Raw genomic sequence first — 203031 nt, 5'->3', positions numbered from 1 at the left:
TGCTGTATCATTGTCTCTCATGTTTGCATTTACTATCAAACCGAATTCGTTATGGAGACTAAATGGTGACTTATTAAAGTGAGAGTCTTGTCATGCACCAAGGTGTTGAGGGAAAAGGTTTTACCTGATGGAGGTGTTAGGTCTGAAGTATCACATGATGCCAAGTGGTTGCTGTACAGTCTGTGGGTTGCTGTCTGACAGGATCCTCCACTTTCACCTGTGACTCTATATTTAGGTGAGAGCTCAGGGTGTTATTAAAGCTCATGTAACAGTAGAATGGGAAGACGGCTTACCAGTGGTGGGATGTAGCTCAAGTACAAATTTGAGATCCAACATTGCTTCTACTCCACTACATAAGTTATTTGTCACAATGCAATTTATCATCCTTCTTAAAGTCCTCCAATAACTCTTTAAAAAAAACTCTAGGGATTCACTGAAAAATGCAATATCACAAAGCTGAACAGGTTTGTTTTATCTGAGCTCATGAAAAGTCTATTCTAAGACAAAAACATGACTCTTGATATGTTTGACTGAGCCATCATGATAAAAATATCCACACATTAATACAGCAGTAAAATCAATCCAAAAATGTCAGATATAATGGTGTAACAGACAAGTACTATTTTGCTGCACAATGGCTGCTTTTGTTTAATATTTTACACGTTTTGTTGATAAAGCAGTACTCGTACTAGAGTATTTTCAGAATAATACTTGTACGTTTACTTAGTAAAGGATCTAAACACTTGCACCATCCCAGTATGACTTCAGACATGGTGTAAAGCCATCTAATGGTGAGCTTGAGTGATAAGTGAAGATGCAGAGAATAGATTCCAGCAGCAACTTCTGCTGTAAGTATGGCAATGCTAGTTTGGAGCTAGAACTGACACAGAAATCCTGAAGGAACACAATCTATGACGTGACAAAAATCTGTAACGCAACTGTTAATTTTAATCATAGGAACTGGCTTGAATTAGTCATTTTTTGTCTTCTAATGGCACAGAACCTGAATACACTTTTGTTCGACTTGCATCTTTTTGTATGTAAAAAGGTCATTTTGGTTTTCAGTAAACGATGGCCTTTAAAAAAACATTATTAGAGAGAATAAAGACAAGAAGTCAGTGTGTGATGTTTAATTTAGATTGTTTAATGTTAATTCCATGCTGTGTTTCAGTAAGAATAATACAGATTCCCTGTCTGTGGCTCCAGTCAGATATCCAGTAGTACAAATCAGCTCCAAGTTACACATAATGAAGCAAACAAAAGAGAAAAAGAAAAGCAAAGGAAGACAACCTCTGAATGTAGAGGAGCTTTAGTAAGAAGCTAGGGAGAGGAGGAACAGAAAAGAATACTCAACTCAAGCAAGCACCGACAATCATGATTTTGGGATTTCAGTCAAGGAGCAAGGCCAGATTCAGACTTGTCTTTTACACGAGTGACAACTCCAACGTTTAGATTTTTTTCTTTTAAATTAAAAACCACCAAAAACCAAAAAGTCAACCTTCAAAGATTCAGCATGTCTGCACAGTTACAGTATTTCAGCACAAAGTACAGTCCAGAAACAACTACAAAAACAACAGAATCACTATGATGTAAAAGTTAAGCACTTCTTTGCCCCACATGGATATCGCGAATTTTGCCAACTTCCTCTGAAAAACTATGTTAACAAGAAGGGCACTTTAAGTGTTCCAAACTGCCCATAAAAAGGTAACATGATTCGCATGACATTTCACTAAAACAGAGATAAAACAGCTCCCATAACTAATAGTCAACATTATCAGTAATAAAGTAATTTCTGTAATTACATTAAGAATAAATTCTCAATACATCCAGCAACTGATAAAAATATTGAGGAAAAGCAAACAAAAAACAAAATACAATAATGAAAACAAAGATAACATTTCAGAACCACTTGTACCAGGACAAAAAAACAAAAAAAAACAAAAACAATCCAGGGACTCTTTCTTTATCTTTGTCTTTCTAACATTGTATTTACTGTCTCAATTAAGTGGTATTTATTTGACATGATGTAAGGGCTAATATAAAAATAAAAAAGAAGAGAAAAATAAACTTGTTAACTCCGGGGCCCTGCTGGGTCTTGGAGCTGCAGAGGTGGAAGAAAGGAAAAGTAGAAGGGAGAGGAGGAAGAGGATGGTAAGTCACACAGAGGGAAAAGGAGATGGGAAGATGAGGAGGGGGTGAGGAGTGTGAGGAGGTGAGGGAGGGGTCTCAAGTTGTTGGCTGTTGGTGGCATAGTCTTACTGGGCCTCATCCTCAACGTCTTGCAGTGCCTCTTTGTTCTGTTCTTCACCTGAACAATAAGGGAGAAAAGATAATGTCAGAGTTGTATTTGAAAATGCAAATTCCTGCCTCGTACCAAGAACTGAGTGAGTGAGAGAAAAGTAGGCCTGGTACTCAGTTTATACAGCTTCATAATCAACTGCTAGGACTGAGCAATACGAAAAACATCTGTTACATATTATACTGTTGATAACATCGAGTCACATTCATCTATACCTATTGGAAACTAGTTGAAAATAAAGTCTTTCTCTTCAGCTTTTTTATTAAATTTATGTTTTCAATAGGTGAAAGCTTGGGTAGCTGTGAATTTTTACTTTTTACCTTTGGGATTTTACACACTTTATGTGCCACAGGATGACCAAATATACTGTGATTAATAAAGAAAACCTGGATCTACAAACAAAGAATGATCTTCACATCTGAACTGGCCACATCAAAAGAATCTGACTATCATGTTCACTAGTCTGTGTCAGTCAGATGTGGAATTAAACACATCACAGTGATTTGAGAGCAGACAGCGTGACATCACATAGAACAGGAGGTTAAAGAGAAATAAAGCACTGACTCAGTGAGTTTGAATAACTGTTCACTCAGGTTTGTGCAAAAAACATGCAGAAACATTTAAATGTCCACTCGGTGCATTGATACATAGGTATTGGGGGAAAAAAAAAAAATCTCAGACTCCCTTCACTTTTCAGTTGGGCTCCAAACTGGGAGCTCTGCGTCATCCTTTTCCACCAATGCAAACACTGTGCTACTTCTGGACTGGTCTTACTACTGTTTAGAATTGGTTCAACTTGCAAACATTGTACAAACTAATCTGTTTTTCCAGGGTCTGGAGAACCAGGACATTATCTCACTGTATGTGCCTGAACCAAAGGTAGGCAAGTCAAAGGCAGTGTTAAGTATCATACATCAATACTACATTTAAGATGTTGGTTAGTTAACACTACTCAGGTAAGCAGAGCTACTCATCCCCATGTTATATTACAAACATCAGTTGACATGGAAAAATTAGTAGCTATGGTGACAGAGCACACTGTGTCCACACACCGAGGGCACTGGACTGTGATAGGACGAGTTAGTCATTACAAAACCAATGCCAGCTACAGTAGTTAGCGACACCACTTACATGCAAAAATAATGTTGGTGCATTAATTTATGATTCTATCAAAATACTTCAGTTTAACCTGTCTTTAACGAAGGAGTACAAAACACTTGTTGAGGGGTGAGGATTGTATAGTTTTCCCATTGTTCCTGCTGATGTCCGAAATCTTATCGGAAACATCCACTTTGTCTCCTCAAATGCTCTCCTTCAGATTTTGTTGGATAAACAACTCTGCGAAAAAAGCTCTGTAAAAGCTGTGTTCTTCTCTTTGTTGGTTGTGCATCCCATTATGCAGCAACTTCCAGGCTTTCTTTTTTTCAGCTCTTTTACCAGCAAACTTTAAGAGGATGTACGTTCTTCACCTTCTGGTGTAGGTGAGTGATAAATACATCATCCCAGTGCTTCATTGGGTAATGTTGGAGCTGATCAACTAGCTAGCTAATTATTAATGCTATGTTGTTTTGTTACAATTCAGTAGGTCATATCCACAGACCTGTGCTACTTCACATCACACCTAAAGCACTTACTTTTTCTTCTATTTTGGAAGAAAGACTAGAATAACTTTCATTCTACACGCTTTATTAAATGGTCATCAAAGCTTTTGTTGGTCTTGTTGACCACTGTAATCCCAGACCAAGCCCCTGATTTAAGTGTTTCTTGTATGTACAAACAGAAAGAACCACTCTGAGATGAGGTGTCCGACTGCCTTGGTGGAAGAGGTGTTACCATGGTTCACTGAATGCTGTGCAGAGTGTGCAAGCTCTAAGCAACCATTACACATTCTAACCTAAGTGGCTGTGGTGAAGATCCAAGACTCCAGTTTCTAAAAGTTAATGTAAGAGCCAAACATATGAACAGTGGTGGAATGGATTCAATTATTAAACCACGGGTGAGTTAGTGTCGAGGGTAGAAGAGTGCAGCCACACACACAGCAAGGCTTGGTGAGCAACACTTACAAAGTATAGTTAACATGGGAAATGAACAGTCAGGTTTGTTTCCTTTAGGACTCTACAGCAGAAGGAATGAGAAAAAGACAACAGAGATGATGAGTCACTGAGAGGTAAAGATGGTGGTGGACACTGCAAAACAGCTGGTTCTAAAGGCAAACTTCTAGAACTGTCAGAGGGAGGAAAAAATGAATTTAACAGGGCTGAAAGACTGTTTTTCTGTCATAATGACAGTTTAAAGGGTGTCTACTGTGGTGCTGATCAAGCCATGGCCAGTTCACTGCTGAATGCAGTTGCTGATATATTTACACAGCTGTGGCTAATTATTGTTAATTCAGTGACTGGCTAAACTACAAAACTAAATTAATCTCTGCTGAAATCATTTACGTAAAGTAAATCAAATGCACTTCTCTGTGTGGTGATCTGCTTCTTGATTTCAGTGTATACCAGCTGATCACAATTTAGTTGCAATTTTAACACTGATCAGGGAAAAAAAAAACTACAAAGATATTTTCCTTGAATCATTCAGCCCCAGCATGAAACACTGTAAAGTGGAAAAGCAGGTGATCTTTGTTATGGAGTTATCACTCTGTTAGCTGTACAGAAGACATATTTTAGCCCAGTTACAGACAGGAAATCTGCAGCAAACCAACTACCTGTGCATGCACACTGTGAGCAGCATGATGTGTGCAGAAAACTTCATGATGTTTAGTCATGTAAGATGGTGTTCCAATACCCACAATTCCCTATATTTTTACCTGCATATTGAAAATGATGTGACATTTGACATTCAAAAGAAGACACTTTTTTTTTTTACATGCATGCAAATACAGTAGTCCTAACACCAAAAGCAGCCATTTACAAATTCAGCTAAAAAAAAAAAAAAAAAAAAAAAAAATCAAGATAAAAATTTATCTCAGTATTGAACAACTTAGATATTTGATTATTCCTTCTACTATATATATACATTTTATTTTCTTGTTCACTTTTTAGATATAAATATTAATTTTCAACTATTTTACAGTTATATTTATAGGCCTGTTGATTTGACTTAGCTCTAATAATGCTGGTTTCGTTTTGTGTTATCTATATGACAATTAAAAAAAAAAACTTGGATATTCAATAACATAAGCGTAAGTTGAATTATACATGCGATACCGTACAGTGAATTAGTTGCTATAGGAAAATAAATCCTCTCAGGCTATAATGACTGGCTTGTGTAACCTGCTTATTACAATGGTACTTGCTGAAGAGTCCAATTATGTGCCCAAAATTTTTAATAAAATAATACAATCAGACAGAAAGAAGCAGTTTGTAATTCAAAGCCAATGTCTGTTTTGCTGAAATACACACCATAGGATTCTGTCCCTGATGATCAGTATTAACTCATCAGAAACTCAATTGAACAATCACCAGACTTAAACTGATATGTAAAAAAGTAGGGGTGAAACGATTCCTCGAGTTACTAGAGTACCTCGATTACAAAAAAATGATTAAGGAATTTTCTCTGCCTCGAGGAATCACTTATTTAATTGTAAAGCTCATAGCATGGGATTTCATACGAACTACTTCATGGGGCACAACATGCTTACGTCACTCGCACAAAGGAAGATGACGGAGGACGTGGAAGTGTTCGGTTGAAGCAGCGGGAAGATGGAAGAGGGGAGCATAGACAGGCGAGTGAATACAGCAATAACGAAAGACAAAAAAACACAATAAAAAAGACACAAAATGTCGAAAGTGTCGAAGCATTTCAGACTGAACAGCAAGGTGAACACCGTGACATGTGTCTGTTGTAACATAACCCTTCAACACCACAACAGCACATCTCCTATGTAGCATCTTCTCCGAAGACACCCAGAATGGAGCGGAGGACCCAAAATAAAATAAAATTGATGTAGCACAAATCAATGAGATTAACGTTAATATACCTTATTAACATAACGTTAGTCCTAGGTTTCTGTTAACTGTGGCTACTGTCAAATGTGTGGCTAGGTTATTACAACTGTAACAAGCATAGATTTAAGCAGCAAGCTGTGCACCCGTGATTTGCACGGTTAATTTCCCAAAAGCACGGCCAAAATGGTGCATGGTTTGGTGAAAGTTTTCTCTTACTTTGTCACGGCCTAATTTTGGCAAAATCCAACTACTTTTTGCAAAAATTAAGCGAATCATCAATTAACTGGACGTGTGTGTGTGGGGTTATAGGTTGAGACAGACAGATAAGGTGGGGTGGCCATTATCTTGATTTTCCTGAATATAGCAGAAATGTGTAAAACTGTTCATGCATGGACTCGTTCCAAGTTCCCAATCAAATGTTCTTGCCTCTTATGTGCCACAACACATTCCTGTTATGTCTAAATTGTAAATTCTGAAACTTAAAGCTGCCAAAGTTCAGCTGCACAACAAATAGGCAATGCTTATGCCTTTTTTTTTTTTTAAATTTATTAATGCCTTATATTTTTGAAACTTACAAGAATAAGTATTTAAATTTTTATTTTTTATTTGGTGTTTGCAATTGCCTCTCTGGAAAATGTTTCTAGTCAAGAAAATACATTTGTTGTATATATGCGCAATATGAATGTAAGAAATAAAAGTGTTAATTATCAAAAAAAAAAAAAAAAAAAAAGGAAACCAATGGGTCCTTCATTATTAAGTGAAATACCTTATTTTCTCTTATGTATTCATAATTGCTCTTTAACCAAGCAAAAATAAGTTTTATCCGATTACTCGATTAATTGAAGGAATTTTCTGTGGACTACTTGAATACTTAAATATTTGATAGCTGCAGCCCTAAACAAAAAGATTTGTGACGTTCTGGTTAAGGTAGCTGATGCTGTTCCTTTCCCCAATGAAAATCTAATTAAGTGATTCTAAATCTTACAAAAAAAAGAAGTTTCTCATGCTGCATCTACAGAAATCACCAGTGATGTACAGCTTACTTTTTGTAATTAAGGCACTATAAATCACTGTAGCCATCAGCAGTGGCAGAGCATCCATCAGGCTGCTCACAGTATTTACATGACATAAAGTAAAAAGAAAATGGACAAGAGTGAAATATGAGTTCGTTCAGTGTCAAAGAATCTGGTCCTGAAAAAAAGAAGTTCTTCAAATACAGAGCCTGTAGATGCAATGCCATTGTAGGTGAGAATCAGTGAATACAACATCCTACACACACACATTATGAACAGATATTGGGTATTAGTCTCTTACCCTCTCCCTGCATATCTGAAGTCCATAGTGTCAGGTTGTCACGTAACAACTGCATGATAAGTGTGGAGTCCTTGTAGCTTTCTTCACTCAGTGTGTCCAGTTCTGCAATGGCGTCATCAAAAGCAGCCTTCGCCAACCTGAGCCAACATTGTTGAAACAACTCTATTAAATTGAAATCTATTAAAATGAGGCCAATTGCCTCATTTGTCTGTAAGATATATCTTCTTTAACATGGTAGGACTTCTTTCAGTACTACTTTAGTGTGAAAGAAAAAAAACAAAATCACCATGCATACTGTACATTGAGACAAACAGAACATGATTAAACACCACACCAACATAAAGTGTAAACATTTATCCCATCTTTCTTCTGTGAATGCAATTCTGATGTTGATGTTCAATACAACATCAACATCAGTTGTACAAAAGGAGCACAAAAATAAGAAGAGGGAGCATGAACTGAGTTTTAAGTTTCAGCTCCATTAGTCATGACAATAGCCATTGTGAAGGAAAATACCAGTATGTCTTCTTATACATGGCAATGAGGGGAGATTAGTGAAGGCAGAATGAAAACAAAATGACCCAGATGTTTTTGTACACTTTGAATTAACTTGTCTGATGACATCTGTCTGTCATACTTGAAGGTGACAACACTTCATAAATGGCCTACAATCTTTTTTCTTTATTCTCTAACCTGCAAGCACGGTCAGGCGAGTTGAGAATCTCATAGTAGAAGACAGAGAAGTTGAGGGCAAGGCCGAGGCGAATGGGGTGTGTGGGTGGCAACTCCGACATGGCTAGGTCGGTTGCGGTTTTATAGGCCACCAAACTGTTCTCTGCTGCTTCCTTCCTGTTGTTTCCAGTGGCAAACTCTGCCAGGTACCTGTGGTAGTCACCTTTCCTGTAATAGAGGAAACACAGGGCTGCAAAATTTACTTTCACAACAGTGGAGGCTTTCTCCTCATAAAAAGCATGTTAAGTTAGGGCCAAAACCAAGAGATGAGCAATGAATCAAGACTAGAAAGGTGCATTAACTCATCAATACCTGGACCTTACATTTGTTATAGAAGACCTTAGACTCTCCCATGACAGCAGAAGGGAGTAGGTTCTTTTCCAGTGCGTCCAGAATGTCACCACAGATCGTCTTCAGCTCTGTCTCAACCTGATTAAAAGCAAAAAAGTAATTAATCCAAAAATTTAAAAAAGTTCAAATTATAAATTCTCCTTTCATGTAACCATGAAGGAAAGTACCTCATCTGCTAATTGATGAGGGTCACCACAGGTTGAATGTATACATGCACTGTATACAATGTACATTGACATCCTTTAATATAAACAGAACTGTGTACTCCTCACCTACCTGCTTCCACATTTAGACAACAGCTGATGTCAGTAGCTTACATACACCTTTTAATAAATCAAACCAAACTTAAATGTGTTTTTTTTTTTTTTGTTTTTTTTTATTTACAGTTTCAGACATTTAATATCAACAAACAACCAACATCTGGAACTGTTACACATGTTACATGTTCACGTTACATAGAGCTGCTTACTAAAAACTTCAAATCTTAGAACAATAGAAAAACGGCTTTAAGATGACATTCAAATCTTGACATTGACCTGGCATGATTATAAAATACTGTGGTAGTAGAGAACGGTCATATAATAGATATAATGGAGTAATAGAATGTAAACTTGATTCAGGAATGTTCTTTTCTCATTTCAGTGATGAAAGACTATCACTTGAGACATGTAACCACTCAGAAAGGGATGTGAGCAGCAGCACTGTATTATCAATTAATCACATCAGATAAAAAATACAAATAATAGATGTCAAATACTGAATACCATAATCTGCCATGGCCAATCCAAACATAACGTGCTGCACACTTTTAATACCCCTCTGCCAAATATAGTGTAAGATTCTGTTGAAAGTTACTACCCTATAATTTAGATTAGATTGCCTTTGTGTAAAACTTATTACATACATCAGGTTTCTGTTGGTAAGGTTTTGCCGTGGCACAGCATCACGGCAAAAATCCTTGCCGCCACACCATACATTTCATACAAAAAAAAATCATCACCGCGCATTAGACTTACTACACATATGTATAATATAATAGGTCAGGACAAACGTCCTGCCCTCCCAAATGAAAGGTTGCAAAGATTCAGAAGGTAGGGAAAGGTAAATGAGCGTTAAGTTTAAGTTTCATTTCCGTGGACCGCACCGCACCCCCCCTTAGTATTATAAGTAGGATGGAAATCCCCCCTCCCGGATTACACACCACCACACCAAGAGATCAATTCAACAGGAACACTGTACATATATGTATTTGAAAGTACTCAGCACAAGGCCATTTGACCTTGAAAAAGTAGGTCAAGATGACCTTTTTTCCACAGGCTTCTGCTCCATGCCAAGATGCATCCACAGTATAAATTTGGTGCAGATATCCCAATACATTCTTAAGATAATGTGATTATGTTGTTGAATGGATGGACAGAAAGACGAGAAAACGATTACAAAACCCCTTTGGCCAGAAGTTGTCCGAGGGGGTATTTTAGATTTATTTATGTATTGTTCATACAAATGAACATGGTATATTCAGAACAAAGTGATTTTTAAAAAAGTTATTAGTGAATTGACTTAAAATTTTACATGACAAGCAAAAGGACATTAGGTCGAAAGGGAGCCATGCAATATGTTATGCCCCAAATGACTCGCAAAAATAAAAATCAGCTAGCCTGAAGTTTCAAAAGTGACATCACCTTCACAAGCTCAAGTTTTATTCACACTGTGAATGTAGTGAATGTAGATTTTTCACCCTCAGAGAATGTGAAACAAAAAAGTAGAAAGAAAAGAAATCCATCAATTAATCAGAACTTTCCCGCTTGTTAAAATCTTAGTTTGACTACCTAAATGTAGTGACTACATGACTACTATGACTAAATTCATAGTGAACATAAACCTCTGGTGTCAACTGTATATCTGCCCCTTTAAACCAAAAGACACCAACAATCTTGTTGTCTTCTAGCTTCTTTATTTGATTTTTCAATCAAGTGCTCACTAGATGCTGTGATGGTGATAGACAAAATTGTGTCTTCCCATAGGAGTCTGACAACAGCTAAAGAAATTAACATTCAACAGCAGGATTACCCATCTCTGAATCCTATTAGGTCATTGACTGCAGTCCAACTGCCTCTCCCATCTCTCTGACACACTCTGGCCTCTCCCAGAATAATAGCCAGCTCTTATTTCCCTTCATAAAAGCCAGAGAGTGTACAGAACTCGCCAGCTATGACTCAGATGCAGTCTGTCCAGTAGCTGCTCCTAGTGTGTATTATTAATATAAGTGCACACCAATTCTGAGATGGTCTGACAACAGAAACATATTTGTTGCCTTGAAATATGGAAAATCAGTGTATGTACACCTAAAACACTTTGTGGATTTAAGGTTATGTTTGAACAGTTTTACCGTTTGCCTGTATTCCCGGATCATCTTCAGTTTCTCTTCTCCACCCTTGCTCTCTTCCCTCTGTTCAATACTGCTGATTATCCTCCAAGAAGCTCTTCGGGCTCCAATCACATTCTTGTACGCCACTGATAGTAGGTTCCTCTCCTCACCTGTGAGCTCCACGTTCATGCCTGCCACGTTCTTCATAGACACCACCATCTCTGTTGAGGGGATAAAAAGAAACCCTCCTCAGCCATGGTTTATTTAGATAATGCCTGCAGTAAGACAACAAGACTTGTATCTAAGCATTCACCATACAATTAGGTGCAAATTTTCCTCATCTTGCTGGCTCACTAAATCACAGTTCACATCTAAGATCTGTGAAATTTGATTCTCAACTTCCTTAAACTACCTCATTGCAATTTTCTGTGAGATATGGAAGCTTTAAGCTGACATTCAGAGTAACTGCAAGCTATATATGTCACATAATAGATGAGACAATTTTGGGACATAGATAATATTTATTTTTACACAATGTTGCATGAGGTTTATTTCACAGGCAGCCTGTTCCACAAACACAAACATTAGCCAATTCCTCACTTCACCAATGCATTACGAACTTGTCAGAGCAAGGCAATATGGGAAAAACAAACATCTCCATATTTTTCATGCTGAATGGAGACAGACATATTTTTACTTTGAACAAAGCAGGCTAAATGTCGAGCTATATGTCAAAGCCACAAGTTAGATTTTGCAAGCATTTTTCTTGTAAAATAGTGTTAAACAAAACATAATGCAAAAGACAACATTCAGCTGAAAAACATATTAGAAATGAGCCCATCTCTGAGAATGGTCCTTTAGTTGAGAACAGCAACCTGATTACAACGCAATTACACTTGTCTATGTTAACTCCCGCTTAACAAAATAGTGCAAGTACCATATAAATATAATACGTCGAGTATATACATATAACAGCATAGTATCCTCCTAGCCTATATCTTATCTGAAAATAAAAAAAAACATACATTAAAAAGTCAGTATGCAGTCCAGACCTGACGCATATCAGTTTAAAGTATGTTTAAATGTACTAAACTAAGAAAGCTGGTTTAAAAACTGTGTTACTTGTAAAGTAAGCACACGTTGTTGTCAATAACCTTTAGTTAAGTTACACACAAAAAAAGATTGTACTCCCCTTATGAGTTAATTGGTGAAACATTAGTTAAAGCTATAGTGAGTGAGACGTGATGCAATGGCTGGTGTAATTAAGGAACTCTGACTTTACATTAATTCTCAACTGCATGCTATTGCTACCACTTGATAACCCAATTCCGAATAACGGTGTGAATTGGACTACATTCCAGCCAGGTTACCATTCAGCCACTAAACCTAAATCACATCTGTAAATACACTTGGTCCAAATCCCGTGAATGAGTCATGCCACATTCACATAACGTTACTGGGCAACGTATGACCGGTGGCGAAGGCAGCCGTCTAAAAACAGCCTCTACAAGGCCTGTAATGGTATGACAGTGTGACAAGAGTGTACCAGAGAGGATAGGAAAGAGGCCAATCGATCCGGCAGGGGAACACCCCACCAGCGAACAGCTGCCCTCCCACTCTCACACACTACACCCCAAGTAGCTAAGGTCTCACTAATTTTAAAAGTTAATCTGTTCTTCAATACTCATGGCTGTGGCTGCACATACATAATACAGCTACAGGGTTTTGTTTATAAATTGCCAACAGAAACAGTACCTCAAGTGTTAGCTTGCAAAAGATCTTGCATGGTGCAGGGAGGCAACTCCTGACAGCTCACGCTCCAATAATCCGCCATTTGTTGTAGCACCTTCGCTAACACTAGCCACTGTTGGCCATCCCAAACTAGTTATTTTCTTACAGCACAAAAGGTTCCAAACATTGAGTATGTTCAAGTAAGATGAAAGTTTCTTCCACCTAGTAATGATTTGCCATGTCAACGACAGTTGGTTGAAACAAGGTGGTCGTAGCCCGTGTTTAGCCCCCCCCTAGTTAGCCGTGGCTAACACTGAGCATTGCCCAGTTACATTAGCTAGCTCACAGAGGGGAAAAAAAATCCCAGCACCAAACATGTCCCCACTCAGAGCCAGCCCTCAAAGTATGGCTTACCGTCATATCGCTCTGCCTGCTCGGCAAGTTTTGCCTGGTAAACTAGATCTTCTCGTTCTCACCCATTTTGTATGAAGATGCAGGTAAGGTAAGCGGACTATTTCAAAGGTGACAAAATGTAATGAAACACGGTAGTGTGCCAGGTCTGGCGGCGGTTCCTAGAAACCAACTGGGGTCGATGAGTGGTGTGGTGTTTCCGCCCCACCGGCAGCGCTGCACTGGGATGGAGTAAAGATGGCGACCACCTTCATCCGGGTTCTGCAACAGACGCACATAGATCACCAGATCTCACACGACGTCCAGTCAGTTGGTATGCTCAGATTTTATTCAGAGACCTACACTGGCTTTTGATCCGGAGTTGAGTCAGTGAATAACGCGTCTAGGCCTCTAACTCTATTTATTATCCCGGTGGAATTCAACTTAAGTACTTCAGTCTTTTGGGCACTTACAGTCCTACATTTTTTTGTACCTTTAGGCTATACTTTTCTTCTTTACTCCACTACATTCACTGTAACATTTTTTACAGGTAACATTTTGGTCAGCAAATAATTAATATAAACTAAAAATCAACACATAAATTCTGATTTTATCATAGATTAAGATACCTAACACCGTAATTACTTTGAAACCTTCATTAACCAGCTGCATCATTAAAGACAATAACGCATCGATATCTGCAGTTACCAACCATACTTCTGCCTTAACTCTACTTTTACTTCAAGTATATTTCCATACCAGTGGGTTTGTATGTTTATGCAAGTAAGCCTTTAAAATCTGAATGCAGGGGTAAAAACAAACATATTTACTCTGTGGTGTTGCTACTCTGACTCAAGTAAAGATCTATGTACTTATGTTTGATTGTTCTCCATCAGAACAGAGTAATGCAGCATAACTGAGTTCCAACCAAAAAGTGTAGTAAAAACAGAGACATTATTTGGATAGTAAGATTATTTATATATATATATATATATATATATATATATATATATATATATATATATATATATATATATATATATACACACACACACACACACACACACACATATATAGATAGATATAGATATACAGGGTTGCTGTGGATTAATTTTGATTCATCACGATTAAATATTCATGTTTAATCTATATTAATCGGTGTTTCATTTTTGCATGAGCAAACAGACTCAAGAAAGAAGAGAATATATATACACTAATAATATACACTTACATGTTTGTTGCAAGCTGGTATGTATCCTTTGATACACTGAGCTCGTCTCTGCTCCTCATGTCTGATCTCCTCTCTGACCTCCTCTCTGCTTCTCCTCTTTTCTGACCTACTCTCTCCTAATCTTTTCTTCTATTCCACGCCCAGGAAATACATGTTACTGACTTGACTTCTTCTCCAGAGTCTCTGTGCTTAATCACCTCACAGGTTTTCCCTGGATCATCTCCACATCTGCTGCTGATGTTTCTATTATTTGTAATAACAATTACAGTAGTAGTATTTCCACTGTTACTACTTGTATTTGGAGTAGTAGTATTAACATTTATGGACATTTGTTCTAGCTATTGGTAATTATACAAGCACCAGCTGTTCTACTTAACAGTTCAAGTTCAGTTTGCTGTGAATCCATGTGTCTCCCCCTACTTCCCCCCTTCTCCCCCAATTTCTCTCTCTCTGTACCCCCTGTCTTTAACCCCAACTGGTTAAGGCAGACGACCGTCCTCTGGGAGTTGGGGTCTGCTCGAGGTTTCTGCCTATTAAAAGGAAGTTTTCCTCCTCACTGTCACCAAGTGTTTGCTCCTGGAGGATTCTGGTGGGTTTATGTAAATTGGCTTGAGAGTCTGGTTTTGACCAGCTCTATATGTGAAGTGTCATGCGATCAGTGGTGTAGCGGTCCCTGGAGAAGTGAGTATACTATCAATTTTTGGCTTCTTTTCTTCTTCTTCTTTTTTTTTTTTTTTTTAAGTTCAGAAAAATTACATTTTAGAAACAGTGACGTGTCAGACTACTCTATTTAGTTTACCCAAAAATCCATCAGTAGTATTTGCTCACTATTATAAAATTATCATGATCAGGAGCAGTTTGTAGGTATTACTGGTCACACAAGCAGCTACATGAATGTAAATGTATTCAACATGAGGCAAACACAGGATAACGTTTAGCCTTTCATAACATTAGCCTGCTCACACAGTTTAACTATTGGCGTCAAAATCTTTTCTCTAAATGTGCAGTCATGCGGCCAGTAATTTAAAACAGTGACTCAATCTGAAACCACCTTAAAATTTACCTCAGAATTATGTATTCATCGAAAGTAGGTTCTCTCGATATGTCACTCGTTTTTAATACATTTATTCTGTCTTTTACATTTCCAATAATCATGCATCTTTCAAAGAGATGTGCAGTTGCCTGTCAGTCAACTAGGGTGGCACTGGCACCTGAGGTGTCCAGTCAGGTTCCAGAGGTGGCCGGCACTAGTTAGCAATAGTTTCCTCGGCATGACCCACCCTACTCTGCCTCTGATTAGCTCATCAGTCCTCATGCCTAAAGTTAACCAATCTAATCAGTGAAGGCAATGAGTACTAGCCAATTAGAGGCAGAGTAGGGCGGGTCATGGCTTCACCATCCTAGTGGGAAAACATGGGCAATTTGGCTCAGATACTACTGAATGTTGCACATCAGGGGGAGATTTAGAAGTGGGTATACCCAATGCTGACTGAAAAATGAGTGGGTATACTCCATATACCCACTGGACTACACCACTGCATGAGATAACTTTTGTTATGATTGGGTGCTATATAATCAATCAATCAATCAAAGTTTATTTGTATAGCACTTTACAACAACATGAAGAAGACCAATGTGCTTTATATCTAAAAGAATGATTAAATTATAAGATAGAAACAGTTTAGTCAAATACCATAAATATGCATAAAAGAATAAGACGCAACACACAGTGATAAAAGGACCACAGATTTAAAACCTAATAGTGTTTCAGTGCTAATGGTTAAAAGCCAGTCTAAACAGGTTGTCTTTAACCTGGACTTGAACAGGGACAGGTCAGTGAGGACTCGCAAGTCAGGAGGCAGCAAGTTTCACAGCTGCCTCCTATAAAGTAATCAAATAAAATCAAATTTGATTGATTGATTGATTGATTGACTGGGCAACTCGTTAGCCAAAGTGCGAGCAGAATCCCCGACTCACGTAGGTGGTATTTTAAGCTGGAAGTGCTTTGGTGAAAAGAAAACTCCTTTCTGCAGAGTGTGCATAAGACTTTATGTTAGTTGACTGTTCCGTCTTGCGTTTTTTTGTACTCAGATTTTCCATTGAGAGGGTCCATTTGCACATGTGCGACAGTAACTCTACTTGGACAAACTGGCCGAAATATGGTGCCAGAGATGTTCAGAGTCATTCTGCAAATGAGTTAATTGCATTCAAATTTTTTATTCAGATTAATCATAATGATGGATTAATCCACATTAACGCGTTAATTTTGACAGCCCCATATACACACACACACACAAACACACATATATTTATTTATTTATTTATTTATTATTATATAATCAGTGGTGGGCTCTCAGGGCCTGTAAGGCCTTCTTTACTGGCCTAAAAAAATATGTGAATCACAGACTGATGTTAATTATATTTTGTCCATGAATACTTATTAAATCATTCCAAATGGTCTGTCTGCCTCCTTTCATTGCTTTTCCCCTGGTTGTGCTGCTCCAGACATGTATTTTCATATTAAAGCATTTAACCAATCACATTTCAGCCATCATTGTTGCCAGGGCAGGGCCAAAGTCAAAGAAGTCTGCCTGGAGGCCTTCACAATCAGTTCTGCAGGCCCTCTAGCAAAACATAAGTCTCAATGACACTGTTGCTTCAACCAATCAGATTTTAAGTTGGCAACACCAAGGCCCTGTAGCAGGCATACGGTGATGTCAGCATATTCACACCCTTTGATTGGATAGTCAGAGAGCATACTTGCCAAAGCTAGCAAACTGCATCTGTAACGAGCTGCACGAACAGAAACATAGTTGTGTTGGTTTAACAGCTGTTTTGTCAAAACACAATGGCTGAAGGAGAAGAAGAAATGGATTTGGATGCAGATTTATTGTCAAAGCCTTTTTTTAAGACGGACTTTCCAGAAAAGCTGGACATCATTAAGAAAAGGTCGGACAATTCCAAAGCTAGCAAGCCGGTGTCTGTCGAGCCACCCTACCTGTCGAGTTGAACTCCCTAGCGCTACTGAGCATGCGCACGCATGTGTATGACCCCTAAGCATTATCAAAGTTTAAATGCACATTGATTTGTTAATAATTCCTGTAAGCTATTACATGTGCACGAAGGATAGACGTAGAATATTGACACGAGATGATAATAGCATTAGGAAGTTGTCATTGTATGATATTAGCGTTAAGTGCGTGGGTCAGGAGGGTGTTGATGGCATTTAGATTATTGTTTAAGTTAGTTCAACAGATGCCAAGAATGGTAGCCTAACATTTAACTGACTAAATCTATGTTAACAATTCCTGTAAGCTATTACATGTGCACGAAGGATAGATGTAGAACATTGATGTGAGATGATAATAGCGTAAGGAAGTTCTTGTTGTATGATATTAGCGTTAAGTACGTGGGTCAGGTGAGTGTTAATGACGTTTAGATGATTGTTTAAGTTAGTTCAACGGACGACAATAATGGTAGCCTACCATTTAACTGACTAAATCTATGTTAACAGTACCCTTAACTACCCACACTTGTGTGAATTAAGTCATGATTCCATACATGCTGAGGAAGAGTAGGCTAGGTTTGGAAAACAAAAGAAATGCCTTACTGCACAAATACCTACATACCTAGTTCCCTAGTCTTTCTTATTTGCCATTTATCATATGCAAATCTCTAACTTGTGTGGGTGTACGTGTATAAAAGTGTCTGAATGTGGCTTTTACAAAAAAATGTGTCTTATTGTGTGTTTTACAGTTTTTACATTTGTGAAGGCTTATAGGTTCAGAGCAGAGGTGCAAGGAGAATCTACATTACCTTTCTGAGGGGAAATACCCAGACGGGTAAATAAATCTCAAAAATTAAGCTTAAGGAGATATGCTGAGAATTTTAGACTAAAGGGTGAGTAGGGAAAGGTGTATTCAAATATATCTATGTTTTGGTAAAATGTCTTTTTGTTTATATGTACTTTATGAATGTTCACTGCAGAAGGACAGCTCTTCTATGGGAACACAAAAATGATCCAAGTCCCCAAGAGAAGCCAGATCACTGACTGGCTGATGATGCAAGTGGTGACAATTCAAACAAAGTATTAACAAACAACAAAGTGTTTTTTTTCCCTATTACTAATTTTTTGGGGGGTTGGTTTGTTTTTACAATACAGGTAATTGATGCATACATTCATATCCTTGCTGAAAAACAGCAGGCAAATGCTGGACGTAAAATTATATTGTTCTCAATGCATTTGTTTAATGTTCCCTTGAGTACAGTTTAGTGTTACACACTTCATTTTTTTGAACAGGAACCCATTCATCAGCTCTGTGCTGTGGTAGCTGGAAGTTTGTTTTCCAGAAGATTTCAGCCTCTTAGAAAAGTAATCTATTTGTTTGTTATTATCTAGCCATATCACTCAACACCAGTAACCTGAATTAACAATAATTTGGCATGAAACCCATTCTTCAGATGAAATTTCCAGTGTTAGAAATGTGGATTTGTCCTGTATATGCAGGTGCTCACTGGATTTTAGTGGTTTTCTTCTATTTTCCTCAGACCTATTTCTGGCATATATATATATATATATATATATATATATATATATATATATATATATATATATATATATATATATGTATATTAGGCCTGTAACGGTACACGTACCGAACCGAACCGTTTTGGTACACACCTTGTTTGGTTCAGTACACAGCTGTACTGAAACGGCACAGTATGATGAGAAAAAGAAAAAGGAACGAAAGACGTCGTTCGATACGGAACTATAAATCCGCGCAAGTTCCACATGGACATATTGAAGGACGCACACATTGACCCAAAATACGAAATAGCAGCTGATATAAGGTTAAAAACAAACAACAAATGTGATGTGAACCTGGAAGGAAGAGATTGAAGACCCTCTGCCATCAGTACAGTCCACTTTGGGATCACATCAAGTCCCGGTGAAAGACAACATCGAGGAAAGAGACGTTAATAAGACGAACGCTATTTGCCCCCTATGAACTACGGTAGTTATAAAATATACTATCTTCATCTGTCTGTCACTCTCTCTCACGCACGCTGTATGATAGAGGAATAGAACCTGGAGTTGAACGTTGAAAGGATAAGGATGTAAAGTTTCACTTTCGTTTCACGCCAGCATTAGTTATGGACCCCCGACCCCCCCCCCCCCACCAAAAAAAACCAAACACGCACGCACACACACACACACACACAAGTACACAAAGTGGCCTAAACAGTTTGTTCACTGTCCTAAACTAAATAATTTGGTTAATTTTGCTGTCAGTGTGGCTCTTCAGTTTGTTAAAAGAGAATACGCGTTTGCCCTCTTGTTAATGTTGCACTTCATATGGAATTTTTTTGTTGTTATTTTTATGAAGACTGTGAACTAACAGAACTGTGATTTGATTTTTGTTGTTTGTTCAAAACTGCCTGTCAGGGAAAAGTGCAATACTAATGTTTAAAATACATTCAGTAATATTAATAATTTATTTTATTTTATTTTTGATTTATAGCAGCAGAATTATATTATTCCTGTTTTCCTATATTCTACTGTGTCAAAAAATTGGGGGAAAAATGTTCAAAAATTCATAAATGTATTAAAGACATTTTGAGGGGTTTTCTTTCTTCCCGTACCGAACTGAAAAAACCGAACCGTGGCTTTTAAAACCGAAAACGTACCGAACCGAAAATTCTGTGTACTGTTACAGGCCTAATACATATATATAAATATATATATGTATATATATATATATATATATATATATATATATATATATACACACACACACATAGTGTTGGAAATAACGGCGTTTTCCAGTAACGAGTAATCTAATGAATTACTATTTGAAACGTTACGCCGTTACTGTTACTGGCAGTGAAATGCGGTGCGTTACTATGCGCTGATATCTATCTGTTATCCATCCTGGCTAACTCAGCCAGGCACTAGAGGTGTGATGTTCGCGGACGAGTCGAGTCTTTTGAATGGCTCTTTTCAGTGAACGATAAGAACCGATTTGTTGCGAGCCGTTCGTTTGTGTGTCCATGAGTCTGAGTTGTCCACGCTGCCTTCACCTGAACAACTAATGACATGTCCAAGTTTGAGTTGTCCGCAGTGCCCCCCATTCACTTGAACGCAGCTACGAGCGCAGCTAACTTAAGGGAGGAGTTATCAGTGTGAGTCTGACTGACTGGACTGAAGACATTTACCGCTGTATCAGGGAGGAGCGACTGAAAAAAGTGGAGATGTAGGATTAACTGGAGGAGCATCTTCTACCTATAAATACAGATATGTGCTTATGTAGTGGGAAAGCCAGGCCCTGGTGGACTCCAGCCTCACCACAGTTATGGTATGAAGCTGTGCTGTGCTGTTCTACTCTGCAACTGGCCCGTGAAACACACTAAAAAATCAGGTTCCTTTTACATATTTGAAGGTTTTTCAAAAAAGTAACGCAATAATTACTTTCCCTGGTAACTAATTACATTTATGAAGGAGTAATTCTGTTACTAATTCAATTCCTTTTTTTTTTTTTTTTGAAAAGTAACTAGTAACTATAACTAATTACTTTTTAAAAGTAATTTGCCCAACACTGTTATACACTACTGGTTGAAAATTTTAGAACACCCCAATTTTTCCAGAATTTCATTGAAAATTTTGCAGTTTAATATCTCAGTGTACTCTGAAATTAAAGCATAGAACAAATAAACAATTTAAGTTAAAAAAGAAATCATGGAATCAATTTAGAAACCAAAATGTACTCTAAACTTTTGACTCATCAAAGTAGCCACCTTTGCAGATCACACATTGAACACACTTGTGGCATTCTTTCTACAATGGAAATCAAATATTCTGCAGAAAGTTCTTCCCAACTCTGTTGCAGAAGTTCCCATAAATGTGTTGCAATTGTAAGTTGCTTTGCTTTGCACTTACGTTTTAGGTCATTATCTTGCTAGAGGATGAACCCCTGACCAACTAGGCGCATCCCAGAGGGTACTGCATGGCGCTGCAGAATGCTGTGGTAGCCGTTTTGGTACAGGGTGCCTTTCACTCTGTACAAGTCACCGACCCTGGATCTAGCAAAACAGCCCCAGACCATCACACTTCCTCCTCCACATTTGACAGTTGATGTCACACACTGAGGAACCATCCTTTCACCTACTCAACGGTGTACATAAGTCCTGTGGGATGAACCGAAAATTTCAAATTTGGATTCATCAGTCCATAACACCTTCTTCCAGTCTTCAGTAGTCCACTGGCGGTGTTTCATGGCCCAGACAAGCCTCTTTTTCTTATTCTGAAGTTTCAGCAATGGCTCTCTTGCTGCAACTCGACCCATCAAACCTGCAACTGGAAATCTTCTCTTCACAGTTGAAACTGAGACTTGCTTACAGGGCCGGACTGAGACTCATTTTCAGCCCTGGAGTTTCATACCTCAGACCGGCCCACTTTAGATCACGACCGATTATTATTAAAATCATGCAATTATAACCTTACATGTTAGGTCTACACACTGTTCTGCAAAGCCTTCTAATTCAGTGTATTTTCTAAAATACTTCCAATTCAGTGCAAGTAAAGGTTGCTTCACAATGTGGATTTATTTCAACAGTGAGTGCACATCGACATCTCCAACATTATTATTCCTCACAACACAACAATAACAGAATCTATATTTTTGTTCTTATAAGTGTTAACATATTTCAAACCTTTAAAATGTTTGAAATGAAAGAATATATAAAAATATTAAATAAAAAAATAATTAAAAAAAAAAAAGCTTGCTGCACTTTCTAATAACTATTATTTTTGTATCCTCTGCAACAAAAGATTTCCATCACAACTTACTTGTGGTTTGTTCCATCGTTGCTACTGAAAACTTTTGGTATAGTGATATTAGGGGTTTGATGAGGATGATAAGAAAAAAATATATGTGTATCCTGTGACTGAGGGCGAGCAAAGCAATCAAAGCTAACAACAGACTCATCTTCATCTGTCTCGTTTGTGCCTAGTGGTTCAGGGTTGTGCTGCTGAGCTGCTCCTCTGTCATCAGTAGACTCTACTCTCCCTTTCACACTTCCTCCAGTTTCCCTAGACTGGCCTGCACCTGTATCACAATAAAAAATAATATCTACAGACATTTTGACTTACTTAACTAATTAAGATATTTACATTGGCAAAATATGCAGGTTTATTTGATATTACTTTATGCTATTGCCTTTCAGTTGTGGGCTTTGTGTATTTACTGTCTCACTTTTAATGATAAACAATAAAATAGGCCAGTACTATGGTTTGGGTCTAGAAAGTGGTTTTAGTGGAACTAATGCTTGTTCACACAGTCTGTTCCAACAGCTCACCTGACCCGGTTCATCATCCTCATTAGTTGTTTCCAACCGGGAGGTCGTTTTTGTGAAAAAGTTGCAGATTTTTTCACATTTGGCTGCGTTTGCTTCCAGAGCTTTCCTCTTTTTAATTCTTGTCTTCTCCACACCACCCTTGCTCTTTCTATTATCCATGTTTCAAACAGCAAACACAGCTGACCATCGACATAGCCTACAGAGCACAGATCGTAAAAGCTCCACAGCTACAGTATAGAGCTACTAACCGTATGCAAGGACATGTTACTCCAGGTCAGGGTGCGTCTGCAAATAAGAGGAAGAAAACAAACAGTTTGCGTGTAGAGGGGGTGGGGCCCAGGAACAGCGGCTGCAGATTACGTGATCAACTCAGTGCTATGACTGAACACCGGCCCCCAAAAATAAATAAATAAAATATTAAATACATATTTAAAGTGAACTCCAGCCCTCGCGGCCTAAATATTATACCGGCCCACCGGGAATTGTCCCGGTCCTCCCGATTAGCCAGTCTGGGCCTGCTTGCTTACTACGACCACTACTGAGCTGTGCTTGAAGCTGTTGTCCTGTGAGTCGTCTATCACGCAATTGTTGACTCTCAGAAACTTGTCTTCTGATTCTGTTGTGGCTTTGGCTCTACCAGACCTCTTCCTGTCAGCATTTCCCCCAGTTTCTGAGTGCCTTTTGATGGTGAAGGAAATTGGACTTACTGACACCTTGACCTTCTTGGCAGTTTCTCTGTAGGAAAGACCTACATTTTTAAGTGTTATGATGGTCTGTCTCTCTTCTATCGTTAATTGCCTTTTCCTCGCCATTTTTACAGTAACACACTACTTTCTGCAGTACAATACTGTTCAAATAATGCTCACAGCGGTATGGTACCAAAGTGTGTTCCAACACTACTTCTATGCAGACAGAGGGGGTTGTAAGTAATTAAGAAGTGTTGGGACACCTGTAGGAATTGGTAGCACCAACTTCTGAGGCTTGATCAACCTCCATTGCTGCAGAAATGCTTTAAGTTATTAACCCATTTCTTGTTCGCTGAAAAAGGCCTTTTTGTATAATTCTGAAATGTACATTATTTTTCAGTTTTGTTTAACCTTACCTTTTTTTTTTTTTTTTTTTTTTTTCCCACTGGCAGTTCACCGCATACCTTTGTACCATTTCAAGCTGTTCATTGGACTAGAACTGCTTGAATTTCAATACAAAATTGGAAAAATTGGGGTGTTCTAAAACTTTTGACCGGTAGTGTACATATATATATATATATATATATATATATATATATATATATATATATATATACACACATATATATATATATATATATATATATATATATATATATATATATATATATATATATATACATACACACACACACACACACACACACATATATATATATATATATATATATATATACATATATATACATATATATATATATATATATATATATATATATATATATATATATAGATAGATAGATAGATAGATAGATAGATAGATAGATACACACACACACACACACACACACACACACACATAGCCAATGGTGTTGTGTACATTAATGTGATAATTCATAATAATGTCAATGACATGATTTTTATTTTATGTTAAATGAATCAGTATCTCAACTATTTGTTACACAAACATACAATATTTGGCCGGAGTAGAATAATAAAATAGCAAAAAAAAAAATTAAAAAAAAAAATCTGAATTTAAGAACGAGTAGGCAAGTCTCACATTTGCCTTCTACCTCAAGGCCAGGGATTAAAGTTCTCCGTCACCACGACGGATTTCCGTCAACTGGAAAAATTGAGAGGGGGGGGGGGGGGGGGGGGGGTCATATTGAAGTAACTTCCCCACGTGTTTCTCCGCGATCCTGTCCTGGGTCTGCTGTCCTGAATCTGCAGGTGTTTCACACAGGCACGCCACGCACAGGGGGCTGATAGGTTTAACAGTGATGAGAATAAGATGACTTCTTTATTTTTATGTCGGGAGGAGATATTGATGACTATTTATCTGTGGAAGGAAACGCTGCTCATTCTGTGCCTCAGAAACACATGGACAAGTTCAGCTTTACCGAAGTTCAGCCTCCAGATGCTAACTTTAGTTTAGTGCTAACAAGAAGCTTTCATTATGAAAGAACCACAGTGAAAAGGGAAGAAGACAGAACTGATCTACATGGACCTTCATGTTTGGGTTCATAGCTCATCTCCTCTTACCGGTATATGACTAGTGTGTGTGTTTGTGTTCGTGTGTATGTGCCCTTCCCGTGCGTGTGGCTGTGCGCGCCGCGGCCTTACGCGGTTACGCGCCTGACTGCATAAGTGCTTTATTTTGACCCATTTAGCATCTTATTTCTATCTGTGTGGTACAGTACGAAGATAAAATTGAATGAATGAGTAACACCCTTGGTATCTGCAGTGCCAAAAAGCAGAAAAAATAAAAGATTAGTTGGTTAGGGTTACATTTACACAGACATTTTCCCCAAAATTCATGTGCTGTTGGAGTTGGAGTTATGTTTTAGGAGTTCCTAAATTGTTAAATAAAAAGTTTTTCACTCATTTTTTGCAGTAAGGTTTTCTTTTAGATATTATTTTCACTTGCTTCAAAGGCTTTCATACCCTTTAAAATTGACCAAAGAGCACCAAAATTGACCTGAAGCTTTAAAAATTTTCTGGGGGAGGAACCCCAGACCCCCCACCAATACCACTCATGACATTTTTTCTATCCATGTTACTAATCTTCTACACCTGTACACTCTCCCATTCAGTGTGTTTTACAGTATTGCCAAATTTGACTATATAAACTTGTACGCTATAGTAGTATTGTATTGCATCATTTTTAATAGTGGCCAATGATTTTGACCAGAAGAAAATTTTCAGTCAGATGAAAAATTTTTGCTTTAATCCCTGCTCAAGGCTCTAAAGTTCATTCTCATTTTATGAGCAGGGGAGGCTTCAGGTTTCTGCATCTCACTTATGTAAGATGAATGCTGGACTCAGCTTGGTCCCGAGCTGGTTGTGTCATCAGAAATACTGCTCATAAATGCACTGTTTTAACTCAGATTTGAAGGGAGCACATAAAACATTTCCATTCTCCAATGTGAAAATATTCTTGCAATGTAAAACTACACAAACACCAATCTCTGAGTTTAGTAACATTGAGTAAAAGACATTTTGTGAGAGAAGGGGGAGTAATAGGTTGGTTATTTGGTCATGGAGCTAATAGAAATATCCAGGTAGCTTTAAAAAACTAAAACACATAGCAGAATTTATTTTCAACCAAGATTTTCTCTACTAGCAAGTTATTGTAATTTTCTAAGATGAAATAAAAGCTAAAATCTGTCAATGATAATTCATGCACAAAGAAAAGTTTTTACATGATTTGATCAACTTTTACCACATATTTTGTAAATATAAACAAATTTAAACTTTGAAACCTGCAACACATTCCAGGGGCAGTTGGGACAGATACAAAATAGCATGTAGAATATACAAATACCACTATTTTGTAAGATTCCACACTTAACAGGTTAGCTGATAAAGGGAGAGGCAATATGATTGGACATTAAAGAAACATTCACCTTTCATTTCCATTCTTGACAAGGATGGGTCATGGTTCACCAATTTTTAAGTTCAGAAACAATACATCTTGACACAAATTGCAAAGAATTTTCACCTCTCACCATCTACAGTATATAATATTATGAAAAGATTCAGGGAGGACACTGAAATATCAGTACATAGAAGCCAGGAGTGTAAATCACTGTGACTTTTCCGTATAGTCTTTTTAAGGCCTTGTATTATGATCGGTATGTATAAATAAAACTGAATTGAACTGACCATTGACTACAGACTATTAACAGCCAAAAAGTCCAAAAAGCAGCATCTGGGATGGTCTAAGGCTGCATCAGTGTCCACATGACTGATCTGGGATGTGCGACTGTCAATGTAGAGGCATAAATTGGAATTTTGAAGACATATTGTATGATGCTGTCAAGTCAACATCTTTGAATGTGTGTGGTTACTTTAACAGGACAATGACAGTTCTCATTCTGCACAATTTTTATGTTATGGACTGTCCTTCCTGCAGTCCACATCTGTCTATGGAGCATAAGGAAGAGGAGATTCAGACAATGAACACTATGGACTGTGGAACAAGAAGCAAGAATAGATTAAAATCCCACTTGGACAAATAGGACAGTTAGTATCCCCACTTTGCAACTAACAAAAAGAAATACAATTTAAAACACTGGTAAACATGTTTTTGTCCCAAGTATGTTGCAGGCACCAAATTAAAGTTTGTCAATATTGACAAAATTAAAAAAAACAACAAACCTTTACTGTACTTTTGTAATTGAACTTTTCTAGACATTAAGTGCATGTGATGGAGAGCAATTTTCCTTTTCGACTCAGTTTTGTATATCCTGGTCAAAATGGGTATTGCATACATAAATTTATTATATCTATTTTTACATAAAAAGGATAAGGATGTGGGCGGCCGTGGCTCAAGAGGTAGTCCAATAACTGAAGGGTTGGCGGTTTGAATCCCGCTCTGTCCTAGTCATGTGCTGTTGTGTCCTTGGGCAAGACACTTCACCCTCCTTGCCTTCAGTGCTGCTACTCACACTGGTGTATGAATGTTTGGTGGTGGTTGGAGGGGCTGTAGGCGCAACTTAGCAGTCACGCTTCCATCAGTGTGCCCCAGGGCAGCTGTGGCTACAAATGTAGTTTACCACCACCAGAGTGTGAATGTGTGAGTGAATGAATAATGGATCCACTGTACGTGCTTTGAGTATACGTTCATAGAGAAGTGCTATATAAATCTAATCCATTATTATTAAAAATACCTGGTTGTAGTTTAAAATATGATCATATAATTATTTTTTTTTTGGGGGGGGGGACTAGATGGAATCATAGTGATCCCTAATAGTTTCATGACACAATTTGGAATATAAAAACATTTACATATACTCCAGTTACAAGTACAAGTGTTATATTTATGCTTCACCAAGAATTGGGAAAAAATAATATGCAGTTGCACCAACCAAAATCAATGCAAACCAAATCATTATTTACAGCAGCTTTTTAATTTATTTATGTTTTGACTAGCTACACTATAAATAATTACTATATGGTCATCCACAGTATAAAGATGAAGCACAAGCTGTTATAACCTGTTTGGATGTATTCCTACTGTACAGTTACGTGGCTTCATACACTAATAGGCTACTAAATATATGTCAGTGTATGCATGGCAGTAATTTCTGTAGCCTGGCAACTGCCATGCACTGTATGAATGAAACATGTTCTTGTAGCTGTACATTGGAAACAGATACACTTTACTATTCTTGACTATCTATGTAAGTGGTTATGAAATTAAATAAGAAGCTTTGTTGTCTCATCATCACAGCTGAAATAAAAAGCAAATGCATTGAACTAATTGTTTTTCATGGGTTTGACTTTATTTACTAGTATATTAACACCTTACATGCTACAGAAAATAAAAAAGTAATTTCAATTGTCTTGAAAGAATATAGTGTTATAATAAAATGGCACATTTTGATATTAACACAATTTCCACTAGCATTTTGCCATGCCTTCCTTTTTATGAAAGGAAGTAAATGGCGTCATGCAGGGCTACTAAAAAAATACTTCTTGGTGGATTCATTGGCAACACAATTTCAAAAGTAAATCATAAATCTAAGCACTTGCCATGTGCAGTGTTGAGTGACAAAGAAGCTGGATTTGATATCTACACAGATAAAAACAGATTGTATTGAAAGCTGGCCATAAACACAAATACATTTTTTTTTCCTAAGACCAGATTTTTCCAAGAAGTCAGCCAAATAATTCTAATAGTAAATCTTTAAACATGGGATTGGAATACAGCCAGAGAACTTGAAAATGACATGTAAAGCAGGACAGAGCTCATTAGGTCATGGAAACTGTGTGGGAGCATTATGGGTCAAGTTGAAACTAAAAAGGAGAGTATATATCAATGAAACCTCAGTGTAATAGCGGTAAGTGCATTCTGTTAAAATCTAATTTTATCTCCATTCATCTCATAAGCACAGGCAGAATGTGTTCCATTAGGACCCCATCTTTCTGAATGTGGTTGTAGTGCCACCTAAGGGTGACACTGTGCTGGACAGAAATGCTGTACCATGAAAACTGTTAGGAACCCTTCACTTAGGAGGACACGGATCAAATTCAGTGTGGCCGGGTTCAATTTGCCAAAATGTCTAAATTACACAAAAAAACAGTCTGCTTTATGATAAATGAGGGTGATGATTGTCAGGTATCAACACAATACAGTGACATAATCTCAACAGAAATAACCTCTTACGGGGAAAAAAAAATTTGCACTACACCAATGTTTGCTAGTCTATTTGCCTGATCTTTTGGCAACAGAGAAATGGCATAAAAAGTAGAAAACAGTAAAAGAAAAGTATGTATCGGCTTCAGAAACGGACAAGGCTTTAAATAAAAGAGTGACAGGATTAATTAAAAAAGCACAAAGAACAGGTTGATAAGCCCAAGGATTATAAGAAAGATGGCATCAAGATTAGTAAAAGGTTAAAAACAAAAGGACAGGTACCACATAATCACACACTCTCATTTCTGTGACAAGACCTGATCATGGAGCAGTCTGTTAAGGTATATTCAGTGAGCTGAATGGAAAGCACTAATAAGCGAAGACAGTACTATCTAACATGGTGGACAGCCTACATTCACTCTGTTCATCTTCATTCATGTCCATTAGATGCAGAATGACATCACATGGTCTCTGAAGGCTCTGGGCAAACAGATGTAGCCCACCAAGTCAGTTTATCCAATGTTTCCTTCCTAACACGTAGCAGTAAAAAGTGTACGAGTCTGCCCCATCCTCCCCGGAAGAAAAAAAACAAAGTCTGCTTTGAACTACAAAGATAACAAAAACATTTTAGCATGTAATGATCATCACATAATACATCATTTCATAACAATATTTTCTTTTTTCCTTACAAAAGACTATTTGGTGATCATGGGTAAAGGGTGGATGAAGTGAGCTGATATAGGTGTGGAGAGGTTGGATGTAGTGTTGCCTTTATCTTCTCTACAAAAGAGAGTTTCTCAAGTTAACTGCTGGGATCTAGTCTACGGGTATGACTACATGACATTGCTCCTTGCTGCTGGTCTCTGTTCAGTTTTTGTTTTCTTTATTTAATATTTGGTGAGGGAGGCTGGGAATGAGGTGGGGGCACTGGACAAGTTCTTGGTCTGCTCCTTGTGAAGAACTGTACACCTCCAGGTGACTTGGTTGTATTTAGATTCCATCTCAGCCTGGCTGCTTCACTCTCTTATAGTTTTTATTTAGTGTATGGGTTTCCCCAGAAATAATGCTGCACTCATGTCCAATCAGAACGAGCTGCATGCATGGTTTTAAATTAGAAAAACACATTTAACACCAGCTTGTCAAGTGATAAATGTCACTAGGGAATATTGTTCTGCTGAGCTTTCTGAAGGTTAGGAGCTGGAGACTCCTATAAAGCCATCTACAACGAGCTTTTGGTATTAAATCATAGTCATTGGCCTTGTTTGTCATTTTCTGAATGAAAACACTTCCATTAAAGAGATACCACTCAAGTTAAATGAAGGACAAATGTAGAATAATTAAAATGTTGCTGCATTTGTTGGCTGATAACCATCTTTGTGGCTGACACTGCAAAAATGATTCACTCAATGCATGCATGCACTGTGTGCCTGAAACATGTGGATCAAATTTAAATAAAAAAATAAAAAAAGATGATGGTATTTTAACTGTTTCAAATCAGACAAAATACATGATATTTATGTATTTTTACTTAATAATATGCTATTCCTATCTGACATGAATGCAGCATGAGTGATCCTACAGTGCTGTAATCGCGGTGAGAAATGAGGACAGGGATGGACAGTTATCTACTGGCTCCAACACAGGAAGAGGAAGTGGTTGAACTCTGCAGTGAAGACTCTCCTGAGGAGCGAGGGCTGATAATGTGTCCATAGTGAGGACATGACGAGGGAAGATCCAGGAACAGGATTCAATTCTGCTCATGTCCACTTTCCCTGTTCCTCTGGAGTACAAGAACCATGTTTGGGAAGTGAGATCAGGTGGTGGAGGGCAGTCATGATTATTCATAGGGGTGGAAATGGGAGAGTGAGTGTGTTACAAGGGTCCAACGAGGGCCTGTTTTGTTCTCAGTGGTTCTTGTGAAGGTTGACATGATACTGGGGGGAGGGGTAGTGTGGAAGTGGAAGAAAAGGAGGGGTAAGGAGAGGTCTAATACTAGTGTCCAGGTTGCGCCCGGCTGTCCGATCTCAGCTGAGCTCGTCCTCGGCGTTGTGCTGGTCCAGCAGTTTGACGTGCGTGAAGGGAAAGTGGCCACGTTTACCTTTACATTCCCCCTCCCACTGGCCATTCACGTTTATTTTGGTCACCTTCACCATGTCGCCCACCTAGAAGGGGAGGGGAGAGCATGGGTGAGAGAGGGTAGAAATATGTACAGCCGCAAAAGAGATACATGAAAACCTAAAAAACATATTCTATCTTTAAAAACAATGCAAAGTGCTGATTGTGCCCTAAAATTCACACTGACAATGAAACGTTGCAGTTGTCATGGACAGGGAGGAGTGGCTGGTGCTATGGCAGTGAACCTGTGCAAACAAAGTGTCCAAAGTTCAGGTGTGCATGAAAACTGGAAACAACCATGGTTTAAAAGCTCAGGCTCTGAAATTCTGCCAGGGTTAAGTTAAAGGGTTATCAGTTTGATAACCACTTCCCAGTTACAAAAGTCTTCCTTGTAATACCTGTATAACAACATCTTATCATTTACTGCCATAACGCACCTATGCCGTGACCGCTCAACAAGCACACATATTAAAATAACTTAAGCAATCTGCACTTACATCACTAGTTTCCAACAGGGTTATGCCATTTAAATATAATCAAAGTTCAGAGTCAAAATTTGGTTACATGAAGGTGAAAACTAAAAGATGTTAATTTTTGAAAATAAAACAGTCTTTATTTGATTAAAAAAATGACAAACATATGTTGTAAAATATTTAAGTGAATTATCAGTGCACATTTCATGTAAATTAAAAAAAAAAAAAATTATGAGTCTTACAATCCACATGCTAATGATGAAATTAGCATGTGGCAAAACTTCAAAAATTCAGAACTATTATTGTAAAGAGCTTAGGGATTTTGCAAGGGCCTGTGCAATAAAGGTTTTTTACTCCCCTGACATGGAAATGGTGGATTATATCAGATGCAAACAGAAAGTCAGATGACTGACAATATCAGGTGAAATCCACTGTATTACATTTGCCTGTGAATGAATACTATAAATTCAAACTAGTTGTCTCTATGCTTTGTGAGTCTCTCTCACTCACTATGTTGTGTTCCAGAGTTGAATGAAAAGAATGAGCTACTGTTTTCCCCCACACAAGGCATGTCTGAGTACACTGTGCCAAGAATCAGAAATGGATTGGTTTTTTTTGTTTTGTTTTAAACAAGGCAGGTAATAATGCATTACATAAGTATTCACAGCCTTTAAAGTTTACCCTGAGGATCAGCTCAGGACATCTTGCAGCATTACATTTAACATGCTCTAAATAGAGGTGTTGAAATGTCTGCATATTGAACAGCCTGTCACCATTATGTAACAAGCACTGACCATTTAACACACACACACACACACACACACACACACACACACAGGTCACAGCCATTTGTAGAAGACTAGGTTGCCTGTGCTCAAAGGTGGTCTTACTGCTATATTACAGTGTGCATTTAAGGGAGTTGTGTAATGATCTGATTAAGACTGTATAGGTGGTCAAGGAACTCTAGTTGATTAGTATCCACAACATTATTAAAGCCCATCTGTACGTGATTAAGATAAAAATAAAGAGATCCTCACAATCAGAAGACAGCGAGAGAAGAAATGCTGGCTAATTATTAACTGCCCAGTGCCAGCCTGTCTGAGTCACTGTGCTAGTCGACTGCAGTGAGGAAAGCCGCACACGGACTAAAGCCAGAAAAGTCTGCCACAGGTGGGAGCGGCAGAGGCGTACTCAGACAAAGGATCTATCTGTCATAAGTACCTAAGCAAACCCAGGTATTCAGACAGCCAACAAAAAGATCAGGTCAAATAGCAGCAACACACTTCCATGTTATATTCCATGTAGCAGCAACACACTTCCATGTTATAACAGAAATGGACCTGTGTCTTTAGCAGTACTGTCCAGATGGGCAGGGGGGGACAAGACCACATTCCTATTGGTCGGTCTCTGGGTCCTGCTCCTGCCTCAGCACGACTTCTGGCTTCACAGAGACCAGAGGAAATGGTCCTGTTCCCAAACACAAACTATTTCCTTCCCCCAACGACCTGCTCTGTGGGAGCCCCACTCTCCCTTCCGGACAGTTTAAAATCCCAGCCACCATGACTAGAGGGGATCGCTTCAAGGCACTTTTTAATATTTTGCGACCCTCTCATGTTTGCTACAAGGAAGAGTAAGCGTCTAACTGAATGAAGACATTGCCCAAGTTCATAATGATTAATATTATTGACAGATTACAGGTGGCTCAACCTATATTATTATTATTCTTGACAAATGAGACAGAACTAATTCAAAATACAAAAGAATGAATGTAAGTGTAACCTTAATAAAATGTGCAGGGCTTGTGCGGAATCCTTGTTTAATAATGGCCATTTGAACAAAAGCGTTAATGATAAAATGCTATCTGGAACTTTTTTAGTGTCATCTGTCAAGCTTTCAAATAAGCTGAGATGATATGGAAAAGTAACTGAAAAATTTGCAATTTCTGAACAGGCATGTTTAGATACTCCTCCCACTTTAGCCAATTTTGTGTATTCACTTATAATCGTTTTCATTTCCTACATAAGGCAGCCGATTATTTGACAACAGGCATAACATGCTCAAACAAGAATACTTCAATAAAGAGAGGGGGGAATTGGTAGTAAAAAAAAAATAAATAAAAAAATAAAAAATACTAGGTGCTAAAGGTGAGTATCACATTAAGTAGATACTGTGTGATAGACGATGACCATAACACTTTTGTTTCCTTCAGTATGCTTTCAGGAAGACCAAGAAACAGGAGGCACAAAGTCATACGACATTCTTCACTTTGTTTTAACAAACATACATTAACATTTACCTCTAATGCCAGGGCAGTCTTGTCATAAGCGTTGGGAACCCTCTTCTGTATGGCCCTGGCATAGACAGGTCCATTCTGCAGGTTTGGTAGGGGGGTGGGCTGGGCATACTGGCTAGGGTCTCCCAGCAGTGGAGCTCCAGATTGGGCTGCAGAGCCATCAGAGTTCCCTAGCATCGCCATCCCTCCTTGTGGTCCCCCAGCTGCACCAGGCCCCGCCATAGAACTTGGAGATGCTGGCCGGTACTTCTCCACGTACGGCACTGGGATCATCCCTGCCCGGCCTTCAGAGTTCTGGGCGTTCCACCACTGCTCCTCTGGCTTCTCAAGAACTCGGAGGATATCGCCCTTCCTAAATGGCAAGTCCTCCTCATCGTTGCCAGGGAAATCAAAAAGTGCTCTGACATACTCATCTTCCAGGCGAGGTGGAGGTCCTCCTCCTGGACCCACACTTATAAATGAGGTGTGTTTGGACTTGTTGATGGGTTCTATCAAAGTGGTGGTGTCCAGATAGTGGATTTTATAGAACTCTAGTAAAGCAGGGAGGGCGTCAAACTCCTGGTCTCCAATACGAAACCTTGGATGGGCCAAACCTAGAGAAAGCAAAGGCAGAAAGAAAACAAGAAGGAGCAGTTAGTCACTGAGACAACAACTTAACCATGATCTTCTTTAACTGAACCCAGAAGCAGATATGAACACAGTCTTTTTGAATACACATTTGAGATCGTGATTTCCAGTATGAAAAGACAATCTTTTGGTTTCCTTATTTTGCATTTCTTGCCTGGCATTTATTTAGTTCCTTTTCATTGGCGGATTTTGCAAAGGCATGAGGAAATACAACAAATAGTCCCACACAAGACAAACCCAACTAAGACGAAGGCAACTTGTGGTTAAAATCTATTAAAATCAGGAAATATGACATTTCTCTTCATGCAAGATCACTTCAGGATCTGTTAGGAAATTTGGTCCATTGGAATAATGCACTAGACGACCACTTCTATCAAAACAGACTCATATCTGAAAACTCACACCGCCCACCATAGTGCATTTCAGTGACAGAAATGTATAAGGATAATATGCATATCAATCATACTGATATACTTACAATATGCAGTTTAATATCTATTTAAGCATTCGTGGAACGTCTATGACCTACTAGCCTCTTCACAGGAAGCGTTTATCAACACATGTTTCAATGTGTCTGGCCTGCCCTGTTCTCCATACTATAGAGTGGGAATGGCACTATTGCGCATCTCCTTTGGTGCAAGTCATGCAAGAATGGTCACATCAGCATCCCCATTTGCCGAGCCCCTTCAAACCCACGGTCAGCTTACCTGGACCAGATTGTCGGTTGTTGCTGATGCTGTTAATTATGTAATGGGAGACTTTGGAGTTCTCAGATACCGAGAGCACGTAGTCGCCGGGGCTAGTGATGGAGTCCCGGACCAGAAACACGCCGTGCCTCTGCCCCTGCAAAAGCGACACAGCCTCCTGCCTGCTCAGCCGACCCCAGTACCAGCTGCCACGGTCCTCCGCGTCAAAATTTCCTGCCATGATAACCACTCCAAAGCCGAGGCTTCACAGGGCCTTCCCTTCTCTCCCTCCCGTTATCCACAAGCTAAGCCTTCAACTCATACAAAAACTTTAGCGCCTAGAGCACGTTTAGTAAACAGGCGACATCCGCAGCTGGCCGTTGGGCATCAATTCACCGATATAGAAGCTCAGCCACAAAACGAAAAGAATTACGGATTAGATAACAATCAGAATTTAGCTCTAATAACCATACAACGCGTTTCGCAGTCAGAATTCCAGCTACAATCCTACGACCGATGACAACTAACTTCAAAAACTGAAATGGCGGATACGGGAAAACAAAAAAAAGACCCCTCTCACCGGATGTTACGTAATCCTTATATATCCAGCTTACCACTATCAAATTAAAAGTCCGAAACTGTAAACCACTTCCGGTTCAGGGTTGTACCGGATATAACTAATTTCAGTATTCATCTGACAACCTTTAGCTTTGTTGTTCACGTTGTTATTTTTCTATCTCCGTATTAAAAATGCAATGACAAAATGTAGAAAATATTACACATTATTAAAACACTTACACAAAAAATAAGAGATAAATGGCTGGTAATACTGACATTAAAAGTTGTTTCCAATGATCTTGAGGTGCTTCCAATTATCTTGTATTTGTGCACTGATTAATTTGTGTTTGTCACATTGCTCTTTGGATGTGGGCTGAGGTCTTAGGTAAGCTGCAAATGAATTGGCCATATGGGATAAATAAAGCTATCTGAGTCTGAATAAAAGTCACTATTTAGTGTGACCTCTTAGTGTGGATTTTATAACCTTGAACTCACTTGGGTCAACTATCTGGCTATAATTTTGTGGTATATTATGCTAAACTTAATTTTAGAGAGCACCAAAGTTTTTCTTTACATTTAGGTTGTATTTTCTTTTTTGTTTTTCTACATAAGATCCCGATTTTTTCTGAAATGTTTATTTAGCACGTTGACCCGTGGGGAACTGTGGGTTCTAGATCCAATACAGTTAATTCTTTTACTTTCTTGGTAAATTCCACTGGCATTTTCAGTTGAATAACCTCTCAGCAGGTATGTATGTCTGATTCTACACATATAATTTGACACCATATGTGGCCCTGTAGTTGATCTGTTTTAGGTTACCTACTTCAAGGATGATTCTGGGCATAGCAACACGAATGGCCATTGGGAGGCCACTGTATTCCAAAATTACTAATATCTCCCAAAATATAGGTCCTATCAACTTTCTGTTTTCGGTAGTCTCTTCCTTGACCAAAAATACATGAGTATGCCAAACTGCAGCAGTCAGTTCTTTCCAGATTTTGTGTAATGCCCGAGACACACAGAGTCCACTTCCCTTTTATAATATAGGATGCTGTTTAAATGTTTTCTCTACATGCCTATAAATTTGGCCTCAGTTTTTGAATGAAATCTGAAAAGTGTATTTTTATACAGATCTTTTTTTTTTTTTTTTTTTTTAACTCACCTTTATATTCATATGCTATGTACATGAACCAAAAACACCTTTAAAAATTTCAAAGAAGTGATGGAAATTAATCGGAACTGTTCAAGATACAGATAAACTTTTTAATGTTTTCATTGGTATAAACATAAAGTATAATTCATTCGAACAGTTACTCTCACTGTATAATACAAATGACAATTTAACTGGTATTTGTTATGTTCATCACTGTGTGCAACATAGACATTGACTATATATTGTAGTGTATATGACTTGACCTTTTATGTCAACCCCAGGTATATTTTATATTATTGCATGTGTAAGTTTATTTAGGTTGTTACTGACTTTTATTATTAGATACTGATTTGTTTACTCATATGCACATTTGACAATTTAACTGTGCTTATTTGTTTTGTTGTAGTTGTACAGTTTACATTCACATTAACCTAAATTTGGACTGACAAATATAATGTCATAATCTTATGATATTTAATTTATTCCATAATGTCTAAAGATATCGTGAATAACATACCACTGTAATATTCCTGCTGTCGTTTCCAGCCCAGCACTAATATTAGACTTATTGGACTTTTATTTTCTGTTTCAAACAGGCTTATCCTGTTCATGTTGACTCTGTTAAACTTGACGGACTCGTCTACGATGTTGCTGAGACGTTATGAAACAGAAAACCTGCACCAGATAAAAGGTCATTCAGCATTAAGACAAATTTACACGTGTACTTCGAGATTTACTGTCTCATGCACTAATAGATTAGTTCTTGTAGATTTAACCGGGAAACATGCTCAATAATGGATGGGTGCAATTCAAAGTCTCACCAGTAGATGTCAGCAAAAGATCACAAAAATTAAAATCACATTCGGCTTTACAAAAAATTTATCATTCAGTCTGCAAGTACCACAATAATTATAAGAACAACAACAACAACAACAACAACAACAATAATAATAATAACAACAACAACAACAACAACAACAACAACAATAATAATAATAATAATAATAATAATAATAATAAGAGCACACAATACATTACACAATAACTGAGATGCAATGTATTTACTTCAAATGATTTATAACTATAGTATGACTTTCACCTCATCCATACAGCACTGTAACTCCACAAGAGAGTTTTTCGCTTTTCTGGTGTCTGTCTGTTGGTTTCTTTGTCTCTCAACTGGATTATACAAAATCTACTGCTGGGAATTACATGAAAATTGATGGACTGATTCTAGATGGAGCAGATTAATTAAAAAGGGAAGGTCCTGGAACTTTTTAGGGCTTTTCTTTGCATCGATTTGGCATTGGATTGATTTTTAGGACTGTGGGGCCTTTGTGGAGGTATGCACTCTATTCTGGATTGTAAATTTTTTATTGACAATAAATAAAGCATGTGTTAAAAGTTGTGGCCTATTTACAAAGTGCATCCAGTTAAATGGCAGTGACCACTGATTTCCTGTGTTGCATCCAAGACATGTGGACTATATCTATATATGGAAAAATGCGTGGTAGGTGTTAGAAGACAATAAATGTCCTTGACGTCAGGCAGAATTCAACATTCTTAAATACTTGATGTCTGAAATTCAGGTCCATCAGTTGTAAAACTCTTTTACTGAGGTAAACTGAGGAAGCTTAAAGTCTTGCAATTATATACCGGTATCACACATACTATTGATATATTCTGTATTATTCTGGTATATTTATGCTGATTGATGTAAACGTCTTGTGGCAGACTTTTCAGTGAGTTACAATAAGATCTTAATTGGATTCTGTTGGATGCTCCTTCACTCAGGTCTGCAAAGTCTCTGCAGCTCTCCAGGCTCCCATACAGGATGCAGTTTACTCTTATAATCCCAACATGTGCTGAGAATAACAGATCTTAAAATGACATGATACACTCAAATATAAAAACAAAACAAAACAAGACAACATTGACTATTTTATATCAGAATTTATTGGTCAGTTCCATATCATAACAGCAAATCATATGGTTTTATATCTGTGTCTTTAAATGACAGCCCAGAGCATTATTTTTAATGGATCCCCTTGATACTGTTGAATGACAGAAATTAGTTCCACAAGAGCTTCAGAAAAAGAGAGAGTGACAGGAAGATACTGTATAGATACAGAGGTATACTGTAGTTTGGAATATATAGGGAGAGGAGAAACAGGCTACTGCATACACTCATGCCTTCAGATTCATATAGCCATGTTTCTTTTTACACATTAGACGTATTGACAAAGTCCTTGAGATTCACGATGAATTAAAACATATATGGAAACTTCACATCCTCTGCTCACTTTGAAAAGCATTCACCGGCCCTCTGTGCTCCAAATTAAGCACCATGATACTACCTAATACATTCTGCCTTAACGGGCAGAGCAACATCAGTCATTGTGCCTGACTGCTGTACAAAGAACGCACTGTGAAACACAAGCACAATCACCAAAGCATGGACATGTGTCTACAGTTTGATATACATTTTAAAAGCAGACTTAAGCTAAATAAAATACAACCAATTTATATAGAACTTACTTTAAACAAATTGCTTTGTTGGTCAATGGCACTTTTTAACACACATCTGTTCAGATGGATCAGCTCATTTCAGTGTGTAGTGATCATAATATAAAGACAGACAGGTACATGGCTTCAGAACATGACCTAAACCATGTTAACGCACACTCTTTGCCTTACTGGTTAACTCTCTCCCTCTGCAGCCACAGGGAGTCCTATTACAGTAGCAGGCAGAAAACCACAGTAAACCTGAGAATAGGGACCAAAGCTTTAGTTCGACCCTCAGACCAGGGTCCAGGCCACAGACTGAGCCAGTTATCTGCAGTGACAGCAACTCATGTTGCACATATGCTCACATTACAATCTGAATGTACTGTACAGTAGTCAATATTACACAATTTTGACTTCCTCCATAAATGTCTACAGCTGCTGAAAATTAGTGGGTTATTCAAGCACATTTTCCTAGGGCTGTGCAATATGATGATCAGTATATCATGTGATTCACTGTGTGACAAATCATGAACATAATGGAAATATTTATGATCACCCTTAATTTGCCATGTTTATATTTAATATTTTATAAACCAATATCTATGTGAGACCTGTATCAACATTTATTTGCAGCTACTACTCAAATACACGGTCTAAAAATAAAGTGCCACACTAACATTTTGTTGCACTGCCTTTGGCTTTGATTATGGCACATATTCACCACAATATTGTTTTGATAAGCAAATTTATGAACATTTATTTCCATCCATAGTTGCATTCAGGTTTGGCCAAGATCTTGTCTTGTTCATCACATCCCACAGATTCTCAGTGGGTTCAGGTCTGGACTTTGGTTGTCAATCCATGTGTGAAAATGATGTCTCACAGTCCTGAACCACTCTTTCACAATCCAATGAATTCTGGTGTTGTCATCTTGGAATATGTCTGTGTCATCAAAGAAGAAAAACCTCTACTGATGGTCAGACCTGGTCATTTAGTATGTTCAGATTCAACTGATTTTATGGACACGTAACACTGTTGAACCTAGACCTGACCAACCGAATCAACCCCAGATCATAACACTGCCCCACAGGCTTGTACTGTAGGCACTAGGCATAATGGGTAGGACCACATGACCTTTTTCCATTGAAACATAGTCCAGTCTTTATGCTCTGTATCAAACTGATGTTGGTTTAAGAAATGAGAAGCTACTCACTGCATTAGTTAAAGAATTTGTTGCAGATGAAACATATTAGTCACTGCAGGAATTATCCAGTGGAAGGCTTTGAACTCCTTGCTGTGTTTAAATCCAGGTGGGGACTTTTTTTGGCCATTCTGTGTCATTCTAGTGTTGTGGAAAATCATCCCTTTGGACTTAATATTGTTGACCATATTGACAAATAATTCACGAATGATTTCTCTAAATCCTTTTTATACATTAAGATTTTATATTTTTGTGCATGCATAAGTGAAATTTTACACAAAGATCTGAAATAAATGGGGAAAATGCAAACATATGAGTAAATACTTATTAGTTGAGAGTATAACTGAAGAAACAGGCCTTTCCATGTGGTCTATTTATATGACCTGTTTATTAAATTATAGAAAATGCATTATATTGTGATATGTAACATCATCTGGATATAAAATTACCAACACTTGGATGGAATATTTTGGTCATAGTGCACAGCCCTACCCTGTCTCACATGAACTATGTGTCTCTGAAAATGCTCCAGAGTATGTTAGCACACACACCACAGCCTTAGTTTAAAGGATTCATTGAAGTTACAAAGTTGAGTTTACAGGGTCACTGTAATATTAGCTTATTGTAAAAATACTTTAAAGGGAAATTATGTCTATGTCAGCTCTTGGTATAAAACTACAGAATGTCTGTAGGTTAGTTTGTAATAATGAAGTGATAGCTGGGTAGAAATCTTTAAGCATTATGTGGCAGTGTAAATAAACACACACCTGCACTGGGTGACAAATCATGTTACCTCAGAACCCTCTAACAGGTAATCATTGTTCCACAGATGTACTGGCTTTCAAAGGACTTACTGAAGAGCAATAATGAATACATCTTTGTTTTCTGCATTATACAGTATAAAACATGGATTTCTTTATGTATTCAGGTTAAGGTCAATGGATACCTACATTGAAATGTACGAAATTACATTAAACTGTTGCTTTTCAAAACATACCATTTTTATAATTTTGCATTAATTAAAAATTAACACTCCTGTAAAGGTAGGATTAAGATACAAGTCAACAATAGCTCAAATCAATACATCAAAGACCCGAGATTCCTGATTTTAAATCCACAGTCCATGTTAAATAAATGTCAAGATTCGGTGTGTAAAATTTAGTGATATCTGGTGGTCAAGTTGTAGATTAACGGAATACCCTCCATTGCAGAGGGGCAGTATGTGTTTTATCTACTGTGGGATTTTTAGTAAAGGGGATATTACATCTGGTCCACACTGAACACTGAATGACATCTTTTATAAAACTGCCGAAAGAAAAAGTCTGTTTTAAACACAGTGGAAACATGGCATTAACTTGCTCCCTTTATAGATATAAATGACTCGTTCTAAAATAATGAAAACACAGTCTCATTTTCATGTTATTATACACAACTGAAAACATGATTCTGAATATGACATCCTCTGAAATCCCACAAAATCTTACACGCTGGACCTTAAAACTGACAACAATGAAGGCTACAGTTCCCACAGTGCAACACCACACTGTATTTTGTAAAACTTGTCAAATCTGTTGGAAGTCTAAAGACAGTGACGGTAACAGATTATGTCGTCAAGGTTATTTATTGTTCATAAACTATAGAAAACACCCTCAATTGTAACAGAGAACATCTGAATTGTTTTCATGGGTTGAGATGGATTATGTCAGTGGAGTGCCCCTTTAAAATTACTCTAGGCACAGCTTTTTGTTGGTATTCATGAAAAACTGCAGGTAAATAGTGTGGTAGGTCTTTACTGGGCTCATGTACACTATTATTGTGTCCATGAAAGGTGATTGATATGTTTGTGGTCTGAGATGGAAGGAGATGAGTTGTACAGTGTTTGTTACATTCACTTGCAGCTGAATGCTTGTTTACACTGAAAGGTTGTGATTTTACTGTTTGTTTGTTTTTTTCTGTTTCAGACAATAAGAAATTTCAAGTAAACACCTTCTGAGAAAATGAACAGGCACCATGACTTGATGGAGAATGAAAGAAGACAGAATGACAAGAAAAAAAGGGCAAAAAAATTGACCTGTTAATATTCAGTAAAGTTAATCTGTATTTGTTTTGTGTGCAAAATTAGCAAATAAAGGTGAAAAGAAATATAATGAAATAGGGCTAACAAAAGCAATAAAACACAAGAATATAGAGATCATTAAATAAGACGTGTCAAAAAAAATGAGCTAAGAGTCACTGCATGAAGGCCAATGTTGAACTGAGTGTAACAAGAGCTTTATAACTCACCTCCTCCTTGTCCTTATCAATCACCCCTCGTGTCTGTTTTAATTGGATATTATTGCATACAGTCTCGATAATCCATATGAGAACTCCTTGACGGACCCGGCTGAGGTTGCTGGGAGATTCTGTAATGCAACTACAAAGCGTCTTACATGTCACAAAATGTCATCATTTTTTTATGCAACAAATGTCTAAAGCACCAAAGATTAATGTAGGAGCAGATGTGGCAGCTGTCTGGGGGAAAATTCTAATTGCATTTATTAGTTTTTAAACTTCTATAGGTAAGGCTCTCTTCTATACAACTACACCAAGTTCAAGCTGCAGCTGGACACAATATTAAAAAGTATGAATTTTCCAGGATTATTCCCAGGATAGAAGCCCAACATTTATGAGCAACTGAATCATTGATATCTATATCTAGCTCATATCTAAAGTCTAAACTATGTCCCTGAACAGATAAAAAACAAATATATTCATTTATATGTATATATATAAATTGTACATTAAAAAAATACAGCTAATTCTTAAAGCTCTGCATGGATTACATATATGTGACACATGAGGGAAAGCACAAGCTGGACATGAGCTACAAACTGCAAGGGGATCTAATTTGTCACAATCCAGCAGACACTGTTATGTGATGGTTTTCAAAGCTGCGGCCTATATATAACACAGCACGGTAAGCATGTGACGCACGCTAGTGTACAGTACCATGGAGTGAAACATGACCTGGATTATGAGAAAAAAGCTACTAAATATTTCAACTTGATACCCGGCACTTTGCTTTGGGATATATGGCAATAAGATTGTTATCTACCCACTGTACATGTTCACTTCACCCAGCCGTTCTCCTTTTGCAAGAGGACGCTCAAATCCCTGTTTTCACACCATTTCTATTAGGCCTATAATGTGATGTTTCAGTTGTTTGCTTCTTTTGCTTTCCAGTGACTCACTTTATCTGTGCCTTCAGGGCACCTCTCTTGCACGAATGCACCATACATCTGTTCTTTTCTTAAGGATTGTGAATCTTTAGGCTTGACTTTTGAGGCCTGTCTGTCCTTTGATCCATCTGGTTTGCCACTGAGATATGTGGGAGGGAGGCAGTTTATCCATTTCCACTTTGAGTTTTTGGCAAAAGCATTTTTTTAAACATTAGGGCACTGACTAGTTTGTGTTATTCTTTATATGTTAATCTCTTGCACACTCTTAACCAGTAACAGGACATGTTACAGGCACATGTAGGTATTACCAGGATTACCAGGAGGAAGAACCTGAATAAAGGTATGTGTTAACATTCCCCACTATACTTAAAAGCCTTGTGTGGTTTAATCGAGCTGTCTCCTCTGTGCATTAACATCCTTCTCAGACTTGAAACAACAGACATTTATGATAGACAGAGGTCCTTTTGGGGATTGTCATCTCATGTTACAGTCAGCAGCTGCACACACAGAGTCACCTGGGTTCAGCTGGTCACAAATCCGATCAGTAGAGGGTGTATCAAGTGACGTGTTCATATGGATTACATCCTAGCTACCACAGCCTCTTTGACTTTCAGCTTTGAGAGTGTTATCTCTCCTTTTAGACAAAGTCTCTTTCTCTCTTTCTTGCTCCTCCATTTTTTTCCAGACAGGACTCGACACAGGAGGGGAAATATAAGCAGAGCAGAGCAGAGAGCAGCAGTCAGGTCAAGTGATCCGATTGGTCAGTCAGGTCTTCCTCCTCCACTCTCATTGGCTCGGCCACTATTGACGAGTGCTGCGACTGGCTGGAGCAGGACAGGTGAGAGGAGCGGCTCTGCGTGTCGTCTTCGTCTTCTGTCATCACCACCTTCTTGGGCCTCTCTTTCCTCCTCTCCCCATCCTCCTCCTCCTCTTTCCCTCCCCTCCGCCTTTGCCTGCCTCCTTTCCTCTGCTCCTGCACCGTCCACATGCTGTCCTCCTCCTCGTCCTTCCCCTGCACCTCCCGGTCAAAGTCCAGCAGTTCCTCCATCATCTCCTCTATCTCTGTCTCTCCATCCAGCTCCTCCTCCACCTCAGACCGGAGCTCTCCCATGCTCTCAGTCCTGTTGGTGTCGTCGGTCTCATCCTCTTCTCCAATCCCTCGCAGCCTCTCTGGGGGGTCGCTGGCTTGGCTTTCTCCGAACTCCAGGATGGTGGGCAGGTTGCCCTGCTTTGGACAGCGCTTTCTCAGGCTGACAAGGAAGGGCTGTGGTAGGGAGAAGATGTCCACATTGTTGCCCAGGTCAATCCACGTCACACTAGGGAAACTGCCAGGATCCTGGGGTAGAAAATATTGACACATTACAAAAATACAGAGACATCCATTTTATGGATGGAAAAGGATTTCTAACACAAAAAACACTATATATGACAGCCTAACGATTTTTTAAATATTTTTCATTGTTTCATTGTAACACCAGTGACAGTGATGGTAAAAATGCATTTTATAAAATGGCCACTCACCATAGACTGCATACAAAAATATTATGTCCTTGAATAAATCTGTATTATATTTTTTCTAAAAGGCACATTTTGAGATAAATGAGAAAATGAGAGTAGTGAACTTCAACATGACTCCAGGCAACCTCTAAATTCAATAAAAATGGAAATTATTTTATTCTGTACTTAACCTTCATGCATGAGTGGAATTCTTTACACTTGATTAAAAAAATTGTTAAATTCAAGCCTCAAGAAGTTGTAATTGTTCCAAATAAAATGATTTTTATTTTGAAATATAAATAAATTGTGTCCCTGGAGTGTTCTTAAAGCTCATGGGCAAAAAATGGGTATTTTCATAGAATGAGGTATTAACAAACGACAGAAGAACAGATGCATTTTTTGAGACAGGATAAGAGAGCTGGAAGAAGACTCACTGCAAACTGTCCAACTTGCCATTGCATATTTGTTACAACATTTGCGGGTAACTGCTTTTTGGTCGTTGGAGAATTATTTTTGTGTGTGTGCAAGTGCATCTGTGTTTTAATGTTAATTACTATACTTTACTGCGTATTTGTGTGAAGGACACCCTTGAAAACAGATGGTTCATCTCCTGAGCCTTATCCTTGCAATGCTACAAAAAATCTCTGCACAATTAGACAGGTGACAGGTGGTTTACGGAAAAGTTACATCTGGAAACAATAGAAAAATGTTTCCACCCACTGTCTTGTTTCTTCAAAATTTAGTACAGTATTTCAGTCCTTCTAGCCTTCATCATCATATCATAACTCACATAGGTCTTTCTCTGTCCTTTCAACAAAAAAATATAGAATATAAATTACAATATGGACTGTCTTCTACTTCTGACCTTTAACAATTTCTAAGGAAAATATATGACTCCAAACTGAGAGTTTAAAGTCAGCTATGTATACTATAAATAGATAAATATATGGGAAAATAAAAATTGTTTGAGTGACAGCTTTACAAAGACATTTCATCACTGTTAATTGTAAAAAAAAAAAAAAAGATTTAATATAGGAGAATTGAATTTATATTTAGAAAATTCCATGAAATTTAATTTAAAACAATTGTGAAAACCTACAAATGATAGATGTACATGTATCTACACTTTGTAGTTTTTGAAATGTAAAAATAGTTTTCATAATGTAAAATGCTTCATAATTTCTGTCATGTTCAATAAGCTCGAACCATTAGTCAGGTTGATGACCGGTTGACATTCTTTGCTGTAGAGGGCAAAGACACTCAAGCGAAATGCAGTCATTGGGATTTGTTGTATTGTTGCTTTTCAATAAATCTATGAATCAGTTCAAGAACATATTTCACAGAAAAATAGATATTTCCTATGTGCACAGATATGAAGGCTGATTTGTTTCTTTATTGCTTTAACCTTAAAAAATATTTTCAATCAAAAAACAAAATTTCAGTTTAATCAAAAAACCCTTTTCAATCAAAGAAAAAAAGTGTTTGAATGCAAAAAAATATCTGAGATCAAAAAAATTGCATATGAACACTTTTCTTTGATTGAAAAGAGTTGTTTTGATTGAAGTGAGTTATTTTTTGATTGAAAATGTTTTTTTGATTGAAGTCATCTTTTTTTGTATTTGAGCCATATTAGGGGGTAGGATATTTGTGTCTTTATTATTCAACCCCAAAAAATATCACTTCAATAAAAAAAAAAAAAAATAAAAAAAAAATCAATAAAAAAAAAGCTTCACTTCAATTAAAAACACACACAAAAAACATTTTTAATCGTGTTTCAATGCAAAAAAATTCAAGACTCAAAAAATTGCATTTGAACATGTTTTTTCTTTGATTGAAGTGAAATAAGTTTTGAAGTTGTTTTTTTTTTTTTGATTGAAACACTTTGACACAAACATCCTGCAGTGCTTCCCCATTGGTCAGACATGTTTGAGTGACAAGTGTCTACACCAATGACGTTTAACATAGGAATGTCTGCCTAGAACGAGGAAGTACCCATTTGGCAATGTACAGGTATGTGGTGAAAATCTGTCTTCTGTCTCCATCCAATCGATATGCACAAACCCTTCAAATGATAGCATTTCTTTTCCACAGACAACATTAGATGCCTTTTCAAATGTACACCAAGGGGAAAAAATGCAGTTTTGTGGAATTCAAATAACATAGATAGCGTAAGATACAGAAGAGACACTGGCATGGCATAAGGTGTTTTACGTACTGTTTGCGGTCTGATTTCCCATCAATTATATTGGATGGTTCATCAATCTACGTTCCTACCCTCACCTATGGTCATGAGCTTTGGGTCATGACCGATAGGACAACATCCCGGATACAAGCGGTTGAAATGAGTTTCCTCCGCAGGGTGGTTGGGCGCACCCTTAGGGATAGGGTGAGGAGCTCAGTCACCAGGGAGGAGTTCGGAGTAGAGCCGCTGCTCCTCCGCGTCGAGAGGGGCCAGCTGACGTGGCTCGGGCATCTGTTTCGGATGCCTCCTGGACGCCTCCCTGGGGAGGTGTTCCGGGCATGTCCCACCGGGAGGAGACCTTGGGGAAGACCCAGGACACGTTGGAGAGACTATGTCTCTCAGCTGGCCTGGGAACGCCTCGGGGTCCCCCCGGAAAGAGCAGGAGGAGGTGTCTGGGGAGAGGGAAGTCTGGGCATCCCTGCTTAGACTGTTACCCCCCCGACCCGGCCCCGGATAAGCGGAAGATAATGGATGGATGGATGGTTCATTAAGAAAGCACCTTGTATGGCTCAGCACTTTGGACCATACATGCACTGCCGCAGCACCACAGTGGGGCTGCACTGGTGCCACTGTGGCTCCATGCCACTAGCGCAAAAGAAATGCTATCATTTGAAGGGTTTGTGCGTATCAATAGGCTGGAGATGGAAGATGGATTTTCACCGCATACCTGTACATGGCTAATGGGTACTTCCTCGTTCTAGACAGACATTCCTATGTTAAACGTCATTGATGTAGACACTTGTCACTCAAACATGTCTGACCAATGGGGAAGCATCTGCTCACTGTGGGATGTTTGAGTCACAATTTGTCAATCAAAAAAAAAAAAAAAAAAAAACAGCTTAAAAACTTATTTCACTTCAAAGAAAAAACGTATTCAAATGCAGTTTTTAAGTCTCAATTTTTTTTGCATTCAAAAATTTTTTTTCTATGATTAAAAATGTTTTTTTTTTTTATTGAAGTGAAGTATTTTTTAATTGAAAATTTTTTTTTGGATTGAAGTGATTTTTTTTGATTGACAATATTTTTTTTGACTGAAATGATATTTTTTGAGATTGAATAATAAAGACACAAATATCCTACCCCTAATAAGGCCCAAATACAAAAAAAGATGACTTCAATAAAAAAAAAAAAAAAGATTTTCAATCAAAAAATAACTCACTTCAATCAAAAAAAACTTTTTCAATCAAAGAAAAAAGTGTTCAAATGTAAGTTTTTGGATCTCACTTTTTTTTTTTTGCATTCAAACACTTTTTTTTCTTTGACTGAAAAGATTTTTTTGATTGAAGCGATTTTTATTTTTTATTGAAAAAAAATGTTTTAATTGAAAATTATTATTATTTTTGGTTAAATTAATAAAGAAACAAATGTACTGTCATACACAGACAACATCTAATAATATTTCTGACCTTCAGGGCATCAGTCAGCTCCTTCAGAATAGCTCTGGTCAGCCTGTTTCCGTTTAGCGCCAGGGTTTCGAGGTGCGGCAGGCCAGCCAATGTGGGCAGAAGCAGGAGGAAGGCCTCATCAGTGAGCTCCGTGAAGCCCAGCTCCAAGCTGATCACGGTGGAAGCGTGTCGCTGCAGGTGGGCGCACAGACGCTCCATATCCCGAGCCGTCAGGGGGATCCCGGAGAGATCCAACGCCCCAGTGGATGGAGGGGCCGACAGCACTGCCTTCAGACTAAACACAAAGACTAAATGATTAGACGCAAGGATTTAACCCCAAGATTTACATTGCTATATTGTAACTAATATTTTTGTACATTATACATCATTCAATGATGATAGCTGAAGCTGAATTGTGGAATTGAGTTCAGCTGAAAGATTAAATTAGAAACATATGATTGCAATATTTACAGTAGGTGTCAGGAGATAGTGCTGATTTGCATTATTTACAAAAATCAGCACTATTACAAATGTTTAAAACTGTATTTTAAGGTGTATTGGGTTTAGAGATGCTCAAAAAGTTAATATGATAAAAATTAAACTTAATACAGGCTGTTTGATTGAAATTAATTGCTGAGAGCACATCCATAGTCATGTCTCTGACCACTGCTGATGGCCTTTGCACCACTGAACGCTTAACTGTACATTCATCTTTGTAATGAGTGGTTTATGCACTCTGGCCCTACTAATAACTCTGTAATTGTGGACTGTTGGTGCTGACAGTCTGATTGCATCTTGAATTGACATTCTCAGTCACCTGGGGAAGAATGACTCTCCTGTTTGTTCTTTTATATCGCACTAATACATGAATATCATGCTCAACTAATGTGTCCTGTTTGCTGATGTCTTTCTCATAGATCTAAATGCAGACATCACAAAGTCATACTGAAATACCAGCTGTTGTTGTTACTGAAGCTCCTGCCATCCATGTCCCAATTTTAACATTACTGTGCTTGGGGGGTGGCCTTTGGTCAAAGGGCCTGTGGCATTTGTTAGTGAATCCCTCTGTGAGTATGCATATATATAGTTCATATCTCTATAATCCAATATGTTGGTGTCTTTGGCACAACTTCAGGGCCCTTTATTCTCAAAACGCTAATGATAATTTTAAGTCATTTTCAAAATAATTTTAAGTAGACATACTACATAAAGTTTATGCCATCAAGAAGGCCAAATAACATTGTACTTGTATGTGAATATTGTAAGCACAAGTGAAGTTTTGTAAACCAAAAATATGTATTTCTTTTTAAAAATGCAACTACAAAGCTTATTTTGCTGCTACACCCCGCTTTTTGCTTTTACAAAATGCTCTCTGTGTTTACAAAACTTTACTGTGGTTACAAAACACTGTGGCTTTTTTTGATGTGGGGGCATGGTTTGATGAGAGGTGTGTCCAAAATTCTGTGTAAGGTCCACTGTACAAGAGAGGCACCGTACAAGAGAGGCACAGAAGCCGGAAGTTGGACGTTCAAATCATGTTAAGTTTCACTTTTGGTTTCCGCCAGTTCCGCTATTTGTTGCGCAGGGCTGAAAAGCCAGGCTGTCATTGGCTAGCTGTTAGCCAATCAGAGTCAAGTAGATTAGCATGTTGAATATTCATGGGAACTGGCGCAAATCGAGCTGAGTCTTCCAGCAGGTTTTCTACACCACGTTAGAATGGTAGACATTACCACAAAAGTAATGAAATAAGTGTGGCAGGGCACCTTAAACATTAAATGTAACTGGGACTCACATGCACGGTGCTGCCGGCTCAAGCTCCGAGTCCCGCAACTGGGAACTGATGGAGAGCCTTCCTCGGAACTGGATCCGAGGTGCGTCAAATGGGCTGCTGTCTACACAGCCAGGTTCTGCATCCAGCTCACGGCTGCGAACATGGCAGCGGCTTGGTTTTGAGTTCTGTAAATAAAACTGGTTCCATTTACGAATGGAACCAACGTCACTGCCGTATAATAATAAGAGGTGTTATTTAAGGTGAAATAGACCTATTATGATGGTACTTCGCAATCGCTCCATTGTAGTGAATGGGGTGATATCTGTCCATCACCACTAATATTGCTTTGTGTTTGGACCAGGTCTGGACACGACTCTCATCTAACCACGCCCCCACATCAAAAAGAAGCCACAATGTTTTGGAACCGCAGAAAAATTTTGTAACCACAGAAAAGAGCGCACAGAACAGCTTTTTAAATGCAGAAAGCGTTATTTTTGGTTTACAAAACTTGCACTTACAATACTTCACGTACGTGTAGAATGTTATCTGGCCTTATATTGATGCCATACAGGTTTCTTTAAATGTGGGTAGTATGACTTCTATTGTGAACTGTTTGCAATCCTGAACTGATGGATAAATACAAAGGAGCTATAACAAAAATGAGAAGTCAGTGTTTACGGTTTTACTTGTAATTTGTGCAGTGGAAGGCAGCAAATTCATGAGAAGTTGATAATGAGAAAGAAAAGAGACAAAATTTTAATTACTGTCTTGGCTCCAAATCAGAATCAACTGGGCATGTTCAGCATTTTCATACATGCTTGCTTGGATGTTAATTGTGTAACTGTAGATTGTAAAGCACCTGTGTGGATGCACCTACATTTCCTCTGTTTACTTTAATTTTTAACCAGTAGTTCAAGGCAAAAATTACATTGGTTTAGATCATGTTTTAACATCTCAGTTTTCATCATTTCATTGTGGTTAAAATACTATTTTATTCCAATAAATTTTGATCAAATATTGTGTATGCAACAAAAGAAAGGTAAATAAATCCTTCCACTTCAAGCCAATGCCATCAGCATTAACCTATAAGAGCCTGGGTGTGGGTAAATGGACAGACGAGCTGGAAGCTAAAAGCAAAGACAGAGGCAAAATGAAAGAAGAAGAGGGGGGAGTCCACTCTGTATGAGATAATGTGAGGAGGAGGTATGTGTTGTGTCTTGGAAACTAATGGAAACCACATAAAACAGTGCAGTTCAGAGCCACAAATGCTGCAGCTACAGAGATAGCTCTGGTGACACACAGACAAAGACAGGGGATTTACAGCTTAAGAAAGTCAAGTTTGGGGAATGAAAAATGACCGCTGAGTTACATACTTAAAGTGAGACTCTCAAACTGCATATCCAGGCTATAAATAAACTCAGTGGGGTGCCTGGATTTGGAAGAGAATGAAGCGAGCTCAGAACAAAGGGCTGATCTCCAGGTCTCGTTCATGCAAAGAGTTTCTAATGTTTACAGTTTCCAGCTTACAAAATGAAAACAATGCTTACAATACACACTGGACACACAGGCCGATGGAAAGTATCACCCACAAGTAGCACAGACTTATAAGGGAGATTCAGAAACAATGTAGGCTACGTCATTTAGGATTAATTCGCTGGTAGTAAATCTGCCTCCCCAGTGGGTGTATGATCATTGACAGAACACAAGCTGCAGCAGAGACCTACATCACAAAGCTGGCCAGAGGTTTATTAGGAAACAAATGAGCGTAGGTTTCAACATTAAATCAGTGAAATGAGTATTTCTGTACACATGTACCAGGGAGACCAGTATGGAATGTAGGGCAGATGCATCCACAGCTAAGCAGACAGCACTGGTCAAAATTAGCCATCCAAAACTCTCCCAAGGGTCCCAAGAAATTATCTGTCTCTCTGTGATATTTCTGGTTTGATTTCTGGAGGAAAAGAATGTAACTTCACATTGACAAATCTCAAACAATAAGTAGAAATGGATGGAGTGGGTTTTGATGTAGGGTTTTGGTTTTGCAAAAAAAAAAAAAAAAAAAAAAAGAATAAACTAACAAGTGGCACAAATTGATGAATTGCAACTAAGGCTTTTGTTACCATGGTAACAGTCTAGTTTGATATGTAAATCATGCACATGCTCATGTGTTTAGGTGAAGTTTGTGTCAGGGTCTGGTTTGTGGTCTACACTGATGTATACTGAGCCTAAACTGTAATGCTTTCAGCACAGACCCAGAACCCAAATGCAGAACGCAGAGACGGATGTAAAAGTTTACAGGGTTTATTGAATACAATTAGGATGATAATGATAATGAACAGGATCTTGAGGACAGCGGGCAAGGAAGTCCTCGTCTGAACCGTCCTCCGGGTTTCGGACGCGAACCCACGGTTCGGCACCGGATTTAATGCCGGATCACCGACTAGGGGAAAGCAGAGGGAGGTCAGGGACGGAAACAGGTCATGCACAGGGAGGCAATCAGACAGGCGACAGGACACAGGGAAAAGGCAAACTCACGTACCGAATAATCAGGCGAAGGCGTCAAAAAACCAGGAAGGCAGATGGAGGCTGACAAAAACCGACAGGGAGCAGGCAAAAGACAGGCAAACAGGATGACAAAAAACAGGTCGAACACGGTAAGGCAAACGGACAAACAGGATCAGAACGCTGGTAAGTAATCTACAAGAGAAAACGAACTGGCGTCTGATCAGGGGAAAAGGCAGGGTATAAATACACAAAAGGGAGGGAAGACAACGAGACACAGGTGGAACAAATTAGGGCGGAGTCAGGAAATCAGGGTAAAGGTGAACACCAAACAGGAAGGGAAGTAAAGACAACAGACAAGACACATGAGGAAAACTTAACAAAATAAAACAGGAAGTGACAGACAAACATAGAAGACAGACAACCCCAGACTAACGTCCGGTAACCGGCTTCACATAAACTGGGTCAAGCCAATTGCATTCATTCATCGCCTTCATTCATCTGACATGGGCAGGGTCAGATGTCATGACTACCTGTCCATGATTGGCCTTTGCCTTTTGGCCATCACCATCTTATTTCTTTGAAGCTAAATACATTCAAGCAGGGCATAAAATTAACTTTTTACCTCATCTGTCATTGGCTAGTGACCTCCAAAATTTACCTGCCAAAATATTTTTCACTTATTTTTAATCCACAGGAAAAGGGAAAAGAATAAAAAATATCAACTGGAATTGAGTCTAAATGAAATGAACTCCACAGACCAGAGACATTTGTCTGGAATTCTATATGAACATGAGGGTTGGGTAAAAAAGTCGATCTGATCGATTTTATTTTAATTTTGCGTTATCAGATAATAGTGGATCAGATAGATTTTTCACAGCGGGACTACCAGTACCAGCACTGTTGCCTTTCGGGAGGGGCGGGTTAGATCCCCCTATCTGTGGTGTCTGCTGGTTGGCCATTTCTTGGGACCCTCTTTGTTGGCCCCTGGTCCTTGGAGGGGGTGCAGTTGCAGTTGCATGGCTGTGTTCATCACTGAGTGCACCTCAGTTTCTTTGCCTTGTTCTCTCTGCTTTACTCTGATGCAGTCACTGTTGCGAGAGATTAATGTGAACAACTTATGTGTGGATTAGTTGCTGGTATTATTTGGGCTGTCGTTGTTTATGATATTCTGTTCATGTTTTCTTTTCTTATATTCCTCGTTTAATAGCTCTTATCCGAGTTATCATGAACACAGCATATTACATGGGAATTTACTTTTTCTTTGCGCCCACTGACTGCTGCATCACTGTCAAAATGGATGAGCTTGACATCTCACCTTCTCACAAGACACTGCTACACACAGAAGAAAAAAAGAGAACAAGGAAGTTCATCTGGACAGATGGGTTGATGGACTTGAGCGGAAAGAGGCTATTTTCATGCTCCCTCACCATATTGTTATTTTTGTTCCATGTTCTTTACTAAATCAGAGATCAGATGTTCATGTTTCCTCTGTGTGAGTGTGAGTCTGTTTTAAATAAAATGTGTAAAATGCTTTATGATTGTTTCAACTTCATTTCAACTAATAATGGTTAAGTAATGCTTATTTACCACTGTTATGCATTTCCTAAGGGATACATGTTTACACTTTACAGTTAGGGTCCAAAAAAGCATTCACTAATAGTTACCTATGGTTAAGTAATGCTTATGAAACATGCGTTTATTAAGGGTTAGGCCAGGTTTCTAATGTTAAACTCCGCTGAGCTTCAGAGCCCAACCTCCCTGTTCCTCTCACCCAAACATGAGCTCCCTGTGCTGGGCCACACGACAGACCAGCCTGGCACCAGTACCGACAACAACAACGGTGATGGCAGTGGTACCAATGACTGCAACTGGTACCGGCAATGGTACTGGGAGCGAAGTAGCAGACAGTTGCCCTTCTCAACCCCATTAGTAAATGATTACTAGACATTATTAAGGGCTTACTAATATATAAACAATGTGTTAATTAAAGGTGGGGTATGAGATCTTAGAAAAAAAGGTTTGAGCAAACTACATTTTGAAAATACTCAATTCAAAAGTCCAAACCCCTTTCTTCAGACATCCCCCTGACGCTATGCCTCCAGAGTACTGGCACGCGCAATGCTTGTTCTCGAGGGTTCTGTCACAGTCTGTGCCGTTGTTACCACCGGCTCCTCCCTCTCCATTTCATTATTATCAGACCCACCTGTTGTGCACCACATGGCTGCAGGGCATCTTAATCATTAAGCTTATTTAAGGCTTGGTCCTGCAGTTATGCGGTGCTGGTCCAATGTCTTCTTCACCCGCTCCATAATCCGTACATTCAAACCACTCCTACAGACTCTGACTACAACCCAGGTTTTTTTTGTTGTCCCTTGTTTAAGTTTTCATTAGTGTTAATAAAAACCATTGTTTCCCTTCAGCACCATGCATTTGAGTCCACTCATTTTCCATCCCTGTGACAGAATGGACCAGCCATACCTGGACTCAGCCGGTGCTGAAGGGACCCATTTTTTGTTTCTCTGCTTTTGAGTTTTTTTTCCTTGTTTCCTTTTCCTGGTTCTCCTCTGTACCGTTGCTCAGCGCTTCCTGGCTCTTTTCCCGGGCTTTTCCGAGGCTTCCCTTTGTCTCCGCTTTTGTCCTCAGCACCAGCGGCTCAGTGCCCTCCTTCAGGTACACATCCCAGCTTTCTCTCCCGGTGCGTCTCTGTCTCCCGTCTGTTTCCTGCCTCGTGCGTCCAGTATCCCATACCTAGTGGGGACCTGGGCCTTGTGGGGTCCTGGTTCTCCTCCTGTGTCTTTCCTCTTGTGTGTCCATTGGGTTCTGTAAGTTCATTAGTTCTGGTCTGCCTGTCGATGTGTTAGTCACCCTCTTGTTTTATAATCTGTTCTTCCTGTTTTATTGTTCCTCCCTGTCTCTCCCAGTCCATGTGTGCTTTTCTGTTCCCAGCATTTCCTCAGCCCCTATGTTCTGTGCCTTCAGTTATTTTCAACCTGTTATTCCTCTGTTCTTAAGTTCACTCAGTCACTTTCTTCTTCTTCTTTTTTTTCATTCTTCCTTCAGCCCTGTTCCCTTCAGTCTTTTGTCTTGTAGTCTTGTCATTTGTTTCCCGTTCATGGGGTTTCTATTTTCATGTCTTGTCCTTTCTTGTGCTATGGTCTGCCCCATCTTTTGGTTCTTCCTTCCCGCATTCCTTATGTTCTCTTTCATGGAACCTTTTCCCCTTATCTCTCCAGTCTGTCTGTCATTCCTCTTTGTCCTTCATTTCTGTTAGTCTTTTTCCTGTTAGTCTTCTAGATTCTCTTTGTCTTTCCCCTGTTTGTCCTTCGGTTCCTTTACAGCAGGGGTGTCAAACTCAGATCCTCAAGGGCCGGTATCCTGCATGTTTTAGATGTATCCCTCTTCCAACACACCTGATTCAAATGATAAGCCTATCATCAAGCTCTGCAGAAGCCTGATAACGACCGTCAGGTGTGTGGGAAGAGGGAAACATCTAAAACATGCAGGATACCGGCCCTCAAGGATCTGAGTTTGACACCCCTGCTTTACAGTTTCCTTTTCTGTTCAGTTCAGCTCTTGTCTTTCAGCTCTTGTCTTCAGCTCTTGTCCTCAGCTCTTGTCTTTGGATCAGCTCTTGTTTTTGGTTCAGCTCTTGTTTTCAGTTCAGCTCTTGTCTTCAGTTCAGCTCTTTTCTTCAGTTCAGCTCTTCTTTTCAGCTCATTTCTTCAGTTCTTCATTTCTATTAAGGTCTTCTCCACAGTTCATCTCTTCTCCTTAGCTAAGCTCCTCTCCTAAGTTCAGCTTTTCTCCTCAGTTCAGCTCTTCTCCTTAGTTCAGCTCTTCAGTTCTTCCCCTTCGTGTATTTCAGTCCAGTTCCGTCTTTCTCTTCAGTTCAATACTTCAGTTAAGTCCTTCATTTGTCTTCCTGTGTCCCTCTCAATCAATCAATCAATCAATCAATCAATCAAATTTTATTTATATAGCGCCAAATCAAAACAAAAGTTATCTCATGACACTTTACATATAGAGTTGATCAAAACCAGACTCTAAGGCAATTAACAGAAACCCAACAGAATCCTCCAGGAGCAAACATTTGTGACTGGTGACAGTGGCGAGGAAAAACTTCCCTTTAACAGGCAGAAACCTCGAGCAGACCCTGACTCCTGGAGGATGGCCGTCTGCCTTGACCAGTTGGGGTTAAAGAGAGGGGATAAAGGAAGAGAAAAAGGGAGAGTGATAGAGATAGAGACTGGGGGATCGGGGGAGAAGGGAGGAAGTAGGGGGAGACACATGGATGCAGTTGATGCATAGATAACTGAACTAGAACCTCTATGGAGCTATATAATAAACACTATCATAACTATATGGATAAGTGAGTGATGATGATGAAGGCAGGAGAGAGGCAGGAGCACAGCAGCAGGTCCAGAGATGATCCTGGGAAAACCTGTGAGGATCCTGGGAAAACCTGTGAGGTGATAAAGCACAGAGACTCCAGGGAAGAAGTCAAGTCAGGAACATGTACGTTATGTCTTCCTGTGTCCCTCTGTCTAGCCTCAGTCCCTGTTTCCTTAGCACCACCTGGAGGTTAGTACACCATCCAGCAGTTCTCCGAAGTCCAGTCCCGTCCAGCAGTCTCCTTGAAGTCCTGTCCTGTCCGGCAGATTCCCTGAAGTCCAGTTCCGCCCAGCAGATTCCCCGGAGTCTGGTTCTGTCTGGCAAATTCCGTGTTCTTGGTCTTGCCCCTCGCGTTTCCCTGTCTCCATCTCGCCCCTCACATTTCCCTGTCTCAGTCTCGCCCCTCGCGTTCCCCGTCTCGGTCTCATCCCTCACGTTCCCCGTCTCGATTTCATCCCATGGTTTTTTTCCCGTTAGTCTGCACTCCTATCAGTCCTGTCTCAGAGTATGTAGTCCTGTCTGCCTTGTCTCAGTCAGAGTCCATAGTCCTGTCTGCCTTGTTTCACTCAGTCAGAGTCATGGGTTCAGCCATAATCCAGTTCCAGTCACCGTCTGTAGCCCAGCCATGGTCCTGTCTGCCTTGTCTCAGTCAGTCAGAGTCATGGGTCCAGCCATAATCCAGTTCCAGTCAACGTCTGTGGCCCAGCTATAGTCCTGTCTGCCACAGCCCTGGAGATCCATGAGCCAGGGGATTTTTCCGTGGCCCGGTCCGGAGGTTTTCCATGGCCTGGTTCGAAGATTTTTCCATGGCTCGGAGGTTTTTCCATGGCCCAGTCCGGAGGTTTTTCCATGGCCCGGTTCGAAATTTTTTCCATGGAACAGAGGTTTTTCCATGGCCTGGTCTGGAGGTTTTTCCATGACCTGGTCTGGAGGTTTTTCCACGTCCCAGTCCAGAGGCTCTTTAGCCATCTGCCCTGAGGCTCTTCAGCCCGTCTACCTGGAGTAAGGCTGAGCGATTTTATCGATTCTGCGATATAAATCGATATTTTGTTTCCCTAGAAAGTATTGATTTTTCAGCCGCGAGTATTGATATGTTAAGCCCCATTCAAATCCCCCGTGTTCTGTCTGGCACTCTGCTTGCTGCCCATTTCCCCTGTTCACTTTGCAGGAAGAGTGATTAGGTCAGCCAGCCGCTAGTATCGCTGTAGAGCATTTCTAGCAAGTTACCTGTCTAGATACTCGCTTTACACAGACGCTGATGTCTTTCTCTTCTTGTTTACGCAGTCAGAGCTAAGAGATTCAGGAGAATGGCGGTGAATATAAATCCAGCACCTTCATACTTAAAAGCAGATGTGTGTGAGCACTTCAAGTTTAAAAAGAAGGAAAGCGAGATGTGCATGTCCGCTCCCAGTCTTCATCTGTTATTACAAATCCTCCTTCCTTTTCCCGTTTTTCTTTAATGTATTTGGTGGCAGGATTATTTAGATTTGAAATATTCTTATAAAGCTGTGATATAATCCCTCTTGGGATTCCTGATTTGTATATGTTTATAAAAAGTTTAATAAGGGGATTATAGATTCTGCACTTTTCAAAGGCTTGGAAACCACAGTTTGCACTGTTTCAATAAATCAAACAAATTTTCTAATCAGATCTTTGATTCATTTTGTCCAGCATTTGCAAGCTGTAGACTCTCTGTCCAGTCAGAGTCATATATTGTGTAATTGATCGATGCTTTCAGTTTTCAGTTCAATTAATTCAATCCAAGTCAATGAAACACTCACAAGATGTCACCAAAATATCTCTGTCCCTTTAAAATCTTTCAGAAAATTATGTAAGTGAATTGAATCACATCGAATCATATCGTTGGCTGAATATTGTGGTATATATCGAATCGTGAGCTGAACATCGTGTATTGTATCATATTGTATTGTGAGATTAGTGTATTGCTACAGCCCTAACCTGGAGGCTCTTCATGCTGTTCCACCGAGAAGCTCTTCAGCCCGTCTGCCCGGAGGCTTTTCATGTCATTCCACCGGGAGACTTTTCAGCCCATCTGCCTTGAGGCTCTTCGGCCCGTCTGCCCAGAGGCTCTTCATGCCATTCCACTGGGAGGCTCTTCAGCCCATCTGCCTGGAGGCTCTTCATGCCGTTTCACCGAGAGGCTCTTCAGCTGTCTGCCCAGAGGCATTCCATGCCGTTCCGCTGGGAGGCTTTCCACGCCCCACTGCCAGGATGCCCTGTTGCCAGGATGCCCCATTGCCAGGAGGCTTTAGACACCCCAGGATGCCCCATTGCCAGGATGCCCCATTGCCACTGGTGGGGGCACTGGTCTCTGTGGGGGCACTGGTCCCTGTGGGGGCACTTTACTTCACCCGCTCCATAACCCAGACATTCAAACCACTCCTACGGACTCTAACTGCAACCCAGGTTTTTTTTTTTTATCCCTTGTTTAAGTTTTCATTTGTGTTAATAAAACTGTTTTTTCCCTTCAGCACCGTGCATTTGAGTCCACTCATTTTCCACCCCTGTGACAGGTTCACGAGTGCTGCACAGCAACAATTCGCTTGGCTCTGGCAGCCCCGGCTCTGGCTGCCCCAGCTCCGGCTGCCCCAGCTCCAGTGGCCCCGATCCATGCATACCTCATTCAGTCTCCTCCAACACCTCCGCTCTTACAGAATAGCCCCAATTCATACCTATCTGGCTAACGATACATTTCCTAGTGATTTATGTTGGTGACAAAATAGTTTGCCGGTGAACTTTCCATCCTAATATTGCCAAACTCTGGCTCTGGCTTTGTTTCCTGACCAAGTGCGCCAAACCTCTGAGAACGCAACATTCATGCACGAAGAGGGGTATGCGCAGAGGGGGGAGGGACAAATGGCAGTTGAATTTGATAGACAATCACCGTTTAATCATTTCGATTGGGCACTAAAATGATTGGATGGTGTTTTTTCAGTCCTGTCCATTCCAAATTTTTTTTTTATTTTTGTGTTAGAGCATTTAATTAATTGGTTGTAATTGGGGTGTGAAGGGGATTTTAAGCAATATAGTAAAAAATGCTCCAGGAAAACATCTCGCACCCCACCTTTAATGCTGAATGGTGCATATGTAATGATAACTAATTACATTATTCAACTTTTATTAATGCTTAATAATTTATCAACTATCCTTAAGTAGTAAATATTAATTAACGCTTATTAATGCATTAACTAATATGTTACCTAAGGCTAAGTAATACATAATAATGATTAATAATATGTTATAAAACAATTAATGCTTAATAATGCACTAACAAACGTTAATTAAGGGACTCTTCTTGAAAAGTGTTACCCCTACTTTTACTAACCAACTAGTTCAGATCCTTACATCGGATAATAATTTCAGCTGCAAGAAGTTCTTTAACCCTAACGGATTGCAGTGAGTGGCATCTAATTTCTTAGACAATTCAGCAAACAATTTCAATTAAGCAGGCACGCACCGATTCCAATACCAGTATCAGGCATTGGCTCCCATACTCAGTGTGTGTACTTGTACTCATACTCATAAAAGTAATCCGATACAACTGCACCTATACCACTTACGGCTGCATGGCATTCACAGTTAAATACAGCAGGTACGTGGTGGTGGAATAATGTGTGGGGAGTGTGAAGAGTGTGGAGATTTTTCAAAATAAATGACAGTGATAAAAGTAACGCAGACTGCAAATAACATTAAAGACACAGACGGATACGGACGAAGTGTTCTGTCCGTCCTCTGTGTACATTCCATCTGTTTTCCAGGTGCTCACGGATGCGCACCCGGACGGAGAAAACCACCGGGAGCCGTGGAAGTAGAGGATCTTTTCAAAGAGTGACTGTGTGAGTTAGAGAAAAACTACTGACATATTTATGGCAACTACCCAGGGCTGGGCCGGTTTCCGTCCTACTTATAATACTATGGGTCTATGGAGCAGTGCAGACTGCCACCAGCGGAAGTGAAAATGAAACTTATCTCTCATTTATCTTTCCCCTACCTTCTGAAGCTAAGCTTTTAAACCTTACCAACGGAAATGCTGCAACATTGGTATCCACATTAGTGTTACCTCTGTCATCTCCATGTTTGTTACGACTGACTTTCTTCTTCTCAAAAAACTTTACTGTTCTTTGTGGTATTTGTCCAATATGGTTAATTAAGAGTGCCGCCCCCTGGTGGATTAATTGAGAAACGCTCATTCCAATACAACAAATGTCAGTGGCAGCACCTTGTTACAGTCAGACTAATGACAATGACAATAGCGCACATTTACAAAAGGAACTAAGAACTGGAATGGGATTATTAAGTACTCATATCGGTGCTCGGTACCGGCAAGTACTCAAATGTAAGTATTTGTACTAGTAGTCGGTCTGGAAAAAAGTGGCATCTGTCATGTCTGCTCCCAGACTGTGTCTGTCTTTTATGTTTTGTCTGTCATTTCCTGTTTTATTTTGTTAAGTTTCCCTCTTGTGTCATGTCTGGTGTCTTTACTTCCCCTCCTTGATTGTTTCACCTGCTCCTGATTACCTGACTCCTCCCTGATTATCTCCACCTGTGTCCAATTGTCTTCCCACCCTCTTGTGTATTTAAACCCTGTGTTTTCCCCTGTTTCTTTGCCAGTTTGTGTTCTACCTTTGTGTGCTCACTTACCAGCGTTTTTGGATACCTGTCAGTCTGTCTGCCCGTTCTTGACCCGTTTTGCCTTCCGACCACCGATTCTGCCTGTTCCTTGTCTGCCTGCTCGTCTGGTTCTGACCTGGTTCGTACTTCGACTTCTGATTCTGCCTATTCCCTGACTACCTCAGCCTCCAACGTGTTACCTTGTGTTTCGACCCTCGCCTGGACCCTGACCGTGAGTAGCCTTTCCCTCATGTTCCGTTGCCTCCTGAATTGCCCTCCTGTGTATGACCTGGCTTGTTTTTTGACTATCCTCTGTTTTGCCCTAGTCGGGGTGTTGACGGGAATCCTCCGGCTCGGCCGTGCTGACCATCCATATTCCCCGTTCACAGCCCGGACGAAGAGTCCAGAATCACACGCCTTCACAGACGTGTTAACTATTTTGTGCTGTGTTTTTACTACTGTGATTGTGTTTAATAAACACTCTCAATTGGTCATCTGCATTCTGGTCTTGCATTTGGGTTCAGCCTTTGTACTAGTCCCATTACAGCATCGGTGCATCCCTATAATTAAGCATGTACAAAAATATAAAAGATTAACAGAAATCACTTTTTAATTATAGCTGCAGGTGAATATGCTCATCAGTTTCAAAATCAAACATATGTTTTAAAACATTAGAACAACACAGTCTGGCTCACTCATTAAACAGTTCAGATCCATCCATTGGCTTATTACTACAGTGATAAATATGTTTCAGTTCTTTAACTCTAACTGATGCAGTGAGTAGCTTCTCATTTCATAAACATCCATCAGTTTGATAGCATAAAGACTGGACTGTGTTTCAATGGTAAAAGTTCATGTAGTCTGGTAAGTCCAGATTGACCCTGTTTGAGAGTGATGAATCCATCAGGGTGAGAAGAGAGGTGGATGTGGTGATTACCCATCATTCCTACTGCCTGCAGTGCAAGCCTGTCTTATGATCTGGGGTTGTTTCAGTTGGTCAGGTCTAGGTTCAGCGATGTTATAGGTCCAAAAATTATGGAAATAAATGTTTTGACATTGCATCTGCTGTTATTGTTTACTTGTTCTATGTCAATAATGTAGTTTCTTCACCCCCCCCCCCCCCCCCAAATAAAAAAAAAAAAAAGCCAACCCTGTCTGTCAATAAACAGATGCTCCATAAATCCAACTCAGCGAACAATCAGGCTGTGAATCACACTTATCAATCAAAGCCAACATGGAAGATATTGATGCTAAAACTGCTAAAATCTTATTAAAGGAACAATAATTTACAAAAAGATAATCAGTGCACTTCCAGAAGAAATGACAGACTTCATGTTTCCAAATAAAAGATGACATTGTTTGAATGGAAATCAACTGGAACCAGGACTTTTTGGAGCCATCAGTGATATTAAACTTCATAAGACCTCTGTTGGTGTTATTTAGTATTCTTTGTTTTAACTGGGTTTTAGCTGACAATTTTACACCATGTTTGTGTTGCAAATTGAAAACACATATTACACATGAGCATATTGATCTTTTGCAATACAAATAAAAAGCATTCCACAATTTTGCCAAAACATCTTTTGAGGAGAAAAAAAGGGTTAATATGTAGGAGGACCAACAAAAATTATGAGAAAATAAAATGTTCACCAAATTTGATCTCATGTAGGTGTCACATCTGCCACCAGACAATAGTCTGGTTTTGTCTGTCTTGTGTGTTTTGTCTGTCACTTCCTGTTTTATTTTGTTATGTTCTCCTCATGTGTCATGTCTGGTGTCTTTGCTTCCTTCCCCTAATCAGTTCCACCTGTGTGTGATTACCTGTCCCTGCCCTGATTTGCTCCACCTGTGTACCTATCTCATTGTCTTCCCTCCCTCTTGTGTATTTAAGCCCTGTGTTTTCCCCTGTCCTGTGCCAGTTTGTATCGCCTTGTGTGTTACCAGCATTTTTTGGATCCTGTTTTGTCTGTCTGCCTGTTTTTTGACCCAGATTGTTTTTCAAGACCTCTGCCTTTTGCACGACCCCTGTCTGTGCCTCTGCTACCGTTGCCTCAACGTGTGTTCGACCTTCCCGCCTGTTTTACTGGTATGTGAGCTTGTCTGTCCCCCATGTACTGTTGCCTGTCCGTCTGCCTTAGCGTGTATGACCTGGATTGTTTACTGACATCCCTCTGCTCTCCCCTAGTCGGATACCTGACGTGTGTTTTCGGTCCGGGCTGTGAGGGTCTGCCTTTGGTCCACTTCACAAACCCCGTGAAGAACCCTGAACTCTGTGACCTCAAGAATCTGTATATAATCACTGTCCAAGACTTGTCTGTTAAACCTGTGTTTAATAAACACTGTAAACTTTTACGTCTGCTTCCGTGTCTTGCATTTGGGTTCAGTCACTGTACTCAGGTCATTACAGTAGGCCTAGTTTTTTTGTTTGTTTTTTTTAAACAGACTAGATGTTATGAATTTTACAGTTACTTATGTTTCATTATATCCTACATTTCAGTGGCTAATGTTACAGTTTTACTCAGTTGTTCAGTCCTGGTAGATGTTCTCTGCTGGAATGAGGGGGAAAATTTTTGTTGCACAGTGGCAGGACTGTCATACCCATTTCTTCCACTTTTTGTACATTACTACTTTATTATTGCCACATTACAGAAAAACAACATCTGAGCAACTACAACCTGAAAATGGCAAGCTTTGTCAGAGCTTTGAGATACGGGCCTTTTTTTTTAATAATATTTGTGGACGGATTTAATCATCACTACAACACATTTCCTCATGCACACATAGTCCACCAAAACCAAATTCTTTCCTAACATGCACTGTTGCAGCATCCTGCACTCACCACCACCAAAGAACTGACAAAACCACCTCGACAACTTCTACCATTATTCCACAACGATAATGGACAGCGCCAGACATACTGTGTCTACATCACAGACATAATGCTAGCCAAACATAGAGATAGTTTTGGGTATGCAAGACTAATCATTTATTAAAGACAGTATCAAAACTGACTTGAGGTCATTGTTATTTTGTCAACCTAGTCAAACATTATAGTATACCTGAGTGTTATTCATGTGATTGATACATCTCAAATTTCTCCAGTAAAATAAATTACTTCTGCACAAAAGACAGAAAAGAAAAATCTAAGCAGTGACCCTAGTTAGAAGTGTGCAACTTTCATCTGGTTTCTCCTTCTCGTAGTGCCTTCAAGTTGGTCATTTATAGACATCTCTCTCAGTGAGATGGGAACTACAGCGGTCTCTTGTGAACCACACAGTCAGGGATCTCGGGGGACTTCAACATGTCACTGCAATTTGTATGCAATTGCATCTTGAGGTCATATGTGATGGCAACAAACTCTGCTCGGGGTTCCTGGAGGTCCTTTTTATTTCCAAGTCAGGGACTCTAGAGAAGCATGAAAATACAGTGAAACTAAACATTCATACATGTCAGTGACACAACTGAATTACAGTCTTCTTTTTTGAGGTAGATGACTTACTTATGCACCACTGCTTACATCAGTGTTTGAGCTATTAGTGCCCAGCAAGTGATTTTTCCACAGAATTCAGTCTAATTAGATTTATCTTCATACACCCAGGCTCTTCCTCCTGCCTCTCTGTCATCACTGTTACCTTAACAGATTTCCTGAGGGAATGCTGACTATTTCAGCACCTGAAACAGCTGCTCCCTGTGATACAAAAGGATGTATTTGCAGTCCCAACAGGAGTAAAATGAGAATGACTCGTTCACAGATCAACAGAAAATACACTTAAACACTGTTTATAGAACTTTGTTAAACAGAACATGAAGTATATAATACCTTTAAAAACATTTACGAAGCACCAAAATATACTACTGCACATACTAATACGATTTTTGGTGGTCAGACGTCATCTGGCAGTCTGGCAAGGTCGGTGTCATGAGTCTGTTTGGTGTGTTCCATGCAGTCAGCCGTCATTAATGCTGTCGCCAGACTTTTTGGCTGATTCAACATGTGTAATAGGCCACTAACAGTCGTTAAGTCGGACCAATCTGATTGGTGGAGGGATAGCCCTTGCCTAGTGAATCAGTGAATGAGAAGTTTACATGTGAATACAGCCACGCCAAGGCAGGGCTGTACACTTACTTTTTTAGGTGGTAGCACTGGTGCTGGCAAGTTTACAATTTTAGTAACCCAAAGAAAATTTTTGTAGCACACACAGTCGGACAGTTAGTTAACATGTTTATTGGCTAAATTAATTTGATACTGATCAGAAATTCTAACAGTGTTGAACAACAATTAAACTGATTCTTTAACCCATTTTTTTCCATCTGAACACATAATTCAAAATAGATTTTACTCAACAAAAATGTAAAAAGTTCCGTTTGACTAAACAATATTCTTCACTGTGCTTGAAAACTTTGAGGCTTATACTGTTCGAAGGTTTGACAGAGAGAGAGAGAAAGAAAGAAAGACATACATACACAACGCTTGCAGATGCCACCTGGGGTGCCGATAAAGGGGGTGGGGGGTGAACATCAGCATTTGTGGGGGGCCCATAGAGCAGTGGATGGGGTCCAGTGGATACAGGCTAGAAGTTGTGAAAATTTCGTGTAAGATCTGCTGTATAAGAGATGCACAGAACTTGAGAATTGGACATTGAAAGTATGTTCAGTTTCAGTTTCGTTTTCACGCAAGCATAAGTGCCGTTATGTGTGGACCGCACCCCCACATATATTGACATCGTTGTCGTGACATACTGAGGTAGAAACTATAGAAAAATACCTCTTCATTTTGCTTGAGGCTTCTTCTTGTTCTTAGCTGTAATGTAAAAAAATCATACAAATGTCGCAGTTTCCCGGCACGCATCAGTGAGGGCGGGAACATTTATTCGGAAACATAGTTGTTTTGTAATCGGATTGAGATGGACAGTACACACCTAGAACCAGGGTGCAATTTGTTTTTTGACCGTGTTGGGGGAGATGGCAGCCGACTGATCAGTTGGGCTACCTTTTCTGGTGATGATTGGCAGTCGAGTTGGTGTGTCTTCACCCCGACATGATGCCCATCACTCAGGCTTTTCTAAAAATGTAAGAACATTCTCAGAAACATTTCTATGCTGTTTGCATGACTAATAAACATTAATTTTCCCCTTTAATGCAGTTATGCATAACCTGATTAAAAAAAGGATTTTTTTCCACTGGTAGCAAATGTTTCACTGTGTGAACTCAGCCTCCCTTGTACAATCCTTCAAACATGTTCCAGAAAAAGACCAGGTTTTTGGTTCTTGCTCATATCTAAAAACCTGTTAATACTAATTTCATTCATGTTCTGAAACACTTAATCAACAACATGCATGTCTTTGGACAGTGGGAAGAAGCTGGAGAGAACTCACACACAAATGAGATGTTGGAGAACTCTGCACAGAACTCCCACACACACACACACGCACACACATACACACACCACCACTACCACCACCACACACACATACACATGCACATACACATACCACCACTACAACCACCACACACACATACACATACACACACACACACACACACACACACACACACACACACACACACTGCATCACTGTGCTGCCCAGTAGGTCTGTTTGGGGACTTTACATAAAGACTGTGTATCACAACCAGGAGTAAAAGCTACAAATGAGACACATATTCTGAACATGCTTTATACATGTCCAAATAATTTTCAGAAAAGAGAAAGAATATTGCAATATGCTCCATTTGGAAAAGGGCTGAATACAAAATATCTATAGACAATATGCTTTGTCAGTTGTCAAATTCAGTATATATTATATATCATAATATTCAAACTATTAGTGTTCATGTAAATGTAGGCAGGGAAATTTAAACAGAACAATAAGAAAAGCTTGCTTTTAAGCGGAGGTGGAGGAACTGAGTCTGGCCAAATATTCAATGGTAAAAAATACTTAAATGATGAATACCATCCTTTCTCTGATTGTAAGACTACATAAGAAACATTCACACTAGTGTGAGACAAAGCAGAGGGTTGACAACAATGAAGTTCTTTTAAAAAATCCAAACAAACAAAAAACTCCCTGTGGCAAGTTAATGCAAATAAGATGCAAAGCCACCCCTCCAGTGGTCTCAGTCCACTTGGCAGAGAGGCCCTGGAGGTTTGTGTACCAGCTCTTAAGCAGCAGCCCATTTCCTCCTGTCTATGTGAAAGTGTGCTAATTAGTTAACACAGCTGCTGCAGTGATGCCCTCAAATCTCCATTACACAGGGTCTGAGATCATTGATCTAATATCTGCAGCTCATACGCTCTTTCTGTACTTTGCCTCTCCTGTCCTTTTTCCAGTTTAGCTCAATACATCTGGAATCAACAGGAAAGACATGCAAGTGTAGGTTTTTGGATTTTACACATCTTAACCTGAAGACTCTCCTCATGAGGTAACTCTCAGGGTCCCCTTATCCTGTGCTTCAGAAAAAAATCCACTGCTTTCATTCCAACAACGCCCCACCCTGCTCTGTTTAAAGCAATAAACAAAAAGAGCCAAGACGAGTAGTGTGCAAATAAAAGGCAGATGAGACACTGAGAGAGCTTGTTATGTACTTGGCTTTAGACCAGAATCCCACGCTGCAATGAACTGAGGTCACCCGCCCCTGTCTGGGCAACAACCAGGGGGACGGCTGCACAGAGGGTTTTGTGTTACATCACAAATTATATTGATACATGATACTTCACAGAAACATATACACAAATTCAACATCTGGGCACAGTAGTGGATGTTGTACTGGAAATGAGGTTGTAGACCAATCAGGATTTGTCTTGACTTCATCTGTAATTATATTCTATTTGAATGATTGAGAAATATGAACAAATGCGGATACAAGTGTGTAGATTCAGGTGGCGAACTGCAGAAATCGAATCGCGCAGTTTACATGTTTAAGACTGCTGCTGTAGTTTACTGTGTGACACGTAAGTGAAAAAATAACCAGCAAATATTCACACTTGAAACAGTTCTTCTTTAGGATTCAAATAAAGGTGCAGAAAACAAAAATTAGGGGGGAAATGCCAGATGTTGAAGATACGCACTGTTTATCTGCAGTTTTCATCTCTCTGTCCAAATCAAAAAGGCTATAAATAAGCATAGAATCTAAAATGGCATCAGCTCATCGATATGATGCTGATGTAAACTGATGCTGTTAAGGAACAGTGAAGTTGAAACATCGCAGTTAGAGGATCTCCCATGATTCTATGATGAACCATGAAGCAGTGCGTTAGATCTGCTTCTGACAAGATCATAACAGCGATTGGTTTGATTGATTTACAGCTGTCAATCACATATTTAACCCCACATCCAAAAAAACCTGGGATCATCCAAAACCTCTGCCACTGAGATTTTCTACAGCATGAGTTCTGGTTTTCTCTTAGGGCATGTTAATCACCACATACTGAAAGGTATTTATGATGCTAACAAAAATTGTGCACTGAAGTTTTAAGGGATTATTTAAGAAATAGTCCCATGGTGGAGGAGGTGCTCAGTATAATAAAATCAAAATACACCTCAAGAAAAAATACCTCAAAGTTTATTACTAGATTACAACTATTGATGCATTACTGTGTTCATTGTCAGTGTTGCAGCAAGTGGTGTAGCATATGTTAATTAATATAAACTATTGAGTTATTGTGACAGAATACTATTTTGTTTTGTATTTTATATCAATAATATAAATCTGTGAGAAATAACTATATGTCAGGGTGTAAAATTCACAAAATGTTGTGGAGTATGTATAAAGTAGCAGAAAATGGAACAATTTGTCCTTCATACTTGAGTAAAAATATTTGGTTACATTCCATCACTGCTTCTTAACTGTTTTCCCTCACCACATTTGTCAAAAATTTTAGGGGAAGGAGAACATACCTAAAGCAAGTGAAAAAGTAAGCAGAGCTTACCCATGCCTCCACCTAGAAAAACAACACTTTGCCCCTCCTGCTCACTGATACCCTGCCTACCCAGGGATTATGTTTGAGTCTTAACTTTTAAGCGTTTTAAAACTTTTCAAAAATCTGTAAAAAATGCAAAGCATTGACAGAAAGGCACATGTAAAGAACATGTGTATGAAATTTGAAAAGAATTGAGTGAACAGTGTCTGAGAAATGGGATGGACAGATTATCTATGTTGAAATTCTAAAAAAGGTATTTCAAATAAATCAAAAAAATTAAATTCAGCCATCACTGTGCACTGAACCCCTCCTTGGGGTAAAAAACATATGTGCAAAATTTGAAAAGAATCAGGTGAATACTGTCCAAGAAATGGAATGGACAAAAACCTTGGACAAATGGACTGAAGGACAGCAGAATTCCTGGTATAGCTATAGCCTTCATGCAAGAATAACAACTGCATGAAGCAACAATATTCATGTTTGTATCTGAACTTTCTCTAATTCTTTAGTATGTTGGGCTTCTGCTGGATGCCACATCAGGTTCCTGCATAAACATGATAGATACTGTCAGTGTAACCAGTTGTGTTGAACACAGTGACAACAAATTATGACATGTTAAGGGATTTTGCATTTAAAATTTCTTCAAATTAATGAAATTTACAGTAATTTAGAGTAAGTTAATAACACCATCATTTACAAATATGATGTTTGTCAATTTAAAAGATAATTCTACTTGTCAAAAGAGTTGCAATTTGTTATAAAACTGTTGAATTATCAACTATGAAAATAACTAAATGTAAAGACTAAGACAGTAGAAATTTGTGAAGGTGATGTCATCATAACTGAATCTATAGCTTGAACATGACCATGGTTGCAGTGGTTTTTCACATCTTTTAATACTTTTCACCTCATTCCCAAAGAATGAGGTAAAATCTGCCAGGACAGCGGATATTTTGTTTTTTGTTTTGTGTATGACGATGAAACAATGAAAGATACAGTCTATTAGGCTGTTTGATACTAAACTAAATGTTTCTTTACTATCTTTACAAACTGCAATTTTCTTGGCTCATAAAATGATATTTTAAATGGCCAAACATAGTTTATGTAAAATTGTACCACAATTCAAATGGGCTCAAAACATTATCTGTCTCCTTCTATTGACCATTGTTCATTGTTTTTCTGAAATTAGGTTCTAGGGGGCATGGCAGGATTTCAGCGCTTTATACCTGCCATGGTGCCAAAACTAAGCCAAATCAAGTAACGTCACAATGAGTTGAGCCGATATTGTCAGTGAAAAAGTCACGCTACCATATATCAAGGGAAGTGTTACAGTTTTTCGGAATCGCTAAAACACTAAACACCATTCTCTGTCTCAACTACTCAGTTGCACAAACTCATTTATCAAATCAATCACTTTTTTGGCACAACCTTAAACTGATTCTCATACTTAGACACACTTTTCACAACTGTGACACACTTTTGCACAACTGAGAAGCTCACTCTCTAAAACAAATTTCTCACTGTGATGTACATTAGCTACAAAATGGTCAACACAGGGGGCAAATGTTAAACACAAATACAGCACAGTTGTCAACAAGTAGACACAACCACTCAAAACTGAACACACTATTTTCAAACCAATTGCACATGATATAAGCCAGTTCAGAGTGCACCGAACGCCAACAATGGATGGAAACAACCAGAGAAGCAGAGGATTGTGACAAAGTGTAATACCAGCCACTATAAGCTTACAACAACTTAATAATGGAGCAAATCTATTTAAAACCTAAAAGGGAACATTAAACTTCAACTTTCCCGAGCTAATAGTCTGAAGACTTGTACCTCTAATTATCGCACTGACTAAATTACATCCTGCATGTGAGTCATAAGCTACTCCTCCATATAGAGTCCGTATAAAAATACAAGGACATTGTCATAACATGTATTTTTATATTTCATGTTTATTTCAACTCTCTCCAGGCCTGTCACCACAATGCTTAATTATAGACTATCTCACCTCTATCCCTCTATGATCCCGTCTGCATCTGTTCCTGTCTGACTATCTCTATGAATCATCCATCAAGCCATATACCGTGCATGCATATATCAATGTGCACACTCTTCTCTCTCTGCCTGAAAGATCTACAATCGCCCACTTGTTTCCTGAAACAGACTCATAAGGTGATTTCAGGTCAAAGTGGCTGTATTTCAACAGTATTCTTCTAAGATACAAAGCATAAATGAAGACAGATTATAAATGTGTTTTACAGTTTTTCAGAATCACTAAGACACTGAACCCCATTCTCTGACTCAACTACTTAGTTGCACAAACTCATTTATCAAATCAGTCACTCTTTTGGCACAACCTTAAGCTGATTCTCATACTTAGACGCAATTTTCACACCTGTAGTACACTTTTTGCACAACTCTACACACATTCTCACTCTCTAAAACACATTTCTCACTGTGATGCACATGAGCCGCAAAATGGTGAACACAGAAGGCAAATGTTAAACACAAATACAGAACAGATGTCAACAAGTTGACACAACCACTCAAAATTGAACACACTTGTATCAAACCAACTGCACATGATATAAGCCAGTTCAGAGTGCACCAGACACCAACAATGGATGGAAACAACCTGAGAGGCAGAGGATTTTGTCTATGTTGTGGTTTGGGACAATGTCCAGATACAGGAGTGGTTCAATATCAGCCAGAGGTTCATAAATGTTTGCCTTACTACTGCCTTCTTACAGCCCTTTCCTGAACCCAATAGGAGAATTTTTCTCTGCATGGCAATGGAAGGTCTATGTCCCAAACCCATATACCAAGGAAAATCTGTTAGAAGCAGTGGAGATGGTCTGTGGTGACAGAAGTGTGGAGTGTTGTTAAGGCTGGATGTGTATAATGACTGCCCTGTAGTGTTTACATGTTACCTGGTTATGTGTGTGATCTGAAAGCAGAGTTTGCTTTTGAGTACAGGTAAAATAGTTTTGAGGCAATTCTTTGCTTCTGCAAGAAGAGTGACAGATTCTGTGAATGTAGGTTGAAGTCTGGGTTTTGTGGTTACAGTTTTGAGAAAAAGGGTGCAGCTTTGGAAGAATATGTCTTAGCGATTGTGAAAAACTGTAACATGGCTTGGACAGGTATTAAAACAGTGCAAACTGCATGTGCATTAGCAGATGCTGTGGGTCTTTCTCTACCTGGCTGCCTGTGTTTCTGTTTCCTTCAGAGATCATTTATCGCTCAATCAGCAGGCGAGTGCACACCGAACACAGCAGGTCTCCTTGTGGTTCCTCTTTCTTCCCCTCTGAGGTGAGAAAATATCCCTCCCCCTGTGCCACAAGGTTTACAAAGATCTGTACTGTAAGTGTTAACAGTCAAGTTTGGTGTGTTGCTGTGTGTTATTAGCACATGACAAGCCTCCTGGAGACATGCTGTTATATAAAGACCTTTACTGGATTGAGTGCAATTGTCTTCTTATGTTTTGCTGTAGTTTTATCTACTCGTAGCCTCAGCAGTTACATTTATATTTTTTGCAGATCTGCATTTCAAGCAATCACAGCATCTGATTTCACTGATTAGGCCAATTTAGAGCAGAGGGAAGAACCATGAGTAGAGCTGCTCAGGTGGGTGAGTTGCCCTCCACAATTAGGCTTGTCACTGTTGTTACATAATGGTCTGATTGTAATTATTTGAGTTAGTGCAATTATTTTGCATAATCATCATAAACATTTCAATTCACCTTTATGCAGTTGCATGAAACTAACAAATACCATATTTTCATCACCATTTCTGCATTATTTTGGCTGCTGCTCTTTGAAAGGTTCATTGTGTATGGTTTCAGCATGTTTGCACGCATCTATATTATAATTCTAATTATACTAACACTAGCTGATCTACTTTTGACAGTTCTAGTTCAGTTATCTGTGCATCAACTGCATCCATGTGTCTCCCCCTACTTCCCCCCTCCTCCCCCTCTCCCCCAGTCTCTCTCTATCTCTATCACTCTCCCTTTTTCACCTCCTTTACTCTCTCTCTTTAACCCCAACTGGTCAAGGCAGACAGCCATCCTCCAGGAGTCAGGGTCTGCTCGAGGTTTCTGCCTGTTAAAGGGAAGTTTTTCCTCGCCACTGTCACCAGTCACAAGTGTTTGCTCCGGGAGGATTCTGTTGGATTTCTGTAAATTGGCTTAGAGTCTGGTTTCGACCAACTCGATATGTAAAGTGTCTTGAGATAACTTTTCTTATGATTTGGCACTATATAAATAAAATTTGATTTGATTTGATCTAAATTTTGTGTTGGAATCTGTGCAGTGGAAGGAGCTGGATAACAGCTGACATTACCTAATCATTTCTAAGCTAATGGTAGATTGTGTTTTACACTGCTTAAGTAGTAGAGGGGTACAAGAAAGACACTGCAGGACTTTGAAGTTGGAAAAGCCTAGCCTTTATAGTTTTTCTGAATCACTAAGACATTGAACCCCATTCTCTAACTCAACTACTCAGTAGCACAGACTCATTTATCAAATCAGTCACTCCTTTGACACAACCTTAAGCTGATTCACATACTTAGACACAATTTGCATACTTGTAGCACACTTTTTGCAGACCTCTGCACACATTCTCACTCTCTAAAACAATTTTCTCACTGTGACACACATGAACTGCAAAATGGTGAACACAGGAAGCAAACGTCAAATACAGAATAGTTGCCACCAAGTAGACAGAACAAGTCAAAATTTAACATACTTTTTTCCAACTGCACATGATATAAGCCCCTTCAGAGTGCATTGGACACCAACAATGAATGGAGACAACCTGAGAAGCAGAGAAGTCTGTCTATGTTGTGGTTTGGGACAATGTCAATGTTTCTGGATACAGGGGTGGTTCAATATCAACCAGAGTTTCATAAATGTTTGCCTTCCACCATACAGCCCTTTCCTGAACCCAATAGAAGAATATTTCTCTGCATGGCGGTGGACGGTCTATGACCAAAACCCATATACCAGGGAAAGTCTTTTGGAATCAATGGAAATGGCCTATGGTGACGTAATTGTTGTCAAGGCTGGATCTGACACACCAGAGGGTTTTCCCCCATTACCTGGAAAGGGACAATATTGCCTGTGACGTGGACAAAGTCCTCTGGCCAGATGCTGCACAAAGACATGATGCTGAGGCACAATGAATCTGTCATCAATTTGATTTGAAGATGTACAAGATTTGAGTGTTTTACAGTAATGTGCTTTTCATTTATAGCTTTCTTTGGACTTTTAAGAAATACTAAATGTATTTACAATATGTAATAAACATTATGTTCTGCGTGTGCTGGACACAGTGTTTTCCATTTTGCTGTGTAGTGTGTGATGACTATTCTTAAGTGTTTACATGTTGCCTGGCTGTGTGTGTGATCTGAAAGCAATATTCGCTTTGAGTGCAGGTAAAATAGTTTTGAGGCAATTGTTTGGTTTTGCAAGAAGAGTGACAGATTCTGTGAATGTATGAATTTTTGGTTTTGTGTTTAAAGTTTGGAGAAAAGGGGGGTAACTTTGGAAAAATGTGTCTTAGCCATTGTGAAAAACTGCATTTAGATGAGATGGTCTGAGGTCTGATAATAAAAATAGATTCAATCAATTGTGTAGAAAAATCCAAAATAGAGAAATTTTAAAATTGAGACACTGTCAATATGTACATTACTGCATACTATCATCCATATAGTTGGAATAAAATATTTCTACCTCTTCTCATGAAATGATTGTGACAATGGGGTTTATTCGTGATAGATAAAGTGCAACTGGGATTCAGGATGTAATCATTACACCTGGTCAAAGTGTACTAATGCGTATAAATAGGAATAAAAGGAGGAATGTGTCTGAAAAGAAAATTATTCCAACTTTATGGGCAAAGGTCAGTAGTCCACTAGTCTTTCCGTGCTGAAGCACCTGAATCATTTCTGTTGCAATGAACAACTTCGAAGACGATACATTGTGGGAAGCAAAAGCAGTTTCTCACAGATTTGGCAAGAAAACAAGCTACATCACAACAATGTAAAATTATACAGTCCACCAGGGTTGTTTTAAAGAATGAGTATGGTCGGTGGATGGAGGTAAAGGTGACATTTGGGTTCAGCACTCACAAAGAGACAGCGAAATTGCTGCAGCATGGAACTCCAATTCCCACAAAGCACTTCACGACAAAATTTATGAAAAGGCCCGAGTGATGTTTTAGTTTGTTATGTAAACAAGTGGGCTGTATTTATGATGCAGTCATCTTCAAAATTGTTCACCACGAGGGAAGTCATTCAGCTGCGTAAGCATGGAAAGACTAATGGATTAGTGATAATTAAGGCTATCACTTGAGTTTTACGAATTTGAAAAAAAAATTGTGATGAAAGTCATTCGCTGCTTTAACAAAGAGGAGAGAATTGTGCAGTAAGAAGAAGATTCATTCTTTCAAACAGTTACTCATTGCAAAGAGATTTCATAGAACAAGAAAATCAGTTGTTTGTCACTATGGCCCCACCAAGTTCCACAAAACAACAGTTTGAAAAGGCATTTTATCACCAGGACACAATAGTGTAGAGCAGTGGTTCCCAACCTTTTTTGGCTCGTGACCCCATTTTAACATCACAAACCTCTGGCGACCCCAGAATTGTTTTTGCTAAAATGTATTTGTTTTTGATCATGTAATAGTTTGCTATACTATGTTGCATATAAATATTAATTTTAGATGACATTTAGGCTATATAATGCATGATATACATACATACACTCTGTTTGGGCCGGTTTTCTGACTGCGACTGTGTCCAGGCAGGTTGGAGAGTTGTAACGCATGTGCTCATATCAATCAAGATATGCCTTCTCAGAAATCCTATCCAGCATTTTATTTGAACTCAATTTTTATAGGAAAAGTGTGTGGTGTTTTAATTATAATGAAATATATATTGAATCATTAAAAAATCGTATTTATTAGTAATGTCTCTTTTTAATTTTTATCAATTGCTAGAAATTTCAGGTGACCCCATTTGAACACCAGACGACTCCACGTGGGGTCACAACCCCAAGGTTGAGAAACACTGGTGTAGAGATTATTTCCAAAGCCATAAAAAAAAAAAAAAAAAAAAACAGCAGGAAACTGAGCAACTAAAATGCAAGTTAAAAGAGATGGAGACATCGGCACTTTTGACTACAGCACCCTGGTATTTTTTACAGTGCTGATTAAAACAGATTAAAAAAACCAATGATATAAAGTTATTAGGAACAAAGACTGACAAAGCCATTTAGTCATGTGTCCTCTGTAGGCTGTGACTAAAAGTGCACCTCTATGGTCTACAGGTACCCCTGAAGGTACAATTAAGGTTAAAATCACTTTAAAAATTCTCTAAAATTAGACAAAATTGCTATTATTAAATGGGGCAAAAAGCAATTCAAGAATCCAGCTAAATAACATGGATGACAACTCAAACTGTGGCTTCTATTCTACACTGACAGGCAAAATATACTGGGAACAATAGAGAGCTGCTGTGTACAAAGTGTCTTGTGGCTCAGTGGGTAATGCCATTATTCACAGAGCTACAAGAGGTCACTGCTCCGCTGGGAATAAACATGAGTCATATTGAGACACAAACAACTGACGGTGTTGTTACTGTGGACGAGGCAGGACTGGTCTTGTCTTCGTATCTGATTCAAATGCTCTTATGTATTCATACCAGTGGATGACTGAAGTGGAGCTACGTCACTGATCAGTGCTGAGCTTTACATCACACACAGACACTAAAGGTTACATTAGAATTTATTTGCTCTGCAACAGCACTTTGCATGACCATTCCACATAATGCACAAAGACTTTCTATGTCTAAGCAAATTTATGTGCTTTTGTGCTCAGGAGAAAAGTAACCAGTGGGATTAAATACATGTGGCCCTTCACACCATCTGGACACAAGGTCAAAGTTTCTTTCTGGTCCTGTCAGAGCACATCATTACAATGCATCAAAATCTGTCTGAATCAAGCTTTCTGCCACTTTACTGCTCCAACTCACACACCATTGCCTCCTATAATCTTTTTTAGAAATGTTTGTTTGTTTTTTTCCCAAGTTTTCTTCTGTGTACTGTGAACACTGCATTTTGGTAAAGGCAGCAAAAGCCTTGGGGTGAAGCTTGTAGAAGTGCTATTCAGTGAAGACAGGCAGAGGTGCACAATTTGAGACCTGAGGAAGAAAATGGCGAGAATGATTCAGAAGCTGAGTTAAGAAGAGTCAAAAGATTTGGATTAAAATGAGAATACACATAGAGAATGCTTCTGAACTGTGCAGTTAATTCTATAACTTTATTACCTGCAAATTGCTGACATTAATTTTAAAGACTGAATAGTGTTCTCATTTGAAATGACTATACAAGCTTTTGGCAGCTAAAATTCTGTGTTTGGCAAAGAATGTAAGTTAGAAAGAGAAGAGCAATAAGGGGAGTAATATTTATTTTAACTTGAATTTATGCACAGTAGTACAGCTCTTCAGTCTAGTCATGAGGGAGATGAAAGCCTCAGTAGACAAAAACAGCATGCCAACATATTAAACACCATAGGACACAAGCCAGCTGGGAAATTACAGACACAAACAGTGAGCAAAAAGGAAGAGATTAAGTCAGACCTGTGGTTCCACTTGAGGAATTACATGAACCTTTTGGACAAATGGGCAGATTCTTACAAACACCAGCCTGTCAGGCTATGAAGTGCTTTAGTTATAAAACAAGAACAGAACAAAATACAGAGCAAAGGTTGTTTTCTGCAGCTTTAAATTTGAGAAGACTAGGGAGTCAGAAATAAAGACAGAGATCACAGAGACTATAAAAATATATGGTCTGAATGATATTTCATAATTTTGAATCAAAGTGGTATATTTTCATGATAATGAACACTGGCACAAAATACCCAGGAGCCACTCTGCTGACATAACAGAGTCCTCAAATATCTAAAACATGTAACCTCACAATGACAGCTGAGATGTCCAAAAACATCTATGATTTCTGCATTCGGCATAACATTTGTTTACTTACAGTAAATAAGGGCTTAAATCTGATCTGATAAATCGGTAAGTTTGTGTAGTTTGTGGAGAACCACCCTGTGTTAGTCACAATGTGCTGGAGGGCCTAAAAAAACCCCCTATGAATAATTGAAGAAAGTTGCTCATAAAACTTCAGGTCAAACCATTAAAGGGGGCATGTGTTATATTTTCACCAGTAGCGGCTCATCAATAGAGGGCGCAAAAGCACCGCCCCACCTGTCTCACAGGAAGAAGACGATTGGAATCACATAAAATAATTTTACAAAAACGTTACTATTTACATTAAAATGCAATGCATGATACAGCCCATGAGTACTGTGTATAATCTGCATTATAGTGTAGTTTAAAAATGTTCTCGGCTGTTTAGTGAGCAGTCAAGTTATGTGTTTCCTGTTTGGGGCACAAAAAAAGTGCATCTGAGGCTGTCCGTTTACTATAATAATCTCTCATTATAAATGGCGCGTGTGCAGCAGCCCCCCCCCCAATACAAGAGATGGGAGAGCCTTGGGGCACAAAAAATTGCGCCCAAGCACCACCCACAGGAGTAAATGTCACATATCGAAAAGAATCAAGACCTTCCTCGGAAATACAATCAGAGAATAGGTTCATAGCTAATACTACTGACACCATGTACAAGTGGCTGGATACACTACTGGCTTCAACGCAGGAGGCTAGGGTTCAAGTCCCAGCACGAGTGGTAACAGTATTGCTTTAGCCCTTACATTGACTTTATTTTTTTTTCTATTTTTTTTTTTTTTATACCATGCAATCTACCTGCACTACCCTCATCCCTGGTCAAAATGTATTGGCCATACTATCAGTGGACACTTGTCAGGGACATGCTTGACTTTAACAATAAAGTTATAGAAAAATGTGCACATTTGAAGGATAGACAGGTGACATATATAAAATAAATATATATCAGACATATATAAAATAATGTAATTGTATTTTAATTGAAATTAGAATTTTTAAATAGTGGTGCATGTGCTTTGGTGTATTCTTATAGTGATATGTGGTTATAGTGAATCTGAAAACTGACTTGCATACTGTGCCTCACTAAAAAACAATTTCACCAGCTGCCATTGATTTTTACATTGAAATACTTTCAAATGAATTTAAATGATCAACACTGTTTTTATGTTAGAAGTCACTGCATTGTGTTGTTAGCATGCTAACAACACAAGTAACACATGTAGCTTCAGCACAAATTATCTCATAATACTACATTGTACCTCAGTAGGTTCCGTGTGTCACTGCAACACCCAGTCTGCACAATCTCACATGAGAAGAATAAGTAGTACTGACCTAGAGGGTGTATTATGACCTCTTGTCAATCATGTAGAAGGACACATAGTCTCTGAGAAAAACAGCAAACACAACAGTGCCTAAAGCTCTGACCATGTGACTATTATCCCAACCCACACAACCTGCTTAAAGCAAAACACCATTTTCTGCAGCAAAGAAAAGTGATAAAAATAGAAGCAAAGTTAATAGAGTTAAAATTGCTTCCAGCTTTTCATCACTAGAGACAGATCTGCAACAAGTCTGATGCTGGACAATATTTTGCTTCTAGACTGATAATTGGGTTTGTAACAATGGCCTGTAAATGTAACTAATTGTATACTAACATGGTTTATATACTGTATTTGCCAAGTTATCAAGTTATATCCACGATATAACTTTCTCATAAAACTAATGGCTGTACTCACTGTCATTCTATTAATAGTCTTGAATCTGGAATTTTGGACAAATTGAACAATTTGTTGTGTGAAACTTCAACTGCTTTAGATCAATGTCAGGAAAAATTCCCTGACTCACAGTTTGGGAACCATATACATGTGTTAGTGTCAATATTTATGGTCAAAAAAGTTACATGTTATATTATGTTATGTTCTGTTTAGCACTGTCAAAAGTAACACGTTAATGTGAATTAATCCATTATCATGATTAATCTGATTAAAGATTTCAATGCAATTAACCAATCTGCAGCGGAGAATGACTGAACATCTCTGGCAACTCATTTTGGGCAGTTTGTCCAAGTAGAGTTACCGTTGCGCAAGTGCAAATGGATAGTTGATCTGGTAGTGACAGGCAGCAAAACCAACCAATAAAGATGGAAGATGCTAAACAGCACGTTCACCCTCTTGAAGGGCAATTTGATTGCAAAAAAACCAAGACAGAACAGTTGTTTCAAGTTGTTTTGTTTCAAGTTGTTGTGTTGAAACTGCTGAGGGTGTACTGCTGAACATGTTAAGTGCATATATATTCCCTTCTTTCTTGGGTCTGTTTGCTCATGCGAAATGAAACGTGATTAATGTAGATTAAAAATGAAAGATATTTAATCATCATTAATCAAAATTAATCCTAGCAACCCTGTAATTAATCCGATTAAAAACTTTGATCATTTGACAGTACTATTTATATTATGTTCTATGATGTTTTGTTATATTATGTTATGTTGCGTTATATTACATTATACTATGCTATGCTGTCCTATGCTATGCTATGTTATGTTATATTACACTATGCTATGCTATGCCAATCCTCCTGAGCAGCCTATAAGACACGTTACAGCAACATATGTAACGCTTCTGACAAAGGCTACAGGAAGTAGCTGAAGCTAGTAAAGCTGGTAAACAAACAACTACCCCTGTCTGATAAATGAATTACCTACAATAGTTATGCTGTGCTACGTTGTGCTAAAAATCAGGTTAGAAATCTAGGGGTAATAATGGATTCAGACCTAAACTTTAACAGCCACATCAAACAATAACGGCTTACTGTCTAAACCAGACTTAGAGAGACTTACCCATGCATTTATCTCTAGCCGGTTAGACTACTGTAACGGCCTTCTCACTGGACTCTCTAAACGAGTTGTAAGACAGCTGCAGTACATCCAGAACGCTGCTGCTAGGGTCCTGACTTGAACCAGGAAGTACGACCACATTAATCCTGTGTTCAGGTCTCTGCACTGGCTTCCTGTATCTCAGAGAATAGACTTTAAAACAGTTCTGCTGGTCTAACCCCAAAGTACATCTCTAACATGTTATGTTGGTCCCTTATGAACCATCTCGGACCCTGAGAACCTCAGGGACTGGTCATTTGCCGGTGCCCAGAGTCAGGACTAAACACAGTGAAGTTGCGTTTCAGTTCCATGCAGCTAAACTCTGGATCGGTCTTCCTGATGACATGAGACAGGCCTCTACTCTGACAATGTTTAAGTCCAGGCTGAAAACGGCTCTGTTCAACTGTGCATAGAACAACTGAAAGGGTTCTATCTGCACTCTTCTCTTTTACTTTATTTTAATTATTATTTATATTTTATTGATTATGTTTTAATTGTAATTGGTTGTTTTTAACCTGTCTTTTCCTTTTTTGTAAAGCACTGTGAATTGCACTGTGTATGAATTGTGCTATACAAATAAACTTGCCTTGCCCTTGCCTTGCCTGTGGTATGCAATGCTATGTTATATTATGCTGTTATGGTTAAAAGGTCAAAGATCAAGGACTCGGTCATTTTCTAAATGTCATTATATGTGAAGATTTTGTGAACAGATTTGTTTCACATTGTATGTTTGTCCTTCACAATGCAAAAACAAGATGTTGAGCAAATTCATATACTCTGAAACAAGAAGAGTTAAGTTTAGGGCTCACCTGTCCTAGTCAAACTACATGGCAACAACACATGGGATGGTGAGCCAGCTGGTAAATGAAATAAACCAAATCCTGTCAGAAATGTGGAAACACGTCTCAGATAAGGTAAGGCTTTAAGTGTAGTTGTTGTGGAAAATACAGACTGTATCACACTGAGGATGCTTTCAAATGAATAAGATTTGGCTGTTGAATCATTTTAAAATTTGTTTTTATTTTCTGAAAATCAGGAAACCCATCAGCAGGGGTGTCAGTGATGATTTGGACTGGATTTGTAACTCCATCATAACATATTCTTGAACTGTTAAAAATTGTATCATCATCTATATATGACTGTACTGTCCTCACTGCAGCATAGTAAGTCCAATTAGACTGTGAGCTAAACTCTCATTCATGAAATGAAATGAAGTGTACATGAAATAAATGTACTAATGAACTTTACTGCCTGAAAGACAGTACAATGATGCATGCACTGACTATAATTAATCAAGATCTGCAGTAAGATCAAGCAGAGGTGATCTGTGGTCTGAAATATGCATGAGGAAAGAAGGTCCATTAAGAAAATTACAACCAAAAGATACACATACCAACCTTCAAATATATATTAAGGGCTTTTAGATAGTACTGTGGTTGTAGTTACTGGAGAAAAAAAAAAACATTCATTGTTGTGCTGAAGGGATCTAGTGGCCTTTTTTTGATGGACAAACCTTGCAATCATAGGTGGAAGCCCATCATCATATCAAATCATATCCAACCCACCCCATATCAGAAATCTCAGGCTAAAGTAAAGGTTGCATGTGGGGACTGAGCATGAGAGGACATTTTTTTTTCCAATCATTATCTCTGTGAATCCCGGGTGGTTGCTGGGGATGGTGTGTTGTTGTAAGGTGTTGAGCTGCTTTGGCGGAGGCTTGTGCTTTCCTGTTTAAAGTGTATCATTTAACATGAGGTTAAATGATACACGACAACTTTTACAAGTAAAAATTGAAGTAAAACAAATTACACTGTGTGCAATACCTCAGAGATTAAATGTGCTAAATCTTTCATGCTTTAATAATATGAAATGAAAAACAAATGACCACAGTGCTGGTCAGTTCATGTTTTCAATTTATATGATATAGTGTTGTTATTAAGGTTTATGTACATTTATACAATAGATTTATAAATATTCCACTGGAAAGAACCAGAAAAGTGAATGTATTGTTATAGAAGTAGATCTGGTGGCTCTGAGACAAACATTTGTTTTGAGTAAAACCCATTCTCTCATTAATTCTCAGAATTTCACATTCTGACCTAATCTTGGAAGCTACAGACAACCAGCATTTTTTTTAAATTAAATTTTTCTTTATTACTGAATCAAACTCAGTAAAATTTCACTTCTTTTACTCTGGAGGCATTTTACTTGTAGACCAGAGTTATTGCTGCAAATATGCATGTAAAGATATGCTTTACATCAGACTACAAACATTGTAAGTACCTGCTGCAAAAGAAATAAGTGACTAAACCATTTATGTTGTGCCAGTACAATTTTTAGATTTGGTTAGGCTTAGGTGAAAAAATGCTTTTTTGGGGGAACAGAGTGGGTTGATATTGCACTTTGTCAAGGTTACAGGACCTGTGTTGTCATAGTTGCAATGATAAACACACAGCTCAAGGTGATAGTGATGATTAAGAGAAGCAATCTTGACAATGGAAGCATTGATTCAATTGCTTTGTTGATCCAGTTTTCCCACAAGGCCTTTATCAACAGATGACCAGAATAAATGAATACTTTGCCCAGCAACAAAAGCAGCAGTGACTGACTGTGAAAAAATGCAAGCTGGCAAATCAATGGCTTCCTAAAGACAGCTAACAGGGTAGAAATCATCAATTCAGCACTGTCAGTAATTATTCTGCCTTCCACATTGTCTGAAAGTTGCTTATGGATATCTAATTTCTCAGTAAGGCAACATTAGTCAGCTTGATTCTGTGAGTCTTTCACTCCCACACAGGCAGGAAAATTTTAATATATTAGGCCAAAGACCTTCCTAGTATTCCCTGCTGCTGAGACGAGACAGACGAGGGAAAGGAGAGAGGGGCCAGGAGACAGAGGAGAGTGACTCAGATGTAATGACTCAACAACCAACTCCTCTCTCTGCTGACTGTCAGAGCACAGGTGGGAGGCAGCCAATAAATCTGTCGGTGCGTCAGCGACAGCCAGCCAGGCAGCGGGCAGCAGACATGTCGACAGGCTGGCAAACAGACGGGTATAAAGACAGACATACAGACTACTAGATTCAACGAGATGAGGGAGAAGACCTTATACATGTGTGCGCAACCATCTAATGGTGTGTTTCCATGGCAAAAACCTCAGCACGACCTCATTATTTCCCTTCCCAACATCATGAAAATAAAATGAACCATTTCCAGACAAAAAGACAGATTCAGGGTCAGGGCCAAATGTTCGACAGACAGGCAGCTGTTTTTAACCCTCTGGCTGTCAGTCGACAACTTGTCCAGTGCAGATTTTTGGTTTGTTGCTCCTAAAAGCCAGTGGGTGCCAAACAATAGACAACGGCCATCTACTGTATGTCCCTCAAATAGGAGCATAGTAGGAAATCTCTGGGTTTAGCTATATGTATTAATGTAGAGCTTTTTGAGCAGTGTTTTTAGTGTTATATCACATTTATCAACTTTAAAATGCATGGCAGAGCAATATTTAACACTTTCAGTGCCATGGGCCGATTAAATCGGCTTTACAAAAACAACCTGTAAAGTGCCACGGGCCGATCAGATCGGCTTTGGAGAACACGCCACATTTGTGTACAAACAAACCATCCACCCCCATTTCTTTCTCACATTTCGATGACGTTCTTTCTGTGTCCCCCTTTTGAGACCAAGCAGACGGGAATTTGAGGTCACGCGACCGAATAATATTTTTATATCTTTTTAATGTTTCTTATTCTCCGGTGTTTCATCAGAGGGAGCCCTCCATGCCGGGGGGCGGCTGTGGACTCCGGGGGCTGTGGCGCCTTCTCTCACTGGGGTCCGCTCCTTTCTGGTGGGTGGGGGTCCCAGTTGGCCCTCTCCCACTAGTTGGGATGCGGGGCTGTGTTGCTGGTGCCTGGTCGCCGGGGTCGGCGGCTGCCTCCTGGTGCAGATGGCTCCCTGAGACAGCGCCTCCTAAATTGATGTTTTACTTTTACTTGTATATTTTTGTTCTGGTCTACCCGTGCTCAGTCAGTCTTCTTAAGTATGTGTGAGCTTGTGGGTTTGCATGTATATGTGTGTGTGTGTGCGGGTGAGTGGGTGGGTGTGGGTGGGGGGCGGTACTGATTTTTAAACTGATATGTAAAGCACTTTGTGCTACAGTTTTTAATGTATGAAAAGTGCTATGTAAATAAAGATTATTATTATTATTATTATTATTATTATTATTATTATAAATTATGCAAATTACGATCAATAATGAATCGGCTGCGTCCGGTGCGTTTTGGATCTAATCAGCAATCGGTCGGATGTTACAGAGCGGTTTCCTGCAGGATTCTTCCAATATTATAAAAACGATGCGAAATACTGAAAAACGGCCAAATTCTGTGGCACTTTTAAGGCTTATTAGCCCCTTAACTGTCTGGCACTTAAAGAGTTAATGGTGCAGACTACAACTTTAAAATTACATTAGTTGAGATTTTTGTTTTAAAGCAAGAAACAAGCTTAAAATGTAAATAACATACAACAACTGTCCACATTATTAGCTATACCCTTCTAGTTTGTACAAGGTGTACCTAATAATAAGTAACAAGGTGTATAAATAGGAATACAAAGAGGAACATGTCTGAAAACAAAATTATTATTATCAATCTTATCTTATCTTATCTTACCTAAAGTGCTACCCCAATTACCTTTTCCTGACACATGTTTTAGCTGCATGGATTAATGGAGATTAATAGTAAAATTCATTACATTGATGAATAGCATCTCTGTTTTATGAGGGGGAATTACACACTTCTTGTTCCATGGTGAGGTTAATAAAGCACATGAATGGTGGATAAACATGTACACCATCTTTGTTTGTTTACCCAAGCCCACAATCATAAAATTTTTGCTAAATTACAAATGCAAGCAGATGTAGTAAATGTCACTGAGTATTGCTGATATGTTAATTGTCAGATATGTTAATGGACGCTTCCCTCTTGAATTGAAACAATCAACTTGTAGGTTTTAGCTCAAAGAGACTAAAAGCTTTGCTCAACTGAGGGAAACTGTAGTCATCATCCTCTGTGGGTTTGTCACTAAGAGTCATACTTTACATTGCATCTTGGTCAAATTTTCCAAAAAGTTTAGTGGCTGAACAATATGTTTTGTCATGTCAGACACAGATCGTGAGTAATCAAAAGGACAGATAAACTAAACTACTGGTATACATTTACAAGAAATAATAGTGATATATTATTACATCTTTTATAAATAAATAAATAAATAAATAAATAAATATGTATACAGGGTGGGGAAGCAAAATTTACAATGAACATTTAGTTGTTTTTTCTCAGCAGGCACTACGTCAATTGTTTTGAAACCAAACATATATTGATGTCATAATCATACCTAACACTATTATCCATACCTTTTCAGAAACTTTTGCCCATATGAGTAATCAGGAAAGCAAACGTCAAAGAGTGTGTGATTTGCTGAATGCACTCGTCACACCAAAGGAGATTTCAAAAATAGTTGGAGTGTCCATAAAGACTGTTTATAATGTAAAGAAGAGAATGACTATGAGCAAAACTGTTATGAGAAAGTCTGGAAGATACTACTAAAGAAGAATGGGAGAAGTTGTCACCCGAATATCTGAGGAACACTTGCACAAGTTTCAAGAAGCGTGTGAAGGCAGTTATTGAGAAAGAAGGACACATAGAATAAAAACATTTTCTATTATGTAAATTTTCTTGTGGCAAATAAATTCTCATGACTTTCAATAAACTAATTGGTCATACACTGTCTTTCAATCCCTGCCTCAAAATATTGTAAATTATGCTTCTCCACCCTGTACATATATATATATATATATATATATATATATATATATATATATATATATATATATATATATATATATATATATATATATATACATACACACATACATACATATATACATATATATATATACACATACATACATATATACATACATATACATATGTGTGTGTGTGTGTGTGTGTATATATATATATATATACACACACACACACACACACACACACACACACACACACACACACACACACCACATATACTGAAACATAACATTATTTTAAGAGTCAGATATCATATTTAAAACTGCTGGCTAAGGATAATTCTAAATACTGTAATATAATATAACATATAATATAAACACTGCATCCAACACATGCAGAACATAATGTTTATTACATATTGTAAAAAAATTCAGCATTCCAGAAGAGACCAAAGACAACCGTAAATGAAAAGCACATTACTGTAAAACACTCAAAAATCTTGTACATCTTCAAATCAAAGTGATGACAGATTCATTCTGCCTCAGCATCATGTCTTTGTGCAGCATCTGTCCAGTGGACTTCATCCACATCACAGGCCAGCCCTTTCCAGGCAATAGGTGAAAAACCCTCTGGTGTGTCAGATCCAGCCTTAACAACACTCCATACTTACATCAACAGAGACCATCTCCATTGGTTCTAAAAGATGTTCCCTGGTATGTGGGTTCAGTCATAGACCTTCCACTGCCATGCAGAGAAACATTCTTCTTTTGGGTTGATGAAAGGGCTGTATGGTGGAAGGCAAACATTTGTGAAACTCTGGTTGATACTGAACCACTCCAGTATCTGGACATTGTCTCAAACTACAGCACTCTGAACGAGGCACGAGAGATGTGGCGTTCGCTGATGAGTCGAGTCTTTTGAATGGCTCTTTTAAGTGAACGATAAGAACTGATTCGTTGCGAGCCGTTCGTTTACGAGCCGTTCTTATATTCAGATTACCCACACTACCTTCATGCTTCTCCTGTGTGCCCCATGAGTCTGAGTTGTCCACGCTGCCTTCACCTGAACGACTAATGACATCAGGCTAATGACGTTCATTTTGTCTTTTGTTTATGTAATTATACTTCTCTTTTTTCTTTTGTTCGGACAAGGTATAGTTTTTTAGATGTTACCTCCTTGACAGTTTCGACTGTGACTCCAGTCTTTGTCAGAAGCGTCATCCGACGTGCTGCTGACGTGTCATTCAGCAGCTGGTCAGCTCGACAGACCAATCAGAGCCCGTCGAGCCAACCGTGCCTCCTCCACTTTGGGTGGTCTCTGGAGGAGGGAATCCCAGGTGTGTGAGAGGGTGTACGCCCCCTCGTCCCAGTTGATGGTTCCGCTTGCCCGCTTCCTGATCTCTATTGCCTCCTTGATCCAACGTTTGAGTTTGTTTGTTTCAGATGTTATTATTGTGCCCTTATCCCAGTCCATGATATGGTTGTGTCTTCTGCAGTGATCTGTGATTGCTGATTTTAAGTTCTCCTGTTCAGCTTTTTTCTGAAAAAACCCAAACAGGCTCTGATTGGTCCGTTGAGCTGACCAGCTGATAAATGACACGTCTGCAGCATGTCGGATGACGCTTCTGAGGAAGACTGGAGTCACAGTCGAAACTGTCAAGCAGGTAACATCTAAAAAACTATACCTTGTCTGAACAAAAGAAAAAAGAGAAGTATGACCAATGACATCTCCGAGTTTGAGTTGTCCGCAGCACACCCCATTCACTTGATCGCAGCAATGTGAGCAGCTAATTTAGGGGAGGAGTTATCAGTGAGTCTGACTGACTGGACTGTATCAGGGAGGAGCAACTGAAAAAAAGAGGAGATGCGAGATTAACTGGAGGAGCATCTTCTTCCTATAAATGCAAATATGCACTTATGTGGTGGAAAAGCTGGGCCCTGGTGGACCCCAGCCTCACCAAAGTCATGGTATGAAGTACCTGTCTGCTGTTGTACTCTATGCAACTGGCCCGTGAAACACGCTCAAAAATCTGTTTCCTTTTACATATTTGAAGGTTTTTCAAAAAAGTAATGCAATAATTACTTTCCCTGGTAACTAATTACATTTATGAAGGAGTAATTCTGTTACTAATTCAATTACTTTTTGGGGAAAGTCATTAGTAACTATAACTATTTACTTTTTAAAAGTAATTTGCCCAACACTGCAGTTAAAACTATTTTAACTGATAATTGCAGATTCTCAAATATGAATATTTTCTAGTTTTGTTCCTCTTCTATTAGAGACAATATCTTTGTGTGGTGGATCAAACAAAAACTTTGTAGACACCATTTGTAGACTCTGAGAAACACTTTTTCACCATTTCATCACCTATGTGTTGTTTAGCTCACACATATATCTCCGTGGGGGGTCCCAGACCTCGGTTGTAAAGCTGAAAGGGCTGAAGTCTACTGGCTGCTGCAGACATTCAGTTCTGCAGCTGCCTCATTCTCAAACCACTGAGCAGACTTGTTGAGCTCAGAGAGAGGACCTGTTGTTAAGCAGCCAGACAATGCAAAATCAGCTCTGTTCAAGTTTTTTTTTTAAGTAAAACAACCACAAACAGTGACAACAGTAACTGATGGATGGTTCACTGAAGTTTTCTAGAGGAACATTACTTTAATACAGATTCTATCCATTCAGTCTACTAAAATGCCTCTTTTCTTCTTTTTATCTGTAGGGAGTGGAATCACTGTGATCTCAGGCAAAGCGATCAAGTCAGATCCACAGCTGCCAGCTGGATGTGCTCACACCTCTTTCTCTGTCCAAACCCCACTCAGCATCTGATGAAAAAGTCTCTGGAAGCAAACTAAGAGCTTTTTAACTGTGCTGTTTATTTAGTAAAAGACATCGTCATCAAGTATCTAACTGCTGACATAAAAAACTAGGTTAATCAGATTAGGATTTTGCATTCTTGTAAGAAATATAGTTTCTTCTTCCAAATTTGGACTATCGGATAAATGTTTAGTAATTTCTCCATTCCGTTTGTGCATCATAATCTTTGCTCTTACACAAACAGCTATGAGTGTAGAGCTGACCTCAGCTGTATTATACTTGGTGTGGATTAACTCAAACTTGAAGTAGAGGTGGGTTTCTCAACCTTTTTTGAACCAAGCCCCACTAATGACATTATCAGCCTACTAGCGCCACAGCTGCCCCCCAAACACAAATTTACATGCGGGACACACACACATACACACACACACACACACACACACTGTTGTGATGTACAAAAGTAGTCGCTAACACACCTGCACGTATGCACGATGATGTCACTCACTACCCCCCCATGTGCTTGCGGCCCCTCTGGTTGAGAGCCACTTAAGTAGAGCATACGCAGTATAAACATTCTCAGAATATAGGCCTAATGGAGGTGCTATTGATCCTAATAAAATATTTTATGTCACTGAAAATTCAACCCAAATTTGGATGCATGCTGGAATTGAGCATCTCTTCCTGTGTTCTGGTTCAATTTCACATGTGCGAACACTTTGTAGGCCAGTAAAGTGTCATTTACTTCCATGAGCATTTTATCCCTGTAGGGCCATTAATGATAACAAAGGACTAATTTAAACTCACACTTCCAGCAACAGACAAAGCTGACCTTTGTAACAGCGAGCTGGAGTCCTCCAAGCCAATATCTGTTTCAGCTGCTGCAGGTTTAATTAGCAGTCTCTATTTAATCTGTGTGCCATTTACTCTATGACCATGAGGAGAGTGAGGTGACACTGGGAAAAACTGACAGGAAGTCTGACTAAAATAAATGGGATCATGATGCTGTTGGTATTTATATTTTCAATGACACACTTTCAAAGTATTGAATCAGTACTTTTGTCTATTTCATATTCACTACTATGCAAAAGTCTCATGCTTATGTTAGCTTGGTAATTTTTTGCAACATTGTAATAAGCCTTGGTCTTTCAACGGCCTCTATGTGTAAAACTCAGTATTTTGTGTGACCTACATTTGGATTTAGAAGATCTTAAACTCTTTTAGGTTTACTGTCTGGAAATTTTCCTATAACCTTGTCCTGTATGATATTAAGGTTCGTTCAGAAAATCCCAGAGATTTTTTTTGAAGTTGGGCTGTATTTTATTGTTTTCTCTGTCCACATGACACATATAGCTTCTATGATAGAATTTTTTTTTTTTTTTAAATATACTTTTGTTCCTTATATGGACGACACGGTGGTGCAGTGGTTAGCACTCGTGCGTCACAGCAAGAAGGTCCTGGGTTAGATTCCAACACCAGTCGACGGGGGATGGGACCTTTCTGTGTGGAGTTTGCATGTTCTCCCTGTGTCTGCGTGGGTTTCCTCCCACCATCCAAAGACATGCACTAATAAGTTAATTGGTTAATCTAAATTGCCCATAGGTGTGAATGTGAGAGTGATTGTTTGTCTCTATATGTCAGCCCTGCGATGAACTGGCGACTTGTCCAGGGTGTACCCTGCCTTCGCACCTATGTAGCTGGGATAGGCTCCAAGCGACTCCCGTGACCCTAGTGAGGATAAAGTGGGTTCAGAAAATGAATATATATATATATATATATATACATATACACATATATATATATAAAAATATATATAAATAATGGTCTTTTCTGTACATTCCAGTTGTCTATAGAGTGGTGTAAAAAAGTGGGTAATCACTTTTTGACATAGGGCCATGTAGGTTTTGAATTTTTTTCCCTTAATAATGAACATCTTCAATTAAAAAAATTGCATTTTGTGTTTACTTGTGTTATCTTTGTCTAATTAAATGTTTTTTTGGTGATCTGAAACATTTAAGTGTGACAAACATATCTATATCTAGATATCTAGATATAGATAGATAGATAGATAGATAGATAGATAGATAGATAGATAGATAGATAGATAGATAGATAGATAGATAGATAGATAGATATGTGCACTGCATACTTTATTACTGTTTGTATACATTTTAGTAACAGCTAAAGATGTTACTAACACACAACTTCACGTTGATCCTGGTGTAATCTGCATCATAATAAGCATCCATGTGAAACAACAGCCGAACCAGTGTTTAGCAGCAGTGGAAATTAAGGAAACAAAGCTTCGATTCAGGAAATTTGTAATGGAAAAAAATTTTTATTGATTGGAGTTGGTTAATCAGTTAATCATTTCAGCTGTACCTTCATCCATCCACCCAATGTTTTTAGTCCTTTCACTGCAACAATTTAGGAGACAGGAAGTGAACTGACAACTTACAGTGCATTACTGTTCACTAAGCCATAATTTCTGACTTTGACTTCTGAAAAAAATCTAAAACACAAAAATAAACACAAAAAACACCTCCATAAATCAATACTATGTACTTCACTGTCTTCACAAGATAGTTTTAGCAATTGTTTTCTAACTTGTGTAATACATTTAGAAACTAGTGTTGAATTTCAACACACTTTTTGTGCTTTAACGTAGTTCACATTGGTCTCTGTGTTGGACTGGGAACATGTGATTTGTTGATTGCATTTCAAAGATGATGGTATTGTGCAGTTTGAACACTACCGCAAAGCCTTAGAGACGTACTGAAGAACAGGGGAGTGGGTGAAAGGATTTTTGCAGAAAAAAACAACCTAAGCCCTCTATAAAGAAATGAGCACACAAGCTATTTATTGTGATTGATGGAGGTGACAGTCCTAAGCATCCATTTCCCAGTTCACCGCACACTCTAACACAGACATACAAGTGCACATAAACCTTACACATTAAGCCTTTTCATACATTTTCTTATGGCCTTCAAGCTGCAACCCACTTTTACAAAATTTCATTCACGCCAACATATTTTTCAAAAATAGGTTAAGTATTTTGGAAGAAAATGCATTCACATACTTTCATCACTGCATTCAGAGCCCATTACTTTATTAATAAACTGAGTGAACAACACAACTGTACAACTGTGATGCACACAAAACAAGTAAAACAGATGTTTTCACTCATTTAATGAAAAGTGTGTTTCAGTTTAGTTCAGTTTTGATATTTTAATTTACACATCACATTCTTGGGATTTAATTGCTTATTTTTATTATCAGGTGCAGAACATCTTCCCAACAGCTAATGATATAAAGTGTACCATCGTATTGTATTTGTACATTTGTATTTGTGTTTTCTACATACTTTTAGACTTATCCAAAGCATATGATACAGTTGATCATCACATCCTTATTGCAAAATTACAGAAATATGGATTTGATGATGTTGCCTTGACATGGCTACAGGATTATCTAAATGATAGAGAACAGTATGTATTATTCAATAAGTATAATTCAAATAGAGCTAAGATAATGTGTGGGGTTCCTCAGGGTTCAATTCTTGGGCCTCTCCTTTTTTTGATTTAAATGAATGATCTCCCTATGGTATGTAAAAATGTCTTGCCTCTTTTGTTTGCTGATGACACATGTTTGATTATATCACATGAAAATTTCAATACACTGATTAGAGAAGCAAATGAAGAACTATCATCTGTTTCTAGATGGTTTCAGATGAATAAATGCTCTCTCAATACCCAAAAATCAACAAATCTGAAATGCACCAGTTGAAAAAGCTAGAATTAGATTACATTATGTTGTGTTAATCATGTGAGTCCTATCCCAGTGAGTTATTTAGTAGTTGATTTAGGATATGTTAACAGATCTGGGAAAAATGGAAATTCCTGGAGCTCGGGGTACCTACATGCAATATTATAAAGTAAATGGACCTGCCTTTTGGGGATGAGAAGTTAGGAAGTTAAATCCATTCCTGAAAATGTGACACATTAAAAGGGTTTACCTTACGAGACCAGTCTTACCTTGATCAAAGAGTCCATGAGGGAAAATGCAATATTTGTTGACTTAAAAAAAATACATTCGACCAACTGATTGACATAAGAACCAGCTGAAGCATCCAAACTGCCAGCGCTCAGTGTGTTTTCTGATTCTCAAATGCTCTTAATCTCTTGTGACAAAAAGAATTCCTTCTTCTCGTTGACTCCTGGAGGGGCTGACATAATCCATATGTGAGCATGCAATGGGAAGGCATTAATAGTGTGCGTTCCATGCAAAAGGATGATTCAATCTCGTCTCTTGCCCTGAGACACAGAGTAAATGAGGCCTGTCTTTTTTCCAGCTAATCACTCTGACTGGAGTTCATGACAGCCTGAAGTGCAGACTGCAGCGCCGCATTGATTAAATCCCCTACACTATTCCAGAATTACTTAAGATAATTATCAAACTCATTTTAATTTTCTATCTCCATCTATCATTTCAGTCCAAGAGCAGCTTTCACACAGAGTATTTGACCGCTGAGCTCACTATTTAATCAAACTAAAGCAGCCTTTGTATTCTGTTTACTGGGAGGTTTCTAACACAAACACGACAGATCCATACTGAACTGTTGTTTTTCACTATATAAAGCCTCTCTGAACCTGTGCATTTGTCTGTTTTGTTGAGGAGGTGACACCTGGTGTTCACACTAACAGTTGAGGAGGAGAGATTGTCATTTCCTACTGATCCTCCATTCACACAGCAGTAGGAATCCTACAGTGTAATTTGCTACCATCTGCTACCACCAGGGTGCATTTTATAGCACGACGGATGTTGAAATTAGGTTGTATAACATCACATGGGATGACACTGTGGTCTTTCCATCTCATTAGAATGACTTTCAGTATGATTATGTGTTTTATTCTAACTGCTGTAAGATGTTTTCCACACAACACCTGTGACTTAGCAAGAATTATTCTGCATGTTCTCTGAAACATGGGGTTATTGGAAAAATTATGAACTATTCCAAAATCTTATCCATGTCCTCTGAAGCCACACAGTGCATATTTTATAAATGACTGTACATCAGTAATCAGAGAACCAGTTTTTTCAGGATTTCTACCAGTGGCTTGCACTTGATGCTTTGTTGTGATGTACACTGAGAAAACAGAATATATTAAAAGGCACATACTTTCAGTGCACCACTTTATTTAGAATACAAGCTGAATACCATACACTAAACACAGAATTCAACAGAAAGTTATCCAAAGCACTTGAAGAGGCTTTCAGGGGATGTGTAGTCTTTTCTGCACTCAGAAATGTTAAGGAGGACAGAGCTAAAAACAACTTCACTATTCTGTAAAAAATTAAGTGTGCCATATGAAATCTATACTTCAGGAGTCATCATCACATTTTTCTTTGGAGACACCTATTGTGAGTGAAATTAATATCTAGCCAAGAATTATTTTTAATGGACAAAGTGATAGGATACTGATTTTAGCATTTACTTATTAAAAATACTAGAGTTAAATAATGTGAAATTGCTCACAGCCATACTTGGGGACTTGCCATACAGGAATACTGTGGAATTTGCTGAAAAATATTTAACTAGAAATGTGATTTTCAACAGTACATGTTAAAATTTGCTATTGTTTTGATTTTAATATATAATTATTAAAAATGTGTGGTGACATCAAACATATAACAATAACAAAATAACAAGCTAAGTTTATGTAGTTAAACAGAGGGGACCAAACATTCAAGGCCATTTCAGTATAGACTTGAGAATTTATGAGGTGCAGTTTGAATGCACCATGTAATCTGTGTGTGTCAAACTCGACAATTCCACAATGAAATCAAATGTAACTGCTTTTGCCTACTTTTTTTTAACTGTTTTTTTGTGGAAAAAGCTTGAAGCGGGTTGGGTCGGATTCTTCAAAATAATAACATGCATTTAATAGAAATGATTTATAGCCTTTAGCATACACATCTAGAGTAGAAATTTCAAGTTCACTCCAATTCATTGGTTTTGGGATTTTTTTCAGTACCACAAGGTTCCTCACAAGTTGTTCATATTCTGTGTCCTAGTTGTGAGCCGTGGGCCACCAGTTGAAAAGTGCTAGAACTGCCTTCTTTTACATTTTTCTAAGGTGCTAAAACACTAAACCCCATTCTCTGAACCAAATTCTCAATGGCCTAAATGCAGTTTTCAAATCAAACACTCTTATGGCACAACCTTAAGCTGATTCTCGTACTTAGACATAGTTTTCACACCTGTAACACACTTATTTCAAATGATGTGATCAAACCAACTATACATGATATAAGCCAGTTCAGAGTGCACCAGACACCAGCTCTGGATGGAAACAACTTGAGAGGCAGCGGATTTTAGATTAGCAATTACTGTTTGCGACAAAGTTAGTAAGGGTGAGTGTTTTACCTTGCTGACATGTTTTGACTACATCACCCTTTCTAACTTTGTTGCAAAGAAGAATTGCTAATCTAATATAAGAAAATGACAAAATGAACATAATCAACCTACTACGAGGTAGAGGATTTTGTCTCTGTTGTGGTTTGGGACAATGTCCAGATACGGGAGTGGTTCAACATCAACCAGTGTTTCATAAATGTTTGCCTTCCACCATACAGCCCTTTCCTAAATCCTATAGGAGAATGTTTGTCTGCATGGCAGTGGAAGGTCTAAGACTGAACCCATATAACAGGGAAAATCTTTTAGAACCAATGGAGATGGTCTGTGGTAATGTAAGTATGGAGTGTTGTTAAAGTTGGATCTGACACCAGAGGGTTTATCGCCCATGGCCTGGAAAGGGACATTATAGCCTGTGATGTGGATGAAGACCTCAAAGACATGATGCTGAGGCAGAATGAATCTGTCATTAGTTTGATTTGAAGATGTATAAGATTTTTGAGTGTTTTAAAGTAATTTGCTTTTCTTTTACAGTTTTTTTTTGGTCATTTAAGAAATGCTAAATGTATTTACAATATGTTATCAACATTATATTATGCATGCACAGGATGGAGTGTTTTCCATTTTACTGTGTAGTGTGCAAGGGCGGACCTACTAGGGTGGCATAGGGTGGCAAATGCCACCTTAAAACAAAGCCTTGCCACCCTGGCTGCCACCCCAGCTGGCAACTTGGAAATCAAGAAATAGTTATAACAAATCGGACATTTCCGAGTACAAAGCTCTGATGTCTGAGTTCATTGAATGCAGCACGAGGAAACGACAGCTCCCTAGAGTGCTTTGTTTTGAAACTGAGTGGCATGAAGTGAGGAAGGAGCTGCAAGGACAAAAGGCAGCAGCAAAGCCTCCTGAGAGAGCTTTGATTTGAAACTGAGTGGCGCGAAGTGAGGAGGGAGCCGCAAGAACAGAAGGCAGCAGTATAAAAGGAAAAAGGTAAAAACTAATTTACTACATCCTATTTCTTCTTATCCTGGTACCGGAACAAAATTCCAATATTCCAGCTTCATAGTAGCCTACCATAGCGTTGTAAAAACGTCAGTCTTATTCACCCACGTCTGCATACCTTTATCTTTTGCCCGTTTCTCTAATTCTTTTTCTAAATTGGACACCTGAAAAACCCACAGGTGAACGGTCCCCCCCCCCTTCTCTCACCTTTTCTGTGCGCGCACGGCACGGCACGGCACGGCACCATCACAGCAAGCAGGGGCACCTGCACAACGGGGGGGGGCGCTATTGTGCCAGTTCCTTGGCACACCGTGATAGATGGACTCAATGTTTTTTTAAGAGCTTGTGGCGCGGGGCCCCTCATGAAATACCGCCTTGGGCGATTTCCCACTTTGCCCATATGAGAAACCACCACTGATGCCTATGAATGTTCAGTGGTGGTAGGAGGGGCACTTTGGCGACACACTTCTGTCAGCCTGCCCCAGGGCAGCTGTGGATACAAACTTAGTTTATCTCCACCAGAGTATGAATGTGAGAGTGAATGAATAACGGATCAATAATGTAAAGTGCTTCGGGTACCTTGAAAAGCGCTAGAGAAATCGAATCCATTATTATTATTAAGCAGAGGAGGAAAAACGGTGCATATGGCGAGAAAAGCTGTTATACCTTTTATGTTATGTTATTTGTATATTTGGATAACCCTAACCCTGTATTACCCTGTGTATTTGGTATTTGGACTGAACACTAGCTAACGCTAGAGTAGCTGCTGATTATGCATAACATTTGTGGATAAATAACATTACAGCAATACCTTGAAATACCATGAAAAGATGAATAACTGTATTTTACACCAATTATTGACATGTATTGATATGATTAGTGGATCACCAGGTATTAAACAGTTTAGATCAGTAGATGGTTTAGGTCGATGATGGATGTTTGGGTTTTTATGGGTTTAGACGTAAAACTGTTTGTGACCCAACATGGTCAAAATATTTTTTTGGAATGCTTTTATTTCCTGTAGTGAGTTCACAATGTGTGGTGACTTATTCCCAATACAACCTGTCTTGCATGAGTTTGATTGACTAGGAAAATGTAAGATGTTGGTTTTCCTGAGGTCACTTTGGACTTTGTCTGCATTTTTTAAATAAAAATAGGAGCCATTGGCCTTATATATTTTGTACACACTGCATTTCCACACTGGGAAACATGTTTTAAGTTACATATACAGTCTTGTGAATGGAAAGCACCTGAGTGGAAGTTATATTCTTCTGTCTGTCTATTTCTTAAACTAATTCAGTACATAGACTTCTGCCATATGTTGCCCCCGCCCAAAATTTGACTGCCCCCCTCTGGCCACCCTATTAATATTTTTCTAGATCCGCTCCAGGTAGTGTGTAATGACTGCTCTGCAGAGTTTACATGTTGCCTGGTTTGTGTATGATCTGAAAGCAGTGTTTGTTTTTGAGTACAGGTAAAATAGTTTTGAGGCAATTGTTTGCTTTTCCAAGAAGAGTGAGAGATTTTTGAATGTAGTTTGAATTCTGGGTTTTATGTTTCCATTTTTGAGAAAAGGGGTGCAACTTTGAAAAAATGTGTCAGTGATTGTGAAAAACTGTAATATGCTCATGTATGATTAAAGCACACATATTTCTTCCAACATACAAGGCACACAATAAGCATTTCCTCCATTCTGCCTTCTGTGCCTGGCTGGATGCCTAATATCTAATAGCAGTACTGGTATTCATCACATAGAGTGCAGCAAAGCATTATTCAACACAGTGACAAAATGTCAAAAAGTTTCTAATATATGTGCAGAGAGAAGGAATGAGGTGAAATAAAACTGCAACTCAAATGAATAACAATTTCAGCAAAAGTTAAACTGTGCTATTCATGTGGCACCATTTAAATGTAATGAAAGTCACAGTGAAGTATGAATGCATAGAGATACTTCTGACACAGGAAAAAGATGCACTGGTAAATGCAGAGCTCCACACAGTCTGATTTTTATCTCCGACTGTGTATGAGAGTGAAAAAAATAAAAAGCTGACCATCAGTGGATTTTTCCATGGCATCCAAAGGGGCAGCAGATGATGACACACTGGTGACACACTGAGATCTTAACGAAAACAGACACACACACACACACACACACACACACACACACACACTGTACGACAGTCAGTCACTCACCAGGCCTGGGGTTTCCTCTTGAGCAGGCCCTGTCTCCTCCACTGCGAGTGGGGGCTGAGATGGTAGGTCAGCTGACGGCAAACCTTCTCCATTGCCCCAAGAGAGTCGCCCTCCTGGTGGACACACAAGCGCACACACTATCAGCCGATTTACAGAGGACGATAGTGGTGGTGGTGAGAACAAATAAGACAACAACTCTAGAGGACCCACTGTTAAACTGAAAAAGCCAGTAGACATCAGTTATTGCAGTGTTGACTGACAATAGTAAAAAGAAGGATCTCTTCACTGCTGTAAAATGAGTGTAGATCTCTCAGCAAAGATTTCTTCCACACTTTCAGATGGTACAATATTCTGATGCATTTGGACGACATGTCTGGAAAACATTAAGAGACCACCCCAAATTTCCATAGGCGAACCCCATTAAAAACCTCTGGAATGAGACCAAGAAAAAGTGAAATGGTCATAAAGCATCAAACAAAGCTAAACGTTGTGCAGGGAGTGATATTAAGCAGCCACTGGCAATATGAAGAACTGGAGAACACCAAGGAGGAGAGACAAAAGCTGACTGAAAATGCCAGCTGTTTCACCAAACACTAATTTCTGAACTGAAACTGAACAGATTGTGATGTTTAAATATCTGTGGTATTTAGTAGTGAAATGTTATATTGGAGATCCTTTCTATTTGGACCAAAGTGTACATATAATTTTTTATGAGTCTATTTTCAGATACTGATATTTTTTTCCTGTCCTGCAGCTTTAATGAACTCATTTAGGGTGACACAGTACAATATGTCCAGGGGTAACAGATGAAAAATAGCCTTTTGACTAATTCTGGCATATTTACAGCAATGTTGATAATTGTCCACTGTCCCTATCAAACAAACCAATAAAACATAAAACAAATAAAATGGGAAGTGAGTGAATAGAAAAAAAAGAACCATGTGTTCTTCTTTCTTGATAATTTTTTAAATCTTTTTTATGGTTACAAAAGATGCTAAAATGGTTTGTATTTGAATATTGTCCAATTAGAAACATGCATTCAAGTAAATATCTTGTAGATTAGATTATTACTTCTTTATTGTAATAATAATGCAAATTATAAAATTATCCACATACAAGCAACAGTTAGAGATGTAGGCTGACTGAATAATTCAAATAATTCAGTGACACAACCTGCACACTACTATTCAATTATATGTTCAAGTACAAGTAGGAAGGACTCTTGCCTACTCCAGGAACGACCCCACAAATGGGTCAAATGACAGTGTATGTACTATGTGGTGACAAACCCAGTACAAACATCCTCATCTCAAGTACATTCTTCTCAACCATTTACAATCCTTGTACTATTATCTAAAGTGTGGATTCAAGGAAAGGAATTTTAATGTAATGGTTCAGTTTCACAGTTCCTGCAGTTTCAGTTCTGTCAGTAAAAACTAAACTAAACTAAACTAAACTAAACTAATCTCCAAATCAGACGCACGCTAATAGCTATACACGATAAAACATGGCAGGTGAATGGAGTTAACATGTAGCTAGTTTAGAGACTTCCATTTTTGGGGATAGCAAATTTAATTTAATTGATAGACACCTTGTTGCATCTTCATTAATAGCATTATTTGTCAGTTTCTGCATCTGCTTCCACTGCGCCGTTATTGTATGGTTGTGTGTGTCTCTATAGGAGACACTCCTATTGAAATGCATTTATTCAGGTGGTGACTTAGCTTTGAAGGTCCCCTGTATCCAGCCAGAAGTGATATCAACAAAGACATTCAGTGATCACTAAGCTGTGAGGTACTGCTCTGTGATAATCAGATCAGTGTGTGTCTGTCTGTATATGTGTGTCTATGGTCTGACTCATTAAAACACTAAAGGGCAAAGGCTGAATAATAAAGGAGAAAAAACTATTATCTAGGAGAGAGCATTTGTCAGAGTCAATGAATTATGTCTGGGGGGGGTCATCTTCCAAACAAATTTGTCTTTTGTTTTTTTCATCTTTTTTTTTGTAATAAATGAAACGTTAGAGAATGTGTAAAGATGTTCTTGTAAATGTGCTGTATGTGTTTGGCCAGAAGTTACAAAAAGCCTAGGACACATTGTCTTAGTATGTGGTGCATTTTCAGTTCATAGTGAAAAAATGCTCTTGTTAATTCTTTCCCTTTTCTTGTCTCAGTGCAAAAAAATACAGTGCATTCAATATAAATTTTGTCTCCTAACTTTTTCATCTTACTGAAATACTGTTTTTTCTTTTTTAGAGAAGCCAATTCAGACCCATTTTCAAGTTTTCCATTAGTGAGTGGAAAATGAGAAGCACAGACAAGCTTAAAAGCAATAAAACACACCAAAATTGAAGCCTGTGAAGTTCTGAAGAACCAGGAATGAAGGCCAATAAATATCCATGTATGTTTTTGTGGTTACATCATCAAAAACAGCCTTTCATTAAGCTCACATGTCTTATCTCATTTGGATTTTTTCTGATATAAAACAACAATTAATGAATGTAATGTTATAGTTCACTGCATCTACTACACAAACATGTCTGCTCTCAGGTTAGTGTCTGTAACAAGTTACAGAACAGCCAACTGTATGTCTTCACCACACTACATTATGAATTTGTATAACCTTACCGTAGCACATAAAGGTCTACATTTTAACTGTTTTCAGGATAAGTCTTGCTCTCTGGTCAAATGTGATGCCTCAGATGCACAGATCTTGTTTGTAACATTTCACTGAAGTAAACACACAGACATAATAAGCTGAATGTTTGCTAATAAATTCAATGTGGTGTTTTGCTTTTGCAGATGAATACGCAGCAACCAAGGAGAAACTTTAACAGTTAGGCTAGTTAGTTCCATTCAAGTAATTTGATGGAACTAGAGATATTTAAATGTCTCAGCTCTAGGCCTCATCACTGACACAGGTATCACTCCCCCTCACAGCTGTTGTCTATTAATAATTCATCAGGCCAACATTACCGGCAGTTAGCCTAGCATTATATATGCTAGACTGTTACAAACACTGCAAAGAGGAATATACTGAATGTCCACAGACAACATTTGAGTTAAATTATGAATGAAAGCCAGAGAAGGACAAGAGAGAAAAGAAGAAATCATATGATTTCCAGATATGCTAAACTGACATTAGTCGACCTACACAAAGTAGAGCAGAAATGAAGTTTACATAAAGCTACAGGTATGGACAGCTCCATCATCTGCTGAGACAAACCTTCTGAGATTCTCTCAGTTTAATACCACAAAAAGGTTCCATTAACAAAACTGTAAAATTACATTGTAACATAGTGCTTGATGCTTACTATTTTACCAAGTAAGCGAAGTGTTTAGCATGAGTTCACCTCTGACCCCTCGGGTTCCCACAGTTCCACCCCTTTTATCCAAATACTCCAATGCTAGTTCCATCCAGTTACCATCACAACAGCTACAGTAATATTTGCATTGATGTTAGCCAATCTCATTTCATCTAAAATGTACAGATGTGTGTGGCTTTTTTGCTTTTTGTACTATTTGGTGTACAATTGAATTGAATTGAACTCTGCTGCTATTCATTTGCACATAATAATGAACATATATTGCATTTACTGTACATACTGTTTTTACATTTTTTGTATGTTGAATATATTCTCATAGCATGTTTTATATTGTGTGGTTACATTGTGTTTATACTGCCTTCATCTAATATATCTCAGTATTTTAATTTGTCACCTTAGCCGAGGAAGTGCCTGTCGAAATTTCGTTATGTGTACACATAATGACAATAAACATTCTTGAATCTTGAATGTTGAACCTTGAAAATGTAATTGAATTGAACTGAATATGTCCACTTCTTACTCCAAAAAGCCAACACACTGAGGGTCAAATCGCAAACTACTGGCTTTAAAACAGCAGGTCAGTTACATCATGGTTTTTCTGTCCACTTATTAAACATGTAAATCAAAATGCGGGACCTGAAGTTGTGCTGTTGTACTGAATCTTATCAATGGAGAACTGCTATACTGAAAACAACAGCACTCCCTCATTCTCTCTCTTGTGATATTGCTTAAATATTCTATTAACTAATATAGCAGGCCATTATTATCAAACCTAAAGACAAAACTCTTATTATATATCTCATACATCCCATTTTATTGATCATTATGTAATGCGATGGTGTGATGGTCTGTACCTCCTGGTCTAGTAGTTATTAAATACAATGTTGTAGTTTCTGAAAAGGAGGCACGTGGAAGATGTAAAGTTTTCTCATGTATGGTCACAGGATTATTATCAATAACACTGTGTTTAGCAAAATGTTGTCGGTGTTGGTGTTAATGGCATGTTTCCACTAGAGATCTAAGTGACAGAACTTATATTCTGTTTAGTACTCACACTATTTGTAATGCAGAGTAAGGGGAGGGGGTCTCATTATGTTAATAAATCTAGAAGTACTGAATTAAGTTGTAGTGAATGAGGCAGTCAATGAAAACAGTGGTAGCGTCTGAATGAAGACAATGACTTTACTGTGGCCCTTTTTCAAAGGTTTTCCTCCATTTCATGCTTTTTCTCTCATATCTCAGCACCTCCCTGCTTGTTCTTTCTCTCTCTTGGTCTCGCTGTGTTGTTGTCCTGCTCTCCACTCTTACATTATTGATACCAAACTCATCTATGAATCTCCAGAGAACTGATGACCTCTTCTCTTCTGTCCATGTCTCTCTCTAATTCATCTGTCTGCTCCTTCTCGAGACCTCCCCCTCAGGCTGCCTGCTGATGAAGTTATCTTATACAGTACAAATAGAACCATTACTTTTGTTATATTTTGCATTGCTTGCCCAGCATGCTCTGGCAAATTAGTGCTAAGCAGTTCCTCCATTCTGTAGATGAACTGCTGTTGTAATTAAATCTCCAAGGTGGTTTTTCTGAGGTCAGGTGGTGCAGGGGAAGACCAGGCAAACAGCTGATAGTGTATAAAGGAAAACACTGAGCTCGCGTTGTGATCTGGTGGAAGCTGTGGGTATCAGGTGGGGGCTAGAGGTCTGGATATTTTTTGCTTCAAAGATGCGTCATGATACAGACTTCATAATTGAATGGAATTATGAAGCCGGTGAATCTTCACATCTCATCTTACAATGCATTGTAGGGTGATTTATGTTTCTTATTATATTATAGGTAGTTCTAAAGGCTGTATTAGAAAAAAATAGACCCTCAGAAAAAAACATAAAACCAAAATGCGAAGACATTTTGAAAATCTGGTCATATGTGTTTATTGACCATGCAATTCTCCCTTGATTGACACCAGTGTCCTGGGTCAGTTTTTATGCTTCAATGAAAGCCAATTTGAATTGTGCAAAATAAGTCTTTTGTGCATGGAAGTGTAAGGGTTAATATGAGATCTGTCGGTATGGATAACAAGTTCCATTGGTCTTTGACTTGCATGCATAAAACAGGAAAAAACTAATTACATGTTAACCCCCAACCATCGATACAAAGATTTCACAGTAATGACAGGTTTGAGTCTATCATGCCAAACGCAAGAGGTTAATGCTGTTAGTGAGGATTCTTTAAGCTTGTTTTGAGCTGACCATTTGAAATCTTAAATATTTCAGTCAGCATATGTAATTTATTGCATCATCACAGCTGAAGGGGAACTCCTGAGGCAGGACAAGAGCATGATTAGGCATGCCATCGCAGATATGTTGAGGAGGGCACAAACTTGCATGGCAAGGAACGGAGCCCATGTGGAAGACTAAATGTGCTGGAATCCTTCAACTAATGGAAGTGTGTGCCTTCAAGTAAAATCCCAAAGTGTAAAAACCAAATATTGACTCACTGAGCAAATTTTGCTATTCATTTTCAGTTTCTCACCGATGTGTAAAATCTTTGTATCGATGGGGTTAACATGTAATTATTAGGGACCGAGCCCACAGGGAGAGGCCCTCTCCCTCACTCACACAGTGAGGGAGAGGGCCTTTGCCCTTACAGGCAAAGGCCTTATTGTATTTCGTTCGTTTTTTATTATTATACCGAGACGCAATAAACTGGAATTTGACCCCCTTAACATGCTCAAAAACTCACCAAATTTGTCACGTACGTCAGGTCTGGCGAAAAATGTTCTAAAATATAAAAATTAACCCCATAGGTGCCAAAATGAGCTCTCTAGTGCGCCCTATGTTCACAAAAATGGCCCTAGCGTCCAGTAGGAATGTCATAGAAACATGAAACAAACGCCAAAATTTTCGTCTCATCGAGCCCGACAAATTATACACTGATACTCATGACCTAACTCCAACAGGAAGTTCAGAATTTGCCTTTCAAAATAAAATGCTCAAATTGCAAACTTCCAGTAGGAATGTCGTAGACACACGAAACCAACGCCAAAACTTTCATTTAATCGAGCCCAACAAATCATGTGCTGACACCTATGAACTAGCTCCAACAGGAAGTTCGTAATATGCCTTTCAAAATAAAATTTCTAAAACTAACTCGTATCACACTGTTTATCGTATTGGCATCTAAATAGCACCAAAAGATAGAGTGAACACTTCTCAAAAAAGTGATCTCGCACTTTTTTGATAACTGTCTTAGTTTTTTTTTTAGAAGCTCTGAAAGTTGCAAAGTCTGAAACTGAAAATTCAGTTTGGACTTTTCCCCCACACATTATATATTAAACCGTTCACAAAACACAGCAGAAGACTCCTGTGAAAAAACTTTTGAGATACAATGTATGGTTTTGGATTGACAGCAATTTATGTGAGAAGTGGTGTCTGACTGAATTGCATTATTAACTGTATTGACTCACATGTCTCATCTATAGGAGCCATGTGAGATGAACGTGCATATGCACACACATGCTGACAGCTGATTGGCTGAAATCGTCCTGCTCAAACAGTGGAGAGATTTTTTTTTTTAGAAAGTCTTGAAACAACTCATCATAACTCTCATATTTCTGGGGTTACAGTAACAAATTATACATCAAAATGTAGGAAAATCTCTTTTCTTTCAAAGACTGTTCACATTTTAATCTTAAAGTGTTTAGTTTTTGATTTATGGGCCTCCAAGTGCAACAACTGATGATTTTTCCCTCATTCACTCCTGTGTTACATTTGTCTCACTCACATGTTTGACTAACTCCACCTTCGTACAGTCACTGCTAATTCAGTTCTGACTTTGTTTCAACACATTATATATTAAAATGTTGGTACAACCTTCCAGAAGTCTGACATGCAAGAATTTTTCAGATTGGAGGTACTGTTATGGATTGACGTCAGTTTGTCTGACAGGTGGTTTTTAGTTCATTTCTCTTAAACTCCTGTCTGCTCTAAAGGTCGTTGGTGATGATCAGGTGCACCTGCCATGTTCATGCTCCCATAGCAACCATATAGAGTCCATAGCAACTGTGTGTGTGTGTGTGTATGTGTGTGTGTGTGTGAGAGAGAGAGAGAGAGAGAGAGAGAGACTACTACTACTGCTGCTACTGCTATTACTGATCCAACCTGGATAATATAAAAAATGGATTATATCTGATTCTCTCGCTCTCATTCACACACACACACACACACACACACACACACACACACACACACACACACACACAGAGTAGGGTTTTTCAGAATAAAAGCCTTATTATAAATGGGGGAAAAAAAGGCATAAATCTACCAAAAAAAAAAAACAAAAAAAAAAAAACAAGAATGGGTGGAGGGAGGCGTGACCGGTAACGGGTGGTGGCATGGGAGGGGGAACCTGGCCAGAGCATGAGGTCCTGACCAATGCTGCTTGCAGCTTTAATTTTTTCCTGTTTTATGCATGCAAGTCAAAGACCAGTGGAACTTGTCATCCATGGTGACAGATCTCATATTAACCCTTACACTTCCATGCACAAAAGAATTTTATTTTGCACAATTCAAATTAGTGTTGTTCACTGAATAATGAAAACTGACCCAGGACACTGGTATCAATCAAGGGAGAATTACATGGTCAATAAACACATATGACCAGATTTTCAAAATGTCTTCGCATTTTGGTTTTATGTTGTTTTTTCGGAGACTCTCTTTTTTCTGATACACCCTGTAGTGTGATTTTTGAACAACATTCTAAATGAAAGATGGTTCTAATTTACCTTGACTGCTCGTCCTAATTGATGAAAAAGTAGCAATGTGCAATAATATAAACAAAAATTGAGGATACAATATATGGAGATGCTGCAAGAATCATTTACCTGGTGAAATTTTATTGAATGAAATGGTGAGGCCAGTGAAGTGTCATTACCTCTACTGATGGCCATGACTAATGAACAACCCTGAACTTGATCAATAAAAGGTCAAAATAGATTTGCACCAAAAAATGATGGATTCAACATCATTCTCAGTGATTTTCCCGCACCTCACGTTCACTCAACAGTATAAGAAGAGATGACCTTTTCCAACCCAGAGAATGAAAAGATGAGTTCAACTGCCTCAAACAGAAAATACACAAAAACTAAACTACGCAAGCTATTCATTACTACACAATGGAGTTGTTTGACAGTGGTTCACCGTATAATGTGCATCGATTCATTGTATTATTGTGTCATTAGTGATATTAACATGAGTGGCTCAAAACAATCGACAGGTCTTCCATTGTTATCATTTATTATCTGTTTTGCACAATTCAACTAGTTGAAGCTTTTATTCATGACAGACTGAATACATTTTCCACTATGGGTATCAGCTTGACTTGCCTTGACTCATTACTGCTTGACTGAGTTTGGTTCCCAGTGTGCAGTATTTCCACTGCAGGCATATAGCACTCGCTAGCAATACAGCACATACTATTACGAAATCATCTTCAGCATGTCTGTCCTCTCACACGGGGGAAATGCCAAAATAGCTGTACCAAGTCGATGTCAACGGTGGTGGCTAAAGATGCTAGAGGATGCTGGACTCCGCTTAAACCATGACTCTAAACCAATACAAAACCAATGACATAGCATCTGTGTGAAAAGTATTTGTGCAAAACTAAGCTCTGTTAATATGGAAAGTTTTGTCCCAAAACAAATGAAAATGGATAATTCAACACTGTTTGAGGAAATAAATTAATGTTTTTAAAACAAAAAACACACAGCAGAGAGGTTTGACATTTTGGTTCTCTTTTTTTTTTTCATGAATCTGAGTCACTGATGGAATTCACTGTAACAAAAACGAGCCAATATTCTCTGAGCCAGCACTTTGCCAATGACAGCACAGTCTCTGATTGTTAAGTGTGAAAAATAAAAGAGTTCCACCATAGTGTGAGTTTTTTATGTGTTTGTGGCCCCTGCTTCGGCTATTAAGAAACCGATAATTTATGAGTAATCAATAACACTCTTCCAGTATTCCAATTTATACACCCCTCCACACTCAGATCCACACACAGTCACCACTTCATTCTTTTAATGTGGAGTTGCTGCTCACTATGAATTGCTTTTTGTTGCCTGTTCATCCATGGCTTTCAAATCTTCTGCAGTAAATGACATCTCTTCTCCTTGGAATCAAAATCTCAACGAATCCACCTCAATTACTGAACTGGAATGTCAATATAACTTTAGAGTGAAAAAGAAACAGAAAGAGACACACTTGCAGATAACAGAGAAAAATGCAAAGGTATCTGTAAAGGTTTTTTTTTTTTTTAATTGAAATGTGAAGAATATGTTGCTGAGTTCAATAACTAGTACTGTAATGCCATATTTCTTAACATTATTAGCTCTGAAATACATTCTCTAAACATATTAACATCCAAATGACATCATTTGTTATATTGTCCTCTGTTTTTTTTTCATACACTATATTGCCAAAAGTATTCGCTCACCTGCCTTGACTAGTATATGAATTTAAGTGACATCCCATTCTTAATCCATGGGGTTTAATATGATGTCAGTCCACCCTTTGCAGCTATAACAGCTTCAGCTCTTCTGGGAAAGCTTTCCACAAGGTTTAGGAGTGTGCTCATGGGAATTTCTTACCGTTCCTCCAGAAGCACATTTGTGAGATAACACAAGACGAGAAGGCCTGGTTCTCAGTGTCTGCTCTAATTCATCTCAAAGGTTCTATCAAGTTGAGGTCAAGACTCTGTGCAGGCCAGTCAAGTTAATCCACACTAAACTCTTTCATCCATGCTTTGAGCACTGGTGCACAGTCATGTTGGAACAAAAAGGGGTCATCCTCAAACTGTTCCAACAAAGTCAGGAGCATCAAATTGTCCAAAATCTCTTGCTTTAGCATACCAAAAGATTTTGGACAAATGGTCATCAGTTCCCATAAACACACTCCTAAACCTTGTGGAAAACTTTCCCAGAAGATTTGAAGCTGTTATAGCTGAAAAAGGTGGACCAATGTCATATTAAACCCTATGGATTAAGAATGGGATGTCACTTAAACCCATAAACACCCAGTGCTATTTTTGTGGCAGTTCCCAAATAATTTTTTCTCTATATTTACCCTTTCTTGATGATTAATTTACTGATCATGTAGATGTTCATTAAAGCTCAGAGTAAAGGTAAGGGTTCAAAATCAGAGAAGACTATAGAAAAAGTGACTTTTTCAGCAAAGATATCAATAACTGGGCATAAAAATAAGTGTCTCCATCTACTGTCATTGATCCAACTCCATGGGTTTTAGTGGTGAATCAATGTTGTAGAAGGTGACGATATTTCCATGATAACTATGGAACCTCTGAAAGTCCAAATATCTGATGACCATGAAAAGATGACAAACTGCATTTTACACCAAATATTTACATGTTTTGGTAAGATTAGTGGATTAGAAGTTTTGTTCAGTTCATTTTAGATCAGTACATAGTTTTGGTCACCGGTGGAGGTTTGGGTCTTTATGGGTTAAGTTCATATGTGAGCGAATACTTCTGGCAATATAGTGTACAGCAGCAAATAAGTCTATGACCAGTAGTCTCAATAACTGCCTATCTTGTGCATATTTTCAATCATCCAATACATAGAAACATACAATTGTATAAATCAATGTTGGGAAATTGTCATTTTTAAAATAAGCATACTGTCTTGCTGATAATACTCTCACTACCTGATATTCACTACTGGTCTTGATTAGGTGTTTGTTTGGCTGGCTAAAGTTCAGTGCTTCACTCTCAGGAATAATACAACTGAGGACTACACCTTGGCTGAATACATTTTTTCTATAAATGTGAAAAAAAATTTCATAGAGTAATAGTTGAGCTTAATGACATATTTTTACCTCTCCTCATGAAATGATTGTGACAATAGAATTTATTCTTGACAAATAAAGTATAACTGGGGAGTCAGTATGCATTGCAATTTATATGTTTTATACATAGTATTCATTGTACCTGATTAAAGGTGATTACTGATGTGTATAAATAGGAATAAAAAAAGGAATTTATCTGAAAACAAAGTTATTCCAACTTTATGGACAATTTTTTCGGCTGGGGCCGTTAATTTTTTTTTTTTTTTTTCCTTGTCTCTGCCTTCTATTTGGCTGACTGAAAACACCTGCCAGTAATTCACCAGCCTATAAATCCAGGAGCTCCAACAAAGAAGACAGGTGGGTCCATCGCTGCAGTTTGTTTTTTGTTTGCTTAAGCTTGTGTTAATTTTTAAGTAATTTGGCTGTGTACAAATACTGTTTCTTTTCTTTTTGTATAATAAATTCCATGTCTTTTAGTTGCAAGCGACCTGCTCTCCACTCTTATAGTCTTCACCCGGAATATCTTTCTTTGTTTACGAATCAGCACCCTAGATCTCCTTGCACGTAACAACAATAGTGTATATCTAAAACATTACACAGATAGTAAATATTTCCTCACATTATTTTGTTCAAAATGATAATATTTCTATTCTTTTGTGATCAAATTTTTTTATGATAGATATGAACAGTGCCTCTAGTTAGTAAGGCTGTCAGCATAAGTTTTGCTTTCACTTTACATCTTTACTGTTTGATTGAAACTCCTAAAGCAGTATGTGCTGAAAGATAGGAAATCATTCGTCATAAAATGTTTATCAGTGTCTGTTACATAAACATATTAAGAGATAATGTATGTGGCTGCGGGATATATGAATGAGTAGGCAGATATATTATACCATCTGTTGATTCATAGTCTTACACAGAACTATTGAGGAACTGTCTGTGGTCTAACTTTTTGCTTCAGAGTTCAATGTTATGAATACTTAATAAGATAAGTTAATAAGATAAGATAATATATTATAATATAAGATACTGAATGCTAGGTTCCATTTGCACAGTGGAGGTTCTTTTTACCTCCACCAGGAGGTATTGTGATCACTTTGCTTTGTGTGTTTGCGTGCGTGTGTGTTTGCGTGTTTGTTTATTTGTTAGCAAGATAACTCACAAAGTTATGGGTGGATTTTCATGAAATTTTCAGGAAATGTTGATACTGGCACAAGGAAGAAATGATTAAATTTTGTTGGTGATCGGGGGGGGGGGATCTCTCTTGGCGGAGGTCTGTGCTCTCCGAGTGCTTTTCTTGTTACCACTGGGATCTGTTGTCTATTTCTTGATGTTGAATGACTCCTGAATAAGAAAAAGCATACATATCTTTGGGTAGAACATACATTTTCAGATTTCACAAACTGAACTTCAATTACCATAATGAATATTTTCTTTTGTTTTGAGATCAAAAATAAGGAGTCAGTGTCAACAGTGTGGATTTTAATTCATGTTAAATAACAGATAACTTCAAGTTGCAGTAAATAGGTTCATTTTTCATGTTGTAAAACTGCTATGAGTGGAATTTAGTAAGTATGAAGTCAATATCTTTCTAATTTTTATATTATGGTTCTGCTTTGAGTGTTCGGATGCACCAACAACCATAAAGGCTGCCAACAAACTCACTGCAATTCCCTCAGACTCAAAGCACTGTATGTTGATGCTCTATAAAAGCATTGTCCAATCCATTCTACTGTACTCTCCCCCTGTTTCTCTGGCAACTTCAACATAAACACACTTGCCTGCATTACTCACATTGCTTCCAAACTAACTGCTCTTCCCTCCTTAACCCTCTCAGACCTCTCCAATAAAGAAAGTTGCTTGCAATCTGTCACTAAACATGACATGCTAAACTAGAGCTGAAACGATTAATCGATTAATCAACTCCAATCAGTTAAAAAAATATTTGATTACAATTTTCCTCAACCAAAGCCTCATTTCATTACTTGTGCTGCCACTTAACACTGGTTCCACTGTTGTGTTTCACAAGGACACTTATTGTGATGCACATGATGCCAGGATCAACACAGAGTTGTATGTTAGTTCCATCTTAAGTTGTTAGTGAGTTGGAAACAAATTTGTTGAAGACTGCAGTGTACATATTGTTTCTAGATGTGATTTGACTTGTTTAAATTTATATCTATTGATATTTTACATGTACTTTTATGCTATTGTTATTTCTATACAGATATTTTTATTTATCCTTTTACTTTTATACTTTTTGTGGTTGCTGTTTCAGCTGGTTCTGGAATAAAGGACAAGTTGTTTGTCATTTTCAGACATGCCCTTTTTAAAATTAAAAAAATAATAATTTTTGGCCAATTCAAGTACTTTTTAATTGAATCAAACTGAAGTAAATAATCAATACATGAATCAGTTACAAAAATGATCAATAGCTGCGGCTCTACAGTAAGCCTTTGATTTTAGGCAGGTTAATTTTTTCGTGATCAGTGCAGAAGCCTGAAAATATATTGTTAATAACAATAACAATGCATTTTATTTATAGGCAGCTTTCTAACCACACAAGGCCACATTAGAAGGAATGAAAAATAGCAGTGTACAATGATGACAACAAATAAAACAAACAAATGTAATATGATTTATTAGTAAAACAAAAGGACTGTCAAATTGTACAGTTGGTATCAATGAAAATTTTACACTTATTTTTTTGTTGTTTTTTTATAAATACTTATTTGTGCAATGATAGTTAACTGTAACAGCTCATGCTGCCATGTGATTGGCGGAAAAATGGATAAGGTGATTTTCCTTAGTGATCAGTGCCAATCCTGTACTTATAATCCTGGGACTGATATTGTCTGTAAAATGCATCCAAAAGTGAAGAATAACCAGACCTCAAGAACAACACCATGCCAAGATTGTTCGAGAATTGATGTTACCATGCCTTGTGTCCACAGTGACCATCCACAAATCTGGATCCTGCAACAGGGTAATGCATGTCCCCACACTGCTCGGGTCACTACAGCCTTTGTGGAGCAAAACAACACTGATGTTCTGCCATGGCCAGCCTTTTTGCCTGATCGGTCACCCATTGAGCATCCCTGGGATCAGTTGGGATGACATGTATGCAGACTCTACTCCTTGTCCAACAAATCACCTGGAGTTGGTGTCAGCTTTGCAACAGGAGTGGCAGAACATCCCCCAGAGAAATATTCGACGTCTGTTGTGCTCAGTGAGAAGACGTTGTACAGCCTGTGTCCAGGCAAATGGTATTCATACCAGATATTGACTGCTGGGATTTTCAATTTTGCATAGGTTTTTTTTGTACAGCCAATAAATCCAATCAGAGTTGATTTGAAAAAATATAATTATTACGCTCCCACATTAAAAAAATCAAGCGTAAAGTTTTCATTAATGCCAAGTGTATGTAACCATGACTCAGAGTTAACTAGTGTGAAAAGATGTGTTTGGAGGTGGGATTTGAGAGTTGTAAGAGGGTTGGTATGGAAGATGACTTATGGTAGATCACTCCAGAGGTGTGGGGTGGAATCGCTGAAAGCATTAAATCCCACAGTAATCAGTCGGGCAGATAGTGTAGGGACAGTGTGTAAAGGTGTAGGAAGTCACAACAATGCAGAGGAACTTGGCCATAAAGAGTTTTAAAGGTGAGGGAGAGGAAGCCAGTTGAGCTGCAGGAGAACCAGGTGCTATGTTCTGTGGAGGACGTTCTAGTAATAATGTGGGCTGCAGCTACACTTGAGGGGGAGACCAAAAAGAGCAGAGCTGCAGTAGTCAATACAATGCTGGTCTGTGCAAGTGACAGGAAAAGTATTTTAACATTCTGAAGGTGTAAGTATGGAGGCTGGGTGGCATTATTTAAGTGTACTTCAAAAGACAGCGTGCTGTCGAGGATGACACCCAGGCTTTTTACCTGAGGGGCAGGATGTACAGTGGAGTTGTCAATATTCAACAAAAAGCTGTCAATTTTAGCTAAAGTGGACTTGGTCCCAACAAGGAGGACTTCTATTCTTGTATTTCACCTTGAAATTGGCTCTGTCTGGATCTGTAACTCTACATGTATAGCAAATTTTGACACAAACATAGGCTGGATCTGGAACTGAATTCAGTATATTTTAAAGGATTCTTTACCAGTGAGAGATGGGACATCTATTACACTGAAAAAAATAAATAAATAAAAAATAGACACATGTTGCATGACTGTTGATGATGATTTTTTTGCTGATGTGGAAGCCAATCTAGAACTGAGAGAATATTTGAAAAAGTTTTAAGAAAAATTATTCCAAATCCTATTATGTTGTATGCTTCAAGGGTCAAGGTGTAAAATGTTATTTTAGTGTATTCACATCATTGCAGAATTATTCATCTTGTTGGATATAATCTAAGGGACCACGAGTCTGCATTTCTGATTCTCTTAATGTATTTTGTTCAATTGCAAATATATCAGAAGAGATATAAAATTAAAAATAAACAAATGCACCTGATGCAATTTCATTTGGCTTTAGAGAAGTGAAGACAGTTTTCCAGGTAAGACCAGTAGAGCTACTGAATCTGATGAGCGATCAGTAGTAATAACTGTCAGTCATGTTTTTAACACATTTATCTGCCTGAAAACACCTGTGATTAGACACGATGTGCAGCCTGTGTTTCTGCAGCATAAAAACAGAACTTTTTTCTTTTTTTCTATCGGACCACTTCAATCACAAATATGGAAAGGAAGAGATTTTTTTGCTCAATAACATGAAAAAAATTCAAGCACTGCAGCTTTTACACTGTGAATCGGAACCTCCAAACTGTTATCTAAACTACCACAGCTCTTGGATTAAACCTGCTGGAGGTGAGATATTGCTCTTGACTAATGAAAACAAATATATAGTTACATAACAAAATTCAGAAAGCTCACTGCCTGAGCTGCCAAATTCACCACAGCGGGAAAGCAAAGAGGTGAGCTGCAATGGACGGACAGAGTCAACAAGAAACAGAGATTACTTAGAAGCTGTAGAAAAGAGACAGAGGAGGTGAGAAAAAGGGATGAGATGAGGAAAATAGAGAAGTAGAAATGGGCTGTAGAGAAAAGAAGACATAATAACAGAGAAAGAATCATAGCAGCTGCAGTAATAAAACAGCAAAGCTCTGTGCTGCTGTAATGTAGAGATTCACAAGCCACCCTACTCAGCCAGATACATGCAGCAATGAAAAGACCCTCCACACTTTCAATGGAGGATGATCTGCTGCTGAGGCCGAGGAGTGAAAAGAACTAAATGTGTGCGTACAATATGATTATGTGTACACGCAATATGTATATTTGCATGAGTAAGTGAGTATCTACACTAGTGTTACTGAATGCCTGTGAGAGCTTTTTTCCTCCCAGCAGAGTTCCATGTGTGAATGCTTGGATGCTTATTAACAGCAGCATAAGTGAAAGGGGGATATCTGCCAAGGGGGATATTCCAGTATATAAAAAAGAATGTGTTGAACTAAAATAAACAGCGCCTGGATTTCTGAGAGCTAGAAACATTTTGCCGCATTTTACAGGCCTTATGTGTTATGTGTAGCATATTGTGTACACTCATCAAATGCTGCTAGTAGTGCAGAGTTTTGTTTCATTCATGTCGTCATGTTTTTACTTTTGTCTGACAGATAAAAGCCTCGGGGCTTACAGTCTTTAGTGTGATTCATATTTTGCTGAGCCACTGCACAGAACAGACAACTCAAAATAGCTGTTATGTATGAAAACCCATCTCTGTCACGAAAGGACAAAGATCCAAATTTTGAGTTAAATTAATACAATTTTTTAGTTGTTCCCAATTTATTTCATTATGATTTCACACTGTAATTTCAGAATTATGACAATTCTATTTTAATATTTTAATAATGTTGCCTTAAAATGTCAAATATTGTGGCTTCATAGTTCTTAGCAGATACACTATATTTAATCGAAGAGATTAAATATAGTGCCTACATAACATGATCATTTCAGTGGAGAAGCCTGATATTTTGCAAGCAGGATTAGTAAACAACCAGAATTACTGCCTTGCTCTTGAGCATCTCACTGACCAATCAAGTTACAGAAGCTACAAATTCTAAGAGATGGATGCTTCACATGCAGTAAATTTGACCCAGTAGCACTGAAGACCTATGCAGTGGATACAGTGTGGAGACGGGCACCCAGCATTACTGTCAAATAACTCAGCATCTGACCAGCTTTGAAGTACATGGTCAAGATATTCCTGACCTTTCCCAAACCGTGATGTTGAATACTGGTCAGAATCAGTATTTTTGAAGAATATTATGAAGTCATAGTGAAGCTGACATCTTGGATATAAAACAAAGGAATTCTGTCAGTGCAAACCAGAGATATTGGACTTACAATGATGTGATGGGTAGACAGACAACCATAAAAACTTAACATTTTTACACCTACAGCCGTAACCGACGCGTAGGCCCTAGTGAGCTGCTTGAAGAGGAGCTCCTGATCACAGACACCTTCTGCAGTTATGTAAATCAGCAAACCAACATCACCTTCTGTGTCAAACAGGAATCACTGGCATAAAGCCTTTATTTAGAGCTGGTGGTCAGACAACCAAACCCAAGGAACAGGCAAAATGGTAAAAATGCCACCACTAAAGATCACAAAAACTTGACTTACACACAGACCAACCATTGCATTGGCTTGTAAATACACAACTACTGATTTAAAATCAGGTAAGTCCTCCTCAGATATAAATGGAGAAGGTGCTGTTTGATCTGTGTGTCTGTCTGTTTATCTATCTATCTATCTATCTATCTATCTATCTATCTATCTATCTATCTATCTATCTGTCTATCTGTCTGTCTGTCTGTCTGTCTGTCTGTCTGTCTGTCTGTCTGTCTGTGCGTGCGTGCGTGCGTGTATACTCCTGGATCGAACCTAATCTAATTGTGCATGACTCTACTTCATTATGAACAGTAGTATCATTATTCAAGGTTTTCTGGGAATGGTTTTTAATGCATGCTATAAATAAAAAAAATTAAATTATTTAAAGATAAGACTTGACCTAAACTATAAAATAGTATAAAACAGAACCCACTACCACGCACAATCATTTTCTAGCATGTGTAAAATTAAGATGACTTTATCTAGTGATTTATTAATGCAACTGCTTGTTTCTCCTCTCATGGTCACGTTGGATTAACACCGATGTCTTTATTTTCTATTTATGCATCATCACAAATACCTTTATCTGTTAATTCTGTGACTTAATTAAACAGGTTTCCAGAGCCGATGGGGGCCGTGACTGATGTTTTTAATTCTCCAACAGGTTTTACTGTGCTTATATTTACCAGCGTTAAAAATGAAGCTGTGAGGAGGGGTAGTTCAGTCATTCACTTCTCTGCTCTTTGGACAAGAGGATGAGTGTGAAATGATTACTAAAACATGAGGAATTCAATAACGAAATTGAGAGAGAAGAGGACGATGGAAATCCAAAGCTATTATTCGGAGCATTTTAACATTAAAATGATGCATATAGTGACAGTAAAACAATTAACCACTGCTAAATAAAACACACAGTGGGAGGTGCTAGTACAGAAAATGTGCAATGGTCAGTGCATATTGTGTTGGGGAGAACAATCCTTAAAACATTCTCTCTCTGCACAAATGCACTGTTATCATCTGCATGTAGACAGGAGATAGAACCTGTGCACTGGTGTTTTTATGGCTCTGCTTGATGGAAATTTCCTCTGTAGAGGGAAGTTGTGACCTGCCAAGTTTCTGGTACATCCTTGCGTCTGTCTGTGAGGCATGGTTGCATTTATGACTATATAGTGGAGAGACTGAAAGCTTCCACTAAAAACACTGTTAGTGTATTAATTATACATTATACATGGTTATTGTAGTCTATTTGATACTAAAAATATTAACATCTTGGAGACAATACTATCCTGTCTAAAAAAACAAAAACAAAACAAAAATCAGCTCTTGTGGTGATGCGTCAATCCAGACACCAGAGCCCTGTATCACAAAGCAGACTTAGAGTTAGGCAACTTCTAGTTCAGTTCAGAGTTTCTGGTATCACCAAGGCAGTTGACTTCATATTGGGGATGAGTCTCCATGGTAACCCAACCTGTAAACCTGACCTGCTCTGGAGCCAGTTAGGATAGAATAAGGACAGTGAGAGTGTCTGCGAGGAAGGAAAGTTGAAACCCTTTGTCTTAACTCTGTGACTTAGACTAATATACAATCTGAAAACCTGAAAGTGAAGAACAAGAGCATTTCTTAATAATATAATTGGTAGTGTGTCTGTGCCACATGCTAAATCTGACATTTCGTTCTCTACTTACTCTCTGTAAAAACAAAACATTAAGATAAAATTGTCTTCCTCGCCACTAGGACACATGAGTTTAGCCAAATAGACACTGTCAGATGTACTCATGCCTTAAAGATGTGACACTGATCAGAATATTAACTTGCACATTGCATTCACCATCCTTTCAGACTTTGGCTGCAGTAGCTGTTTTACTTTAAGTCAGTTTCATATGTTAAATTCCTCGTGTTTGTTTGATATCATAGTTTGATCTTCTTCCAAAAAATATGTAGCTGATCTTGACCTGTGATTTGTCCATGCTTGTGGTTGGTCAAGAATGCTGCTTTTTTTTTTTCCTTTTTGTGAACTCACTCTTAACCGGAGGTACATCCCCTGATACCACTGATCCAAATAGCTGGACATGGAATGTGTGACAGTGACTCTGATTCACAGGTCAATGTACAAACTACAGTTTTTATCACAATAAAATACTGGCATTGGCAAACCTCCAATATCAAGGGAACGATGACAGGAGCAACACAGCACAAAATTCTATTATACGCAGATGACATCCTCCTGACATTGACAGACCCATCAAACTCAATACCTGTGCTAATCAACTGTGTAAAAAAGTTTGGTCAAATTTCAATTTACAGTATTTGTAATCTTTGGGATAAGGGGAAATTTAAGACATTTGAGTCCTTACCGGCTAAATATAAACTACAAACAAAAGAATTTTATAAATACCTTCAGGTCAGACACTATGTACAAACCAAAATGGATACTCTTAATCTCCCAGATGACTTCAACTTATTAGAAAAGACCCTTTTAGATAGTCCTAAACAATATCACGTTGTCTCAAAATTTTATTCAAAGCTGCAGCATTTGAATACTGATAAGCTATCATTCCTACAGAAATCATGGGAAAGTCAGCTGAAAACAACAATAGATACTGAAGTATGGGAGGAAATCTTACTTTTACCTTTGAAAATATTCATATGTAACAGATTCCGAGAAATGCAATATAGTATCTTACAAAATGTATATATATATCTCCATATATGTGCAGTAAATATACAGCAGGGGCCTCTCCAAACTGCTCAAAATGTAAGACTGTTATAGGGACAAGACTTCACTGCCTCTGGGAATGCAAAAAGATTCAACAGTTTTGGCAAACCATATGTGTTGAGGTTAATGTGGTTATTAAGCACCAATTACAGCCTAATCCATTATTGTGTCTATTGAAGAGTATCCCTGAATCATTGAGATAACACAAGGATACTGTTAATGTTTTGTTCATGCTCAGCCGAAAGGCTGTTATGACCAAATGGGTAGGAGAGGAACCTCGTTCAATGCATCTTTGACATCAGACTGTGTTTCTATGGAAAGACTAACATTTTGTATTGACAATCGGAGAGACGTCTTTGCAGCGGAGTTTGGCGGGGTGTTGGAGTATCTGGGAGCTCGGACTGCAACTACCACAGACAGACTTAGGGCCGGATCTACTAAAGGTTTGCGTGTATTAAAACGTGTGCAAACTCATTGCAGACGCAAAAAAAATGTACAAACTGATTTACTAACAGTGCGCACTAAGGGTTGTGTCTTTCAAAGGTGCAAAATAGTGCGTCTGCATCCAGTTAGTACGTTTGCCACAATGAATATACAATATGGGGCATTTACACGCAGTTGTGCGTATGCTGGGAGGAGAAAATGTAAATATATTAATTTAGCACACGCAAAGTGATTTATCAAACCCCAAAGCAATTTTGCTCATAGAAACTGTGTTCATATTTATGTCTCATGTCTCGAAAGGAGGTGCAATTGTGCATGCGTAATTGTGCATGCATAGCTGCGGTTAGGAGACATCGAAATGATGAAACGAGATGCAGAAAATGCATTTTTTAACCTTTGTGTGAACATTTTTGGAATGACAGTCATTCAATCCAACCCCCCCACATACACACACACACACACACACACACACACACACACCTTTAAAATAAAAAATGTATGAATGAATGAATGAGTCATGCAATACCTTCTATGACAAAACTCCTCCAACGTCACATTTCCGTGCATCTGGAACATTCAGCGCACTGTTCCCATTAGTGCTGGTGTATCCCAGAGCAGTTTTACAGCGTATTGTCTCCAGTAGCGCACGTAAAACCTTCATTTAAATAGAGCGGTCTCCAAGACTTTGCACCTGTTGTAATTTGCGCAAGTGTAGCAGGTGCAAATTTGCGCTGTCCCTTTAAAGGAACGGGAGCTCTTGTGAACGAGGAAGTGAGGTGTGCACGGGCAGAGAGAGAGACGTGATGGAGCGCCGTGAACAGAGTGATAGCTAGGCGAATGCTGCACTGTGCTGAAGTCCGGAGAAAAAGTAAGGTTTAATGAACCGTCTTAGTGGATACCTAAGCTAGACGTCAGTGAAACAGTGACGTTTAAACCCCGTTTTCTTTGGTAGTTCGGACACTGAAGTGAATTGAGGCTAAGCTACCTGCTGCAACGGCCACGTGGAGTTACAATGGCGGCGCGCTAATGGACTACAATGATGAGGACATCTGGAAGAGTGTTAAGAAGTGCGTCTAGTGCACGTGTTTGTCACGTAGATTGTTTGAAATAGTATAAAATTTTTACTCCGGCATGATTCCATTTAGTCAAGTGTGTAATCACTCCATGGAGCGCTGATAGTGGAATACCGTCTTCCCCTTGGACTGCTCCAAGTGGCGTTGTTATTCCGAGTTCCCGTTTTCCCTCCAACCAGTAGAGGAGCTGGCATCTGTTCTGTGAGTACGGGGTTTAGTCTTTGATGTGGATTACCCTGCCATCCACCCAACACTCTGGGCGTGACTTCGGCAGTTTGTGGGTAACATCAACACGCACACATACACCACCATTCACACTGACTGATCCATGTGTATTAGTGCGGTCCGAACTGAACTGAACTGAAGCCGCACTAAAATACACAATTACACACACACCTTTTTAAGCTCAGAGAGATGCTGGACTGCCACCTAGCGCATACACTCACATGTTCACACACGCAGCACTTGACTGAACTGAAGCTGCTTCCATTCGCACACTTACATACATTTGTGCTTGGAGAGAGAACCAGAACTGCTTTCATGTGCATTCTCCATTCACACACATACATATTGGACAACCAACCCACTCTGTCATTGTGTTAAATGCTCATCAGAATGTTATTTTTTCCTGTTTGAAAGACTTTGAGTGGATTATGTTTTACCTTTGTTGTTATATGTTTGGTGACATAAGTGAAAGTGATTGGAGGTGAATGTTATTTGTCTTAAAGAGATGAGAGCTCACGCGGTGAAATTTATCTTGAAAAGTGATTCCAGGGTTGTTCTAAGTCAGGGGTCGGCAACCCGCAGTTCCGGAGCCGCATGCGGTTCTTTCATCCTTTTGTTGCGGCTCTGCATGGCTTGGGAAAATAAATCATAAGTGTCCGATTTAAGTGTATGTTATTTGTCTCAAAAACGTGTATCATGTCTTCTTATTAAGTCAAAATTTTTAACTTCTTTCTTCAGACCTTGTGCAATTTCAGTGAACAGCATTCGCCTTCTTCAGAGACGTTTGACAGCACTTGACATGTCAGCCGGCAGCCGGCATGCGCGGAATGCTCTGCGACACCAAAACTGCACAATATCTGAACAAAGTATTTTATTTGTGTTTGTTCGTTTGTTTAATTGTAGTTGTAAATTGTAAGATTATTGTGATCTCGAAATATTAAAATAAAATAATATATACATATATATATATATATATATATATATATATATAGTATTATTTTTCGTCGCTCAAAATATGCGTCACACTCTCCGACAGCCCGCCAAAACGCCGTACATTTATCGAGACTTTCAAGCCCAGGTAGGCCAAGTATGGAGAAATCTAAGAAATGAAAAATATCTGAAGAAAATAGAACATTTAATGATGCCAGGTGCCATGGCACGACCAAGGTGCCGCAGCACCTCGGGGCCAACGCTAGGTGCCGTGGCACTGCAGTACTACGGCTCAGTGCCAGGTGCCGTGGCACCGCAGTGCCACTGCTCGGTGTCAGGTGCCATGGCACCGCGGTGCCACAACTGGGTGCCACCGGTGCCACGGCACCACCAGCACCTCAAGCCGAGACACCAACGCGGTGCCACGGTACCTGGCACCGAGCCATGGTATGGTGGTGCAACGGCACCTAGCGTTGGTCCCGTTGGCGCCGCAGCAGGCACCACCGAGGTGCGCCGCGGCAGGCACCACCGAGGTGCGCTGCAGCAGGCACCATCGAGGTGTGCCGCGGCACCAAGCCGTGGTACCGGTGAAATCGTTGTATAAGCCGCGTCAGAGTATAAGCCACAGTGTTTAAAGTGTGGGAAAAAAGTAGCGGTTTATAGTCCGGAATTTACGGTATATATAGGCTAACATCTTCATTTCAGATATCAAAAAGTGTTTGCGGCTCCCAGTGTTGTCTTTTCCGTGGAAACCGGGTCGAAATGGCTCTTTGAGTGTTAAAGGTTGCCGACCCCTGTTCTAAGTGAATGTAGGGTTGTGTATTTAAACTCTTTGGCTATTTGTGGAAGAGAATATAGTTTTTTTTGTGAATTGTTATTATTATTTTTCTTAAAAAACTGCTTAGTCTTGTTATTATGGGTTAAAACCCTGCTATTATTTTCATTATTATTGTGGTAATAAATGTTACCATTTCTTGTTTATAATATTCTGTCTAACTGCGGGTAGGGGCGCCTTGCCTGTTCAGTTAGATTTGGGAAATAGGGGTGGTGTCAGAATAGTTCAGCAGCCAGCTCTCATACACCATACACCCTTCAGGCTGCCACCGGATGCTAGATATATCCTGAAGCCCTCTTCTCCTCATCTAATCTAAGCTGTGCTAAGGCTAGGCTGCTGGACAGGATACAACCTGCTCATACTCTTGAGCACTGAGGCTTTAGGTATTGGGTAAGGGGGACCCAGATCCCACCTCGCTCAGTCCTCCCCAGATAGAAGTAATTAATAACCCCTACAAGGTGGCGGTAAAATCCTGACCACTACACAAGCAATCTTAGTAAATCACCGGCAAACCGTGGTTACACCCCACATGCAAAATTCTACATTGCGCAAGCAAATTAGTACATGCAAATTGGGATCTTTGTAGATCCAGCCCTTAGTGAGGACTTTTGAGATCATTGCTGTAGACATATATTTTGGATTTGCTGTGTGTATCGTGCAACCTGTGTGTGCTGTGCTGGACTGTATAACTTTGAAAATGTTCCATAAAAAGAATGTTAAAAAAAATACTGGCACTGTATGCTTTTTAAAAAAATAACAATTCAGTAACTTAACATATATGTATTTATTTGTAACATGTAATTTTACATTGTTAGAAAGCATCATTTAATGTCATGACTGGTAATGTTTAACACTTGTCTTAATTAAACACTGTTACCAGATCAGCACTTACGAGTCTGAATCTGTACTTGTATTGGGACTGAATCATATCAGTGCATCCTTAGTTTGATAGCTAAACATATAAACTGACAAACAGGTAAAAGTCTTGTGTCTGTTAAGCTGGCTTCTGTTGGGCTGGACTGGAGCTTATCCTCTTAATGCTTAGCCATAACCTCCTAAAACCCAGCTATGGGCTTTCTGTCCACATTTGTGGACAAGAGTTTCACAACTGTATACAAAAAAAAAAAAAAAAAGAAAAGAAAACTGTCCACCACAAAGGACATTCCATAAAAATTTTAACAACTGCATCTGAAAAAACTGTTGCATCATGATGTTTCCAACATAGGCACTTATTTAATAAAAAACAAAAAAAGCTTGTACTTTGCTGACATTTCCTGGGTTTTAGGAGGTTAAGGCGGAAATGTACATTCATTAGATGCATAAAATTGTTTATTTCCTGACAATCATGCTGTAACTGGACTAATTTGCTATGCATAAATTGAGGGTACTAAATTAAGGACAAAGCAAGGATTGAACTGAACCATGATTCAGTTCAACTATCACTAGCAGTTAGACAAGACAACTGATGTCAATAAACAGAAGCAGGAAAACAAACAGAAGAAGCAAGTAATCAAAAAAATGGGTGAATTAAATCATGTCAGCTTCAACTTTTCCAAAATCAAATCATTATTCAAGTACAGGGAAATACAGGTAGGTACGCCATGTATTAGGGATGCACCGATACCGATACGAGTATCGGCATCAGCTCCGATACTCAGTGTGTGTACTCGTACTCATACTCATAAAAGATATCCGATACAAATACACCAATACCACTTACGGCCGTTTGACATTCACAGTTCAGAGCAGCAGGTACGCGGCAGTGGAATAATGTGTGGGGAGTGTGAAGAGTGTGGAGATTTTTCAAAATAAATGACAGTGATAAAAGTAATGCTGACTGCAAGTAACGTTAAAGACACAGACAGATACGGACGTAGCGTTCTGTCCGTCCTCTGCATACATTCCATCCGTTTTCCAGGTGCTGGCGGATGCATATCCAGAATGAGAATACCAGCCGGAGTACGGAGCGGTGCGGACCCCCGCCAGCAGAAGTGAAAACGAAACTTATCACTCATTTATCTTTTCTCTACCTGCTGAAGCTAAGCTGTTAAACCTTACTAGCGAAAACGCTGCAATATTAGTATCACATTAGTGTTACCTCTGTTGTCTCCATGTTTGTTATTACTGACTCCTCTTCTTATTATTATTGAACTTTCCTCTTCTTTGTGGTATTTGTCCAGTATGGTTAATTCAGAGCGGCGCCCCCTGGTGGATTAATTGAGAAACACTCATTCCAACACATTTAATGTCAGTAGCAGCACTTTGTTCCAGTCAGACTAATGACAATGACAATAAAGCACATTTACAAAAGGAACTAAGAACTGGAATGGGATTATTAAGTACTCGTATCGGTACTCGGTATCGGCAAGTACCCAAATGTAAGTACTCGTACTTGTACTCGGTCTGGAAAAAAGTGGTATCAGTGCATCCCTATGATGTATAATCAAGTAGTCTACGTGCAAAACTGCTGAATACAAATAAAACTAATCTGATCAAATATGTACAATTGAATACATATATTATCCCTTCTGGAAGAGTTCAAATCATAGAGGGTATTTTAAAGAAAACAATTCTGTTTTAGCCATACAATGAATGAATAACTAAAAAAGAATATGTTTCTTATTGTGGCAGCATTTCATTTTCATGTCTAACTCCACAATATTATCAACAAACCACAAATAACAAGCCAAATTGTCCTCTGTGTTCCTTACTGTTACCAGGGAAGCAAATATATTAGTTCACCTGAAAGTGAAAATAAGTCTTTTAATACAGTAAACCTTAATATTTGTGAATTTATAAACTCAAAGTCTTTGCATAATAAACCTAAATTCCTATTTTTGAACCAGCATTGTAGACATTACTGTTTCATACTGAAACAGAGGCTATATTTAAGGCATGATGGACATTTCCTTTCATATAAAACACTGAAACAGCACATTTTCCCTTCCATTTGCTCACTCATTGCTATTTCTTGTTATTTCCCACTATCCCTTTGCTACATGCTGTATATTATGCTGTGCCAAAAAATATGCATTTTCAAATTTGCATGTTTTGGCATCACCCCATGCATGGGATACAGGCACAACTGGTGAGCCACCTGTAAAAACTACATCAGTCTTCTCCTAAAGTGCTACTATTTACACTGCATCATCCTAATAAAAAATGTATGTGAATAAGAAATTTAAAAAACATAAATTATCAGTTTCATAGACCTATGTGTTTTTTGGCATAAATTACTGTATGAACATTTTGCATTAGGCTAATAAGTGAGGGAAGTATAAGTGGATGATTCAACATGCCTGACAGGATGAACAAAGCAGAGTGAGGAAAATAACACCTCTCTGCCTCCTTCTGTACTTCCTCTCTCTGGTTGTTTTTCTCTCCTCACATTAGAGACCCTCTGGTCTTTCTTTCACTCTTACTCAGCTCTTCTCCTTCACCTGTAATGAACTGTAAATGAAACCTTTTGTATCGATTTCCACTGCAGCCTCGGCATGTGTATAACAGTCACCCCATGCCACAAGAACATGTAGCAGAGGTCATTACTACGAATCAATGTGTATTAAGAAGAAACCCAGCAATTTTAAATAGTAGTAATATACCCTATGAAAACACCAACAAAATCCTAAAACAGTGCTCTCTATGTTTCCAATAATGATTAAGAACACCACTGAGAGCTTGCATGGCTTTCCCTTACAAAAAAGCTAAAAAAAAAACAATCGCTCCAAACAGTAGCCCAATGACTGTGATTTATAAAGGGGAAATGAGATCCTGCAGCCTTCTCTCATGCCTGCAGATATGATACAAAGTGACAGTCATTTATAAAACTTTTGAGCAGGTTTGCTGAAACAAATGGTCCCTTCTCTTTCATGAAAAAGAAATACATATGTTTTCCACTGCAACTATGAGTGTCAGTGATGTGGTTTTAAGCATTTCTGGATAACAGTGGAGCTCAACAACATAAACGAATGAGTTAAATCAGGTCACAGATACATAAACATTATCACAGTTTATTCACTGCTGATGTTAATCTTTCAGAACAGTGATAAAAGTATAGAAACTGACAAAATGATCCACCTAATAAGCTGGATTTTTTGTGTAGGGTTGAGTGATATTGTGGAAAAAAAAATTCCTCATACATTTTATTGGCTAAAGCGGAGTAATCACGCTGTAATTTTCTGCCAACAGAGTCTATATAGGTGTGTGTGTGTGTAGGCATGCATGTGGGTGGGTGGGTGTATGGGCATGGGTGGAGGTGCATGTGGGTGTGTGTGAATGGGCGAACATGTGGTGTGGGTGGTGTGTCTGTCTGGGTGTCAGTGGGTGTGTGTGCATATGCTTGTGTGGGTGTGTGAGGGACTGTAGGGGGTGTGGAGCTTGGGGGTTGGGGTTGGTGGGACAGGGGGCAGGCCTCCGGGCCCCCAGGCTCTTGGCTGTGGCATTGGGGTGCGCACTGGCCCATGGCGGGTGGCTGTGCGGGCTGGCCTGGCCTTCTGGCATGCTGGGTGGGACCTCTGCCCGGGGGGATGGGTGGCTCCTGGGCTCGTAGGGCTTGGGGACTGGCGCCTTGCTTGCCCCTGGGTGGCCAGCCCCCAGCGGGGGTTTGGCGGCTGGCGTCCCTGGCCCCCTGGGACCTGTGCTCGGCTGCTGTTGGGCCTCCGGCTGGGGCCTCCCTTGACCATCTTCGGGGCGGGCGCACTGTTGCCTCTCAGGAGGTGGGCTAGATCCCCCCTCTCTGTGATGTCTGCTGGTTGGTCGGGCCTTGGGGCCCTCGTTGTTGGTCCCTGGTCCTCGGAGAGGGTGCGGTTGCGGTTGCGGTTGCATGTCTGTGTTCATCACTGAGTGCACCTCAGTTTCTTTGCCTTGTTCTCTTTGCTTTACTCTGATGCAGTCACTCTGTCCCAGGAGATTAATGTGAACAACTGATGTTGTGTGGATTTGTTGCTGGTATTATTTGGGCAGACATTGTTTATGATATTCTGTTCATGTTTTCTTTTCTTACATTCATCATTTAATAGGTCTTATGTATTTTATTTTATTGTAATTTTGTTTGTTTGTTTGGGTTTGTTTTCTTTCTCTCTTGCCCAGTTTACTCAGTTTTGGTTGTAGTTATCATTATCATTATAATTACCACCATGGTTGTATTGTTGGTATTGTTGATATTTTCTTGTTAGGGTCTTCGCCACCTTCCCCCCCCCCCATGTCAGGTCTGGCATCGAAACGTGGTTCAACAAAACTCATAATAAAGACATTAGAATATCAAGGGGAGCTTCATATACTTTATATATATATACAGGGTGGGGAAGCAAAATTTACAATGAACATTTAGTTGTTTTTTCTCAGCAGGCACTACGTCAATTGTTTTGAAACCAAACATATATTGGTGTCATAATCATACCTAACACTATTATCCATACCTTTTCAGAAACTTTTGCCCATATGAGTAATTAGGAAAGCAAATGTCAAAGAGTGTGTGTTTTCCTGAATGCACTCGTCACACCAAAGGAGATTTCAAAAATAGTTGGAGTGTCCATAAAGACTGTTTATAATGTAAAGAAGAGGAATGACTATGAGCAAAACTATTACGAGAAAGTCTGGAAGATACTATCAAAGAAGAATGGGAGAAGTTGTCACCCGAATATTTGAGGAACACTTGCAAGTTTAAGGAAGCGTGTGAAGGCAGTTATTGAGAAAGAAGGAGGACACAGAATAAAAACATTTTCTATTATGTAAATTTTCTTGTGGCAAATAAATTCTCATGACTTTCAATAAACTAATTGGTCATACACTGTCTTTCAATCCCTGACTCAAAATATTGTAAATTTTGCTTCCCCACCCTGTATGTGTATATATATATATATATATATATATATATATATATATATATATATATATATATATATATATATATATATATATATATATACACACACATATATATACGCATACACACACACATATAAATATACAATATATTATTATATATTATATATATAATAGTATATATAAAAGTATATATACTTTTATATATACTATTATATATATATATTCCCTTGGCAAAGCAAATTTATTCAGCAAAAAAAGGCAGCCAGACTACCATTCTGTTGTTATGATGCTGGACAAGACAAGTTAAAAAAAAAAAAAAAAAAGAACAAGAAAAGCACTCTGAGAGCACAGACCTCTGCCAAGACAGATCTGCCCCCCTGACCCCCCCGGTATCACCACCAAAATTTAATCATTTCTTCCTTGTGCCCGTATCAACATTTCCTGAAAATTTCATGAAAATCCATCCATAACTTTTTGAGTTATCTTGCTAACAAACAAACAAACAAACACGCACGCACACATGTACACAAAGCAAAGTGATCACAATACCTCCTGGCGGAGGTAATTATTCTAAGGGACTTCTCCATAGGTCTTGGAAGTATTTGAGGAACCCCCCCCCCATTTTCAGGCAGGGGTAACTACAGACTATTTTAGTTCTTAGAACACTGTTTTCATGACCTTCTAAAGCTCCTGTTTCATAGTTAGTACTTTCACACCACAAGGGGACCTAAAGGTTATATAGTGCAGGCTGATTATGGAATCAGAAACCGTCATGTGTCGACAGCATTTATTAAACAACACAACAATGATGTAACCAACAGCCTTAAAAGGTGAACTAGTGCTAAAATGGAGTAAAACACTGGACATCCAGGCTTCATGGAGCTTATTTAATAATTGACAATACACAAAGAGATTTAGACATTATGTCATGTCAAGACTAAATATTAAATATTAAAATCTTCCTTTCCTTTTGACATACTAAGTTCAGGCATTACCCACACACAAAGTCACTCAGAAAAGATGAACAATATTACAAATAACAAATAACATATATTATATATAATAATAACAATAATAATAATAATAATAATAATAATAATAATAATAATAATAATAATATTACAAATAAAAATAACATCCACCAAAATGGACTGGATCAAAATAAAAGTTAGTGAAAGTTCATACTGGATGTTGGATTTGACAACAGACTAGCAGATGTTGTTGATACAGACATACATGCAGTGGCACCTGAGCTGAAGTCTATCAGGGAAGACTTTACATTAAGTTATGGCTTCTTGGATACTTTGTCACATATAAAGAAAACACTTGAGGCATTTCTCAACTAGGGATGCAACGGTACTCAGGGCAATCAGTTTTTCGGTTTTACAACTGATTTTGCGTTGGCGCTTTATGTATTGCTTTACAGGCCACTGAGTGTGTGCGGCTGTTCAGGCAGGCGAAAGCCCACCCCTGCAAGTTAATGTCCAGTCACTGTTGTGCCTCCACAAACCAAGGATGTACTGGTTGGTAACTCATGTAGACTTGGCTGGCAAATATCCTGATATGCATTTCTCGCTACTCTCGAAAGGCAAAGGCGGCTTCTTTGACAACTTTCCTCAGAAATGTTTTATTGAGTAGATGACTGTCACAAGATGATGTGATACACTGTTGGAACACACGCGAGATGCAAAATAGCGAGAAAATACATCTTTATTATCATAATATGGGATTCAACGAAATTTGTTTATCCAGTTATGAAGAAAATACAAAATGTATAAAAATATAAATGACATGTAAATAGTAATGCAAGCGTATAGAAATCAAATTGAGTGACATATTGTGGTGGATTACAGAAATATGTTAGGGACCTGATGGCAGAAACAGCAGAGCCAGGGAGGAAACTTCACAAGTACACAACCATTCCAGTAACAGACTATGAAGCGTTGCATGAAAACTAAAAGTAACACTATTCACCGAAGTCAAGGTTTTACTGTTATGTTTTCTATGCTGCATTCATGTGTCTGTTTTATTTTATTGCTGTAAATGCTGAAGGTTGAACTCATTTGAACTACATTTACACTGTCTGGTAGTTTAATATAATAAATGACACTGCATATGTGTGAGACCCTGCTATGCCAAACACCAGTCACATTATATCACTTCATAAATCCTACAGTCAGTGATGTTATAAACAAAAAAAGGACCTTCCATGTGCATCTTCATTCCTATTTTTGAAATTGTAGGAGTTGCAACACTTCATTTCGTGCAGATATGAAACAATTTTTAATTACATTGATGAAGCCTGCATTTCCCACATCCTGTTTTCACAGGAAATTCATCAAATTAGAGAAGGAGGATAGATGCGTGTCATGAGGTCTGGGTGAGGTCAGGGGAAAAGTCTAATGGACACAGATCACTCTCTCATGGATTATGTAAAAGCGATTGGCCATTAAAGACCATGAAATGGGTCTGTATTGTTTTGAGCTTATAGGGTTCCTACAACTGAAAGGCAAGTCTTAAGACAATTTAATTTTTTAATGTCACATTTAAAACCAACCTTAAAATTACTAAAACTGAAGAAGAAAATGATATTGCCTAAGCTGATGGACAGTTCTACCAAAATGTTTACTTTAACAAGACATGACTTTTTTGGTCCAATGAGATGACCTACTTCAAACCAAGAAAAACTGTAACCCTAGCATGGAACCTATGGAAAACAAGTATAACAAAACATAGAAATCAAGAATCATCAGTAAAAATGTGCAATGCAGCCAAGAATTATTTTCCACATAATTACTGTACTGTGTGAGGTAACATCTTGGTTGAAAAGCTCATTTTACTTCCATGTGTGTCTGCTCTAAACATCTCCAATCCAAACAGAATATATGAATATATAATTTAAAAATATTTGTAAATTCATTCTTCATTTCTATGTTGGTGAACAACATCGGCCCTGATTAAGATGATACTCACCAATGACAGATGGTTACACGATGTTTTATATTCATGGTTCTTAAATTTGTGTGATTTAATTTGTTCTCATTCACAGATAACATGATGAGGGGCTGAAAAAACTACAAAAGTGGAATACCTTTTGGGATCAATCCAGAATCCTAATATAAAATCCTACTCCCATTTTAAGACTATTGTAACATCAATTTACAACATTTCAATACCACTTATTTTAAGAAATTTAATCCAGTGTCCTTTAAGGAACTGCATCTTAGGGAAATCTCTCATCAGACTGAGAAATGATTTATTATGAAATCAGTATATAGCAATTAGTGTGATCTGTTTGTGAGATGGAAATGACTTTGCATTACAAACATGGAGGAAGCCTTCTAATACAGAATACAACAACCAAATGCACTGGACTGCAATTACACATCAGGCCTAATTCCTATCTTCATCTCCATCACACGTCCTTTCTCCCTGCATTATTCATCCAGTATGGCTGCTGTCGCACTTTCCCTCTCTCCCTCAATGACACACTGAACTACGTGAATGAACAAACACAAGGTGGTATGGTTTCCTGAAGGACAAACACAAGCACGCAACTGCACAACCACTCAGAGCACTTCCGCAACCTAATAGTGTCCAACAAAAACATTCAGCAGATAACTGATGGCAGCGATGCATTCTATCATATTGGGTTGTGTGCATATACATGCATGCACGAGCGTTTTTACAATCAGTGGGCATATTTAAAGTATTATTTCGCTGTGTATATAGTTGTTCATGTGTGTCTTACCGTCTTGGGGCAGTGGACATATCGTGCTAGGCTGATAATCAGGTCATGAGTGATGGGGTCGACCAGGTTTCTGAAGCTGGCGTAGCGGTACAACACGTCATCCAGAGATGTTGACTCCATGCCCAAATCCTACACACAAAAAAAACAAAAACACACACACGCACGCACACGCACACACACACACACACACACATACACACACAAATTAGATATGATAATCAAAGTACAGTGTAGCACTTACACAAGCATTATTCATGTAGGTCAGGCAATGTAACCCATTTATATTGCATTGAACATACTTTATCCCTCCTTTCTTCATCCTTTATCTGTTAAAAAAAGGTGGCGACAGAAAAATTACAACTTCAGTGTTACTGGGCATATGTAAATGTAATGTAAACGTCCATAATAAAGACAACACAGCAGAAAATTAAATCATCACAGACCACAGTCCTTCATATCCTTAAATCATATCCACTTCACTGGCTGATTTCACTGTACAGTGAATATGCTCCAACAAACATGAACAATACATGCTATAAATGAACTTCTTATACTATAATCAAGCTGAATATGAACATGTATCAAGTGTGGAGGACACAGAAATGAGATGGAAATGTGCTTTCAGCTTTAGATCATCTTCTGAATCAGCAATGATGTCACATCCCTATCTACTCTGCTCTTTTTTCCTTCTCTCTCCCTTGACCACACCTCCTCATTCTCTCTTTCCCGCTCCCGCTCATCTGCCTAACCCTTTCCACCTGTGATCGCAGCCGCGGCTCATTAGGCGGGGGCGTATATATGCTCTCGCTCTGCTCTGGTCATTTGCCAGATTGTCTCACCTGGTGTGTACTCTCCAGCGTTATTCTCCGACTCTGTTTCTAGATCCTGACCCTGCCTGTTCTGACCCGTTCCGCCTGTTGCCTGTTGCTTGCCTGCCTGACCTCGCCTGCCTGTCCTCGTACCCCGGTAATGACCTGCCTTTGTTGTTTGAGGTGCTGAAATAAGTTGGTTGGGCGGCTGTCTTTGACAGATACCACCTTCAGGCAGAGTTTGCAGTGAGGAATGGTTTGGTCTTCATCTGAAACTTCGAAGCCATACCAATTCCACACAACTGACTTGCTCTTGCTATATTTAGCCACAAACTTCTCTCTCCTTAGTAAAAGTCATTTTTGTACTGGTATGTGGAGACCAAAGGCTGTGGAGACTGCTCTCACAGTTAGGAGGAGGAGCCTACTGTAGCCCAAAGGCACGAAGACATGAGAGATGAAATTTGATTTGACAATTACCCTTTTTTAAACATCGTCCTAATTAAATAATCCGATTGTAATTTAAGATCAATTAATCGTGCAGCCCAAATTCAAGCATATTAGTTATAATGAGGAGGTAATGTTCAATGAGTAAAACAGTGTCTCATTAAGGTTTGACTTGAAAAGGAGACAGGACAATGTTACAGAACAGATTATTATACAGATATATTTTCATATACTATATGTTAAGACCGCTCCAACAGACTGATCTGAGTTGTGTTAGTTCTACTATTTCACAAAGTAATATAGTGACAGATCACAGCTATATCCAGTACAACAGACAGAGTTACATCCTTACATTTCTATGAATGAACCATGTCAGCATAGGATGCAGTTTAGAGACAGTAAATGTAGGATCTGACTCATTATTTTCATACTCATCAGACTATTCAGTCTCATAAGGATGGGGGCCATTGTGATCCTGGATGAAAGCATTCATTAGGTTTTTCCCTCCATTTGTTACTCCTCTTTAAACAGTTCAGTAGATATGTTTCCATCCAGTTGGTTTTCATTGCATTTTTAATTGGTGAAGAGAAAACCAGGTTTTGGAAATGACAACAATTACAGCAAAAACTTAATACAGAAAAAACATAAAAGCCATGCTACATTTTGATGATGCTCAACCACAACAGTTAGGCTGATTTTCGACAATTTGGTAAAATCTGTAAAGATTTGTAAAGAAACTTTGTAAAGAAAGAAGAAAGACTTGTAAAGAAACCTCAGTAATGACTCAGTAACACACATACACACACACACACACACACACACACACACACACACACAACACACACAACACACACACTCATATACACAATTTCCTGTGTTTAAGTCAAAGCCAAAACTAAAGGCTGTTTTGTAAAACCCTACTGACCTTCCTTAACCATTAAATGAAAGCCTGTTGCATTGCCTCCTATTGACTGACTGACAGTCTGTTTGCTGTTCAGAGAAAATGGGAATTCGTCACGTCAAGCTCCATCAAAGCCAACTAAGCATAAACCCGTTGGCAGAGCTTCACGCACAAACAGTGGTCTTGTTGAAGCTTAAAAAGTCAGCATAAATGGCATCTCCACTTAAAAATAAACACACAGACAAGAGAGGGGATTAGAGCAGAGCAGGAAAAGGTATTTGGAGGAATGTAACAAAGCTCCTGTCACTGATTCTGATACTTAGCCAAAGCAGAGCTAGCTGCAGAACTGAGCAAACAAGGGCATTAATAATTTACATCATCCATCATACTACACTATAGGTATCCAGAAACATCTGCAAATAACATTTGAAACCCCAATATTTCTTACACACCTTCAGTATGCTGAGAAATGGGTTATATTTAGCATCTGTAGACAAAAATGTAAGCTAGACCTTGATGTGTGAGTGACGGAAAGGTCATAGGCTCTCCTGGTAGCATCATGTGCTCATTTTGTGGACGTTTCCTTTGTCCAGTCTCATGCAGTGTTAGAGAGGGAGAGGGAATTAATATGTGATAAGTAGAAGCTGGGGAACCTGAAAGTTGCATTCATTTTCTGATTGTAAGTGGTGTCTTCATAGTTGTACTACAAGAGAAGCTGGGTTCATGCAGTTATTTTCTAGCGTTAATTCTCTGGAGGGTCCAGGCTTTGGATTGTCTCAGGTGTTCATTTTTAACATTGATGGTATCGCCCCAGTAATGGCAATGTCAACTGGTTCAACACTTTGGTCAGAGTGAAAAATCTGGACAGCTATCAGACTGAACCAGAGTATGATTTATGAAACTGGAGATATTTCTAATCTTGTGCTATTTTCATATCAAAATTTGGATGTACATAATACTTTACTTTGTTACCAATAACTTAATGAAGTGCACATGTTATACAACTGTAATGAGATCCCATTAGCATATATTTTGTGATTAATTAGCAAATATCCAACCTGGTAGCAACCATGATAGAGAATGAGGTGGTCACTTGGACTCAGATTTCTATTTTCAGTCATTTAAGTATGAATAAACCCACAAATATTCTGTTTTAAATCTCTATTTAGTCTGCCTTCTACAGGTTGAACACCTGTTATTACAGCTGAATAAAATAAAAATTTTCTATTGGCTGATCTAAAGGCACCTGCTGTCATAACCAAATACACTGCTCCCTTTATAATTATTGTTATACTGTTGTTGATATGTAATGGAGTTGACCCTTATGCTGAACAAGCATATATTCACAAGTGGTTCAATGAACACAGCATATCCATTAAAGTGACAGCCAACCTGCAATTATTAATACATAACTTTACCCGTGGTCTGAGTTTAACTCCACCCATTACGTGTTTCTGACAATGGTTACACAGTCTGAAAGAGGCTGAGAGGGAGGTGTTCAATGTCTGAAAAGTGAGGATGTAGGAATAGTTCCGGTCCATCCTGAATCACAAGAATCCACCTCAGCTGTTTTGCCCACAATACTCAGTAGACCTACATTCTGTGATTTTCTCACATTAGTTGCTGACTGTACTTTATATTCTAATTGATAATGAAAAAATCTTTGAATCTTGAAGACACTTACGCAGAACCATATGAGGCTCTGAAAGGGTTAGTTTAAGTTTTTGTTTGTTTCACCACCTAATAAAGACTCCACTTCAAATCAATATTCATTTAAATGCACACTATTTAGTATTCAGTGTGTTGTGTTATTGTGGTGTTTTAATATGTTATTTCACATTCAGACCAACAGAGTAATGAACTGATCAAGGTAGTGGTTTCATGATGCTCAATCACTGCCTCTGTTGGAGTCCATTGTTTCAGAGTAGAGTGATATCACAGCTTCAGTTTGACACATTGGAGAATGAATGAGGTTTGTCAGAATCTGAATACAGGCTGAATATCTCTAATTAGCGGCAGTGTCACTGATTTTTTCTAAACAAATTACATAGCAACAAGACTAAAACAACGGGAAGTGGCATCATTTTTATGTGCATTAGCTATCACCAGCAATGATGTGTTTCATCACGAATCATGATATCTTATAAAACATGTTCTGATGTTTAGTGTCATTTTAATGAGGAAAGTTTTCCTGCTTCCACAATTCTACACTATGTTTCCAGTCCTAAATTCCCAGCACAATTTACTAGCTGTTGGAAACAACTGTATTTACACTGACAGGTACTGCTTCTGGTGAAAACCTGACAGACAATATCCACACCTGTAGATGTGTGTAGAGAAAACCTACAAAATAATGCACTTTTTCAATTCCATTTCCTATGTCTTGGGTTTCCTTACACATTAATGTAATTTAGATTTTCAGTCTGGGCTGTGTGAAGGTGCAAGTAGGATTATGCTTTAGACCATAACTGCTATGAAACAATCAGAAAATAACTTTCTTCTCAGTTTCAGACCTTTTTCTCATTATTGCTGCTCCCTCTCCTCATTCTCTCTCATCTAGCTTGACCATCTCTCTCGTTAATTCATTCATTCAGCCGAGTTTTAACAGCTTATAACAAAATACTGTATTTTAGACAATCTATGAGAAGTGAATCATAATCTTGGAAAAAAATAATCCTCACAAAAACCCTTCAACTACAGCTAATGACTTTAGGTGCACAGTTTCTCAGTTGTCGTGGTTTCCAGGATGAACTTTCAATGTATCAAACTTTATATTATCTTTCATTCATACATGTGATTTATTTCATGATCTGTATTCATCTGTCACAATCTAAAAAGGGTGGCTTTTGGGCTAATGGTACACTCACATTACGAATGTTTATACTTGGTCTGCTCTGGCACAAAACACTTTGTGCACATTATTTTGCTTTTCTGCATTATGCTGGTAAAGCCAGTAGAAACACTTCCTCAGACAGTGTGTGTATATGTGTGTGTGTGTGTGTGTGTGTGTGTGTGTGTGTGTGTGTGTGTGTGTGTGATGTATTTTCATTGCTGTTTGGGTTTATTTCTGCAGATAGTTCAAAGCTGGTTAAGTGGTAGCAGAGAGATCGTCTTCTGAAACCAGAGTGCCAGAGTGATGCTTGGTCTCCTACAGAAAAGGTATGACTCATCGAGGTTTCCATGCTGCCTATTGTTCAGCGTAGGAGGGGCTGTAAATAATGGCAGGAGCTTTGACTGAATGACACACATACTTTAATCAGCTGCTGCACATTCATCTGAGAGCAGCATTAACAGCAGATGAGAGAACTCTATGATTAATAAATCAGCAGGTGTTTGCTATGATATGTCCTGCACTCACTGGTGAATAAAAACACCGTTTTCTGTTGTGGTCATGCATTTTAGGTGCATAATGTCTAAAATCCTTCATGCTGCAAATGTAACAGACCTGTATTATTCTAACAGCGTGTGAGTGTATTGGCTCTACTTTACCCTTTTGCAAAGTGGTTGTTTGTTGTTTAGAGAACAACAGATTGTGAATAAATTTTACTGACAGTTTTTTCCATTAGTATATTAGCAAGCAACTAAAAATAAGGTCAAATATTAGAAGCGTTGAATGCTCTCAGAGTCACTGATGTCTGGGTATTGCCAAAGAGAAATCTATACCATATTAGGATTGAATCAGGCAGCAAGTAGTGAGTTTTAATGAAAGCATCAAAATAAGGGGTATGTTGATATGATATGGGGGTAGTAGTGATTATAACATAACATCCTCACACCTACTCACCTTTCACCCCCACTTCAGTTATTCAAGTAACCAATATGCTTATGTTTCTGACTTATGTATAATCACTGTGACACCATGGATTTTTGGACTACTGCAATGAAAATTCAATTGGCTTGGATTTTTGGAGCCAGACCTGATCATATTTGGACACAACAGTGGAGATGAGGAAGAGTGAGAGCCAATGGGTGTATTAATGATAACACCAACTTGCTTAAACTTTTTTCACAATTTTGAAGGCAGACTAATATGGTCTGTTGTTATCATCTACATGGCTCCATCTCCCAGACACATGTCTATTTTAGTTTTTTATTCAATTTTTTTCACAACAACCTTGCATAACTTCGTGTGATTGGTCTAAAAGCCTTACGTATCCATGAAGTCTTTTCACACCAAGACCCCTTTTTACCTTGTTGAAAAAAGTGCCCTGTTTTAGTTTATCTTTTTAAATAAATAAATTCCTGTTCTGCATAGGGATGTAAAAGAAAACAGCGGTATAAAAACACCACGGCTATCTACCATACACATTTCGTTGTAAAAGTGTGTCACGGTACTGTATGTGTTGAGTCTAAAACCATTTCTCTGTCTTCTGTCTCTCACTGAGGGGTGGGGCTGCCCCGTGCTGCACACTCACAGACATGTCGAGAGAGAAAGAAAGTGAGAGAGAGAAAGAGACAGAGGGAGAGAGAGAGAGGTACAAGCTGCGGCTGCATCTAAACTCTGTGTTGTTAGCAACAGTTGGACATTAACTTGCAGGGGCAGGCTTTCGCCTGCCTGGACAGGCACACACACTCAGTGGTATTTTCCCGAAGACTGTTGCAGCCCTAGTATCCACTGGGCCACCTCCACCGCTCTATGGGTCCCCCGGGAATGCTGAGCTCCATGAATTTGTCATGTTTCCCCCCCCTTTACAGCGCCCTGGCTTGCTGTATATGAAAACTGTCACTGAGCTAGACAAATTATGTGGGCATGGTCTCATGAATAGTAATGAGCTCGGGCATTAACATGTCAGACTGACCAGCTTTTCTAATTGATCTCATTTCTCTGCATATTTCTTTTTAGTGGCAAGAGCAGACAGATGAGGTAGCAGTTCATTTTCAAATTCACTACATAACACAAACATCTATGTGCCACATCCCTATCTACTCTGCTCTCTTTTCTCCTGTCTCTCCCTTGGCCACACCTCCTCATTCTCTGTTCCCGCTCCCACTAATCAGCCTAACCCTCTCCACCTGTGGTCGCAGCCACGGCTCATTAGGCGGGGGCGTATATATACCTGTTCTCTGGCCTTGCCTCTCCGCCAGATTGTCTCACTTAGTGTGTACTCTCCAGCATTATTTTCTAAGCCTGTTCCCAGATCCTGACCCTGCCTGTTCTGACCCGTTCCGCCTGCCACCTGGACTCCACCCTGCTTGCCTGCCTGACCTCGCCTGCCTGTTCTCGCCCCCTGGTAACGACCTGCCTTTGTTTCACCTCGCCCCTCCGCCTGAGCCCTGGATGTCGAACCGCCTTCTGCCCACAACCACGTCTTCAGTCTGTGCCCACTTGGTTCAAGAGAGGATTCCCCGGCTACTAACCTACCGCCTGTCCCTGACTCTCCTACTGCCTGCTCCCTGTCTGTTCTTAGCCTGTTGGTTAATAAACTGTTCTAAACCTTTAACTGGTGTTTCTGCTTTTGGGTCCTCTGTACTACCCGTGATACTATGGACCTAATATATTTCAAAAAATACAAGTAAAAATGGTTTTGTGTGGCAGGGCACCTTTAATGGCAGATTTTCAGGTTCTGTTTACTAACTATAAAAAGCCTTAAGGATGAATGTTGCATAGCCATTTCCAGTTCAGATAAGTGTACAAGGGCTTGTCTTATATACAACAAACCTAACTTGATAAAAAATGTGTGCACTGCTCAAGTACATTGTGTATACTGTGTACTGCATGTAAGTGTACTAACAGAGGTACTGGACTGGAGACACAGTGTGAATCTGAAGCTACAGCCAATAGATAGTTTGTTTTAATTAGCACAAAGAGTGAGGGCAGGGGGATAAACCTAGATTTGTTTAAAATAGCAGAAAAACAAACAAAAAGCAGCATGTTCATGGTGAGTTAAGAGCTTCAACTACTTCCTGGTGTTATTGCCTACTGATTTTTAACGTGACAAATAGAGATAAGTGGGTGGTACATTTTCATCTTACTCATAAAAAAGCAAATAAGCACTTCACCTCAAATGTCAACCTATTCTTTTGAATGAAAAAAAATGCAACAGATCCACAAATGGAATTGAGGACATATGATATTTTGCGCCTTTGTTTCAGGTCTTTCAGGTCCCAAAACACATAATTTTTTTCCGATGTGTGTGAGTCAGAGTGAGTCATATGAGCACAGTTGGGTCTTACCTCATAATGCGATAAGGATTTGAGGTGTTATTTTATGAAAATATTTCAACCGTGAGTGGAAATTAATCTTCCAGCTTACCCTTATCTAAAACCCGAACACCGGAAGATTTACAAATCAACAATTAAAATAACAACAACGCTGTGCAACACAGTGTCAATAGTGTGTGTGTGTGTGTGTTTGGTGAGGAGGTGGACAGTGATACCAAAGATAGATAGATAGATAGATAGATAGATAGATAGATAGATAGATAGATAGATAGATAGATAGATAGATAGATAGATAGATAGATAGATAGATAGATAGATAGATAGATAGATAGATAGATAGATAGATAGATAGATAGATAGATATTCAACTGGTAGAGAAGCCATACAATATTAACAGTGGTTCTTGATGAAATATACATGAGGACAAAATAAAAGTGCATAGCCTGTTTCCTTTAAACTAAGGGGAAAGCAAGCTGAGTGAATGCACACACATATGGTACCAGAAAATCTGAGTGGGTTTTCATTAGACAGCACCACCCACACTAATTAGAGATGGTCAACATCAAAGCGCCGGTCTGAACCCAGCTGAACACCAACAAAGACCGACATGGAGACAAGGCAGACATGTGCACGTCTTTAGAAAAGAAGAAGAAATGGCAGCTGGGATTTGCACAAACATATATAAAGCAGATATTGATCTTAGTAAAGATAACATGCTGACTGGTCAGCGTCGCTCACCTTTGATACAGCCCCGGTTATTTTCTAATCTGTGAAGCTTTTATGACTATTATCAGTTATTTACAAATCTGACTAAAGGAATGAATACATTTTGTTCCAGTGGAAGTCCATGAATCACAGGCTTTTACATACAATTTATTCATCTTTACTTCAGTGTTTTCAATTAGAACTTAGACCAGAAGTTTTGGATTTTCCAAGTCATGTTTTGTACTGAGTCTTTTATGAAGTGTCATGGCCAAAACAATTAGAGGCTTTAAAGATAATATGATGAATAGTTTTTACACACACACACACAAAAAAATAAAGTTTGGTCTGTCTTGCCCTCATATAATTCATATTAGACCTGATGGCTGCAAATCTAGCCTGTACTTTGGGTAGAAAAGCAAATCACATTAACCACTTGGAAACAGCAACAAATACTTCTTTTTTGTGGTCACAATGGTATACTTACAACAAACACTGTTGAAATGTATTAAATGTACAAATTTCCTGCCAAAATTGAACAAACCTCCAAATCATGTTTTCAAATCCCCTGTTTACTTCCAAACACAGTGCAGTGTCCAAATATAAGACATGGCCAGCAAGCAATGCATTTTTAATGCAAATATAGAATGTACCTATCAAATAAAAACACAACGCATATTTTACACGTACATACAGTACAGGCCAAAAGTTTGGACACACCTTCTCATTCTTCGCATTTTCTTTATTTTCATGACTATTTACATTGTAGATTCTCACTGAAGGCATCAAAACTATGAATGAACACATGTGGAATTATGTACTTAACAAAAAAGTGTGAAATAACTGAAAACATATCTTATATTCTAGTTTCTTCAAAGTAGCCACCCTTAGCTCTGATGACTGCTTTGCACACTCTTGCCATTCTCTTGATGAGCATCAAGAGGTAGTCACCTGAAATGGTTTCCTAACAGTCTTGAAGAAGTTCCCAGAGATGCTTAGCACTTGTTGGCCCTTTTGCCTTCACTCTGCGGTCCAGCTCACCCCAAACCATCTCGATTGGGTTCAGGTCCGGTGACTGTGGAGGCCAGGTCATCTGGCGCAGCACTCCATCACTCTCCTTCTTGGTCAAATATCCCTCACACAGCCTGGAGGTGTGTTTGGGGTCATTGTTCTGTTGAAACATAAATGATGGTCCAACTAAACGCAAACCGGATGGAATGGCATGTCACTTCAGGATGCTGTGTGTGGTGGAAAAATTTACTTTTTATATTTTATACTCTTTATATTTTATACTGTTAGTACATCTTCTTTTAATGCTGAGTCATTATTCATTATGTGTGATGTTTACCACTCTGTAACACCCCCAACCCAGGAACGGAGTTCTTGCCTTGAGTTAAAACCCAAACACCTAAATGTCTGAATGTGTAGATAGAGAATGGCGCCTGCACTCCAGATTGGATCCAAGCAAGGTTAGAGTGGAGAGGTCATCATGACCTCTTCACGGAGCAGAGAAGGAGTAGTATGGGGTGGTACGATGTACGTAAGGAAGGACATCATAGTTTGAGGGGGTTGGATTTGGTTCTATATAATCTTTAGTTTTCTCTTGTTTAATCAGACTTCACTTACAGAGTTTCTCTGTGACTGACTTCTCAATAAATGCATTTATTTATTTTAACTCTAACTTTCTCTCCGCCTCTTTGTGTGTGGGTTATCAGTTGAACATTTCCATAACAAATTGGCGTTGTCAGCAGGGTTCCATGTGTGCTGTCGGGCGGGGAACGGAGGTTGGTGGACTGATCATCCTACGGGCCAAAAAGCGGCTGTAGCCCCGTGGTAAAACGACACCGCAGACGGGGGACCGGCCCCGAGCCCCGCCCGTCTCACCACTGGAATCGGAACTGAGTTCAACGCCACACACGGTGAGAAAGTTACAGTTTGGGGTGTTGGGCCTTTTACTCTCTGTGTTCCAAACTCACGTCACTGGGCACGTCACTGAAACAATAGTGGCGTGCGATTCGGGTTTATATATATATAAAAGAATAAGTATATATATATATATATATATATATATATATATATATATATAGACCTGAGTCGGGTTGCTATTGTATGCAAATACAATAGAGTACAGGCGTTTTTGTGAGATTTTTTCGCCTTCAACCAAAAAGAAAATCGTATAGGGTTGCTATTGTATGCAAATACAATAGAGTACAGGCGTTTTTGGGAGATTTTTTCGCCTTCAACCAAAAAGAAAATCGTATAAGGTTGCTAGTGTATGCAAATGCAATAGAGTACAGGCGTTTTTGGGAGATTTTTTCGCCTGCCTTCAACCAAAAAGAAAAATCATATAAGGTTGCTACTGTATGTAAATACAGTAGAGTAAAGTTTATAACAAACTTGAAAGCGTTTTAGGTGATTTTTTCGCTGACAACTGAAAAGAAAAATCAGGGTTTTTTAGTATTTTGTTCGCCAAGGAACAAAAACCACTTAGAAGACGTTCTAAGTGTAAAAATGGGAAACCGGCCGGGGCACAGTGACGGGGGTGTGGACAGAGAGGCCCCTATTCCAAAACCCATGGGTAAAAAGAAAATATGGGGAAATTGTGCTTGAATGTGCTGATTTTTGGGTAAACATGGGTATTTTTTCTAAAACGCCAACTTTGGGTGTGCAAAAACTGAATGAGTTAAAGGGAGGCAAAGAGAGAAAAAACAAGGTCAGGGAATTTAAACAATAGGAACCTTGTAACAAATGTTTTGAGATGTGGTGAATGAAGCAAAAACAAACTGAGGCATTTGTAACCATAGATGACACCATCTAGCTGTGTTTTTTTCCCTTTATGCCTAATTTGTTAGAATATTTAAACCACTTCTTTTCATTCATAACTTTATACTTCCCTTGTATTTTTGTGCGACGTCTGTGCTACGTCTGTAAGATCTGGTAAATTATGCTGCTGGTTATAAAAACAGATATAAAACAGATTATACAGATTAAACAGTTATATTTTCGATTGTCAAGGAGCTTGAGCTCCGCCACTTTACCATATACCATATGCCCCCCCCTTGTGTTTCTGTGCAGGCAGCAAAGTTGGTGTCCGGGTCTGGACGCCTGCCCACAAAGACGCCGCGAGAACCCGCCCCCCCCTCCCGGAACACTCAGCCGTAATTCCAGAACCGGCCAAACATCAACGGGCCCCAGCAGGCCCCCCAGGTCTGCTGACCCCCGGCCTTCTCCACCACCGGAGCCGGACTCCACACAACCCGACTCCACCCCCGCTGCTGATGCTGCAGGCAGGGGGGAGGACTGACTTCTGGCACAGCTGCACAAATGCCCATGGTGGAAGTCAGCGGACCAGACGGTCCTGTTGTGGTGTTCAGGGCATGGACATTCACTGAAACATCTACCTGATCCATCCGAGGGACTTTCTGCAATGAACACAGACCCACTGGGTCCGAACTCAGGCGGCTTCTGGCTGCACAGATGACCCCTAGCCTCTGCCGGACGTTTTTTCCCACCTGAGGCTGTCTGTCTGCATGGACAAACCTGAAACAGGCCTGATGAGACAGTGGAAGATTCCAGACGCAGGGCAGGGGTCACTTTCATCAGACACTCCGGACTGGTCCGCCCGACCCCCCCCCCCCCGGGGAACAGCGTGGGCGGGGACCGGAGAACACTCAAGGCCCACCTACACCCGGAAAGGGGTGGCCCGACATGTGGAGGGGTGGGCCACCTCTGTGGCCAACCAGGACATGGGAAAAGGGACTGCCCACAGAGAAGGCGGGGCGGAGACAGCCACGTGGAGGGAACGGGGCAGGGGATTGGCTCGCGGCCCTGGAGGGCGGGTCTCCAGACACGGATTCCACACCCACTACAGCTTCTGCTGCACTGCCCAAGGGAGGAGGAGGTGACACACACACACACACACACACACACACACACGCTCAGCTGTGTACTGACTCCTATCAGAAGCTCCCTGTGGTTGATCTTACTATAAGCAGGTTTAAGTTATTGTTTTTAGTAGATAGTGGAGCTACATACTCTGTGATCAGACATGTATACTTAACACCTACACTAAAGTTGAGTGGAAAAACTATTATTTCTGTGTCGGCTGGTGGTAAACAGGACAGAGAGAGCTTTACTGTTCCGTTGACATGTGTTTCACAAGAATGTACTTTCTGACATTCTTTTTTTACTCGCACCCGTCTGTCCCATTAATTTGTGTGGGCGGGATTTGATGTGCAAATTGGGGGTAAAACTTGAATCGGGTCCAGAGGGGTTAACGATAACTCAACAAAACACAGTCGCAGGCACAGATCTCCACTCACATTGTGTGTACGCACACACAATGGTTAGGTATGCTGCTGGGTTACCAGATTCTGTATACCACTGGAAAGTCTGTTCCCCCCAAATTACAGAAAAATGGGTCGAGCTAAGTGACAGCAGACTTCAGCCTGGCGCTTATGTCTCACCCCCAAATGATTTATAGTGTGCTTCTCATTTCAGTCCTGGAGGCCCTGACCCCACATATGAGGAAAAGTTTTTTCACACAGAGTCTGATAAGCTCACAACTGGTTACATGTTTTGGGATTCATATTTTTTTGTGCATTGTCTGTGTCACTGACTGATAATCAACATTCTTTTTACAGGCTTGGTGCTGCACCACGCATGTTGCTCTTTCCAAACCATGCCATGCAGATTGGAAAGACGTGGGCCCGTTTGTGGAAAAGGCCTTGCAGGTGTCAGATTTGTGTCCCACCTCTGACCCGGCCATCATGTTTGCTCCCCGACTGGGGGTATACAGACAGAGCATGATATCAGTGTTTCACTGTCAGAAAACTGTACAGTTGTTAAATGATGAAGCGCTCAGCTCACCTGTATGTCTACATCTCCCACAGGCCTCTCACCCGTCTCCATGCCACCCAAACTGGCTGATATCCCACCTGGTGTCTGGGCTACTGGTCCACATGATGTGGGTCTCGTCCGAAACTGCCCACCGGTCATCATTACCCCGCGATCTGATTACAGGCCATGTCAAAAACAGTCCGAGTTCTAAGCTTATTTGAATGTGGGAATTATAGTTCCATGTCCTGATTCACCGGTCAGGACCCCAATTTTTCCTGTGGAAAAAAGTGCGAACCCCTCCTGACCCAGACACATGGAGGTTTATTCAAGACCTACAGGCAGTAAACAAAGCCGTGGTTCCACGCATACCCACGGTCCCAAATCCACACACGATTTTATCACAAATTCCACCGTCTGCATCTCACTTTTCTGTCATTGACCTTTCGAACGCGTTCACATCTGTTCCCGTGCATGCAGATAGCCAATATTGGTTCGCGTTTCAGTTCAGAAACAAAATGTACACATGGACGCGCATGTCTCAGGGGTATTGCGAGGCCCCAACCATTTACAATTCGATTTTGGCCAACTCGCTGTCCCACCTTGACCTCCCACCAGGTGTTGCTCCTTTACAGTATGTTGATGACCTTCTCCTTTGTTGTCCTTCTTCACAGGCTTGTGTCTTTTGTTTCACTTGAGGCAGCTGATGGACGACCTTGTCGGCCCAAACATTTCTTCCCCTGGTTTGCTAAGCTGACACATGGCGTAGATCATGTGTCTAAGGGAGGAATGTTAGATAAATGTTTTCCTGCAAAGCATGCAGACAGCTCTGCAGTGGCTAAAGCTTTGGTAACTGAAATTTTGTTTTGTTTTGTTGGGGGATCCCAAAGAGGATCTCATTAGACGATGGGTCCCACTTTGTGAACACAGCACTAACTGAGTTAGGGGAAATGCTAGGTTTTGACCTCAAAACACACTGTGCATACCATCCACAATCAGGGGGGGGCTATTGAAAGGGAAAATAGCACCCTAAAATCAAAACCCCCCAAATAACCGGGTTGACATCATTGTTGGAGCATGACATGGTGTCTTAGTGTAGAAAACTCTCCTCTGAACTATTTCAAGTACAGGTACTGGTGAAATCAGCACTACCGGTTCCTGCAGAGGGGCTGCTTCATCCGCTGCAGCCGGGGGATTGGATCCTGGTTCGGGACTTCAGACAAAAGCACTGGAAACAACGCAGGTGGCGAGGCCCTTTCCAGGTGCTCCTGACGACGCACACAGTGGTCAAGGTTGCTGAACGTGCCATGCGGATCCACGCGATCCACTGTAAGCGGTTTCTGGGAGAACCGCCAACTGCTGCAGCCGAGGACGGGCCGGAGCATCGATCGACAGCGTAGACTGGACGACTGGACACCGGAGCTGGACACAGCTGTATCACGCACCCACACTCACAAGACGCACTGGTTGAAACCTAGCGGTGGTAACGACCCCAGTGACGTCTCATATACACTTATCCTTTGCCTGGTCACTGGCGAGTGACTGAAGACCCCCTGCCCCACACATACACTGATTCGACGACGATGGAGGTGATCAAAGGGTCAGCTGTCATCTGCATCACCCTCCTGTGCCTGTACATGTGGTACATGGACACATTCTATCAGGTATCTGATCCTTCACCACCGCATCACATTCCTGTTTGCGCCCTGGTCTGTCGGAGGACAGCTAGGGTCAGAGGAGCTTCGGGGACGTCACGGACGTGACCTCCACCTCATTGATCACCACGACTAGCGATAACACATGGTGGCGAGTGACACGTGATCTGACACGACGTGTCACTAATCAGTCATGCTATGTGTGTAGTTTGATGCCACACAGCTCACATGAAGATACTCTGTTCGCTTCTTATCCTCTCTCGATCAATCACACACTATTGACAATGATAAAATGGACAGTGGCCGTCTGTCACGGCGTACCCCTGGCTGGGGTTGAGACCCAACGTGACCTTCCTTCAGAAATCCAAGAAATTTCTCTAGAGACACTAATATTACTATGGTACAGAAAAATGTTGTTTTTCGGCTCAGAGATCTGTCTAATCTTTTTTTCACTCCACAGTTTTGCTTCCATTCCCCAGTCACAGAACACACACGGTATAATTTGGGACACACATCTGGGTGTAACATTACTCTCAAGGTAGCATGCGAAAAAAGGGCTGATAAATTTACTTTTCTCCAGTTATAGTCCTTTACAATCTCACGGCATTACTAGGTACACCATCCCCACTGACACATTATGATGCTAAGACCTCATATTTTTATTTTATTTTATTTTATTTTATTTTTAATGTTACTACCACATATAATGCCACCGTAGCTCTAACTCCTTCTGATTATGGGTATGGCTGTCCTACAGATATGGTGTGGACGTGTGGTCAACACTCTTATTTGTATTTCCCAGCATGATGGGCAGGTACATGTCACCTCTCTTATTTGGTTCCAGCTACCTCCAAATTGACCATCAGCCCAGTTATGTCACCGCCTCACACCTGTGTAAAACGGGATCGGATTTCAGGTGGCCATAAGTTTGAAATCAGTATTATTCCCATGTACGGCCCTGATTGTTTAGCTTGGTACATAGAAGAACTTTCTGTGGAGCTAGAGAATCTCACTGCGTCTGTTGAACAGGGGTTTAATGACCAGTGAGATGAAAGCTCTCCGCACTGTCGCATTACAGAATAGGGCAGCTTTAGATCTCCTATTGGCTGAAAAGGGAGGTGTCTGTCATCTTATTGGCGACCAGTGTTGTACCTATGTACCTGATGTTTCCACAATCAGTTTGATCACCCTAGACGAGTCCTACATGAGGAAAACACTGCATACACTACAACAGGCTGGGATTTTTGGGGCTGGCTGCTGTCTGGGGGATGGAAGGCAATGTTGATGAAAATTATTGCTGTGATTTTTGGTGTGTTTGTATTACTCCTCGGATTATCCTGTTGCATCATTCCAATAATACGTTCAATGATTAGCAGTGTGATTGGTACTTTTAGTATGGTATAGCATGAAGTGATTGATGATGATGATGATAATTATGATTTTGATGACTTAGATGATCTTGATGATGATTTGATGGTGTATGAAGAAAGCAACGTGTAATCCTGTCAAATGAACAAAAATTGTGAAGCTGGAAATTACTGTTCTGACTGATGTCCAAAAGCAGATAGATCATGGGTGGATGTTTATAGTATTTTTTTCATAGTATTTTGCTATTTGTCCTCCAATGTCAAACCTGATCTAAAAAGAAAAAAGACACAAAGTCTGGAAATTTGGCTACATATAATTTATCTGGAGAATATCTGGAGAAATATGGCTTAATTAGGTTGTCTTTGGGTTGATAATCATTTATAATCATTTATTGATACTCGTACGTAAATTTTATGTTTTTGCATGATTGATTCGGTTGAATAATCAAAAGGGAGGAAATGTGGTGGAAAAATTTACTTTTTATATTTTATACTCTATATTTTATACTGTTAGTACATCTTCTTTTAATGCTGAGTCATTATTCATTATGTGTGATGTTTACCACTCTGTAACACCCCCAACCCAGGAACGGAGTTCTTGCCTTGAGTTAAAACCCAAACACCTAAATGTCTGAATGTGTAGATAGAGAATGGCGCCTGCACTCCAGATTGGATCCAAGCAAGGTTAGAGTGGAGAGGTCATCATGACCTCTTCACGGAGCAGAGAAGGAGTAGTATGGGGTGGTACGATGTACGTAAGGAAGGACATCATAGTTTGAGGGGGTTGGATTTGGTTCTATATAATCTTTAGTTTTCTCTTGTTTAATCAGACTTCACTTACAGAGTTTCTCTGTGACTGACTTCTCAATAAATGCATTTATTTATTTTAACTCTAACTTTCTCTCCGCCTCTTTGTGTGTGGGTTATCAGTTGAACATTTCCATAACATGTGGTAGCCATGCTGATTCAGGTTGCCTTCAATCTTGAATAAATCCCCAACAGCGTCACCAGCAAAGCACCCCCACACCATCACACCTCCCCCTCCATGCTTCACGATGGGAACCAGGCATGTAGCATCCATCCGTTCACCTTTTCTGCGTCGCACAAAGACACGGCGGTTGGATCCAAAGATCTCAAATCTGGACTCATCAGACCAAAGCACAGATTTCCACTGGTCTAATGTCCATTCCTTGGGTTTCTTGGCCCAAATAAATCTCTTGTGTTTGTTGCCTCTCCTGAGCAGTGGTTTCCTAGCAGCTATTTGACCATGAAGGCCTGATTCACGCAGTCTCCTCTTAACAGTTGTTGTAGAGATGTGTCTGCTGCTAGAGCTCTGTGTGGTATTCATCTGGTCTCTAATCTGAGCTGCTGTTAATTTGCGATTTCTGAGGCTGGTGACTCAGATGAACTTATCTTCAGCATCAGAGGTGACTCTTGGTCCTCCTTTCCTGGGGCGGTCCTCATGTGAGCCAGTTTCGTTGGAGCGCTTGATGGTTTTTGCGACTGCACTTGGGGACACATTCAAAGTTTTTGAAACTTTCTAGACTGACTGACCTTCATTTCTTAAAGTAATGATGGCCACTCGTTTATCTTTACTTAGCTGATTGGTTCTCGCCATAATATGTATTCTAACAGTTGTCCAATAGGGCTGTCAGCTGTGCATTAACCTGACTTCTGCACAACACAACTGATGGTCCCAACCCCATCAATAAGGCAAGAAATTCCACTAAGTAACCCTGACAAGGCACAGCTATGAAGTGAAAACCATTTCAGGTGACTACTTCTTGATGCTCATCAAGAGAATGCCAAGGGTGTGCAAGGCAGTCATCAGAGCTAAGGGTGCCTACTTTGAAGAAACTAGAATATAAGAAATGTTTTCAGTTATTTCACACTTTTTTGTTAAGTACATAATTCCACATGTGTTCATTCATAGTTTTGATGCCTTCAGTGAGAATCTACAAAATAAAGTAAAGAAAATAAAGAAAATGCGAAGAATGAGAAGGTGTGTCCAAACTTTTGGCCTGTACTGTACATACATACAGGGTGGGGAAGCAAAATTTACAATTAACATTTAATTGTTTTTTCTCAGCAGGCACTACGTCAATTGTTTTGAAACCAAACATATACTGATGTCATAATCATACCTAACACTATTATCCATACCTTTTCAGAAACTTTTGCCCATATGAGTAATCAGGAAAGCAAACGTCAAAGAGTGTGTGATTTGCTGAATGCACTCGTCACACCAAAGGAGATTTCAAAAATAGTTGGAGTGTCCATAAAGACTGTTTATAATGTAAAGAAGAGAATGACTATGAGCAAAACTGTTACGAGAAAGTCTGGAAGATACTATTAATGAAGAATGGGAGAAGTTGTCACCCGAATATTTCAGGAACACTTGCGCAAGTTTCAGGAAGCGTGTGAAGGCAGTTATTGAGAAAGAAGGAGGACACATAGAATAAAAACATTTTCTATTATGTAAATTTTCTTGTTTCAAATAAATTCTCATGACTTTCAATAAACTAACTGGTCATACACTGTCTTTCAATCCCTGCCTCAAAATATTGTAAATTTTGCTTCCCCACCCTGTATATATATATATATATATATACATATATATACATATATATATATATATATATATATATAGGCTGGGATCTACCACACCAGACAAGATCCCAGGTGTAGGCTGTGTAGAGAAGCCCCTGAGACAAGTAACAGAGTAGACAAGTAGCAGAGTGTAAGATGCTGGCAGGCAACACATATGCTGGCAGGCAAGGCATACATGGAACGGCATAACCAGGTAGCGTGCATAGTGTACAGGAATATCTGTACTGAGTATAGACTGGAGGTCCCAGGGTCCAGATGGGAGACACCCCTGAAGGTGACAGAGAACAAACTAGCCAAGATCCTGTGGGTCTTCCAGATCCAGACCGACAAGATGGTGATAGCCAATCAGCCTGACATAGTGGTGGTGGATAAACATCGGAAGACAGTGGTCGTGATAGATGTAGCAATCCCAAGTAATAGCAAAATCAGAAAGAAAGAGCACAAGAAGCTCGAGCAATACCAAGAGCTGAAAGAGGAGATAGAGAAAATGTGGGGTGTGAAGGCAACAGTGGTACCAGTAGTGATTGGGGCACTAGGAGCAGTGACCCCCAAGCTGAGAGGATGGCTCCAGCAGATACCAGGAACAACATCAGAGATCTCTGTCCAAAAGAGCGCAATCCTAGGAACAGCAAAGATCCTGCACAGAACCCTCAGGCTCCCAGGCCTCTGGTAGAGGACCCAATTCTGAAGGACACACCGCCCAGCCAGGCAAGAAAAAGGGTTTTTTTTGTTGTTTTTTTTTAATATGAGATGAGACTCAAAATGGACCCAGATGTTTTATCAGCTCCCCAGCTGACAGTCAAATGACTTCTTGAACATGATGTTAAAATGAGAAGGAAGACTTTATAAATAGCAATGCAGAGAAGAAGACTAAATGTGCTCTATATGGAGCGGAGGTCAGTTAAGAAAGCTAAAACTGAACTACCTGGACAGACATTCCCACCATAACTCACACATATAATACACATTAAAGTAAATCATGATATGTTTTTTGTAAGCCAGGACCCCAGAGAGCCACTAAATATGTCTTTTCAAACCCATGCATTACTTTGTTAATCATGTTTTGGCAGCATAGCGGCTCTATACAGCTGTGATGTCTTTGTCTTGTAGAGGGTCACAGGGCTTTTTAGAAAGTGCAAAAAAGTTAGATTTAAAGAGCATCTCAGCAGGAAAAATGTACTTGAAAGAGTCGGCTGGTGATTGAACAGACTGTACAGACAGCAGGCTGCAGTCACTCCACTGTGATTCACAGCACAGTCAAAACAAAGCTGAATGGATCAATCTAATAGCACGCAGAGACACTGCCCTTCAAGTGCTGACAAAAAACGAAAAAGGAAGCATGTGCAACTACCAGCACAATATGCAAACAACTACAGACTTTTTTCTATTACTTATAATAAAAACAATGTAATTTGCCCACTGGCACATTTCTACAACACTGCAGCAAAAGATAAGATAAGAGGTTGTGGATGCATTAAATTTACTTTAAATCGTCAGAATCAGAATACTTTATTAATCCCATTTTATTAATCCCAGAAAATGTTGTGTGTTACAGTTGCTCTGTGCAAGTATAATAAAAGTAATAAAAGTAGCAGGAAAGAAATGATCAATACTATAAAAAAAAATATATAAAGCTCTAAATATAAACATATATTTTATCTCCCTCTCTCTCTCTCTCTCTCTATTATACATATATATATATATATATATATATATATATATATATATATATATATATATATATATATATATATATATATATATATATATATTAGGGATGTCCGATATTGGCTTTTTTGCCAAAAACTGATATGCCGATATTGTCCAACGCTTAATTTCCAATTCTGATATCTACCGATACCGCTGTCGATATATGTGGAATATTAAACTAATTTTAGGTAACATCACATATCTCCTGTCATGGAATTAACACATCATGCCTAATTTTATTGTGATGCCCCATTGGATGCATTCTCAAATGCAACAAGGCTTTCAAAATGTAAACACTGCCTGTGCAAAGAATACATACTTCAACTTAACTCTTTCCCCGCCAGAGCATTTTCCAGTGAGTTGGTAGCAAGCACCAGCCTTTTTGGTCATTTTCCCTAATCTTTGGCGGCTCACTGAAAATGTTGTGTTAGAAGTATGTGAACACTGAATACATCAAACGAAAGAACAGAACTTCAACTTTTAAACACAAGAAACAATTTTATTCTATCTTCATTCGTTTGTGAGATATGAACCTTTGAATATTGGTCATTTTCAGGAAAAAACTGAATTTTGAGCAAAAAACTGTGAAAATTGTATTTTTTTCCAAAGATATTGATTTTCAAGATAAAATTGATTTTCTATTTACATTTTTGACTCTTTCTCATTTACCAACAGTAACACTGTATTCCAAATCACAAAATAAAATAATAATAACAACAATAATAATAATAACGAACAGCTCTAAGATATCCCATCATTCCACAAAATATAAGGGGAATCCACACCAAACTGTAGACAAAACATCTTCTAAAGCACCAGGTTCCTTATAAACTTTACACATTTACATACATCAGTTATAAGTCTTCCACATATTAGTTTAGCTTTTTGATATAAACACTTCAATATTCCTCATTTTCAAGAAAAAAAAAGAAACAAATGCACTAAATACTGTAGATTTCTGGCCTTTCCTTGGCTGCACCAGGTCCTCCTGTTGGACCAGCTGCTGTGTTTGAGCTGTAAATAATTATATGGACATCTAGTTATTTATCTATGTATGAATGTATGTATTTATTTATTTCATACTAAAGCCAAATCAAACAGTGTCTTACCTGTGTCCTACTGACATTCTACAGCTGAATCTGCTCTGTGTCCACAGTCTGAATCTGAACTCACTCTAACAGATGCAGACTAGCTGTCCTTTGTCTTGTCCCACGTCTGTGTGTCTGTCTTCTCCTTGAATGTCCACTATAAATGTCTCTTCTCTCTTCCTCCTGTCTGTCATTTTCTCTGTGTCGCTCCGTGCACCCCCCCATCTCCGTGTCGGACCTGAGCCGCTCCGTGTTTCCAGTGTTCCGTGTCCGTCTCCCTCACCTTCTATTTGTCCGTTCCTGTCTCTTAATGGTTCTTCTGTAGCTCCATCATATATTGAATTGTCAGACTCTGTCTCCACAATCATCTTTAAGGCTTTTGAAACTGCGCGCGGTTCCTGCAGTCAGCATTTCCTCATTCAGTGACTGCCGCTGTATGCGTTGCCATGGGATACGGAGACTCCAGTGCAAAAACATTAAACCCGGTCCTTCATTTTTCCGAAAAAGCTGCTTAATTGTTTGTTTTTGGACTAAGGAAAGTAATTCACATGATCCGCAACAACTACAGTATAACAGTGAAAACACGGAGTGACGGAAAGTCTCGTCATCGGCGGAGGAAGAGTTAAGTTGTGGAAAAAATGCCATATTTATTTATTTTCTCTCCCTCCCTCCATGAGCCTATTACAGTGTGGCAACTCTACTGTACAATTTTGAAAACTGCACATTTCTTTCAGCTACAAATAATGCTTCATTTATGTGTTGGTAAATGCCGGTGAAATCAAGGCATTATTTTATTGGTTTTAATGATAGGCAAAAAAACCAATAATGATATTCACCGATATTACATTTTTATGCCAATATCAGGCCGATAATATCGGTGGGCCAATATTATCGGACATCCCTAAAATATATATATATATATATATATATATATATATATATATATATATATATATATATATATATATATATGTATACACACACCCCAAATATACATATTAAAAACACTCTATTAGAATACACTTAAAACTGCTGCCTCTTATAACCTGTGGAGTTAACCCATAATTACTCAGCTGTTCACAACAAAGTAGAGCTACTGAAACCACTGAGGATAAATTTAGAGCCGGTGCAGTTTCTACAGAAGCTGATGGGTGTTTTCTTAAGAACGCCTAAAGGGAGGTAGTAAATGGATGCTAACTTTGGTGTCCAGTTAATTGAGGGGCTGTGATTAACAAAGTGGCCTCCTCAGTAGCTCTTAACAGAGCTCCTATTTGATTAATCAGTGTCTATTTACTTTCAGCTTCCCACCAAACACTGGTTTCTGGGCAACCTGGTCTGAAACCTAGTTACCAGGAAAGGGCACCTATCTTACAAAAAGTCTATTTTCACTTCCATTTTGTTCTCTAAGTCTGTGTCACTTCCTTTTGTTTTCCATTCATAATGTCTTTGTAATCATTCTCCACTTCTTTCTCTCTGTGTCTATGGCACACTCATCTTTTATTTCCACTCCCTCTTCCTCATCCTCAGTTATTGTCTCTACAGAATTCACTGGTGATCTGTCCTCTATGTACTCTATGACAAAATGTGACTGATATTCACTTCATTGAAGCTTCATGACCAAACATGAACATTTCTTATCAATACGATATGTTAATATTATGTCAATTCAGTCAATTTGGTTGTAAAAACATATGGGTAAAACACCATATTAAGGCGCATATTCACTATTAAGCAGTTGCTTATTAGCACACATAGTACTATAATCTCTTTATTAGCCTTTTTAAAACATGTATTAACGCCTTATTCTACATGACCATTTTCTACAATAACCAGACCATTAAGAGTTTCTCTTCAATACTGTCCTACTTATCGCTTTTAAATAGTAAATAAGAAGTTTTATTACCCAAATTACAATGTAAAAATGTATCTATCATGTCAAAGTCGAGCACCTGATTTTAAAGCGTCAACATAAATCAGAAAATAAATGCCAATAACTTTCACAAAGCCTCGCCTAAGAACAGCTCAATGTGCAGATTGCAATGATCTCTCCGACTGTTGACATGTGGTAGAAGTGACTAAAGACAATTCAGAACAGGACAGTTCAACCGACAGACTTCCTGTTTCAGAGTCACACACGTTCCTCCCAAGGGGCAATGGCCTCTCTCCAAAATGAAGCCAATGTGGAAGCATTTTAAAGGTGGCATCCAATAGGGGTGACTCCAAAAAGCCCTGGCTCTCATAGACCAACACTCTGTATAAATACTATGGCAATCAATCAATCAAAATAAGAATTATTTATTCATTCATTTATTTATTTATTCATAAGGATCTGGTTTCATCCATTTCATATATAATATGCGTTTCGGTGGTCCATCTTTAAATAATCACTCAAGTTATCAGTTTCTTTTTATTTAATGAAACTATTTTTCCTGACGGCACTACTGTAGTTGTGGGTAACATGTTTGACTAACAAAACCACTTAATAACTTTTTTACACAGTGCTTGATGAGGTTTACCATTTTACTTAGTGAGTAAACTTGCACTGACCCTTTAGGCTCCTGTAGTTCAGCCCCTTTTGTCTAAATAAAGTCACTTTCAGCTCCAGCATGGTAACAGACAAATCTAAAACTACTGGCTTCAAAATGGCAGTTCCAAAACCAATGGGTGACATCACCAATTATATACCATATATCTATGGTTTCTCTATTGTCCCATTCCTTTAGAGGACTAGCGGCAGACCCAGTCCCTTTCATTCTAATGGAAGAAGTGGATGTAATTTACAGATTTTGTCAGACTCTATCATCCCAAAGCCACCAAGGTAAATATTGCTCCAATTTAGTGCGAGCCATATATCCTCTAAACATTATAACATTAAAATGATATTTTTAAGACACACTCTTGCAAAATCTATGATACACAAATAAGTCAGTTACACTCAAAAAAATAATCTGTTGGATGAATGTAATAAAATTATAGAAAGGATTTCTACCTAATTAAAATGCTATCATTTAGCGAGACACAATTTTGTTGAACTAACTAATTGTAAATATGTTGAGTGAACATAAAGTATTGGAGTTACTATTACTTATTTGTAATGTGTTGAGTTCAATGATGAAGACTTTCCTCAGAGAAGGGGACCAGAGTACCATGTCAGGGCTGAGGGTAGTGGTTGCTATCTCTGGAAGGAAAGCTAGTTGCCAACATCTACTAGCATCTTCCAGTCGCAGGCTGCTCAGAGTTGATGTTAACTGTTAGTTACTATTATTTAGAAGACGATTGTGTGTTATGATTTACAGAGGATTTAATATACTTCTTTAAGTATGGGCCTTATTTGTAAGGTGATATCAAAAACAGTCATTCATTCATTTATAAATATGGTGTATTTGTAATGCAACAAAACCCTAAACATGCTAATAGTGTCTACTCAGCTGAGTCGTTCTAAATCAGAATATGTTCACATTCTAAGTTTAGATCTGAAAACTGGCCCTTTAATGCACATGAGCCACTTCAAGCTCCAGCCCCTCCAGGTTGTTGACTGTGCTCGTCTGTCCCATTCTACCAACAACTAAACAGTTTAGGTAATCGGCTCGAAGTTTGGATATATTTTCAGTATGGACTACAACCACTGCCGCTGACAAACAATTATGGCATTCTCTGAGAAAAGTCTGTTGGAAGTCTGGACCTTATATGTGCAAATGTCGTGACATAACTAGTTATATACGAAACAAATTAAGCTGGAATTGAAACGGGTTGTAGAAATCTATTTGATTTTTGTCAAAATGAATATGAAGATAACTTTGCAGCACCCTGGAGGGTTCAAATTTAAACCTTTGGAACTATTAGGGTACCCAAATACACAAATAAATGTACCAAAGACTAATAAAAGTGAGTTTAGCAAAATATGACTCCTTTAAAAATACATCAAACCAAATAACTGTAGAAAAAATTTACGTAACTGTAATGTGTACATCCAGAACATGTCCCATTCTAATGTTTAGTTGGACCACCTTTAGCTTCACTTTCAGCACACATCCAGTTTTGCAAAGTCTCAAAAGGGGTTTTTCACGCATGACCCGGAAACGGTTTGAAATTACTAATTTTGTGTATCGTTTCTTCCAGTTTACTTGTCAACAGTGGCTGAGGCCATATCAAAGTGTCACTGCTGTGTGTCCCAGTGTATATCGAGTAAACAAAGGCTACTATATTTAAGTTTTCATGGTTTTCCTTCAGATTTAGTTGAGAAGAAGAAATGGGTGGTCGCAATTCATCGAGATGAGGTACCAAACTTCAGAATCCAATTAGGATGTACGTTCAAGTGTAACAGGTGTCCTGAACACCGGCATTTCTGGGTAGAGGATTACCAGGGAAACATCAGTGATATTGTGAAGGGACTCAAGAGGTTAAAAGTAGGGAAAACACCAGCGCTCTCCAATGGGTAACGTGCAAAAACATGCAGGGATGGATTGAAAAAAAAAAAAATAATAATAATTGTCGCGGTATGTATGGAGTAGGGCTGCACGATTCTGGAAAAAATGGGAATCACAGTTTTTTTGCTTAGAATTGAGATCATGATTCTCTGGCATGATTTGTTTCACAAAATGTTTATTGCACTGATAAACTTTAATAAAACAAAAAAAAAAAACATTCCAAGTAGAGTATCAAACAGTGAGATTTCCTTAGAATGTAGAGCATATCTTCGTACAATAGGTTTGCTATCAGGAGCAGCAGGAACTTTGCTTTGACAGAGGCATAGTACTAGTTCTATCATTGGAAGAGAAATGATTTTTACAAAAGTAAAAAAAAAAAATTGAGATATGCAACTGCTAACTTCCCCTCATCATCATTTGCACATCAAACAGTGAGATTTCCTTAAAACGTAGAGCATAAGGCCCTGAACATGGCCCTGAACACAGCACTGTAGAATTGGCTTAAAGATTCTTGGCCAGAAACACAAGTCTGTCAACATGTTGAGGCTTCAATGGCGAACGGTGACATGTCACAATGTTCCCCCCTGAACTGAACAGCTGTTCAGGTGAGCTTGTAGCGGGAATGCACAGGCATTTCCTCGCTAGCACGGACAGTTGTGGATATTGGCCCTTATTTTGCTCCCACCAGATTAAGGGGTCATCTTCACTATCAATGTTGCTTGTCAGAAGATATGACGTCAGCTCTGAAGACACTGCTTGGTTTATTTTGGTGGAATCAGAATCCTCACTGGTTTTTGCTGTTTTAAAGAAACTTCCAATAGTCTTTCTTTCTTCATGGGGGGTGCAGGGGAGGCAGTCGATGGGTGGCCCTGCTGTACAAAGAATTAAAACCATCAATATTAACCAATGTAATATCACAACCGTTTAAGACTTAATTAGACAGTTATAGTTGTATATGATGTCTTACCATAGCTGGAGATATGCCAGTCATCTCATCTGTCAGTCTCACTTTAAGTGTGATTTTATTCTCCTCACTGACATAATTCATTTTGACTCTCGGATTGAGAGTGGTGGCTATGTTGAGTAGATCCTGAGTTTTCGGGTCTCTGTACATCTCCTGCAGGTATTCCAGGATGTTTGTCTTGAGTGATTTTGTAAAATCTGTGTTATCTTCTTGCACAGCCAAAACCGAGTTTTCAAAAAGGTGGAGAACTGGTTTCACCGAGGAGATGCTCACATATTGTTCTCCAGAGAGGGCATCAGTGAAGTTGGTCAGTGGGCTCAGAGCATTGTTGATTGCTTCAAGGACTTCAATATCTTGCCATGAGGGAATCAAGTGTCTACACTTCCGATCAGGGGACAGTACATGTGAAACAGCTGGAAGCCATTGAAGTATCCTCTGGACCATTGCTTGCCTCGACCCCCATCTTGTTGGGCACTCCGTTTTAAGTTTCTGCTCAGATAGTTTGAGTTCCTTCTGGGCCTCAGCAAGGTCTCTCCTCTGTTTCCAGCTCTGACTGAAGGAGCCCACAATCTTTTGACCTACAGACCTACAGCGCACTCAACTCAGGAATCTTTCATTGCATTCTCTACAGGAAAAACAAAAAAAAACCTCAGTACATCATCAACTATTATGGGCCTTTTTGTCATCATTATTATTATTATTATTATTATTATTACCATAATTGTTATGTTGATACAAATGCAATACAGTTCATCATTGTTTTTGTTGTGACTTAATAAAAGAGCTCACCTATTGCCAGATGGAGTCTATGTCCAAAACATTGCAGTCTTGTCCAGTCATTGAGGGAGATGGCCTTTACTATGTTTAGACCATTGTCTGTTGTGATGCAGGTCAGTTTATCCTCTTTCAGACTCCAAGAGGAGAGGGCATCCTTAAATCCCTGTGCTAGGGGCTCACCTGTATGGTCTTCAGGGAAAAAAGCTGTCTGTAAGCACTGGCTTTTGATGGTGAAATCAGGCGCTATAAAATGAACCATCAGGCTCAGATACGGCTTCATGGTCTGACTGGACCATAAATCAGACGTAACAAAAAAATGATTGATTTCCCACAATTCTGCCTCAACCACAGCCCTCTGCTTACTGTACATATCAGGGAACGCAACGTTTGAGAAGTAGTTGCAGGAGGGGATTGAGTACCGTTTGTCGAGAGTGTTTATCATCTTCCGAAATCCCTCATGTTGTACAGTGTTTATTGGGGCAATGTCTTTTGCTAGGTGATATGCGATACCTGCTGTGATCTCCTTGTGTCTACTGGAGTTTGGTGGGTATGGCGTTGCATTGTACAAAGTCCCAGTTATTGACGTCTGCATTTGTTTCTTGCCTTGTACACCTTCTTCATACTGTACTTGTGGTGACGTTTAAGGTGATTATACAGATTTGTGGTACTACCTTGAGGTGCTGCAACAAGCGCAGAACACACTTAACAAGGCACCTCGGACTGTTTATCATCGTCTGACTTAAATCCAAAATACTTCCACACCGCTGAATGCGATCCTTTTTTGGGCACGAGTTCGGTTGGGGTGGGTGGGTGACACTCACTGCTACCACTTAGGTTTTCGTTGTCATCCATTTAACTCTTCTTACCCTTGACTTTTCACCGCTTTACCTCTCACATTCACTGTTTCCACACGCTCAACTACAGGTGGGTATCCTCCACTGAATCACATGATGTAAAGACACTGAGGGAGGAGGCAGCAGCAGTGCTGAGTTTGGCGGTGCTTGAAAAAATCTGAGGAAAATAGAAGCATTTGTTTGTGATGCAGCGTGTGAAATAAAATGCTTACGAATCATTGTGTTTAGAAAAGAGATCACATGTATGTGTGAATCGAGATCACGATTTTTAAACGATTTTTTGTGCAGCCCTAGAATGGAGGCACAGCGTTGTACTTCATCCACGGTACAAAGATGCTATGGCAAGGGGGAGCCAGGACAACAGGGCTGCTTCAATCTCAAACATTGAGATTGACTTGAGAGAAAGAATCGTGAAGTCCTGGGCAGTGGCGTGCACAGACATTTAGAGGGGCAGGTCCTCAGCCACTGAAAAAGGGCACCCCTCTCCCGAGTCCGACAATCCTGATCTGCAGCGTTTTCATAAATATTGGTCTGCAATAACTTGCCATCACTGTTTATTCAGTATTACACATATGTTAGCATTCAACACAACAATGTACTGCTACTGCAATGGCCTTACACTTTTCACACCAAATAACTAGAAAAAAACAAACAAAAAAACATTCTACTTGTAAAGTACAAGGAGCATAGGCCTTAAGGGTCCAGGAGCAAAAAAATGACTAGAGGAGGATTATGAACCACCCAACCGTGTAAAAATCTACAAAGCCAAAACTGAGTCACATAACCATGACAATCATTAATTTACTGAACAACCTCTATCAACCTGAACAAACCAATATCATATAACCAATCTAGGACTGCACACTTGACAAAACTGTGCATAAGGACTGACATTTGGCTTTATCCAGGACAGAAGAGAGCTGGTACTCTGGGCTGCCTGCTGCAAGTCTCTTCCCACTGTTTCTTTACTCTTTTCTTTCTTGGAATTTTGCTGCAATTGATAAATAATTGAACAATTGATGTTTTACTCTGCTTTATTGTTTGTTTTTAACTCTCCTGTTTTACTGTACGGTGTCCTTGAGTGCCAAGAAAGGCGCCTATAAATAAAATGTATTATTATTATTATTATAAGAAACATCAAATTGCACACTACAATAAACATTGTAGACCAGGGGTGTCAAACTCATTTTAGTTCAGGGGCCACATACGCTTAATAGGATCTAAAGTGGGTCGGACCAGTAAAATAATATAAATTATAGGATAAGAATTTTTGAGTGAAAAAAGTAAATTCTGTAATGAAAATGTTTGAATTTATGAATTGTACTTGAACATAACATGAACAAATATGAACCTGAAAATTTGTTAGTAAAATAAGTGCAATGTTAACAATATTACACCTCAGTTTATCATTTATACAAGTGAATCACAACTTAGAGATCGCAGTGGATCTACAAATACACAAAACATTAATACGGAGAATATTATTAAAATGCCACAAGCTTCTCTTAAGACATTTCAGATATTCACATTTTTTGTAAAACACTTGTCTGTAAATGTAAACATTTTTGTGTAATTTTACTTTTTTTACGCTAAAACAAAGAGACAAATTTACAGTTTTCATTATTTATAGGTTATTACGATAGTATTTTACTGGTCTGATCCACTTTAGACTGAAATGATCTAAAATGATTTTAACATCCTTGATTGTTAATATCTTCAGTGTAATTTTTGCATTTCACAAATTCATCCCAGGGGCTGGATTGGACCCTTTGGTGGGCCGGATTTGGCCCCCAGGCCACATGTTGGACACCTGTGTTGTAGACATACAGATTTTTTTTCATGCTTGTGTAACTTATTATAATGACAAACAACGACTTTGACAATAATCTAATAATCTGAAACTTCACATCCCAATAATTTCCAAAAAAGGGGATTTGATTTAACTTTAATATTGTGTGTAATACTCCAATCAATGCAAATGTAACATGAAGCTTATCGTCTGGATGCTCACCTCTGATCTGCTCCCCTGGTCGACTCCCCAGAAACTACACACTCCACTGCCTCTGTTCAGCCTGACACCACAACAACACGCACTTTTAGACACAGTTTGGATTAAAAGGCTATTATATATTTGTGACTCTGGAAATATACCGGGTACTCACAACTTTTCACGCAAATAAGTAGCAGAGGATTTTCATCAATTTGCTGGTTCGCCCCTCCATCTCTACTCACATTATCAAATGCACTGAATTAGTATCACCGGGCCATGGGCCGTGACCTCTCTGCTTGCGACAGCTAATCACCCAACACATGCTAGTATTGGGCTACTGGCTACACTAATCAGCCACACTTGTGGGGAACGGGACAAAGATTTGCTTAAATAGTTGTAAGTCAAAGGCACCAATATTCTTACCAGTTTGTCTCTTGCAAAAAGTCAAGGCCATGCGATGTGTGATCAGCAACAGCGGAGCTACTGAGCAGCATGAGTGGAACACAAGCAGAGCAGGAGAGAGAGGCAGTGACAGGAGGAGGACTGGGGGAAGGACAGGAGGGACTGGGAATTATTTGGATTTAACTGACTATTAAAATATGATTATAATGTCATGTCGATGCGGACTCTATTGTCTTCTTTGAATGGGGAAAAAAATAAATACTTAAAAACAAAAAAAAAACGATTGCCAGAAGGGCAGGTCTTGAGGGACACCTCAGGTCTACCTGTGCACATCCCTGGTCCTGGGGGAACTCAACTACCTCCTGCTTGCCACTGGAGGACTTCAACACTACACTGCTAACTATCCCTACCCTACCATCATTGAGACCAGTCGGCTGATGAAGTGGTAACAGTCATCCTAGAGATGCTTGGCTACAAGATGAACAGCATGAGTCGTTGCCTCATGGAGGAAAAGGCTAGAGGCAAAGACTGTAGCAGCACAGAGAGAAGTCTTAAAGAGCAGAGGTGTGAATCTAAGAAAAGAGCTGCCCAGGAAATATAACAAACTGTCCACAACTGAGGCACTGGAGACCAGAGGTCGCGTTAACCGAAAATTTTTCGTCATTGACAGATTTTTTTTTTTTAAATGACGGAAAATTCTGAAGGCCGTCCGTCCTTTTGACAGATTAAAATACTGAGGGTAATCTAGGAAAGTTTTCACACAACACTGTGAACAGAACCTGCTCGCAGGATCACTGGTCTGTCTCTGTCTAAAAGGTATCAAACAGTCCATAACAGCATCCTGTACAGCGGCACCGTTCACAATCACAACTACGCTGAGTCCGGTACTTATTTCAAATGACTCAAAGTACACCCCCTGTCCAGATGGTGGCGAGTGTGCATATTAATCAGTCATCGTCATGTCTTGTATCGTTGATTAGCGGACTTCAGCAATAATTAGATGCTACTTTGCGAGTGCAAAATGTCAAGACAGCCGAATCTCCTTAGTTATTTTAAAAAGACGAGTAGATGTGATGGCATTAAACGTGGTGAAAAAAGAGGGACTGATGCAGTGGAGGATGAAGGACAAGCAAGTACTGATAACATTCATCAGCCAGCATCAACCACAGTTACAGGACAAGCAAGTGACAGTAAGGTGGTCAAGAGGGAGTACCGCATTCAGTGGGAGCAGGAGTTCACCTGGCTGACAAGGGAAGATGGCAAAATGTTCTGCAATATCTGTAGTAAAGCTGGCATGAGCAACGGATTTGTTTGAGGGTGCCTGACAATGCAGAAATCAGCACTGATTGATCACAAAAATAGCCACAGCAACATTGAAGCTTCGAGGGTGCTCAACCAGAGTGCAACAATGGAAAGATGTTGAGAAATCACAGGTGGCTTGCAACGAGGCATTAAAAACACAACTTAAGGTTGTGTTGCATATGGGAAATACCAGCACTCCGTGCCACCTGTATCCCAAACTAATAAACCTGTTACAGTCTGCTGGGTGTCCAAACCTGAACAGTGCACATACATACACCCATCATGACATTGTCAGTGAGATGGAGGATGCCATAGCAATGACCATAATCAGTGCCACCGACGACTGCATCGCCAACAGTAAATATGTAGGGATAATAGTCGATGAAAGTATTAATATCGTCGTTGAGAAAATGCTGGTCATTTACCTGACACTTAAACAGAATGGGAAGTCTGAAACGGTGTTTCTTGGCAATTTTGTAATACCGTCTGGCACTGCAGAATGCATCACAGCAAAAATAAAAGATGTGCTTATTGGCCCGTGGACTAGCTATGCTGGGAAGTGATGGAGCTAGTGTGATGTTGGGTCGAAAGGATGGAGTTGCACAACAGTTGCGCCAGAATGACTGTCCCTACCTCATGAACATTCATTGTGGTGTGCGCAGAATGGTGCTAGCTGCCCGCAATGCCTCTAAGGCTGTGCGTGAAGTAAGTGCATATGTTACCACAATCAATAACATATACACATACTTCAAGAATTCCCCCATTTGAACACACCACCTAAAAGAACTGCAAAATGAAATGGAGGAACGCGACCTGCTGAGCCTGAAACAACAATCTGCTACATGCTGGGTGTCCCTGGAGAGGGTCATTAAGGGCGTACGCACCAACTGGGCTGCTCTGGTGTTGGAGCTGGTGGAGGAGGAAGCCATAAGAGGCTGCCCGGTCACTAAAGGCATTAGAAAACAGCTCCAAATGTATATGTTCCCTGCCTTGACTCACTTCCTGACTGATGTCTTGGCCATGGTGAACTGCATGAACCTCACATTCCAGTGAGAAGATATTAACATCTCCTCCACCTAGCCTGTCCGGACAATGACCCTGGATAGCCTAGATGACTTGATGAATGAGCCAGGTGAGGCGGAGAGGAAATTCCTTGACACTTTACAAGACGGCAAATTCTGTGGCATCACACTCAAGCAGGCAGATGCACAAATCTTTTCAGTTTTGCACACAGAGTACATCGCGGAGGTGACTAAATCTATCAAAAAAGATTCCCCTTGGAGCATGTGGGCATCATCGCTGACCTCAACACTGTACTCAACGACTCTGGCCATCCAACTGTTGAAAGCGCATTGAAGAGCTACGGAATGGAGGTCTTGGAGCAAGTCTGTGAACACTACAGCGCACAGACAGGTGCAGTTGAGCCATTGGTGCAGAAGGAGCGCATGGTGCAGAATTTCCTCTCAGTGAAGAGGGTGCCTGCAGGATCTGGGAATCCCACTTTCAGAGAGTCTTGCAGACTTCTGGACACTTCTCTGGGAGATATGTTCCCCGACTTTAAAACTCTGGCTGAAGTGGTGCTGGTAATTCCAGTCTCCAGTGTGGCAGCGGAGAGGGGTTTCAGCCTTCAGAACCAAATAAAAACAGCCATGAGATGTCATCTGTCTGAGGCAAAAGTGCAAAACCTAAAGACAGTTGCTTCTGCAGCAATCTCCCTTGATGCATTTAATTACGCACAAGCCAGCACTAACTTTAAGTCCCTGAGGACCAGGAGAAAGGTTTTAGCTCACGGTAGACTGTACAGCAGATCAACTGAGTTCAGTGTTGTTAATTTCTTGAAAATCGTTTATTTGTTAAATGTGTTCACCCAGTTCTTTAAAATGGCATTGTTCGTTCATATTACAATATTTTCCCGTTTTAGCACAATGGCTGCTGTCACTGTTGGGGAAAAAAAAAAGCACAATCTGAAAGTTCATTCTGTGTATAACTATTATCATCATTGAGATGTTCTTGAACATTAAACACCACTAAATATGTCTTGTTATCATTAAAAATTAAATTTGAAATGACCGATAATAATCAGTCCCTCCAGAAATTCGCAATGTTGCGATCGCAACAATTAACGCAAATTCAACCAATCACCATGAATTCTGCAAGGCGCTGCAATTTCGTCCAATCACTGCAAATTTTCCACAAATTTGACCAATCACCTTAGCCCCCTTTCGCTCACCCCCTCTACGTAACATGTACGTCATCACATTCGCTTCCTTGTTGACGATTGAGAAGGTGAAGACATGTGTGATGCATAACGCCCACACTTACCGACTAATATCACCGCCAAAGATCGTGCAAGTCTGTTTCTAAATGTGTTACACAGAAGCAGAGGTAAACTGTTCTGTAGTGAAACACAAATGAAAGTCGCCACTCCACAGACACTTTTCAACCGCAAAACATGCAAGGAGAACGGCTGAAACTGGAAGAGGACAGATGAGACAAGTCCCAGTGACAGAGGGTGTTGCATCCAGAACAATAGCAGGAGCTGAAAGGGTCACGGTTAGCGCAGATATACTCTTTAAGGCAATATAAGCAAAGAATAAATAACTTGTGGAGGCATGCTTTCGTTTTTGTGTATTGTGTGTGTGTGTGCATGAGAGAGTGCAAGCGCAAGTCTGTGTGTGGAGTGAAAAAACGAGCTCACAAACAAAAATAGTCGTTAAATTTGGTGTTGACATTAATGTTTACTCTAATGTGTTAGAAAGCAACACAAGTTTGGCTGCCCTGTGAGCCTGTCTCTCTGTGTGTGTCTGTGTGCGTGTCTCTATGTACATTTGTGTCTCTGCATGTGCATGTCAGTCTCTGTGTGTGCATCTGTGTCTCTGTGTGTGCATGTCAGTCTCTGTGTGTGCATGTGTGTCTCTGTATGTGCATGTGTGTCTCTATGTGCACGTCAGTCTCTGTGTGTGCATGTAACCCATCTAACCCAAACCCAAAGTATATATCATTAAGAAAGCCAAAGTCATGTGTTCGGTTGTATAAATGTGAGATGGGAGTGGGATTTAATAAGTTTTCACCTTCCCACTCCTTTTTGAGCAGTACATATTTAATTTATTTTGTTATTACCAGCGTACATAGCAATTGATATTTTGTCTTGATCACCTTTATTTATTAATGTATTTATTCTGACATTAATCCCTTGTACACAAAAAATGTTTAATTTTTTCTTCTGCTCAAAACAAACGAATGAATGAAAAAAAGCCTGTTTTCTTTAAAATCATTGCTTGCTTGTGTTTTTAAGGCTAAAAACTCAAAAAACGACTGTTGTAGGTAATTTGCAAATGCCTATGTTCCTGTGACTTTAATAAAAGAAGCCTCAAATCATCGCAACTTTCACCGCAAAAGCTGGGAACCGGGAAAAGCTGCCAAAAAATCAGGCCTTTTAGGCCACAACAACAAAAAAAAAAGCCTGCGAAATCCTGGGGGACTGAATAATGTCTTATGACATAATTTTTACAACCGTGTAAATCACATTATCATAATGATTTCATGAGAAGATATTTTAGTAGAACTTTATGGGTGTATAAAAAAAAGTATGGAATTTACGTAAGATATGCTCAGTTGTTAAATGTATTATTGTCTGGATATGAAATTACCTTTTGTGGCATACAAAATTTTGGTAAGTATATTAAACCCAGACAACAACCTATAAGCTATTATTTGAGCTCTAGGTTACAAAACCCAGAACTGATGTTTCACCAATGCTTTATTAACTGTACTAAACCCAGGGACTTAAGGTTAAGTGTCCAAACTGTCTGCTAAGGATATAATCAATATTTAGCATCATAAAATATGAGACAGTCAACTAATCACAACTGTGAAGCCAAGTCCAGCAAATGTTTGGCATCTAAGATTTTAAATATCATCTACAAATTTCCACTTCTCCATATGTCATTTGCTTAAGAAATCACCAAATATGCACACAGTGGTAAACAGTGAAACTGAGTTGCTGCGTTTTGACTGTAAACTGTGACAGCACCTCTGGAGTATAGCTTAATAAACCACTGACAGAGATGATAATCCTCTGGTCTTAATGATGATGGATGAAGAGGTGTCCTTCATCTTTAAGCCTGTTTATTTCTTTCCGGTGTTTGCTATTGATTTGAGGATTAACATTCAGAATGGGTCTGATCAGAAAACTGTACATGGCAACAGAAAGGAGCTGATGGAAATCTCCAAACCGCAAACAATAAACTTTGAAATCCACGTGGGTGTGTGTGAGCCTGAGGCCTGTTCCCTGTGGTTGAGTCATAGGGGGATAAACACTCGGTACTGGCAACATATGGATTGTTTGTAGTGTCGTCTATGAGGATGGGAGTTTATAAACCGGTTTCTGCATATCCCCCTCATCCCAAGGCTAAACATACTGTGTATTCATTAATTCACTCCCTTTCTTTGCAGATCCACAAATCCGGCAATTCAACTGGTGGCACTTCTGCATTTTGAATTTCCTGCTTCGTTTTTTGTTTCTTGTCACATTCTTTCACTTGGCTCTCAGGCTTTTCCTTTTGCTTTAACTGCAACAGCACACAGTTAAGCTCTGCAAATGTCTTGAATGATCCTGTACAAATTATTCCCTCATTTACACGTTATGATTCTTGGGCTACGTTCAGACTACAACCAAATGTGGCCCAAATCCGATTTTTTGCCCATATGTGACCTGTATTTGATCTGTCAAAAACAGTTTGAACAGCGCAAATTCGATTTTTTCAAATCCAACCCAGGCCACATTCATATGAGGGCTGTTCAATAAGTTCATGGCCTCACCCAGAAATACTGGTTGTTATAATACAGGATGTTACATTCTTTCGTGATGGGATAGTGATGCTTGAACATCGATGGACCAAGTGCATTGCTGTAAATGGAGATTATGTTGAAAAATAAAATATAAATTATCAGTCTGTGTTGCTCTGTTCTGGGTGAGGCCATGAACTTATTGAACGGCCCTCGTATGTGGTCCTAAATTCAATACGTAACCAATATTTTTGCTATGCAGTCTGAACGGGCAGGTCGCATTTATTCGACCTTTCCAGTTACTCATGTGATTGATACAGCAAACGTATAGACCCGGCGATATGTTATTTTGAGTTTCCGACTAGTTTAAATCATTTACCATACCCATACACATGTAAACATTGCACTATCCACGGGCTGACCTTTGATGGCACTTCAGTGTTTTCACAGTCATCGGGTTTGTAGACCGCCAAATCTTGAAACCAGTCACAGCACAACTGTTCATAGCTGTCAAAGGACCTGAGGCTTTTGAATTCTTCCACTGTGCAGTAACTTATGCTGAAAAGAAGATAGTTAACTAATTGCATGTAGGTACAGGGTGGCAGGGACCAGTTGGACGCTGGTGAACACCGGTGGCTCATAGGGTTCTACATCCATCATATCTCTGATCTTCTCCAAATACTTTTGCTTTGCAGTGGTGTTGAGCTTCTCCCAACAGGGACCCCTTCCTAAAATCCTAAATCTTGATTTATACGGCTCTTTCCTGCACATCAGTACTATCCCATTACCCATAGCAACTGATAGCTTGTAAGTTCAAAACAGCGCAGCCTTCCAGATATGTCACGTGATATGATGTATGTCCTTATTCCTAGTTACGTCAGGGCCTCTTTTGTGCATATGGGTCACTTCAGGGTCGCATTCAGTTCATACTCAAAACTGGTAGAAGTCGCATTTAATATGTACTATGAAAGAGCACACAAATAATTGGATTTCACCAAAAAAAATACGAATTGTTTATTAAGACCTGCTGACTGAACGTCGCCTTAGTTTAAAAGACAATGTTACGCATCAAGAAAGTGGCACCATGTGTTAAAAACCGACTGTGAATATACATAAATAGAAAGACAAGACACTCGCAAATCATGGACATGACGTCATTATAACTGTCTATTTCACAACATGTTTGAAGTCACTGAAGATGTCTCTGCAACTTCAACATGACCAGGCTGGGGTGGTTTTCAGGTCTTTTAAAAAAAAAAAAAATGCATTCTCAAAAATTTACTTAAAACCTATCAAAGCAGTGGCCATTTTAGTGTTGGTGACATGTATCACAGATGCAGTCCAGTGAGCTGTTTACCACACAACAAAATGTTTCTTTACTATCTTTAACGGAAAACTGCAACTTTTTTGCCTCATAAAAAATGTTGCAACTGACAAATAACATCACATCACAATAACATATTTTCACTTCTCTGTCTTGATATAATAACCTGTGAATACACTCAGCGCTTCTATGAAGATTAATACATGCTTTTCAGTGAAAAATACAGGGGATAATACATGTATGTTATAATAAATGGTGATAAGTCATTTAAGAAAGGTTAGATGTTTTTTAAGGGTCACATATTTCAAGACAGATGGCAGAGGCAGAGGAAAACCAATCACGGATTTTTACAACATAATATAAATAATATCTGACTGAAGTAGATAACTGTTGAACTGGAAAGTGGACTGACGTCATCAACTGTTGGATGATGACTTCAACTCTCCCAAATTTCATAAAACAGAGGGTGAGGAAGGAGGCAAACTTGCAAACCTCCCAGTCAGTGATAGTTTTGGGAATTTTCATCCACCACGGAGATGAAAAATTTTATGAAAACAACAACAACAACAACAAAAACAGCAAATCTAAATAAAAAATGTAGGTGGAGGCAATATTTATTTTGAATCGGTAAGTCAGTAATTCGAGTAGGAGAGCCTGATATTAGCCATGGAACAAAAACAGAATACTGATGTTCTGCTAATAGTGATTTATAAAAAGTTCTGTCAGTAAACGATTCATTGGTAAGATATAAATATGATGTACCAACTGGCTGAGAAACACATTGTTTATAAAATCTGCCCAACAAATATAACACATTTTGTAAATATAGCAAATTTCAGTAACAATGTTAACTTACTGACTCCATACTGAGTTTTCATTCCTGCTATAATGAAAAATGCAGCCCAGGTCCTCTCACTCCTGTCTTTGACATACTGTGTATTGGGACATACTGAATTCTTAGCAGTAGGGTGGTGTGAGTATTGAAATGCCATATCTACAGCCTTATTCAGTCATAGAAAACCAAAGTTGCAGTGAGAATCATTTTGCAAATGTCTGTTCCTTGAATTGTGAATGCTCCAGAATGCATGTGAAGTTTATGTTGGATTCTGTTAAATCTACATTACAAGAAAACAACCATAATATAGTGATTTAAATGTAGAGCTTTGCAGGTTATATTTTCTTAGAAATGCAGTCAACAGATGTCCTGCACCGCGCACAACAGACACTCCAACACAAATGTCACAAACACACATCAGCATTTGTAAATCACAATGAAAACCTTTAATTGATTAGTAGTTTGGTCTGTGACACAAATCATCCAGAGGGAAAAAAAAAAACAAAAACAAAACACCACTGTTTCTTAAAGGTTAAGGATTTTCCAAATAGTTGGTGACTACTTTAACACTTGATAAGAACTCGATCATTGAGATGCTGATTATTATTCTAGCTTTGGATTTTTATAGTTGACAGGTCATGTAATCATGTTTGATTCCACTGCTCTTGAAGGATGGAGGAGAAAAGGGATGACAACATGCAAATCAGGTGTCTTATGGTTTTGTTGTGTAGCTGTAGTGAACCTGTGATACCAGGGTCTTTCAGTCACTCAGCTCTCATTCACAAACACACACATAACTACCTGTCGGAGTGTTTTTAGCATCTCAGTGGCCTCGTCCTGCTTGCCCTGCTTGGCCATCAGCATCATCTCCTGGATCATGCCGATTCTGCGCTGATAAGGCGGTGGTGTCCCACCTCGGTTCAGCCTGTCCCCTGACTTCAGCATGAGGGACGCCAAGATGTCACCCCGCTCCTTGGTGGGGGTCCGCTTCCAGCTGTGTTGAGGACTGGCTCCTCCAGACTCCTGGCCTTTGGTCTGCTTGGCCCCCATGGTGCAGCAAAAATGTGAAAGTGATAATATTAACTCTGATCCCACCAAGCAGTCATGCAGAGGCAGGTTTCATCAGTGTGTCAGATGCTTTACCAAAACAACTGCAGCTGCTCACATCTTCTAGAATCCAGATCTGTTTGGAGCTTTGACATGAAGTATTCTGAGCAATAAAACTGTTTTGCAGCTCATGAAAATGTCCATCATCAAAGCGGCTCTGAGGAATTAATATCCTGGAAAAAATAACATTCACATGTAGCTCGAGTAATGTTCTGCCTCAGAGGATTTGTAAGCCATGAAAGAACTAGTATCTCAAGTCGGGAAAAGGTCTGAAGATGCTGGCTGCAGCATGGCCGCAAAACACGAACACAGCAAAGTCAAGATGCAGGGGGGCCACGGCGCAGCCCGTGGGCCACCGCAGCCTCCTATCCCGAACACAACTTCAGCACGGCTTCCAAATATTTACCTCTGAAGGAAGGCTTCTCCTCTGCTTCTGCTCATCGGTTATCCTCACAATCTGATGCCGCTGTCCTGAAGCCGAAGAGAAGGAAGCGGACGCGGGAAGGCGGTGCAGCAGGGCATGACAATGTTTACGTCCTACTGTAGATCACCACAGACTGTCTGTTCCTCGCTCTGCCCTGTCCTTCCTCTCCTTAGCCGCTGGAAGTCACGCATTACCTGCAACACAAACACAGCCTTCGTCCTTCTCCAAGGTTGATCCTCCATCCACCCCGCAGCAGGAAACACCCATCGGCCAGTCGGTCCGCAGGCTGAGCCGAGGCTGCTGCTTCCGAGGCTTGACCGGAGAGGAGAGACAGGGGTGTCCCCTCATTGGGACTGAATTATGTACTGCACCCACTGTTCAAGTGAATGAGCAGGGGGGCGCGCAGCTAGTGCACGTGAGCTCCTGCCCGCCCCTCTCCCTCCTCCTCCTCCTCCTCCTCCTCCTTTCCTCCTCTGAGATGAGGAGTGAGGGATGACAGCAGGGAAGGAGCACCGTGACACAAGTTTACAGGTTAGAGCTCCTTGTCCACAGAGTTCATTTGAGCCAGATGTCGATTTAATAATTCTAACAGATACTGATAACTGATTAAAGTTACTTACTTGTAAAAAAAAAAAAAAAAAAAAATCTGAACTGGACATGTGGCCAAAAAAAAGTTGAATAATCACCTTTATAATGTGAGAATACTTGTAAGTCAAGGCTGCAGCTGAAATAGGACGACCACCCATTGTTCACATCAAGCTTTGACCTTACTGTAATATATGCAGATTTTGATCAGCCAGGCTGAACAATGCATTTGACTGATTTTGCGCATAAAAGCTCATTTTAAAATTAAAGATTTATCTATTTTCATTGTATAGTGAGGATCTGTCTAACCCTGTTGCTTGGTGTAAATTGGCCTAAGAGTCTGGTTTCGACCAGCTCTAAATGTGAAGTGTCATGAGATAACTTTTGTTATGATTTTGCGCTATATAAATAAAATTTGCTCGACTGCTTGATTGATAAGTCAAGTTAGTCTGCATTTAATCGCATAATATGACCACATGGTAGGAAACACCCACAAAAATACAGCCTCAGAGCAGCAGCGAAAAGGATTGCACTGACATCTGGCGGTGGATGATTGGAATCTACATTCATTCATTTTAACCTGGTTGGAAAAACCCATATTCATATCAGTGGTGCTTGTTCAGATCCACCAGTATGGACATGAACATTGAAGTAAAATCTTGTCACTTATCTTCAAATGTACTTTTCACATTGTCACTGCATAATGTTAAAATTATATTCAGTGCAACTTGATGAAGCTACATGGTCATAAAATAGGGTGGTCATGTTTTTTCAATGTCTTAAACTCTCAGATTAATTTTTTTTGTGTTAGGTTCATTATGAGCTACTCACTGACCAACAGTGTTAAATTTCTGGAAGCTTACATTTTTATTTGTTAACACTAATATTCCATCTTCTCTTTCCATTGAATAATGTGTGCTCTAGTTTCAGCAACATCACACAGCCCTATGATCTTACCACCTTCATGTCTGACTGTAGGTAAATGCACTTTCCTTTGTACTGTACTGTTAGGTCGTCATCAAACATCCTGTACCTCATGAAACCCAAACACTTTGTTCCATCAGAAAACATGACAGAAATAAATTAGTAGTGACTTTTTTAATGTAGAACTTATTAAGTACTTTATGCACTATTGGTAGTTTAGTATACAGCAATGCATTATACCCTATAAAATTGTTATGTTTGAGTCTCTGTCCTATGAGAACTATAAGTCAACTTTTTATGAACAGGCCTTTTTTAAAGCTTAGTGACACAATTTTCCAGCAACTCCAAAAGGGGTTATGTGGGGTGTAGATTTTTTTGGGGTTTTTTTGTTTGTTTTTTTTAAATCAGGTGGAGACTTAAGGGTAATGAAAAACTGAAGTTTGAGAGGTTTCAGCTGTCAGATGAATATAGCAAGTTGAAAGATAAATAAAATGATTACTCAAAAAAAATACAAGTACCTTTGTGCTTGTGTAGCAAAGTAAAATGACATTCTGCGCAGAGATGACATTCTATATAGATGTTGCTATATAGCTGAAGTCCGTCCAAGTAGCGGCAGTATATGAATAACAAGTGAAAAAGTAAGCAGACATTACTAATGCCCCCGCCCGATCGCAAAAGACTTTGCCCCACCTGCTCACTGATAGCCTGCCAACCCAGGGATTAATTTTGAGTCTTAACTTTCAATCTTTTCAAAATTTAAATTTGTTTTGTAAGAAAAAAAATGCAAAAATTGAGAGAAAGGCACATGTAAAGAATATATGTGTGTGAAATTTTAAAATTGGGTGACAAAAATTGTAAGTTGAAATTTTAGAGAATTTTTCAAAAATCCAAAAATTTGAATTCAGCCATCAACCTGTGGACTGTACGTCTCGTAGTGGTAAAGAACATGTGTGTGAAATTTGAAAAGAATCTGGTGAATAGTATCCAAGAAATGGGATTCCTGGTATATGTATATAAATCTATATAGCCAATAAATAATGCAGCCTCAAGGGTGGCACAAGCCAGTGTACTCATTGAGCTGGTCCCACACCCAGATAAATGCAGAGGGTTGTGTCAGGAAGGGCATCTGATGTAAAACTTTTGCCAAAACAAACATGTGAATCATGAGATTGTGAGGAATGTTCTGGAGGTGAAAAGAGTGTCATATAGAGTGATGAGTCTGAAGCTTGACATCGAAGGTGTGATGCCTAATGTTGTTAGTGGTTATGTCCTACAGGTAGGATATGAGTTAGAAGAGAAGGAGAAATTGTGGAGTGAGTTAGATGAAGTGATGAAGAGCATTCCCAGAACTGAGAGGGTAGTGATTGATGCAGACATCAGTGGACATGTTGGGGCAGGCAACAGAGGTGATTAGGAAGTGCTGGGCAGGTTTGGTCTCCAGGACAGGAACACAGGGCAAACGGTAGTCAATTTTGTAAAAAGGATGGAGATGGCTGTAGAGAACACTTTCTTCTAGAAGAGGCAGGAACATAGGGTGACTTATAGAGTGGAGGTAGGAGTACACAGGTGGACTACATCTTGTGTAGACAATGTAACCTAAAGGAGATCAAAGACTGCAAAGTCGTGCCAGGTGAAAGTGAAGCCAGACAGCACAGGATGGTGGTGTGCAGGATGATTCTGATGGAGAGGAAGATGAAGAAGACAAAGGCAGAACAGAAAACAAAATGGTGGAAGCTGACAAAGACAGAATGTCGTGTGGTCTTCAGGGAGGAGTTGAGACAGGCTCTGGGTGGTCAGGAGGTGCTTCCAGGTGACTGGACAACTACAGCTAACTTGATCAGGGAGACCGGTAGGAGAGTACTTGGTGTGTCTTCTAGAAGGAAACCAGATAAAAATACTTGGTGGAACGAGAAAGAGGTTAGCAAAGAAGTGAGAGACTGAGAGGACTTAAGAGAGTAGACAGGAGTACAGGGAGATGCAGCGTAAGATGAAGGCAGAGGTGGCAAAGGCCAAGCAAAGGGCGTATGATGATTTGTATACTAGGTTGGACACAAAGGGAGAGAATGATCTGTACAGGTTGGCGAGGCAAAGATAGAAAGGATGTGCAGCAGGTTAGGGTCATTAAGGATAGAGATGGAAATGTGTTGACAGATGCCAGAAGTGTGATGGGAAGAATAGAATACTTTGAAGAACTGATGAATGAGGTAAACGAAAAGTAACAAGAGTAGAGAAGGGGTTGGTTATGAACCAAGAAGTAATAAAGATTAGTAAGGCTGAAGTGAGGAGGATTGTGATGGCCATGCCCACAGCCACACAAAAGGTTGCAGCAGCCACACTCACAAGCACCACCACATGTTGAGTTATGTTGAGCCGCAGTCACTTAAGTATACATACAACACTCATTGTTTTGGTTTAAAATTGATTTATTAGCACTTTGATAATACACTGTCACTAGATGGAACATGCACATTTAGTTTACATTGTTTGTCATTTTGCTATTAATTATTTTTTTCTTTTCTTTGAGTTACCTGGTTGTTGGGTGGCATTTCCTGCTGCAGACAAAAGATGGGGCTGAGGGCAGAGCAGGCTTTTATGCTGAAGTCCTTCCCATGGACCAGACCAAGAGCTTGTACATCAGAGGGGGGATTAGGATTTCTTTGTGTTAGTTTTAGTTTATGTCTTTTTACTTTCCACCTGTATGTTAACTGTGGTTTGCTCTTTTGGTATATATACTGCCCCAGCGTCTCAGTTAGTTGAGTTGATATCTAGTTTTGTTGCCATTTTTCTTCAGTAGAGTTATGTTTTGTTGACCTCTTTTAAGGGCCCTATAACTCTCTTTTGAGTTATCTGTTTTGTAAAGATTTTTTTCTGGGAAGTAAATCCTTTTTTCCAGAACTTTAACTCGTGTTTTGTGCTTTGACTACTTGGTCCATGACAAGGATACTGAAGAGGATGAAGAGTGGAAATGCAGTTGGTCCTGATGATGTACCTGTGGAGGTATGGCTGTAGAGTTTTTGATGAGATTATTCAGCAAGATCTTAGAGTGGGAGGATGCCTGAGGAATGGAGGAGAAGTGTGCTGGTGCCCATCTTTAAGAACAATGGAGAAGTGTAGCAACTACAGGGGAATAAAGTTGATGAGCCATACATTGAAGCTATGAGAGAGTAGTGGAAGCTAGGCTAACAGCAGAAGTGAGCATTTGTGAACAGCAGTATGGTTTCATGCCAAGGAAGAGTACAACAGATGCAGTATTTGCATTAAGGATGCTGATAAAGAAGTACAGAGGTCAGGAGTTGTATTGTGTCTTTGTGGATCTAGAGAAAGCATATGACAGGATGCCCCGGGGAGCTGTGGTTTAGTGTGAGGAAGTCAGGAGTGGCACAAACATACTGTATGTTATAGTACAGGACATGTACGAGAGCTGTAAGACAGTGGTGGTGTGCTGTAGATGTGACAGAGGAGTTCAAGGTGGAGGTGACAGTGTATCAGGGGTCAGCTCTGAGCCCCTTCTCGTTTGCTATGGTGATGGACAGACATTGACATTGTGATCTGTGGCAAGAACAAGAAGCAGGTGGAGGAAAACCTAGAGATGGAGGTTTGTTCTGGAAAGGAGAGGAATGAAGATCAGTCACAGCAAGACAGAATACGTGTGTGCCCGAGAGGGACCAAAGTGGAACAGTGAGGTTACAGGGAGCAGAGATAAAGAAAGTGGAGGATTTTAGGTACTTAGGGTCAACAATCCAGAGCAATGGTGAGTTAGGAAAAGTGAAGAAGCATGTGCAAGCAGGTTGGAAGGGGTGGAGAAAAGTGTCAAATATGTTGTATGATAAACATGTGTCACTGGTGAGACCGGCCATATTGTATGGGTTAGAGACAGTGGCTAAATCCCAATTCACCCCTTGGCCCTCCCCCCTACCCCACCGTTTTGCACGTACACGTTAAGGGGTACTGTTGTCCTGATTCTCGATGAGACAGAGGGGAAGGCCTAAGGCAGAAGGCTGTATAGCTCTCAAAACGGAGATTTTTCAGGACTACACTACAAACGCAGGGGTAGGAGAAATTTCCCATAATTCTGTTTGAATCATTGGCAAGATGGAGGTAAACAGCCAAAAAGTGCAGCAGTGTGATGAAAGAAACACACAAATATACGTATTTCCTTCATAACAAGTTAATCATTTGATCAACCGTTTAATGCAGTTTCAATTTGTTATAAATCTCATTTCTGCATTTTATAGTTGATAGTCATAAAAAGATGACCAAAACCCATGCAACAGAGATGGTTACAGCAAAGGGTTGTCTCATTTCATAGGGAAATGTTTCAATCCCTACCCCTTGCAGCTCCATTTCAAGGGGTAGTGCCAAGTGCAAGGGCCAAGGTTATAGGGGTAAGGGGGAGGGCTAAGGGGTGAATTGGGATTGGGCCAGTGGCACTAAGGAACAGACAGGAAGCAGAGTCTGAGATAGCAGACTGAGATGGTTTGGACATGTACAGAGGAGAGAGAGTGAATATATTAGTAGAAGGATGTTGAGGTTGGAACTGCCAGACAGGTCTAGAGAAAAACCCAAGACCAGATTTATGGATGTAGTGAAAGAGGACATGAAGGTAGTTGGTGTGAGAGAAGAGAATGCAGAGGATAGGGTTAAATGGAAAAAGATGATTTGCTGTGGTGACCCCTGAAGGGAATAGCCGAAAGGAAAAGAAGAAAATCTATATAGGCAATAAATAAATAATGCATGTAGACATCTACAGAAGCTTTTAGGAATGACAATTCTAGCTAAGCATGCATAAATTGACCACAGGGGGCATCCAGATATATTTTTCAAAAGGTATATTTATTTGATTTGCCCTTAATTACATCTCTATTTACAGTATTTCAAACATCAGAGTTGCTTCTAATCAACTTATCAAAACAGAAATGTTTGGTTCTGTGCCTGACTTTACCAAAGAAATACTTCAGGCTCACAAACTGGTTTAGACAGAGTTTCAAAGTCACACAGTCAGCTGTGTCTGCAGGATAAAGACTGGTTTCTGGCTGATACAGGGAGCAGACTCAAGAGAAAGTAGTCTTTTCAGAAACATGCCTCCTGTTAGCTTACCTTAGTTACCCCCACCAAGAAGATTATATAGTCACCTACATCTGTTTGAATTTTTGCAGGATTGCACAAAAACTACTGTGCTGATCTGCATTCAACTCAGTGGAAGGGTGCATCAAGGTTCAAGGATGAAATTGGAGAGTTTTAGAGCAGGTACATAAAAAATGAACATTTATTTTTACGTTTCCTAATATTGTAAGACAGTGCCTTGGTGGGGGTATATGCCCCTGTAGTTTCTAAAAATGTTACCAGACTTGACATTCACCTCCTTTATACAGAAAGACTCACGTTGAGCTGACAATGCAAACAGATGGCTGCTCATATGTATTCACCCTTTTTAGACATTTTTCAGGTATGGATATTTAATCACAGTGGATGGTATGATTTTCTGACACAAAATATCAACAAAAAAAAGTCTTTAATGTTAGTTTCAACTCGTCTCTACTAATGTATCTAAATTAAGTATAAATATGAAGTTATTGTATGTGTATTCATTCCCTTGACTTTGAAATACCTAAAGATTTTCACCACAAAAATATTAAGTTGTAAATGTATTAAATGCCATTACTAGATTTTTACAGTACACTTCATGACAATAACAGCATGACAACCACAAACGAACCAGTCAAGAGAAGGGTGCAAGGACATTTTGAAAACTGAATATTCATCAGAATAAATCTAGGATAGACATAGTTTTAACGAGTATGGCACAGTCATAAATTCAGCAGCAGCTCTCAAAAACTGAGTGTTAATTTTAGAAGGGCAGTAGTGAGACAGCTACGAGGGACTGTGATTAAAAAGGGGGGAAACTGGCAGTGTCAAGATGTCCAAAGCTGACAGATCACACAGACAAAGCTCCTGAACCACTAGTGAATACTAAACTGAAGGGTCTGAATACACGAATACTACTTTGGGTTTGGTATAAGCTTAGTTTGTAGGGACTTTTTCTACCTTGACATTTAAGACTCTTTTAATGCTGGTGAGTGTCAGACAAATCCTGATTGCATCCACTGTGTTTCAGTGTTAACCTCAATATCATCCAACTGTAATCACATTTGCAGAAATACTCATGGGGAAACCGGGCCCAAGATATGAACCATGTCTCATATTAGAATACATCCAAATGAGTGCGTTACAGGACTTTTGTCTAAAAATGTGTTCTTGCTGCACCCAGCCAAGCTCACAGTATGGAGCTTAGTGGCAGCCACTGCTCTTTTTCTGAACCTGAAACTCAGCAGCAAATAACCTTGTCAATATTGGATCTACCAGATGCAGAACATGGCCAGATCAGCCCGTCAACATTAATTCTCCTCCTCACATTTCTGTCCTTTCCGCTAGACTGTGCTCTTGAACTCTAGGTGAACTGAAGATTCACTGGGGTTGCTGACTGATTTTCTACATATGACTGAGCCAGTATGATATATTGCTGTTGGGTGTTATGCGGACCTGCATGTAGATTATCTAGAAAATGTTAGATTTTACCTTTGCTTAAGCCTGACATCATGCTATTTGTACGCTGAAGGCTAAGGCGTCATTACAGGAGATGGACATTTCTAGACAATCCAGGCAGGGCCAGGGCCAAAAGTGTGTCCTGGGCTGTAAAAGTGGGATGTTACCACCTGCAGCTAGAATGTGTAGCCTGCAGGAGGCGCTTTGTCATCTTTGTTGCTCTCCAGAGAGAAAGGGGGAATGCGAACGTCAAAGTGGGAGCCATCTGTCCTTTCGATACGAAACGTACCCCTAGAGACAATTCAGAGGGCTGAGTCAACAATCATGATACTGTAAATGGTAGATGTTAGATTTGGATTACGCACCCAGAGTATTAGATGACAAGAAGTACAAAATGATAGGATGTGCTGAGGATAGGAGTAAGCAGACTCACCACATGTGACCACTGGGGGCTTGCAGAGACACATGGCTGCTGTACTGAAAGGCAGGTTGTTCTTTGGATAACACTGGTTCCTGTAACAGCACAAGCACAATATGAACATTGAAGGGAATACCAATCAGGGTTCCCACACATTTTCAACATCTCAATATTTCCATATTTTAGATCAGTAATTCCTGTTACCATTCAGGGTAAAGATTAATTAAGAAGATAAAACATCCTCCCTTACATTCTCTAAATGTCAAGTAATTTTAATTTTCACTACTTCTCCAGTCACTACATTACACTACACTACATAGAAATGATTTTGAAGACACTAAAGAAATACAGGGCTTCTGCAGGAGTTCTACTGTTGATTGCAATTTTAATTTGTACTTATTGGGTACGTATTTCCTTTTGTTCCTTTTTGTTGTACACTGTGATCAAATTTTGGTATATTTTAATCAAAACACATTTAAATTCAGATCAACTCAAAAATGGGATTGAACAAATAATACTTCATTATCCACAGTGACAGAACCGCACAAACGGACTATGCTTATGTTGCTATCATGTCTTCTGAATTTCATTACAGACTGAATAAATTCAATGACTTTCCCAGGCCTCTTATGACTGAGGCGAGTACCTGACCCGGGTACCACTGAGGCACCAGCTCCGTCTCGCAGGGGACACCCCCTGGGGGAGGTCCCCCTGGCCTCAAACTCGAACCCGCAGTGCGGAGGAACTGGCCACCCGGACCATCTGATTGGCGGAGGCTCTCCAAGGCAGGTCGCAGAAGCCGGTCATTCTAGGAATATTAACTTGATCCACACTCAGCCATAGTTGATAGTAATGTGCCTTAATGCTAGAAGCCACCAGCCACAAAACAGAATAAAGACGAAGAAGTTTGTTCTGAGCCACTGTAGAAACATGGCCATGTTTCTGTCCCATTTACTATTTAAGAGCAGATTCAGCTATTTACTGCTGCAATTTCATATTTATTTCCTTTCTAATGTCAATATTGATACCAGGATTGGTGTGTTGCACGGCTGCGGTAGTTAAATAATCAGGTGACCGCTCAAAATTGTAGTTTGGTATCACAAAATGAATCTGAATCAATCAATACTGAAACGAAATCGAATCGATTAAGGAAACTGGCCATGATACCCAGCCCTAGTTAACTCAGTAATAAAATAGCAACACAGAGCATTCTCCTTTAAGGTCTGAAAGTTACGTTTGCCTTCAATCTTCTGTTGACACTAAAGCAGGGATTAAAGCAAAAATTTTTCATCTGACTGAAAATTTTCTTCTGGTCAAAATCATTGGCCAATATTAAAAATGCAATACAATACTACTATAGCGTACAAGTTTATATAGCCATATTTGGCCATACTGTAAAACACACAGAATGGGAGAGTGTACAGGTGTAGAAGATTAGGATAGAAAAAATGTCATGAGTGGTATTGGTGGGGGGTCTGGGGGTCCTCCCCCAGAAAATTTTTAAAGATTCAGGTCAATTTTGGTGCTCTCTGGTTAATTTTAAAGGGTATGAAAACCTTTGAAGCAAGTGAAAATAATGACTAGAAGAAAACCTTACTGCAAAAAATGAGTGAAAAACTTTTTATTTAACAATTAAGGAACTCCTAAAACATAACCCCAACTCCAACAGCACATGAATTTTGGGGAAAATGTCTGTAAATGTAACCCTAGCCAACTAATCTTTTATTTTTTCTGCTTTTATATTTATATATATTTATATATTCCGTTACAGATACACTCTGAGGGTATTTAAAATACAGTGGCTTTGCAAATACCAAGGGTGTTACTCATTCATTCAATTTTATCTTCGTACTGTACCACACAGATAGAAATAAGATGCTACACGGGTCAAAATAAAGCACTTATGCAGTCGGGCGCATAACCACGTAAGGCTGCGGCACGCACAGCCACACGCACGGGAAGGGCACATACACACAAACACACACACTAGTCATATACCGGCAAGAGGAGATAAGCTATGAACCCAAACATGAAGGTACATGTAGATCAGTTCTGTCTTCTTCCCTTTTCGCTGTGGTTCTTTCATAATGAAAGCTACTTGTTAGCACTAAACTAAAGTTAGCGTCTGGAGGCTGAACTTCGGTAAAGCTGAACTTGTCCATGTGTTTCTGAGGCACAGAATGAGCAGCGTTTCCTTCCAAAGATAAATAGTCATCAATCTCTCCTCCCGACATAAAAATAAAGAAGTCATCTTATTATCACCACTGTTAAACCTATCAGCCCCCTGTGCCTGTGTTAAACACCTGGAGATTCAGGACAGCAGACCCAGGACAGGATCGCGGTACTGACTGGACTCCGCGAAACACGTGTGGAAGTTACTTCAATATGACTTTTTTCCCCCCTCAATTTTTCCATTTGACGGAAATCCGTTGTGGTGACGGAGAACTTTAATCCCTGCACTAAAGGTAGGTTATGGCAGGGTTGGAAAAATATCTTGGCTTGGCTTGTCGCAGATATATAGTCCACATTAACATTTTAAAACACATTCACTAATGCAGACTGAAGCTTCAACAACTTCTGCTTCTCATTGTCCACTAAAGTGCTGATGACCATGCTGCTATGGAAGGAGAAGACATTTGAAGTCATCTGTGTAGCTTCTAATATGCCTCGGTCATCATTCTTCTTGGTAGATCTTCTTGGTTCACTTGGACCAGTCCAGTTGAACTGAGAAGAACTACCAAGAAAGACATGTAAAGTCATTTGTCCAACCAGCAGAGCTGCTATTAGGCCAAATAGTTCTATTTGGTTGTTAATGTAGCTCAGATCCATGTTATTTAGTTCTTTAGTGTATGCTGAGTACAGGAGTATGATCCATTTCAATGATGGGACATCTGTAAGATCATTCATGATACAACACATTGCCCATATGTAATTTATACCTTGCAGTTAAAATAACTTAGTCAGACCTGCCATTTTTACCCTTGGCCCTCACCGCAGGATATTGTCATCAGTTTGTCATCCGTCTGTCTGTCCACATGTGCAAAAACTTTGGCGTGCACCGTTACCTCTCAACCAGAGGGGCAGCAGAAAGTCAATGAAAAGGTGCAGACCGAAGGCCGATGGTTTTCAAGTGCGGGCACGTTATGTTTATTCTTTGAGAGCTCTGTCGCATTTCGCCTACTATATTTCTTTTAACAAATTACACTCAAGGCTCATTTTTTGGAACATTTGATTGTTGTTTCACATGTCGAAGGAGTAAGACACAGAAGCAGGAGTGAAATGCTGGCTGAAACAATCATCCCAGATTATTCATCCAGTGAGCCAGACTAGTTTACAGTCACAGAATGTGAAAGGTCAATTAATAACACAAACGGTTCAGTGTGTCTGCATGTGCACTCACCCTGCCTACAACACCTCGTCCTCTGACGGTCTCCAGAGTCCCTGACAGGCTGAAGATTCTCCAGTGCCTCTCCCGCAGCTGAACCACCTCGTTACCCATGTTCTCCAGACGGATACAGTACCGCCACTGCACAAAGAAACCACACACGGTGACAAACTGATCCTGTAAACACACAGGTACAAGAGCTGATAGCTGCTATTAATTTCTCTCTGACAAAAAGTCTGTGTACTCACCCAGTATACATGGGAGTTCTGGGCCTCCTAAGAATAAGAAACATTAGTCAGAATGATTTGGAATAAATTTGTGTCATCTTACATTGCTTTTATGTCCACTAACCCTCATGCCCATATAGAAGGGGATGACAGTGACTCGTATGTTCTCAGTGGTCTCCCTGTGGACGTCCGATAGCTCCAACCAGGGGTGGTTCTTCTCCTGCCACGCCTTCAGGGTGTCTCTGGCTGTGAACGGAGGAGCTATGGTACACACAAAAGGCAAACATAAATAGTCAAGTACATACTCAAGACACGTTTTAGTCTCTTCACAGGATGCTACAACAGATATTTATCAATGTGAACTGACACAAACTGCATTTATTGGCGTGATTATTTAATTCTTATTTGACTACTTCAGTATATATGAGGGAGCTTGAAAAAGTTTGTGGAAAAAAGTAAAAAACTGTTTAAGTTATGTTTATTATTCAACATTATTATTATTATATAACATCGGGGCAGCCATGGCTCAGATGGTAGAGTGGGTCATCCAACAACTAAAGGGTTGGTGGTTCAAATCCCGCTCTGTCCTATTCAGTCCGTCAAGACACTTCACCCTCCTTGCCTCCAGTGCCACTCACACTAGTGTATGAATGCATATGAGTCGGAGGGGCCATTGGCAGCCATGCTTCTGTCAGCCTGCCACTGGGCAGCTGTGGCAACAAGTGTAGTTTACCACCACCAGAGGGGGAATGTGAGAGCAAATGAATGATGGGTCAATAATGTAAAGCACTTTGAGTGGCCAAAAAAGCGCTATTGAAATCTAATCCATTATTATTAACATTGGGGGTGTAACAGTACAGTAAATTTCAGTTCGGTACAGGGGTCTTCGGTTCAGTTAGATACATTTTCGGTACAGAGAAGGAGACCAGTGAAGGGGGGTATGCTCCATAACTATCGAACACCAAATAGTGATGGGAATTTCGGCTCTTCTCAGTGATCTGGTGCATTTGGCTAAGTTCACCTAGAAGAGCCGACTCTTCTGGCTCTCAAACGGCTCTTCATTTTACCACTTTTCCCCTTTGTAATTAAGTCAAATTTGCAGTTTTGACTTGTGATATGTGTACACATAACTTAAACTGATTGATAAATTCATTGTACTGACGTAAAATTACTTGTTCCAATATTAAATTGCTGTGGCCAATTGCCTTACTGCATTTACATACTTAACGCTCTGAAACCACCCAATGAACTCACCGACTTGCTTGTTAACTTATGTCACACAAAGCAAACAGACATGTAAGAACAGCTTTTGGCATTTTCACCTTATTATTATTAAAATGCATCCAGATACTGCTTCTTTTCATTCTTTCCTTCTTTGTGCCACACTCTTCTTGTCTTTCTACTCCTCTGGAGTGTTTTGCATACAGCTTTGAGTGAACTATGTACCCCTGCCCCTCCCCTGCTTCGTGGTATGATCCTTGTTTATCCTCACAGGATTGGTTGTAGAGTATGCATGTGACACTGGACCACTTGTTTCACGGATACCGTGATATCATTCTGTTTTGCAAAAGTAAATCAACAACTCGGTACCGGGACCTGACACACAACCTTCACTTCGAAGTGCTGGCTCTATGTACCGGCTGGTTCGCGAGCGACACATCACTAATACCGAAAGGGAAACTTAACATGCTTTGAATGTCCGATCCAGCTTCTGTGCGCCACAGCACCACTGCAGAATGGGTTCTGCTTGTGGCCACCCTGCTTCCCAAGTGTTTGCGTTCTTCACATTGGCTACATGTATTCATTCGGAGCACCTCCATATTGTATCGAAAGCCCCGAACCGAAACAGTTCAGTACAAACGAGTGCACCGTTACACCCTTATTCAACATATGCTCCATCTAGGTCAATATACTTCTGCAAGCGTTGATACTAGCCTTTAAGCCCACGTGTGTAAAACTGAGGGCGATGTGATTTAAACCATGTTAAAGCTATGTTCTTTATCCACAAACATTCCACAAGCCCCCTCGGGTAATGTCCCAATCTGGACTTTTTTGCTTCCAATCCGATTTTTTTTAGGATTAGTTTTGCCGATACCGATTCGATACCAACTTTTTATAATGAAATTTTGATTTAAATTTGGGGTCATTATTTATTGATTATTATGCTATTATTTTACTTGAGATCACAATTGCGCTGAATGTGGAACCTGAACTAAAACAAGTTTGACACCTTTGACTCCTAATAACTTTAGTATAACTTTTGCACTTTCCAAATTCATACTGTGGTCAAATTGGAACCTTTGGCAGGCCGGGCTGCATTTGTGTGCCACTGCTGTAGCGCGACTGTGGACAGGTTTGTCCAAGTATTATATGGGGATGTGTTCCATGCCGTACATTAGTGATGTGCGGATCAGCGGGTTACTGGCAAGTGGGGTTGGGGCAGGTCAAAAGAATGTCAGTTTATTTGCGGGGCAGGTTGGTCAAATAATTCCACAAAAGCCCTGTGAGTTGAAAAAAAAAAAACAGACTTGCGCATCACTACCGTACGTATCTCAGAAGGAGTACACACAGACCAGAAAAGAAACTTATAGATGCTTCAACAATTCCTCTAAGCCTCCTGCTTATGTGCAGCTCATTTTTCCTTTTCCCTACCTTCGGAAACTTTAATCTGAGGGGGCAGGACGTTTGCCCCCCCCCCCCCCCAGAACCGGGCCCGGATCAGCTCGATCTCGTGACAAAATCCGATCCGATTTTCTAAAAAATGCCAGATCAGCAGCAGATACCGATCTTTAGATCGGATCGGGACATCCCTAGTAATATTTCAATTAAATCTGTGACTTCACCACACATAGAGGATGGTTCTTTGAAAGAACAGGATGTAGTAGATGTGGAAAGAAATAAAAAAAAATAAAAAATGGGACCAATGGCCCTGTAGCTTACTGGCCAAATTAAAAGCTTTGGGAAATGTATCCAGATGCCATTTATTATCACTGAGTTATGTGTATTTATCATATTACAGAAATAGCCCATGTTTTGGTCATATTCCGATCAGATCTGTAAAAAATTCAAATTCCAACTTGATATCATTGCTACTTACTGATTTATTGTATCAATCCACTTCCTATCTCTTATAATGGGGAAATTTTTCAAAGTGGCACCAAATCCAGAATCAGACCCGGATGAAAATAATTTCAATATCTTGTGTTGACATCATCATAAAGAAGCTGCATACCAAGTTTGAAGTCAATCAGAACTGTAGTTTCGGAGAAGACAACGACTGAAATTTTTTCCCCATGAGAGCCCATGTTAAATTTTCTGTAAGTTCCCAGATCCAGAAGAAGATCCTGATCAGCATGTGGCCATTATGTTTCGGTCATCTCCCCATCAGGGCTGTACTGTAGAAATTTCAACTTGATATCATTGATACTTACTGATTTATTGTATCAATCCACTTCCTATCTCTTATAATGGGGAAATTTTTCGAAGCTGCACCAAATCCAGAATCAGATCTGGATCCAAATAATTTCACTAACTTTTGTTGACATCATCATAAAGAAGCTGTATACCAAGTTTGAAGTCAATTGGAATTGTAGTTTCGGAGAAGAGGACGATTGAAATTTTTGTAACAGACGACAGACAACGACAGACGACAACGACAGACGCCGCATGACGACAACAGTTGACGGCCGGTAAGCTAAAAAAGTGAACTGCAAATGTGAAATGGTGCACTTTTTTTGCTATACCTTGTTCTTCAGTCAACCAGAAAGGTACTTCAACATGGCAAAAAAGTGTTACATTGTCTCAAGTAGCGATCGTCAAAAAAAGCCCTTTGTCCGTTACAGATTTTTAATATTTTGAGGTGCTTGGGAGCTCTTATAATGAAGTGACAAAACTCCAACACCACCGGTATCACATTCTGTATGCTGTAGTCACTGAAGGAGACCACTTGACAACAGAAAAAGGACAAGAGGGACTGAGGGAGTGTTTACATTTGGCAGGGTTGTACATGAGGAAGCGCTCAAACAGCTCATGCTGGATTGGGACCTGCTCTGTCGAGTTATAGGGCAGGATGTCTTCATGGCTTACATAGTCCAGACCTGATGGAGAAAAAGAAAAAATACTGTCACATGACAACAAGAGAGAGAATGACTACACATGAAAAGGAGAAGTGTCCATGATCTAGAAAAATGCTAAGGAAGGATGCTTGGTCTTAATGAGCCATGGTCAAGCTTGATTTTTGAGGATTGTTTTGTCAGAATCCTAAGCACACAATAAGGCGAGCTTGACTGGAAACACATTCATAGCTAGAGGAATGACAGAAAATGGCAACATGGATTAGATAAAGAAAGCAAACGCCAGAAGACAAGTTGATTTAGTACAAGTTCGGCTTCACAAATGCAGATTTCAAAAAACGTGCTCATTGGTGCCATGAAAATATCATGAAATCAAAAATAGAACTGACTGACGAGTCAAAACCCCACAACAGTGCTCCCTGCTGTGCAAAATTAAAAAGCCTTAATAAATGTGCTTATGTGGTTCAACTGTGTTTTCATCAGAGCATGCCAAGCAATCAGAGTAAACCGCTTTCAATTGTTTTCTTAATCTTATTCTAATTGATGTCTAGTGCTGATGTGAATGTGTGCTGAATGTGATGCCCTAGAAAGTTAGAGGCATTTTGATTTGCTGACGGTGTTTCTATCATTCAATAAACTGGTCAGAAAGAGATCCATATTATATCATACCCAGTTATCATTTTACAAGCTGTGGTATGGAGTCAAACATCCATTGAAAACAATTTTTAATATTTTATAGTAGTTATTCTCACTGTCTTGGCCTTAGTTTTAAGGATACTATGGTACAAATGAAGTCAGTTCTGTGGCTTCATTAGTACCATAGTATAGTACAGTATCTGTCTGTGGCATACCTGGAATGGCATAGAGAGCTCTGCTGTCATCGTGATTGGCCAGAAATGTCACAGCTTCAGTCTGAGACCTCTGAGACTGGGGGGGGGGGAGAAAAAAGTAAAGATTGCTGAATGGCACGTGATGATAACCAATACCACTGCTACAAAATAAACTGAAAGTCTTCACAATTCCATTCTTTATCAGTGTGACAACCCCAGTGCAGGGCTTCCTCCTTGTTTTCCATCTTGCCTGCTCTCTCTCCTCCTCCTCCTAACAGGTGACCAATTGGGTAGCTTGGGCTCTCCCGTGCTACCTGGCTGTGGGTACGGCCTAGTATTTAAAACCCAGCAGTGGGAGAAGCCAATCTCGCTCAGCCTTGCTATACCAGCATCACCCTCTTTTGTTTGTTCACCTTTTGTATAGTTGGCATCCATCACACTCATTCAACCATGCACACACTACTATACACTGCTGATAATGCTGACCACACAGATTTACTTTAACATTTCTTGTTAACTTAATTTATGTACAATCTAATTAGTAACCTGTATTTCTTTGCCAGTACCCTCCTCTGTTAATTTGTTTTGTCAAGGCTCCAGCCAGTCTTGACAATCTGTAACAAATTTTAAGGTTCCCATAATCAACTTAAGCCATGTTACAACTTAAGATAAATTCATCATGAAGCCTAGCTGATATATAGGTCGATATTGTATTGAAAATGATTTGTATCAGCATATATCCATGCACAGCAGAAAATGACAAATTGCTTCAGGTCCCCCTCAATGTAAAAGGGAAATTAGTTACTTTAATCTGATGCTGCGTCTAGACCATGTAGAGCAGGGGTATTCAAATCTGGTCCTCGAGGGCCAGTATCCTACATGTTTTAGATATTTCCTTCTTCTAGCACACCTGGTTCAATTAATGATCAGCTCATCATCAATCTCTGCAGAAGCCTGATAACGATGTAATGGCTTCCAGGTGTGCTGGAAGAGGGAACCATCTAAAACATGTAGGACTGGCCCTCAAGGACCGGATCTGAATACCCCTGGTGGAGAGTTTTATAGTTGGGATGTATTGTCATTCCTCTTTTTCTCTGTGCTTATCTAAAATCTCAGGTTAATGCAAAAATACAAGCAGGATCTGTGTCAACACACATATGTTGGAGCCAATAATTTTTACAATGTGAAACCATCATTGTTCAGACACTGGAAATGGAATTTGAGGAGGCAGGAAAAATCTCATGCTTAACAGGTTAACTTAAACATATTTCAGGAGACTGGATCTTCCAAAGAGGGAGATAGAAATATTATTTCTGCAGCTTTTTCACGAGGCCACTTATAACTTTTTTTTGTTTGTTTGTTTAAATCAGACAAGTTATTATTCAGTGCAGATAACATTTACATATTATGTCTTACTCCCCACAAGGATCTTTGACAGTGCGTTTACAGAACATTCAGATAAACCAGGATGAATTTCTTTAATTTAAAAACTTCAAGAAGTGTTTTATTTGTCTGGTGTTTTTCTGTCATATTACTACATACAGTATTAACAGTCAGTAGAAACCTCAAGGACAGAGGTTGGGACGTGAAGCTGACTTTGTCCAAGAAATCTCGAGTTGGCACCATGAGCAAAAAAGTTCAGCAACTTCTTATATAAAATACCACAATATCTTACTATGTGAGGACAGTCCCTGGTGTCGATCAGGACTTGGTAGTAGGTGTGAGTCTTGCCCTTCACCTCCTTTGAGCCGTGGGCTCCCGGGGGCTCAGGTTTGCTGAGAAAACAGAAATACCAAGACCTCAGTCATACAAGAAAACCATACATGTACCCAGACCCCAAACTGACTACAGTGATGTGAAGGTTTACCTGTCAGACATGGGAGGGGTGATGTCTCTGTCATAGAGTCGGGCGTGCCAAGGAAACAAGACAATCCCTCTGTAGCCAAACACACTATGCAGAAAGAGCTGAAGACGTAAAAACAACAACCACAAATAAATCCTTTGAGATTGGTCTCATAGATGGCTTAATGGAGCAGAAGTTAGATGGGATTACAGTAACTTAACTTAAAGATAGTAACTCACAAAGATTAGATTTGAAACATGTTAGGATGACAAACCTGGTTATCTTATGAAAACTATATATATATATATATATATATGTATATGTATATGTATATGTATATATATATATATATGTATATATATATATATATATATATATATATATATATATATGTACACATACACACACACACACTACCAGTCAAAAGTTTTAGAAGACCCCAATTTTTCCAGTTTGTATTGAAATTCAAGCAGTTCAAGTCCAATGAACAGCTTGAATTGGTACAAAGGTAAGTGGTGAACTGCTAAAAAAAAACAAAAAAAGGTAACAAAAAAAAAAAGTAAGGTTAAACAAAACTGAAAAATAATGTACATTTCAGAATTAAACAAAAAGGCAAACAAGAAATGGGTTAACAACTTAAAGCAGTTCTGAAGCAATGGAGGCTGATCAAGCCTCGAAAGTTGGTGCTACCAATTCCTACAGGTGTCCCAACGTTTCTTAATGACTTACAACCCCTTCTGTCTACATAAAAACAGTGTTGGAACATACTTTGGTACCATACCATTGTGAGCATTATTTGAACAGTATTGTACTGCAGAAAATAGTGTGTTACTATAAAAATGATGAGGAAAAGGCTATTTACGATAGAAGAGAGACAGACCATCATAACACTTAAAAATGTAGGTCTTTCCTACAGAGAAACTGCCAAGAAAATCAAGATGTCAGTAAGTCCAGTTTCCTTCACCATCAAAAAGGCACTCAGAAACTGGGAGAAATGCTGACAGGAAGAGGTCTGGCAGAGCCAAAGCCACAACAGAATCAGAAAACAAGTTCCTGAGAGTCAACAGCTTGCATGATAGGCGACTCACAGGACAACAGCTTCAAGCACAGCTCAATAGTGGTCGTAGTGAGCAAAAGTCTCAGTTTCAACCGTGAAGAGAAGACTTCCAGTTGCAGGTTTGATGGGTCAAGTTGAGTTGCAGCAAGAAAGCCATTTTCAGACTTCAGAATAAGAAAAAGAGGCTTGCCTGGGCCATGAAACACCGCCAGTGGACTACTGGAGACTGGAAGAAGGTGTTATGGACTGATCAAACCTGCAACTCGGATCCATGCGTACCTCATTCATTATCCTCCAACACCCCCCACCACCACCATCACCACCCCCCCCGCCAAGGTCTTACGATTCCCACCCCCTCTGTGGATCTGTGCGTACCTCTGAATTCAGGTCTGTATAACAGTATATTACATTAGAAGTTGGACTTTTCACGGGTGATTTGTGCATGAAGAAGGGTTCATGCAGAGGGGGGAAGTACAAATGGCAGTTGAGTTAGATAGACATATCACCATTCAATCATTTCAATGGGCCAGTTAAAATGATTGGATGGTGTTTTTTCAGTCCTGTCCGTTCCACAGGTGACTAAATTTAGAGCATTTAATTAATTGGTTGCAATTGGGGTGTGAAGGGGATTTTAAGCAATATTGTAAAAAATGCTCCAGGAAAACATCTCCTATCCCACCTTTACCATTGGATAGTGATGCACGAGTCAGGTGTTTTTCAACTCACAGGGCTTTTGTGAAATTATCTGACCCGACCCAACTCGCCCCGCAACAAAACTGACATTCTTTTGACCCGACACGCAAGTAACCCGCTGATCCGCGCATCACTAATGTACGGCACAGAATGCACCCCCATAAAATATAATTTAATATGAACTATAGAAATTATTCGCAGAAAACTGTCATTTTTTGCTGATCAACATAATTATTGTACACGACAAACCAGTGAAACACGGTATGCTCTGCCTTTAGGCAGAACAAATCAGTTACAGCGGACTGTTTTTTATCGGGCCATGGTTGCATGGAATGGATTGCCAGGGTTTCTGTTGTTAGAAAATAACAGAAAATGTTTTCAAAAGAAATTAAAACTTTTCTTGTTTACACAGCAGGCATGAAATGGAAAGAGTATTGATAATATTGAAAGATGTCTTATGATTTGTATCTGACAGCTATTGTTTGGTGAAGGAGTACAAATGTATAGTACTTATTTTGTTTATTTATTTTTATTGCATTGGACTGTTGTATATGTCCTGTTTGTGTGTGTGTGTGGGCGTGAATGGAGTAAGATTAAAAATAATTAAAATTGTAATGTAACGTAAAGGAGACCCCAAGAAGAATAGCAACTGATGACTCAGTTGCAAATGGGGATCTTAATAAATGAAATGAAATAATATCTAGATGGACCTGTCCATAGATGCGCTACTGCAGTGGCAAATATACTCCCTGCAGGCCAAAACCAGCCTTCCAAAGGTTGTATGTTGGCCCACAGTATGAATTTGGAAAGTGTAAAAATTATACTAAAGTTATTTCATTTACCAAATTTCAATCAAAATTTCATTGCAAAAAGTTGGTATCAGATTGGTATCAGATCAATATCAGCAAAACTAATCCTAATAAAAATCGCATCGGAAGAAAAAAAAATCCAGATCGGGACATCACTACCTCAAATGTCTGCGGACAGTGCATGCAGAGTCCATGCCACTCACAGTATGCTCACAGTACCTGTACAGTATGCGCACAGTGCGTGCAACTCTGCGGCAGCCTATGTCTCCCGCTGTTGTGCAGCTCATTTTACTTTTCCCTACCTTTGGAAACTTTCATTTGAGGAGGCAGGACGTTTGTTTAAGAGGGCATTACCCCCTCTTGCCCCCACCTAGAACCGGGCCCAGATTGGCCTGATCTCGTGAATAAAGCCAATCTTCTAAAAAAATGCCATATCGACAGCCGATACCAATCTTTAGATCAGAACATCCCTAATTTAACCATTTAATAAATAAGATATAAAACGCTACTAGTCTTCCCCTATAATCAAAAGCTGTTTGACTGATCAGAAATTGGGCAAATGATCTCATTTGATATGCAATAATTTGCCCATAATTACAAATTACCAAAATTGTTGTTTATCATCTGTTCCACGGCAAAGCTAGCCTAAATATGGGACTGCACCCCAAGGTGTTATTGGTCACTCTGTGGTTCAGCGTGTGTGAATATCTGAAACATAAAACACTCTCTTACCTGTCCTGTTTCATATTTGCCATGCTGCTTTACTGCTTCAAACACTCCGACTGTCTCCAGGATCTTTCCTTCAGGCCTGTTCCTGCCAAACACAACCATACCATTACAAACAATACCCAGCATCTGTGTGTATGTGTGTGTGTGTGTGTATGTGTTAAACCAACTTTGCTTTCATAGAAGTCAGTAGTGAAAACAGAGTAAGATCAAAACAACATATGGACACATAAATACCAATGACCTTACAGTCCCTGAGGAGCTTTTTTCCACTCCTGTACAGCTGACCCTTATATCTTGCTGCCTCTCCTTCATCAGTGTCTTTCTTGAAAACACAACTTTGACAAGATTGAATAAAACACCTCCACTTCTGACAAGTCAACAAACAGAAATATTGCTGGGCCTAATCTCTACATCCTGAACTACACACACAGACTTACAGTACATGTTACTGCTGACAACAACAGCTGGTCACTTCAAATAAATAACACGCATACTTCACCACTCTGCAAAGCTAATCTTCACCACAGAGATGAAAACCAGGGATTAATGAGGTGGATATATGGACAGGGAGATTTAATATTACACACTAAGTTGATTTCAGGTTATTTTCATATAATGGTTGAATTGCACAAGAATAAGCAGTAGATAACCTGAATTAGTATGAAAACAAGGCTTAAAAACTAAATCCTAATGTAGTGGAGACATGAACATCAGAAAACTCCTGAAGCACACATACAGTACACAAAGTATATTTTATTTATGGCTTCCTACAACACTTGTTTTCATACAGCTGACAAACAACCAAAACAGATGTGTCCTTACCTCTGTCTTTTTAACACTACTTGTTATGCCAATATATACGTAGTAGTTTTGTTTTTTACTACTGACTATTTACTAAGAAAAACAATATATTTTTGAGAGCCTGGTCCATAATGATCCATGACTGCCTACCACATTCATTAATGTATTCCTGTCTTTGTTCCAATGTATCCTCACTTTGTCTTAAAGGAGGGATATTTTGCTTTTTTGAAATGGAATTATGCATTTTAAAACATTTCCTTGTGGTCTACATGAACTGTAAATGCTAGGCTTGGGTCTGAGTTCTTCATTAATTTAACTCCACAGGTCCATCTTCACCCCTATCTCTGACTAATGACACAAGAAAGGTGGTTTTGAGCGCTGGCCCTTTAAATGAAAGTCTGCTCTCCCCAGCATAAAGACTACCGCATCTACAACCCGTGGTTCCCCACAGGTCACACACTAGTCTAATATAAGACAGCGTTTTAAAATAGTGTCAATTATCTTTGTGAGATGAACAAAGATTTATGCAACTGTTAATTAACATGTGCACTATTATCTAAAATAAGACTATTATAACCTGTGTATATCAATGTTTTTATTTCATATATCAGCCGATCTATCAGTTATCGGCCAATATATCGGATATCACCTTTTTTCAGCCCCCAATATCAGCGAAATGTTTGTCCGAAATTTTGACCTTACATGTGCAAATGTTGTGATGTAACTAGTTATAGATGTAACAAATGAAGAAGGAATTAAAATGGGTTGTAGAAATTAGAGATCGACCGACTATCGGCCGGGCCGATTATCGGCGCCGATATTTGGAAATTTGACATATATCGGTATCAGCCCTTTTTTAATCCGACGGGCCGATATTAAGAAATCAATTTAAAACTGGGTTATTTCGGCTCAGATGCAGCCACGCCTCTCTCTCTCTCTCTCTCTCTGCCCTCTGATTGGTTGACGTGGAAGCTGTTCTCACACACACAGACTGGGACTGACTTGGGATGAGACTGTATTCTACATACATTTTCTCCATTACTAATACATAGAGCGTTTAGAGCCAGACTGATGAACTATTGTTCTGGTAAAAGTTCATCAGACTCCACCTTAGCGTGCTTCCCTAAAACAAGTGAACTGAGTTTTTTACGCGCTCTCTCTTAATCCCACACACGTTTTTCTATCACAGACTGTTTCCATCTCCATATTATCAGCAGTCTAATTCTCAGACATGTCAGGAGGTAATATGTTAGCAGAGCTGCTGCTAATGTTTACTCTGCTCTGACGTTCTTCTGAAACATTAGTAGTAGTTATCAGATGTAGAGCACAGGGATGTTTAGTACAGTTTCAGAAGAGTTTTCTGCGTTTACGTTTGACACGTGTTTTCTCTCCGGAGCTTCTCACACGAGAAAACTTCGCCTCTCTGCGGTGTGTACCCTTCCGCGTCGAAATCCAATGCGGAAGGAGTACCCTCTGCGTTAAATAGTGCCGCTGTGGGGCTCTGACCATATGCGTCGATTTCTGACTATTTGGGATGAGACTGTGTTGGTATGTAATGTAATAGTGTGTGTTTGCGTTAAAGTCACATGAAGAACCCTACAACTCACAGCTACTAATGTTGCTGTGAGCTTTCTAGTCCTATGATCTGAAAATTAAAGTGAAGATGAGACAGAGTCAAATTCAGAAGTAATTTATCTGAACATGGTGGAACGTTTTAAATACTGTGTGTGCTCATTAAAGCCCTAAAGGCTGTTTGTGTTCTGTCAGGAGTTTAACTGCACTCATAGCCACTATTATACTTTTTATATAGCTTTTGTCATATTAATCATTAATAATGTAGCAACATAGTTTTGAATGACAGGGTCCCTGCTATCACATGGTAAAATATAAAATTAAATAATGAAATCAACTTAAGGCTTCCCAAATGCTGTAATAAATTAAGCATGATGAGTTGAATTGTGTCAGCATGTGGCCCAAGAGTTTACAAGAGTCTCCCTGTATTTTTTGTTGTGTTTGAACTTAAAACAAAGATAAGTCATTATAGTTATATTTCAATTTTACTTTATTTACTGTGGAGAAATTTAAGGGAGCTATTTAATTAAGCTTTTATTCAACTTTATAAGAGATGCTTCTGTGTCTAGGAAATCCATGCACTTCTGGAGCTATTATTTTCTATTTGTTTGATTAAATAAACATGTTTTAGGCATTTAAATGAAGTTTAGTGTTTGCGTTATTCACAATTTTTCACGCCGATTTTTACACTTTTACTGCAAATTAATATTGGCTCCAAATATCGGTTATCGGCCTCCTCTAACTACTAATAATCGTATCGGTATCGGCCCTGAAAAACCCATATTGGTCGATCTCTAGTAGAAATCCATTCGATTTTTGCCAAAATGAATATAAAGGTAGCTATGCAGCACCTGGAGGGTTCAAATTCAAACTTTTTGAACTATTAGAGTCCCCAAATACACAAATAAATATACTAAAGACTAATAAAAGTGGGTTTAGCAAAATATGACCCCTTTAAATAAAGTGACTTACAGGAGTTTGACTGATGGTAGAGACTATTAAGATTTAGGGATGTAACAATTACTAGTATAATGATAAACCACAGTAAAATTCCAGACGGTTAGTATTACCATTTCAAATTCTAATTATCATTAAAACCATGTTTAATTTTGGCATGTCCCGATCCAATCTAAAGATCGGTAAATGTTGGTGGTGACTGGGGGGGTGGGGATTTTTTGTTTGTCTGTCCTTTACTATGATAACTCAAAAAGTTATGGAAGGATTTTGATGAAATTTTCAGGAAATGTTGATACTGGCACAAGGGGAAAAAAAGATTACATTTTGGCAGTGATTGGGGGGGGCAACTGCTCTGCCTTGGCAGTGGTCTGCACTCTCTGACTGCTTTTCTAGTTTATTATTATTTCAGTCATTTTCTGAATCACTTTATCCTCGAGAGGATCCCTGGTGTGCTGGAGCCTCTCCCAGCTACCTATGGGTGAGGATGGAGTACACCCTGGATGTGTCACCAGTTCATTGCAGAGCTAACACAGGACATAATATTACACTGATCTACTATTATGCTCATCAGAGTTATATATACTGTATATATATAAAAGCCACAGAAATATGATTATTCTGCAAAAATATATTGTATCTGTCCACCCACTTTTACTGCAGCCATGTTTCACAAATACACCCCCCCTTTTACTCTCATAATACACAGGACATAATATTACACTGATCTACTATTATGCTCATCAGAGTTATATATACTGTATATTAGGGCTGCACGATTTTGGCAAAAAAAAAATCCCGATTTTTTCCTCTAAAAACTCGATTTTCGATTTCGATTTTTGGGTATAACTAGAAAAGGCAACAGCAGTCAGCATGTCGTTTTCGTGAGCAGCCCACAATGCAAGCCACTGCTCTGACCTCAAAGCTGTGATGGTATCACGTGATGAACCCACAGTTTTGTTTTGTTTTTTCTCTTCATTAAATCTTTGAAATGAAGTAGAGTATACAAACAATGTATACAACAAGAAAATAACATAAGTTTGTCAGGGGGAATACACTATAAGAAAATGTCCAAATCAGAGCAAATACTGATAGTTGTTACAGCCTTTTTGTTTCCACATTTATCTAACAGCTTTAAATAAATTTCAACATCTTACAAAACATAAATAATATTTGGTTTTGTGTTACAGAATTTACATTTGTGAATGAAAAATTTAGCAAGTAAGAGGACTAAATTAATTATTTTTAAAAAAAAGTTTATTTTTTCTTTCTTTTCTGGGTATCTGGCCCACAGCAGTGATATCAGTGTCAGTCAGTGACAGGCATCAGTCGTGCGTGCGTGGACCAGGTTAATATGAGTGATCCACATGCGGTTCTATTTAAACTGGAGGATCTGTGCGTGGAACAGACCGACCCAGGACACACTGGAGGGATTCTATGTGTGGTGCTGGTGGATGTGTGTGGGCACAGGGCTGTGTGGGCTCCTCTGCTGAGGCTGATGACCCCGAGACCCGGACCCGGTTCGCAAGAAGACATTACGGTACTGATCCGGGACAACGGAAGATTAGTGATCCGCTTGCAGTTATATTTCAGTTGCGGGATCCGTGCGTGAAGCCACGGCTTATATTGGTATAAATACTGCGGGTTCATGAACAGATTTAACATCCGGTCATTACACAGACTTCTGTGACAGACCGCTGTCACAGGAAGAGCCTACGGTAGCCCGCGGGCACGCGGAGGCGCGCGGCCCGGAGGCACGAGAGAGATGAAATCGATTTTACGATTTCCCTTTTTTAAAAATTGTCCTAAATAAAAAATCCGATTTCGATTTAAAATCGATTAATCGTGCAGCCCTACTGTGTGTATATATATATATATATATATATATATATATATATATATATATATATATATATATATATATATAAAAGCCACAGAAATATGATTATTCTGCAAAAATATATTGTATCTGTCCACCCACTTTTACTGCGGCCATGTTTCACAAATACACCCCCCCTTTTACTCTCATAATCTGATCTGATCTCTGTATATCAAACAGGATCTAATTTCCCTATTAAGTTTGGTCTTATTGATGTCCACATTTATATGGTATTTTCAAATATTTTAG

General features: G+C 39.3%; 4 protein-coding genes across 7 annotated transcripts in view; all 4 read right to left on the bottom strand.

Moving 5' to 3' along the window:
• Positions 1-1123: 1123 nt before the first annotated feature.
• ywhae1 (tyrosine 3-monooxygenase/tryptophan 5-monooxygenase activation protein, epsilon polypeptide 1) lies at positions 1124-13402 on the bottom strand. Of its 2 annotated transcripts, XM_030151880.1 has the most exons (7): positions 13163-13402; positions 11039-11238; positions 8623-8727; positions 8260-8468; positions 7567-7703; positions 4363-4414; positions 1124-2308 (listed from the first exon to the last, which is right to left on the bottom strand). In XM_030151880.1, the coding sequence occupies exons 2-6, from the start codon at positions 11234-11236 to the stop codon at positions 4407-4409; spliced, it is 657 nt and encodes a 218-aa protein (XP_030007740.1). In that variant the 5' UTR covers positions 11237-11238; positions 13163-13402; the 3' UTR covers positions 1124-2308; positions 4363-4406. The 2 variants fall into 2 exon arrangements, with proteins under 2 accessions (XP_030007740.1, XP_030007739.1); XM_030151879.1 differs by lacking the exon at positions 4363-4414 and having other exon boundaries at positions 13163-13400.
• Positions 13403-28175: 14773 nt separating this feature from the next.
• On the bottom strand, positions 28176-35825 carry crk (v-crk avian sarcoma virus CT10 oncogene homolog). The gene is made up of 3 exons (XM_030151869.1): positions 35267-35825; positions 33936-34525; positions 28176-31213 (listed from the first exon to the last, which is right to left on the bottom strand). The coding sequence occupies exons 1-3, from the start codon at positions 35484-35486 to the stop codon at positions 31076-31078; spliced, it is 948 nt and encodes a 315-aa protein (XP_030007729.1). The 5' UTR covers positions 35487-35825; the 3' UTR covers positions 28176-31075.
• A 3071-nt stretch (positions 35826-38896) lies between these two features.
• Positions 38897-175837, bottom strand: lrrc75a (leucine rich repeat containing 75A). Of its 2 annotated transcripts, XM_030152525.1 has the most exons (6): positions 175082-175837; positions 174731-175014; positions 133983-134111; positions 100355-100467; positions 49029-49302; positions 38897-45219 (listed from the first exon to the last, which is right to left on the bottom strand). In XM_030152525.1, the coding sequence occupies exons 2-6, from the start codon at positions 174977-174979 to the stop codon at positions 44623-44625; spliced, it is 1362 nt and encodes a 453-aa protein (XP_030008385.1). In that variant the 5' UTR covers positions 174980-175014; positions 175082-175837; the 3' UTR covers positions 38897-44622. The 2 variants fall into 2 exon arrangements, with proteins under 2 accessions (XP_030008385.1, XP_030008384.1); XM_030152524.1 differs by having other exon boundaries at positions 174731-175837.
• A 5946-nt stretch (positions 175838-181783) lies between these two features.
• Positions 181784-203031, bottom strand: part of poldip2 (polymerase (DNA-directed), delta interacting protein 2) — a 25474-nt gene continuing 4226 nt past the window's right edge. Inside the window, exons 2-11 of one of the 2 annotated variants that reach the window (XM_030152071.1) lie at positions 197580-197661; positions 194313-194410; positions 194121-194220; positions 192467-192542; positions 191532-191639; positions 187667-187803; positions 187564-187590; positions 187331-187456; positions 183946-184025; positions 181784-183803 (exon numbers count right to left, since the gene is read on the bottom strand). In XM_030152071.1, the coding sequence (XP_030007931.1) occupies positions 183689-183803; positions 183946-184025; positions 187331-187456; positions 187564-187590; positions 187667-187803; positions 191532-191639; positions 192467-192542; positions 194121-194220; positions 194313-194410; positions 197580-197661 (949 nt within the window). In that variant the 3' untranslated portion in view covers positions 181784-183688. The remainder of the gene's footprint in view (positions 183804-183945; positions 184026-187330; positions 187457-187563; positions 187591-187666; positions 187804-191531; positions 191640-192466; positions 192543-194120; positions 194221-194312; positions 194411-197579; positions 197662-203031) is intronic. The other variant, XM_030152072.1, reaches the window with a different exon arrangement.

Source organism: Sphaeramia orbicularis, chromosome 13 (assembly GCF_902148855.1).
Source record: "Sphaeramia orbicularis chromosome 13, fSphaOr1.1, whole genome shotgun sequence".
Taxonomy (NCBI): domain Eukaryota; kingdom Metazoa; phylum Chordata; class Actinopteri; order Kurtiformes; family Apogonidae; genus Sphaeramia; species Sphaeramia orbicularis.
The sequence above is the reverse complement of the archived record's forward strand: the minus strand, read 5'-3'. Positions and strand labels throughout refer to the sequence as shown.

Excerpts from the sequence above, each read along its gene's own strand:
- ywhae1 (XM_030151879.1), bottom strand. The coding sequence starts at position 11,236 with ATGGTGGTGTCTATGAAGAACGTGGCAGGCATGAACGTGGAGCTCACA. Across the intron at positions 8,469-8,622 it reads CTAAGGTCTTCTATAACAAA|AGGAAAGGTGACTACCACAG; the intron begins TGTAAGGTCCAG and ends TTCCTCTATTAC. Across the intron at positions 2,309-7,566 it reads TTCAGATATGCAGGGAGAGG|GTGAAGAACAGAACAAAGAG; the intron begins GTAAGAGACTAA and ends CTTATTGTTCAG.
- crk (XM_030151869.1), bottom strand. The coding sequence starts at position 35,486 with ATGGCAGGAAATTTTGACGCGGAGGACCGTGGCAGCTGGTACTGGGGT. Across the intron at positions 34,526-35,266 it reads CAACCGACAATCTGGTCCAG|GTTTGGCCCATCCAAGGTTT; the intron begins GTAAGCTGACCG and ends TGCTTTCTCTAG. Across the intron at positions 31,214-33,935 it reads AGACTGCCCTGGCATTAGAG|GTGGGCGACATGGTGAAGGT; the intron begins GTAAATGTTAAT and ends CTCCCCTTCTAG.
- lrrc75a (XM_030152524.1), bottom strand. The coding sequence starts at position 174,979 with ATGGGGGCCAAGCAGACCAAAGGCCAGGAGTCTGGAGGAGCCAGTCCT. Across the intron at positions 100,468-133,982 it reads ATGTCCACTGCCCCAAGACG|GAGGGCGACTCTCTTGGGGC; the intron begins GTAAGACACACA and ends TGTGTCCACCAG. Across the intron at positions 45,220-49,028 it reads AGCTGACTGATGCCCTGAAG|GATCCTGGCAGTTTCCCTAG; the intron begins GTCAGAAATATT and ends TTTCTACCCCAG.